This window comes from Manis javanica, chromosome 10 (assembly GCF_040802235.1).
Source record: "Manis javanica isolate MJ-LG chromosome 10, MJ_LKY, whole genome shotgun sequence".
NCBI classification, from domain to species: domain Eukaryota; kingdom Metazoa; phylum Chordata; class Mammalia; order Pholidota; family Manidae; genus Manis; species Manis javanica.
In genome coordinates, this window is record NC_133165.1 from 29,752,317 (window position 1) to 29,974,356 (window position 222,040).

General features: G+C 43.0%; 6 protein-coding genes and 3 long non-coding RNA genes across 63 annotated transcripts; 4 read left to right on the forward strand and 5 right to left on the reverse strand.

Moving 5' to 3' along the window:
- The first annotated feature begins 14,617 nt into the window (after window positions 1-14,617).
- On the forward strand, window positions 14,618-15,559 carry LOC108398057 (putative olfactory receptor 1F12P). Its single transcript, XM_017661823.3, has one exon. The coding sequence runs from the start codon at window positions 14,618-14,620 to the stop codon at window positions 15,557-15,559; it is 942 nt and encodes a 313-aa protein (XP_017517312.2).
- Window positions 15,560-30,437: 14,878 nt separating this feature from the next.
- On the reverse strand, window positions 30,438-43,381 carry ZSCAN25 (zinc finger and SCAN domain containing 25). Of its 19 annotated transcripts, none has more exons than XM_037017872.2 (7): window positions 42,471-43,380; window positions 41,832-41,950; window positions 40,079-40,492; window positions 38,704-38,905; window positions 38,036-38,127; window positions 36,614-36,740; window positions 30,438-32,952 (listed from the first exon to the last, which is right to left on the reverse strand). In XM_037017872.2, exons 3-7 carry the CDS (start codon window positions 40,460-40,462, stop codon window positions 32,120-32,122), a joined length of 1,638 nt encoding a protein of 545 aa, XP_036873767.2. In that variant the 5' UTR covers window positions 40,463-40,492; window positions 41,832-41,950; window positions 42,471-43,380; the 3' UTR covers window positions 30,438-32,119. The 19 variants fall into 19 exon arrangements, with proteins under 19 accessions (XP_036873767.2, XP_036873768.2, XP_036873763.2 ...); XM_037017873.2 differs by having other exon boundaries at window positions 40,079-40,579; window positions 42,844-43,379; XM_037017868.2 differs by having other exon boundaries at window positions 40,079-40,582; window positions 42,844-43,379.
- An 11,299-nt stretch (window positions 43,382-54,680) lies between these two features.
- On the reverse strand, window positions 54,681-103,565 carry TMEM225B (transmembrane protein 225B). 6 transcript variants are annotated; one of them, XM_073215055.1, is made up of 9 exons: window positions 102,887-103,565; window positions 102,520-102,656; window positions 78,159-78,354; window positions 76,865-76,931; window positions 68,173-68,405; window positions 66,775-66,921; window positions 65,851-65,988; window positions 56,318-56,388; window positions 54,681-55,052 (listed from the first exon to the last, which is right to left on the reverse strand). In XM_073215055.1, exons 5-9 carry the CDS (start codon window positions 68,378-68,380, stop codon window positions 54,948-54,950), a joined length of 669 nt encoding a protein of 222 aa, XP_073071156.1. In that variant the 5' UTR covers window positions 68,381-68,405; window positions 76,865-76,931; window positions 78,159-78,354; window positions 102,520-102,656; window positions 102,887-103,565; the 3' UTR covers window positions 54,681-54,947. The 6 variants fall into 6 exon arrangements, with proteins under 6 accessions (XP_073071156.1, XP_073071153.1, XP_073071154.1 ...); XM_073215052.1 differs by having other exon boundaries at window positions 68,173-68,408; window positions 102,887-103,562; XM_073215053.1 differs by having other exon boundaries at window positions 68,173-68,383; window positions 102,887-103,558.
- A 2,889-nt stretch (window positions 103,566-106,454) lies between these two features.
- ZNF655 (zinc finger protein 655) lies at window positions 106,455-122,731 on the reverse strand. 20 transcript variants are annotated; one of them, XM_017678745.3, is made up of 6 exons: window positions 119,626-122,729; window positions 118,507-118,649; window positions 117,254-117,339; window positions 116,729-116,855; window positions 110,564-110,668; window positions 106,455-110,069 (listed from the first exon to the last, which is right to left on the reverse strand). In XM_017678745.3, the coding sequence occupies exons 2-6, from the start codon at window positions 118,640-118,642 to the stop codon at window positions 108,676-108,678; spliced, it is 1,848 nt and encodes a 615-aa protein (XP_017534234.2). In that variant the 5' UTR covers window positions 118,643-118,649; window positions 119,626-122,729; the 3' UTR covers window positions 106,455-108,675. The 20 variants fall into 20 exon arrangements, with proteins under 20 accessions (XP_017534234.2, XP_017534231.2, XP_017534237.2 ...); XM_017678742.3 differs by having other exon boundaries at window positions 118,507-118,669; XM_017678748.3 differs by lacking the exon at window positions 119,626-122,729 and adding an exon at window positions 119,482-119,617.
- A 92-nt stretch (window positions 122,732-122,823) lies between these two features.
- Window positions 122,824-131,646, forward strand: LOC108408600 (uncharacterized). 3 transcript variants are annotated; one of them, XR_012122129.1, is made up of 5 exons: window positions 122,824-122,955; window positions 125,368-125,737; window positions 126,760-127,155; window positions 127,745-127,982; window positions 129,985-131,600. It is a non-coding gene; the product is annotated as an uncharacterized lncRNA (long non-coding RNA). The 3 variants fall into 3 exon arrangements; XR_012122127.1 differs by having other exon boundaries at window positions 125,368-127,155; window positions 129,985-131,646; XR_012122128.1 differs by lacking the exon at window positions 126,760-127,155 and having other exon boundaries at window positions 129,985-131,592.
- Window positions 131,647-138,789: 7,143 nt separating this feature from the next.
- Window positions 138,790-157,039, reverse strand: ZKSCAN5 (zinc finger with KRAB and SCAN domains 5). 11 transcript variants are annotated; one of them, XM_037017751.2, is made up of 7 exons: window positions 156,945-157,039; window positions 155,262-155,779; window positions 151,685-151,823; window positions 147,735-147,817; window positions 147,327-147,462; window positions 143,256-143,864; window positions 138,790-141,101 (listed from the first exon to the last, which is right to left on the reverse strand). In XM_037017751.2, the coding sequence occupies exons 2-7, from the start codon at window positions 155,673-155,675 to the stop codon at window positions 139,975-139,977; spliced, it is 2,508 nt and encodes an 835-aa protein (XP_036873646.1). In that variant the 5' UTR covers window positions 155,676-155,779; window positions 156,945-157,039; the 3' UTR covers window positions 138,790-139,974. The 11 variants fall into 11 exon arrangements, with proteins under 11 accessions (XP_036873646.1, XP_073071137.1, XP_036873645.1 ...); XM_073215036.1 differs by having other exon boundaries at window positions 155,262-155,782; window positions 156,945-157,026; XM_037017750.2 differs by having other exon boundaries at window positions 155,262-155,782; window positions 156,888-157,012.
- A 13,224-nt stretch (window positions 157,040-170,263) lies between these two features.
- On the reverse strand, window positions 170,264-197,529 carry LOC140844032 (uncharacterized). Its single transcript, XR_012122130.1, has 3 exons — window positions 197,472-197,529; window positions 185,360-185,515; window positions 170,264-171,457 (listed from the first exon to the last, which is right to left on the reverse strand). It is a non-coding gene; the product is annotated as an uncharacterized lncRNA (long non-coding RNA).
- LOC140844031 (endogenous retrovirus group FC1 Env polyprotein-like) lies at window positions 172,564-182,125 on the forward strand. The gene is made up of 2 exons (XM_073215056.1): window positions 172,564-172,908; window positions 179,739-182,125. The coding sequence occupies exon 2, from the start codon at window positions 179,913-179,915 to the stop codon at window positions 181,593-181,595; it is 1,683 nt and encodes a 560-aa protein (XP_073071157.1). The 5' UTR covers window positions 172,564-172,908; window positions 179,739-179,912; the 3' UTR covers window positions 181,596-182,125.
- A 2,596-nt stretch (window positions 197,530-200,125) lies between the features above and the next one.
- On the forward strand, window positions 200,126-209,065 carry LOC140844033 (uncharacterized). The gene is made up of 2 exons (XR_012122131.1): window positions 200,126-203,852; window positions 206,967-209,065. It is a non-coding gene; the product is annotated as an uncharacterized lncRNA (long non-coding RNA).
- The last annotated feature ends 12,975 nt before the right edge of the window (window positions 209,066-222,040 follow it).

Consider the following 222,040-nt stretch of genomic DNA (forward strand, 5'->3'; position numbering starts at 1 on the left):
CAAAATATATAAAGAGCTTACATATCTCAACAAACGAAAAGCAAATAATCCAATTAAAAAATGGGCAGAGGAGCTGAATAGACAGTTCTCTAAAGAAGAAATTCAGATGGCCAACAGACACATGAAAAGATGCTCCACATTGCTAATTATCAGAGAAATGCAAATTAAAACCACAATGAGATATCACCTCACACCAGTTAAGATGGCCACCATCCAAAAGACAAACAACAACAAATTTTGGTGAGGTTGTGGAGAAAGGGGAACCCTCCCTACACTGCTGGTAGGAATGTAAATTAGTTCAACCATTGTGGAAAGCAGTATGGAGGTTCCTCAAAAAACTCAAAATAGAAATACCATTTGACCCAGGAATTCCACTCCTAGGAATTTATCCTAAGAATGGAAGAGCCCAGTTTGAAAAAGACATATGCACCCCTATGTTTATCACAGCACTATTTACAATAGCCAAGAAATGGAAGCAACCTAAATGTCCATCAGTAGATGAATGGATAAAGAAGATGTGGTACATATACACAATGGAATATTATTGAGCCATAAGAAGAAAACAAATCCTACCATTTGCAACAACATGGATGGAGCTGGAGGGTATTATGCTCAGTGAAATAAGCAAAGCAGAGAAAGAGAAATACCAAATGATTTCACTCATCTGAGGAGCATAAGAGCAAAGGAAAAACTGAAGGAACAAAACAGCAGCAGAATCACAGAACCCAAGAATGGACTAACAGGTACCAAAGGGAAAGGGACTGGGGAGGATGGGTGGGTAGGGAGTGATAAGAGGGGGGAGAAGAAAGGAGGTATTATGATTAGGATGCATAATGGGGGGGAGAAAGGGGAGGGCTGTACAACACAGAGAAGACAAGTAGTGATTATACAACATTTTGCTATGCTGATGGACAGTGACTGTAAGGGGTTTGTAGGGGAGACCAGGTATAGGAGAGAGCCTAGTAAACATAATGTTCTTCATGTAATTGTCGATGAATGACAACAAAAAATAAAAAAAGAAATACTCCCTGATAGGATAAAACTAACTGCAAATCACTGATTAATGCATGCTTTAAATATCCTTAATTTTGATCATTTAAAGGGTGTCAGATGATCAGCTATGGAAGTACATTTTTCTGATAATATTCCTTTCTCTTAAAAAAAAAAGCAGTTCCTGTGTGATGATCTCCAATAAGTTCTTCACAATGGTATAAAGGGCATATCAAAGTGTGGGCAAAGGGTTTGTTTGTGTTTATACAGAGGATCAAAGCCTAATTTGGCTACCCAGAAAACGAATTAAGATACGATATGAAGAAGAACTTCCAACATCAACATTCTCTGGAAGAGTCATTCCAGAAGATGATCATCAAAAAACTTCAACAAAGATCCTGGTGCTGTTGCAGTTGTAGCTGCATTCATCCCACCAGTTCCTGGACTTGTCATTGGAATGAAGAAGGAGATATCTAAGCTGGCCTGTGCATACAGTAAAACAACAAATTTGACTGGATCTATACTGTCAGAACTTAACCAAGAATTAGGAGAAGTGCAAGTTGCAGTGCTCCAAAATCTTACTACTATAGACTATCTACTGTTAAAAGAACATATGGGATGTGAACAATTCTCAGGAATGTGTTGTTTTAATTTGTCTGATTTTTCTCAAAATATTCAAATTCAATTAGACAATATCCATCACATCATTGATAAGTTTTCACAAATGCCTAGGGTGCCTAACTGGTTTTCTTGGTTTCACTGGATATGGCTGGTAATTGTAGGTCTGCTTTGGTTATGTAGCTGTATTCCTATTATGTTAATGTGTGCATGCAATTTAATTAGTAATTTAAAACCTATACACGCTTATGTTACACTACAAGAAGATATGTCAAAGAAATAATCAATCTTCCCATGTTTTCTTCTGTCTGCTACTTCTATAGCTTCTCTTCTTCCCTCATAATTACAATCCCTAAGTAGAATTCGTGCCTCATATTGAAATTACCGAGTATCATAATTCTTCCAAGTGGTAAAGATACCTCAAGACAAATGCTGGGCATAGAAGCCACAGGGCATAAACCTGCAAAGAAGTAAAAAGCTAACCTTTTCAAATAATATTGCTTCTCTCTCACTTATCAACTTTACATTTCCCTGTATGGCCCCAGAAGATGGCTGGTTAGCCAGAGATGGGTAAGATTCCTCAAGGGAGGAACAACCTAAGACAGGCAGAGTCACAGGGGGGGCCATCAGGTGAGAAATTGGGGATCAACAGAGGTGAGGCTTAGAACCTCACCCCCCCCCTGTTTTGAGAGAAATCTTCTGCATCCTTGGACGTTTTGCTGCCCTTGTCCAGCTTGGATTAATACTTAGTCTATAGGCACACCCCTGATCATCTACATTTGCCCTCTTACAGCACTAAACTATGTTTTCTACCTTTATCTTGCATCTACCTACCACTTCAGCATTTTATTAAAAATAATAATAATAATAGTAATAATAATAATAAGGGAGAAATGTGGGATTCACATATAAATCAAGTATAAAAATCAAACGAATAATCATAATTGACCTGATTGTTTATAGTTCATGATGCATGATCAAAACCAAAAGTTTCTGTGATGACTGCCCTTGCACTGTTCACCATGTAAGAACTTATTCACTATGTAAGAACTTGTTCACCATGTAAAAACTTGTTTGTTATGCTTCAGAAGATTGGAGACTGTTGAGAATTAGGCTTGGGGTTGATTAATGATTGTGCAATGAGTCCCCTATACAGAATTTTATTGTTGTTAACAACCATATGATCAATAAATATGAGAGATGCCCTCTCAAAAAAAAAAAGAACAAAGAAAAACTGAAGGAACAAAACAGCAGCAGAATCACAGAACCCACAAGTGGACAGTTACCAAAGGGAAATGAACTGGGAAGGATGGGTGGGAAGGGAGGGATAAGGGTGGGGAAAAAGAAAGAGGGCATTACAATTAGCATGTATAATGTGGTGGGGTACGGGGCAGGCTCTGCAACACAGGGAAGACAAGTAGTGAATGTACAGAATCTTACTATGCTGATGGACCATGACTGTGAAGGGGTATGTGGGGGGGACTTGGGGAAGGGGAAAGCCTAGTAAACACAATGTTCTTCATGTAATTGTAGATTAATGACACCAAAAAAAAAAAGTAACCACACCAAAAAAAAAAAAAACAGACACAGAGTCACTGAATGTAATGGTATGAAAGCACCAATCAAAAGACATAGAGTTGGAAGGATTAAAGATGGTGGCATGAGAGGAGAGACAGAGGCTTCCTCCTAAAACTGGATACAATTCGAAATTTTAATTGGCCCAACTAATCCTGAGAGAACAACAGGAAAGAGGATGGTGTCAGACTGCACACACCTGGAGAAAAGAGCAGACCTCAGCCAACGGGGTAACGTACCAGAGTTGTGGCTCCACAGGAACGGAGCCCCTCCCCCACCCCAGCTCACTGGTGGGAGGAAGAGAAAAGGAGCAGGGAGGGAGTGGAAGGCTTGGGACTGCTGAATACCTGGCTCCAGAGATCTGCCCTGGGAGCACAAACCTACATTTCATGGTGCTTTCATGAGACTCGCATGACTACCGGGTTGGAAAGTTAATACAGACAGAGTTCCTGGGGAGACTGGGATTCCGGCTGCTTGTGGAAAACAGGGATCCATATCCAGCTGCTCTGGGACAAAAATTTATACCTGTGTGACCAGCCCACTGGCTCAGGCAGTGGAGACAGGCACAGCAGCCAGGAGGTGGATAACAGCTCTTTCCTCCCCCCAGGTACCAGTACCCCTCCCTGCAACCCCCAACATTGCTTCAGGGGCTGAGCAGCTCCAGAATAGAGCTGGTGGACACTAGAGGGCACCATATACAAACATGAAATGCCAAAGGAACCTTGCCCAGAGTAAAATTATTAATACAACTCCCAAGAAAGATTTAAATGATATGGACCTCTTGACTCTTCCTGAAAGGGAGTTCAAAATAAAAATCATCAACATTCTAATGGAGGTACGGAAAGACATCCAAGAACTCAGAAATGAATTCCAGTCAGAGATCCAATCATTTAGGAGCACAATGGAGGGTATTAAAAGCAGGTTGGATATGGTGGAGGAGACAATAAATGAAATAGAAACTAGAGAAGAGGAATACAAAGAAGCTGAGGCACAGAGAGAAAAAAGGATCTCTAAAAATGAAAGAATATTGAGAGAACCATGTGACCAACCCAAGTGGAACAATATTCGCATTATAGAGATACCAGAAGAAGAAGAGATAGAGAAAGGGATAGAAAGTGTCTTTGAGGAAGTAGTTGCTGAAAACTTCCCCAATCTGGGGAAGGAGATAGTCTCTCAGGCCATGGAGATCCACAGATCTCCCAACACAAGGGACCCAAGGAAGACAACACCAAGAAACATAGTAATTAAAATGGGAAAGATCAAGGATAAGGACAGACTGTTAAAAGCAGCCAGAGGCAGAAATAAGATCACATACAAAGGAAAGCCCATCAGGCTAACATCAGACTTCTCAGCAGAAACCTCACAGGCCAGAAGGGAGTGGCATGAAGTATTTAATGCCATGAAGCAGAAGGGCCTGGAACCAAGATTACTTTATCCAGCAAGATTATCATTTAAATTTGAAGGAGGGATTAAACAATTTCCAGATAAGCAAAAGCTGAGAGAGTTTAACCTCCCACAAACCATCTCTGCAGACTATTTTAGAGGGACTGCTATAGATGGAAGTGTTCCTAGGGTTGGATAGCTGTCATCAGATGTAGTAAAACCATGGTAGGAAGGGCAGAGCAGCTGATTATGAGCAAATACAAAATTAAATTGACTATCCCCAGTCAATCAAGGGATAGACAAAAAGTACAGAATTTGATACCTAATATATAAAGAATGATGGGGGAAGAAAAAGTAGGAGAATTAGAAAAGAACCTTTAGATTGTGTTTGTAACAGTATACTAAGTGAGTTAAGTTAGACTCTTAGATAGTAAGGAAAGTAACCTGGAACCTTTGGTAACCACGAATCTAAAGCCTGAAATGGCAATAAGTACATATCTATCGATAATCACCCTAAATGTAAATGGACTGAATGCACCAATCAAAAGACATAGAGTCACTGAATGGATAAAAAAACAAGACCCATCTATATGCTGCTTAAAAGAAACTCACCTCAAACCCAAAGACATCCACAGACTAAAAGTCAAGGGATGGAAAAAGATATTTCATGCAAACAACAGGGAGAAAAAAGCAGGTGTTGCAATACTAGTATCAGACAAAATAGACTTCAAAACAAAGAAAGTAACAAGAGATAAAGAAGGACATTACATAATAATAAAGGGCTCAGTCAAACAAAAGGATATAACCATTATAAATATATATGCACCCAATACAGGAGCATCAGCATATGTGAAACAAATACTAACAGAACTAAAGGAGGAAATAGAATGCAATGCATTCATTTTAGGAGACTTCAACACACCATTCACTCCAAAGGACAGATCCACCAGACAGAAAATAAGTAAGGACACAGAGGCACTGAACAACACACTAGAACAGATGGACCTTATAGACATCTATAGAACTCTACATCCAAAAGCAACAGGAAACACATTCTTCTCAAGTACACATGGAACATTCTCCAGAATAGACCACATACTAGGCCACACAAAGAGCCTCACTAAATTCAAAAATATTGAAATTCTATGAACCAACTTCTCAGACCACAAAGGTATAAAACTAGAAATAAATAGTACAAAGAAAGCAAAAAGGTTCACAAACACATGGAGGCTTAACAACATGTTCCTAAATAATCAATGGATCAATGACCAAATAAAAACAGAGATCAAGCAAGCAATATATAGAGACAAATGACAACAATAACTCAACACCACAAAATCTATGGGACACAGCAAAGGCTGTGCTAAGAGGAAAGTATACTGCAATATAGGCTTACCTCAGGAAAGAAGAACAATCCCATATGAACAGTCTAAACTCACAATTAATGAAACTACAAAAAGAAGAACAAATGAGGTCCAAAGTAAGTATAAGGAGGGACATAAAAAAGATTAGAGCAAAAATAAATTAAATCAAGAAGAATAAAACAATAGAAAGAATCAATGAAAGTAGGAGCTGGTTCTTCAAGAAAATAAACAAATTAGATAAACCCCTAGCCAGACTTATCAAGAAAAAAAGAGTCTACACACATAAACAGAATCAAAAATGAGAAAGGAAAAATCACTATGGGCACCACAGAAATACAAAGAATTATTAGAGAATACTATGAAAATTTATATGCTAACAAACTGGATAACCTAGAAGAAATGGACAACTTTCTAGAAAAATGCAACCTTCCAAGGCTGACCCAATAAGAAACAGAAAATCTGAACAGACCAATTACCAGCAACAAAGTTGAACTGGTAATCAAAAAACTACCTAAGAATAAAACCCCTGGACCAGATAGCTTCACCGCTGAATTTAATCATTTAGTGAAGACCTAATACCCATCCTCCTTAAAGTTTTCCAAAAAGTAGAAGAGGAGGGAATACTTCCAAACTCATTCTATGAGGCCAGCATCACTCTAATACCAAAAACAGGTGAGGACACCACAAAGAAAGAAAATTACAGATGGATATCTCTGATGAAATAATGCAAAAATACTCAAAAAAATATTAGCAAGTAGAATTTAAAAATACATCAAAAAGAGCTTGGAAGATATGCTTGATTGGACAACACACAAAGAATATGAATCCTATTTGGCAGATGGTTTCCCCCAAGTAGTGGATGAAGAAGAGGAATTCTCATCTACCACAAAGACTCCAAACACTCGTGGTGATAAACAAGATAAAGTCAAATAGAAAGCATTTGTGAAACCGTATTTTAAAGATGATGAAAGAGAGGCTAGCTACAAAATATTCCTCATATTGAGGTAGTTCGGAAAAAAGAAGAGAGAAGAAAATTGCTTGGACACAGATGTAAGAAATGTGAAATATATTATGCAGATATTCCAGCAGAGGAAAGAGAAAAGAAGTTGGCTTCCTGCTCAAGACACCAATTCCTCTACATTCCATCTAACACACCAGAGAATTTTGGGCAAGTTGCTTTTCCTTCTACTCAGACTTGTATGGAAAGAGGTTACATTAAGAAAGATCTTGATGCTTGTCCTCATCAAAAAGACCACAGCCTTACAATGCAATGTTTTCTCCAAAGGGCAAGGAGCAGAAGACATAGATGCTGAAGCAAAAACAGGACAATTTTTTTCTTTTTAGTTATTTATAGATAAAGTTAGTATTAAACATTGATTTTTTTATCTTGTATAAACTGATTTATAAATCATTTTTCTATTGAGAAAAAAATACATAGAAATGTCATCCATCATGATCAAGTAGGATTTATTCCAGGGATGGAAGGATGGTACAATATTCAAACATCCATCAACATCATACACAACATCAACAAAAATGACATGATCATCTCCATAGATGCTGAAAAAGCATTCGACAAAATTCAACATACATTCATGATACTCAACAAAATGGGTATAGAGGGCAAGTACCTCAACATAATAAAGGCCATATATGACAAACCCACAGCCAAAATCATACTTAACAGAGAAAACCTGAAAGCTTTTCCTTTAAGATTGGGAACAAGACAAGATGCCCACTCTCTCCATTTTTATTCAACATAGTTCTGGAGGTCCTAGCCATGGCAATCAGACAAGACAAAGAAATAAAAGGCATCCAGATTGGTAATAAAGAAGTGAAACTGTCACTGGTTGCAGATGACATGATATTGTACTAAAAAAAACCAAAGAATTCACTCTAAAACTACTAGATCTAATACCTGAATTCAGCAAAGTTGCAGCATACAAAATTAATACACAGAAATCTGTTGCATTCCTATATACTAATGACCAACTAGCAGAAAAAGAAATCAGGAAAACAATTCCATTCACAATTGCATCACAAAGAATAAAATACCTAGGAATAAACCTAACTAAGGAAGTGAAAGACCTATACCCTGAAAACTATAAGACACTCATGAGAGAAATTAAAGAAGATACCAATAAATGGACATACATCCCATGCTCACGGATAGGAAGATTTAATATTGTCAGAATGACCATCCTGCCTAAAGCAATCTACAGATTCAATGCAATCCTTATCAAAATACCAACAGCATTCTTCAATGAACTAGAGCAAATAGTTCTAAAATTCATATGGAACCGCAAAATACCCTAAATAGCCAAAGCAATCCTGAGAAGGGGGGGCGGTTATGCTCCCTGACTTCAAGTTCTACTACAAAGCCAAAGTAATGAGGACAATTTGGTACTGGCACAAGAACAGACCCATAGATCAGTGGAACAGAATAGAAATTCCAGATATAAACCCAAGCATGTATGGTCAATTAATACACAATAAAGGAGCCATGGATATACAATGGGCAAACAGCCTCTTCAACAACTGGTGTTAGCAAAACTTCCCAGCTACATGTAAGAGAATGAAACTGGATTATTGTCTAACTCCATACACAAAAGTAAACACAAAATGGACTGAAGACCTGAATGTAAGTCATGAAACCATAAAACTCGTAGAAGAAAACATAGGCAAAAGTCTCTTGAATATAAACATAAACAACTTTATCCTTAACACATCTCCTTGGGCAAGGGAAACAAAATAAAAAATGAACAAATGGGACTGCATCAAGCTAAAAAGCTTCTGTACAGCAAAGGACATCAGTAGAACAAATAGGCATCCTACAGTATGGGAGAATATATTCATAAACAACATATCTGATAAAGGGTTAACATTCAAAATATATAAAGAGCTCTTACACTTCAATACCCAAAAAGCAAATAACCCTATTAAAAAATGAGTAGAGGATATGAACAGACACTTCTCCAAAGAAGAAATTCAGGTGGCCAACAGGCACATGAAAATATGCTCCACATCACTAATCATCAGGGAAATGCAAATTAAAACCACAATGAGATATCACCTCACACCAGTTAGGATGGCTAACATCGAAAAGACTAGGGTCAACAAATGCTGGCGAGGGTGCAGAGAAAGGGAAACCCTCCTACACTGCTGGTGGGAATGTAAACTAGTTCACCCATTGTGGAAATCAATATGGAGGTATCTCAAAAAACTAAAAATAGAAATACCATTTGACCCCTGAATTCCACTCCTAGAAATTTACCCTAAGAATGTAGGATCCCAGTTTCAAAAAGACATATGCACCCCTATTTTACTGTAGCACTATTTACAATAGCCAAGACATGGAAGTAACCTAAGCATCCATCAGTAGATGAATGGATAAAGAGGAGGTGGCGCATACACACAATGGAATACTATTCAACCATAAGAAAGAAAAGAAATCCTAAAATCCTACCATTTGCAACTACATGGATGGAGCTAGAGGGTATTATGCTCAGTGAAATAAGCCAGGCAGGTACCAAATGATTTCCCTCATTTGTGGAGAGTAACAAGGCACAACTGAAGGAACAGAACAGCAGCAGACTCTCAGACTCCAAGAAGTGGCTAGTGGTTACCAAAGGGGAGGGGTGGGGGCAGGCAGGTGGGGAGGGAAGGAGAAGGGGATTGAGGGGTATTATGATTAGTACACATCGTGTGAGGGGTCACAGGGAAGACAGTGTAACACAGAGAAGACAAGTAGTGACTCTATGGCATCTTACTATACTGTGGACAGTCTTGACTTCAATGGGGTATGGGGGGGGACTTAATAATATGAGTGAATGTAGTAACCACAATGTTTTTCATGTGACCTTCATAAGAGTGTATATCAATGATACCTTAAGGAAAAAAGAGGGCTAGGTGAAAGAAAAAAGAATTGAAAGCAAAATCTTGAAAAGATATTGATACACCCATGTTCACAGCATTATTCACAATAGACAAAAGGTGGAATCAACGCCAGTGTCCATCAACAGGTGAATAAATAAAATGTGCCATATCCATACAATGGAATATTACTCAGCCCTAAAAAGTAAGGAAATACTGACACATGCTACAACACTGATGGACCCTGAGGATATATTAAGCAAAATAAGCCAGTCACTAAAGGAAAAACACTATGATTCTTCTTATTTGAAGTACGTAGAGTAGGCAAATTCATAGAGACAAAGTAGAATGGTAGCTGCCAGGAGCTGGGCAGCCAGGGATGGGGGGATGTCTAATGGGTACAAGGTTTCAATTTGGAAAGATGAAGAGTTCTGGGTATTAGTTGCACACAATATGAATGTAGTTAACAGTACTAACTGCACACTTTGAAATAGTTAAGATAGTAAATTTGATGTTTTGTGCATTTTATCACAGTTCTTTAAAAATTACAATCAACATGAACATCGGAGTTCTGACCTGATTTTGCATAAACAAAATGAATTCCCTGGATAAAGTAAGATTTCCCCAGTAAACAAAAGTAACAAACTATTAAATGCAATAACTGTCTTGCAGAAAAACCCTAAGGAGAAGATGTCCTGGAGCCCAAGAGCATTGGACCCAACTAGACTCAAGGCAATTACTAAACATTTATTTTTAACAATGCCCACTGGATATTGCTCCCCAGAGGCCAAGAGTAGCCCTGAAAATAATCCAGGTGTGAGGCCCACACCCCTCCCCCTGGCCTAAGAACCGGGGAAAGGGTCCCTGCTCTCTCAGCCTCCTGGCTCCCTGGCTCACCCTGCCTTTCCACCCACAGACTTCCTCCTCACCTTGCTTTCCTTGGCGCCCTGGGTTGTGTCTCTGGCTCCAGGTTGCTGGTGAACCACCTGCCCTTCCTTAGAGAGGAGGAAGAACTCATCAGGCAGCAGGTTACTTGGGTGGGCTGGCATAAATCAGATCAACTGGACAGGTCAGTGCCAATGTGGGGGCAGGAGGAGATGCTCTTCTCTCAACATTCCAAAATGTGTAAGCCTAAAGTTACCTCCTCCCTAACTTCTCAGAGACCAGCAGAACTAGAGGCCTGTAGGAGACCTTGGAAATCATGCAGGGATCCAACCCCATCACTTTACACACAAGAGAGTAGAGCAGAAACTTCCTAAAATCACACAGGATTAGATTCCTGGACAACCTTGTAGGCCCTGCTCTCATTCCTGACTATGGAGGCCTATCCAGTAATTCCAAACACTTCTAATGCTTACCCTTGGCAGAGACATCCAAAAATGTTTGCTGGTACTAAGACTCAGAAGCAGAGCAGGTGACTGCCTACAATGGCCTGATTTTCACATCATGTTGAGTATAAGCAACTTAGTCGGGAAAAAACTAAGCAGAAATTAAACTTCTAACTGTTCCCACTGAGCTCCAAATTAAACATTTTATTTTTGGATGTACTAACATTCTAGAAGATGCCATCTGTATGTATATGCTATCTTATGCTCTGCTTTTAAAGGTTATGTCATAGACAAATATCCCAAAATTGATATTCTTTCATTTTTAATATATATATAGTATTCCACTGCATTAATACATCACAGTTGTAAAGCTATTCTGTTATTTTTACTCCGCTATTCTGTTATTTATTCTGAACATTTGGTTGTTTCAATTTTTTTTAATTTAGGAATAATGTTTCTACAAATATCTTTGAACAAGTGATCTTCTTTTTCCAACTGATTTGTTTCCTGCTGTACAGTCCCAAATGTACAATTCCTACATGTATATGCATTTATTTAATCTCTGTAAATCTGTGAGTTAGATAGTAGTACCCACCTTTAGAGTGTGGGGTAGAATTAAAAAGCTAAATTTTCAACACTAACAGTGCCAGCTATAGACTATTTATTAATTTATTATTAATAATATCTATAATGCTTGGAAACATGATCATCTGAATATATTTAAACTTTTCAATTAGAATCTGTTTATATTTTAGATACTCTTTTACTTTATCCATTATAATTTTCTCTAAGTATTTCATTTTCCGAGTTGAATTAAAATCCAAATACTCATTTTCATTAGTATGAATGAAATCACCATTTTCATTCTTTTTTTTTTGGCAGTGGTTACCTATTGTTAATATACCAATAAGCAATTTACTGATTTTTGTGTGCTATTATCCCTGCAGCTTTGCACACCTAACTTTATTTTTAGTAATGACTTTATTTCTCTTAAAAACTTAGTTATAAGATAGATATTTGCAAAAAGTTATGTTTTTTATTCCTTTTTTCTTTTCAGATAGCCATCTAGTGAAATATTAAATAAGGAATGATAACAAAGAACATCCATATCTTTGTTCTTCTTTTTAGAGAGAAAGCTTGTATCTTCCATAAACGTGATGTTAACTGTTGTTTCTAAATCCACAATTTATCATATTAAGAAAAAAACATTCCTGATGTTTTCAGAGTTTCAAACTATTAGGTGATGATAAATTTATCTGGATCCAATTACATCATTTTGATATTCTGTTTTTGATAACTACACTAATGGATTTCCTCAAATTTAATAGCTAATTCTTTGAATATATTGTTTAATTAGTTTATAGATATTTTATTTGGAGCATTTGCACCTATGTCTATAAACAAAATTTGTCTAAAATATTTCTTTCATTGTCTTTATTTAGTTTGAGTTTAAGGTCATATTTGCCTCTAAAAATGAATTTAGGAATAATAAAATAATATCCAAGTTAACTGGGAGCTTACTATATGCAATGCACTATTCTATGCATATTATGGGTATTTTCTCATTTAATCCTCACAACAACCTCTTTAAGCAGATATTATTCTATCTACTTTACAGATTATTAACATAATTTTCTATGTTTTTAATTTTTTTATTATTGAATTAATTATTTGTTCTTAGAAAGTCAGATTTTCTTCATTGGAATCAGATGCCATTTTAGTAACTATTTAATAATTTTATATTTCTTTCTCTATTAGTATTATATTCATGTTCTCTAATTCTTTTGCATGTTTTGGGGATATTTTATGTACTTGTCAGTAGCCATCTATTTTATTTGATATGATGTATTAACCTATTACACTCCTGCATTTCCTTTTTTTTTTTCATTTTAAGCCTGTGAGCAAATTTATTAGCCATCTGCATATGGATATATTGAGAATACTATTTCAAAATTGTTTTTTTGTATTAAAGTATCACTGATATACATTCTTATGAAAGTTTCACAAGAAAAACAATGTGGTTATTACATTCACCCTTATTATTGAGTCCCCCCACCCCACACCCCATTGCAGTCACTGTCCATCAGTATAGTAAGATGCCACAGAGTCCCTTACACTCCTGCGTTTCTATCTTACAGTTAGCCTTTACCCATAGATTTCTGCTTTTGGATGGCCAAATACTTGAATCCTTTAAAAACAATCATACCAGTAAAACATTAATTCAAAAATTTATCTTCCATACTAAGGAACAGCTCTCAATAAAGCACTCAACTGGGACCTGCTGCCTAGCCGAAATCTCCATCCCTCTAAGATCCTCCCTAATTGTACTGGTAAGGTCCTTTGCTCCAAGCAGGCTCCACCTTAGCAAAATGGTGATGCACAAAGCAGCTTCCCGAGACAGGTTGCCCCATCACTCCCATGACCCAACTGCACAGCTTTTCCAGACTGAAGTCCCTGTCAGCTGTTCACCTATCCCCAGTCAACACACTTACTCCAGTTCTTTTTCCCCTCTATGATTCACATTCTCATAGGACCCAAATCCCAATTAACTATGTCTTATGAGGCAGTGAAAAATAATTTACATTATATCTAGTGAGACTTAAGCTGATCTCACATTCAACTGTTATGACCTCCAATTTATGGGGTCCCTATGTTGCCCTCCTGCCAATTCCATTACTTTGGGCAATATCACACCTATAGGGTATATTTTCTGCAGGGACAACTCTTACCCTCCAGGGGTGTGTACCTTCCTGGGCTAGCCCAGATAGAAGGGTCAGCTGAGCTGTCCCAGTCAGCACCTCTTCTGTACAGGCTTGCCCTGACCAGCTCCATACCACAGTCATGTCGCCAGGACCAAGGTGAGCCAGGGTCAGTGATGTGTGGCAGCCAGAGGACCCTGAGGCCTGGGCTCTGTGTGGGTGAGGGAACAAGGGGAAGGTGTGTGAACAAGTAATACCTTCTGGTTCTACATGTGAGCCACGGTGGTTCCAGAGTTGTGTAGAAAAAGGGCCTTCAGGTGGCAATCTTATTGTGAGTAAGAGGAAACTATAGGTCTTTACGTCACAGTGAGACATCAATTGCTCACATAAAGAGTAAGAGTATGATGGTAATTTGGGGAGCTAAAACACCTGAAATACACCCCCACTCTCCCAGCTATTGTTACTACCACTGAGTATCTGGCCACAAGTCACAAGGATTCTTCTTGGAGGGCTGGGAAATGGAGCTTTGTGGGTTCAGGACTAGCAGCATTTTGATGATAAAATAATTAAAACCCTGATCTTCAGGTCTGTTGGGGCCCTAGGACCCCGTGGTTGAGGCTTTTCCTTTGGCAGATGGAGAGCTTTCTTTGGGGTTTGTACCAAATTAAAATAGAGATGTGACCTGATGAGAGTTGAGGGACTGCAGGAGGGAAGGTGGGATGTATGGGCACCCCGACCTTCTCTCCAGCCTGTGCCGGTCTGGCTCTCCCAGCAGGACCAGTCGACCATGGACAGAGGAAACCACACTGCCTCTGAGTTCATCCTCCTGGGGCTGTCCAGCTGGCCCGAAAGGCAGGAACTGGTCTTTGGGCTCTTCCTTGTAATGTACCTGGTCGGGGCAGCAGGGAACTTGCTCATCATCCTGGCTGTTGGCTCAGATTCCCACCTCCACATGCCCCTGTACTTCTTTCTCAGCAACCTGTCCCTGGTAGATTTCTGCTTCCTCTCTGCCACAGTCCCCAAGATGCTTGTGAACATCCAGGCGCAGACTCAGTCCATTTCCTATGGGGGCTGCCTGGTCCAGATCTACTTCTGCATTTTGCTTGCCAACATGGACAACTTCCTCCTGACAGCAATGGCTTATGACCGCTACGTGGCCATCTGCCACCCCCTGCACTACTCCACCAAGATGGGTCTGCAAATCTGTGTCCTGATGCTGGGCAGCTCCTGGCTCATTGCCAACATCCACTCCCTTCTACACACCCTCCTCATGGCTCAGCTGGAGTTCTGCGCCAGCAACATCATCCCTTACTTCTTCTGTGACCTTGTTCCCCTGCTCCAGCTCTCCTGCTCCAACACCCAACTCAACCAGCTCATGATTCTGCTGGTGGGGGGCTTGATTGTCCTCATTCCTTTCTTTGGCATTTTCGTCTCCTACATCTATATTGTGTCTGCTGTGCTCAAGGTCCCATCTGCCCAGGGAAAACAGAAGGCCTTTTCCACCTGTGGCTCTCATCTCACCATAGTCATCCTCTTCTATGGGACCATCACAGGGGTCTACTTGAGTCCCTCATCCTCCCACTCAGCTGACAAGGCCTCGCTGGCCTCAGTGATGTATATGGTGGTCACCCCCATGCTGAACCCCTTCATCTACTGCCTGAGGAACAGGGACATGAAGGGAGCTCTAAGGAAACTGTTCAGTGTGAAGGCTTTATCCTGTGAGCTGTGACAGCAAGGGATGAACCCCAGGGACAGGCTTCACCTACAGAGAGCAGGAGAAACACAGACCTCAGTGTCTTGGGTTGTGACCATGGCCAGGGAACCCTCTCATTGCTCATAAGTAATTTCAAGGTTGAAACTTGGGCCCCTGTACAGACCTCTGAGAGCACTAAACTCTCCCCCAAAGACAAAACCACACAATCAGGTACAAATTAGCTTCACCTGCACACCTTCTGGAGCAGGTTCACATGAAAAAGGTGAACTCACAGGAATCTTTGACCTGTACTGATAAGCCTGTGCCAAAGGCATGCCCTCTGGGAATTTCTCAAATCTGTAACCTGCATCATCCCAATATCCAGACTCCTCCACTGCACCCCTACTGCCTCAGCCACCACCCTCACATTCCAGGTTGAACCTAGGAGACAGGCTTGGAGTATCCTCCCAAAGCTGTCCCAATCTTGGCCTTGGATCCCACCAGATGGGGTCCTATAGCATTAGGTACTTGATTCAGGAATGCCTGGCGATTATCTCAGCTGAAAGCCTAGGCAGGCCCCACACTGTCCCACTCACATGTTCTTTTTTCTCTTAGCAAAGAGAGAAGGTCTGCTGTCTGTGTGGTAAGGAGAAGAGAGACTAGACTTAGAGCTGGTTCTCTGGGTATGAGAGCATAAAGAGAATGGGCCACCATAATCCTAATGAATGTGCTTCTCTACAAGTTGATTTGGAGAAGGAGATGAAGAGAAGGTATCATAAAAATGAGCTGCAGCTGGAAAAGCTGAACCAGCTTCCTACACAATCAGGTAATATCCCAGGCCACAGGTGGGGCGGTATAGCTCAAAAGCAGTCGTGACAATTACCAGCCATTTGACTCCAGTCTGAAATTCACCATTATGCCAACATACTGTGCTTTTTAGGCCCTACTCATGCTGTTCCAGTGGGCCCAGCCTGCCCAATTTTATCAAAATTCTAGTTGTCCTTCAAGACTCAGATAAAACACCCTGCCCTTCAGGAAGCCACCTCAAGACTTCCCAGTCAAAAGAAACTATTCTGTGTCCTCTGGAACACCATTTAATTCAAACTCTATTACAATCCTTTCACACTCTGCTTTGCATGATTCATGTTCACACTAACTCCACTCCAAACAGGATTGAGTCCTTTTTAAGTTTTATAAAAGATACTGTTCATCTTAATAAATTCATCCTCAGAAAACACTGCGCAGGCCCTGGTTTAAAATAGTGGTTCAACAGAAGTGTGCTGTCAACAGCGGTCATGACAACAACAGTAAGGGCAGTAAACGCTGGGGAAAGAACACTTATGGCCTTTCTCCCCAAGACTTTTTCTTAACCAGTAAGTTTGTACCTCCCCATCCCCTCCGAGGAAAAAGGGTTACCCACCCTGTTGGTCAGAGCCCAAGGAGTTCACTGGTCCATACTTTTGAAGGGCAGTGGGCTCCAAGGGGTCAGCATCCAGGAACAAAGCTCCCTTCCCTCTGGCCTGGCCCCTGGTGGGTCCTCTTCTAATCTATGTGTCTGGTTGGAGCCCCCGCTTGGGTCCAGGCACCCCTTTCTCTCCACACCATGCCTGAACACAGGTCCTCGATTCAGATTTGGGGCTAAGAGAAGGAGACAGGGGAGACCTCGGCTCTTTTCCAGCTTACCCTTTACCAGTGAGCCCGTGGTGGAGGTGACAGGGCATGACTTAGAGACCAGGGAAGCAGTACTTGGCCCAAAGTTTGCTTTTGTTCCTTGAGCATACTCTTTCCTTGGGAGCCCTCAGGAGCTGGAATGATTGGCAGGGTAGGGTTTAGGCACTCCTGGGTCTCTGACCGTAAAAACACAATGAAAGCACCACCACCTCACCTCAAACGTGTAAAAATGTGCAAAGAAACATTGATGTCAACACAGAGAAGAGGTCTTCCTTTGACATGTATTTGCTAGAATGGTGAATAATACAATGGGTTGGTCCCAAGGTTAAAAAAAAAAATTGAACAAGGCAAAAAAGAAGAGGGGCAGCAATGAGTAAATATGAAAAAGAACTTCAACTGACCTTGCTCAGCGGTGGGCTATGAGAAGGCTTTCTGGCTCTGTGGCCTCTCCTCCAGGAAAGGGCATAGGGCAAGGTAACACTCTGATGGCAAACACCTCTTCAGACTGGCTCCAGTCCTGGCCCAGAGGCTTGCTGCTGGGAGGTATTCCTTTCTTCTTCATGAGCCAATTACAAAAAGTTCAGAAGCTCAGTCACCGTAACAGACTTGGCAGCTCAAACCCAATCCTGTGAACATAACCAGATTGTTCATTTCTATTTTTAAAATAGTGTTTAAGGGGGGCAGAGCCAAGATGGCGGCGTGAGTAGAGCAGCGGAAGTCTCCTCCCAAAACCACATATATTTTTGAAAATACAATAAAGATAACTCTTCCTAAAATAGTGTTTAAGGAAAAAAGAGTTCCATTTCCCCATTTTAAAAGTATATTAAGGACCTACTAGTGGTAGGAAAGTGGAACTACCTTCAAGAATGAGAATAAAACATGGCATTTTCAAAGTCATATAACACTTTCGTTCCATTATATTCTCTGTTCACTTTGGATGCCTTCTCCACACCAGAAGGTCACAGGTACATCCATTTAACAAACACGATTTTAGCTCGAGTGACAGTTATATACCAGGTACCGTTCTAGATACAGGGGATATAGCAGCAAATAAAATTAAGTTTCCACTTTCATGCAGCTGATATTCCAGGGCACAAGGCAGGAGAACAAAAAAAAAAGAATAAATAAGCACGCACTATGTCCAAGAGCTGTAAGTACTATAAAGAAGCCTCAATCTGGGTCAGGGACAAGAGACTAATATGGTAGGGTCATGCTTCAGTTAGCTGCTGATGCGTAACAAGCCACCCAAACTTAGTGGTGTTAAAGACAAAATTCAACTGAGTAACTCTGAAGATCTAACTGGCTTTATTAATTGATTCAAGAACTGGGCAGTATCCCATCTAGCAAGTACATGCATACCCCACTGAAGCAGAAAAGCAAAGGTTTCTAAAGGTAGAAAAGGATTAGGTAAAAGAAAATTATTAGCAAAGGCCCCATTGTTTTAGGCAAGGTTGCCCTCCTCAGAGAGAAAGGATGGGGGCCTACCAGTGAATTTCCTACTGCTGATCAGGAAATTCCATGTAGACTGGTTAAAGCTTACATTCCTGGAGTTGCTGAGATAGTAGTTAAGTTAGGAATTAAGTCTTGATTTGACAACATAAGGCCATTAACATGCGTGACCCCATCTGTGGGCCTATAGTTTTCTTTTTACCAGGATCTTAAAATAACAGCAATCATTTACTCTATTTCTCATGTTTCTAGTGATGACTGGGCTGAGCCAGGCAGTTCTCCCTCAGGGTCTGTCATGTGGCTGTAAACAAACAGGTAAGGACTGGAGTCATCTTGAAGGATTGCTCATTCATGTGTCTGACAACTGACACTGGCTGTCAGTGTGGACCACTGTTAGGGCTGTTGCTGGAATATCCATGCGTGGCCTGTCAGTGCGACTTGGGCTTCCTTGCAACAAGGAGGCTCTGTTCTGAGGGAAACATCCCAAGTACTGCCTTTTATGACCTCGTCTGAGGAGTACAGTATCACTGCCTTTACATGCTACTTGTTAGAAATGAGTCAGTAAGGCTAGACAATATTCAAGAGGAGAGGAATTGGACTCTATTTCTTGATGGGAAAAGTGTCAAAGAATTTGCAGACATGTTTTAAAAACATCACAGCTAGTTAGGGAAGTGTTTTGAAAACATCACAGGTAGTTTCTCAAAACAGAAACTCACATGAAGAGAGAGCCAAAGCTGTGTAAAGGCCTTGAGGAAGCAGATTCTAGACAAAGAGGACTAGCATGCAGTCCCTGAGAAGGAACACTCTGGCATGTCAGTCAACATGCTCCAGAAAGAACTCTCAGCCAAGTAAGGTCTTCACCTTTTACTCCAAAAAGGGAAGCCTTTGAAAAGTTCTGAACAGAGAAGTGAAGTTATCTCATTTACATGTCTTAAAGATCATCTGGTTATTACATGGTAAAGAGACTATGGAGGGGAAGGAACAGAAGTAGGGAGATTAATTAGAAGGCCACTGAAATCGTCCAACAGAGAAATGCCGTAGGTAGTGAGAAGCTGCCAGACTCTGTGTGTGTTCTGAAAGTGGATTTCCTGATGGTTTGGATGTAAGGTATGGGACAGAAGGCTCTAGGCTTTTTGGCCTGGACAAATAGGGGAATGGAGGGCCATTCACTAAGATGAAGAAGAAATAGGTTTTGACTGTCTTGTGTATTTGAAACCATGATAAGACTATATATTACTAATGCTTTAATAAAAAATAAAAAGAATGAAAGTTTAAAAAAAACAAAGAAATAGGTTTGGATGGTGGGGAAAGAACAAAGGGTTTGGTTTTTTTGTATGTGGTAAGTTTGAGATGCCAATTCAATCTTTAATTTATAGTTGGAGATGAGTTAGAATTCAAGGGGGAAATTCAGACCTACTGGAATCAGCATCCCCCACTATGCCACTGAAATTGCTCTCACCAGTGTCACCAATGAATCTCTAAGTTGATAAAGCCAATGCACATCTCTCACTCTTGTTTTTAATTGTGGTAAAATACCTATAACATAAAATCTACCATCTTAATCATGCAATGTGTACAGTTTAGTGGCAAGAAGTACATGCACATTGTTGGCTACCATTACCACCGTCCCTCCATAGAATTCTTCATTTTGCATAACTGACACTCTGCACCTGTTAAACCACTCCCTGTTCCTTCTGCTCCCAGCCCCAAGAGATCACCATCCTACTCTCTGCCTCTATGAATTTGACTATCCTAGGTCTCTCATACAAGTGCAGTCACACAGGGCTAGTCCTTTTATTTCACTTAGTACAATGTCTCCAAGGTTCATCCACGTTGGAGCATGTGTCAGAATCTCTTCCCTTTTTAAGGCTGAATAATACTCCCTTACAGGATAAGAGCAAGTTTTCTGTATCCATTCATCTGTTGATGGACACCTGGGTCAGTTCCACCCTTTGACTATTATGAATAATGCTGCAATGAACATGGATATACAAATAATGTACAGCATTAGTTCGTACAAAAACCAACTCAAGCACTTTTGAGTCCCTGCTTTTAATTCTTTTACCCAGAAGTGGAATTACTGGGTCATAGGGTAATTCTATTTTCAATTTTTAAAGGAACCATCATACTTTTTTCCAAAGCAGCTACACCATTTTACATTCTCAGCAACAGTGCCCAGTGTTCCAATTTCTCCACATCCAAACTAAGAGATAAAAAACTGACTGGAATCTCTATTCAAGGACTTCAGTGGAAAGCCCCATGTCTTCGTTATCTATCTCTAGTTTGGGGTTATACTAAATGCTTTCTCTTTTGCTGCTACACTCAGTAAAGAAGGAAAGGAAGATGAAATGCAAGAATATAATACCTACTGAGTTAGGATCTAATGTTACAGTGTCAGTGTTTTCTGTATGGATTGAGTTATTCTGACATGATGTGGTCTCTTTAAGTTGCAGTAGACAAATGGTTGTCCCCTTAATGGCCCCTAGAGCTCAGTTCCATGCAAAGTAAAGTAGGTGGGACAAAGGAACATATTATGTAGGAGGGTGACTGAGAAATATTAAGACTGAGAAAGGACACAGTGGAGTGAGAAAAATAAGAATTATTCTTGCCTTCTCTGCAAAATCAAGGACCCATGCTTTTGTGATAGCCTCTCCCTACACAAGGTGACAGCTGAATCCACAGATGGCCCTGCTTTCACTCTTCCTCTGCCACGTGTCCTCACGCTTATCTTCCTTTTCCTTCAATCAGTACAATACTTTCATCAAGCACAAAAGAATTACATCTTAAGATAGTTTACTAATAAACCAAGGTAAAATAAGAAAACAACATTCAAAAGAAAGCAAAAGTGAAATTTTCTCTTGTTTTTTCTTGAATAGAGATTCAGAACCATCTAGAATCCAGCCTGTTCTGTTGATCCAGCTTCTGGATTGGGCCTGATTCTCCATCAGTCACAGATGCTATGCTCTTTCTCAACCTCTTGTATATTATTTCAGAGGTGTCCCCGTCAAGGCCCTCAACAGCCTCTGAGTCCCTCTCTATAGTTATGCAGAACAAAGAGCTATCCGTTTCCCTAATAGGATATCGTTAGAGATAAATTTTACTCAGATTTCAGAACTTGCAGGTATCATTGTTAGAGTTTCTATGGATCCTCTGCAGCACTCGACTCCCCCAGCTCCGTCTCACCTGCTTTGTTGTGATCTTCACACCCAGCCCAACATCCCTGTCTTGGACATGCACGACCTCATCTGATTCAGAATTCAGCCATTTCACATAGAGCTGCACTCTTGGGATATCCAAAGACAAGTGCTCCATCTGCCTCCCCCATTAAGGGGACATGGGGGAGGAGCAGAGCAATGGCAACCAAGAACATTAGGGAAGGGGTGCCAGGCAGAGGAGAACGTAGGTAACTGCTGCAAAAGGCATGGATTCATTAAAGACATCTTTATTAAGGTGGCACTGTGCTGAGTAATGAGTGGATTTCCGACCCCAGAAAAATAAAAATCCAAAATTCTTTCCTAGTGAGAGATCAGGATATAACTATCCTGTACTACTGAAGAGACTCTACCAGCTGAAAATAGTAAAACTTGCCGATCATTTGCAGAGCCATCTCCTATCCGCTTTGGGTGGGTGGGAGGAAACTTCAGGATCTGTTCAAATGTTTGAATAAGTGCTCTGGACTAGTGTTCCACTTGATGGAGTAATCATTCTTGGAATGTATTTATGTTACTATCACCTGGGGAGATGGGTAAAGTGAGGATTCCTAGGTCCCAGTGGAAAACTGCTCCACCCCCAAATATATTTTAAAGAAGTTTGCCAGGTGACCTTGACATAAGTGGTCTTGAGATAATACTTTCAGAATCTGTGTTGAAAAGTGCTGTTAAACATGTCAATATGCTTCAGTTTATCTGTTAATCAGAGTATCTGTTGTCAGAGTAAAAGTCAATTCAGCACCAAACTAGAAGTGGTTAGCAGAGCTCCACCTGGTGGAGGTAAAGACATCTGTAGAGAAAACACAGGGAAAGGAAGCAAGGAAATTGATTGGCTTTACCTTAAAATTGCCTTATATGGGAAAGCCTAGTGGGTTGGTTGTGATTGGCATTCCTAAGGTTTTGATTTCTTAACCTTGAGGCAGTTGCAGCCTTTAGGTTTTGCCTTATGTAGCTGCCAAGACTTTAGAACCACCTCAGTCTAACAGCCTCCTAGTTTAATTAATTTAACAATGTGAAGGGCAGAATCTCAACCTGGAATATCCTAAGAGTAGTTTTGACCTTGAGCATTAAGTATTTTAGGGACTTGCCAACTCTACCCCTAGCAAAGCTAAAGCTGTGCATACCCAGTAGCAAGCTGATAGAGCTGCTCTACAGAGCGCTGAATGCCACCGAGAGGCAGCAATATCTTCTGCGGTATCAGGGAACGTTCTGAGCAATGCAGCTGCATCACATCTAAACCCACTACATTCAATCTTTTGAATTAGATGCCATTATTCTGTGAGGAAATTATCTTCCAGAGGGTCAAACCCCACACCATCTAGTCATCTGCCCTACTGCTCTTGAGTTTATAGCAGTATCAAGCACCTCAGTGTGGACGTATGATTTACCAGAGAGGTATTTGGGGCACATCATTGTGGGGAAGGGTAAAGAAGCAGGAATAGCAAGGACAGGACGCTGGAATGTTCGGGTCTCCAGGTTAAACAGCTCCTGTTGCCCTAACTACACATGGAGGTACTGGGCGTGGGCTGGAGCTGAGGTCCTGTGGGCCTTCTTGGGGTCTAGTGTCAGGGAAGCTTTCCAGATGTACACCCACAGTCAGTAGGTGGTGTCTATCACACACACACTAGAGGTAGTACACTCATGCTTTCTGGGGACCTAATTCCAGCTGATCTGAATTTAAAGCAAACAAACAACTGGGCTTTCAACACTGATTAGCCTTTTGAAGATCAGTCCTGAACATCTAACCATCCTTCACATCCACCAATTCTAAAATTAGACTCAATTTTGCCTGTAGAGTTCCTCTTATTTGGATCTTAACTCAAAGAAGCTTTTTTAAAAAGTATCTTTTTTTTGTACAAACGTTAATTGGGAATTAAGGAATTGCCTGCTTTTCTAAGGTATGGTAACAGTATTATGGATTTTTAAGAATCCTTACCTTTCAGAGGTACACACTAAAATATTTACGAACAAGAAGATTTGGGATTTGCTTCAAAATGCTTCAGTTGGGGAGGAAAACAGGAGGTGGTGGTAGCTATGAAACAAGACTGGCTATGAATTTGTAATGAGTAAAGCCAAATGGTGAGTATGGGAGGATTAATTTACATGTGTTTGAAATTTTCTATTATAAAGTATTCCTAAGTAGAAAAATACAGAAAACAAAACATTTGATGTATGAGTAGGTAACAAAGATAAGGCTACAATTCAATTCCATGGGAAAAAATTCTCTTTTGAGGCTTTTTTGTGTCATCATTGTGGGGAAGTTGGGGTTCCTATCACCAGGATCCTCACTGAACTTAAACCACCTGATGATGTAACCAGACTGTTGCTAGGCTACTGCTTGCACACCCATAGGCAATAAGCCATTATTGCACTATATAGAGAGCTTGGCCCAGTGCTCTGGGTGGCGGTAGAGACCCTATTGCTCCACTATCGCTGGGAGAACAAGACGGGTAATAAACCCTTTCACCCCAAGAATGTTTTACTGTCATTTTATTTGGTCACATTGAATCCATAGTGAACTTGCCCAGGGCTGAAACCCATTGGCAAGACAATTGGCATAGTCAGCAGGATTCGTTGTTGACCAAGGAAAAAGACAGGCTGCCCTTATGGGAGGGGTGCTTCAGCGGGCTGCCCCTGTGAATGGGGAAACAGTGGATTGTCCCGAGGCACTGTAGAAAAGGTAGAGGATGTAGCAGAGGAGGCACTTGGGGGAGGGGAGAGAAAGGTGCCATCAGTCCCGGAAGTGGAGGAACTGGGGAGGGATGAAGGGGTAATGCCAGAGGCACTGACCCCTCCTCTATTGAAAGTACACCCAGTGGTTGTAAAGAAAATAAAGACCCCGCAGCTGAGAGTTCCCCAAGAAGAGGCACAGCTCCCTCCCCAGGTCATGGAGCACTCTATGGTCCACCCCTATACTCAGGCTGAGCTGGTGGATTTGGGCTCCCGGTTTAGGCAGAAGCCCTCGGAGTCAATATCAGCTTGGCTCCTGTGTCTGTGGAACTTAGGGGTGGATGGAATTGTTCTGTTGGGATGAGAGATGGGAAAGCTGGCTTCCCTGATGGTTCAGCTTGCCTTGAGGTATCGGTTACAAAGTCACTCCCTCCTCGATTGGCTTATGGCTGCACTTCGTGCTGTGTGGCCCAATCAGGGTGATCTACCATCCTCCTGCTAGATGGTAGACGTATGCTGAACTCCAACAGGTGTTATGAGACCTAGGCATAAGAAATGCCGTCTATAGTCCAGAGAATCATGCCCCCGATGAAGAGCCTTTCATTACTGGGATGAGAAATACTGTGTTTCAAATGGCTCCCACATGCCTCTTTGGGTCTCTAGTGGCCATTCTTTCCCCTCACTTAGGGCAGCCCATAAGCGAGGTTATACATACAGTAGCAGACTTAGGAGAGGCTGAAGCTATGAGAGCACAGAAATAAGGTCTGCTACTCACAGGAAGAATTTAAAGGGCCCCATGAAGGTTATGAGGACCCAGATGTGGTTGATTTAATACAGGTAGAAGCAGACAGAAGGAAATTATATGGGAAGTCAAATGGGATCTTACTAGAGCTATGGCAACAACTGAAACCAGAGTAGCAGTTCCAGCCATTAAAATCAAAGAGATAGACATCAGAGACAGAGCCACAAATCTGGCCTGTGTGTTTGCAAGACTTCCTGCTGGAGAGTGAGTCAACCTCACTCGAGACCACAGGAAGATGCTTGGGGAACACAATTCAACTGAGGGGAAAGTCAAGGTACCTGCCCTGAAGGACATGGGGGGACTGAAGGCCACATGTTGAAATAGCTATACATTGGTCCCGTGAACATACAATGTGTCCTGGCTCTGGTGGACACAGGGGCTGGATGTTCACTGATTCATGTAACCCTGAGCAGTTCCCCAGGAACCCCACTATCATAGATGGATAGTGGGGTAAGGCTTTCAGAATGAAATAAGCCCAAATCCCTTTGGGAATAGGGCATCTACCCCCAAAAGAGTATACTGTGTATATATCTCCTATCCCTGAGTATATTTTGGGGATTGATATCCTGCAGGGCCTATGGCTGAAGACCACTGCAGGTGAGTTCAGACTGAGAGTATGTGTGGTGAAGGCAGTTCTGAGGAGACACGCTAAGCACTGACCAGTAGCTTTGCCTACGAATTGGCCGGTGACTAATACCAAACAATACAAACTGCCTGGAGGGCATAAAGAGATTGGAGAAACTCTCCAGGCACTGGAAAATGTGGGTATTATAAAGCTCACCCATGGTCCTTTCAATTCCCCAGTGTGGCCAATAAAAAAGCCAAATTGCTCCTGGCATATGACTGGATTACAGAGAACTGAATAAAGTCATACCCCCTATGCATGCTGCTGTCCCCTCTATTGCAGGCCTGATGGATACCCGCAGCCACAAACTAGGAACATACCATTATGTGGTAGATCTTGCTAATGCCTTCTTTTCCACTGACATTGAGCAGGAAAGTCATGAAAAGTTTGCCTTCACGTGGAAAGGACAGCAATGGACTTTCACCGTCCTTCCACAGGGATACCTCCACAGCCCCACCATCTGTCATGGACTTGTAACCCAGGACTTGGCTACATGGGAGAAACCACCAACAGTGAAGCTGTACCATTATATTAATGATGCTCATGTTTGATTCTCTTTCAGACATAGAACATGCAGCACCTAGACTGCTGCAACATCTACAGGAGAAAGAATGGTCTGCGAACAGTACCAAGGTTCAGGGACCTGGTTTGTCTGTCAGATTCTTGGGGGTTGTCCGAAGCAAAACTGAAGGAACAAAATAGCAGCAGACTCAGAGACTCCAAGAAGGAACTAGTGGTTACCAAAGGGGAGGGGTGTAGGAGGGAGGGTGGGAAGGGAGGGAGAAGGGGACTGGGGTGTACTATGTTTAGTACACATGGTGTGTGGGATCACGGGGAGAACAGTGTAGCACAAAGAAGGCACAGAATGGATCTGTGGCATCTTACTACACTGACGGACGGTGACTGTATTGGGGTATGGGTGGGGAGTTGATAATATGGGTAAATGTAGTAACCACATTGTTTTTTCATGTAAAACCTTCATAAGAGTGTATATCAATAATACCTTAATAAAAAAGAAAAGAAAAATTCTTGGGGGTTGTCTGGTTGGGAGAGACTAAATTTATACCAGAAGCAGTTACAGATAAAGTCCAGGCCTTTCCTACCCCTACAACTGTTGCATTATTACAGCAGTTTTTTGGGGTCTTCTAGACTACTGGAGAGTGTTTATCCCACACTTGGCACAAATTCTGAAGCCCTTATACTGGTTGGTATGAAAAGGTGTCAGGTGGGACTGGGATGAGACATGTGCATTTGCCTTTACTACAGCAAACGGGCAGTCTAGGCCATGCAGGCTTTGTGATAGACCCATCAAGGCCCTATGAGCTGGATGTTCATGTGACCAAAGTCGGTTATGGCTGGGGTCTCTGGCAACAGCTTGAACATACTCACCAACCTATTGGATTCTGGTCACAACTCTGGAAAGGGGCAGAGGTACAATACACTTTGATAGAAAAACAACTGGCTGCTGTGTTATCAAGCCTTGCTGGCTACAGAACCCATCACTGGAATGGCCCCAATAAAGGTAATAACCACCTATCCCACCTTGGGGTGGGTACGAGACTGAACCCAAAAGCCAAGGAGTGGTGTGGCACAAACACCCACACTGGCCAAGTGGGGTGCTTACCTACAGCAGCATAGTGCCCTCTCTAGTAGCCCCTTGAGTGAAGAACTTATTGGGGCCAGTGACATATACTAGTGAAAAGCAGGAAGAACTTGCTTTTGAACCATTAGTAGCAGAGAGTCCCTATTGGGAGGGAAGAGCCCCTATACCCAGCGATGCATGGTACACAAACGGCTCCAGCTATGAACAGCCCCCAAAATGGAGGGCCATAGCTTTCCATCCTAAGACTGAGACAATACAGATGGAAGATGGTGAGGGAAAGAGCAGCCAGTGGGCAGAGTTGCAGGCCGTGTGGCTTGTGAGCAGCCAGGAGCCCTCCCCTATAGTTGTCTGCACTGACAGCTGGGCTGTCTATTGGGGCTTGACCCTGTGGGTACCAACCTGGTACCATGCCAAATAGCTGGTTGGTCACTGACCCCTTTGGAGGCATGAATTGTGGCAAGACTTACGGGCCTCTGGTCAAACTAAAATAATTACAGTATACCATGTGACAGGTCATTTGCCACTGGCATTCCCAGGAAATGAAATAGATAAATTGGCCCAGATACATTGGTTAGAAGGAAAGCCTGCCTCTGATGTAGCCCAATGGTTACATCAGTGTTTGCTGCATGTGGGGCAAAAGACAATGTGGGCTGTAGCCCATCGGTGGGGCTTGCCTTTGACCTTTGAAGAAGTTAGAAGAGGCCGGCAGGAGTGTGTCATATGCTCTAAAAGGGACTTACACCAAGTTCCACAGCAACATGAGAGAATAGCTAAGGGGCCTATACCCCTAGTCAGGTGGCAGATAGACTATATTGGGCCTTTTACCTGTGTCAGAAGGATATCGGTATACTATGACTTGTGTGGACACAGCTACTGGACTTCTGGTAGCTTTTCCTACCCATTGTGCAGACCAGCAGATGACCAAAAGAGGCCTGGAGCATCTCTTTGCTGCCTATGGCTGACCACAGGTAATTGAGAGTCATTGGGGCACCCATTTTACTGGACATATGCTGCAAGAATGGGTGCGATAGCTGGGAGTCAAATGAAAGTTTCATGTGCCATACAATCCTACCACAGCAGGCATGACAGAGAGGCACAATGGCTTGTTAAAATCCAGACTAAAGTCAGATACCAATACTCTGCGGGGATAGTCAGTCCGCTTATGGACCATGCTATGGCGTTTGAACCCGAGACCCCGAAAGGGAGCTCTGAGCCCTGCAGACATGTTAACACACATGGCTGCCTCCCCTATACACCTGCCAAGTACAAACCAAGGAAGAATCACTGAAGCCAAGGTTCAGCCACCAGAGTAGTATCTTGCTGTCATCACCAACTGCACTGAACCCCAGAGACTCCATTGAGTGGACATGGCCTTGGACATTTCAACACATGGACCAATGATGGCTGGCTCTCCTGGCACCTTGGGGACCAGGTCTGGAAGCTGGCCTCCTGTGTATTCCTGGAATAACAGCAGAGTGGCCGCCAAAGGTCACAGTAGTATATCCTGAATGGCCAGAAGGTAGGAGCATCTTACCAGGGAGTTTTGTTTTATCTTTATGGCCAGTACATGCATCTCCAGTAGCACTATATATAGACCCCTTCAGTAACCCCCACAGGGAGAGGAATAAAAATATGGTATACTAAACCTGGACGGGAACCCCATCCTGCTGCAGTCCTATCATAGGACCACTCCTTTGCATGCATCCTACCTCATGGACAAGATTTGCCTGCGTTGGTGTCATTAAAACATGTGTTTTATTACCCCTAAGGTCTTTGTGGATTGGACGCTCCTCTGGCTTGAGGATTATTGAAATTTTTGTTACCTCAATCAAAATCTTTTGTATCTTAACTTTTGTTATTATCTCTAACTTGTTGTTAGCCTCTGTTGCTGTTGTGAAATCTGGTTACAGTGCTCCAGCTTTCTCGCACAGGGACCATTGCAGAAGATCAAGAGCATGTAGATTATAAGGTGAGAATCCTGGAAGGGTGGAGTGTGAGGAAGTTGGGGTTCCTATGGTCAGGATCCTCACTGAACTTAAACCACTTAATAATGTAACTGGCCTGTTGCTAGGCTACTGCTTCCACACCCGTAGGCAATAAGCTCTTATTGCACTATATAGAGAGCTCGGCCCAGTGCTCTGGGCAGAGGCAGAGATGCTAGTACTTGACCTATCACTGGGAGAACAAGCCAGGTAAATAAACCCTTTCACCCCAAGAACATTGTACTGTCATTTTCTTTGGTCATATAGAATCCATAGTGAACTTGCCCAGGGCTGAAATCCATTGGCAAGACATCATCTATAAACTTTGATTTCAAAGCAGATAGTAGAACCCAAGGGGAAAGATTGCAAGGCCCAGTTTCTACCCAGGCTTCTCTCAAGAGATTCCAACTGGCTGAAAACCCACAGGCCTATTTGACAGCCCTGTTTGGCTAAGTATATGATCAAAGCAATAAGCAGAAAGACCACTGATGAGCAACTAGCCCTTAACATTCCCCCATCTAGCTTCGGGATACAGACCTCCTGGGGAAAGCCAGACCCAAGCCAGGTCAGCCCCCATGTCCTACAGATCAGAAGCCAGATGCAGGAAAAGCCTTCCACTGGGTTTGGCTGCCAGGGGGCGCTGGTAAACCTTGCCTGGCTTGTGTGGGATAAGGGGAAAGAGCTGATCTGCAACTGGACCTTGACACTGCCGAGAAGTGGCAGCATCCTACTGTGTTTCATAGCGGATGGCCCAGACACATGTAAGCCCTGGTAATTACAGCCTCGCGCAGGCAGCTGAGAGACAAGCAGGTCATTTGCTAAATCAAACACCATGGCTACCATCAAGAAACAGGTGATAAAATAATGCATTTCCAAGTGGACTGAGTAACACAACTCTCCGTGTTAAAGGCATTATCATTTATCATATTTACAATGGAAAATGGGGGGAAAATCTCAGAAAAAGAATAGATTAAGAAGCACCATAGGACAAATCACATCTTGTGATTATAGTACAGTGTCAACAAGACAGGCTAACACACTCAGCAGCCAGCACGCAAAGGCGCACCATCACAACTCTGCGGCATGGTCCATGCTCATTACACAGTTACAGAATTTTAAACAGAAAGGGAGTCCATTAATGATGGGAAAATAATACAAGAAAGCTTAAACACAGTTGCAAACACGGCATCTTCTCATTTGTAAATATGTATTTTTAAATGCTTACAAACATGTTTATTTTTCCTGAATTGGCATTCATGCATAACAGACTGCTACCACCTTGTCATCTCCACTTGGTGTCTAGGACCCCAAGCACCTCTCAGATGACAAGGATCTAGATGTGCTGAGGACAGAGACTACTTAGCAACAAGAGACAGGTGGCAAATGCATTTCAGGGCAAGCAGCTGCCAGGACCAAGGACACATGCTCAGACCCCAGGTCCAGAGGGCTCAGGGAGCATCTACAGGTTCCACTGTGGGTGGTTCTGAAGAGCAAATACATTGACTAAAATATAAGTTCCCCAAGGTCAGGGATGTTCCTCTATTTTACTCACTGATGTATCGCAAGCACCTAAGGAGACCCTGACACTCTGCTGGGTGTCAATAAATACGTATGGAGTGAATCAAATGAGAATACAGAGGAAAGCATTTTATATACTGTAAAGTGCCATCAAATATTGGTTATTAAAACTAGTCCATCTTTCAGACTCATTTAACTAGGTCTTTATACAGAACTAAAGGTTTTTTAAAATACTCTGTTTATTCAGTGATCGATAGCAAAATATTTATTTCCTAATAGATGTGCGGACAGTTGTTAACAGTACAAAGAATAATGGAATGGGGAAACTTTACAGGTGAGGGTACAATGTTATGCAAAGGGCCACAATAAGGTAAAATAAACATGGCCGCCTGAAGCCCCACATGGGGAGGGGGAAGACTCAGCACCCAGGCTGGTGGCAGAACCAGCTCAGGAAGGCTATCCTCTGGCATAGTACTGACCTGAGGCAGAACATGGAACATGGCTCTTAAGAGCTCCTGCAGATTTGTACTGCTGAATCACAAGCTCCACGAGGATGGGGTCTCAAGTGCCTCATTCTCCACTGTATTCCCAGCACCAGGCATGTCATTGTTGTGCAATAAATATTTGTTAAATGGAAAAGAGAGTCAGCGGGCAGGAGTCTGAGCTAATGATCTTCCAGGTGGATACAACCCTCAGAAAAATGAGTTTAAGCTGCCAACACAGGATAGAATTTTGCCCATACTCCCCAGCTTGCTCAGGAGGTGGATGTGAACATCTCATTGAAGGAGAAAAACCTCAACCTGAACCGAAACTCTGGATATCGTTTCCTCAAAAGATGGCAAGGGAAAGCATAAGCACCATCTGGGTAGGAGACGAGGGAGCTGTACTCTCTGGAATCTCAAATCAGGCCCTGCCCTTTTCCTGTTTGAGAATGAATGGAAAGAAAATGGGTCCCATGCCTTTCTGTTCCCCTCAGTGAGTACAGGTGGATCCCCCTCCACTGGCATCACCCTCCCACCTTCTCCAGCACATTCAATGAGCAACATGGGCATCTCACCAGGGTGCCCTTACTGCACAGTGGGCACCTGGCGGTGTTGAGTTTTCTGGTGCCGATTGAGGATGGACCTTTGGTTGAAGCTCCTCCCACAGGCAGGGCAGTGGTAGGGCTTCTCCCCAGTGTGGATCCTCTGGTGTCTGACCAGCCGCTCCCCTTTGCTGAACCGTTTTCCACACACCTGGCACCCATACGGCTTCTCGCCAGTGTGGGCGCGCCGGTGCACTGCCAGGTTGGCATTTCTGCTGAAGCTCTTGCCGCACTCGCAGGTATAGGGCTTCTCCCCAGTGTGAGTTCTCCGATGCACCTGCAGATGCTGTCTCCGGCTGAAGCTTTTCCAGCAGTCTCCACACTTATAGGGCTTCTCCCCTGTGTGGCTCCTCTGGTGGACCTCGAGGTGGTGCCTCTGACTGAAGGTTTTCCAGCACTCGCTACACACATAGGGCCTCTTTCCCAGGTGGGTTCTCTGGTGCTTCATGAGGTACTCTCTCAGAGTGAACCCCTTCCCACACTCAACACAGCCATAGGATTTCTCTTCTTCATGGGTTCGCTGGTGTCTGACAAGATTGGAGCTCCGACTGAAGCCTTTTCCACACTCAGGGCACTGAAAAGGCTTCCAGAAGGAGCTGTGGGTCTTGAGGTCACCGGACAGGGGAATGACGCCACTCAGGGGAGGAGGTGGCCCTGGCATGCTTCCCCCAGAGCTGCCGGGCTCCTGCTCACAGGTTCTTTCAAGCTCAGGGCTCTGGAGAGCAGCTTCCTCAAACCTCTCTGAGGGCACCCGAGCAAGCGCCCCCTTGAGGTCTGCCTGCTGGGCTTTAGCATCCTTTTCCTTGCTCCCAGTGCCTACAGGACAAAGGAGATACAGACTGATTCTGCTGCAGCCAGGAAAATAAACTTGTATGTTACAACTGGGCTTCTAAGGGTGTCCCATCAACAATTCCTTATTTTTTCCATTGACCACCAATCTCAAAATATTTTTCTTTCATTGACCCTAAAACCAAACTTTACTTCTTTCCACCTCCGCTATGAACTGAATGTCTGTGTCCCCTACAAGTTCAGAGGTTGAAGTCCTCAGCCCCCAGGTGATGCTACCAGGAAATGAGGCCTTTGAGGAATAAGTGAGGTCATCAGGGCAGAGCCCCCATGATGGTATCAGGGTCGTTTATGAGAAGAGGAAGAGAGAGCTCTCTGCACATAGAGGTCATGTGGGCGTGACCCTCATGATGGGATTAATATCCTTATGAAAAGAAGAAGATCCCCCTCTCTGCCATCTGAAGACAGGGCAAGAAAGTGGCAGCCTACATGCCAGGAAGAGGGCGCTCATCAGACACCCTGCCCGCGGGCACCTTGACCTTGGACTTCCCAGCCTCCGGCACTGTTGCTGTTTAAGCAGCTCAGTCTACAGTATTGTTGTAGCAGCCTGTCTAAGACAACCTTCACACCTTTTACAAAGCAATGGGCAAGCTGCAATGCCCTCTCACTTAACCTTCCATAACTCAGACTTTTATTTCCTTCAAAATCTAACTCAATGATTTCCTAGAAGAAACATGTCCTCATGACTCTCCTACCCTGGGTCTCTTCAGCACATATGCACTCACTTAGCACTTTGGTTATGCCATGCTTATCTGTATGGGACCTTGTAGTGCTACTTGACATGAATCAAGATGGCTATACACCTACTCCAGCAATGGCCAGCTAAGTGCAGCTCTCCGTTCTCCACACTGGCCCTGCTCACGCTGCTCCCTCTGCCTACCCACCTAGGTCTCCTGGGAGCCTGGCAAAGGGACTGACTTGGAAGATACTTAGGGAGTGTGGGATTAGTGAATGAACCAAGCTGTCACCCATGCCAGACTGCCTCTGTGTGAGCAGATGTATTAGGACTGCAAGGCCCGTGAATGCCACAGAAGTGCCTCAGCCCTTTTACAAGTCCTTTCTCTGTTCCCGAACAGAACAATTGTTTATAGAACAGGAGGAAGGGGAGAAGAGGTACTAGGAGCAAAGAAGCCAAGAGAGAAATGACGAATGCTTAAATGGAGAGTTCTTTCAGGCGAGGCCATTGAACAATACAAAAAAAATGGGTACTACATGCCTCCTGATTTGATTAGATATGAAGGACACAACTAGCACCTCTGACATATTCTTTTGCTTGGTACACTTTTCACAAAGGTTAAAGTGTTTAAAAGTGAATGCAGAGCTTGAAGATTGTTCATAAGGCACACAACCATATTAACAGCATCCAATCCAAGAAACATTACCAGCGTTCAGAAATCCCTTTCCCCGTCCTCCAGTGACTATGTTCTGCCCCCAGGGTACCACGCTATTCAGACTTACTTTTGCCTGGTCTTGAACTCTATGTATTTGATTCACATACTGTTTCTAGCTTCTTCTGCTCAACATTATGCTTGAATGACTCTTCCACATCATGGTATGTAGCTGTAGTTACATTATATTCTTTTTCACTGGTGTATAGCATTACACTGTAAGAATGTATCATAACCTATTTATTTAACTTGACTGATGTTCATTTGTCTAGTTTCCAATTTTGAGGTGTTATAGACAGTAAAATTAAAACTAAATGCAACGCATGAACCTTAACTGGACCCTGGGGGAATGTGAATATATGCTAGATATTACATATTGGAATTTCAGTTTATTTCGCAGGCCCAATCCTACACAGCTGTCAATAAAAGAGCTGCAACTACTTGGGAATGAATCTCAGAAAGACCTGAAGGTCAAGACAGCTACTGGATGGTACACTTGGCAAACGGGCCATTGCCTCACCCAGCCTCAGCATAAACGCTCAAGGAAGCGCTTGGGTTGTACTGAAACGACAAGTGAGTAAGAAGACAAGCAAACAGCCAGAGTCTCTAGAACAGTCAGAAGTGACCAGGAGGGTGTAAAAAACCCTTGGGAAAGGCAGGGGGACAGCATCCTTCCCCCAAGCAGTGGTGTCACTGGCAGAAGAGGTACATCTCCAAGGAGGATTAAGGCGAGGAACGATGGTACCTACACCTGGGGCATGTTGCACAAACTCCGCCACTGCATGGTTCTCTCTCACGGTTTCCACATCCTTTACCATCACAGAAATCTTACACCTTTTTGTAATGTGTTCTGGCATTTTTCAGCCACTTGCATCACCCTCATGGTGTGACAACCTTGACCAGAGCCAGGTGTCCCTCACCCGTCCTCTAGTGCCCCCTATACTACTCCATAACGACCATGAACCCAGGCACTCGGGCTCTTCACTGGAATGGTGAACACTGTAGAGGCAAGAGCCTTTAAGTCTTCATAGCAACTAGTAGAGTGCTGGCCACACAGTAAGTGCCAAATAAATATTGTGGGGTGAATAAATAAATGAATGTTGACTGATGAATAAAAGAATCACTTAATAATATTCATACACCTAACAAAAATATCTAACACTTCCATGTTACCAAATGTTTAGACTTTTTAGCTTGTGTAATCCTCACAATGCCACAAGGCTATGCTCTATGAATATCCCCAGCTTACAACTGAGGCAACTGAGACCTGAAATGGTCAAGTGATATGCTCAAGGGCACAGTCAGTAAGTGGTGGAGCCAGGACGGTTCTCTCAGGTCCTGAAGAAAGTACAAGGACACTCTCGCTCATACCTCAACACGTCTCAAGATGAAAAAAGGCCAGGTGGGTCCAGAACAGACATGTAGTCAGTAGGTAACTTACAAAGAAGTTACGAAAGGAAAAAGGGGATGATTAGCAGGAACAAAGGACAGGGCCACGCTCAGCCACCTTCCTCTCCTCACTGCTCTCCCCATCCAACCCCACAGAGACTCATCACACCGCTCTTCCCTCTGGCAGGCCCTGAGGCCCTGCAGCACCAACTATGGGCTTTGCCAATGGGGCCCTCACCCTCTACTTCCCTCCTTCCAGTGCTGACTCCAGGTAACACCCAGCCACCACTTGAGACGGGCCTGGCCAGGGTCTGCCTGCTCTGTGACACAGGCCCATGCTGACCTCTTCTGTTGCTAAAATCCTACTGTGTGTCCTCATGGCCTCCTTTACAAACACACAGTGTGGTCCAAAGCTTTCCCGGTCATTAGTCCTGCCCCAAGACAAAGCTACTGCCTAGGGCCTGTATGCAGGGGTGCTCAATAAATACCCGCTGAACAAATGAGATCAGAGGGCCCATCTCTGCTGCTTTTCTCTCAATCTCAAGCCCTCAGCACCCTTCAACTAAAGACACAGATAGTGCCAGGGATTCCCCATAACAGACCAGTGCCATCACCAAAATAACCACCTCATTCCTTCCTGCCCCCTTGTCCACTCCTCCTGACACAGGAAAGCACCTGGCCATTTTCTTACACCCTTGATCCATACTCTTCCCTTAGACTTGTTCAGTTATCAGCCATAGAATCCCTTCTTTTGTCAGGAGCACCAGGTTCTCAAATCTGGGGCAAAGGCAAGAACCCTGACCTACAGCTTTCAAAACTCCTATTTTTTACCTGTGGGATGGAAAAAGGCTTACCTGGAGGTGAGACTCCACAGTCCTGGGGTTCCACATATTCCCCAAAGCAGTCTATCTGGGCTGGAGTCATGTGCCTCCACTCCTCTTCAGGAAAGGCCAAAGCCATATCTTTAAATGGCCCCAACCCCTGAAACAACAGGAGATTGCGATGGATAAGAAATCATCCAAAGTAGAAGCTATCTAAAGCAGGACAGACCACAGCGGACAGCGCTCCAGGGGAAAAGAGAGCAGGAGGATGGAAGAAGCCAGGTCCCTCAATGGCCTTGGGAGCAGAAGTAACACCTCTCAGCAGCTTTCTGGCAGAGAAGTCATGAACTTGTTTTAGCCACTGCATTTGTGACTCTGCCTACAGCTGCTCAGCCTAATGACCACAGCACCCAGTTGCCACTTTTCAGCCCCCTCCACTCAATCCTCAAGCTTGATCACACCTGGGAGCTATTTATCCTCTCATCTAGAACTGATTCCCCAGCCCTGGCCCTGAGGTACACGAACATTCGGGCAATCCCTGTCTTGAGAACAATGTCATGTTAAAATAAATGTGTTGTCATCCACAACACCATGAAGAACTATCAAGGCAAGAGAGGGTCTGACCAAGTTAAAACATACTGCTGTCATTCTTCATGTCCTCCAAGCCATGAATAGGAAATAGGAAAATAGCAATAGGAAATCACACAGGCCTTCCACCTTGCCAAAGCCACTCTAGCTGGATCAGACCGGACTCAACCGTTTTCCTGCCAAATATCATCTTTCTTACTGTGAGGCACTCTTCACTCAAAGACTTGTTGTCCCCTTCAGAAGAGCCACACTGGAAATCCCCCACCTCCCTGTGACACGTGGCATCCCAGGGATGGGGCAAGAGTGCCCACCTGTGCCCTAGTCACCCCATGCGTGGAAGGCTGAAAGTGCAAACAAAGCCAAAACTCCTGGTGTGGCCAGAGTAGGGACCAGGGACACCACTCCACTCAGCACCCCTGGGGGCCAGCTACATTCCTGCCAACATGGGGGCAGGGGAGAATGCAGAGGAAGAGAGCAGCAGAAGCATCCACAGAGGCTTTCCACAACGGTTACCAGTCCCCTGACTGACCACAGCCTGGACCAGACCTACAAGGTTTCCATCAGTAATGTCTTCCCCTTCACAATGAAAACAGTAATACTGAGTCCATGAAAGAAAAGTCATAGAGCAATACAAACAAATGAATTAAACCTTATGCCTGGGCCTTAAGCCTTAAGGCTCAACTCAAATTAACAACTGAGCATAGTAACGTGGAAAAAATGAAGCTGTTGTATCTATCAGGACAAGAAAGGTAGAGTAATTCACCCCTGCAGGCGGCACTCTGCTGTGCAAAGAAACCTCGGGGTAATCCTCATTCAAAGCAACATCATGGTGCCCGGAAGGACAGGAAGAGCAGGGGCACAGCTCACCTGGGATCCAGCTGTGAGGAATCCAGCTGTGATCTCTTGGTCTCTGGCATGTACCGTGAGGAAGCCAGGCCCAGCCTGAAGAACTGGTAGTGCTGAGCAGGAGAACAAAGCACGAGAAGGGTGAGAACTGTCTTGCAGTTAATTTGCTCATGTGTCCACTACCTGACAAAGAACCCCAGCAACCATAAGGAGACTCCACAGAGGCAGGAACTTGGGGGTACCCACGCTGCTCTCAGCTGAGAAGATGGCGCCTATCTCTGAGGTCTATTCATGCTCCCTGGTCACACCCTAGGAACCAGCCCCTTTGAGATTCAGTTACACAATAAAGTCACATATTACTTTAAGGGATATGGCTTGTTTGCCCACTGAAGAAACAACCCCACATGTCAGCTGCATTTCTCCTGGTGGTTTCTAGAAGGAATGCAAGGAAAAGGAAAAGAAATGATAAGAGAACATGGTCCAACATATCCCCTGCAGAGTTCGAGAGCCAGTATAGAGAACAATTCCACTTTGTCTGTTTCCTACTTTCAAGGAAGCAGCCAGAAAAACTCGGAATTACACCTCACGGCTAACTTAGTTTATCAAGTGCTGGGTTTGTAAAGGGAAAGAGAAGGGTGGGCACAAAGCACCACCTTCTGTGCCTTTACTTCTTTACAGCTGCATCTTACCCTGCTCCTGGAAGGCCTGCATCCCAGCACCAGGGTCCTGAGTGAGCTGCTCCTCGGTGCCTTGATCTAGGCTTTGAGCTCCTTCTCCATGAGGCATCCCCCATTCAGGCTTGACCTCTACTGGTCCCAGGTGGACACTTGACCCCCAAGGGCCTCGGCAAAGTGCCGTCTCCTCCTGCTCTCTCTGCACGTGGCACGGAACCTAAGAACAGTCCCCAACACCTATCAGAATGAGGCCAGGGGAAGGCTGTTATGAAGAGAGTTGAATTAAAACCTAAAAAGAGAGCCAAGAAAAGAACCATTCCAGCTGCAGGCGAGGGGGAAGGAAAGCCAGCTCAGCTCTTCCTCAGGACATCAGTGAGAAGGCAAAAAGGATGCTGGCCTCCTTTTACCAGGCTTGGAGCAACTCTGATGCATCCATGCCACTTTACAAGGGTCCCTGCCTTGGAACTGATCGAATTCCACTCTGAATAACATCACAGTGAGCCCAAATATGGTTCTCTTGGAAAATTTAGCCTGAAATGCTCTTCACTAGAAAAAAAAATTCTCCACGTACAAATGCCATTAAGTGAAAAAACAAAGCCTAGACACTGCAGCAGATCAGCTGGTGAGGAAAAGTTGCTCTAAAAATTCCAAGGAAAATCAGGACTCCCATGAGACCCTCATAAAAGAGGCCCTTCCTGGTCTGCTTTTAAACTCCTGAGTTGTGAATAAAAGAAAAACAAAACAACTCTCTTAGGACTGCACAGGAAGTAGGGGTAACTGCCATGGGAAAAGGGAGGAAGAGTGTTAGTGTAAGTGAAACAGTAACACTCAGTCCTACTCTCCTTTCCCAGCCAACAATCAGGTCACTGTACCAGACTGACTGACACATGGCCAAAGTCCCAAGGAAGCCCCTGAGGTAAAAACTACTTGGTGTCACTAGAACAGCACCACAGAATCACCATGTGGGCCATGTGAGCTGACGTCCCAGACATGGCAACAGCACGGTTACAGACAGCTCTTCTCAGTAAGAACACTGACCTCTGCATCCCCACATGTCTCTCTGCCCAGAAAGGACAGGCCCTATGGGGACCTGGAGATTGGTCACAACTATCCTCTTTGGGACCGAGGCTCACAAGGGAAATACAGCCAGCCCTCTGCCCTAACAACCAAAAAAGAAGCTAATAGCCTTTCCACAGGCCCCACATCTTCTCTGCGGATGGTTTCCTTGCTGAAAATTTCACTATCCTCCAAAAAGGACTTCAGGGAGTCTGAGAGCAGAGGCGGAAAACTGTACACCTCATCCACTCCCACTGCTTCTTCAAACCTCCCAATTCTTTATATGCCCCCTTCCCACACCAAATCAAGAACCAGACACCCCCTTCTCACCCACCGCCTTGGCCTCCAATGCTTTCTCGGTGAAGTCCTCAACCATGGCTACCAGGGCCTTGCCACTGTCTGGGCCATGCTCCCGAATCCAGGTGTAGAATTCCCGAGGCAGGATGGTCAGGAACTGCTCCAGCACCAGCAGCTCCAGGATCTGCTCCTTGGTGTGCAGCTCGGGCCTCAGCCACTGGCGACAGAGCTCCTGGAGCTCCCTGAGGGCTTCCTGGGGGCCAGCTGCCTCCTGGTAGCGGAACTGCCGAAACCTCAGCCGAAAAGTCTCAGGACTAGGGTCCTCCCTTCCCCAGCCCCACGGCAGCTCTTTCTCCAGTTTCACCACAGGAACACCCTGCTGCTGAGGATCTTCTGCCATCCCTGGATGCTCTTTGAGCATCTTCACACTCCCTCCCAGAAGACTGAGGGTCTGTGGGGAAGACCAGACAATAGCGGCAGCATAAATAAGGCACAGGAAGGTCAGTCCATCCCAGTTCTTCTCTGCATCATGAATCTTCTGCTGGAAAACATGGCAATTACATTCGTGGAGGCATTTTCATTAAGAGATATCCTGAAAATCAAGTCAATTCAATTAAGTACAGGCATATCTCATTTTATTGTACTCTGCTTTATTGAGCTTTTTACAAATTGAAGGTTTGTGGCAATCCTGCATCAAGAAAGTCTATCAGCAAAATTTTCCCACTAGGATTTGCTCACTTACTGTCACATTTTGATAATTCGTTTGCAATATTTTCAACTTTTCATTATCACTGTATTTATTATGGGGAATCTGTGACCACTGATTATAACTCACTGGAAGCCCAGATGATCATTAACATTTTTTAGCAATAAAGTATTTTTTAATTAAGGTATGCACATGGGTTTTTTCACACATAACACTAGTGTACACTTAACAGATTACAGTATAGCATAAGCATAACTTTTACATGCACTAAGAATCCAAAAAATTCATTTGACTAGCTTTATTGATACTGTTTTATTGTTTATTACAATAGTCTGGAACCAAATCAGCATTACATCTGAGGTATGCCTGTATTTGCTAATAACCACCTACAAGTTCAGAGAGCAAATACACAGTGTATAGGGTTTAGGTCATACCCACAAATACTTCAGGATCTCATTAGGGAGATAACACTATAATGAGAGAACAATGTATGATGAGTTATAATTAGGCAGTCACTGGGACCCAGAATTCCAACACTAAAAGAGATATACATCCAATACAAACATATGTCAGGCCTACAGAAACTAGAAATACAACAATAGTGCAACAGACAGAAAAAGACAAATGTAAGCAAATAAATAAAAAGTATAAATGGGGATAAGTTCTATAAAGAAGATACGTAGTGTGCTCTGTTAATGGGGGACGAACAACTTGAAGAGGTGAGACTTCGGCTGAGACCCAAAGGATGAGAATGAGCCAATCATTCAAAGAGCGTTCCAGGCAAAGGCCTTGAGGCTAAAAATTATTCCGCATGTCCAAGAACAGGCCCCAGTACAGAATGGCCTCAGCAGAGTGAATGAGGGGCAGAGCCGCTAGGAAGAGATGGCAGAGACAGCCTTAGGACCACCTTATCCAGGGCCTGGGCCACAGTAAAAATTATGGGCTTTACTCTTATTTCTGATTTTAGTGGGGAGCTACATGTTTCACAAAGTTTTTGTACATAAAAGCTTACTTGTTTTCCATTTTGCTGTGGTGTGTCAACAGAGAACAGATTAGAGGGGACAAGAAGGGAGGCAGCACTTACAGTGGTCCAAGCAGGAGATGATCAGAGTAATGGCAAAGAAACAGACGAAGTCAAGACATATTTTGGAAGTAAAACCACTAGATGTGCTGGTGGCTTAAATTTGACAGCATGTGCTCAGCCTAAAGAAAACAAAGCAACAAAAATACCATTTTTATAACTGATCAAAACATTGCTAACTTGTGTTGGCTTTACCATTTAGAAAGTATGTGAACTCATACCCTCATTTAATTCTTAACAACGAACTGTGTGGTGAGTACTACTCCCTTCCAAGCCCCACTTTTCAAATGAAGAAACTAAACATAAAAGAGGTAGAGAGACGGCCAGGGTCAGCTTCCCAAAAGACATGGTATAATATGAAAACATGGGGAGTCAAAAAGAGAAAGATTAATGTATATTCAAGTACTCATGAGAAGTAAGAGACGTGCACTAGACGGGAGGATGAACACTATTTAATTCCAAAGCTCGGGGGTTGCCTAGGCTGGGGAGACAGACCTGGAAGCCCAAAGTGGGAAGGGGCTTGCTTGGCGTTTCGAGGAGGGTAAGATCACTCTCAAGGGAATAGAAAATGACATTGTCGGCACGAGGCACGTCATAAACTTCTGCTTAATATTCTATTGGGTATTATGTGCATGTACTTACCCTTCTTAAACCTATTTTACATCACCATTCGATTCATTTTCTCTGCTCCATCAATTGACATTAATCTTTCATGACTTTCTAGCTACTGTCTTTATTCACTCCACTCTTGAATTTACCGCACCACAGCGCAAATGTTTACCAACTCTCTCCATCTACCAGATTTCCTGAAGGCAAGAAAGGTCTACGTTCATCTTTTATCCCTGGCACTTCACAATCAGAAGGCGTCCCATAGCTATTCCGGAAGTGAGTGTCCCACGTCCTTGTTTTAAATAACTTTTCTTTTTCAGAGAGTTAGCGTTGGTTCAAGGTCTCGGGTTCATTAACACCCCGCGTTAGGGCAACCCTGGCCGGGCGGGAGCAGCCTAGCCCCTACCTGAGCCTCCCGAGGTGCGGCCCCCCCCGCTCACGACGCGCGAGGCCTCGGTGCCGCGGGAAGCGGCTCCGGGAGACGCGCCGCCCGCAGAGTCAGCCCCGCCGCTGCCGAGGCCCGCCGCTGCAGTACCGCCCCGGCCCCCGCCCGGCCGCCTCGCCTCGCCTCGCCGCCCCCGCGGCCCAAAAGCGGTTCTCAGTCGGGGCACCGCAACCGCACCGGGATGGCCCGAGCCTCCGCCGACCGGAAGTGGGCCGCGGACGCTGTCAAACAGGTGCGTAAGTAAAGGGCCCCTTCCGTTTCCTCTCTAGGACGCTGGGAAGTCGGTGCGTCTCGGTGGTCGCTCTTTCCCTGACAGTCAGCAGCTTGCACGGGATTCCCGGGGGCGCTTCCTCCGCAAACTGCCTTCCTCTATCCTGGTGGCCAGGTTTCTTTGCACCTCTGTGCCTTTGCACCTGCTGCTCCTCTGTGGGAAAGAGCCTCCAGACATATTACCAGACACGACTCCTCCCTTGAAAGGAAAGGAGCGACACAGCAGCAATTCACCGGAGAATTTAGCTTTATTAGGGAAAGGTGCTGGGTTATATAGGAAGGGGCATGAATTGATTGAGGTGTCACTTCTACGGGGCTGTTGGCTGTTGGCTAGGTGCTGGGATTGGGAGGGGGGCGAGAGGTGATTGGGCTTCAGGTGGCGCCAGCGGAAACTGAGGACCCCCCCCCAAGAGAAGCCGGAAGTTTATCATCTTACTGGTGGGGGCCCTTCATTCCCCCCTTTCTCCTCTATGGGGTTGTGGACGTTGCTTTCTCTCTGGCTGCTTCCTGCTGAACGGGGACGGAGAAGGGAGTGAGGGCTTGAGGACCCGGAGGAAAGGGTTGATAGGACTCCCCACAGTCAGGATGAGTAGATGTGGACTTCTTCAGGTTGGAAATCAATGAAGGTTCCCTGTAACCATAGCTTGAGGACCTGTTGATTACAATGGTGCCAAGAGGATATGGGTGTCAGGGGCCAGGCGTCTGCGGCCATTGTTTCCAGAAACAGTTTCCAGTGGAGAGAGGGGTCCATCTCAGCGTGTGGTGAGGAGGTCACGTGAGGGTGAGTGATCTTCTGTGGCCAGAAGCTGGTAGTTCCTGAGTAAAAGCTGGTTGAAAGCTTGATTAGAGATTTTTTGATTTGATGAACTTTATTATACAGGGTAAGAAGAGACAGGCTAGAAGAATGATTATTATGGGGCCTGCAATGGGCCAGAGCCAGGTGAGGAGGGGGGTTGTTAGTATTGAAGAGAATGGGTTGGAATTGGAAGCAGAGTGGAGGCTGGAGGCAAGGTCAGTGAGTTTGGTAATGTCAGTTTCTACAATGCCGGATTCGTTGATGTAATAGCAGCACTCTTCCCAGAGGAAGACGCAGGTGCCGCCCTTCTCGGCTGTAAGCAGATCTAGGGCCCGCCGGTTTTGAAGGGTGACCTTAGCTAGCGAAGTGACCTGTCTTTGGAGAGAGGCTAGAGAATCGGCAGTGGATGTCAGGGCTCCCTCAAGTTTGGCATTGAGATCTCTAACTGCCCATAGAGAGTGACCCAAGGCTTCTCCCGAAAACCCTGCCCCAATGGCTGAGGTGATCAAAGAGCTACTGACCATGATGGGAAGGAAAGCAGCTCGTTTTGTGCGCGAGGGCAAGGGAGGTTGGAGCTCAAGAAATTCTGCCATGCTGTAAAGTGTAAACTGTGGGATTAGGGTGATGAGAATGCAGGGTGTATCGGAGTTGAGAGGCAGTGAGTTGAAAAGACTGCCATTACACCAAAAGAAGTGTCCCAGTTGTGTAAAAGTCTTAGAGCCAGAGGTAGGGGTGTAGATAGAGAGGCAGTGAAGTGCGCTGGAGGGGGGTGGCGTTGGGCCTACACAGTGGTGGATGGTGAGATTATCTGCATATTCTGGTACCTATAGGGGTATGTCGGCCGGGGGCAGAGGGGTTGCCCTTCTGCATGGAAGGAGTAGTTGGAAATATTAAGGGGCACGGCAGCCAGCAGTGGGCGCTGTAGTGATGCACACAAGAAACAATTGGCTGTGTTAAAGGTGTGGTTGAGAAAGATGGTGGTGTCCTGAATGAGCTGTAATGAAGAGTAGGAGAAATGGGAAGAGGGGCGGGGATAAGAAGATGAAGAGGCGCCATCAAGAGTTTGGATAATGACTTTTTCAGAATGTCTGCTATCTGATGCAACTTGAGAGACCTGGGAATGAGAGGGAACATACTTTCGAGAGATATGAAGGGTACCGTGGGGGGTCGAGGACCCCCCCATAGTAAACTGAGGCTGTGACTCCGGCAGCCCATCGAGAGTCTCAGGGATCTGGGATTGATAAGGAGAATGAGCCATTGGGATATTTCATGAAATGGTTGGAGGAGTAATACTGTGGGTACTGGAAGTTACCCATGTAGTGAATGGCGCAAGGACCAGTAGGGACATCTGTAGGTGTCTGGCTATCGCCTGCAATAGGCTTGTTTTTGGTCATAGAGGAAGCAGAGGTAGGGAGAATAAGGGTAGCTGCTAGTGAACACTTCAGTGGAGGTATAAAGGCTCAGAGCAGCTTTTCAGAGGGCAGTCTGGTGTGGCAATGAGGGCAGTAACTTTTGTTTGATGCTGTGTGTAAGTCTGTCTGACTTTGAATCACCATACAAAGGAGGCTGGGGTGGTGGGGAAGACAATAGGAATGAGAGAAAAAAAGCGAGAGCGCAGTAAAGGAGGAAAAAGCCATGATTCGGTTATGGATGGCAAAGGGGGTGAACGGGATTTTGGAGGAAAGAGGACAGTAAGGTCAGGAGTCTGGAGGGAGGGAGAGTCTGTAAACTTTTGTAGGTTAAGAGATCTTTTAGGTAATGTGGGGACAGAATGGTAAGGGGCGCCCTGAATGTCAGTTTATGAGCTGCCTTCTGCAAGAGCTGTCTAGCGGCTAATGCTCATAGGCAGGGGGCCCATCCCCGAACTGTGGGGTCTAATTGCTTGGAGAGATAAGCTACTGGGGCAAAGGATGGGCCATAATATTGGCTTAGGACTCTTAGAGCTTGACTGGACCTCTCATGAATGTATAATGAGAAGGGCTTCGACAAATCAGGGAGATGGAGAGCTGGGGCTTCTACAAGGGCTTGACGGAGCTTAATGAAGGAGTGTCGGGGTGAGGAGGATAATGGTTCTTCAGGGGGGCCCTTGCTGAGGTTGTGTAGGGGTCTTGCCAACAGGGAGAAGTTAGGGATCCACGCTCTAAAATACTCAGCCAGGCCTAGAAAGGAAAGGATTTCTGTCTTGGTTTTGGGAACGGGCTGGTCAGAGAGGAGCCGTTTTCTGTCTAAGGTAATGGACTTTCTTTGTTGAGATAGAAGGAATCTGAGGTAAGTGACAGGACGGGAAGAGATTTGAGCTTTGACGGGGGATACCTGGTAACCTCTGGAAGCTAGAAGGTTAAGTAGGGAGGCAGTGTCAAGTTGAGACCGTTCCCATGAGGGACTGCAGAGTAGAAGATTGTCCATGTATTGTAATAAGGTGGACTTGGAGTGATCATGATGAAACTGTTTGAGGTCCTGAGCTAGGACCTGTCTAAAAATATGGGGACTATCTCAGAAGCTTTGTGGCAAAACTGTCCAAGTGAGTTGTTCAGAATGTCTGGTGCATGGGTCCGTCCAGGTTAAGGCGAAAAAATCTTGGGAGGAGGGGTCTAGAGGGATAGAAAAAAATGCGTCCAAGAGATCTAGGACTGAGAAGTGGGATGCCGAGGCAGGGATCTGCGATAAAAGGCTGTATGGATTTGGAACTAAGGGATGGATAGGGACAATGGCTATGTTGATGAGGCGAAGGTCTTGGACATGGCGGAAAGATCCATTGGTTTTTTTAACAGCTAATATGGGGGTATTAAATGGGGAGTGAGTGGGTCTGAGGTAATTTTTGTTTAAGAGATCTTGAATGATGGGTTGGAGGCCTATCAGGGCTGAAATGGTTAGGGGGTATTGGGCCTGACAGATATACTGAGAGGGGTCACGTAATTTGATAGAGGCAGGGGGACATAGGGCCACGGAGGGGTTTGTAATGTCCCAAACTTTGGGATTTACAGGGTGTATGAGGGCGGAACCGGAGCTTTCATTGGGTAGAGGGGGGTTGTCGGCTATGAGGGCCATCAGAAAGGGAGTACTGGGGGCTGTGGGAGTGGATATAGTTATGGAAACATGGAGAAGGGAAAGGATGTCTCGTCCTAGTAAAGGGATGGGACACTGGGGCATAACTAGGAAGGAGTGGGAGAAAGGTATGGGATTGTCTAGGATTGTGCATAAAAGGGGGGGGGTGTTTTAATGGGAAAATCTGTTTACGTCCTACCCCGACTATAGGAGTAATGGCTGGCGTGGAAGGGCCCCAGTATTCTCACAAGACTGAGAAGGTGGCTCCTGTATTTAGGAGGAAGGAGATGGGGCGACCGTCTACTGTTAAAGTAACTCTGGGCTCCTGTTTGGTGATGGACTTATGATCGGGCGAGAAGCTCCCGGGCCCTATCAATCTTCTTCTGCCAGCCCCACTACGGCGGGCTTAGGATGGGGGTTGTTCGTCAGCCTCCCCTTCGGGTGGTTGGGCAATCAGACCCCCAGTGGCCTTTTTTGTGGCATCTGGGGCATGGGGTGGTAGGAGATCTGGGGGAGGGGCACGCCCTTGACCAATGTCCCTCTTTTCCACACTTGAAACAAGCTCTTGGTGGGGGCTTGTTTGTAGAGGGGCGCCCAGGTTGTGGTTTTATCAGCTGGGCCAACATTTGGAAATTGGCCTGATCAGCCTTTTGTTTAGGGCGTTCTTTCTCCTCCTCCCGATTATGGAAGACTTCAAAGGCCACTGTTAGGATCTCAGTCTGTGGGGTAGCAGGGCCCTGTTCTAACTTTTTGAGTTTAGCTTTAATGTCGGGGTAGCTTTGAGCTAGGAAGTATGTCATAAGGACATGTCTTCCTTCAGGTGTTTCTGGGTCCAGGCTGGTATACTGTAATAGGGCTTGAGTAAGTCTAAGAACTCGGAGGGGGTTTCGTCTCTCTTTTGAATTATGTCTTGGAACTTTTGAAAATTGACTACTTTACGAGCTGCCTTTTTCAGACCTGCTATTAAGCAGGATGCAAAAATATCTCGAGTGGAGACCCACGGCGGTGTTATAATCCCAGTGTGGGTCTTGTTCGGGGACAGCAGTGGGGCCAGGGGAATAGGTGGGGTCAGTCCTGTGGGTTTCGGTAGCATGCGTTTGGGTGAAGTCCCAAACTCGTCTACGCTCTTCAGGTAGGAGAGTATTGGCCAGGAGCATGAAAATGTCATGATGCGTGAGGCTGTAAGACTGGAGGGTCCATTGAAACTCCCTGATGTATGTCGTGGGATCAGTGGAAAAGGAACCTAGGCGTTTCTCTAGTTGGGCTAAATCTCCTAAGGAGAAAGGGACGTGAACGCGCACGATGCCTTCGGATCCTGCTACTTCCTGGAGGGGGGCGATAATTTTGGGAGGCCCTCGGGCCCGGGTCTGAGGGGGACTGAAGGGTTCTGGCTCAGTCTGTGCGGGGGAAACAGGTGATGGGGGCAAAGCCACGATAATTTTGGGAGGCCCTCAGGACCGAGTCTGAGGGGGCAAAGACAGAGGAAGCTCCTGGAACTTAGTTAGAGGGGGGCTGAAAGGCTCAGGCTCGATCTGCGGAAGGGGGGGAGGTGAGGGGGACAGAGGAGGAGGGGGTGAGGTGGGGGAGGAGATGGTGGTGGAGGGAGGGGAAGAGGGGGAAGGGAGAGGACGGGAGGCTTCTGCGGGGAAAGAGGCAGCAGCGGCGGAGGGTGGAGGGGTTGTAGGAGGGGGAGGGGCCGAAGGGGGAAGTCTGTATGGTGGAGGCTCGTAGGCCAGGTCAAAGGTAATCAAAGAGGGACTGGGAGTGTGTGGAGGGGAGGGAGACGACTTGCAGGCTAGGAGAACTTGGGAGGGGGCGGGGGGGGAGGAGGCGGCGGAAAGCTTCGATATAGGGAATCTCCTTGCATTTTTTCAGGCGCTGGCAGTAGTTAAAGAGATTGCAAGTGATGTTAAGATCAAGAGTTCCCCCTGCGGGCCATTGGTTGTTATTGTCTAGGGGGTATGTCGGCCAGTCTTGGGAGCAATATTTACGGAGAAGTTGTGGTTTTATATCAGGCGTCAGGGAAAGGGTAGCCAGATGCTTAAGCAGGCATTCAAGAGGTGAACTTTCAGGGAGGGATGAGGAGGCTCCCATGGCTAAAGGACAGAGAAGGAGACAAACAGGGGAAGAGGAACGGAGATCCTCGGACTGGAAGCAGACCGCAAGGAGACAAAGGGCGTCCCCGATGATCCTTGGTGGTCTGCGGAAGGCAATGGGAAGCTGCGGAAAGGTTTAAAGGCAGGAAGGAACAGTTTTAGAAAGATGCTGCTGAGATGCTGCGAGACCGAGCAAGAGGGGACGGAAGTGGAGAAATGAGACGACTGATTGTCGGGATAAAAGAAGACTAAATAATGCAATCCAGGAGAAGAAAGGATGAGGGACACACTGGGGCAGTGGGTGAGACTGGAAATCGGAGGGTTTAGACATGAAACCTATTTGAGAAGTAAAATTGGCAAGGTTGGAGGATTGATTAGATTTGGAGGACAAGCGAGAAGATGAAGTCATTTAGTAAATGACAAAGGCCACATCTCAAATCAATGAGAACAGCCTTTTTAAAAGAAGACAATTTGTTGGTCATCTGCAAGGAGATCATTTTGGGTCCATACCTTATAACACTTGCTAAAGCCAAGTCCAATTGGGCTCACGGATCTCAGATTATTTTATATTACAAATTACATCCTCAGTCCATCTAGGAAATATGTCAGATAGCCTTCCTTCACGAACAGGTACTCACATCCAAGAGGCAGGAGCCTGAACCTTATCATCCAGGGGCAAGAGAAACTAGATGGGCTCAATCTGTCAGGGAAAACCGAACTAGACCTAACGATACCAAAAAGCATTCTTCAGCTTGCCTTGGAGGAGAAGACAGGGAAGAACACATTCTGGAAGAGGCAGGAGATGGGAGCAGGTCACAGGTTTCCAGGTCAGCTCTAGAGACAAGAAAGGGGCTCCTCTAAACTGGGAAGAAAAGAATCAAAGAAGAGTGATGGTCTAGGTCAGGACTCAGCAAACTTTTCCTATGAAGGGCCACATAGAAGCTATCCTAGGCTTTGCAGGACACAGTTTTCGCCTATTCCTCTTTGTTTTTATAATCCTTTACACATGGGAAAACCACCTTCAGCTCACAGTCAGGGGTGAATTTGGCACAAGGGCTGTGGTTTGCTGACCCCCTGAGTTGGTTATTTTTCAATTCTTCCAGAGAGGTGTTTAAGGACTTCATTCTTTTTTTTTTTTTTTATTGAAGGGTAGTTGACACACAGTATTACATTAGTTTCAGGTGTACAACACAGTGATTTAACATTTATATACATCATAATTCTAGGTACCAGCTATCACCATACCAAGTTGTTACAATATTTTGACTATATTCCTTATGCTATATATTACATTCTGGTTACATATTTATTTTACAATTGGAATTGTGTCCTTTTTTTTTTTTTGTGAGGGCATCTCATATTTATTGATCAAATGGTTGTTAACCACAATAAAATTCTGTATAGGGGGGTCAATGCTCAATGCACAATCATTAATCCACCTAAGGACTTCATTCTTGGTCTCTTAAGGAAGTTATCTACTGAGAGTGCATGGGACAATGACAGGCTGAGAGCTTAAATAATGCAGTAAAAATTGGAATCTCTGTTGTGAAGAATGATGCAAGAGAAGATCGCAGTGTAAATGGAAAGACTGCCAGGCAGCGCTGGACACCCAGGTGAGACTGAGAATAAAGCAGAACGACAGCAACAAGTGACCGAATCCACACAACTGCTTGTGTGATCTGGGGGCAGATGTGCAGGAAACAAAGAGCTGCCTTAACCCATTACTGAGACTTATGATGATAATGACAATGTCACAGGGAGGGAATGAGATATAATTAATGTTAAAGCAATTTTCACACCTGCCATTTCCCTTTGTCCTGCCAAAGACAGGTCATTTTCAATAAGGGAAACAGGTGAAGTGTTCAGTCCAACGCCAGGTGTACAACCCAGGCTCTCTGATGTTCAGGACAGGTTTGTAATTTTTTATTTTTAAGTAAACTCACTTGCCTCCTTCCTCTCCAAGGTAATGGCAGCTTCTTACCCCTTCCTCACTCATTTCTGTGTTTACCACATAGCCTTGTCTCTTGTCTTTTGTCAGATAATTTTCTTCCCCTTTCCCTTCTGTCCCTCTGTCCCTTCCTCCCTGCTTTTTCCTTTCTTCTCAGGCTCTCACAATGCTCTCAGTGCATTCTGTACCATATTTTTTTGCTAGGAAAAAATGCCTTCATTTGGTCCTTCATGAAATCTGTCTTCTTTTTGGCAATGCTGTTTCCCTAGCAATCCTTTGATTCTGTTCTGATCTCTCACGGCCAGCAGCATGAGGTCAGTGTTTGGTTTCTTTTGTAGTTTTCAGACTACTGTTCTTAATTTTTCTTAAAAAATCTCCTTTAAAAAAGTGGGAAAGCAGGGCCAGTGATGTAGAAAAGCTCTTCCAAATATAAAACCGTAGTAATTACATTTGGGCATGTCCTAATACAGGATACAGATAGATTATAAAATATGTAAGAGCCCAAACATAGAGCCAGCTTTACATAGGAATATAATATTTGATAAACTTGGCCTTTTGAGTCAGTAGGAAAAATAGATCCTTCAATAAATGGTGTTGAGGAAAACTTGTTAGCCATCGGAAAAAAGGCGAGGTGAAGCCTGGATTTCTTTTTTTTTTCTTTGTGACCAGAATGTATTTCATACAGAACTAAGATTTAAACTTAACAATAAAGCTATAATGTATATGGAAAGGCATATGGCAGATTTAAAAAATAATCTTGGTGTATGGAAGGTACAAAACACATGAATTTGAATTTGAATACATGAAACATAATTTTTGCACACAGGAAGTTCCCTTAAGATGAAAGACAAATAGGAAAATATTTGTGAAATATTTGAAAAAGGGCTAATTTTCTTATTAGCCAAATAGGCATACCTCATTTTAGTGCACATTACTTAATTGTGCTTTGCAAATACTGTGTTTTTTGCAAATTGAAGTTTTGTGTCAATGCTGTATCACGCAAGTGTACTGACACCATTTTTCCAACAGCACTTGCTCACTTTGTGTCTCTGTGTCACATTTTGATAATTCTCCCAATGTTTGAAATTTTTTCATTGTACTTTTGTGTTGATCATTGATCATTGATTACAACTTACTGAAAGCTCGGATGAAAACATAAAAGCTCAGGTGAGCAGTGTTTAGCAATAAAGTGTTTTTTAACTAAGTCATGTATATTTTTTATACATAATGCTATTGGATGCTTAATAGACTACAGTATAGTGCAAACATAACTTTATTTGCACCAGGAAACCAAAACATTTATTTGGCTTGCTTTATTGCAGTGTCTAGAGTTGAACCTGCAATATCTCTGAGGTGTGCCTGTATCAACGAGAGAGAGAGAAATAACCCAACAGAAACAGAGGAAAGGGTAAAAAACATCCAGTTCACAGAAAAAGAAATACAAGTCACTAATGATGGTAGGAATAACAATTGACTTTGCTCATAATTAAGAAATGCAAATAAAAACTGGGACACGATTTATTTCACTTATTAGATTGGTAAAGATTAAACGACTTGGTAACATCCAGTGTTGGCATTCATTGGAGTGGAAATTGGTGCAGACTCTTTGCGGGATAATTTGGCAATAGATTTTATGCATATAACATTTAGACCCAACAACTCCATGTACAGGAGTTCATCTGATTTATTTGCAAAAAAGTGCTCAAGGAATTATATGTAACAATGTACATTCCAGATTTCTGGTAAATCTTAATGCTGGAAACACCCTAAATGTCCACCAGTAAGGTTCACAAGTCATGAGAGTACTGTGCAGTTGTTATAAAGAAGGGGGTAGAACGATATATGTAGGTATGGAAAGAGCTATTGTTTAGTGAATAAAAGGAAAGTGCAGAACAGAATATAACATGATTCTGTCGATGGAAAACAGAAAGGATATGCATTTTATGCTCAGTTTGCCTATAATATTTCTGGAAAAATTCCTGAAACCTGATTTAGGTCCCCATCCTAACTTCTGACTCAGCTTCATTTTCCTTTTGGTTTCCATTCTTCCTCTGCTCAGCTTGAACCCATGGTTGCTCAATACAGCCTCGCACCAGAGCCCTCATTCCCTCCCCTTGGCATTCTCTCATAATCGTCATGACAAGTCTCAGTAATGGGTTAAGGCAGCTTTGTTTCCTGCACATCTGCCCCCAGATCACACAAGCAGTTGTGTGGATTCGGTCACTTGTTGCTGTCGTTCTGCTTTATTCTCAGTCTCACCTGGGCGTCCAGCGCTGCCTGGCAGTCTTTCCATTTACACTGCGATCTTCTCTTGCATCATTCTTCACAACAGAGATTCCAATTTTTACTGCATTATTTAAGCTCTCAGCCTGTCATTGTCCCATGCACTCTCAGTAGATAACTTCCTTAAGAGACCAAGAATGAAGTCCTTTAACACCTCTCTCGAAGAACTGAAAAATAACCAACTCAGGGGGTCAGCAAGCCACAGCCCTTGTGCCAAATTCACCCCTGACTGTGAGCTGAAGGTGGTTTTCCCATGTGTAAAGGATTATAAAAACAAAGAGGAATAGGCAAAAACTGTGTCCTGCAAAGCCTAGGATAGCTTCTATGTGGCCCTTCATAGGAAAAGTTTGCTGAGTCCTGACCTAGACCATCACTCTTCTTTGATTCTTTTCTTCCCAGTTTAGAGGAGCCCCTTTCTTGTCTCCAGAGCTGACCTGGAAACCTGTGACCTGCTCCCATCTCCTGCCTCTTCCAGAATGTGTTCTTCCCTGTGTCTTCTCCTCCAAGGCAAGCTGAAGAACGCTTTTTGGTATTGTTAGGTAAAGTTCGGTTTTCCGAGACAGATTGAGCCCATCGAGTAGTTTCTCTTGCCCCTGGATGATAAGGTTCAGGCTCCTGCCTCTTGGATGTGAGTGCCTGTTGGTGAAGGAAAGCTATCTGACATATTTCCTAGATGGACTGAGGGTGTAATTTGTAACATAAAATAATCTGAGATCTGTGAGCCCAACCGGACTTGGCCTTAGCAAGTGTTATAAGGTATGGACCCAAAATGATCTCCTTGCAGATGACCAACAAGTTGTCTTCTTTTAAAAAGGCCGTTCTCATTGATTTGAGATGTGGCCTTTGTCATTTACTAAATGACTTCATCTTCTGTTTTCTCTCTCGCCTATGCCCAGAGGCACAGACTCATTGGGCTCTGAGTCTCAGACCTGGAGTTCCTTCTTGGGGAAGCGTTCACCTTTACTTACTCCCAACCCTTCCCTCCAACACGTACTTAAGCAGATTCCTGGACTGAGTCACACTTTTGTCTGGGGACATCAGTTTTTCTTTTAATGTCACTAACTTAAACAACACCTTCTTTTGTGGTTATAGTCTTGTCTGGTTCAGTTATTGTTTCACAAATGCTCATTTCACTTGGTCATTTTGTAATATTCCTCCTCCCTCCCTTCTTTCCCTCCAGGCTGGTTTTAGTTTTGGAGGTTGGTTTTTTTTTTTTAGGTTGGTTGGTTAGGTTTTTTGTTTTTTGGATTTTGTTTTGTTATTGTTCATTTGTTTGTTTGTTTTTGAGGTATAGATTAACACACAGTAGTCCTTTTATTGAAAACACCTGCAAAAACAAAAATCACTCAGGAAGCTGTCAGAAGAATTTTTAAAACTTTTAACAAATTTCAAATATAAGCAAGATAGAGTCACTGTGAGTATGGGGAAGTGGAGGGTTGATCTGAGTCTCAAGAAACTCATCCAAAGTAGCAGAGACTGGCCACAAAGGGGGAGCCACACACACCTACTCAGGTACACTCCCACAGATGGATGGAGGGCAGAGGACAGTCTATCCTGGACTAAATAATTGTTTCTTCCTTGAGCAGGGTCTCCTTTTGTATTGAGATCAGGTCTCCTCCCAAACTCTTCAGATTCTCCTGGTGCTGGATCCCTTGGGTCTCCTCGGTATTCTGGGAAATAGGCAACAACTGGCAGTCAAGGTAGGCTGTTTCTTGAAAGAGGCAGATGGCACCTAGGTAACAGCAGAAGTTTGGGTCAGGTTATAAAGAGTTGTCAAACTCCTTGCCCAGAGGTCAGGAACCCCTCTGGTGTGTACCTGCCTTCCCAGTTCTCCCCTCCAACTTAGAGTATTACAGAGACAGAAGGGAAAACAGAATTCACCAAAAGACAAGGCATACAAATAGATAGGTAAACACAAAACCATAGCAAGTGCTGGAAGGCATCTTAGCAATGGTCTAACCATTAATAAGTCAGAAACAAGGTTCGAGGTTGGAATATCAAACACAAAACCCAGGCCTCGTGATACCCAGCTCAATAGTCTCAGTCGCATAAAAGAAAGAGAGAAGAGAACTTATGTTCATTAGAACAAATGCAGATATGTCGAATGACTACTAAATGCTGTGCTAAGGTTAACACTAAGATGATGGGAAGGCGGAGCCAAGATGGTGGCGTGAGTAGGACACTGGGAATCTCCTCCCAAAAACATATATTTTTGAAAATACAACAACTACAACTATCCCTAAAAGAGAGACCAGAAGACACAAGACAATAGCCAGACTACATCCACACCTGCGAGAACCCAGTGCCTGGTGAAAGGGGTAGGATACAAGCCGCAGCCCAGCGGGACCCAAGGCACCTCACCCCAGCTCCCCGAAGGAGGAGAGGAGTCAGAGCGGGGAGGGAGAGGGAGCCCAGGACTGCTGAACACCCAGCCCCAGCCTTCCGCACCAGAGCGCAGACACACAGTGTGTGCGTGGGGTGCTGGGAACTAGGGAAGCAGGATAGTAAGACCTGTGAGCGGGTCCCAAAGCCGGCGCCCCTGGGACATAGAAAAGCAAGTGCTTTTTGAAAGTCTTAAAGGGACAGGGACACCAGAGCTGGACGGAAGCTTCCCGGGTCACAGTCCAGCAGCTGGAAATTCCAGGGAATTCCGGGCACACTAACCCCCTGGACAACAGCTCTGAGACCCCTCACAGAGGTAAACAACCAAACAGCCCCCCATCCATTACCCCTCCGGGGCCCTGCCACAGCAGAGCAGAAGCCTGAGGCTGGCCACGCCCACAGCAAGGGAGCTTCCTCCATACCTGCCCAGCAAGATAGACCCAATATACATGCAATTGCCCAACACAAGCCACTAGGGGACGCAGTTGTCCCAGGAAAGAAAGGCCAGGAGCAAGTGGAAAGTCTTGACTCTCCCAGCTGACAGATGAGTCAATAGCACACCACGGCACCTTTCAACATGAAAAGGCAAAAAAATTTGATCCAGACAAGACTAACCCAGACAGCTTCGACATCTTCTACATCTTTCCCTGAGAAGGAACCTGAGGAGATAGATTTAACCAATGTTCCTGAAAAAGAATTCAAAACAACAGTCATAACCATGCTGACGGACTTGCAGAGAAATATGCAAGAACTAAGGAGGGAGAATACTGAAATAAAACAATCTCTGAAGGGACTTCAAAACACAATGGGCGAGATGCAAGAGACCATTAATGGACTAGAAAACAGAGAACAGGAACACAGAGAAGCTGATGCAGAGTGAGATAAAAGGATCTCCAGGAATTAAAGAATTTTAAGAGAACTGTGTGACCAATCAAAATGGAGCAATATCTGCATTATAGGGGTGCCAGAGGAAGAAGAGAGAGAAAAAGGGATAGAAAGTGTCTTTGAAGAAATAATTGCTGAAAAGTTCCCCAAACGAGGGGAGGAAATAGCCTCTCAGACCACAGAGGTACAGAGAACTCCCATGACAAGGGATCCAAGGAGGGCAACACCAAGACACATAATCATTAAAATAGCAAAGATCAAAGACAACGACAGAGTATTAAAGGCAGCCAGAGAGAAAAAAAAAGGTAACCTACAAAGGAAAACCCATCAGGCTCTCATCAGACTTCTCAACAGAAACCCTACAGGCCAGAAGAGAATAGCATGATATACTTAATGCAATGAAACAGAAGGGCCTCGAACCAAGGATACTGTATCCAGCACGATTATCATTTAAATATGAAGGAGGGATTAAACAATTCCCAGACAAGCAAAAGTTGAGGGAATTTGCCTCCCACAAACCACCTCTACAGGGTATCTTAGAGGGACTGCTCTAGATGGGAGCACTCCTAAAAAGAGCACCGAACAAAACACCCAACATAAGAAGAATGGAGGAGGAGGAAAAAGAAGGGAAAGAAAGAATCATCAGAGTGCGTTTACAACAGCTCAATAAGCGAGTGAGGTCGGACAGTAAGGTAGTAAACAAGCTAACCTTGAACCTTTGGTAACCACAAACTTAAAGCCTGCAATGGCAATAAGTACATATCTTTTAATAATCACCCTAAATGTAAATGGACTGAATGCACCAATCAAAAGACACAGAGTAATAGAATGGATAAAAAAGCAAGATCCATCCATATGCTGCTTACAAGAGACTCACCTCAAACCCAAAGGCATGCACAGATTAAAAGTCAAGGGATGGAAAAAGATATTTCATGCAAACAACAGAGAGAAAAAAGCAGGTGTTGCAATACTAGTATCAGACAAAATAGACTTCAAAATAAAGAAAGTAACAAGAGATAAAGAAGGACATTACATAATGATAAAGGGCTCAGTCCAACAAGAGGATATAACCATTATAAACATATATGCACCCAATACAGGAGCACCAACATATGTGAAACAAATACTAACAGAATTAAAGGAGAAAACAGAATGCAATGCATTCATTTTGGGAGACTTCAACACACCACTCACTCCAAAGGACAGATCCACCACACAGAAAATAAGTAAGGACACAGAGGCACTGAACAACACACCAGAACAGATGGACCTAACAGACATCTACAGAACTCCACATCCAAAAGCAACAGGATACACATTCTTCTCAAGTGCACAAGGAACATTCTCCAGAATAGACCACATACTAGGCCACAAAAAGAGCCTCAGTATTTTCCAAAAGATTGAAATCCTACCAACCAACTTTTCAGACCACAAAGGTATAAAACTAGAAATAAATTGTACAAAGAAAGCAAAAAGGCTCACAAACACATGGAGGCTTAACAACATGCTCCTAAGTAATCAATGGATCAATGAACAAATTAAAATGGAGATCCAGCAATATATGGAAACAAACGACAACAAAAACACAAAGCCCCAACTACTGTGGGATACAGCAAAAGCAGTCTTAAGAGGAAAGTATATAGCAATCCAGGCATATTTAAAGAAGGAAGAACAAGCCCAAATGAATGGTCTAATGTCACAATTATCAAAATTGGAAAAAGAAGAACAAATGAGGCCTAAGGTCAGCAGAAGGAGGGACATAATAAAGATCAGAGAAGAAATAAATAAAATTGAGAAGAATAAAACAATAGCAAAAATCAATGAAACCAAGAGCTGGTTCTTTGAGAAAATAATCAAAATAGATAAGCCTCTAGCCAGACTTATTAAGAGGAAAAGAGAGTCAACACACATCAACAGAATCAGAAATGAGAAAGGAAAAATCACGACGGACCCCACAGAAATACAAAGAATTATTAGAGTACTATGAAAACCTATATGCTAACAAGCTGGGAAACCTAGGAGAAATAGACAACTTCCTAGGAAAATACAACCTTCCAAGACTGACCCAGAAAGAAACAGAAAATCTAAACAGAGCAATTACCAGCAACGCAATTGAAGCGGTAATCAAAAAACTACCAAAGAACAAAACCCCCGGGCCAGATGGATTTACCTCAGAACTTTATCAGACATACAGAGAAGACATAATACCCATTCTCCTTAAAGTTTTCCAAAAAATAGAAGAGGAGGGAATACTCCCAAACTCATTCTATGAAGCCAACATCACCCTAATACCAAAACCAGGCAAAGACCCCACCAAAAAAGAAAACTACAGACCAATATCCCTGATGAATGTAGATGCAAAAATACTCAACAAAATATTAGCAAACCGAATTCATATATACATCAAAAGGATCATACACCATGACCAAGTGGGATTCATCCCAGGGAATGCAAGGATGATACAACATTCAAAAAATCCATCAACATCACCCACCACATCAACAGAAAGAAGGACAAAAACCACATGATCATCTCCATAGATGCTGAAAAAGCATTTGACAAAATTCAACATCCATTCATGATAAACACTCTCAACAAAATGGGCATAGAGGGCAAGTACCTCAACATAATAAAGGCCACCATATATGATTAACCCACAGCTAACATCATACTGAACAGCGAGAAGCTGAAAGCTTTTCCTCTGTGATCGGGAACAAGACAGGGATGCCCACTCTCCCCACTGTTATTCAACATAGTACTGGAGGTCCTAGCCACGGCAATTAGACAAAACAAAGAAATACAAGGAATCCAGATTGGTAAAGAAGAAGTTAAACTGTCACTATTTGCAGATGGCATGATATTGTACATAAAAAACCCTAAAGACTCCACTGCAAAACTACTAGAACTAATATCGGAATTCAGCAAAGTTGCAGGATACAAAACTAACACACAGAAATCTGTAGCTTTCCTATACACTAACAATGAACTAATAGAAAGAGAAATCAGGAAAACAATTCCATTCACAATAACATCAAAAAGAATAAAATACTTAGGAATAAACCTAACCAAGGAAGTGAAAGACCTATACCCTGAAAACTACAAGACACTCTTAAGAGAAATTAAAGAGGTCACTAACAAATGGAAACTCATCCCATGCTCCTGACTAGGAAGAATTAATATCGTCAAAATGGCATCCTGCCCAAAGCAATATATAGATTTGATGCAATTCCTATCAAACTACCAACAACTTTCTTCAATGAACTGGAACAAATAGTTCAAAAATTCATATGGAAACACCAAAGACCCCGAATAGCTACAGCAATCCGGAGAAGGAAGAATAAAGTAGGGGGGATCTCACTCCCCAACTTCAAGCTCTACTACAAAGCCACAGTAATCAAGACAATTTGGTACTGGCACAAGAACAGAGCCACAGACCAATGGAACAGAATAGACACTCCAAACATTAACCCAAACATATATGGTCAACTAATATACGATAAAGGGGCCATGGACATACAATGGGGAAATGACAGTCTCTTCAACAGATGGTGCTGGCAAAACTGGACAGCTACATGTAAGAGAATGAAACTGGATCACTGCCTAACCCCATACACAAAAGTAAATTCAAAATGGATCAAAGACTTGAATGTAAGTCATGCAACCATAAAACTCTTAGAAGAAAACATAGGCAAAAATCTCTTAGACATAAACATGAGTGACCTCTTCTTGAACATATCTCCCTGGGCAAGGGAAACAAAAGCAAAAATGAACAAATGGGACTATATCAAGCTGAAAAGCTTCTGTACAGCAAAGGACACCATCAATAGAACAAAAAGGTATCCTACAGTATGGGAGAACATATTCATAAATGACAGATCCGATAAAGGGTTGACATCCAAAATATATAAAGAGCTCACACACACCTCAACAAACAAAAAGCAAATAATCCAATTAAAAAATGGGCAGAGGAGCTGAATAGACAGTTCTCTAAGGAAGAAATCCAGATGGCCAACAGACACATGAAAAGATGCTCCACATCGCTTGTCATCAGAGAAATGCAAATTAAAACCACAATGAGATATCATCTCACACCAGTAAGGATGGCTACCATCCAAAAGACAAACAACAACAAATGTTGGCAAGGCTGTGGAGAAAGGGGAACCCTCCTACACTGCTGGTGGGAATGTAAATTAGTTCAACCATTGTGGAAAGCAGTATGGAGGTTACTCAGAATGCTCAAAATAGAAATACCATTTGACCCAGGAATTCCACTTGTAGGAATTTACCCCAAGAATGCAGCACTCCAGTTTGAAAAAGACAGATGCACCCTATGTTTATCACTGCACTATTTACAATAGCCAAGATATGGAAGCAACCTAAATGTCCATCAGTAGATGAATGGATAAAGAAGATGTGGTACATATACACAATGGAATACTACTCAACCATAAGGAAAAAACAGATCCTACCATTCACAACAACATGGATGGAGCTAGAGGGTATTATGCTCAGTGAAATAAGCCAGGCAGAGAAAGACAAGTACTAAATTATTTCACTCATATGTGGAGTATAAGAACAAAAGAAAACTGAAGGAACAAAACAGCAGCAGACGCACAGAACCCAAAAATGGACTAACAATTACTAAAGGGAAAGGGAAGGGAGGGATAAGGGCGGGAAAAAAAGAAAGGGGGCCTTACGATTAACATGTATAGAGGGGGGTGGCACGGGGAGGGCTGTGCAACACAGAGAAGACAAGTAGTGATTTTACAGCAACTTACTATGTTGATGGACAATGACTGTGAACGGGGATATGGGCGGGACTTGATGAAGGGGGGAGCCTAGTAAACATAATGTCCTTCATGTGATTATAGATTAATGATACCAAAATAAAATAAAATAAAATAAAATAAAAAGAAAGACTAAGATGATGGACCCATATTTTCAAAATTATAGCAGACTAGATACTCTCCCAGTAACACCAAGAGAAATTCTAAATATTTCTCCAAACACTTATTTGTAAATGCATCATCAAGCTGACATCAGAGTAAGACATACTTGGAAGCCAAAGCCATGGTGAAAACAGGTATCCAGGGTGTTAAGCAAGCACATAATCAGCCTTCACCTCAGAGACTCCACCCTGGTGACCCAGCCTTTCCATTCTGCTGGCCATTTGAGACACACAAAAGATGGAAAGCCCAGGGGGATCTAAAGAAAGTCTGCCTTATGAAGCTGGAACTTCAAAGTTATCTTTATTGACTGACATTTCATAAATACAGGCTAACTGTTACATGGGTCTGCATCTACATTCACAGTAACTATGTATTTTGTTTGTCATCCCAGGCTAGTTGTGCACCCAAGCACCAGACAAGCAAATTCAAACATTTTTTCAAGGGAACACTTTAATTACAGGCCTCAAAGAATTTCCACCAAAAAAATTCCAAGAAAAATGTATTCACAGTCAAATAACACAAAACATACCAAGAAACAAGACACCATAAGCAAGAGCCTGCAGAAACAGCAGCCAGCAGACTCAGATCTGCAAATAATTCAGCCATTAAACTTATAAGACACAGAATATAAAATGTTTGACATGTATAAAAAATATACTTAGAATATACATTAAAATATAAATAAGGAAAAAGCATTAAAAAGTGACAAGATTTAAGGGAAAATACAACTTCTGGTTATGAAATTAGACTAACTAAAATAAAAATGTTATGGGTAGGTTAAATAGCAGATCAGAACACAGCAAGAATGTGAATGGATGAAACTGAAGACACATCTATATAAGTTGTCAGAATGCAGCCTAGAAAGATAAAGAGACAGAAAATATGAAAGAGAAGTTAAGAAACATGCAGGATAGAGTAACAAAGCCTAACAGATGTCTTCCTGGAGTTCCACAAAGGGAAAAAAGAAGAGGAGGCAAAATGGGGAGATGATAAAAATGTTCTGGAAGTTTTGCATGACACCACTCCTCAGATTCATTTCACACAACACAACGTAATACAAATATCCATATCCTACAAAACACCAAAGAAAGTATGAAAGAAAAGAAAGACTGCCTCAAAGAGAATGACATTTTTACAGAGAACCAACTTCTCAACAACAATGGAAGTGGAGAAATAACAATAATATCTTGTCTGCTGAGAGAATACTATCAAAAATATATGTTCAGCAAAACTAACTTTAATAAACAAAAATGAAAGAACGATAATTTCATACAAAGTATGAGGGAATATGTCTCTAACTGACTCTAGTTAAAAAGTATTTTATATAAAGGGTGTATTTCAGGCAGAAGGATAATGATCTTAGACAGAAGGTCTGAGAAAGTTTGATGAGCAACTAAATTGTTAAATATGTGGTAAATTTAAACAAACAATATTAAATGCATAGAATAATAATAGTAAGTCCATATGTATAGAATGAAAGAACAGAGGAAACTAAAACACTGGACAAGATAGCACAGAAATTGGAAGGGGGGTTCCAAATTAGAGAATAAATATATTGATTAACTTTCAACATTGTTAGTAAGCATGTTAAAATGTCAAGAGTAACTCCTAAATGAACAAAAATAGACTGTATAACTTCCAGACTAAACAAGGGGTAAACACACTAAGAATTATACACATAAAATTCAATCCAAACCAGTGCAGGAGAGGAGGGAGAGGGGAGAGCAGAAAGCACAAGTTAAGGTGGTGGGAAAATACAGCTACATCTGTAGTGACAATAAATGTAAATCAACTAAATGCTCCTCACAAAAAACTAAGATTACAGCACTACAGGAAAAAATCCAATTGTAAGTTATGTATAAAAGACACACAAAACATGAAGACAGAAAAATATTTAAAGTAAAAGACTGGGGACTCTCTTGTCCCCTCCTGGCATGAGCCAGGAGCTCTGTCCTTTCTCTCTATCTCTAAATAAAAGCCTCTGCCTTGCTCTCCTAAAAAAAATAAAGTAAAAGATTAAATAGATTCAATAGGCAAATATTAATCTAAAGAATGTAGCAGTATAGTAATATCAGATACAACAGACTTTATAACAAAAAGCATTTCTAGCAATAAAAAAGTTCACTGCATAGTGATAAAAAATTCAGTTCAGAAGTAAAATATAACAATTCTAAATCAAGATTTAAACAAAATAATGAGCAAGCTTCATCTAATGTTTATAGATAAAAGGTTGCATTCAACATGAAACGAGAAAATGGACCTCAAACTAGGCTATAAAGCAAGTCCCAGTCTGAAAATATTAGGATTATATAGAACATTATCTCTCATCAAAATGGAATTAAGTAAAAATCACTAACACAAAGATACAATAAAAATTCTATGCTTGGAAATTTAAAACTATACTTTATGTGGTGTAATTGTGAGTTTGTTTATGACACTATTCCTTTAACTTCCTATATTGTTATCTTTTTGTAAATTATTTTGTTCTAAATGAATTACAGGTTTATTGTAAAAAAGTCTAACAATACAAATTTGTATGAAGAAAAAATAAATAAAACTACACTTTAAAATAGTTCATGGATCAAAGAAAAAAACTATATGGGGAACTAGAAAATATTTGAAATAGAACAATAACAAAAAATGTTACACATCAAAATTGGAGATGCAAATAAAGCAGTTGTTGGAGCGTAATTAAAACTTTAAATGCCTCCTTTCTTAGAAAAGAAGAACTAACCAATGAGCTTAGATCCTGATTTAAGAAGTTGGAAAAGGAATAGTAGAATAAATGCCAAAAAGTAGTAGGGTGGGAAGTTCAAAATAAGAAGCAAAAATTAATTAAATAAAAAAACAAACAAAATATGAAGGTTCAAGAGAGCCAAAGCCTGGTTCTTCAAAAAGACTACAAAAGTGATAAACCTCTGACAAAACTGGTAATGGGAAAACAGAAAATTAGGTATGAAAAAAGAAGTACATAACTACAGACACAGCACAAATTAATGTCAAAAAAGAAAACATTTTGAGTAACTTTATATCAACAAATTTTAAAATTTAGATAAAATGTGCAAATTTGTAGCAATATATAAACCACCAAAACTGACTCAAGAAGAAATAAAATACCTGAATAGTCCTCTAATCATTAAAGAAACTGAATGATGAGCTTAAAATTCTCCCATGGAACTTCATACTATGCCCATTTTACAGGCAACTTAGTTAAGATGGCAAAAATAAACGAAACTTAGGTCCTCATGTTAACAAGGAGGAATCTCAAGGTTATAATGTTGATATATAACATAGCAAGTCCCAAAAGAATACATACAATATGATTATATAAAGTTTTAAAGCATACAAAACTAAATAACATACTGCTTAAGGATATATGTGTCTGGTAAGTACGATTAGCATAAATTTCAGAATTGGTTCCTGAGAGAAGACGATGAGATCAGGGACAGCCACATGGCTGATGGGGAAGACCTCAGAGATACTTCACGTTCCACCACTTGTCATTAATTCAGGCAAGCCAATTTTTTCACATCTTAACATCTCTGAAATAAGGCTGTGCCTTACGAGCTATAGCACCATAAAATAATAATTTGCATCAATTTTTCTTTCTCAGTGGTATGTAAAATAAGGGTATGACTTACAAATAATGGATTTGACAACATGTGGGTATTTCTTAACACTACATGGTGGAAATATGGGTGTATGGTCTATTTTTAATTACTTGTATCTTGCAGATATATTAGAAATATTCTTTTTTATGTATTTAATTTGTAATTAAATCAAGTTAAAAAAGATTGTGATCATGTGTCAGGTTAATATAGGGGAAAGAGAATTAGTAGTAGGGACAAAATTAGGCAGGATTAAGAATTCAGATGGTGATGGTATGTAAATATAAAGGGCGTAGGGTGAGGAATGAGATCCTAGATTTCTAAATAAAGATGGAAACAGAAGTAGAAAGCCTTAGGAACCAGGATAGTGTAAAGGAAAGTAAGAAAATGAGGAAGTTTTATTCTAAAGTCAAGGAGGATAGGGACACAGTTGAGGCTCTAGAACCTTCTACATCCATGGAAATTTCTGAGTCTGCAACATCCAATATGGTAGCCGCTAGATACATCATAATGTGGTTATTGGACATTTGGAATGTGGCTGCTGTGACTAAGGAACTGAATTTCTAACTCTATTTCATTTTAATTAAAGTTAAATAGCCATAAGTAGCTAGTAACTACAGTTTTGAACAGCGCAGCTCTACAGTGCACACAGCTCCTGAATCCAGACAGAGTGCAGGGAGAGGGGCACCAGCCACAGGATACTCACCAGCCACTATGAAGAGAAGGATGCCAAAGATCAGGACATAGTAAGGCCACTGCACGGAGAACTGGTGGGGACTCAGCTTGGTCCTCAGACTCTGCATCTCCAAGGCATGCAGCAACAAGGCCAGGAAAGCACAGGCCCCTGCAGGGTCACATTATGTTGCTCTTGCTCTCCTCTGGGGGTTCCAGCCTTTACTCCCACCTTCCTCAGACTCGTCATACAGGGCCACGTGGCCTAAATACAGCCTCTGTGGCTCCCACGTGGAGGCCCCTTTCTCTACCCACACCCTTTGCCCTCTTAGACCCAGTAACCTTCACCCACACACCTGTCTCCTCCAACCTCCCAACTCATCTGAAAGCCCATGTGCCTTGTCTCCCAAAGGCCCCACAATCAGAAATCCCTTTCCTGGGTCCCCCTGTGCCCATGCCCTTAACTGACACCAGAGGCAGCCCTGTGTTGTGTGATACTGTGGATGAAACAACCTGATTTCCCACTGTGAGCGTTCCACCTCCTCCTCCATCTGGTGGGAGCCTCCCCGGGTAGGGCCTTGGTCAGCCTTTTAGAGTCAAAAGGTTTCAAAGGGCAAAGACGGTCTCCTCCATTGATTCATCCAAGAAACATTTATAGCATATATCTCAGTGAGATTATAATTCTGTACCAGATGCTATGACAGTTGCTGGGATAGAGATCATGGTAAAAAGACCCCCCAGATAAATGACCCCAGGCCAGTGGGGTAAGGACTATGCTAGCTGGAAATGCTGCTGTTGAGAAGCCCCAAAGGAGAGGGGTCAAAAGTCCCGAGGTGGGGTCTACTTCACAGAGAAGGCAACAGAAGGGACCCTACAGATTCTCTCCCCCTGATCTCAGAGACAGTGAACCCCTCCTGCCCTCTGAGCCCTCCCCAAGGCTTGCCTGCCTGTTCCACACCTGTGAGGAAGCTGATGGAGGCTGTCACAAAATTCTGCTTCCGGATCCTTGGGAAGAGCTGGGATGCAAAGGACACCAGGATGAAGGTGGTGAAGAAAGACAAGACCACCGCAGACAGCAGGAAGACACGGCCAAGGATGATGTACACTGCAGAGGGACAGCAGGCTGGGCTGGGCACCCTGACCCATGAGGCCAGAGGCCCACCGAGTCCCCTTGGGTTTCCCCCAACACAAGGCCTGGGACCACACGACCAGTTTGCCACCAAGAATGGTCTGGTCCCACTATTTCATTACCCCTGACATGGAAGTATAAGAAAAAAATTAGGTGGACAAATGGTGGTTGTAATAATCAACATAAAGTGAAATTCTTGGGATAAAATTTGTTGCGCATGGAAAACGAAGACTGGCGTCTGAATGGGTCACACTGAATCAAGTTAGTGGTGGAAAATCAGAGTTCTGTGAGGTGAAGAGTCCTGAATCCTGCCAGGAATCCTTATTTAATTATCCTGGTTAATAGAAAGAATGAAACAGACCGAAGATAGCAGAGCCATATGATGGGTGATTTATTCTCCTGCTGCTGGCATGACTCAGACCTGTGGTAAAGGGAGCCTGTGCCCTCCTGCGCACGCAGAGGTGGACAGCTAGTGGGGGGACAAAGATACAAAGGTGCTGTTGAAAACCCAGATATTCTAGAATCTACTCAGGTTAAACCAGTGGTTCTCAGCCAGGGACAGTTTTGTCCCCTTCCGGGGATATTTGGCAATGTCAGAAGGTAATTTTGGTTGTTAAAATCATCTGGGGGGTGAAGGGGGAGCAGGTCTTGCTACTGGCATGGAATGGACAGGGGAGCCCCAAAATAAGAATTAGCCACCCCCAAATGTCAGTCAAAGAGTTCACAGTCTGGCCTATCCTCTGCTCCTGTTACCAGGAGATGGTCCCTACAGGTCCCAGGGTCACCTCTTTTCCATGACAGACATTCTCCTGACCTTCCTAGGTACCTTGTAAAATATGATCTCAAGCACCTTCACAGTTCACTCAACTCATATTTGTGTACATTGAAAATGTGGACACCAGGCCTGAGCGTGTTGTCTGTAGAGCTGCCACCAGTTAAACTACGGGGACAAGTGGTGGAGGGGAGCAGTAGCAAGTAGCCACTCATACCCTAGAAATAAACTTTGTTGCTGATACATTTGCTCCCGATTTGGGTAGTCAACCTGGCATTATTAACCCCTTCCCAGTCACCTATTTTCCTCCCATCCTGACAGTGGAGAGTCAGAGAAAATGCCCTTATGAAGTCATTCAATTCTGTCCTCTCAGCTCCCAACCAGTCCTCTGTCACAGCCAGCCCCCACGCTGGTCCCATCTCCCCCTCCCAATCCCCACCACCACCCCTCCTTACCAGATAAGGGTCGAGGCTTCCAGCATTTGATATGGAAGCAGTTTTCAAACAGGCCACTGAAAAACACTTCCTGGGACTCCTCATTCACCAGCCGCACCCAGAAGGGAAAGATGGAGACCAGCAGTATGAGCAGGTAGCCCAGGGAGGTCATGGCCGGGGCTATGGCCCACGTGAATCCCTTCATGTCCTTGTTCTCTAAAGTCAGCATCACCTGTGCGGGGCAGAAGTGAGCGCTCCTCAGGCGGCACATGGTGAAGGAAATGTCAGCACAGACATGAGGCTCAGAAATGGGTTCTTTCAGTTGCTAAACATTAAAGTCTTGCACCCTCCCTCTTTGGACCTCAAAAACGCATGAAACATTTCTGCTGCTAACTCACAGCATGAACCTGGGCATGTGGGGTCCCTTCTCTGAGCCCTAGCTTCTGCCTCTGTAAGATGAGGAGGCTGGACTGGACCCCTTCCAGCTCTAAGGTTCTAACCACTCAGTTCTGTTAACACCCACCCATAGAAGACCCTCTCTAACACCCTCCCTCACAGTCAGCTATTTGCCTTTTGAGATTTCAGACAAAGGATGGGGGAGACAGTAAGACCAGGGTCTGAAGTGCCCTTCCTCAGTGACAACCTTCTTGTCCCAGGACCTGGGGTTTAGATGGTAGGGGTCCACCTGGCCAGGGGGAGTCCGCTACTGATAATGAGCAGATCATGTGCACACAGTTTTACAAGTAGACTTAGAGCCACAGATGCCCTCTCGGGCTGGAGGCCATGGCCCTCAGGTCATCTCCCTCATTAGCCCTAACATCCAAGATGCTTCTCTTGAACACACACCTGTGATGTGGAACCTAAGTACTGGCTGAACTCGGCCTTAGGAGCCCCAAACTGCTGTCCCGGCTTTATCACTGCTAGCTGTGTAACCTTGGAACTTGCTAAAACTCTCAGGAATTTGGGTCCCCTATTTGGAACAGAAATGTAACTCCTGCCCAGTGAGTTCAGGGGCAGGGCCAAGTGAAGTAACACACACCAGTATCACAGGAAGATGGCAGCGTGAGTAGTTCAGAGAAAATCTCCTCCCCAAAACATATATATTTATGAAAATACAATAAATACAACTATTCCTAAAAGAGACACCAGTGGATGCAGTACAACAGCCAAGATACATCTACATATGCGAGAACTCAGCATCACATGAAGGGGTAAGATATAAGCCATGGCCAGGCGGGACCGGAACGCTCCCTCACCCCAAAACCCGGTGGGAAGAAAGGAGTCAGAATGGGGAGGGAGTGAAAGCCCAGGACTGCTAAACAACCAGCTCTAGAAATCTGCACCCAGAACGCAGACACAAGGTGCATGGGGTGCTGGATATCAGAGAAACAGAAAAGCAAAACCTGTGGGCAGGTCTCCACAACCAGCACCCTTGAGACAAAAGAAAAGCGAGTGCTTTCTGCAAGTCTTAAAGAGACAGGGACCCCATAGCTGGAATAAATTGTCGTGGCACACATAGCCAGCGCTGGGAATCTCGGGTAAACTTAGGCGCCCTAAACCCCGGGGAGGCAGTGCAGCTCTGAAGCCCCTTACAGCACTAAGAAGCCTGCCAGTCGTTTCTCCAACTGGCGCGGACCCCGACACACCGGCCCAGTAGTGGGAGAGTGGCAGTGCATGCTGGAGGCGGAGGCGCCGGAAGGGACTGAGAGCAGATCCGTGCGCCAAAAGCATCAGAGGAGACCAGGAGACACTTGTGTGAGTGCACAGCAGCGTGACCAAACAGCCCGGGCATGGCTCGCACGCACCGGTGGCAGGGGAGCCAGAGGAGAACAGTAGAGGCCCGTGGGCACCTGCAGCAGAGCCAGAGGGAGCAGGTGCACTCCCAGTAGCCGACCGGAATCCAGGCCCAAGGCACAGCCACCTGGGCCAGACCCAAAGGCCGCTGCTGGCACAGAGCTGCCGAGCAGGGTCACCGCTAGCAAGGAGGAGCACACCTGGCATGCCTGCCACTCCCCGCAGGGCTCCATGCTGCTCTGACAAACACCGCACCCACAGCAGCTTAGGGGACTAACCCGGTGGCTGCTCCACGAGTGCGGGTAACTGTCACAGGCAGAGGAGAAGGGCAAGGCATCCAGCAAGCAGGAAAGGACTTTCTTCTCCAAGCTGACACACCCGTAACCTGCCTACAGCCACAGCTATCACCATGAAAAGGCAAAAAACATTTGCTCCAGTCCAAGATACTTCAAACAACACCTGAGAAAGGATCTGCAGAGGCAGACCTAACCAGTCTCCCTGAAAAAGAATTCAAAATAAAAATCACAAACGTGCTGACAGAGCTGCAGAGAAATATGCAAGAGCTACGGGATGAAGTGCAGACAGAGATTACAGACATCTGGAGGGAGATGACAGACGTCCGGAAGGAGATTACAGAAGTGAAACAAACTCTGGAAGGATTTATAAGCAGACTGGATAAGATGCAAGAGGCCATTGATGGAACAGAAACCAGAGAACAGGAATGCATAGAAGCTGATGCAGAGAGAGATAAAAGGATTTCCAGGAATTAAACACTATTAAGAGAACTGTGTGACCAATTCAAAAGGAACAATATCCACATTATAGGGGTGCCAGAGGAAGAAGAAAGAGGAAAAGGGATAGAAAGTCTCTTTGAAGAAATAATTGCTGAAAAGTTCCCCAAACTGGGGGAGGAAATAGTTGCTCAGACTACGGAGGCACACAGAACTCCCAAGAGACAGGACCCAAAGAGGACAACACCAAGACACATAACAATTAAAATGGCAAAGATCAAAGACAACGACAGAGTATTAAAGGCAGCCAGAGAGAAAAAAAAGGTCACCTACAAAGGAAAACCCATCAGGCTATCATCAGACTTCTCAACAGAAACCCTACAGGCCAGAAGAGAATAGAATGAAACAGAAGGGCCTCGAACCAAGGATACTGTATCCAGCACGATTATCATTTAAATATGAAGGAGGGATTAAACAATTCCCAGACAAGCAAAAGTTGAGGGAATTTGCCTCCCACAAACCACCTCTACAGGGTATCTTACAGGGACTGCTCTAGATGGGAGCACTCCTAAAAAGAGCACCGAACAAAACACCCAACATAAGAAGAATGGAGGAGGAGGAAAAAGAAGGGAAAGAAAGAATCATCAGAGTGCGTTTACAACAGCTCAATAAGCGAGTGAGGTCGGACAGTAAGGTAGTAAACAAGCTAACCTTGAACCTTTGGTAACCACAAACTTAAAGCCTGCAATGGCAATAAGTACATATCTTTTAATAATCACCCTAAATGTAAATGGACTGAATGCACCAATCAAAAGACACAGAGTAATAGAATGGATAAAAAAGCAAGATCCATCCATATGCTGCTTACAAGAGACTCACCTCAAACCCAAAGGCATGCACAGATTAAAAGTCAAGGGATGGAAAAAGATATTTCATGCAAACAACAGAGAGAAAAAAGCAGGTGTTGCAATACTAGTATCAGACAAAATAGACTTCAAAATAAAGAAAGTAACAAGAGATAAAGAAGGACATTACATAATGATAAAGGGCTCAGTCCAACAAGAGGATATAACCATTATAAACATATATGCACCCAATACAGGAGCACCAACATATGTGAAACAAATACTAACAGAATTAAAGGAGAAAACAGAATGCAATGCATTCATTTTGGGAGACTTCAACACACCACTCACTCCAAAGGACAGATCCACCACACAGAAAATAAGTAAGGACACAGAGGCACTGAACAACACACCAGAACAGATGGACCTAACAGACATCTACAGAACTCCACATCCAAAAGCAACAGGATACACATTCTTCTCAAGTGCACAAGGAACATTCTCCAGAATAGACCACATACTAGGCCACAAAAAGAGCCTCAGTATTTTCCAAAAGATTGAAATCCTACCAACCAACTTTTCAGACCACAAAGGTATAAAACTAGAAATAAATTGTACAAAGAAAGCAAAAAGGCTCACAAACACATGGAGGCTTAACAACATGCTCCTAAGTAATCAATGGATCAATGAACAAATTAAAATGGAGATCCAGCAATATATGGAAACAAACGACAACAAAAACACAAAGCCCCAACTACTGTGGGATACAGCAAAAGCAGTCTTAAGAGGAAAGTATATAGCAATCCAGGCATATTTAAAGAAGGAAGAACAAGCCCAAATGAATGGTCTAATGTCACAATTATCAAAATTGGAAAAAGAAGAACAAATGAGGCCTAAGGTCAGCAGAAGGAGGGACATAATAAAGATCAGAGAAGAAATAAATAAAATTGAGAAGAATAAAACAATAGCAAAAATCAATGAAACCAAGAGCTGGTTCTTTGAGAAAATAATCAAAATAGATAAGCCTCTAGCCAGACTTATTAAGAGGAAAAGAGAGTCAACACACATCAACAGAATCAGAAATGAGAAAGGAAAAATCACGACGGACCCCACAGAAATACAAAGAATTATTAGAGAGTACTATGAAAACCTATATGCTAACAAGCTGGGAAACCTAGGAGAAATAGACAACTTCCTAGGAAAATACAACCTTCCAAGACTGACCCAGAAAGAAACAGAAAATCTAAACAGAGCAATTACCAGCAACGCAATTGAAGCGGTAATCAAAAAACTACCAAAGAACAAAACCCCCGGGCCAGATGGATTTACCTCAGAACTTTATCAGACATACAGAGAAGACATAATACCCATTCTCCTTAAAGTTTTCCAAAAAATAGAAGAGGAGGGAATACTTCCAAACTCATTCTATGAAGCCAACATCACCCTAATACCAAAACCAGGCAAAGACCCCACCAAAAAAGAAAACTACAGACCAATATCCCTGATGAATGTAGATGCAAAAATACTCAACAAAATATTAGCAAACCGAATTCATATATACATCAAAAGGATCATACACCATGACCAAGTGGGATTCATCCCAGGGATGCAAGGATGATACAACATTCAAAAAATCCATCAACATCACCCACCACATCAACAGAAAGAAGGACAAAAACCACATGATCATCTCCATAGATGCTGAAAAAACATTTGACAAAATTCAACATCCATTCATGATAAACACTCTCAACAAAATGGGCATAGAGGGCAAGTACCTCAACATAATAAAGGCCACCATATATGATTAACCCACAGCTAACATCATACTGAACAGCGAGAAGCTGAAAGCTTTTCCTCTGTGATCGGGAACAAGACAGGGATGCCCACTCTCCCCACTGTTATTCAACATAGTACTGGAGGTCCTAGCCACGGCAATTAGACAAAACAAAGAAATACAAGGAATCCAGATTGGTAAAGAAGAAGTTAAACTGTCACTATTTGCAGATGACATGATATTGTACATAAAAAACCCTAAAGACTCCACTGCAAAACTACTAGAACTAATATCGGAATTCAGCAAAGTTGCAGGATACAAAACTAACACACAGAAATCTGTAGCTTTCCTATACACTAACAATGAACTAATAGAAAGAGAAATCAGGAAAACAATTCCATTCACAATAACATCAAAAAGAATAAAATACTTAGGAATAAACCTAACCAAGGAAGTGAAAGACCTATACCCTGAAAACTACAAGACACTCTTAAGAGAAATTAAAGAGGTCACTAACAAATGGAAACTCATCCCATGCTCCTGACTAGGAAGAATTAATATCGTCAAAATGGCATCCTGCCCAAAGCAATATATAGATTCGATGCAATTCCTATCAAACTACCAACAACTTTCTTCAATGAGCTGGAACAAATAGTTCAAAAATTCATATGGTACCATCAAAGACCCCGAATAGCCAAAGCAATCCTGAGAAGGAAGAATAAAGTAGGGGGGACCTCGGTCCCCAACTTCAAGCTCCACTACAAAGCCATAGTAATCAAGACAATTTGGTACTGGCACAAGAACAGAACCACAGACCAGTGGAACAGAATAGAGACTCCAGACATTAACCCAAACATATATGGCCAATTAATATACGATAAAGGAGCCATGGACATACAATGGGGAAATGACAGTCTCTTCCACAGATGGTGCTGGCAAAACTGGACAGCTACATGTAAGAGAAGGAAACTGGATCTCTGTCTAACCCCACACACAAAAGAAACTCCAAATGGATCAAAGACCTGAATGTAAGTCATGAAACCATAAAACTCTTAGAAAAAAATATAGGCAAAAATCTCATGGACATAAACATGAGTGACTTCTTCATGAACATACCTCCTTGGGCAATGGAAACAAAGGCAAAAAGGAACAAGTGGGACTATATCAAGCTGAAAAGCTTCTGTACAGCAAAGGACACCATTAAGAGAACAAAAAGGTATTCTACAGTATGGGAGAACATATTCATAAATGACAGATCCGATAAAGGGTTGATATCCAAAATATATAAAGAGCTCACACACCTCAACAAACAAAAAGCAAATAATCCAATTAAAAAATCGGCAGAGGAGCTGAATAGACAGTTCTCTTAAGAAGAAATTCAGATGGCCAACAGGCACATGAAAAGATGCTCCACATCGCTAATTATCAGAGAAATGCAAATTAAAACCACAATGAGATATCACCTCACACCAGTAAGGATCACCATCATCAAAAAGACAAACAACAAATGTTGGCGAGGTTGTGGAGAAAGGGGAACCCTCCTACACTGCTGGTGGGAATGTAAATTAGTTCAACCATTGTGGAAGGCAGTATGGAGGTTCCTCAGAATGCTCAAAATAGAAATACCATTTGACCCAGGAATTCCACTTGTAGGAATTTACCCTAAGAATGCAGCACTCCAGTCTGAAAAAGACAGATGCACCCCTATGTTTATCGCTGCACTATTTACAACAGCCAAGGTATGGAAGCAACCTAAATGTCCATCAGTAGGTGAACGGATAAAGAAAATGTGGTACATATACACAATGGAATATTACTCAGCCATAAGAAAAAAACAGATCCTACCATTCACAACAACATGGATGGAGCTAGAGGGTATTACACTCAGTGAAATAAGCCAGGCGGAGAAAGATAAGTACCAAATGATTTCATTCATATGTGGAGTATAAGAACAAAGGAAAACTGAAGGAACAAAACAGCAGCAGAATCACAGAACCCACGAATGGACTAATAGTTACCAAAGGGAAAGGGACTGGGGAGGATGGGAAGGAAGGGAGGGATAAGGGTGAGGAAAAAGAAAGACGGCATTACGATTAGCATGTATAGTGTGTGGGGGGTACAGGGAGGGCTGTGCAACACAGAGAAGACAAGTAGTGATTTTAGAGCATCTTACTATGCAGATGGACAGTGACTGTGAAGGGGTATGTAGGGGGGACTTGGTGAAGGGGGGAGCCTAGTAAACATAATGTTCTTCATGTAATTGTAGATTAACGATACCAAAATAAAAAAAATTTAAAAAGAAGAAATAACACACACCAAACCCAAGGTCAAGCGCAGCAGTGGGGCTTGGGTGCTTGGTTAACGTTGGGGTGAGGGGTATCTTCTCCTAAAATTACAATGTGCCTGTGGGAAAAGGGGCTACTAGCCATTCACAACCTATTGGAAAATTTATTCAGTTGGTCTGCTCTCCTTTCTGCCTTTGCTGCCCTAAGGAATGAGTTTTCCTGAGGTGGTGAGTGAGAAGCAGGGGAGCCTGGGTGCTGCCGGGCTGGGAGGCATCCAGATGACTCTAGGACCCCCCTGGCCACCTGGTTGTGCAGGAGGACTTCAGGTGATGGAGAGGTGAGGAGGGAGGCAAGAGGCACCCCAAGACAACAGCCCTTCTTCTGAGTCATGACCAAAGCCAGGCCTGGAGATGTCCCCCTACACAGGCTGTGCCCGGTGAGTACAAGGGACTTGCCCACAGAGTGAGGGTGCTTCTCCTCTCCACACTGTGCAAACCCAGGGCTCAGGCCCAGGCTTGGGGTCCTCCCAGTGTCCCCTGCAGACCACCCCATCCCCACTGCAGAGGGGGCAAGAAGTGCCTTGGAGATACTGAGACCTGACCTCTATAGCAGAACCAGCATAAGAGCAGAGGGCAGGAGTCAGGGTGCCCTCCTGCCCCGAATATGCTGTGTATAAATGGGTAAACCGCTGTCCCCCCATGAAAGCTGTCAGAGTGGTTTGGAAAAATTCTAATGTGCTTTCTCCTCCTTTCCACCATTCATTAGTTTCTCTTCTTCCCACCTGAAAAATTTTATCCTTCCTCCCCTCCAAAGCTGTTCATTAGCTCTTTCCTCCACCCTCCAAGCCATACTGATGAGCCGCTTGAACTTCAGGGCCTGTTTCCTTTGCTTTAAGATAATTCAAGTGGGTTGGAAAGAGTGAGCTGAGCAATTCTAGCTCTAAAACTCTCCAGGTAGGAGCCATGGCTGCACCTTGACCCTCTGGTGTCCTCTGGATGGGGTGGAGGACACTGGACATTGTCATTTGATGGCCTCCACCACTTTCTGTCCCCCCACAACCCCAGCTCATCTCAAGTTGGCTTGTGTCTCCTGTCTCGGCCACTCTCTCTCCATCACCCACACGCCAGCCTAGAACTCACTCCAGCTTCTCCCTCTCCCATGCTCCATCTCCCCAGCCTTTCTCATCCTCTCAAAGACCCCCCAGGCCCCCACCCTGCCACCAGCCATTACTCATTCCCTCCACAAAAATTAATTTTCACTTACTGGATGCCCCATGCTCACCTTAGGCCAATGGGGGTGATTCAGAGGTTTAAAATAAACAAACCAGGAAGCCTCAGGCTTGTGGTACCTACCAGGAAGACAGACACAAACACATCACATTACAGGACACAGTGCTTTCCCCCATAGCCCAGGGCCTATGGCAGGCCAGGCACAGTCCCGTGTGCCATCTCTGATCTGTGCCCCCAACCTGACTGTGTTCGAGTGAGAAGGGCCTTGCCAGCCTTTCTCTAGGGATAGGCCGGGTGCTGCATGGGGCAGCCCTTAACAATGGGGCTGGAAACTGTGCCCCAGGCATGTGCAGTTGGGGGAGGCACTGATACAGGCCAGACTCAAAGGATCACAGACATCTTACTATAAAAGGGGATTTGCAGATCCTTTTGTACTGAACAAGAAAGAGCAGGCGAGAAGGACCCACAGGTCCAGGATACAACAGTCAGTCGGTGCCAGGCAGGGACCAGAATCCCCATTGCTGCCCCGCCCCCTAGCTCAACAGCCATCTCTGGCCAGCAACTCAGTTTGGTGCTTCCCAAATCTGGTATTAGTGGAACCAGTGAAATTTTCCTAATAGGCCTGCTCATGTGCATGTGTGAGGGCAGAGAGAAGAGGGGGACAGGGGAGGCTTGCTAAATTTTTATTTTGCCAAGAGCATTCAAAACAAAACAAAACAACTGTCCTCTATGTTCCCTGACTGCTTTAATAATTATTTTAAGAGGACCTATGACACTGGGAAGTGGAAGGGCTGTACACCCCGTGGTGCCTGGTCCCCATCTGTGAGGGGCAGGCTTGGGTGGGGCTTCCTCAGTGGGGGCTCCCCTGGGAGGGACTCCCTGAGCTCCCTGCAGCCTCCTCGGGACCTGCGCAGCCCAGGACAGCTGGGAAAGATACTGGGAAGCTGACAGCATAAAGTATATCTGGGTCAGAATGGGGAAGTGGGCGGGAAGGAACCCGCAGGGCAGCAAACTCGAAGAAAATTGACCCAGGCTTGGTCAGGGGTTCCTCCTCCTGACAACCCTGCTCGGCCGTCCGTGGTGGCCCCAAAGCCACAGTGACATTTCCCGGACCAGAGATGGGCCCAGACCTGGCCGTGGGTCCCAACAGCTGTGAGGGAGGTTTGGCCTGGGGTGGGGACTGGGCCTCTCCTCGCCCTCCCGTCCGGATCCCAGGAGCCTCGTCCGCTCCCCTGAGGGGTCCCCTCCCTGCTCCGGGGACACCGCATGCCACGGCCTGCTGAGCTTTCACCGCCCCGGCTGGAGCGAGGGGACGCCTGTCGGGCAGGGGTTCCGTGGCCACTCACCCGACGCTCCGCGGGGACTGGCCTCCGGCAGATAGCAGTCCAGCCTTGCTCGCCGGACTCGCTCACCCCGCGCGGAGCGAGACGGGGGTGGAGCAATCTGGAGTAGGCGGATCTGAACTCGAATTCCAACTCTGCCATTACCAGCAGGATGACCGTGGGCAAGTTAGAGTTCCTTCCGGGGAGTCAGGTTTCTCATCTGTGAAACGGGAATAACAGTAAATTACTCCACCTGTGGGATGTGACGGGAGTCCCAGAAGTGCCTGGAAGAGAACATCACCACGGACCCCACACACATGGTGCAACACAAACAGCCACCTCCACCCAGTGCCTGGAAGAAGCCCGACTCCCCAGGACCCTGCCAGTTCACTCCCCTTCCCCACCCATAGGCCGGGGAAGACTCTCAGAGAGCACTCTGTGGGGTCAGGTCCAGGTTTCCGGTGGGGCACTAGTTCTAACAGCAAGAGAGGCCCCACTAGCAGCTGAATAAGTCACCCCCCGATTTGAGTCTACGTTCACTAAGGAAATGCATAACTCAGAGGATTTTTAAAAGCCAGGACTATGGCTGGCACCTCCTGACACCTCACTAGCCAGTTCCTATTCAAAGGCAACAGGAAGAGAGGAGAGGGAAGGACCACTAATTTATTCAATCACCTATCCCCTGAGAAGCACATGACAGTTGCCTGTGCTATTCAGGATCCTATCTGTTATAAGGTTCAGAACCCAATTTATAAACCCTCAGGCCAAGAGAGGGCCTCTATAGGCTTAGCTGGGGTGGGGCAGAGGTCTGACAGAGAGACATGGATGCCAGGCCAGCAAGACTCCTGGGTAACTCTCTACCCTGATCTCAGAAAGATAGCTTTGATCTCCTCCACCCTGTAGGGTTTCATTCTCCAGGTGGCAGGGGAAATAGTCAGCTTCCAGAATCACACCCTCACTGTTAGGCACATAAAAAGAATGTTTTCCTCACCCTATTACCACCACTACTTGCCTCAAAATCTCCCAGGGAAGCGTTCTGATTGCTCAGTTTGGGTCACATGCTCATTCCACCCTGGCCAAAGAAGAATCAGCTGTGGGTCATCCAAGAAACCAGCAATTTGAACCTCTTATCTGGAGCAGGGTAAGGGAGCCTTTCTTAAAGGAAGGAGGAGGATGTTCCCACAAGAAGGGAGAAATTATGGCACGCCATGACAGCATTTTCATATACACGCATACAATGCTTTTAAATCTCATTACACAGCAAATCCAAAAGACAGGTATTATTTTCCCCATATTGCAGATGAAAGAGTCTCAGCTTAAAAACGTGCCCAAACGACCATGGATAGTTGCTGAAAACAGGCTGCAAAGGAATAGATTACTTGCATGGTGCCAGGGTTCATCATCCTGGCAAATTACTTACTAATTGCAAAAGGAAAGCATGTCTATACACAGGAGAGACCTGACAGGCACTCCCTTAACCAAGTGCACAAACAGCAAATAGCGTGGAATAATCTGGCATCATATGCCCCCTGGGGCGATACAGTGTGCAGCTATTACCCATGAGGTAGTCTTGCCAGAAGTGTTTAATCAAGCCTCTAAACCTCGTTCCAATTTAGAGGAAATACACAGCCTTGAGAATGAAGATAAATACCACTACAGAAAAACAGGAAAATCAATTTTGTGGAAAATTCTACAGCACAACTGTTCTTCACTTCTCCAAAAGTCAGTCATTAAAAAAAAGTGGAGGAACTGTTGTCGATTAAAAGAAACTAGAGACATAAAGCCAAGTGCAATGTGACCCTTGTTTTTCTGATTTGGAAAAAAATAGGTATAAAAACATTCTTGTGGCAACTGGGGAAAATCTGAACATTAACTGCATTTTGGAGGATATTACGGAATTAAGTTCTTCTTCTGGGTATTGTTAATAGCACTGCTATTAGGTAGGAGAAAAACCTCACTCTTCGGGCATGTATACCATCATACTTAAAAGTGAACATTATATCTGACCGTACTTTCAAATGAATCAAAAAAACCATATAGACAGAGAGCAAATATGGAAAAATAAGAATTGTTCATCTAAGCAGAGGATACAGAGGTGTTCACATTATGCTATTCTTTCGACTTTTCTTTTCATCAAAATATTTCAGATAAAAATTTGGAAAAAATAAAGAGAACTTGTCTAAGAACACACTCTCACAGCAGGTACCCAAACTCAGGTTTATCACTCAGCCACTCAATTATCTGTGTGCTTTCTCTAATAACAGATATGATAAGGGCATTCAGTCTTTGCCCTCATGGAGCTTGCAATCTAGCTCAGGAGACAGGCAACTGAATAAATCATTTCCTAAATGTGATCAGTGCACAAAGTATAGCACGTTATGGGAATTGCAGAGCAAGAACAATTCAGGTTTTGGGTGGTTTTGGGCGATCAGCTAAAAGGAAGACCTGTCAAGGGAGTGCCATTTAGATGGAATTCCTGGAAGGAGCCTACACGATGCAAAGGTTCTCACCTGCTCTATGGCAGGCAATACTGCATGTAGTGTGTGCACACGTGCAGCAAAGTCTCATCTTTGTCATGTGTGATGCACAAGGATATTTCTACTCCTTTCTAGTTCTACGTTTTTTTTCTTTTACCCTTACTGCTAGTTGCAACATGCTACAGTAAATCCATTTTATGACCCACAAGAAGCTTCTGACCTACATTTGAAAGACACTTGTGTTCAAGGACCCAACAATTTTTCAAAATGATAGGGAGAAGTGGCCACTAAAGGTCTGGAGAAGTCAGTAGCAGGGATTGGAAGGGTCTTGTAGGATTTCATCCCGAGGGCCTTTGGTGAGAGGCCTTTGGTGGGATTAAAGCAGTCGCATTTGGGTGTCAGTGCCAAAATATGTCTCCCTCCTCCCATCTCCCCTTTGCCCAAAGACTCCTACCTGTTCAACAGAGCACAGGACATGCCTTTCACCCTGGAGACCCAAGGCTGTGTACAGGGTATGGCTAGGGCCTGCCAGGTCAGTCCCTCTTAGCCCTGGAGATTCTAGAATGCATATGCAAATTTAGGTTATAGCCTCCTCCAGAAGCATTTTCCTATTTTCCCAGGGCTGGGGAAGAGGGAACTGCCTGCCAGGAAAGGGGGAGTGCCCAGGAGCTGGAGGTCTCACTTCCCCAAAGCGCTATGCTTCCTTGGTCCAGAGCTCCCCAAGGAAAACCCAAGCTACCCAAACCATAATTTTGCTTCAAAACAGAACTGGGAAGTGAGCAGGCCCCTGCTCCCCTCAAGTCCCAGCTCACTGCCCTCAGGGAATCCACCCAACAGCTAACTCCACCCCCAACTCGACCCCTCCCTCTGCTCCTCCCACCTGGCCTGGGACCCTCTCAGTCCTTTCAGGGGGCACACCCGGCCCAGCCCTTAATAACTAAGCCACCAGATCCTATGTGGTCTCCCTATATCTCTCTCAGCACCTGTGAAGCCTCCATATCCCCTATTGTATAGATTTGCAGCCATGGTTACATATTAGAATTACTGGGGACTTACCAAATCCTATACCCAGGCCATACAGCACACCAAAAACACAGACTCTCTGAGATAGGACCACAGCATCCGTACTTTGGAAGTTGCCCAAGTGATTCCAGTACACAACCTAAGCTGAGAATTCCTGCTCTTTTGTGTCTTATTGCAGCTAGGAAACATGAGGGGACAAGAGAGAGGGTGACTGTGGTTTTGGGTGATCAGCTATTTTCTGGGATGTGGGACTCAGTGCTAAGACTGAGAAAGTTCTGGATGAATGGTCACCCTCATGTTCCCCCAAGCTCTAACAGCTCCGTGAACTAGTCTGGCCACTAGCAATATTCTTGCCCGAAGAAGCAGAGGCTGGTGTTTTTGATACCAGCTTTTGATACTCCTAGACAACTCTTCCCTTTCCTGGCCTGCAGACACTGGTGCCCTTGGAGCCTGGCCTGCGACCCTGCACACTGACCTCATCCTGGGGTGCCCTTCCCTGCTATTCTCTGCCAATCAGAGTCCTGCCAAGCCTTCAAATCCAATTGGTCAGGCTGTGCCTCACCCCAAACCCTTTCACCACAGAAAGGGCCCTTGCTTTCTGTGGGGTCTGTGTAGCTGAAGAAAGTGAGCATACCAGCTCAGAGCTCAGACCTGAACTCACAGAGTATGAGTTCAGACTCAGGACATCCAGGCGGCAGGTGACACTGTTAGTGCCCATAAGCCCCTGTTGGAGTGGAGGAGTGCAGAGAGATGAGACAAACAAGATGACTTTGGTTTCCAGTAAACAGATTCACTCCTCAGCCATCCACTGAACACCCACCGTGTGCACAGCACCAAACCAGGCTTGAAGAAGGCTACAGGAAAGAGGCCACTGTCAAGTTTGAGTCTACAACATAAGTATAATTTCCACTGATATTTTAGAAAATCACTTATCCAGACTAACTGGAGGAAAAACAATCTGACTTCTGTAATAAAAAATAAGCCTTTACAACAAAGTAGATTTCTCTCAGATAACTAGAGTAAATCTAACATTGTACTACCTAGCAGAGGTACTTCTGGAATTTACTGATTAAAATATTCATGGTAAATTAAATGGGTGCTCAAAGTTTTGTTTTTCTTTTAATCAATCAATTATGTATCACACTATTAACTGTTTGGCAAACATTTTCCTCCACAATTACATGGTCATGAAGCTCTGCCTCAGGTTATGATGGAATTTTATATATTATTAGAAAGGAATTTGAACAGTAGCTTTTTCTGACTAGAAATCTTGAAAGTTATTATTGAGGTTCTTTTTAAAAAAAGAAAAACAGCCAGAAGTTAACCATTTCTCTCTACCTAAACTTGAAATACATATGTATCTGGCAAAAAGAGAGTAGGCATGTGCATGACTAGGATTCAGTCAAAGGGGTAAAAGTACCAGGACATACACCATGGCCCAGTGAAGGCAAAGGAGGATCCACGGGAAGGTGGACTAGTTGCAGGCCCAACTGCTGCATCACCCCAGGGAGGGCAGTCAGATCAGCAACACTGCATGTGAGCTAAATCCCCGCTTGTCTTCTGCCCTCCAAGTCTCCCAAGCCTCTCCCTTGTAGCCCACATGAAGAGAAAAATACAAGAAGGGGAATTCTGGCAAGTGCAGTTCAGCTGACCCAAAGTGACACTTAATGAAGCCCACAATATGTCATACTGAGAAATTATTTGGCTTGGAAATTTTGCTGATTTGTAAGTGCATTTCTGTCTTTAAAACAAAAAGAGATTCATACTGGACACCAAGGAGTGAAATACTGGCACAAGAAGACCTAAGAGCCAATCCACCCATAGTTGCAGCAAACAGGACAGAGGAGATAGAAGGAAAGCTATTGGGTTCAAAAGTCATCACCCCATTGCCTTCCTAATCTGGGGGTAGTCTGAACCGAGAATTTCCTGAATGACCCAGTTCATGTCATCTTCAGAGGATGGCTATGGAGGTTTGAAAAGCAAACCACAGAATCTCCCTGATGTAGAACCTGAAAATCAAATAGAAGTTGTGCTGACTAAAGGTTCCACCTGGGTAGTGCTGCACTGTGCCCTTCATCCTCCTCCCTGACACACAGCAAGGCTCTCCCCATAGTTTTCATTCCTCCAAAGTGAATCTGCTAATCCTGAATAAGGCAGGAACTCTGTCTAAAGGTTTCCATGCATTGAACATATCCAGATTTACTGACTATGTGGACTTTCAGGTTGAACTAGGACTGAGGGTTGTCTATACTCACTACACCAACAGGGTTTCTCCTGTGTGAATTCTCAGAAGTTTAATAAGATCTGAACTCTGACCAAAGGCTTTAATTTACCACCTTCGTTTCATTCATAGCTTCTCTCTTATATGGTTTCCGAGATGACTGATAAGGTATGAACCATACTTGAAGGTTTTCTCACATTCTTTACATTCAGGTTTTACTCCACTATGAGTTTTCTGATGCTGAATAAGGTGGGACTGCGGACTAAAGGCCTTCCCATACTCACTACATTCCTAAGGTCTCTCTCCAGTATGAACTCTATGGTGTTTAATAAGAAGTGAACTCTTGCTAAAAGATTTCCCACACTCATTATCTTCATAAGGGGTGTCCTCTGTATGGACTTTCTGATGTTCTATGAGGTGTGAGTTACGACTGCAAGTTTTCTCGCAGTCATTGCATTCATATGGTCTCTCTTGGGTGTGAACTTGCTGATGTTCTATTAGATTTGAGGTCTGGCTGAAGGCCTTCCCACATTCAGGACAGTTACAGGGCTCCTCCCTACTGTGGATTCTCTGATGTTGAGTAAGTTGAGTTGTGGCCAAAAACTTTCCCACATTTGTTACATACATAAGGCATCTCTCCTGTGTGGATTATCTGATGCTAGATAAGATGTGAACCGCACCGAAAGGCTTTCCCACACTCACTACACTCATAGGGTTTCTCTTCAGTGTGTATTCTTTGATGCTGAATAAGGTTTGAACTATGGCCAAAGGCCTTTCCACATTTATGACACTCTTATGGTTTCTCTTTCATGTGGATTTTTTCATGCTGAATAAGGTATGAGTTTTGCTTGAATAATTTTCCATAAATATTACATATTTGGGATTTCTTTTCAGTAAGAATTTGTGGCTATTGGATAAAGTCTGTGATATTACCAAAGTATCGTCTGTGTTCATAGGGTCCTTCATGTTTGTTTTGTCCACATTCATCTCCTTCATGTAGTCGTATCCCTATGTCAAGAGTTTTCTGCTTTAAAATTAATTGATCCTCAGTCCAGGTGTCACCATCTGACAGAAAATATAAAAAAGGTAAATGTAACAAGAAAAACTGGTGGAAAACAGGATGATCAAAGCACTCCAGAAGTATCTGGTTCAAAAAAGTACTAACAATGGCCTTGCAATATAGGGAAAAGATGGATACAAATTGAGCGGATTTGGAGAAACTGTTGGGAAAACTTAGGATTTATGTATCTAGTAGCTAACCAGACAACTAAACTGGGATTAGCAGAAAAGGAAAGCAGAGTTTGAGGCAAGTGGGATTATCTCAGCACATAGGAAGCAATGTTTGGGGCTGTAAGGTGGGGGAGGGCAGGGACAAAGGAGAGACAGAAAAGAGGAGAACCTCACCCAAGATTCTGTCTACATGGTGCCCTTGCTAGATGGATTCGAGGGAAGACTTCCTTCGCCTCATCAGACACCAATACTTTGTCACTCTTGCCGAGTCTCTCTCTACCTACAGACACTTGCATGCTCACTAGTGAACATAGACCCACTCAAACCCTATGTGCACCTTTTAGAAATTGTGGAAATTGGGAGGATTTGATCAAGGAAGGGGGTGGGAAAAACAGGAAAATTATTTAAAATATGAGCATGGGGTGAGGAGAAGTATTTTCAAATCTATTTCAACTATAAGAGAATATACAAAAACAAGTTCTGCACCCTAGTTGCATCTAAAGGAGACATGATGGAAAAACATTTCCTGTTTACTTTAACACATTTCTCCTCTTAAGTTGTACTTAAGAAATACGGTTGATTGAAGCCAGAAAGAGGTGGTTTTGCAGTGATATTAGAAAATGTAGGCCCTCTGCTGAGAGAGATCTTTCTGGAAGAAGAGGCTGCTGAGGATGAGCCAATGCAGCGTTTCCACTACTGATGAAGGTTTAAAACGTACAAACCCCTGATTTTAGTAGGTAATGGTCATATTCTGTAAGGATTTAATAATTATCTGTGAAGTCTTATCACAGAACCCTATTTGCACTTGTTCTCCAGATATGCCTTCATCTACTGTATATTTAATTTGGGTATTGTGGTGTTTTTACAAGTTTTTTTTTTCCTTGTGATGAGGACTTTTAAGGTCTGTACTCTCTTGGCAACTTTCAAACAATATAGCATTGTTAACTATAGTCACCTCACTGTTGTACATTACAACTCCAGGACTTAATTATCTTATAACTGAAAAGTTTGTACCTTTTGACCACTGCAATCCAATTTCCCCATCACCTGCCCACTACTTATGGCAACAACCAATCTGTTCTCTGTATCTCTGAGTTCAGTTCTTTTAGGATTCCACACATAAGTGAGATCATATGGTATTTATCTTTCTCTGTCTGACTTATTTCACTTAGCATAATGCCTTTCAAATAGCACAAGATCCATCCAGGTTGTCACTAACAGCAGAATTTCCTTCATTTTTGTAGCTGAATACTATTCCAATGTGTGTTTGTATATGTTTGTGTATCACATTTTATTTATCTATTCATTCATCAATAGACACTTAGATTGTTTTCATGTCTTGCCTACTATAAATAGTGCTGCAATGAACATGGGGGTGCAGATGTCTTTTTGAGATAGTGCTTTTATTTCCTTTGGATAAACACCCACAAGAATAATTGCTGGATCATATGGTAGATCTTTTTTTAATTTTTTGAGGACCCTCCATGTTGTTTTCCACAGTGGCTACACCAATTCACATCCTCACCAAAAGTTTCTAGGGTTTCCCTTTTCTCCACATGCTCACCAACATTGTTATTTCTTGTTTTTTGATGATAGCCATTTTAACAGATGTGAGTGGATTAGTGGCTTAATGCTTCTACATGCCCTTGCACATGTGTTTTACCTGCTTACCTTATATATTATACTGATTCTGAGCTCCTAGAGAGCAGAGAATAGGTCTAAAAAGTTAGCCTTTTAAAAAAGAGTGATAAAGAGCTCACGCACCTCAAGAAACAAAAAGCAAATAATCCAATTAAAAAATGGGCAGAAGAGCTAAAAGACAGTTCTCCAAAGAAACTCAGATGGCCAACAGACACATGAAAAGATGCTCCACATCACTAGTCATCAGAGAAATGCAAATTAAAGCCACAATGATATATCACCTCACACCAGTAAGGATGGCTACCATCCAAAAGACAAACAACAACAAATGTTGGCGAGGCTGTGGAGAAAGGGGAACCCTCCTACACTGCTGGTGGGAATGTAAATTAGTTCAACCATTGTGGAAAGCAGTATGGAAGTTCCTCAGAATGCTCAAAATAGAAATACCGTTTGACCCAGGAATTCCACTTCCAGGAACTTACCCTAAGAATGCAGCATCCCAGTTTGAAAAAGACAGATGCACCCCTATGTTTATCGCAGCACTATTTACAATAGCCAAGAAATGGAAGCAACCTAAGTGTCCATCAGTAGATGAATGGATAAAGAAGATGTGGTACATATACACAATGGAATATTACTCAGCCATAAGAAAAAAACAGATCCTACCATTCACAACAACATGGATGGAGCTAGAGAGTATTATGCTCAGTGAAATAAGCCAGGCGGAGAAAGACAAGTACCAAATTATTTAACTCATATGTGGAGTATAAGAACAAAGAAAAAACTGAAGGAACAAAACAGCAGCAGAATCACAGAACCCAACAATGCACTAACAGTTACCAAAGGGTAAGGGACTGGGAAGGATGGGTAGGAAGGGAGGGGTAAGGGGAGGGGAAAAGAAAGGGGGTATTACAATTAGCATGTATAATGTGGGGGGAGGCATGGGGAGGGCTGTGCAACACAGAGAAGACAAGTCATGATTCTACAGCATCTTACTACACTGATGGACAGTGACTGTAATGGGGGTTGTGGGGGGGACTTGGTGAAGGGGGGAACCTAGTAAACATAATGTTCCTCATGTAATTGCAGATTAATGATACCAAAATTAAAAAAATTAAAAAATTGAAAAAAAGAGTGATAAAGACATCAATCAGGTCTAAACATTAGTGAGGCAGGCCAAATCTTTTTAGCAAGGTACCACAATGAACTGGTCCTATGAACTCAAGTCACTCACCATTGCCTAGAACAGTACAATCAAATAGACCTTTCTATGGTTATAGAAATGTTCCACATCTGCACTGTCCAGTACAGTAACCACTAGTCACATGGCAGTTTTTGAGCACTTGAAATATGGCTAATGCAACTAAGAAGCTGAACTTTTCATTGTATTTTAATTTTCATTAATTTCAATTTAGTTAGCCTCTTGTGGCTAGTGGCTACCCTACTGGACAGCACAAAGTCTAGAGCTTTCTAAATCTGCCAAATCTGTCCCACAAGGCATGGGGCCACCTACTTACAAGACTTCAAAACTGGGATGATTAAATAAGATAAAAGAGCAGACAGAGAAGATAACAAAGAGAATCCATCAGCTCATCAACAAATTTAGAGCAATAACCTGGGCATACCTCCTTATGGACTTGGATGTGGAATACTTCATAAAGCAGGAGACTTGCCTTCTGCATTGGCTTAGGCAGATATTAAAATGAGGATTTCTTCCTACCTCCCTGACATGGCCCCTACCTGTCTTTCCAGCCTCATTCTGATCTCCTCCCCTTACACAAAGCCCCTTCTACTGTCTGTTTCTATTCATTCTGTCCCACAGCATTTGAAGGCTTAGAAATTCTAGATATGCCTTTTATTTGCCCCACTGACAGAGATTTGACAGCCTGCTCAACACGGTCAAGAATATAAATCCTTCTGTTATCAGGTCCTGTTCAAACCATGTTCTCCATGAAGCTGAAGAGGGTCCTTCTCCTGTAACTCTTGAATCCTTTTCATTTTTATGAGTCACATGACACTTTCCTTATTCACATTCATTCAGTACATTTTACTGAGCACCAACAACATGCCAAGTACAGTTCCAGGCTCTGAATACATCAGTGAGTGAAACAAACATTCCACCCTCTAAGACCTTTCATTTTAGTCAGGGAGATGGACAATACACTATGTAAATGACCTGCTATTAGGAGGTGATAGGAGTGCTATAGAAGGAAAAAAATCAAGGAACAAGGACCAGAGAGACAGGACAGGGAGTGGATAAAAGGGTTATAATTTTAAATATCAAAGAAGAACTAGGACTTTTTTGCAAAGTCTGAAGCAAAACTTGAAGGAAATAGGAGTATCTGGGAAAGAGCATTACACATAGAAGTAATAGCAAGTGGAAAGGCCCTGGATATTTAAGAGGCAACTGTGACTGAAACAGAATGAGCAAGGGGAAGAATAGTAAGAAATAAGGTCAGAAACAAAAAAGGGGATGAGAGAACACAGGACCCTACAGGCTACTGTAAGAAGTTTCCTTTTAATGAGATGGAAAGCCATTGGGGGTTTTCACCAGAGAAAGACAAAATCTGGCATTTTAACAGGATCAAGCTGGCTGCCACTTACAAGGAGGCATTGGTAGAGGAGGAAGCCAGCCAGAAAACAACGGTACTAATCCACATGAGAGATGATGGCGACTTGGACCAAAATGGTGGCAGAGGAAGTGGTAAGAAGTTCTTGGACTTTGGGAAAAATGTTGATGGCTGTGTCAGCAGGATTACTGACTGACAGGTATGGATATAAGAGAAACAAAGACTTCTCTCTGGGTTGAGTAGTTGGAAGGATTGTGTTCTCACTGACTGAGATGGAGGATATTTGTAACCAGAAAAACAGCATCTCCAATAATCTAGACATTTCCACATAGCTCTTGTACCAGCCTCCTGAAGTCAACATGTCCCAAACCTGCTCCCCCTTTTGGTGTATAAGTATTTGCTGTAACATTCTTCCAACTGTCCTGCAGCTTTAACACTTTTCAAAATAAAAAGAGGTACGGAAGGAGGCGGAGCCAAGATGGCGGCGTGAGCAGAGCAGTGGAAATCTCCTCCCAAAAACACATAGAGCTATGAAAATATAACAAAGAAAAATCTTCCTAAAATAGGGCCCACAGGACACAGGACAACATCCAGACCACATCCACACCTGCAAGAACCCAGCGCCTTGTGAAGGGGGTAAGATACAAGCCCCAGCACGGCGGGACCCAAGCGCCCCTCCCCCCGGCTCCCGGCAGGTGGAAAGAAACCAGAGCTGGTTTTTTGTTTTTTTTTTGGCGAGTGCTTTTTGGAAACCTTAAAGGGACAGGGACCCCGTTGCTAGGGAGGCAGGGTGGCGGGACCGGTGAGCGGGTGCCTGGGACCGGCACTTGAGGACGGAGGAAATCGCGCATTTTTCCCCTTTTTTTTTCTCTTTTTGGCAAGTGCTTTTTGGAAGCCTTAAAGGGACAGGGACCCCGGTGCTAGGGAGGCAGGGTGGCGGGACTGGTGAGCGGGTGCCTGGGACCGGCGCCTGAGGACAAAGAATATCCTGCGTTTTTCCCTGCGGGACCGGTGGGCGGGTGCCTGAGACCGGCACTTGAGGACGGAGGAAATCGTGCTTTTTTCACATTTATTTTTCTCTTTCTGGCGAGTGCTTTTTGGAAGCCTTAAAGGGACAGAGACCCCGGTGCTAGGGAGGCACGGCGATGGGACTGGTGAGAGGGTGCCTGGGACTGGCGCCTGAGGACAAAGAATATCCCGCGTTTTTCCCTGCGGGACCGGTGGGCGGGTGCCTGAGACTGCCACCTGAGGACGGAGGAAATCACGCGTTTTTCCCCTTTTTTTCCTCCCTTTTTGGCGAGTGCTTGTTGGAAGCCTTAAAGGGACAGGGACCCTGGTGCTAGGGAGGCAGGGCGGCGGGACTGGTGAGCGGGTGCCTGGGAGCGGCGCCTGAGGACACAGAATATCGCGTGTTTCTCCCTGCGGGACCAGTGGGCGGGTGCTTTTTGGAAGGCTTGAAGGGACAGGGACCCTGGTGCTAGGGAGGCAGGGCAGCAGGACCAGTGAGCGGGTGCCTGGGACCGGCGCCAGAGGACAAAAAAAAAAAATCAAGTGTTTTTTCCTTTTTTTTTTTTTTCTGTTCCCTCTCTAATTGTTGCTGTTGTTGTTTTGGTTTGGTGAGTGCTTTTTGGAAGTCTTAAAGGGGCAGGACAGGTCACTTAGACCAGAGGCAGGGAATCTGGGGATCTCTGGGAACTCTAACCCTCTGGGCAGCAGGGAGCACAGAGGCCCCTTACGGAGATAAATAGCCTCCCAGCCGCTCCCCCTCCAACGGGGTTCCACCACTTTGGAGGAGCAGCCACAGCCAGGCCACGCCCACAGCAACAGCGGAGATAAACCCCATAGCAACCGGGCAGGAAGCAGAAGCCCTGTCTGCACACAGCTGCCCAACACAAGCCACTAGAGGTCGCAATTCTCCCAGGTATGGAAGGCCACAAACCAACAAGAAGGGAAGCTCTTCCAGTGGTAACTTGTAACAGCTCTGCACACTATCTCTATCACCATGAAAAGACAAAACTACAGGCAGACAAAGATCACAGAGACAACACCTGAGAAGGAGACAGACCTAACCAGTCCTCCTGAAAAAGAATTCAAAATAAAAATCATGAACATACTGACAGAGATGCAGAGAAAAATGCAAGAGCAATGGGATGAGATGCAGAGAAAAATGCAAGAGCAGTGGGATGAAGTCCGGAGGGAGATCACAGATGTCAGGAAGGAGATCACAGAAGTGAAACAATCCCTGGAAGGATTTATAAGCAGAATGGATAAGATGCAAGAGGCCATTGAAGGAATAGAAGCCAGAGAACAGGAACGTATAGAAGCTGACATAGAGAGAGATAAAAGGATCTCCAGGAATGAAACAACACTAAGAGAACTATGTGACCAATACAAAAGGAATAATATTCGTATTATAGGGATACCAGAAGAAGAAGAAAGAGGAAAAGGGATAGAAAGTCTCTTTGAAGAAATAATTGCTGAAAACTTCCCCAAACTGGGGGAGGAAATAATCGAACAGACCATGGAATTACACAGAACCCCCAACAGAAAGGATCCAAGGAGAACAACACCAAGACACATAGTAATTAAAATGGCAAGGATCAAGGACAAGGAAAGAGTTTTAAAGGCAGCTAGAGAGAAAAAGGTCACCTATAAAGGAAAACCCATCAGGCTAACATCAGACTTCTCGACAGAAACCCTACAGGCCAGAAGAGAATGGCATGATATACTTAATGCAATGAAACAGAAGGGCCTTGAACCAAGGATACTGTATGCAGCACGACTATCAATTAAATATGATGGCGGGATTAAACAATTCCCAGACAAGCAAAAGCTGAGGGAATTTGCTTCCCACAAACCACCTCTACAGGGCATCCTACAGGGACTGCTCTAAATGGGAGCACCCCTAAAAAGAACACAGAACAAAACACACAACATATGAAGAATGGAGGAGGAGGAATAAGAAGGGAGAGAAGAAAAGAATCTCCAGACAGTGTATATAACAGCTCAATAAGTGAGCTAAGTTAGGCAGTAAGATACTAAAGAAGCTAACCTTGAACCTTTGGTGACCAGGAATCTAAAGCCTGCAATGGCAATAAGTACATATCTCTCAATAGTCACCCTAAATGTAAATGGACTTAATGCACCAATCAAAAGACACAGAGTAATAGAATGGATAAAAAAGCAAGACCCATCTATATGCTGCTTACAAGAAACTCACCTTAAACCCAAAGATAAGCATAGACGAAAAGTCAAGGGATGGAAAAACATATTTCAGGCAAACAACAGTGAGAAGAAAGCAGGGGTTGCAGTACTAATATCAGACAAAATAGACTTCAAAACAAAGAAAGTAACAAGAGATAAAGAAGGACACTACATAATGATAAAGGGCTCAGTCCAACAAGAGGATATAACCATTCTAAATATATATGCACCCAATACAGGAGCACCAGCATATGTGAAGTAAATACTAACAGAACTAAAGAGGGAAATAGACTGCAATGCATTCATTTTAGGAGGCTTCAACACACCACTCACCCCGAAAGATAGATCCACCGGGCAGAAAATAAGTAAGGACACAGAGGCACTGAACAACACCCTAGAACAGATGGACCTAATAGACATCTATAGAACTCTACATCCAAAAGCAACAGGATATACATTCTTCTCAAGTGCACATGGAACATTCTCCAGAATAGACCACATACTAGCTTACAAAAAGAGCCTCAGTAAACTCCAAAATATTAAAATTCTACCAACCAATTTTTCAGACCACAAAGGTATAAAAGTAGAAATAAATTCTACAAAGAAAACAAAAAGGCTCACAAACACATGGAGGCTTAACAACATGCTACTAAATAATCAATGGATCAATGAACAAATCAAAATAGAGATCAAGGAATATATACAAACAAAGGACAACAACAACACTAAGCCCCAACTTCTGTGGGACGCAGCGAAAGCAGTCTTAAGAGGAAAGTATATAGCAATCCAGGCACACTTGAAGAAGGAAGAACAATCCCAAATGAATAGTCTAACATCACAATTATCGAAACTGGAAAAAGAAGAACAAATGAGGCCTAAAGTCAGCAGAAGGAGGGACATAATAAAGATCAGAGAAGAAATAAAAAAAATTGAGGAGAATAAAACAATAGCAAAAATCAACGAAACCAAGAGCTGGTTCTTTGAGAATATAAACAAAATAGATAAGCCTCTAGCCAAACTTATTAAGAGAAAAAGAGAATCAACACAAATCAACATAATCAGAAATGAGAATGGAAAAATCACGACAGACTACACAGAAATACAAAGAATTATTAAAGACTACTATGAAAACATATATGCCAACAAGCTGGAAAACCTAGAAGAAATGGACAACTTCCTAGAAAAATACAACCTCCCAAGACTGACCAAGGAAGAAACACAAAAGTTAAACAAACCAATTACGAACAAAGAAATTGAAACGGTAATCAAAAAACTACCCAAGAACAAAACCCCAGGGCCGGTCGGATTTACCTCAGAATTTTATCAGACATACAGAGAAGACATAATACCCATTCTCCTTAAAGTTTTCCAAAAAATAGAAGAGGAGGGAATACTCCCAAACTCATTCTATGAAGCCAACATCACCCTAATACCAAAACCAGGCAAAGACCCCACCAAAAAAGAAAACTACAGACCAATATCCCTGATGAATGTAGATGCAAAAATACTCAACAAAATATTAGCAAACCGAATTCATATATACATCAAAAGGATCATACACCATGACCAAGTGGGATTCATCCCAGGGATGCAAGGATGATACAACATTCAAAAAATCCATCAACATCATCCACCACATCAACAGAAAGAAGGACAAAAACCACATGATCATCTCCATAGATGCTGAAAAAACATTTGACAAAATTCAACATCCATTCATGATAAACACTCTCAGCAAAATGGGAATAGAGGGCAAGTACCTCAACATAATAAATGCCATATATGATAAACCCACAGCCAGCATTATACTGAACAGCGAGAAGCTGAAAGCATTTCCTCTGAGATCGGGAACCAGACAGGGATGCCCACTCTCCCCACTGTTATTTAACATAGTACTGGAGGTCCTAGCCACGGCAATCAGACAAAACAAAGAAATACAAGGAATCCAAATTGGTAAAGAAGAAGTTAAACTGTCACTATTTGCAGATGATATGATACTGTACATAAAAACCCTAAAGACTCCACTCCAAAACTACTAGAACTGATATCGGAATACAGCAAAGTTGCAGGATACAAAATTAACACACAGAAATCTGTAGCTTTCCTATACACTAACAATGAATCAATAGAAAGAGAAATAAGGAAAACAATTCCATTCACCATTGCATCAAAAAGAATAAAATACCTAGGAGTAAAGCTAACCAAAGAAGTGAAAGACTTATACTCTGAAAACTACAAGTCACTCTTAAGAGAAATTAAAGGGGACACTAATAAATGGAAACTCATCCCATGCTCATGGCTAGGAAGAATTAATATAGTCAAAATGGCCATCCTGCCCAAAGCAATATACAGATTTGATGCAATCCCTCTCAAATTACCAGCAACATTCTTCAATGAATTGGAACAAATAATTCAAAAATTCATATGGAAACACCAAAGACCCCGAATAGCCAAAGCAATCCTGAAAAAGAAGAATAAAGTAGGGGGGATCTCACTCCCCAACTTCAAGCTCTACTACAAAGCCATAGTAATCAAGACAATTTGGTACGGGCACAAGAACAGAGCCACAGACCAGTGGAACAGATTAGAGACTCCAGACATTAACCCAAACATATATGGTCAATTAATATTTGATAAAGGAGCCATGGACATACAATGGCAAAATGACAGTCTCTTCAACAGATGGTGCTGGCAAAACTGGACAGCTACATGTAGGAGAATGAAACTGGACCATTGTCTAACCCCATATACAAAGGTAAACTCAAAATGGATCAAAGACCTAAATGTAAGTCATGAAACCATTAAACTCTTGGAAAAAAACATAGGCAAAAACCTCTTAGACATAAACATGAGTGACCTCTTCTTGAACATATCTCCCCGGTCAAGGAAAACAACAGCAAAAATGAGCAAGTGCGACTACATTAAGCTGAAAAGCTTCTGTACAGCGAAAGACACCATCAATAGAACAAAAAGGAACCCTACAGTATGGGAGAATATATTTGAAAATGACACATCCGATAAAGGCTTGACGTCCAGAATATATAAAGAGCTCACACGCCTCAACAAACAAAAAACAAATAACCCAATTAAAAAATGGGCAGAGGAACTGAACAGACAGTTCTCTAAAAAAGAAATACAGATGGCCAAGAGACACATGAAAAGATGCTCCACATCGCTAATTATCAGAGAAATGCAAATTAAAACTACAATGAGGTATCACCTCACACCAGTAAGGATAGCTGCCATCCAAAAGACAAACAACAACAAATGTTGGCGAGGCTGTGGAGAAAGGGGAACCCTCCTACACTGCTGGTGGGAATGTAAATTAGTTCAACCATTGTGGAAAGCAGTATGGAGGTTCATCAAAATGCTCAAAACAGACCTACCATTTGACCCAGGAATTCCACTCCTAGGAATTTACCCTAAGAATGCAGCAATCAAGTTTGAGAAAGACAGATGCACCCCTATGTTTATCGCAGCACTATTTACAATAGCCAAGAATTGGAAGCAACCTAAATGTCCATCGGTAGATGAATGGATAAAGAAGATGTGGTACATATACACAATGGAATACTACTCAGCCATAAGAACTGGAAAAATCCAACCATTTGCAGCAACATGGATGGAGCTGGAGAGTATTATGCTCAGTGAAATAAGCCAAGCGGAGAAAGAGAAATACCAAATGATTTCACTCATCTGAGGAGTATAGGAACAAAGGAAAAACTGAAGGAACAAAACAGGAGTGGAATTACAGAACCCAAAAATGGACTAACAGGTACCAAAGGGAAAGGAACTGGGGAGGATGGGTGGGCAGGGAGGGATAACGGGGGGAGAAGAAGAAGGGGGATATTAAGATTAGCATGCATGGGGGGGAGGGAGAAAGGGGAGGGTGGGCTGCACAACACAGAGAGGACAAGTAGTGACTCTACAACATTTTGCTAAGCTGATGGACAGTAATCGTAATGTGGTTGTTAGGGGGGACCTGATATAGGGGAGAGCATAGTAAACATAGTATTCTTCATGTAGGTATAGATTAAAAATTAAAAAGAAAAAAAAAAAAGAAAGAAAGAAAAGGGGGATTACTCCTTGATAGGATAAAACTATTGGTAAATCAAAGATCAACACATGCTTTAAATATCCTTAATGTTGATCACTTAAAGGGTGTCAGATGATCAGCTATGGAGATACTCTTTTCTGATAATATTCCTTTCTCTTAATAAAAAAAAAAAAGCAGTTCCTGTGTGCTGACCTCCAATGAGTTCTGCACAGTGGTATAGAGGGCATGTCAAAGTGTGGGCAAAGGGTCTGTTTGTTTCTATGCAGAAGATCAAGGCCTAGCTTGGATACCCAGAAAATGAACTAAGATACAATATGAGGAGGAGCTTCCGGCATCAGCACTCTCTGGAGGACTTGTGCCAGGGGATGATCATCAAAAAGCCTCCACAGGGATCTGGCTGATGCTGCGGTTGTGGCTGCATCCAGCCCACCATCTCCTGGACTTGCCATAGGAATGAGGAGGGAGATGTCTAGGCTGGCATGTGCATACAGTGAGACAACGAATTTGACCGGATCTGTACTGTTGGAACTCAACCAGGAGTTGGGAGGGGTGCAAGGTGTAGCACTCCAAAATCTTATGACTATAGAGTATCTACAGTTAAAAGAACATATGGATGTGAACAGATCCCAGAAATGGGCTGCTTTAATTTGTCTGATTTCTCTCAGACGGTTCAAGTACAGTTGGACAATATCCATCATATCATAGACAAATTTTCACAAATGCCTAGGGTGCCTAAATGGTTTTCTTGGCTTCACTGGAGATGGATGGTAATTATAGATTTGCTTTGTTTATGTCACCATATTCCTATTATGTTAATATGTGTGTGCAAATTAGTTAGTAGTTTAAAACCTATACATACTTAAGGTACTCTACAAGAAGATATGTCAAAGAAATAATCAATCCTCCCATGTTTCCTTCCATATGCTACATCTGTAGCTTTTCTTCTTTCTTCCTAATTACAACCCTTAAATAGAATTCGTGCCTCATATCGAATTTACCGAGTATCATAATTCCTCCAGGTGGTAAAGATACCTCGAGATCAGTGCTGGGCATAGAACCCACAGGGCATAAATCTGCAAAGAAGTAAAAAGCTAACCTTTTCAAACAATATGGCTTCTCTCTCACTTACCAACTTTACATTTCCCTGTATGGCCCCGGAAGAGGACTGGTTAGCCAGAGACGGGTAAGATTCCTCAAGGGAGGAACAACCTAAGACAGGCACAGTCGCAGGGGGGCCATCAGGTGAGAATTTGGGGATCAACAGAGGTGAGGCTCAGAACCTCACCCCCCCTGCTTTGAGAGAAATCTTCTGCATCCGTGGATGTTTTGCTGCCCTTGTCTAGCCTGGATTAATACTTAGTCCATAGGCACACACCTGATCATCTGATCATCTACATTTGCCCTCTTACAGCACTAAACTATGTTTTCTACCTTTATCTTGCATCTACCTACCACTTCAGCATTGTATTAAAAATAAAAATAATAATAATAAGAAAGGGAGAAATGTGGGATCAACATATAAATCAAGTACAAAAATCAAACGAATATTCATATTTGACCTGATTGTTTATAGGTCATAATGCGTGATCAAAACCGAAAGTTTCTGTGATGAATGTCCTTGTACTGTTCACCATGTAAGAATTTATTCACTATGTAAGAATTCGTTCACCATGTAAGAACTTGTTCGTTATGCTTCAGAAGATTGGAGACTGACGAGAATTAGACTTGAGATGGATTAATGATTGTACATTGAGCATTGACCCCCCTATACTGAATTTTATTGTTGTTAACAACCATTTGATCAATAAATATGAGAGATGCCCTCTCAAAAAAAAAAAAAAAAAGAGGTACGGCAACAACCATCAGTGGCTCCCTTCTCAGTATCCACATCCATTCCGTTAAAAAGTACTATATCTTCTACTTATAAAAACACTTTTTGATTTTGTTCCTGCCTTCCTGTTACCACTGTTAATGTCCTAAAGTCGATGCTGGTCACCTCTCACCTCCTGTACCGCACTAACCAATCAGAATCTCTTCCTGGACATATAACACTTAACTGTTAGCTTCCTGTTAGGAAAGCTAACATGCCTCACTATCTGCCAAACAAAATTTAAACTCTTTGGCATAATATTCCACAATCTCACTCCACTCTACCTTTATAGCCTCATCCTCTATCACATCCTCCCTATGCTCCAGTTAATCTGAACTATTTCCTGAATGTTTATATCCCCATGCATTCCCTTCTCCACTCAGCCTTCACCCTGCACCTGGAACAGCCTCCCTTCTGACTTCACCTATCAAAATCCTACTCACCCTTCAAGACCTAGCTCAAAGGCAAACTCCTTGCTGAAACCTAGCAGGGCTCCAACCCCAGCTAGAAGTAATCTCTTTCCTTTGAATCTCTAAGGAATACAGTTCCAGACTCCCTCATGGCATTTAACTGCTATCTTTTTCTCCAAGCCTAGTACTATGTAAATAATTTAAATTATTTAAATTAGGCATTTAAAATCCTCCTGATTATTTTCCATTAATCCATTAAAAGGAAGACCGACTCCATCAAGAGAAGAATCTATAAATCACAGTGGGTCCCAAATAGATCATTTATCAAAAATCATCAGGACTCAGACTCAGATAGAATTCACAGAGATAGATCTCCTCGTGGGTCTAACCCATTTACAGAAGAATATCAAAAACTTGGATTCAAACTCTGGTATATGGCAGGATTCCCTGGGATGCCTTGGCAGTAGCCAGTTTAGGAGGGAGCTAGAGAGGCCCCAGAAGAGAGCAATTGCCCTCGGAAATAACAGGCAAATCAAACGCCTCCCTGTGGATGAAAGTTAAAAGAAAGCTTCTTGACTGATTTGTGTCTAGTTTAAAGAAAGGCAGAAATCTATGTAGTTCTTTAAGGGGTTTAACTACAAAGCTGTGTGATCCCAAGTACATTTACCTGTAACAGCAGAAGAAATGAGCAATACTTCCTGTACTGGGTCAAATAGCATCCTCCCAAAATTCATGTTTACCTGGAACCTCAGAATGTGACCTGATTTGGAAATAGGGTCTTTGCAGAGGGAATAGGTTAACATGAGGCCATAGTGGATTAGAGTGGGCCCTAAACCCAGTAACTGGTGTCATGGCAAGAGAAATGAGAGGAAGATTCAGACCCAGAAAACCACAGGGAGAAAGGCCAGAGACAATGAAGGCAGAGATTAGAGTGATACAGCTACAAGCTAAGGCGCACCAAGGGTTGCTAGGAGCCATCAGAAGCTAGGAATGTTTAGGAAGGGTTTCTCCCTAGAATCCTCAGAGGGCATTTAGCTCTCTTGGTCTTCTAGTTTCCAGAACTGTGAGAGAATACAATTCTGTTGTTTTAACCTATGCAGTTGTTGTAATTTGTTACAGAAGCTTTAGGTACTTAATACACTCCTGTTTGATTCAACCAATCAACAAACGTGTAATACCTTCTACAGGCAAGATAATAGTAGAGGGATTATAATGGTGCTTCAAATCCTAATTAGAATGACAACCCCTACCTAGATGAACTGGGGATGGCATTCTCAAAGAATGACATGCAGCTAGGTGTTAAACCATGATCGGGATCAACAAGGGAAAGAGTATTCCAGGCAAAAATAATAGCCAATGCTAAGACTCAGAAATATAAAAGGGGATACTAAGTTTAAGGAATGGTGAAAAAAGTCAGTGTGACTGAAATGTACGTTGCAGGTGGGCAGGAAGCAGGAGGCATGGCAGAGTCAGATAATGAAGAGACATAAGCCACACTCTGGATTTGGGGCTTTATTCTATAGGCAGAGAAAAATCTGATCAAACTTCCAGGGACCTTTGTTCTGGCAGCAGTATAGAGGACAGCCTGAAGGGAGGGGGTGGAAATGACCACAGCACAGGGATGTATCAACAATCCAAGAAAAACAAAATGGGACTAAAATTAGAAAGTGATAGGCAGCAGAGTCATGCCTTTCTGAAAAAACACCGACAGGATTTGATGGCTGACTGAATCTGGAGAGAAGGAGAATAGCACAGATGACTCTACATTTTGTACGTTGGCAAAACCAGTTACTAAAATTAACCTAAGTGGTCACTGGAAGGTAGAGAGGTGGAGGATGCAGAAAAGGATGAGCTCCTAAGTGTACCTATGAGCATCTAATATTCAGGAGTCAGCTGGAAGCCAGAGCAGCAGACAGTGGTACCTGAAGTCATGGAAGGGGAAGGAACCACTTACAAGACTGAAAAGAGGGCTGAGAACAGTCTTGGGGAAAATCACTGTTTTAAGAAACAGGTGGAGAAACAGGAGTGGGCAAGGCCCTGAAACGGCAGAAGCAGGCCAGAAGAAAATGGTACTTACAACACCAAAGAGCAAGAGTTGCAAGTTCAAGTGATCATATCAACAACAAATACTAAGGGGTCAAGAAATTAGGGCTGGAAAACTGTGTCCAGTTAGTTCAGCCACTGGTAACTTGGATATAAACAGTTTTAGTGCAGCAGAAGCAAGTGCTCTGAGGTGACAAGTAAATGACAATTATAAAAATAACAGCAACTGGTGAAGATTATAAGAGGGATGATAGTGAAGGGGACAAAGGCGACTGTACCCAACATCCCCCTGATGTGCCATCAGCACCAAGTCCTTCGGGTTTTCATGTGTCTCTTGTGTCTCCTTTCTCACAGCTCCATAGAAGCTTCAAGGAGGAAGCTGTTCTGCCCTGAGTCCTCCAGCAGTGGATGCTGAGATGTGTGGGATTTGGATAGACACAGAACATATGGACAGCAATGCATGTGAAAAAGAGAACACAAAGGCTCATGGGCAGGCAGTGCAGTGTCCTCCTACAGACACGCCAGTCTTGTGGGGTTTTCCCTGGGAACACTGAGTTAAGACTTTAAAGATGGGTTGGGAGCATGCTGCACAGGACGCAGAAGACGAGGCCATGGAGCATGGACTAAGTGCAGTGGGTGCTGTGAGCTAACAGGAATCAATGAGTATTTTAGGAGGCCAATATGGATACTCAGATCCTCAGAAAGACTAGAAGCAGGGAGCCTGTAGTAAGGGTCTGCCCTTTCTCATCTGAAATCTGATTCCTTTCTTACTCTTAAATTCTTTCAAGGCCAAACTCATGACTTTCTAAGGCTTCCTGGGCCAATGCGCAGTTTAGAGGGATCTCCTGTGAATCAGTTGTCCCACAGCCTCTCCTAGTTAACTATTCCACCTCAACTCTAAGCTTATGGGTCGGTAGGGGGTAGGTTTTCTTTCAGCTTTGTCTCAGCACTTCATAATAAATAACTCAATAAATACTTGTCAAGTTAAAAACTAGACTGAAAACAAACAGAATAAATGTGTAAAAGAAAATCCTCTCAAAATCCACAATATGGATTATCTAAGCCTTTGTGCCCCAATTAAATAATCCAAGTTCGTTTTTTTTTAATGCCAGATGTGTACCAGGTACTAGTGGGATGAAAGATTGAAGTAAAAATGTTGATATCATAGTTTAACCTCATTTTCCATCAGCAGGTGGCTCGCTTGCCTCCCGTACTCCTCAGGCAAGGCACCCTCTTGGAGTTCGGACCTGGGTGGTATGCATCTTTCCTAATAATGAGGATGAGGACAGCCCGGGTAGAGCCCACTTTTTTCCTGGTACTTAAGAGTACGGGACATCCTTGGCTGGTTTCATGCATGTGCTTATTCACACAACAGTTACTGAGCTCCAAAGGCCAGTTAGCCGGTGATGGAATGACAGCCCCTCCAAGGTAGCGCTATGATAGTGCCGCTGCAATTGGCTCCACACAATGAGGGAGGAAAAGTTGGTTACAGGCTTTATTTACATATCATAGAGCTTTAGGTTAAAAAAAAAAAATAAGTGCTTTTGCACCAGGATAATTCTAAGTGTCCATCTGATCTGAGGCCGCGGTTGGAAGGACAAAGTTTAGACAAAGAAAGCCAGCTAGGTCAGCTCCTCACCCTTGCTCTTTCCAGGCTTCCGCTCGGGGGATGCACACAGGAACTCCGAGGGCATCTGCCCAGGCAGCCTCTCCATGGGCCGAGGCCAAGATCTTCTCTAAAAGTCGCTCAGAACACGACACAGGGCCGGGCGGTCACTTCAGGAAAAGGGTTTGAGAGGGGGACAGATGTAGGGAAATGGTAGGCGAAGCTCGCCCAAGAGAGGCTCTCGGCCCAGGAAAAGGAAGAGAAGCGTCTTTCCGGGGCTGGCGGCCCGGCCAACACCCACTGGGTCCTGCGGCCCCGCCCCAACGCCACCGGTCCCAGGTCCCCGGCCCGCGTCCGCCGCCGCCCCTCGCTGGGCCCCTCCCACAGCCCCGAAACTCACTCGCCAGCTGGCTGTGCACAATCGGCGGCGGCTGCGGCGGCCCCGGCACTCCCGCGAGCTCGGGCTTCTGGGCGCTCACTTCCGGGTCCCATCTAGGCAGCTCGGAGGTCCGCTCTCGGTCGTGGGTGCTCCTGGGGAGCTGGGCTCAGGCGGCATGTGGTGGCAGCTCCTTCGGCGTCTTTCCTTCCGCGGGGAGGGGTTAAGGCCGAGGGAACAGAGCTATTTGTCCTGTATCGCCTCCGTGGACCCGGGGTCTAAACTGGTTGCTTCTTTCTTGTGCCAACTACCCCTTACGCATTCCATTTGTCTCCTCCGCTCTCTTTCTGCCCTTTTACTGCCCATCTCCACTCACCTTTTCCTGACCGCAAGCCGGGCTGACCCTACTGGGCCATACAAATTCTCTGCGCCCTCAGTCCAGCTTGACCTCCTCTCCATCTGTGACTTCAACCCAGCCGGTCTTGCCCCTCCCAGTTTTGCCCGGGGTACCATAAATAAGGACGACTTGGTACCGAAGGCTAAGAGGAGGAAAAGCCTTAGAAATAGGGCCAGGATTCAAGCACTCTACTGCTCCTGGAACCTGGTTTGTCAAAAGCATATTTGATAATGTCGAAGCGGGAATAATGGGAAAGGAAATGAGTTGTTCGTGATAAGGGAAGTTTCCTGCTAAACTCTGAAATAACAGCTCCTGTTATGGAGCATTTAAACTGACATTACTCAATAACCTTTACAACAATCCCGTGGGGTTGGTACTTTTTAGTATCCTACATGCCAGAACCTGCAGAGCAGCATTTGAACGCTGGCCCATTCACACCGGAGCCTGGTGTCTAACTACACCCAGGACAGACAAGAAGACTTGGTGGAGATTTGTAATATGAGCAACTGACGGAAAGAAAAAAGACAAGACTGTTGTGATTATAACCAACTTTTAAATTTATAAACATGAAATACAGCTAGAACAGGTTAACCATTTTCTAAAAGTAAGAAAGTGAATGAGATGCACCAGCAAAATTTAAAATACACCATCTGTTTGAAATCCTCCTGACAGTCTTAGACTAAACATTGACTCCTTCATGCACTTATACTCTGAGAGGGGGTAAGATGTGATGGCATATGATTTGTTAGAAGAGACATGTCAACAGTTTTGCTGACCCCAGCAAGGAGTGCCTGTTGGTAGGCAGCTCTTACCAGAGCCCAGGACACTTCATCATTTCTCTAGTCATATTTAAGTTCTCCAAACCCAAGGTATCCCTCCCTGGACAACTAGTCCAACACTGCTAAGTGCTTGCTTATTTAATTCCCTTTTTAAGATTTTATGCTCAACATATTATTTTTACTAGTTTAAATATTAGTATAAATATTTTTAGCACTATATAGCCAATAGCTTTTACATTATATTTATATATAATTTTCATTCTATTTAACTACATTATATGGACAAGGAAGCAGCTGGGAAGGCCAAGTAAAATTTCCTGAGTCAGACAGCTAGTAAACAGCCAAGTTCCAACATAAGTATGTCTAATTCCAAAGACATTGCTTTGACAACTAATCTGTTTCACTCTTCTTTACTCAACGGAGGGTTTAATCCATTTGATTAGGTTGTGTCCATTTGCTAGCGCTATGATAGTGCCTGGCAATTGTACTAATGAATGACTGTATGGATGAGGTTGTTTTTTCAGATGACCCCATTGTGCTTTGCTGAGATGACATTCCAGGGGCTTCCTTTGAACTGTTTTTAAACTTACTGTTACCCATACTACTTCCTAGGGTGAGGCATTTCTTCAGAGCTCATAATTCCCTTGAAAACACTGTGCTCTCAATGCTCTTTTGCCTGAAATACTCTCCCTACTCCTCTTCCAATGTTACCATCTCCCTAGCCTGCCTCTGTCCATTCTTTTGCTCAAGCCAAAACCTAGTTACTAAACTTGGCTTTCCTATTACCAGCTTTGCTCCACTGCTATAAATAATTAGAGGTGACAGTAAGTCTTGGTAAGGATGCAAGCTCTAGCTGGCAGAAAAACTTGAGTGCCATTTTGGGCATTGACAAATGGAAATGTCAACCTACTGATGGCAGTGGAGGTGTCTTAGCAGGAGATGGGTAGGAATGTGGGAGCTTTGACCTGCAACCTGTCAGTCAAAATTGTCTAAGCCTGTTCGAAGGATAGGGGTAGGTGGTATCTATCTAGCTCCCAAGATATTAGGACATTTTCTCCAGAGAGCTCTGGGAGCAGTTATGATCAGCAGCAAACTGGTAATAGTGAATCACTCAGGATGTAACAGGGAATGAAGAGCCATCAAAATCTTCTCTGGGTTCAGGGATGTACCTAATGCCAACATGATGATGACAGAAAGCTTTGGAGCCAAACAGACCTGACTTTGAGCTCTTCATTTTGTGTGACCCTAACAGGTTCTTCAACCATTTTACACCTCAGTTCCTCTATAAAACAGAGGTACTGCCCTTGCAGAGTCATGAGGATTAAGTTTGAATATGTACATATGTACATATAGGCAGTGGACAGATAAAAGATAAATTAGGTGTCCCTCAACTATTAGATTTTTCTCTTCCCTGCACAATCTTTAAGACTAATAACACACACTCACATTGGTCTCAATATCAGCAAGCCTAAAGGGTGAAGGTAGTTGCCCTTGAGGATTATTGTGGTTTCTCACTTTTAATGTTTTATTTAAAAAACACATTCTACCTGTAAAATGGTGCAGCTACTTTGGAAAGCAGTCTGACAGTTTCTCAAAAGGTTTGATGTAGTTACCAGGTGACCAATTCTACTCTTAAGTAACAAGACATGAAAGAGAAATGAAAACGTGTCCACACAAAAACTAGTACACAAATGTTCATAATAGCAAAAAGTGAAAACAAACCAAATGTTAACCACCCGATGAGTGGATAAATCAGTGTGGCGCATCATACAATGAAATAGCAATAAAAAAGAGTGAAGTACTGATTCATGCTATATAACATTGATGAACTTAAAACTTTATGCTAAGTGAAAAATGCCACATGCCAATGGCCACATAGCATATGATTCCATTTTTTAATGAAATGTCCAGAATAGTCAAATCTAGAGACAAATTAATGCTTTTCTAGGGGTAGGGGCAAGGGAGGAACTGCTGATGGATATGGGGTTTCTTTTTGGATGATGAAAGTCTTCTAATATTGATTGTACTTTTGGTTACACAACTATAAGCATTCTAAAAACCATTGAATAGTGTATTTTGAATGAGTGGGTCATGTGATACATGAATTATATTTCAATAAAGCTGTTATAAACAGTCAAAAAAAACCACATTCTACTTAGTTTTGCTGAAACCTCAAACTACTTAACTCTTATTTTATGTGCTGACAGCATCCCAACAAATGACCCTTTAAATCCTAACTATTCAGACTTTGTTCCAGATGCTTGTAGAAGAGCAAGCTTTTTAATCAGTAAGGAAAGTGATTCACTGTTGTTGTGAAGCAGGTTTTTGGAAGGAACTGGGTCACCACCAGGAAGCTGATTCCAAGATTCCCAAGTGCTTCTGGCTGAGGCCTTCAGATTTTATTTGAAACAGAATCTCAGAGTATCAAACACACCTTTATTCAAGTGGAAGTACAAAAGCACATTCTTAAACCAAATGTATACATGTGAATTTTACATACTCTGCTATTTAGGTACTACTTAATCCTCTTGTGTCGTAATCACTGGAGGTGACTATTGTTGTCTGTATGTAAGGTATACACATTCATAGACAGGGGAAAAAAACATGCAGTTTCATTTGCTTTTTTATTTAGATCTCTCTTTCCCTGATGAGATCCTATGCTTGCTGATGGCTAAGAGGTAAAATATAGTGGTAAAACTATCCTAGAGGTTAGCCATAAGAGGCTTATAAAGTGAGCAGTAAATATTTATATACTTGCTGAGGATCCCTAATGAATATTGTTTAACATCTGAACTATGAAGGCCTCAATTGCTGGAATGAAAACTAGAATTTCAACACTTGTCTTATTCACAAAATGTTATGAAGCTTAAGATGGAAAAATATAATGAAAGTCTTTGACACCATCTAAAGAATTGTGAACTCTTGCTAAGTGTTATGATGGTAACCCTAAACCCTGGAGCCAAAATCTGTGATCACTTTATCAATCAAAAAACCATGTTCTTCTATATGCCTCTACACTCTAGTAAAAATACAAACTATGTGATGAGTAAACAATTATACACAAAGCTCCCACATTTCAAATACTGTCCTGGATCAATGAGGGGAAACTGGGGGTGGAAATCCAAACAGATAATGAAGCGATCATATGGTTAAAATTTTACCAGGAACAGACCTGCCACTCTTGAAATACTCTATATAGAGATACTACATAAGAACAGCAATATATTTGTTGAAAAGTTGCATTGCCTTACAAACTTTGATTGTTAAGTGTATGTTCTCTGTGTTTTGCCCTATCAAAGGCAGACCTGAGCATTTTGCAGATAACTCTAAATTCTCACATGCAAATAGGTACTGAATGAAATGTAGCTGGGCCAGCAGAATTCTGGCTGGCTCTCTGATGTCCTCATCACCTCTTTTAGAAAGGGCTGTGGATGCAGACAAGGCAGCTAAGAACTTTGGCGTTACTTGAAAATGCTTGCTGCCTGCCACACACTCGGGAGACAGGATCATTCATATTCACGGATGGACAGGATGTGGAAATCCAGTTCTTTTAAAGGAAGATGCATCACTTAGGGAAGACACCAGAACAGCAACACCAAGGAGGGACAGCACACCTGCTGGTGAAAAGCTTAAACCTAAGAAACCATAGTTCGAATGTGCCTCGTAAATGGAGAACTCAACAGGAACCCATGTGCTGTGGCTGGAAAGGAATAGTAAGGTCCTCAGGAAAAAGCAGGCCTCAGAGTCTGTTTTGGAGAGAACTTAGGCCACGAACAGCAAAAACGCTAATGAGCTATTTTTAGAAGTTGGTATGTTTTAACACTGGTGTATAAGTGTACCTTAGGGAAGCTGTGAACAACAAAAATCAATTCCAGGAAATATAAAAATGTTTATAGGCCACACTGAAATAGAAATAGCTGAAATGAGTTTCTTACCTACTTAAGATACCTTTTACATTAATAAAAGAGTGCCATGAGAAAACAGCACTGTGCTCTCCAAGCCACTCCTCAGACTAGTTTCTTCTGTAATAACAATGTCATATGCAAATAATCAATTTTCCCTCCAGTATTTTGACGCTGAGTAAGTCTGAAATATGGCAGTAAACCATTCCATTTGCATTGTCACATTCTGGCCTGGTGTGGTCACTCTGATGATGTTCAAAGACTTGAACTCCACTGAAAGATCGGTCACATTCACTACACGCATATGACTTCTCTTGACCATGGGTTCTCTGATGCTGAATGAAGATTGGAATATAAAAGACTCTTCCCCCATGCATACACATTTATTACATTCATAGGCTTTCTGCATGAAATGAATTTGATGCTGAACAAGGTAGTTTGTTTGAAGGCTTTGCACATTCATTAGTGATATAATTTTATTCCAGTATGAATTCTCCAAGAGTGACTAAAGTATGAAAATAGCCTAAACATTTACCACATTCAGTAGTCTCAGGTTTTCTCAATGGCATGGGTTCAAAGGCGTCAATTAAAGAGTTTAACACTAAAAGCTTCCCTACATTCATCACATTCAGAGGGTTTTTCTCTGTGTAGATTCTCTGATGCCGAATAAAGGATAAGCTATAACTGAAGGCTTTACTATTTGGTACGTGAATGATTTCTCCCTGGTGTGAACTCTCAGATGTTGAATGAGGCCTGAACTTGACTGAATGTCTTCGCACGTTCATCGCATTCATAAGGTTTCTCTTTGGTATAAATTCTCGGATGCTGAACAATGTGTGATCTCTGACTGAGATTCTTTTCCCAAGCATCACAATCAAAGGCTTTTTCTCTAGTGAGGACTTCTTGTTGCAGGACGAGGTCTGAGCTGTACCTGAAACTTTCCTCATAATCATTACACTCATAGGATTTCTCTTTCCTGTGAATTTTGTGGTGTTGAATAAGGCATGAGGTTTGACTGAAAGCTTTTCCACATTCATTACATTCATGTGGTTTCTCTACTGTGTGAATTCTTTGATGCTGAATAAGATGGGAATTCAATCTGAAGTCTTTTCCACATTCATTACATGTATAGGGCTTTTCTCTGAGATGAACTCCTTGATGTTTAAGGAAGGTCAGCCCACATTCACTGTATTCATAGGCTTTCTCTTCACAGTGGACCTTCTGATGCTTGCCTGGGTATGAGGTAGGACAGACGTCACTGCCACGTCCAGTACAGTTACAGGGCATCTCTCTGTGAATTCTCTGATGCTGAGTAAGGTGTACACTACGACTGAAAACTCTTTCACAATTGCTACATTTATAAGACTTGGCTCTAGCATGAATCCTCTTACGCTGAATTATGTCTGAGCTCTGACTACAGGATTTATCAGATGCTTCACAGGATTTATCAGATGTTTCACATTTATAGGGTTTTTCTCTAGTGTGTATTCTTTTATGTCGACTAAGACTTGAGCTCTGACTGAAAGATTTTTCACATTCTTTACATTTGTAGGGTTTGTTTCTAGTATGAATTCTCTGATGTCTAGAGAGAGCTGAGCTATGATAGAAGATTTTCTCACATGCATCACATTTATAGGATTTCTCAGTGGTGGGAATGCTCTCACATTTACTAAGGTGGGAGAGATCCATTAAGCTTTCCTTATATTCAGTATTCTGAAAATCCTGCATTAGGTTTTGTTCATGTCTACCACCAGCTGAATTTTGGTTTAGGCTCATGTCACACTTATCAGTGTCATCGATATTCTGTATTCTAAGAACTCGCTGATCTGTATCAAGGGTAGAGTCCAGACTGAAGCTTTTTTCAGGTTCATTGCATTCACTGTTATTCTCACTGGTGAAGGTTTTCTTGCTGATTGTTATTTGCCTAAACTCTCTCTCCAAGAAGAGAAATTTCCTTAGGATTTCCTGAAGCCTATCTAATCTGTCCTCAGGTTTATATACTTCTCTAGTCTCAGGAGCTTGGACAATATCCTTTTTGAGTCTTCCTACTCTCACTCTGTATGAATGTACTTCTTCCGAAATTTTCTGCTTAGGAATCAACAGCTTGTTCTCTTCTCTGGTCTCTCCATCTGATTCAATATATAAATAGAAAATGCAAATATAATGTGTACCCTGTGCTTAGAAAAAGAAAACTCAGAGAGAAAACTAAATAATCTAGTATTTACCAGGATGAGAGAAGTTTATTTACTCTGAAACTCAGGCACAAAATCTCAACAGCAGGTATAAGGGCATGAACAAAAGCAGTAAAGCAGGACCCAAATGGTACAGAGTGTGGCAGAAACAGAGGGTATATCAGCAGAATAAGATGACAGCCAATTAAGGTTTTTCAAAGGAGATAATAGGGAAATAGTTCAGAAAATTATAGCAACTTGAACAGGGACCTAGTACCACTTGTGGATGACAAGGGACAAAATAAATGCAAAAAAATGAAGGGAAAAGGAAAGAACTCTCCATTCTGGGATATAGACAGCTCTTTATTCTGACAGCTACAGCAGCTACAACTCAGCTGACAACTGGACTTTACTTCCCTACTAATTCCATTTGATTGATCTACCTTACTCACCTGAGCAGTCATCTCTTAAGACTTCTCTATTCTGAGTTTCCAGATCAGAGACTTGTAGATGTTGCTCCAGCTGGGAGATCCCATCAGGCTTGGAAATTGGAAACCCTGCTCACAGAGAAGGAAATGGGATGTGGCGATTTATCCTGGATACTACACCATCCACTTATTCTTTTAGCTAATGCTTAATGGAGAGAGGAAGTAAATTTTTAGGAGACATTAGGAACTCCTGGAGAGTGAAGAGGGCAAAGATCTTCTATGAGGAGGTCATATTTGTCCTCCAGAAAGAGGTGTGTTAAAGGGCAACTTGATGACTTTTGGAAGAAGTATTCATTTAAACATTACCTGGACAAAGGGATTTGTGCATGGGTCTGTACCTGTCCCTGTCTTCATAGGAATTATTATTGTCAATCTTCATCTGTTCAATCTTTGTATTAGACCTGATCTACAAAAATCAGACCTTGTCGAAATTGAGGTTATCAAAATAAAACTGCTGGACAGGAGAAAGGTGAATACTCAAGCACCTGTCTACAGTGAGCTAAACTACAGCAACCTAACCAGTTGAGACTGAATAAATATTCCAAGGACCAACCTCAAGAAACAATTCATTTCAAGGACCAACATGAAGAAACAAAGAGTAATATGACACATCCTTACCCATTAGGTGCTTATAATTTTTATTTATTCAACAGACATTTATGGGGTACCTCCTGTATGCAAAGTATAAGGGGATAAAGAGCCCAAGCAGATAAAGTCCATCTCCTCAAGGACTTTACACGCTTAACTGCAGAGACAGATATAACAACAAATTATGTGATATAGTGAGGAAAGTGCATTGAAAATGCATCTTTACATAAAACAGCTTTCACTGGCTTGCATAATGGACTGCTAGGGTCTAATCTCTTTCAAAGGAAAAGTAAGAGGCACTCGGCTTCTAAGGGAGCAGAGCTATTACAGAATCAAAAGGGCAGTGTTTATACATATTCATCCAGAAAGCTTCTAGTAGCACACATACAAGGTCTAGCTCAAGCACCTTGCCTACAAAAGTCCTTTTCTCCACTTACCAAATACTTACAAGATTTACTTTGTTCCCTGTATTATGACATGTCAATATAAACAGAGTCTGTAAATTTTTTAAAACTGATAGCAGTATTACCATCCCTACTTGACTTATAAACTCTTTGATAGCAGAGACTATGTATTTTACATCTTTCACTTTTTATTTTCTTACTTAAGCGCTACATGGAGTGCCAATTTTGTGCCCAAGTGTCAACATATAATAGCCAGTGTTTCAAAGAGGACACTGGGCCTGAAAAGTATTTTGATAAACCAACAGTGCCGTCTTGGGATTCCACGTAAGAGCCCATGAGCAGGGAGATCAGAACAGATATAAGAAAGGCATTTACTGTGTTTCTGAATTCCTGCTGGGCATCAAGATTTGATTCTCCTTTTGGACACTTACTTAGTTAAGGTCCTCCATAGCAAATGGAATAGTTTTGCAAGTTAAAAACAAAGTTAGTGTGGCATGGAGCAGCAACTATACTGCTCAGAGTTCTGGTAACACAATTTGCAACTTTTAACAGAGTTATTTATTAAAGTGTTTCTATTTGATAACTTAAACAAATTTTGGTTATTTACTCTGAATCTATACTTAAATCACATATGTACAACAAAAAAGATCATTTTCATGTGGGATGACGAGTTTGATTTTAGACTTATGTTGAAGGTTATGTAGAACAGTGTAAGAGAACATGACTAGAGCAGGCAGGTAGAGATATAAGGCTACAGTTTAGAAAAGAGAACAGGGTTTAAGATTTTGACTTAAAGTCATCTGTATCATCAAAATAGTAAGTAAGCTAAGGTTTATTAAGCATTTGGTAGGTGCAAAGTACCATGCAAGGTGCTTTATGGACTCTCAGTCACCCAATACTCACCACAATTTTATGAGGTAGGAGCTCTTAATATAGCCATTTTACAAATACCCATTTAAGATTCAGAGAGGTTAAGTAACTTCCCTAAGATCATAATAACTGGTGAAGCTGCGGCTCAAATCCAAACAGTCTTATTTTAGAAGCTGGCTTTTAAATACTCAACTAGTAAAAAGTAATGATGAGGAATGAAATCCATCCCTTCCTCCACAATCTATACAGAAAGAGAACAGAAGAACAACACACAATGGAGCTCCAACAGACAATGGAGCAAAAGGTGAGAATAATAAAAAGAACTGAAATAGTGATTAGAACAATACCTGGATAGCTAGGATCCAAAAGGTTTGGAGTATGTACGTTTTAATTAAAAGGGATCTATGAGATTATTTAGTGTTAAACTAATGAAATCTCTTTATAATAAAAATCCAAACCCCTAAGCAACAATCTGAGCAATATTCAATTTATGGAAAGTCCACTATAAAGAAATAATTTCAATGCTCTTTTGAAATATTTGTATTTAAAAAATTGGTCTATAGCTCATATCACTTGCTGTCTTTCAAAAAAAATATTTAACTACCATGAACCAAGTACTTTTATACATATATAAATATATATAAAATCTACTTATTTATATATTTTAAATTAGATTTATAAATATATATATAATTTTACACATATATGTATATGTGTGTGTGTACATATAATCTAATTTAATCCTAATTTAATCCTTGGCACAACCCAGAAAGGTAAACATAATTTTTCACATTTTATAGATGAAGAAAATGAAAGTCAATTTAAATAATTTGCTCAATGCATCACAGCTGGTTATGTGGAATCCAAGTCTGGTTCCAGTTTATTCTCTTTCCATCTATCATGCTAAGGGTCACAGAAAGCATTAAGGCAGGTTTTCTTGCAATTGGCCTAAATACCTTTACCCTAAATTTAAGTCAAAACTCCATGCTTTCAAAATATGCATTTGCTTTAAATTTTTCCTATCTAAAATTAATTTTTTTTAACTTTGTGACTTTTAAAGTGTAAACCTTGACAGTTTTCTAATTAGATTTTTAATTTAACCTGGTCTTTAAAAATAACATTAAAATTTTACCTCATTATTTGGTTTGTTGCCTGTACCAGTTTTGCTAACATTTTAGCCATCTGGAAGCTTCATGCCTTTCTTCCTGGTTCTCAATAAATATACAAATAAAATCTCTCCTTAGTAATACTGTTCTTGTGTATATATCTCTAATAATGGAATGAACCCCTATACAATATTACTTCTTAATGCATGTCCTTTTTGCTCCCAAACTGTACCTTATGCCTATCTGTCCAATTTGTCATGGCCATTTTTAATTGTCATCAAAGTACAGAGCCATAAGAATATAAAAACACCATTATGTGGCTGGACTAATTGTTCTAAGGCACAAAATACTGAAAGAGCATGGGCTTCAGAATCAGACCTGAGTCCCAAGCCTAGTTCTGACCCTGAGCAGATCACTTTTCTGAGCTTCGATTTCCTCAAATATAAAGTAGAATAACTACCTGCTCACAGAGTTACGTTAAGGATTAAATGAAATATATATAGAGCCTACTAACACACTGGATTCTCAAAAACTAGTACATAGCTGGGTAGTAAAAGACATTCTATACAAAATCATTGTTGTCCTAATCACATCAACTTCAAATAGCAAAGGGCATGGGGCAAAGATCCCTGATTTATCACCCCACTTATCAATTAGAATTTTGATAAGTATGTTTCTAATGCTATCATCTAACAGGGTACCTGCCAAACTGTGCCATAGGAAATGCAGTCTAGGCCTCTTTCCCAGTCTTAATCTCCAGCACCAAGTCACAGATAACTTCCCCCTGGGTATGACCATCAAGCCAGTAATTCACTCACTGTCAAAAGAATATGCTTCTTTTTAGATCTGATAATGAAATTTATGGCTTTTCACTTACTTTTTTTCTCTTTCATTAATCTATTCATACTTATTTATTACTATATAGGAAAACACTTAACTGAAGGACCAAAGTTCTGACGTCCAACAAATACCTCAGAGCTACTGCCATGGGAACAAGATGTGAACTGGGAAGTGGGGCCCCTAAGTCAGGGACTGAATTATAAAATCCTAATTTTACAACATTAAGCTAAGTTAATTAAGTATATCAACTTCAATTCCAGGTGGAGTCTGCTGAACCCACAAATATGAAAATGACTTCCCAAGGACAGTAAAAAATAATTACAAGGAGATGCTGCTGACTTGGTCACAGAAGTGAGTAGGAGGATTTCTTGTATGCATTCATATGTGGGACTGTGCATGTGTGTCCTGTGTATGTGCAGAGATGACAGAGGAAATGGGATAAAATTCAGTCTAATAGCATGCTGTGCTATTAGGCTGATTAAACTGGTAAGAAGTTTCTTTACTACAAAAAGTAGACAGGTTAACTGTTGGAAATTATGTAATTAATAGATAATTAACAGTAGTTTACAATTACATATCACTTAGAGTTTACAAAGTTGTTAAATATACATCCAATTTGATAACCTGAAAATAAGGAAATTTAACTCTTTTGCCCTCCCATTTCCCCTCCATCAAGGGAAAAGCTAAAGAACACTTGATCAGAAGAGGTCGTATCAATGCATCAATCTGTATAGCTCCACAAAGAATAAAGGGGATGAAGGCAGGACCTTTGAGGGGAACACACGGACTTAAAGAAGATGAGAGTGTTAAGTATGAAGAAAGCCCAGGGGTTGCAGGAGAGTTGGGCAACAGAACAGGCAGGTTATGTTCACAACAGAAAAGGAGGGGTGCACAGTGTATTCCACATTCCAAAACAACACGAAAAGATCATAACTGAAGAGCTGGAGTTGAACTTTGTGGTTTCTCCGAACACAAGTAGATGACCACCAACTGTGGCTTCTGAACGAACCCAGAACCCAGGGTTCAAAATGCATCTGGTGGCAACAGAGGGGTTCCTTGGCCTTTTAGAAATTTAACAAAGGTCACTTGAGGAGCTGCAATTTTACACAGTGGTGACATCCTGGGGAGCATCTGTTCCGTCAATCAAATGTAATTAGTATCTTACAATCTTGGAAAAGGAGTTTCCGAGCGGGGACGAGCAATATCGATGGGAAGCCGATACTTGGGCCATCTCTTGGAGATTCCTGCTGAAAGGACTGCAAGTGTTTCTCCAGAGAAAGCACTTGCCTGGGTATGACTCAGGGCCGGGCAGGAATTCACACTATGAATCCGGGTGGTGGGAAGGCGGAGAAGTATGCCTACAAAGATCAAAGAGCCAGGAATGGAAAATACACTAAAAACCTTCCCAGTGGGCAGCTGCCTCCCCATAGGTAAGACCTTTAAATCCTAAATGTAATCAAAGAGCCAAAGCAACATCTTGGATGCCTCCAGCATAGGCAAAGCAAAAGGAGAGAGAGAGAAAAGAAAAAGTGTGATTAAATACGCACATACATAAAAACAAAATAACAGAAGCAGAGACAGGCCAAAACAGAAAGAGGAAAAGGAGCAATGCTCACATCAAGGGGGCTGCCAACAACCCCACTGAAGTTCTGTATGGCACTACAGGCTGCCTAATCTCAGCTGCCTCGGGTACCACCCAAAGACAAAGGAGAGTGTTTCAGTCTGAGACTTCTCCTGTTGAGGGTGAGGTTACTTAGGATTTACCATCTGGGTGACTCACTCAAATGTACTCACAATGAGTCATGCCTTTAAACAAAGCCTCTCCAATTCTGCCTGCTTAGAGATGAATTTAAGGAAGGTAAAGGATTATTCAACAAGAAATATTTTAGCCTATCTTTAATGCCTAAAAAAGGCATTTTTTCTTCCAGTGAAAATCGGGAAGTCTCAGACACAGGGGCACTGATATACCAGGAAGGAAAGGGTCTGATTGCAGGTTGGGAGGTCCTAGTCTTTCTCATAAAAAGGGAAAAGGGAAGGTGAGAACTTAGGCAAAGCACAAGCAAGTTTCCTTTTCTAACAGGGAACAGATGTCCCACAAAAGCAGGAAACATCAGCTGAGGATAAGAGGTAGAATATCTCATCTCAAAACCCCCAGAGGAAACCCACCAGAGGAGATGATCTTAAAGATGGAGGATTCAGAGATTCTAAGACCTGGAATCTGAACCACACTCTACTTTTTCAGACCACACACCTACTCAGAAACAAGGAAGGTGTTCAATATCCTATTGGGTAAACTGAATAAGAAGAAAGATAGTCCTTACCCAGTGAGACCACGTTCCCATAATTCTCTAACATGACTTCTCTGTAGAGATCCCTCTGAACAGGGTCCAGGCATCCCCATTCCTCTCGAGTAAGGTGCACAGCCACATCCTCGAATGTCACAAACTCCTGAAATAACACAGCCTGGCTGCCCCGGGGAATGAAGCCACTATTGCATCAGGGACAGAGAATGAAGGAGATGACAGAGAGGGTCACCGGTGTGTATTTATGTTGGGGAGGAGGGAGAACCGATTCAAATCTAGGGATTACGTTTCACAACCCTTTCACATCTAATAAATGCCCATCACAACACCAGGGATGAAGAAAGAACAGTGTTTGCTGGTGGTGCTGGGAAGATGGGGAGGTGGTTTATGTGAGGTCCAGATCTCTGAAGAGAATCAGTTCCCAAACTGGGATCTACTATTGAAAAAAAATTCCAGGTGAGGTTTACAGATGGGATGAGGGAAGGGTCACACTCAATTAGCAGCAACAATCCCTGAGGAAAAGCAGAGGGTTCCTCAGCTCACCTGGTACCTGGCTGTCAGGAGCGCAGCCGCCTGGTCTCCTGGGCTTCCCTCATGGGGAAGAGCAGGCACCTGGGGAACAGGTGGTGCTGAGGGAGGAGAAAGGAGCCAAGAGTGAGAGCAGCCCTTCCCCAGGGCTCCCTTACATAAGAGGGAGTCAGCAGGACCCTTCTTTGCATCGACCTTCTAGTAAAGCCAGTGGATGTTTATCAGATATTGAGTGTGTCTACTCTGATCCTTCTCAGCACTTGCATGCCTTTCCTGCATATGTGTAGACCCCTGACAGAGACATGAAATCTCTTATTTCATTTTATTCTCATGGCATGACATTCCTCTAACATAACAGGAAGCATTCCACCTATTTTGCAGACGGGCAAAGCAAAGCATAAAGACTTGCAGTGACTTGTCCAGGGCCATGGTTATTTAGTACACTTCTGACTTTCCCAGACACTGTTCCTCAAACTTCATTAAACCTTTCTCGTGTGAATGGGCACTGTCTCTGCAACCAGTGTGTAAGGCCCCCAAGAATAAGGAAGACTCATCTTTTTCCTCGCCATCCTTTCCATGCTCCCACCACACCCCACAGCACTCACACACTGGGGCACTCAATCCGTGTTGCTGACACAAGTTATTTCAGGCACAGCAGTTGGCCACAAGTCATCTAAGACAAAGTTCTTACAAAACAAAGGGTCCAAGATCAACCTGTCTCTACAATACATAAAAATGTTTTAATGTAGTTAGTATCATATGTATATATTCATATAGGTGTTGTGCTCAAGCATTAAATGGTTGCTTTCTTGACCAAAATTAGATTAGTCACAAACACTGCAGCTGCAACAGAAAGGTAGGTGGCGAAGCATGCAAGGTCATCAAGGAAGGAAAAAAACTAAGTGAGGGGAATGGGGGCAGAGACAGGCCCTAAATCTAAGAGGAAGTGAAAGTGAAGCAAGGACTGTGAATGAGACAAAGCAGCACGTTTTAGAAATTATTCTGGATGCAGTAACTGGGATAGAGTGAAGGTTGTATGAATGAAAAACAGGCAGAGCATAGTGAGTGACTATCATTCCACCCACTAAAGAAAAACTGACTTTCCTCAATAGAGGGGCTCAGATCAGGACTGAACTGAGTCCTATCTGTCCCTTCCTGCCAAACCTCCCTCTAGGAATCTTCTTTTTGGGGTTCCTGGCTTCTCTTATACCAAACCCAAGAGTCCCTCTACATCCCCTTCTCCTCGATGTAAGTGCTCTCTGCCTTACCCCCAGTGAATCCCTGTTCCATGTCGGCATCCTGCACGAACTGAGGCTCTGGGGACAGACTCTCAGACTGGGTCTCCAGTGACTGAAACTGGACCCTTGGTGATCCTTCTGCTTCCTGGGTCGGTATTTCCTCCATTCCTGTTCTGAAGGACAATGACCATCACTGTGAGGTGAGATTAGGAAAAATCACTGTAATAAATGAAAGCTGCCCATCATTTTATATCCTCAGGAATTAACAAAGTATCTTACACACTATAGATACCCAATAAAAACAGTTGATAGTGATTACCTACCTAAATGAAACACGAAGAAAAATAGGTATTATTCAGTTTCAAATATTTAACAACCTAATCATATGGTCCAAGAACGCAGGCTTATTTAAATTCACCAAATCAGAATATGTGGTATTTAAAAAAAAAAATCAAAGCACAATTTAATTGTGTAAAGATTTCTGTGGAAAGTCTGAATAGTTGAAATTTACAACTTCGTTCAAGGCTCAACTCAGTACCCAGAAAAATATGCTGGCTACGATTATTCTTTTTTTTTTTTTTTAAAGCAGGCCGCTTAGGAATTACTTGCTAAACATTGTCAGCCCACTCTGAATTACTGAATAGGCTTGACTAAGAACAAAATGCCACTTTTGCGGTCGGGCCCTCCGCTATCGCAGACTAGGTGGGCAGGCCTTTTCCCAGAATCCTGACAGTAAGCCAGGGAAGAGCTGCGCCTCAAACAGGTCTGACTGGTGTCCTTCAAACCCAAGGGCGAGACCGGGCTCCGTCCCCCTTCCACAGCCCTCAGAAAGGGCCCCGGCGCCCGGTCTTCAGAAGGCCTCGCCCGGCGCTGCCCTCCTCCCACTTCCCTGAGGTGAACGCGCGTCCCTAAAGGGCGAGGCGGGCCACAGAAGGCCAGCTCACAGCAGCCCGGTCACCGGGTTCTGACGGCGGGGCCCTCAGTCCGCGGGGCATCGGGGCGAACCCTGACTGAAGAGAAACAGGCCCTGGTACTGCGGGCCCCCGTCCCGCCGTCCCCCGGAGCTCGGGGACGCCTCCTCCTCTTCCCCGAGAAGCTACACAAGGGACCGCAGCCACCACGACCCCAGGACGGCTTCCGGGGACTCACCCGAGGCAAGGGGCGGGCCAAGCGGCCGTCCCGTCGCGGACACCCTAGCTCGCGGGCCGCCCCAGCCTTTCGAGCGCCGCTCTAGACCTCTTGGAGGCCAGCGCATCTCGGTGGCACTTCCGGAGGCGGAGTCCGATGAGAGCCCTGAGGGAGCCGCCGAGGTTTGCTGGAGTAAGTTCCTTATGTCCTTCTGGCTTCGCCGCGCTCCCTGCTACCCCCGCTGGCCTTTCCGTAGCTCCTGCCAATCCTCGAGACTCCCCGCGGGGTGGTGGCAGCCCACATGGGCGGCGAGGAGGAATGGCAGACCTAGTGGTCCGACTTCCATGAGCCCTCAAGTCAAGAACAGCACAGGGGTACAAAACATACTGATTAGAGTGAGGATTGAAGAAGCTACGGTGATATGAGGACCACAAAATCTTAAGAGAAGGAGGGGCCATTGAGTAAGCTGGAGGGGAAGAGAAAACTGCGTTCCTGGTGGGAAAACTGGACTGTGCAGAAACAGAGATAAAGCACGGAGCTCGTGGACCGGCGGGCTGAGCGCTGGAACAGAACCCCTTAGGGCATATGACCTCCTGGCTGCAACATTTACAGTTAAATACAAGAAAAGTCAAAAGAGTGACATTGATATGCTTTTTCAAACTACATCAGCCTCTTGATGGTTCCTTCCCTTTCCACCTTGAGTATCACTGATCTAATGCAACTTCCTACTATGACACAATCTAGTCAACAGTATCCCTATCAAGGTGGAGCCAGCATCACAGATAGGAAAAATACAGCTTAGTCAATTGCTTGGACAGGTCCAGTTAGAAACTTTGTCTTGCCTTGAACAAAAATATACCCCCAGGTGATGTCTATTGCTCCTGTTGAGATCCCAGGGACAATATATGGCATATTACTTCCTCCTTTTCAGTAACAGTTCTAGTATTGTAGGATAGCTAGAAGTTTAGGGTTCTTTCCTAAGTTGCTATTTCCCCACAAGTTGTACCTATTTGTAGAATGCTGCATTTTTGCAGCAGAGGTGAGCAAACTAAGGCAATGGTGCATTTGTGTCTAAGTTTTAGCTGACCCAGGCAGTTTGCTTCAGTCAGAGGAGCACAGGAGACACCCATTTAAGAATCCACTTCCCACCAATAAATATCAATCACTGACCAAAAGTAGTAAGAAAGAGTAGTTACTATTGTGCTGCTGAGCAAAATTTTCTACAGCTCTTCAGATGATACAGGTGGAAATTAATACTCACAAAATTTGTGATTATTAACACAAATTATATTGCTGTAAATAAAATGTATAAGCAAATATTCCCAAGGGACTGAGCACTTCATTAATCTTTCTCATATGCCCACCATTGTACCAGGCATGGATGGATAACAAAAGAAGTAAAATACCGTACCAGAATGATACATGCCCTGAACCTGGGCTTGTGTTCCCTGACTGCTCTACCTCCAACAGCACCATCATCTGAGAGTTTATGGAATGAATACCTTGTCCACTGGACATACCTTAAACCAAGGAACCCATTGCATGATCAAGGAGGTGTGACAGTGTACTCACAACCACAGAATTCATGGTGCTTACTCATCATCCCAAAGCAGCTAGCCTCATGGAACTGTGGGATGGCATGTTGAAGACCGTTAAATCACTGATACAAGATGCTGCACCTTAACAAAGTTGGGGAGCTGTCCTCCAAGTACAATATATACATTGATGTGCATTGAATCAAGATATGCATTGAACATATATAGTATTGTGTCTCTAATAGAAAAATGACATAGGTACAAGGACCAAGGGGTCAAAACAGAAGTGGTCCCTATTACTATCATACCCAGTAACCCACTTGTGAAATTGGTGTTTTCTATCTCCAAACCTAGAATCTGATGGATTATGGTCCTGATTCTCAAGAAAATTTCTTCTAGGAGGTACTTGAAGTGTTCCACAGAACTAGAAGCTGAAAATAGCACCAGGCCACTTCGGGTTCCTTGTGTCAGTAGATCAGTAGGCAAAGAATGGAAATATATATATATGTTACCATAGTCCCTGCCATATTTTGACACTACATAAGTACAAAAACATACCTGGTCATCTGCATTCAATAACCTACCTTTCCTGGACCCTTTAGGCACTTTAACGTAGGAATGGAGGGTGGGGTAAAAGGAGAGGGCAAGTTTGGACAAAAAAATACAATGCATAACAATGTAATGGAACACTAGAAGGAAATATGAAGACGTGTCTAAAAGAAGTTCTGGGAATATGGTATCTTCTAGAAGGACCAGAGGTCAGCAAGCCAGCCAGTGATAAAGGAGCAAAGACCTACTCAAGTGGATTATTCAAGATTCCTGGGGACGTAGAAAGACAAAACAATGGCAACTGCAGTAAGGTCAGAATTCACAAGGCATGGAACTTTACTTAGGGCTTTGAAGGTTACTCAGAGTATCACCTGATCCTCATTCTAGCCTCTGTAGCAGGTAACTGTTCCTTTTGTGGGCTTTCCATTTTTGTGTTTAAACTTGTCTCATAATTTAGAGCCATGTCACAGTCATTCAAGGTCTCAGTTACAGTTCTATAAAACATTAAGTTTCTTGATCTCATGAAGTAATGCTTTGTGATAACAATTTTTATAATTACTGTAATGACATTTGAAAGCAAAAATGCCTCAAATTCGAACTTACAATTCGTTATTGTCACTCTGAAAACTCCCTGGATATATTAGCCAAGCTTAGAATCACTATCGAGTATTGGAAAGAAAGTCTGCTGCCCAAAGATCGAATATATGAACATACTGCCCATTCAGGTAGCAATATATAATCAGCGTCCCCAGAGAAGCAACTCCCTCGTTTTTGTGAAACCATTCGTTATGGAGTTCACTTTGATCTTCCTCTGTCTAGGTTTGTTTCAGTTCCTCTGCCACAGACATACAATCACTAAATATTATTATTGTTTGGTAACAACTAGAATTATTACGATTACTGCCATCATCAAGAAAAAGTTGGAGAAACGTATAAGTATCTGAGCAGGTAGGAATCGAGGGAAACTTAACCTGCCTTTTCCTGGACAGGAAAGCTGGGCTGAGGAGAGATTTCCCCAAAACCGGACCCAGAGATTGCGGAACAAGGACGCAAAGTCCTCCCGCGCTCCTAGAGAGGACCCCGACGCCCGGGGGAAGGCGGGCGTGACGCACTTCCGGCTTCTGCAACACAAACAGGCATGCGCGCACACACTTATGTTGCAGGGTACTTGAGGGCTGTGGTGTTGGGTCCAGTCGCGCTGCCTTTCACTTCCCGGAGTCACTTCCGTTTTCTAGCCCAGCACCCCCAGACTTCTCCGGGGTTCTCGGTGAGACGTGGGTCCGGCTGGGGAGGACGGGCGGGGACCGATGTGTATGCGCACGGCTGTGTTACGCGACCCGCTTGCCAGCACCGCCCCCGAACAGGGTGGAGGAGGGCACATGTCGCCCCATCCTGCATCCCAGCCTAGGCCTTGGGGCCGTCTCCCTGCGGAGACATCCCTAGACCCAAGCGAGAAGGGAACAACGCTTTGGTTTCCCGAGTAGGACGAGATACCTCCGGGACCGGGAAGAGAGATTCTACGTGCCGCCCCCACCCCACCCCAAGGCCCTTTCGTCCTAGGTTTTTACCCGCCAAGGGGTCACGGACAAAATGACCCTCGTGTAACTTGTATGCCCCTCGGTTGTCCCCATTTTTTAAGCAGGCAAGTTTGTTAAGCCTATACTAGTGTTGGCAGATCATCTGTTCACACCAAAACCCACCACCATTAGTGGTGGTGATTAAACTTTGAAACCTAGGGAATAAAGTGATTTGGATACAGTACGAAAAGATTGCATGCACTTACCCCTTCTCAGTTTCTGAACTTTTTGAATGCTTTTTAAATGTATGGTTTCAGACATTAGGTGAATTTTTCAGTTGGCGGGGGTTGGGGGGGGCGGTGGTAACTGGCTTGGACCAGTGAGTAATGAAGGCAGTTTGTGGTGGTGCAATGGAAAGTGTGTCTGGCCATTACGAGACCAGTTGCCAGTGCTCTCTCTGCCACTGATTATCTGGATGATCTTGAACAAAACACCACAAAGTCTCCATTTTGTCCTAAGAAAAACTAAATTATCTCAAAGGGCCCTCGAATCTGGAACTTCATCAATAGAATGAATCTGAGAAAATTGCAACTAGGCCAAACCTAATACCCTGTCTCCATTTCCTGCAATGCCACTAGTGTGTAGAAAGATACTTTCATTATTGAGAGAGACCATTAAGAGGCACTGGACCAGAGGTAACAACTCATACAGACCAGTCCTAAAGAGATCATGTACAATCAACAAATTGTGGAGAATACATAAACAGCAAATTGAAGAATGTTTATTTGCTGGAGAATAGGATGGTTACACATTGTAATGGAAGATATATATAAGTAGCTTACCCATGGACACATAATTTCTGTATTTTAAACTTGTGCTGCTATAATATTCCTCTAGTCCTAATTCAGGTGTTTCATCAATAACCTGACAGTTGCAATATAGCGAAATCTCTTAATTTATAAATGACAAGCCCTTCCAAATATTGAAATACCAGGCCTGTGATGCAGTTGTTGAACTTTTTACAAATAGGCAGAAAATGTTGACATCAAATTCATTTGAACAAATATTTTTTAAATCTGGGTTGCAAGGTTTCTGTTAAGTGACAGGGCAACGAGGAGTGCAAAAGACTATTCATAAGTCATATTGTTGAGATAAAGGATGAAAGCATTAAAAATTAGATTTCAGGGTAAAATCTATCAATATATTATATACCAAACTAGTGATGTAGACAGTCTAAAGTCAACAGAGGACTAGGTGCTGAGATCATTCAAGAAATGCAAAATAAAACTCAGTCTCTACTGCTATTTGCCCAGAATATGAGCAGGAGAACACTCCAGGAGAGCCATCCCAAGTCATGGAGAAGTGACTGTGTTACTGACCTCAGCTCTGTGTCTCTTGAGTTTCACTTCCTTGTAGTCCCTTCATTTTGATTCATATTGCCAATGTGAAAAGGAAGGAGGCCTCTAAAAATGTGTTACTCCCCCTTCCCCATCTTTAAAATTTTGACCTAGAACCAAAAACTGAGATTTCCTTGATCTTCTTAAAAGAGCTAAGATAGAATGAAATTTTCAAAAGATGTATCACTTAAAATAAAGGGAAATGAGCAACGAAAATGCAATCATTGGAAGATGAAGTAAGAACAGCAACACAAATGATGACAGAGACCATAAATGCTGGAAGATGGAGACAAGGGTGGTTAGAAAAGTTTAGATGGGTTTCAATATTTTTAAAATATAGTTTAATATTTTTTCTCTGTGCCTCAGTGGATCATCTTGCACACCCTACTTTGGTGGTCCCTTTTTAAGAGTGACCACATCACTTTTTTGAGGGTCCAGATGGCAGAATAGCAGCAGTTAGGAATCCGGTCTTCAGACTTGGGTTTGAGTATTGAATCCCCTACACTATGTTGTTACCCATGGTATTTAATCCTTTTCAGCTTTTAAAATCGGAATAAGAATCATGAACTTCATAAGGTTCCCATGGGCATTACCTGAGCTGTGTATGTAGTGTACCAAATGTGCCTGGCACAAAGCTAACATGAATGGCAGTATTTACTGTCTCACCATCGGTTTTAGTGAATTGTCTTCATGAATACTTGTATTAGTAGCATAGTAATTCAGTGTTACCTTTTCATATTGCTATTAAATTTTTCTCCCCTGCAGGATAGCAAAAGCGGATTTCATTGAATATCTAGGGCAGAACAGTCCTGCAGACAGGCGGTTTGGATCAAGCAAGCCAGTTCTCTGAACCTGAACAATGACTGCTGAATCAAGGGATACTACAGATTTCTCTCCCCAGGCTACCCAAGAGATGGAAGGCATAGTGATAGTGAAAGTGGAGGAGGACGATGAGGATGACCATTTTCAAAGGCAACAAAACAACATAGAAGTATCACTACAATTTCTTAGTCGTTCCACAACTATGAATGAGAGAGCCTTACTATCATCCTATTTAGTTGCATATCGAGTGGCAAAAGAGAAGATGGCTCACACAGCTGCAGAAAAAATTATTCTCCCAGCATGTATGGATATGGTACGTATGATTTTTGATGATAAATCTGCTGACAAATTAAGAACTATACCTCTTAGTGATAATACAATATCTCGTCGAATCTGTACTATTGCAAAACATTTAGAAGAAATGCTTATTACACGGCTACAGTCTGGCATAGATTTTGCAATCCAGCTTGACGAGAGCACAGATATTGCAAGTTGTCCAGCACTTTTGGTTTATGTCAGATATGTGTGGCAAGATGATTTTATAGAGGATCTGTTGTGTTGTTTTAATTTAAGTTCACAAAGAACTGGATTCGATTTATTTACTGAATTAGAAAAGTGCATTGTTAGCCAATATAAATTAAACTGGAGAAACTGGAAAGGAATTTCCAGTGATGGAGCAGCAACTATGACTGGAAAACATAGCATAGTTATTGAGAAATTGTTAGAAGCAACCCATAACAATGCTCCTTGGAATCACTGTTTTATTCATCGGGAAGCTTTGGTAGCCAGTGAAATTCCACCAAGTCTAATGGATGTACTGAAAAACGCAGTGAAAATTGTGAATTTTATTAAAGGAAGCTCATTGAACAGCTGACTTCTTGAAATACTTTATTCAGAGATTGGAGTTAACCATACCCACTTACTGTTTCATACAGAAGTTTGTTGGTTGTCTCAAGGAAATGTACTGAGTAGAGTATATGAACTCAGGAATGAGGTTTACGTTTTTCTCACTGAAAAGCAATCTCAATGGGCAAATATTTTTGAAGATGACATTTGGGTGACAAAATTGGCATATTTAAGTGATATTTTTGGCATTCTTAATGAATTAAATTTGAAACTACAGGGGGAAAACTATGATATATTTCAGTATCTTGAACATATCCTAGGATTCCAAAAGACATTACTGTTGTGGCAAGCAAGACTTAAAACTAATCGCTACTATATGTTCCCAACATTGTTACAACACATTGAAGAGAACATTATTAATGAGGACTGCTTAAAGGAAATAAAATTAGAGATACTGTTTCATCTCACTTCTTTGTCTCAAACCTTTAGTCATTACTTCCCAGAAGAGAAATTTGAAGTATTAAAGGAAAATCTTTGGGTGAAAAATCCATTTGCTTTTCAAACCCCAGAATCAATCATTAAGTTAAACTTGGTGCCTGAAGAGGAGAATGAGTTACTGCAGCTCAGTTCATCATTCACACTGAGGAGTTATTTTAAGACACTAAGTTTATCTGCATTTTGGATTAAGATTAAGGATGGATTTCCATTGCTAAGTACGAAGAGTATATTGCTGTTACTACCATTCACAACTACCTGTTTGTGTGAACTCGGATTTTCGATCTTGACACGATTAAAATCAAAGAAAAGGAATCGGCTCAACAGTGCACCTGACATGCGTGTGGCCTTATCTTCATGCATTCCCAATTGGAATAAACTTATGAACAGGCAAGCACACCCATCACATTAAATACAATCTTTATAAATTTCTTCGTACTTTTTAGGCTTTTTACTGTATACTGTATTTAAATATTAATAAAATCATACTTGCAATTTAATAGGTTTCATTTTCTAATATAGGAAGCATTGTTTCATGAAACTTGTTTGAGCTACATGAATGTGTACATGTATATAGGATAGTGATGTAAAAGATATTTCTATGAATTATGGTCAATTTTGAAAAATAGTGCTTTTCACGCCCTTAGTTGTATACTCAGATCTGTTCTGTCCACTGCCACTGTTTGTCCAGAACCCCGTACTGGTTCTCACCTTCTGTGTCTCTGTGTGCTCTGCCTTTTTTGTTCTAACTCCAGAAAGCGAGTCTTGATGCTAATCAGGGGTTAACATCATCATCATCGCCAGGCTTCTATACACATGGATGTGTGTCGTAATTGTAGCTAATGAGATATGCAGGACAGTCTGCTGGAATGTTGTTGTGAAGGTTCCCCCTACTCTCAATAAAATGGCATAAGAGAGGAGGTAACACTGACGGTAACATAATTTCTGACTCTCCCTAAACTGTTCCTTAAAAACACAGAGCAATGAGGATCGCAAAATGGAAACCCACGGATGTCATCTACAACAGAACAAGGTGACAGCACCACTGACAGAAAACTAACATGGTCTCAATCCATTGTGTAAAGGAAGCAGAAGCAACAAGCATCTAACAGGTTTGAAAAACACAAAATAACCAGCAGGAACTCATACAAAGTTTCAGTGAACTATATTAAGAACAGCAGCTGAAACCAGAAGGAGTTTGCCCACTTCCACTGAGGGTAAGTGTTAGGGGCTGGTGGTAAAGTCTGGGGGCAGCACAGGCTCTGACATAGAATCCAAACTGACCAAGATGGGGACAGAAGAGACCAAGCCTTACGTTTGTCCTTGAGGACTATTTGGTTTGGTTTCCTTTACCCAGAATTGGGATCTGTTTGGCTCCTGATTGGGGATGATTTGCTTTTGGCCAAGTTCCATCTTGGAAGTTTGCATAAACACTATCTTTACAGACCATGGCGATTTTCATGGGGTCTCTTCTATCTAAAGTCCTGACTCTTTTGGGTCAATACCTGCTTCCTTCATGTTTTTTCACTGTAACTAGTATGTATATCCCACCAGTACAATTTCCCCAGGGACAATTTGGAATTGTAATGGCCACTTTGAGGAAACTTGATATTAACAAGATAGTTCATTTGAGAAGTGCCTTTAAAAAAGGAAGAAACCCTAGAGTTTTTCTGTCTTGTCTTGCTTAATGTATGAAACGTGTCCACTGCTGCTCCCTACTCTATTTTAGGGCTTAATAAGCACCGCCTTCTGAATTGTAGGGCTGTTTAAACCTCATTCTGCCTTATTTTTTTCTCTTTCCCTTTCATTTTCCCTGTGTTGGGAAACCTTTAAAGATTAATTGACAAGGGAAAATGAGATTGTCACTTTCTGTGTAGTCTTAAAAATACTAGATAGTTAAAAGTTAAGTATAAGTAAGGAAAAGGTATTGATATAGGTCTTGCTTTACGAAAAATTTGATGTATTAGTGATTACTACTGAGGGCATTTTTATATGAAATTACTATGCATTTTTTATGAATAATACCTACTGCATATTGCGCACTTTCTTCGTGTCTGTTTTAACTTTGTTTATCCTATTTTTCCTGTACAGAAATTTTACATTTTTTATGTAGTGAAATCTGTCAGTCTTTTCCTTTAAGACTTCTGGGTTTTCTGTCATAATAAGACTTCTCTATACTAAATATATTAGAGGAGGCTAAACTGCCAAAATAAATAGGCCCAACATGTAAGGGCCCAAATAAAATAGAAGTTATTTTGTTCTCTTAATCATCCAGGACTGTTGCTCCAGACTGGGAGGAGGTGGGTTCAAATGGAGTCATTCAGGGACCCAGACACACTGGCTCTATCACCTTCAATATTATGGTTTCCAAGGTCACTCTGGCTATGGAAAAGTTTGCCTGAAAGGTTTTACAGGCTAGAGCTGTAAAACCTTTTTTTTTTTTAATTCAGTGATTTTTAATGTATTCAGAGTATTGTACAAGCATCAGCAATAATTGCAGAACAATTCCAAAACCCCAGAAAGAAACCCTTTACTTCCCAATTTCCCCTTCCCCCATCCTATGGTAACCACTAATCTACTTTCTGTCTCTATGTATTTACCTGTTCTAGACATTTCATATAAAAGGAATCATACAATATGTGACCTTCTGTGTCTGCTTCTTTCACTTACAATGTTTTCAAGGTTTATCCATGTTGTAGGATGTATCAATACTTAATTCCTTTTTATGACTGAATAATATTTCACACTATGGATATAACATATTTGTGGTGTATCCATTCAACAGTTGATGGGGTTGTTTTCACTCTTTGGCTGTTATAAATAATGCTTTCATGAATATACTGTACATATTTTTCTATAAATGTTTTCAATTCTCTTGGGTATATACCTAGATAGAAATGGAATTTCTGGGTCATATGGTATACTATCTCTAACTTTCTGAGTAACTGCCAAATTGTTTTCCAAAGAGGCTGTCCCATTTTACATTCCCACCAGAAATGTACGGGGGTTCTAAATTCTCCACATCCTTATCAACACCTATTTTTTCTGTTCCTTATGTTGTTTTTTTGAACTATCTTAACTGTCTTTGTGGGCATGAAATAGTAGCTTCCTTGTCCTTTAATTTTTGTGTGTCCCTTGTAAATAATATAGAGCTGAAGTTTGTTTTTGTTCCCTTCTCTGACAACCTTTTTTTTTTTTTTTTGACACTGTTTTCTTAAGGAATGGAAACTTTTCCAGTGGCCTCCTGTGATGGCAGATTGAAAAACCCACCCAAGGTACTGGCATAAGAACAGAGCCATAGACCAGTGGAACAGAATAGAGACTCCAAACATTAACCCAAACATATATGGTCAATTAATATATGATAAAGGAGCCATGGACATACAATGGGGAAATGACAGTCTCTTCAACAGATAGTGCTGGCAAAACTGGACAGCTACATGTAAGAGAATGAAACTGGATCACTGTCTAACCCCATACACAAAAGTAAACTCCAAATGGATCAAAGACCTGAATGTAAGTCATGAAACCATAAAACTCTTAGAAAAAAACATAGGCAAAAATCTCTTAGACATAAACATGAGTGACTTCTTCATGAACATATCTCCCCGGGCAAGGGAAACAAAGGCAAAAATGAACAAGTGGGACTATATCAAGCTGAAAAGCTTCTGTACAGCAAAGGACACCATTAATAGAACAAAAAGGTATCCTACAGTATGGGAGAATATATTCATAAATGACAGATCCAATAAAGGGTTGACATCCAAAATATATAAAGAGCTCACACGCCTCAACAAACAAAAAGCAAATAATCCAATTAGAAAATGGGCAGAAGAGCTGAACAGACACTTCTCCAAAGAGGAAATTCATATGGCCAACAGACATATGAAAAGATGCTCTACATCACTAATCATCAAAGAAATGCAAATAAAAACCACAATGAGAGATCACCTCACACCAGTTAGGACGGCCACCATCCAAAAGACAACAAATGTTGGTGAGTATGTGGAGAAAGGGAAACCCTCCTACACTGCTGGTGGGAATGTAAATTAGTTCAACCATTGTGGAAAGCAGTATGGAGGTTGCTCAAAAAACTCAAAATAGAAATACCGTTTGAGCCAGGAATTCCACTCTAGGAATTTACCCTAAGAATGCAGGAGCCCAGTTTCAAAAAGACAGATGCACCCCTATGTTTATCACAGCTCTATTTACAATAGCCAAGAAATGGAAGCAACCTAAGTGTCCATCAGTAGATGAATGGATAAAGAAGATGTGGTACATATACAGAATGGAATATTATTCAGCCATAAGAAGAAAACAAATCCTACAATTTGCAACAACATGGATGGAGCTAGAGGGTATTATGCTCAGTGACATAAGTCAGACTCAGAAAGACAAATACCAAATGATTTCCCTCACTTGTGGAGTATAACAAGGAAGGAAAACTGAAGGAACAAAACAGCAGCAGACTCAGACTCCAAGAAGCGACTAGCAGTTACCAAAGGGGAGGGGTGTGAAAGGGAGGGTGGGAGGGAGAGAGAAGGGGATTGTGAGGTGTCATGATTGGTGCACATGGTGTGTGGGGGGTCACAGGGAAGACTGTAGCTCAGAGAAGACAAATAGGGACTCTGTGGCATCTTACCACACTGATGGATGGTGACTGCAATGGGATATGGGATGGACTCGTTAATAAGGGTGAATGTAATAATCACGTTGTTTTTCTTGTGAAACCTTCAGAAGAGTGTATATCAATGATACCTTAATAAAAAAAATTTTTTTAATGGGCAAAAAAACCCCTTGAATTCTGTTATTCCATTTCTTCCCCGCCTGTGAATCTCTCCCTTTCTCTTGGTTAATTCCTATGGGCACATGAACCTTGGTTGACCCCCCTCTCCTCTCACAAAGCCCCCTCTTTGCCCCTTACACACCCTTTCACCTGCCACACTTCACCTCTTCCCAGTGCTTCCAAACACCTCAACACAAGTGATATGAACTGTCTTTACTGTCATTCTTCTGCCTGCTCCAATCTCGATTTTCCTTGCACCACTTCTTTGCCCCTAGCTTCCAGGGCACCAAACACAGTGACGATTTTTTTTTCCACCCTCAGATTTACTGGACTTTCCAATTGCCTTTCAGATGACAATTCTGTCCTCCTCAAAATGCTTTCTTGTCTTAGATGTCTTCTACTAGGTTTTTCTTTCCTTACTGGCTCCTCTTCTTCTACCCAGCCTCCAAACATTGGAGAGCTACAAAACTCAGTCTGGAGTCCTCCTCTAGCTTTTAACTTCCCACAGGTGAGCCCAGTCATTCATATCACTATTAATTGCTTACCATCTGCCCAGTTCACACCATCTGTCCAGAGCTGTCCTCTGAGCTTAAGATTCTGTGAACTGTCTACTAAATATCTCCACCTGGATGTCTCTCGTTTCAAAACGACGTGGCTACAACAAAACTCGCTGTCTTCCTACACCCTGCACACACCACCTCACTTTCATCTTTGCACCTGCCCCACTCACTGTAGCCCAATAAGTGGTACCACCAGCCACCAGGAGCTGAAGCCAAAAACCCAGTAACCAATGTTGGCATCTACTCCTCTCACTGCTCCACCTCTATCCTGTCTATTGTTAACTTCTGGCAATTCTATTTTTTGAAAACAGCATTCTTGAGGTATCATTTACATACCGTAAAATCCAGCCATTGCAAGTGAGAAAAGAATGATTCCACTTTAAATAATAAACTGACTTAGTCTGCATCTCTCTATCCCACTCCCACTAGAATCCCAGCCTCCACATCTGTGCCTTAAGCCACAAGGGGTGTACCCTACGTGATCCTCTTTCTGCTCTCAATGCTCACATTCTTCAGTCAGCAGTGACTTTTAAAAATATAAACAGGACTATGTCTCTCCCCTGCATGTAGAGTAAACTCTAATTCATTACAAACCCCTGGATGGTCATCCCTCCCCTCTAGTCCACCGTGCAGCCACACTTGATCCCCTTTCAGCTGCTTCTGCCCAGGATGGACCACTTCAATCCATTCACCCAACTGGCTCTGCAGGAAAAAACGAGACCACCCAAATAAGAGCATACAAAGGCTATTCAGAGCTTGCAAGGTAGTGAGCCCCCAGCACTTGCATTTTGGCAGGACTCAAAGGCAGGAAAAGCAGTGAGGAAGCTTCACAGTGCACAAAGGGGACAGATTCAGGTAGGCCCCGATCAGAGGCTGTTGGCCTGGGGAAGCTACAGACCAGCTAAGTAGAAGCAGGACATCCTGTGTGACTGCTTAAGGTACATACTTGGCATTCTCTGGTTGGTCCTAAGTTTGAAGCTAGGGCAAAGATTAGGGAAACTGTCTGTTATTAATCAAGTCTTGCTTATTTGGGGACTGCTGTTACAGGAGGTACTGTATGGCTTCCTGAATTGGTTGCGAGAATGGTCTGACTTCCTGCAAGTCTGACTCGTAAACAGCAGGACTGGCTTCCTGAGCTGATTCCTGTAGACGATAGGTTGGTTTCCCAGGCTGGATGCCCTAGATTGTGAATCAAGTTCCGTTTTTTATTTATGGTCTGGCCATTGTCTGGTTTTGTATGCAGTCTCCATACCTTCTTTCTGGTCTCAGCTTTAAATCTGACTCCTTAGAGGTCTCCTTGTCCACCAACTTAAAGTAGATCCCCTTTGTAATTTATTTCCATTATACCCTGTCCGCCTTTGTGATATTTCCCCAAGTCTTAAATTATTTGTTATCAATGCTTTTGGCCAGTGTCACACATAGTAGGTCTTCAAGAGATGTTTGTTTAATACAAGGATGAATGAATGAATGTAGATCAGAGTCTCTTTTTCCTACTCCTGTTTGACTCTGAAGGGTCACAGAATATAGTGGTAGAGCTGGAAGGGCCCTTGGAGGCTATTTAATTCAACCACGTCCCTTTTCACATGAGAAAAAGAAAAGGCCCAAGAGAAAGCAGTGGCCTGCTCAGAACGACAGTTAATGGGAGAGCCAGAGCAGAAACTAAATACCCTGGTTCATGGTTCAAAGAACATTCCCCCTTATCACAAAGCCAAATGATGTAGGTGTTGGAGCAGGCCAAGTTTCTTCACCCTTCTTTTTTAGAGGTTCCTAATTTTCCTGTTTGAAGTCACCACTATAGTGTTAAGATAGACTGTTAAGTTCCAGCCCTGATGATAGATCGGTAATCTTGGATGAGTTGTTGTGTTTTTCTGGGTCTATTTATAATACTCGCACCATTTTTCTTACAGGGAAACTGCAAACCCAAAGTGAGATAGTGGATGTGAAAGCGTTTTATAATCACTAAAACTGTTAACACGCCTAAAAAATAACAAAGCAGAACTTCCCTACTGAGATACAAGTGCACAGAAAAGTGTTGGAAGTAAACTGATATTCTCAACACATGATAAGCTGACACTATCTTTGCTGCTCAGGGTTTGGGAAATAGAAGAAACAGACAAATACTCCTCCAATTAGAAAGGATTGTCTCTTTCCTAAGAAAAAGGTTGATGTTGAAGTTCAGAGACAATGAGAGAAAAGGTGGTTCCATGACCCTAGAGTCTGGAATGATGCATTAACAATCCACTCACCACAGTGGCTTCTGCCCTGACTTGCTCAGGCTGTTTCCAGAATAGGAGAATCAGAAAGCTGTGAAAACATCATATAGAGGCCTTCCTTTCTCTCACTGTGGTATACAGCACTATCAGCTTAGGATGCAGGAGATCCCAGCTCCAGGCTCTATTCAGAGGTAACTAATTATAGCCAAATTCTATCTCTATGCCTCCATCTCCTCATCTGCTAAATGGGACTACACTGCTTGCTTTCCCTGCAGAGCTTCTGGAGATCACATGACGATGTTCTAGAAACTCAAAGCACTCAATAAATGGAGTGTGCAGCTCATAGAAATGTGTAAGGAAAGATACTCTTACATGCTGCAGAGACAGAACTCAGGCTGCAGAGCTGGGCAGATCAGGGTTTCCATCTCAACTCCACCTCTCACTACCAATCTGACCGTAGGCAATTTATTAACTTTCTGAGCCTCAGATTGCCCAACTACACTCCTAAGGAATTATCATAATATATGATAAGGACTGTGTTACAGACTGACTTGTGTGTTATGGACAGAATAGTGTTCCCCCAAATTTGCTCAATGAAGCCCTAGCCCCCAGTGTGACTTTATTTAGACACAGGCCTGTAAGGGGTACTTAAGGATAAATGAGGTCATAAGGATTGGCCCTCGTCAACAGGACTGGTGTCTTTACAGGAAGAGGAAAGACACCAGAGGCACCCACGCACACAGAAGCCACGGAAGGACACAGGGAGGAGGTGGTTATCTACAAGCCAAGCAGAAAGGCCTCTGTAGAAACCAACCAACCCTTCATTTCCAGCCTCCAAAATGGTGAGAAAATACATTTCTATTGTTGAAGCCACCCCATTTGTGGCATTTTGTTAGGGCAGCCAGAACAGTCTAATACACCAAGTAAAGTGCTTAGACCAGAAATAAACAGATTATCAGATGCACAACAAATACATTTTTCTCTTTGAAACAAGATTATAACCCCAGTGGCATGTTATTTATCTAGGCCTAGAGACGGTTGTGCCAATCGTCCTACGCACTCATGATCAGTGATACATACTTGTAATACTTCCAGCCGCAGATAAAACAAAGCAGTAGTTGTATTACATCAAACTCATGAGTTACTATGCTCATTCTTCTGCCTGTCAGAGATACCAAGGGACAGTTGTGAGGCAGTAGCACTGCTGCTGACATGAATTCCAACCATCCTAGCTCCTCCATTTTGGTGCTCATCCTCGAATGTCCCTAATTTTTCATCAGCTATAGTTCCTGTATCTCTGTAGGTACTTCTTTATAGATTATTACCCTTAATTTCTTCTCCTATCATCATCCTGATTTTAAGGAGTATCTCTTAGACCTCCTATCTGTGATTTGACAGTTTCAAATCTATGGTCACTCTCACTTGTGGAGTTTCTCTTTTCTGGAATTGCTCTGGGTTCTGTTCTTCCTCCTTAGGTCCAAAGCACCAGAGCTGCACTTACTGGTGAAGTCATCATAGGATGCTGGACAAGGGGAGAATGCTAATGTCTTGTGTTTTGTGTCCAGTGCCTTTCCTAAGAGACCCCATCATTTAGGTTAAGTCAAAGCACAAAACTGGTCTGGGCAGGGGGAGAGGAAACTGTAGGAGACAGGCTTCAGCCCACTCGCCCGAGGGCTACATGCCCAGGCCGACTACACAGTTCACAGCCCCTGCAACACCAGCAGCCGGGGACTCAGAGCAGTGGAGTCAGGCAGGGCAGGACAAGCAGAACATGGGCCCTCCCGGACAAGTGGACCAAGTCTTCCAAAGTGTTGAGTCCTGCCCCGAGAGCACCACCTGCTCCAGGTTTTCTAGGAACCCAGGTCTCGCGGTCTCGGGGGCTTCTTGAGCCTTCCTCTGTAAGTCTAGGGGAAGAACTGGGACTGATGTAATTCTAGCCTCCTGGGTGAAAAGTGCAGGTCACAGTTTTGAGAACTAGCACTGGTGTGTTTTTCATTGTTCCTTCTGCAGGGAAAGGACCCCAAGCTCATGCCCGGGGCCTGGTGGCACTCAGATGGCTGCTATAAGAAACAAAAACTCTTGAAAGAATCGCAGGCTTCATCCTGCCCCAGCTGCCCTTTCACTGATGTGATGGGAATGCAGATACCAGGGTTCTCCTTTTTGCCTTTAGTCCTTTCCAAGATTTTAATGTCAAAATGGATAAGGACGTAGCAACTTCAGCAAACAAATCTTCCTCTAACTTGTCCAAACTTGAGGAAACAGAATATATGACTTCACGCTTTGTTTCTCTTTGCTTTTGGAGGTTTGAAGGGAAGGCTCTGATGGTTGTGGTGACTGAATAGCAGCAAAAAGCTTTTCGGCCAAATGTTCAAATCATAAAACTGTGTTAATTTTTTTTCTGCAACTAGGAGCAGTAAGAGAAATATGTAAAACTGAAGATCAACACAGTTTTCAGCTCAGAAAGACGTTCCTGGCAATCAGAGCTGTTTTTAAATGGAAGAAGCTGCCTTGGGAGCAATGAGCTCCCCATCATTAGAAGGGTTTCATGCAGAAACTGGATAAGCTTGTTGCCAGGAAATGTTTTCTTCAAATAGCTATTAAACATCTGTTATGTGTACATGCCTAAGAATTAATGGGAATGCCTCCACTGAGTGGAATGCTGGGTTTGATGATCCCATGGGAGCCATGACATTTTAAGATTCTGTAATTGTACTATTTTATCATAACTTGGATCAAACTGTTTTCCACACAGATGACAAAAACAGAGTTTCACCACTTTGTAATGTTTGATGGTTAATAATACAGATCTTCCTCAACTTACAATGGAGTTATGTCCTGATACACCAATCATAAGTTGAAAATATCATTTAAATAAAAAATGCATTTAATACAACTAATCTACTGAACATTACAGCTGATGCTAGCCTACCTTAAACATGCTCTTAACACTCACATTAGCCTACAGTTGGACAAAATCATCAAACACAAAGCCTATCTTATAATAAAGTGTTGAACAGCTCATGTAATTTTATTGAATACTGCACTGAAAATGAAAAGCAGAATGGTTGTATGGGAAAGAATGATTGTCAGTGTATTGCTTGCTTACCCTCGTGATCCCGTGGCTCACTGCCACTGCCCAGCATCATGAGGAAGAATCTCACCAAGTATCACTCACCCAGGAAAAAACGGAAATTCAAAATTCAAAGTAGTTTCTACCAAATGCATATTGCTTTCACAAAATCATAAAGTCAAAAAAATCAATTAAGTTTAATGACGGTACATTGGGTATCATGTGCATAAGACATGGTATAGTTTATTGCTTAAGAACTTAGCTTTGGGAAAGCAGAGTGGTCTGGGTTCAAATGCTAGTTCTGCCATATATTGGCTCTGTGACTTTGGGCAAGTGAATTAATTGTTCTGAACCACAGTTTTTCCCAACTATAAAATGATGGTGCTAAATGAAACCACCTCATAATGTTGTGAAGATTAAGTATGATGACCTACATAAAGCACTTACCGTAATGTTTAGAACATAGTCAGTGCTCAATAAACATTAACACCAGGCTTTACTGAAATTGTCACTCTCAGTTAAGGCCTACACTTAACCTTTAACTCTGTGATTGTTTGCAGGAAACAAGTCTGCTTAAATGCTACCAAAGAGGCCCTCAGACACTCACACTTTGAAATAAGTTGTTATCTGTCCTGAGTGTGTCATTTCTCTCTTCAAACAATCATTTGCTTTCAATAAGAACCACCCAATTCCATAATCTTGGTATTTATTTCATACCCCCCCCTTCAAACTCACACAAATCAGTACATCCCTCTGCACCTGTATCCCATCCCAGTTTACCACAGTGAGTGTCTCACAACTGGACAGCCACCACATACATAACTGGGACTACCAACACTCTGCCCATCAGGACAGGGTCCTTACTGCTGCATGGTGAGCAACCAACTCCACAATCTATTCTTACAGTCAGCATCCCAGGGCCACTCATGAAACCAAATGTCTTCGATCAGGCTCCCTAAAGCAGAGCCTGAGACAAGGATTCAGGACCATGTGACTTGTTGAGGGTGTGCTCTTCAGGAAAAATGACAGGAAGGAATGAAACAGGATAGAGAAAGGCAAGGGCTGAGCATGGATGTAGTCTCAGAAAAGTCTAGCCTTGGCCTGATCCACAAAGGGATGATTCTGGAGCAGAATTTGCACCAGTTTCTCTCCCCCATTGAGGCATCAGCCTTTTGTACCCCCGTATTAGTCAATGGCTGCAGGGGTGGACTGGGCAGATAACTCCTGGCTGAGGCAGCTCACATCACCAGAGGACAATTCCCCAGAGTTTCTAGGGAGGGGGCAGAGCTGTACTTCTCAGCCAGAACTCAGAGCAGCTGAGGGATGAATGTGCCAGCTTGGTAAAGGGGATCTAGGCAGGGCACCACTATAAAAGACATACATACAGTCAACAAGTACTTAATGGGCATTTATTTGTAAGTTGGGCAGTCAGCAGAAGCAGGACTTTAGCAGTGCCGGAAGCACACTCTCCCTCTCCAGCAAACAGCTCAATTTAACCCTCTACTCAGTCTTGTCATCTTTCCTCCACAAACTCCTACCCAGACCTTCCCACAAGGCAGGGCTACCCAGACCATATACCTTTCTGCTCCTGTTTACAGTTCACTTTCAAATCCAACTGCAACTCAAACTGATACTATTCTACATGCAACTATCCGGTGGAGGAGGTCTGTCTCCACGGCAACCGGGAGCTGGGACAAATACTGCTTGAATCCAGATTCTTAATTCAACCTGACCCAGTTCCTTCCATGGGCATGGCTGCCCTAATTTTTGTGCTAAGAGAACAGGCACCAGCCCAGTTTGGTCTGACTTCTCTTTTCTATTCCCCGAAGGTCCCTTTCTTTCTCCTTCAGATGTGACTGACCAACAGTTTCTCCTGAACTTACAGATTTAACTCCTGTTTCTCTCAGCTACCCATGATGCTAGTAGAAGCAAAACAATAGGCAGAATCCATTTCACAGAGAAGCTGTAGACTGAATAAGGCTGCAGGAACACATACCATCCAGCCTCTGAACCCCAATTTTGCCCAAATATACATTCCTTAAGTCAATTTCTTTTCAAAGTGTTTAATACTCAAGATAGCACAATGACTGGAGCATTCTAGTGGCTGGGATAATCATTTCTAGAAAAGGTTCATTGCTGAGGTACCAAAACAGGTATCATGCTGAAGTTTTTTCTTTCACTGTGTTCTTCCCTGAATAGATAAGCTGTCAAACAAGACAGAAACTACAAATAAAGTTTATTTCTACTGTATTCACAAGGCTTTCCCAGCATCAATGTTGAGATTCAAATGAAGAGTACCACCTGAAGACTTTTCCTTCATCCCCCATATCCTAGGTTCACTCTCATCTGGCTTCCCAATTGTGAAGGTGCCAACAACAGTGGGAAAAAGCAAATGAGTATTTATTGTGGATTCTCCAGTGTTCCTAAGTTCTAACTGATAAGAGTTTGGTGCATCTGTAGAGTTGATGGTTAAGTTGGAGAAAATGCTTACCATTGTTATCATATTCATTGTAGGAGTAGGGTTTCTCTCCAGGGAGGCTTCTCTAAAACTGAGTAGGAGCTGTTCCTCAATGGAAACATCTATACACTCAAGGTGTTTATGGGATCTGTCCTCTCATGACTCCTCAGATGTTTAAAGAGGCTACAACTCCAAGTGAAACTCATGCCACATTCTTTACACTGATAGGGTTTCTCACCAGTGTGGATTCTCTGATGTTGACTAAGATGTGACTTCAGAGTGAAGCCTCTGCCACATTCATTACACTGATGGGACTTCACGTTGGAATAGGCTTTCTGATGCTGTTTAATGTGGGAACACTGGCCAACATTTTCTCTACAGGTATCACACTTATGCGTCTTCTCTGCTGTATGAGTTCTATAATGCTGAGTAAGGTCAGAACTGAAACTAAAGGCTTTGCCACATATATCACACTTATAAGGCTGCTCTTGTAGCTCAATCTTCTTATCTTCAATCACTGTTAAGTTCCAACTATATGCTTCCTCACAAATTCCATTTTTGTCATTTTTCTGACCCACGTGGAGCACCTGGTGCTCAATGAGGCTGACATACTGAAAAAAGATTTCTCCACACTCATGGCACTGATGTGATTTCTCTCTAGAGTGGAGTCTCAGATGCCCAGCAAGGTGTGACCGCCTCCCAAAGCCTTTCCCACACTCATTACACTTGAAGGGCCTTTCTCCACTGTGCACACTCTGATGTTGAACCAGATGGGACCTCACTCTAAACGCTTTCCCACATAAATGACAGGTATAGGGTTTCTCGCCAGTGTGGACTCGCTGATGCTGAGTTAAGTGAACACGTTGATTATAGCTTTTCCCACATTCCTCACACCTAAACGGCTTCTCCCCAGTGTGTATTCGCTGATGTTGAATGAGATGTGCACTCTGAATAAAGCTTTTCCCACACTCATTACATTTATGTGGTCTCTCTCCTGTGGAGGATTTTTTGTGGACACAGGTGACTTCGTTAAAACTGATCCTCTTGGAAGAGGGTTGTCCGAGTATCTCTTTCATGGGAACTCCCTGCTTCCTGTCCAACATGCCTTGGTGTTGAGGACCTTCTCCAAAATCCTGAACTTGAGAAACATTTCTTTGGATTCTTCCTGATAGTTCCATGTCTGCTTCTGAAAACTCTGGAATTTTCTTCTTAACATTCAATTTTGTATTCTTACTTCTTTTGTCACTGCCTGAAAAAGTAAAGAGGAAACACAGATGTCATCAATTCTTTAACAGAATTAAAATAAACTGTCAGGAAAAAGAAGATAATCAGATGAAATGATGACATACAGTGCTAAAGTAACAAAGGCGGACACTTGCATGCACTCGATGCCAACAAGACAGAAGAGGCACCAGACAGACAAAAGACTTCCTTAGAAGAGGTGCAGAGGGCTGAGGGTGGGCAGTCATAGTGCTAGTACAACACTTGATTTCAAAGGGAGGAGAGGAACTCAGATATGTAGAGGAGGTGGGAAATGTCGGTGGGACCACTACCACAACATGAGTTAAGCAGTCAGGAGGAGATAGGAGGAGACAAAAGTACACAGAGCTAGATGGTGAGAACAGACAGAAAGTGGAGGATGGGAAGTAAAGGATTATGAAGAGGATATGGAGTCAGAAGACTACCTGATTATTAAGAGCTGGGGAAAAAAGAGAAGTGAGGCAGTGAAAGATATTGTCAAGAGGGTAGGCGACTGATCAATCTCTGCTCTCTTTGTCCTTAGCAGACATTCAAGCTTGTTTCCCTTCCACAGCACCCAATACTTCTCCTTTGGGGATAGCCTCCACCTTTAATATCTACCATTCCCACAGACCATCAGCCCATGCGGGCAGAACTGTATATGTTCTTTTTATGGCCAGATCCCAAGAACCCAGCACCAGAGGCACTCAATAAATACGGCTGGAGGGCAGACAATGTATCCTTTGGTCAACAAAAATGGGGGTTGGTGAGTGAGTGTTAACCAGGGAAACAGTCATAAAAACAACTGCAGGGAAGACAGAAAAGACACTATTTTAAAGCAACTGCTTTCCAGAGTTGGATTTCTGATAGATGGATTTCTCTTGTGAAGCCACCACAAAGCAGAAATGGAGGAGACTGGCTGAGGAATACAGCTCAGTTGAACCCAGAATTTCAAAGATGCCGTGTACTTCATAAATGTCTATTCTGTGATGGAAGAGGGGACAGTGGGCAGTGATAGTTGCTGCGAGTGACAAGTGGTTGGTCTTGGGCACATCAAAGGCATAATTAAAAATAAACATTTTGGCCAGTTCTAATCAGAAGAATATCAATAAGAGCCTTTAAGTTCACAGCAGTTTACGGTGATCACATTGTTGTATAAGCTTAATATCACTTGAACAGATAAGAAAAAATAAATGGGAAAACTGCTCAATCTTACAACCAAATTAATGAAAATGGATACAGCAAAGAATTCTCTTCTCCTTACTTGATTTGTTAAAAATTTTGTAACAACCCTGGAAGAAATTTAGTAAAGCTGATGCTCTCATAGATGGTATGACTGTTTTAAAAAGCAATGTGGCAATACATAGCAAAAGCCATAAAAATGTCTTTGGCCTGTCATCCATTGATCCCATTTCTGGGGCATCTATTATAAGGAAGTGATCCTAAATATAAAAAAGAGGCATAGGCACAATTATGAGGACCAAAGAGAAAAATTATAAGTTCAACTGAGGAACAGCTGAGTAAATTCTGATGTCTCCACACAGTGATGGGCTCTAAAAAATAACAAATAGCAGGGCAAGAAACACCAGAAATGGGTAGGTCTAATACTGAACTGTACCCTATGAGCACACCTATATAAAAATAGGTTTATGGCAAAAAAGATGGAAAGACACTGAACAATAATAGCTCTATTAGTTAGAATGGTAAGATTATGGGTTATTTTTTTTCTTCCACTTTCTTTCTTCCAAACTTCTTATACTATTACTGTTTTATCACTTTAAAATAAAATCAGTGAAACTGCTGAATTGGGAAGAGGGAAAGAAGCATTTAAGAGCGCCAAAATCCTCACTACAACAGAAAAGCAACAGATAATGTCAAAAATTGGTGAGTCAAGCAACAGCAGTATTATTTTAAAATATAGAATTACCCAAAGAAACAGGTAAGAGGGCTGAAAGCAGGCACCTCTGGGGAAAGGTAAGTTGTGGGGATGGTGGAGAGGGCATTGGGTTTTGCCTGCTCATTTGACAACTAAAGTACAAATAATAAAACAGACTGTAATCTTTGCCCCTTCCTACTGCTCCCAGCCCATCTAGCTGTCTGTGGTTCTAAGCCTGTGAAACATTTTTGTGTCCAATTATTCTCCAATTACAAACCCGACACGTACATCTTTGGGATTTCTCTCGGAAGTGGCGCTTCAGGTGCTCAATCAGATGGGAGTGCCGCCCAAAGCTCTTCCCACACTCGGTACACCCGTAGGGCCTCTCCCCGCTGTGCACGCTGTGGTGCTGGACCAGGTGGGAGCTCACACGGAAGGCCTTCCCACACACCTGACACTTATAGGGCTTCTCGCCGGTGTGCACTCGCTGGTGCTGAGTTAGGTGCACGCGCTGGTTATAGCTTTTCCCACACTCGCCACACTTAAATGGTTTTTCTCCAGTGTGGATTCGTCGGTGCTGAATGAAGTTTGAGGCTTGAAGGAAAATTTTACCACAATCATTACATTTGTGACCTCTCTCACCATTTGTGTTCTGCTTCCGATTCACATCTCTGATGGCACCTGGGTCTCTTTTCAGGGCAGGGCTCTGCCTTGACTTCCCCACAGTGGGGTTTACCTGCCACCTTTCTGCCATGCTGTGGAGGTCACCACCTTTTCCAAACTCTTGACTCTGGGGAACATTTCTTTCAGCACTTCCTGATGTCATCCAGTGGGGTTCAGCTTCATCGGAAATCTGCTTTACTATGAGGTCCATATTGTCATCCCTGGGCTCATAATCTGAAATAATAGGAAGAAAATGAGCTAGTCCCTGCATTAGAAGAGAGACAGTAACAGGGATATAGAGTAATTAAACCAGCATGTGCTAGCAATGCACAACTTTGTAAAGTCATTTGCAAAAATACAGGGATGGGATAAAGAATTTTTAAGCAGGAAGTTGGGAGAGATTAGGGAAGGAAAAGCTGGCAAGAATGGTTCAAAGGGATGAAACTGGGAGAGCAGTCGCTCTCCTTAATGAAGGTGATATCCTTTTGGTATGGTACTTACAAACAGTAACTGTGAATACCTGTGCAATATTAAATATTCTTAATAAAATTTGATATTGGGTTATGCAGCTAACCCAGTCTTCACCTTCCTCTTACTGTTTATTCATAGCTTGGAGAAGACAGATGATCTTTCTAGCTTTTTCAGTCCGCAAAGAATCTCAGTTAGGTATGAATTGGTCAAATGAGAAAAGAGCATTCTTTCTATACCCAGAGAAAAACCTACTACTGTCAAGAGTTAGTTTAACACTCAATAATCACTGATGAATATAGATGTGTAGGAGACTGAAAGTGGTTCCCTCTGTAACTGGAACAGCAACACATATTTTACTCCAAACCTGACATTTAATATGGTTTGCAGAGAAGTCTTCAGTAGTTAACAAAAAACAGGCAATGCATTACCCAGCAGCTGGGCATAGCATTGAGCAAGGAGCACAGTTCTGTCAAACATACAAAGAAACCAGGAGGATCAAGAGTGAGCTTGTCATGTTCATGGAGAATGGACAGGAAAAGAGGGAAAAAGCAAATCTGTAAGCCAGCTGGCATAACACCTTGCACAAGTGCCTTCTCTGGAAAAGAACGGTTGTTAAGAGCCCCAAAGAGGTTATCTGGGCTGATCTGATTATTTTCAAATTCACCCCCGGAAAAAGAAAGCCATGAGCTTGTTCAACTTATTAATTGGGAGGGAATTCTAACAAGAACAAAACATGCGAGCATAAGGAGATGTGAATGAAAGAGAAAAACCTCACTGGAGCCTGTCTGGTATTCTGTTTCTAAGGTTAGCCCCTTTCCCCATTCATTTTTGTCTGTGGCTACATCAAAATGCCTCCACCATGATCTCCAATGTATATCACTGTATTTAAAAGCAGATCAGTGTGTATGATGTGCTATCGCTTTTGCACAGACTTGTAAATACAGAGATACAGTCAAGAAACTGGTAGCAGTCATTTCTCCTGAGAGGGAGACCAGGACACCAAGGAATACAGGAGGTGACTCGCTTTTCACTTTATACCCATTTACATTATTTGAATACTTTTTACTATATGTATGAATGACCCTTCTAAAACCAAAATTCTCCACTGCATTCAAATTTCTACACCACACCTACTCACTCTGAACAGGTGACTTTGTCTCCTATTTCAGGGAATGTCAAAACTATTATCCAGTCAAGAAGTCCTTGAATATCCTACAGCCACAACAGCACACCTGCTGCAGCCTTCGGCCTTCATCCCCTCCCGTCTCACAATGGCAGAGCTGTCTCTCTTCCTAGCCCAGGTCAATCCTTCCTCCTGGACCCTGGAGCTCACTACACCATCCTATTTTCCAGGGACCTCCCTACATCAACTATCTGTTCTTTCTTGTTCCAACATTTAAAATGCCCTATCTACTAGTTCCAGCAGCATATAAGTATGCTTAAAACTTCTTGACCTCATCTTGCTGCACTGATGCACAGTGACTGCATTGGGGTATGGGTGGGGACTTAATAATATGGGTAAATGTAGTAACCACATTGTTTTTTCATGTGAAACCTTCATAAGTGTGTATCAATAATACCTTAATAAATTAAAAAAAAAAAAACTTCTTCCACTAAAAGAGAGAACACAGAAGACTCATCACACCTAAACCATGTGCTCTTTCAGTGCTCAGCCCTCCATCTCTTCCCCTTCCCAGACAATATTCTTGAATGTTTACCTACAAAAGCTTCCTCCTTTTCCTCCCCTTTGCAATGTTCAAAGAAACTGTCTCTATTTCCCCAACATTCCAGCTACTCCACTGAAATGGTGGTCTCCAATGTTCATTTATGAATTTTTTTAAATCTATAGATACTTTAAAAATCTTGACCTTTTCTGATGCTGTTAGGAACCCACAGACATGAAAATAACCTAATGTGGTCTTCTCAGAGAAGTTAAGGAGGTAGAAACCACTGAAATAGAAAAGTACACTGAAGTTGTAAAGATGTTATAATGAAGAGCTGGGTAATGAGAAAAAAAAATCAAAGTATGAATTTAAAACTGCTTGAAGAATGGCATAGAAAAGAACTGGGTCAAGTTCTGAAACTCTGAAACCCATTAAATGCTTATAAAGTCATTGAAAAAGATAAAACATTTCTAAAGACTCAAATAAGACAAGTGAGAAATTAATTTGAAATTAAGTTAAAAGGATGAGAATGAAAAAATTAGCATTAAACAAGATAATGTTTATACTATAAAAATAATTCCTTGGCTGAAAGACCACCACTAAGATCCCAGTGGATAAACAAGCAGAGAGGGCATGTACAAATAAATCAAAGAAAAGGAAATATAAATCTGTATCAATAGTAACAAAAGAAATGGAAAAGTTTAAAGAGTAGGAGTCAATTTTACTTTTTAAATAAAAGCCTGTGTGTGAACTAAAACCCTTAGATAAGTAAACTGGTATAATGCTTTTCAAAAGGAATTTGGCATTATATATGTATATCCTATAAACTCTATTAGTATGCTTGATATACAGTGGTTCTTCTAGAAGAATCCATTCAAAAGAAACTAAAAAGGTAAGCTTCAAAATGTTTCCAATATGCTAAGATTTTTATAATTGCTCCAAGCAACACAACCAAATATTAGTTTCCACAATCATTTCCTTAGTTACAAATATGTTCAAAATCTCACTTGGGGCACAAAATTCAAGAAAGGATATGGTATGTAAAATGTAGATGCCAAGGGGAACATCATAAAATAGGTAACAATGATCTGAGAATAGTAATGAACAACTGGCCACGCATCAGAAGAGGAGGAAAAAATGCACGCTATGGAGATGTTGTAGTAACAACTATAAAAAGCAGTTATTCAGCTATGTCTGAGAAGGTTTTACAAATGAGAATTATTCAGTTAACAGGTATTTAATTTGTCAAGGAAGAAGGTACACTAACTACTACAAACTTGCTAGAATCCAAACCCTTTGATTTTAAGCTCTTTTATTTTAAAGAGATAACATTTGCTGGATGGTAAATACTACCCCCGAAAAATTATCAGTCTTCAATTATACCCTTATTATGAAGGAAATAATCAGAACAAGCTGAAAAGGGGTTGGGGGGGAGAAGAGAAGAAAAAACGGTAAGTCACAGCAATTAAAACACATGCTTTTTACAGAATGTGCTAGAAATATTCTTTATAAAATAAAGAAATTAAGATGTGCTAATCCATGCAGATGAAATAATTCTTACCCATGGAGGTAATACTCCCATAATTCTCCTTTCTGTCATCCCTATAGAGGGACTTCTGGGGCTGGTCCAAATGTTCCCATTCCTCCAGGATGAAGGATACAGCCACATCAGCCACATCTTCAATTTTCATCAACTTCTGAAATGAGATCTCCACTAAATTCCCACTCCTTGTGTTCAAATTTGGAGGGGAAGAACTGAAAGCATTAGGGAAACATATAGTGGGAGGGACTCTGCCTCAAAATGGACAAGGGAGTACTGGGTAGAACCCAAGACAGGTAAATACAACCCACAATGGGCCCAGATTTCACTTAAAGAGACGGACCTCCTGATAAAGACTCAAGGTTAAGGTGGTTACTTGTCCCAGAACAGACAGGGGTCCTCACTGTGGGCACAGGGATGCCAGCTCACCTGGGACCCAGCTGAGAGAAGGGAGGCTGTCAGCTCCTGGCTATCCTTCAATGGAAGAGAAGGAACTTGGAGAGTAGGGAGGGCTGAGGGGGAGAAAAAGAGGCATCAGTGCCCAGTTTCCACTGCCATCATATTCTGCTTTTGCTCAACAGTTCAAAATGGTGTCCTGCTGCATCAAGGCCAAATTCTAATGCTTGGCTCCCAAGACCCTCTACCTTCTGGCCTCCCCCACACCTACCCTAGACTCACCCTTCCCCCCAAACTAGACTCCTTACTTTGGTCAAGCTAATCCCTGCTGCCAACCTCAGACTGTGCCATTCCCCTGTACAGGATGCACCCTGCTCTGCCACGATCAAATCTAGTCATCTCAGAGAACCACACCTCTCCCAACTTCCATGAGGCTGAATCAGCACTTCCCAAAGCCCGGGCTTTGGTCTTGGTAGAGGGCAGATCAGGCTCAGCAGTCCTGGGATGGCCCCCATATTTTGCATTTCTAAGAAGCTCTGAGGTGATGCTGTTCCCTGGACCACACTTTGATTAGCAAGGCCTTAGTCCACATTCTCTCCCTTCAGGGAGTCACTATGGTTGGTTTATAGTCAGCCAACGAGTATGTATTAAGTGCACTCTGAGTGTTGTAAGAATAGGCAGATAAAACAGTGCTAGCTTTCCAGAAATTCACTATCTAATGGCTGGGGCAGCCATGCAAGCCTTACTTCCTTCCAGCTCAGGATAAAGAGTACTATACTTGAGGTTTACCCAAGTTCCCATGGGAACACAGAGGCAGGGGCACCTACAGAGTGGAGAGTGGGGGCAGGAGCATCGGGAAAGCCTTTCCTAGGAGGTAGCTCTGGGATGTAGGAGTGGGGTGGGGCAGGGATGAGGGTGCTTCAAAGCAGAGTGAGTTATATGTGCAATACCCAGAGGGCCTGATTTCTAGATGCTGGTGACCATCTAACCCTCTGCTGCAACCTTTGCTGTTCTTTGTCCAAGATTCATGGTGCATCTGGATCCCACTGTCTATGTGTGCCCAGACCTGGTACTAACCTTCAATCCAAAGGATTAGACCTGGCTATAGTTTCCCCAGTCCTGGAGATGTTACGTGCATATGCAGCTTGTTTGCATCCAAGGACTAGGAAGTACTGAGCAACAACACAAAAAGGAGATAATGGTTGGAGATGAAAGCCAAAAACAGAAGACAGATTTGAAACCAGGAGTATAACTAAGAGTCAAGGGCTTGAAGAGAGGGGCTTGAAGAAAGGGGTGAATGTAGTCTATACCCAAACACTAATTACAGTATAGACTATACTCCGATTATGATTAGAGTAATTCTAATAATTACATCCCAAATAATTCACTTATTTTTGAGGTGCCCATGAAACCCATTGTTTCTTTAGGCTTTAAGTAAATGACTTTGCCCCTCTGAAGCTCAAATTAGTCCCTGAGACAGAAAACCATCCCTCAGTGCTACCAAAGGCTGGAGAAAAGCAGTGTGTAAAACAAAAACAAAACCAAGATAAAACAAAAACAAAAACCCAGTCATTCTGTTGGAATGAAGAAACTGGCTGGGGTCTAGCTAACAGGACAGAGAAGAGAAGCAGCACCAGGAACACATGAACAGAAGAGCGTGCTCATGGGAGACTCTGCAAGTCAGTGGGAAGAAGACGGTGATTTAAGGACAGGATTCTGCACTTGGAGAGCGTGGTGGTAAAGCAAAGTCAAGAGGGCCCGGAATGGGGTAAAAGTGTAGATTTAGAGTGGGCTGCTTGGGTCAAAATCTCAGCTCTTTCACCAAACAGCTTCATGACCTTGAACAAATCACTTCCCCTTTCTAGGCCTCAGAAGATGAGGATAACTAGAATACCTCTTTCATTGGGTTAGTGTGAACATTAACCCTCAGTATTCCAACTAAGTCTATTAGACACAATTTTAGGCTTTACTTATTTGGAGTTTTTTTAAACAGTTTAAACTATTTTTAAAGACTGGAATTACACGAGCTTTATTTCTTTTATTACATATTTTTATTCATTCTTCTACAGTTCTTCTGCAGAACAAAAAGAAAATTTATTTTAGTATTGTTAAGAAATAGACCAAAACTCATTCTATCTTGTAATTTCTACATGGATCCATTGAACCCTTGTACAAATCTAGGATACATTTTGGGATCTGAGTGATCTTATTTTTCCTAGATCATGAACATTGTTTCCACTTTACCACCCTCAGAATTATTTCATTTTTACTAATCACTAGTCATTCATTACTCCCAACAATAACAAAAAAGACTGAAATAATAAGAAAATGGGAAAATGAAGTAAATATTTAGGACCATACAACCATGAAATAAACCATTATTCTTTACTATTCTCAAGGTATTGAAATTGAATGCATTGCCCAGGGTTCTGCTTCATCTTCAAGAGGAAATAAGACTGTCAACATCTACTTTTAGCTTTCACTGAACACAGTTGAGAATTTGGAATTTTTCATTTTCCACCCATATTGACAGGAATGAAAATCTGCAGTGGAAGATGTTTTGCTGTTCTTAGGTGAACAAGGAAACACAGAGAGCAGTGAGCTCTAAGGAAAATGAAGAAACTGAAAGGGTAAAGGAGATCTTAGGATGAGTCCACACAGGGGGCTGTTCCAGATGAACCTTCTCAAACAAATCAGTGATAACCACTCTATTTCTCATTTCGAAAAGGAAATACAACATTCTCATCCAGTGAGTCATTCCACAGGGAGGACTTTATCACACAGTATTTCCAACTTGATTCTGGGCCATCCCATTTGGCTAAAAGAATGGCACTCATTATGCTAAAGGGACAATACTGTGTAATAGTTTTCTTTCATTTTTTATGATGTTTGTATTATCAAAATGTACTTGATACTAAGAGGTTTAATTCTTATTAAATTTTCTTTCAAAATTGTTTTTCATTAACCTTTGGTGTTTCTGTAAATTACTCATAAAATGACTTAAAAATACTTGAGAGAACAAAAAGGATCCACTGGCCCCAGCTGGTGAACAGTGAAGACTACTTTTCCCAGTACCCTGAGGGCTCACACAGGTGAAGCACTCTGAACAGTTCCTGACCCGTTATAAATACTTTTATGATCACAGCGAAAGGAAAGCTAGGGCAGAGCCTCGGCATGTCAAGTGGGAGACCTGAGCACTAAGGGGACTCCAGGAGAAAGCCTGGGGCCAAGCAGGAAATACGGGTTCGAAATTCTTTATCCGGATTCTGAAATGCAAAAGGCCTATTTTCACTAAGTTATCTTATCACCAAACACATTAATCTGACAGCAAAACCTGACCAGAACTGAGAAGAAGCTATTTAAAGTTTTTATTTCATCCACTTACTGTAAATATGTATACATTTCATTGCTGCAATATTAAGATGTGTAATTTTGGGATACCACCTCAAATCCTGTTGGTATTGTAATATACAGTATATAAGTCACATTTCCTTAATAAATCTGAAAACTTGTAAATTCTAAAATCTGACAGCAAAACCTTCTGATTAGGGATTGCAGACTTATGGACACATGTCATCATAAATAAGATACTCAGACGTTCATTTTTCTTCCTTGATATATCTAACACAGGTTAACAAGGAGAGAACAAATGCTCTAGTCATGAAGGACTGGAGAGCTTTTTTTACATAAGCATTAAGACAGTAAAACCTATGAGGAAGAGTTGGAGAACTACTACAGAACAATTACGATGCTTGAGTAAAAGACTCCTGTAGATATTCTGACAGCACCTACACTTTGTCATCATCTGCAGTAGTTCCAGCCACCCTACAGCTGACCTCTCCGGGGACTCATTTCTGGGTCCCCAACCCTTCCCAAGCTCCAGATCCTGCTGACTTCACAGAGGTTGCCCAGCTGAGGCCTCGCTCTCACAGATGCCACTTTCCCACAAGCCACATCTGTTCCACTGAGTCACAGATCCTCACCATTTTCCTCGAGAAGATGAGGCTTCTGTGGCTCTTGTTCAGGCTGGGGATCCACAGGCAGGAGCTGGTGACCGAAGGACTCTTGCACAGTTCCAGGTGGCACCATCTTCTGAGGAAGCACTTCAGGACACACCACGATCTAACAACCACAACCACACCAATCAGCACATTACAGAGAGGGCAATGAAAGAATCCAGTAAATTCACATTGTTCTTTCATTCATTCCTTGCCAAATATTTAATGTGTCTACAGTGATCCAGGTCCTGATTATACAGTAGCTTAATAAACACTGCATACATCTAGCTGGACTATGCCCATTAAACATATCAACACATAAGTAAGTACATAATTACAAACTGCATTACACGTTAGGAGAATAAAAGTGGTGTCATGAAACAGAACAAGAGACGTGCTTTAGACTGGGTGGCCGAGGAGGGCCTTTCTGAGGAACTGTTGCTTAAGTAAACACCTAAGGGATGAAAGAAGCCAGCCAGGAGAAAAGTGAGAAGTATCTCGGGTACAGAGAACAACATAAGCAAAGACCCTCAGGCAGAAAGCAGGTGTTTGGTAGTCAAGGAACTATAAGCAAGCCAGTGTGGGTCGCGTTTAGTAAATGGGGACAGAGGTCAGAAGGAAGGTTGGAAAGGTCCAGAGTCAGGAAGCCACACTTGGTTCTCTAGCATACCAGGTTCAGGTAGGAGACCCAACACCAAGACCAGAGCTAGCTCATGTCTGGCATGCTACAGTCCTCCACCTTTCTATTCTTGGCTGTTGCTCAAACCTTAGGATACACAGAATTATTCTGCCACAGCCAGTCTCTAGAATCTGCCTTTTCTGGAAGGAAGCAGCTCAGTGGCCTCCTAGCAGGTAGTAAGATCCTGCATAGATCCTGCATAGAGGAAGAGATGCCAGTCCCCCGCCCCCTCATGTTTCAAAGCACTTTAAATTTTAACCTTCCTAGTACTGGTAAATGTGGTATAGGAATTACTTCAAGAGGCAGCTGCAAAACAGTCACGGAAAACATCACTCTGTGTGGAAGTTTGTGTGTCCTTGTGGATCTACTCAGACCAAGCATTAGATGATGCCGAGTATGTCAAAGGGCACCTGGACACCAAAGAAACAAAGCTGCCCTTGAGGTCCTGAGACTAGGGCAGAGAAACCAAGAAGAGGGCAAAGGATAAAACCTGGGAAAAGGCTCACTGGAGACAGGAACTCCCTTGGAGATAAAGTAAGGAATAAGGTCAGGGATACAGAAGGCAGAGAGAAAGGCGAACAGACTGAGCTGTGGAGCCCTTGGAAAAATCCCCTCGATGGGGTTTCAAATCCCTGACTACCACTATGAAGTGATTTTTCTGTGTCCCTTCCAAAGATGAGCTGCATGTTACAAAAAGAAAGGTAAATATGTATTATCTGCTATAAACCTCTTTTTTACAAATGCTTTGTTTTAAAGTCTGCTTTTGAATGTTTATTACTATAAAATATTAAAAGTCTGCCCATTAATGTCCCACATTAGGTTTAAAAAAGGAATGACTATATGTCACCATGAAACTTTGTTTTCTGTCCTGACAGAAACAATACGGGTCCAAACATTCCCCTCTGCAGGACGATCATTCTGTCCAGCTGCAGGGTCTGGCCACCAGTCAGTAGAAATTCCCTCTGCTGCCCACTTGCCTCATGGAGGCAGCTAAACCAGATGAAGAGCCCAAGGAAGTTCTGGAATGTTGAAGAACCCCTGACCCGCAGGTGAAGAATTATGAGACTGGTGTCACACACTGAAGTCCAAGGGCTCTAAAGAACAAAGGAAATTCTCTGACTAGCTTCAAATTCTTGTAGACCTAAGGTTCTTTGTTTTTTGTTTCTTTGTTATAATAAAAAATTAAAGTTTAAGAAGACTGTGAGCCTAGCAACAAGAAGAGTGAGTAAAAAAGGACAAGACATAACCTAAAGTTATTGATTTTCCATAATGTATGATTTAATGCAATACCAACAAAAATACAGCAGAATTTTTGGAGTTGTGGAAACTAAACAAGTAATTACAGAGTTCATAAGGAAAAAAGAAAATATTGAAAAGGAATTTGGAATTTGGAAGGTGGAAGGGTAGCCCTATCAAAAGTGAAAATGCTTTACAGAGCTCAAATAATTAAATACTGTACTCATAAACAGTAAGATCAACAAAATAGAATAAAAGGATTGAATATGTGCAGAAATTTGGTATATAATAAAGGCAGCATTTTAGTTGGAGATAGAAAAAAGGGATTACTATACAAGTTGCTGGGGCAACTGGGTAGACTTACGGAAAAAAATTAAGTTGTGACCATACCAAACACTCTACACCAAGTGGATCAATCATTTAAAAGTGTAATTTAAAATTTTTATTTTAAAAAAAGAATAAACTATGAGAAAAGTTTCTTATAATACTATAGTGGAGAAGGCCCTTCTAAGTATGGCACAAAACCCAGAAAACATGAATTAGAAGATTTAAACTGATTACATTAAAACAAGAAAACTCTGCAAAGCAAAAAAACAAAGACAGACAACAAAGTGAAAAAATAACAGATACAGTGCTTATCTTTTCTAACAGGTAAAGAATGTAACCAGATAATTCACAAAGGGTATATACATAGCCCTTTAAAATATGTACTGTAGTCAAACTCACTCATGAGAGAAATGCATATTGCAACTACACAGAAATGGAGTAGCGTAATGCATCTTTCCAACTAGCATAATACCAAATACTGAATAATACCAAGTCATGCTATGGACAAAAAAGCTCTCTCATACATTGCTGCTGGGAATATAAATTGGTATAACATCTATGGATGGCCATCTGTGAACAGCTGTCAAAATTACAAATGCATATGGCCTCTGAGCCAACAATCTGACTTCTAAGCATTCATTCTACAATTAATGCTGTATGTGAAGGATATTCACTGCAGTAATGTTTGTTATAGTAAAATGCAGAAACAATCTAAAGAAACAAGGTAAATGGGCTTCAATAGCAGTGAAATTATGGAATGTCCAAACCATGGAACACAAAGCAGTTTTAAAGAGTGAGGTGACTCTACTTGCAGACACAGAACAAACCTAGATATAAGAAAAAAACAAGAGAAGACGTGCCCAGTGATTTAAAACCATCTGTTTTCTTAAAGCATGTCATATGCACATATTCATATACATACAGAATGCAGTGTATCTCTGTGAGAAAATACAAATACTATGTACTGGCGGTTGTCTCTGGTGAGGAGCACTAGGCAGCCTGAGAATAAGGGGTGAAAAAGGGAACTTACTTTTCATTACAACCTTATATGCCTTTGGAATTTTGTATCCTGTCATTCAAAAAATGAATATAGTAATATAAAAAACAAATAAAATCGCAGACTGTCTTCTCCAAGTTAACACACTGGATACTGCTTCCCTTTGCTGGAGTGGCAGGAAATCTCCACAGTGTACCTAATCCCAGGAGAACAAAAGAATAGGAATGAAGCACCAAAGTGCTAAGGATATCTCACCCTGCTCAGCAGCTCCTTAACTCTCTTCCTCTCCTTCCTCACTGCTCTATGTTTCCTCATCCACTCACCTGTTGTCTGCGTTCTTCTAGCTCTCTCTGTATATTTTCTACCACAGCCACAGCCTCTTCTCCGCTTTCCGGGTGATGTTCCCTCACCCAGGTCTGGAACTCTTCCGGCAAGATGCTCAGGAACTGCTCCAGCACCAGCAGCTCCAGGATCTGCTCCTTGGTGTGCAGTTCAGGCCTCAGCCACTCACAGCAGAGCACCCGGAGCTGGCTGAGTGCCTCCCGAGGGCCTGCTGCCTCACGGTACTGGAAGTCCCTGAAGCGCTGGTAAAAAGTCTCAAACACTGGTGGATTGTACTCCTGCATCCAGGTGCAGTCTTCTTCTTCCACCTTCACTATTAAAAGGTCTTCTTGCTCTTCTGAAGTGTCAGCCGGAGGGTCTAAGTCTATAACTTCCCCAGATTCTGTCATTATCATTCCAACTCGGACGGCTGTTCTCCAAGTTAGCCGAGTAACATTTGATCAAATTTGGTTTCTGTTCTTTATAATATCTTCTGAAGGGCACTTTCATTAGTGGCAACCTACTGATATAATGGGCATCGTTATTAGCAAAGAGATGACAAAGAGGTCACCTATACTAAACATGACCACTCAACAGACATATTTACTTAAAAATATGGATTACAAGACAATTGTCCCCCCACCCACAAAACGATTACCAGTAGATAATATTTCCAACATTTAAAAAATAAAGGAGAGCAATAAAAATCTCCTATCAGGCCTAACCAAACACAATTTTAGTGAACACTAAATTTCATATAAATAATAGGACAAGACTTACTAACTAGTCCAGGCGCAGCCGCTCCTTCTCTCTACGTTAAGTCAAACTAAGTCAGAACACGGGGCAAAAACATAACGAACCTGGTCCTGTCTTTCAAACCACAAGGGCTTGACAGACCGACAGGAGATTTCATGGGACCCGAAGAGAAGCAGGGTTGTTAAGTACAGATAAGGACCTGGATTCCTCGGAACAGCCCGGGACCCCGTAGACACGGACCGGGCCGGTCAAGGTTAGAGACAGGACCCCCATTTGGACACAAAGCCCATTCCCTTTCTGCAGGCCCCAGTCCCGGGGAGCGCTCCTAGAACACTAATCTTCCGCAGCCAAGGTTCAAAAGATGGGTTTCTTCTTACTGACATAGAAAAAACCGAAGCCGACACTTGGCAACATTTGCTCGCCGGAAATAAGCATGTCCAACAGGGTTGAGCCATAAATCCCGCCCCCGAGAGCACTTCCGAGTTCTCTCTAGGAATCCCGGAGGTCCTCGCCTCGCAGCGGGACGTGGTGTCTGCCCAAGGCCCCGCCCCTGAGGGCTGTGAGCCAATCGGCGGGGAGATGGGGCGCCGGCCCAGGATACCACCTGCTGCAAGCCGGCCTTTTCCACCCACCGAGCGGTTGGTCCTGCGTCACTATCGCGTGTGGGGAAAAACAGAGCCGGCCTTTTCCCCACCCGACTCCAAAGCCATTTAAACAGCCGGGCTTCTCCCCTTTCCTTGGAATGGGGAGGGGACGGGACCTTAGGTGTCCCGAGTGGTTGCTAAGACAACAGTTATTAATGTCTGATTGGCCATGGAACTTGAGCTCCCTCACCCCCAACTTCTGCGCCCCAAGTCGAAGTAGGTCGGTACCTTTCTGCGAGCCCACAACCCTCCTGTCTCTAATTTTGGACCTTTCAGTTTCTTCACCTGAATCCTCGCCACTCCCCACTCCGTCTCCAGACACACCCACTTCTAAACCACAACGGTCGCTCTTGGGGCGAAATCTCGTACGTCAAACCCGCGAGTCGCGTGAGCTAGTGGCTCTCGGGACTACACCTCCCAGGAAGCGCCACGCGGGCCACGCCCCCAACCAATAGGGCCGTGGCTCTCACAGGCCTATCAGGATGCGGGAGGGTAGGGAGGCGGATCCTTGGGCGCCCCGCTGGAAGGCCGGGAGTGGAGGAGTGGATTGCCCCCTGGTAAGGAAGAATGGGGCTGAAGACTTGCGTACCTGGGAAGACCAGGGAATCGTTAGTGCAGGGCAACTCCAGCCAAGGGGATGCCATCCTTAATAATTTATTTTTTATATCCGTTTGCAAAGCTGCTGGACAGGCAGGACAAGAGTTACGGTCGCCTCTCTTACATGTCTCGAAAATGAGGCTCACCGACTCCACATTGGATATGAAAGCACATATCCTTGGATATACTCCAGGACAGTTATTTTTTAATTTACAAGAAGAAATTTCATTCAAATCAGGGATGGGGTTTTGAGAATATCTTGCTGGCGCTGGGGTCTACCATATGGGAATGGAGAAATTCGGAAAATTCCTTAATATCTGCAGGCAGAACTTCAGCTGGAGAGGTTTAAGTTGACACCGCGATATGTTCGGTTCATGGTCGTATTTGTATAGTTTTACTTTTACATTGCATAGTTAAACTTTTAAACATTGAGTCTTTGCTTCATTCAAAATTATCTAGGTGTATGTAGTGTAGTATAGATCCAGCTTTATCTTTTTCCAAATCATTATCCAGTTGTCCTAACATTTATGAAAAAGTCTTGTCTTTATACTCCCACCCCATTGGTTTGTGACACGGTCTTTATCATATAATAAATTCTCAAATGTTTTTTGGTCTATTTCTAGATTTTCTATTATTTTGCATTGGTGTATTTGTCCATGCATGTAATAATACTATGCTGTTTTAATTTATTGGGTATTAATAATTGGTTTTAATATCTCTTAGGGTGAGTGCCCCCAATTGTGTTTGTTTTTCAAATACTCTTCTTTATTTTTTTCAAATTAACTATTAGATTCAATTTTTCTAGTTCTAGAAGAAATCTGAACAGGCATCATTTTTTAATATTAACTTAGGGAGAACTGACATTCTCATAAAGCAGATTTTCCTATCCAAGAAAATGGTATGTTTTTCCATTTGTAGGAAAAAGCGTAATTTTCTGAGTGTTGATAGGGGGTTTGGGGGGTGTGGAGCCATCAGGAGCATCTAAAAATTTCTTTATACAGGTTTTGTACATATTTTGTTACGTTTGTTTTTAAATGTTTTATCTTTTGTTGGTAATATTGTGAATTGAGTTGCTCTAGTTTTTTTAAGTATATCTGCTAGTTTTTGTTGCCTAACAAACAACCCCCAAACTTTGTCACCAAAAAAAGCAGCCTTTTATTTTGCTTATGACCCTGTGGACTGGCAACTTGGTCTGGGCTTAACTGGGTGGCTTTTTTTCTGGACCCCTTCTTTTGTCTGTGGTCAGCTGCTGGTAAGCCAAGCAGTTCTCCTTCTGGGGATTAGCTAGTTGCCAGCTGGAGTGACAGGAGGAAACTGGTGCACAGGTCGCCCATCATCCAGCAGCTAGCTCAGACTCATTTACTTGGTGGCAGCAGGTTCCAAGAGCAAGAGACCAGATATTTCAAGACTTCTTGATACCCAGGGTCAAAACTCACAGTGTCACTTAGGCCACATTCTTGCATTTGGTCAAAGCAAGCCACAAGGCCAGCTCAAACTGAAAGGGTGAGAAAATAGACTCCACATCTTGAAGGGAAGAACTGCAGAGTATATTCCTACACTTGCTGTTTTATCTTTGTGGCTGTTTTTGCAATATACGTTAATAAAATATATTATCTTAAGGGGAGAGAAAAAGTGTGATGATCCAATTAGTACTGGGAATGGACCTTTCACGTAACTATGAACCTGCATGGCCCAGTAAAAGATCCTGAAGGTGCTACCTTAGGCACTTTGAAATTTCTCCTTATATTAAAGCAGACCTTCAGAGAGTTGAATATTTAAAACTACATTTCTTTCTTCCTTCACAGAATCATCTTTTTTGAATTGTGCTTTGACACCTGGGCATCAGCTGACATTGAAGGGGCATTAAAATCTATTAATTTAATTTACTGAAGTCATCTTAAGATATTATCCACTATGTCACATGTGCTGTTTTCCTAGGCATTCATTGGAAATTTCTCTTTCCCTTTGGTACCAAGAATAGCTAGATTTCTCCTAAGCCAATATTAATAGTTTGCTTTTACCAAAGATACACTGCAAGTCATGTAACTGATCTTGTTTTCTTGCATTGGCTGCTCAGGTTTTTCAGAGCCAAATTGTGGGCTCTCTTTTGCTGGTACACAGGAGCTTATGGTAGGCAATTTGTAATACCATCTTATCCCTACCTCCATCTTATTTATCCCTGTCCTATTTTCTTTTAACACTTAATTTCTTTAAAGTGAAGTAGTATATAATGATCAGAGCCCAGGGTCACACACCCAAAGAACAGGAGTTGGTAGAGCTGGCATAGTAATCAGATGGTGAGCAGACAGAACCTACAGTCCCTCTTGCTGGGAGGAGGTGAAAAATGCTTGTACTGCTCTCTCACAGTACTTCATATTCTCATCTAGATTCCACAGGTAGTTATAAAGTGGATAGATCTCTGGATAGGATTGCCTATTACTATAAAGAATTCTCTTACTTAGGAATATGCATATTGTCCTTAATTCCCTTGCCCATCTGTGACCACATGACCCTAGTTGAAGCCTTGTCCTGTAATCCTGGAAAAAGAACTTTTGACTTTCTGCCAGATTACAGTAATATTCCCACACAAATGAATAAATAGACTTGGATGAAGGTTTGCCCTCCAGGGACTTTCAGACCATTTGGAGAGATCACATGTAAACATGTATTTGGTTATGTCAATTAAATTATTATATATATTGCTCCAAATTTCTAGGGCGACAAACCTGAGTCTTGAGAATAGCAGAAGTGGAGTTGCCATAAAAATTCCTGAAAAATCTGTTTCTGCCTGTTTCATACCTTGTTAATGTCTAATCAGAATGGATCACAGCAGACTAGTGCAACAACCATTTAGCTGCTAGACCCTAAAGCAGGAGTTGACTTACCTGTACTTTTGCACAACTTTTGGATAAGTCGTTAGTTTATAATTTAAACTTTAGTCCATAGAGATGTCCTATGGAATTCTGACCCTGCCTGGGATTTTGCATTCATAGATCAGGATATTAATTGTACTCATTTAAATAAGTGAATTTACCTACAACGTAAAATGGGATAATTCTTCCCTGGTTAAATAATGCAAATGATTTAATGTAAATGTTAAGTTAATATATAGTGTTCTTCATTTCAGTTGCATTATTTTCTGAACATTGTTGAAATATAATGGATGTAAAACATGTAAAAATGGTTTATTTTTACTATATATTCTGTTTCTTGAAGCAAAAATACACAAGAAAAAAATCTACCATTCAAAAGCTATATTATATGTTTCTGACTTCTGAATGCAAAGGTTCAGCTATTTCCATATTGAATAAGTATTTGGTATTTTATATTTTCAGATATATTATAACTAAGAGTTACCGTCACATATAATAGTCCTAGGGCTAAAATCAAATATCATAAAATATTTTTAAACGAAGTTTAAAGTATGGCCAAAATTACAATTTCTCATTTGCTCCTTTTGCAAACTGAATTAAAGCTTAGTTTCAAATGTTTGAACGCAGGATGCCTGCCATGGAGCCTCATTCCTTCCAGATTTTCCTATGGGATACAACTTTGCTTTACAGGGTCATCTCACAAAATATTCATGTCCCAACAGCAGGAAACTGCAATACAGATAAAGATCGTGGATATGGCTTATGTATGCCACAGTCTATATGTACACAGTATTTAAGTTTTGTACAGTCAGAAAGGTTATTGATTACTGCAGTTATGCCCAGAATTTGTGATCCCCAAAGACTGCTAGGGAGCTGAGTCTGATGCAAAAGCAAAGAGCCTTTATTCGACCTAGCTCGAGCTCAGTCTCCTATCTTCACCTACACAGCGGCAAGATGCTGCAGAGAGCGAGTTTCAAAAGCACAAAGGTTTTGTAGGGGTCTAGGGGCGGTTGGTGGGGTGATGGGTGCTTTGGCTGATTGGCTGGGGAGTTGGCAGGCTTTTTGCTGACTGGTAAGGGGAGAATCCGGTCCCGATTGGCTGGGGGAGGATCCTGGTCCTGATTGACTGGGGGAGAATCCGGTCCCGGTTTGCTCTTCAATTCCCCCCTGTTCATGTTGCTTATGGGACCAATCATGGGACTAGCTGCGTTTCTATTTGGCTTCCTTCTGTTCCTAGGGGCTTGTATTGGGCACAGTGGGCCATTAGCTGGACGGCCCCCATGCCGTCCCTGACAAACTGGACTAGCCTGTTGATGATACACGGCCCAAGGGTTAGTAGCAGGAGTCGGAGAACGAGGGGTCCAGCGAGAGCCGAGATGAGGGTAGTTAACCAGGGAGACCAGTTGAACAGGGACTCATACCAGGACTGAGATTGCTCTCTTTCTAGCTTTCATTCCTGAAGCCCTTTCCTTCTGAGGGCCATAGATTCATTATTCATGCAGCGAGGAGGACTGTGTGCAGCCCTAGTTGAAGAATGTTGCTTCTATGTTGACCCTCAACATTCTTCAACTAGGGCTGCACACAGTCCTCCTCGCTGCATGAATAATAAGTCTAATCCCCTTCTGTTTTGGAGTACTACTTCTGATAGAGAAGTAAGGGATTCCTGTAAATGAGAAATTGAGTTTTCAATTCTTTCTCTGTCTAGGTCAATGGCTGCTCTGAGGATTCCGTAGTTTTTGTCCTGGATGACGAGTGAGGACATTCTGATCCCTGCCCCTGCTAATCCGAGTCCCAAGAGCGCAGCTAGAGTTAAGGTTGTAATAGGCTCTCTTTTACTTTGGGGGTTTGCCGAGCCTAACTGAAGTATTTCCTGTCCCGAAAGGTATGCTAGCCTGGGGATTAACTGCACAAGTAGGCAGAAGCCTTCTTTCAGGGAGTTAAGGACTTGGGAGTGCACGCAGGGGGCGAGGCCGCTGGAACAGGCCCACCATGCATTTTTGGGGGGATGTAGGTACACTGCTTCTCTGGGGGATGTTGGGGTCTAAGTACAGAGATATGACTGCTTGGGAGACATGTGGCCTATGCAAGTGCCCTGTCCAATTACTGCCTGGAGGGTTAGCTTTGCAGCAGTTTGCTGCCACCTGCAGGAGCTGGGATTGGAGGCTGTTGTATAATTGCCTTTAATGGCAATACCTTCGTAATATGGTGGCTGGACATCTAGACTCAGCCAACAGGACTTGGTCAGGTCGGGGCTGGAAGTGTTTAGAACATGGTATGCCCCAACAATTATGCTCCACAAGGGGTCTGTATCAGATGGTAAGTCACGACCTGGGGCAGGAGACACGGGTGATGCTCCGGTGTGAGTAGGGGATGCAGGGGGCCGTGAAGTTGGGGCCTGGGTTTTTCTGGGTGGGGCCGCCCAGGCAGGGGTAGGCCAGAGAGCTAGAACCTGGTTGGGTCCTACCCCTGTGGAGGTTTGTAGGACAGGGGTGTTGCTTGCATTCGGATGGTAAAAAGCCCACTTGGATCTAGGTCCTGAACTCTGAGCCTACTTTTATCATAGATACAGATTCCCCAGGTTTTGCCAGTTTCCCACAATGCTGCCTTTTTCCCTTGCTCTGTGAAAGAGATGCTTACGGGGCTTAAAGAGAGCCTCCAGGAGTTGTGAGGTGGTGTAGGTCGGCCTTTTAACAGTGATTATATCACCAGACATTGGAGGGGGGCACCAGATGTGTCCGGTTGAGACACAGGACCAGGAGACACAGAAATAGTCTGCTGCCAACCCGCAGGGGTCTTTTGGCTTTCAGGAGTGCCCAGGGCAGACGTAAAAGTGGTGCTCTTTTTTGAGACAGAGTCCCAAAGGGCATCCAGAAGGGAAGAGGCTCAAACCTGAATTCTGAGAACCAGGTGTCCCTGGTGTGGGTTTGGGATGTCTGATTAAGGATTGTCCCTGAGCTGGTGTCTATAATTTGCCACGTGATATTCAGGGGAGTGTGGGGACTCTCGGCAGCGTGAACAGTAACAAGTAGAGCTAGCAGAGTTACTAACATCAGGTGGGATGAGTGCGCCATAGTCTGAGCTTGAGCGGGTTGCGTTGGTCTTGATTGATGGTCCATTGGATGATGAAGTTCTTCTAGGATTGTGAAAGGGTCTGCCTGTCAAACGTGGGTGTGATGGACCCAGGTTGCGATGCTGTCTACTTTGAGAGCAGTGGGGGTTGTCAGCACCACGATGTAGGGTCCTTTCCAGCGCCGCTCAAGGGTCTCTCAGCAGTGCCTCTTGATGTAGACCCAGTCTCCTGGCCTGTACCAATGAGATGCCGGGGTTGCTCCAGCCTCATAGATGGCACAGAGGCGTGGCCAAACATCCTCATGCACTTTCTGGAGCTCTCTCAAGGAAAGAAAAAGTTCTTGTTCTTTAAATTCAGCAAAAGTTCAGCTGGAAGGTTAAGAATAATAGGGGGTGGCCTGCCAAACACGATCTCATAGGAAGTGAAACCTAGGGTGTAAGGAGTGGTCCTAACCCAGTAAAGGATGTACAGTAGGAGGGCCACCCAGTCCCTGCCAGTCTCCATGGTTAATTTGGTAAGGGTCTCTTTTAAGGTTCTATTCAATCTTTCTACCTGTCCTGAGCTCTGGGGACTATAAGCACAATGTAATTTCCAATTCACCCCAACCGCTTTGGCTGCTGCCTACATTACCTATGAGACAAAAGTTGGTGCATTGTCCAATCCTTTCATAGCAGGAAAACCATACCTGGGTAAGATGTCTTCTAGTAGCTTCTTAGCCACCATCTGGGCCATTTCATGTTTAGTTCGGTATGCTTCTACCTGGCCAGAGAAGGTGTCTGTACATACTAAAAGATATTTATAACCATACTTTCCTGGTTTAACTTCAGTGAAGTCGACTTCCCATTGGGCTCCTGGTTTGGTGACTCTGAGCCTGGTTCTTTTTCAGTTGATGTGGCTCTCGCGTTGGTGAGTTGGCAGATCTTACCGGCAGATACAACTTGGTCTATTTTGGTGTCCTGTTGGTGAATTTTAATTCCGGCGTGTTGGATCAAGTCTTTTAGTTTTCGGGCTCCCAGATGAGTAGATCAGTGCATGTGTTCTAATACGGAGACTCCAAGTCAGTCTGGCAGCATGCGCTCCTTGTTAAGTGTATACCACCATCCCGTTATCTCTTGGACCATGGGGATTTATTCAATCCACTGCCTCCCTTCTTGAGAGTATTTGGGCTGGTCTAGTAAAACTGGGTTTCCTGGGTCTGTTAGTCATAGGGCCATGGTGGGGACTGAAGTAAGATCTACAGCCTTGGCTGCCTGGTCACCTTTGCTGTTACCTCTAGCTACTGGGTCATCAGTCTTCTGGTGCCCTTGGCAGTAGTTGATGGCCAATTTGGCAGGAAGCCATAAGGCTGTAAGCAGGTCAAGTATCTCTTGCATTTTTTTTTTGAGAGGGCATCTCTCATATTTATTGATCAAATGGTTGTTAACAACAATAAAATTCTGTATAGGGGACTCAATGCACAATCATTAATCAACCCCAAGCCTAATTCTCAACAGTCTCCAATCTTCTGAAGCATAATGAACAAGATCTTACATGGTGAACAAGTTCTTACATAGTGAGTAAGTTCTTACATGGTGAACAGTGCAAGGGCAGTCATATCACAGAAACTTTCGGTTTTGATCATGCATCATGAACTATAAACGATCAAGTCATGATTATTCGTTTGATTTTTTTTTTTTTTTTTTTTTTTGAGAGGGCATCTCTCATATTTATTGATCAAATGGTTGTTAACAACAATAAAATTCAGTATAGGGGGGTCAATGCTCAATGTACAATCATTAATCCATCTCAAGCCTAATTCTCGTCAGTCTCCAATCTTCTGAAGCATAACGAACAAGTTCTTACATGGTGAACGAATTCTTACAGAGTGAATAAATTCTTACATGGTGAACAGTACAAGGGCATTCATCACAGAAACTTTCGGTTTTGATCATGCAATATGACCTATAAACCATCAGGTCAAATATGAATATTCATTTGATTTTTGTACTTGATTTATATGTTGATCCCACATTTCTCCTATTATTATTATTATTTTTATTTTTAATAAAATGCTGAAGTGGTAGGTAGATGCAAGATAAAGGTAGAAAACATAGTTTAGTGCTGTAAGAAGGCAAATATAGATGATCAGATGATCAGGTGTGTGCCTATGGACTAAGTATTAATCCAGGCTAGACAAGGGCAGCAAGACATCCACGGATGCAGAAGATTTCTCTCAAAGCAGGGGGGGTGAGGTTCTGAGCCTCACCTCTGTTGATCCCCAAATTCTCACCTGATGGCCCCCCTGCGACTGTGCCTGTCTTAGGTTGTTCCTCCCTTGAGGAATCTTACCCGTCTCTGGCTAACCAGTCATCTTCCGGGGCCATACAGGGAAATGTAAAGTTGGTAAGTGAGAGAGAAGCCATATTGTTTGCAAAGGTTAGCTTTTTACTTCTTTGCAGATTTATGCCCTGTGGCTTCTATGCCCAGCACTTGTCTCGAGGTATCTTTACCACCTGGAGGAATTATGATACTCGGTAAATTCGATATGAGGCACGAATTCTATTTAAGGTTTGTAATTAGGAAGGAAGAAGAAAAGCTATAGATGTAGCATATGAAGGAAACTTGGGAGGATTGATTATTTCTTTGACATATCTTCTTGTATAGTACCTTAAGTATGTATAGGTTTTAAACTACTAACTAATTTGCACACACATATTAACATAATAGGAATACGGTGACATAAACAAAGCAAATCTATAATTACCAGCCATCTCCAGTGAAGCCAAGAAAACCATTTAGGCACCCTAGGCATTTGTGAAAATTTATCTATGATATGATGGATATTGTCCAACTGTACTTGAACCATCAGACAAATTAAAGCAGCCCATTTCTGGGATCTGTTCACATCCTATATGTTCTTTTAACCATAGATAGTCTCGTTTGATTTTTATACTTGATTTATATGTGAATCCCACATTTCTCCCTTATTTATTATTTATTTATTTATTTTTAATGAAATGTTGAAGTGGTAGGTAGATGCAAGATAAAGGTAGAAAACATAATTTAGTGCTGTAAGAGGGCAAATGTAGATGATCAGGTCTGTGCCTATAGACTAAGTATTAATCCAAGGTAGACAAGGGCAACAAAACATCCACGGATGCAGAAGATTTCTCTCAAAACAGGGGGGGTGAGGTTCTAAGCCTCACCTCTGTTAATCCCCAATTTCTCACCTGATGGCCCCCCTGCAACTGTGCCTGTCTTAGGTTGTTTCTCCCTTGAGGAATCTTACCCGTCTCTGGCTAACCAGCCATCTTCCGGGGCCATACAGGGAAATGTAAAGTTGGTACATGAGAGAAAAGCAATATTCTTTGAAAAGGTTAGCTTTTTACTTCTTTGCAGATTTATGCCCTGTGGCTTCTATGCCCAGCATTTGTCTTGAGGTATCTTTACCATTTGGAAGAATTATGACACTCATTAATTTTTGATATGAGGCACGAATTCTACTAAAGGGCTGTAATTAGGAAGGAAGGAGAAATATCTTATTTTTTATAGTCCCTCCTGCTGTCAGCAACCCCCTCTCTTGATAGATTGCTCCATGAACATGAGCTGTAGCAAATGCATATCGTCTATCTGTGTAGATGTTGAGCCGTTTTCCAGCTCCTAGCATCAGCACCTTGGTGAGGGCGATGAGCTCTGCTCGCTGGGCTGATGTTCCAGAGGGTAGAGCCCCCATCCATATGGTGTCCGCTTCGGTGACCACTGCTGCACCTGCATACCTGCATCCATCCTGCACAAAACTGCTGCCATCAGTGAACCAAGTAGCCTCAGCTTCAGGGAGGGGTCGGTCGGTCAGGTCTGTCTGGAATCCGTGTACCTGTTCTAAGATCCCTGTGCAGTCATGTAGCGGGGCATCTAGGTCGGGGTCAGGCAGTAGGGTCTCAGGATTGAGGGCTGCATTGGGGTGGAACTGCACCCATGGATGGTTAAGTAGGAGGCTCTGATAATGAGTCATAAGTGTGTTGCTCAACCGTCTACCAGGAGGCTGTCTCAGAACCCCTTCAATGGTGTGTGGGGTCATGATCCAGATCTCTTGCCCTAGGGTCAGTTTATCTGTCTCTTTGACTAGAGTGCAGTTGCTGCAATAATTCTCAGGCATGGTGGCTAGCTGGCAGCCATTGGGTCTAGCTTTTTGGACAAATAAGCAACTGAGCAGCTCCAAGGGCCTAAGGCTTGAGTCAGATCTCCTTTTGCTATTCCCTTGTGTTCATCTACAAAGAGGTGGACGGGCTTCATAATGTCTGGCAGGCCTAGCACTGGAGCACCTAGGAGGGCTTTTTTTAAACTGATAAAAAGCAGTCTCTTCCTTTTCAGTCCATTTAAATGCTTTTCCCTCTTTGGTAGCTTCATATAGGGACTCGGCAATCTCAGCAAAGCCCAGGATCCAGAGGCGGCAGTAGCTGGCCGATCCTAGGAATTTTCTTACTTCTCTTCGGGAGGTGGGAGTAGGGATCTTCAGGACAGTTTCTTTTCTGGCCTACTAATAACCACCGCTGTCCACCCTCCAGGATGTATCCCAGGTAACTTACCCTCTCCCTGCATATCTGAGCTTTCTTCACAGATGCTCGGTACCCTAAGGCCCCCAAGGTTGTCAGCAGGTCCTGGGTCCACCACTTAGTCTTCGGCTGTATCGGCAGCAATCAGGATGTCATCTATGTACTGTAGGAGGGTGAGGCTAGGGTGATCCCTTCTGTACTCACCTAGGTCTTCGTGTAGTGCCTCATCAAAGATGGTGGGTGAATTTTTGTACCCCTGAGGCAGCTGTGTCCAGGTGAGTTGCCCACTACAGCCCTCTTCTGGATCATGCCACTCGAAGGCAAACAAGGATTGGCTTTGGGGTGCCAATGGCAGACTGAAGAAGGCGTCCTTTAAATCTAGTACAGTATACCAGACCCTGGAGAGCACTATGGAGCTTAAGAGAGTATATGGGTTGGGAACAGTTGGGTGTATGTCCATGACTCTCTTGTTTACTTCCCGAAGGTCTTGTACCAGTTGGTAGTCATTCGTGTGAGGCTTTTTGACTGGCAGTAGGGGGTGTTCCAGGCAGACTGGGAGGGAACTAGTATCCCTAGGCTTTGTAGCCTCCGGATGTGTGACTGGTTTCCCTTCCGGGCCTCCTGAGACATGGGGTACTGCCTGATCCTCACCAGACTTTCTGCTGGCTTGAGCTCTACTAGGACTGGGGTCCTGTGAGTGGGTAGTCCTACCCCTCCTGTCTCTGCCCAGACTATGGGGAATTCTTGTAGCCATCTGTCCATGTTATCCTCTCGGGAGGGCCTTCTGGTGGAGGTGGTATTCATCTTCTAATTTCATAGAAGGTCAGGTCTAATTTCATTCATCAGGTCAGGACCTGGATGGGGTGGCCCTTGCCATCAGTGACCTGAGGCCCCCCCCTTGTCTGAAAGTTATCTGGGCTCCAATCTTAGTAAGTCCCACCCTAACAGCAGGTAGGGGCACTCTGGTATCACCATAAAGGAATTAGATACCCAGCCCATCCCCAAATCCACTATTCTTCGGGTAGTCCATGAGTACTGGCTTATACCACTTGCCCCCTGTACCCAAGACTTTTTGATTGCTAGCTTTCCCTGTGGGGTGCAGAGTTGCACTCCAGTGTCAACAAGGAAATTGACAGGGGTCCCCTCCACTCTAAGAGTTACCCTGGGCTCGGGGAGGGGTTCCAAACCCTAACTCCCCTAATTGCTCAGTTCATCCAGCTCTAAGACTTTTACTTGATCAGTCTTGCTCCCCTTCCTGCCAACCTTTTCTGGGCATTCTTGGACCCAATGTCCTATTTCTTTGCAGTATGCACACTGATCTTTCTGCAACCTCTGCCTACCCCACCCCCAGGTGGTTCCTTTGCCTTCTTTTCGGTCATCCACCAGCTGCTGGAGACGGTGGCCTCATTCTTTGGGGGAGTCAGCAGTGGTAGCTAGTAGTATTCTGGGCAGGTCTTAAGTTTGCTTGCTGCTGGCAGCTGCCATGGCACGAGCCTGCTTATCTTTGGGAGCTTTTGGTTGTTGTATACCTTTTTGGCTACTACCAGCAAGTCCTGCAGACTTTTCTCTCCTAGCCTATTTCCTGTAATTTTCTTCTAATGTCTGCAGCCGATTGGTTTATAGATGCCATGACAACAGCTGCCTTGTTCGCTGGAGCTTCTCGATCTATGGGGGTGTAGGTACGACTGCCTCCATGATCCATTCTAAAAAGGCAGCCGGAGATTCATCTTTTCCCTGTTGTACATTTCCTACCTTGGCCAAATTGGTTGGCTTCCTAGCAGCCATTCGAAGACCCCCTATTACAGTCTGGCGGTTGACCCAGAGTCTCTGCTTACCTTCTGCTGTGTTAAAATCCCACTCAGACCGAGTTAAGGGGAAGGAGGTGTCTATCTGAGCCTGGTTGGTGGTGGGGTTCCCATGTGCACCCGGAACTAATTTTCAGGCCTCATTAAGGATTCTCTCCCTCTCTTCAGTCATGAACAGGACCTGAAAAAGCTGCTGACAGTCATCCCAGTGGGCTGGTAGGTAAAGAGGACAGAGTCCAATAAATCAATAAGCCCTGCGGGTTTCTCAGAAAACTTAGGATTTTGAGCTTTCCAATTGTAAAGGTCACTAGTGGCGAAGGGTCAGTAGTGGTGGGGCTGATTTCTCTGCTTGTCGAGGGGGCCAGTGGTTCGTAGGGGCAGAATGGTGGACTCGGCAGCGGAGGCAGACTGCTCTCTCTGGGCCCTTCGTCTGGTAAAGGGCGGGCTTCCCACTGGAGCACCTCCGCCTCCTGCTCCTGGAGCAGCTTCTGCCTCCCCCAGAGAGGGGGGGATGTCCCTCTGGCAACCTAGAGGGCTGATATGGGGGAGGAAAATTAGTTGTTCATCAGTCCCCCCTTGAAGGACAGGGTAGAGGGGTGCTGAAGGCTGGGTACGACTCTTCTTATTCTCCTTTTTCTCCGTCCCCTGCAAAGCAAGAATGGGTTTCAGCTCCAGAGGGTGTGGGGCCAGGAAGGGCTTAAGCCAAGAGGGTGGGTCTTCTACAAGGCCCTGCCAAGTGACAATGTAAGGGAGTTGATCAAGGTGACTCGCCTTCAACCGAGAGATGATCTCTCTGACTCGGTGGATGGTAGGGAGGTTGAAGGTTCCCTCTGGCGGCCATCCGACATTGTATGCTGGCCATTCACTAGAACAAAAAGTCTGTGACGGCTCCTTCTGGACTTTTACACTAAGGTTGTTAGCCCTTCCCCTTACATCTGTAAAGTGATGAATCATAATACTTAGAGGAGTAGTCTGAGTGGGTCCCATAATGTCTGTCCAGTAAGTCCACAAAATAAAACAGAAAAACACAGAAACAGACAAACTGAGGGCCCCTGAAAAGTCTTCCAATTCTGTGGAAGCAAAACTGAAAGCTAGATGACAGCCTCACGCCGACTGGCAGGAGTGACCCACCTCATCTCAGACTTTTTAGGGGAATCCACATCCCTCCACAAGGGAGGATCAGAACGTCTTCCAAATCCTCCGGCCCGCGGTCTTCCAGTGCATGCACTTAGACTGCAAGGAGCACTACCAGAATTCCAGAAATGAGCTCACGCAAACAGAGACAGGAAGCAGACACACAAAAGAGACAGGGAAAGAACAAATACAATACCTACTGTGGCCAGTCGAGCTCTCTGGGTTGGGGTCCTTCTGAGTCTTGGGGATCCCGGATGAGCCCCCCAAATGTTATGCCCAGAATTCGTGATCCCCAAAGACTGCTAGGGAGCCGAGTCCGATGCAAAAGCAAAGAGCCTTTATTGGAGCTAGCTGGAGCTCAGTCTCCTATTGGCACTGACGCAGCGGCGAGATGCCGGAGAGAGCGAGTTTCAAAAGCACAAAGGTTTTATAGGGGTCTAGGGGCTGTTGGTGAGGTGATGGGCATGGCTTTGGCTGATTTGTTGGGGAGTTGGCGGGCTTTTTGATGACTGGTGAGGGGAGAATCCGGGTCTCGATTGGCTGGGGGAGGATCCAGGTCCGGATTGGCTGGGGGAGGTTCCGGTCCCCGTTTGCTCTTTCAACTGCTTCTCAATTCGATCACCTGGGATCTTTTGTAAATGCAGATTCTCATTCAGTAGCTCTGGAGCAAGTCTTGAAATTCTGAGTTTCTATCAGGCTCTCAGGAAATGCCTGCACTGTCTGTGGCCCACGCTGATAAGCAAGGCCTCCAGTAGCCCCATCACCTGTGGGTGTGTGTATACCTTGGCTTGGTGCCACAGCAGAAGGTGAAGATTTAAAAAAGAAAGAAAAAGAAAAGACCTTGGGTAAGATGAAAATTAACTTATCAAGCTGCACAATTCCTGATATAAAACTGCATTGTGGAATTTTCTTTTCATGCTTCAGAAGGTGAAATTTCATTAAAAATGAACATTAACATTTTTAATGACACACATCATGGGTGAAAATCCTTACAGGGAATTCCATTCACAAGGACACAATGACAGGACCTGCTTAACAAAGATTCTCACTCAGTATTTCTGGAGCAAGTCTTGAAATTCTGTGTTTCTATCAAGCTCCCAGGAAATGCCCCCACTGCCTGTGGTCCTGCATTCCACAACTCAGCCTATAGGAACAGCGCTTGTTTATTTGGCTTACAATGTAGCCATCTACAACAGCTGTGTTCTTTTGTCTTTGTCCTTGTAGGAATAACAAGAGAAAACTAATCTGTGCACTGTTTGAAGTCAAGGAAGGGAGCAAGCTGCACTCTATTTCTTCTGCCCTAACCTCAAAAAATACTCTTCTTGACTTTTCCTCAATTATATTGCTCTTGAACAACTCAAACTCTTCCAATTTATAAATAGCAATTAAAAGGAAACAATACTGAAATCCTGGCACCAGGGGTTAACAGACATACAGACTGTGCCCATCACCTCCCTCCTTTCCTTTTTTGGTAAAAAAATACTTTTCCTTATCAATTGTGGGGAGTTTGGCCTTTTGGTTTTACTCTTCCTTTAAAGATCTGCCCTTCCTATCTACTGTTTTACCTCTGTAAGTCTAGAGAGAGGAAATCTCAGGGCAAAATACCTCTAAAAACTGAAATCAGTCAAAGGGAAAAATAAAGTTGAAAACCTGTTTCTTGCTTACAAACTGCAGTCCAGGGCCGTCTTTCTCCTCTGCTCGGGAAGCAAAACCAGCCCTCTCGCTCCCCTCTCAGGTACAGATAAGCCCTCTGTTGCCCAAGTAATTACCCACTGCTATAGAGATGACTTTTCTCCACCCCTGAGGAATGATGCAAATGCACGAAAGCCATACTTCTTTCCACCTCTGAACGCCTATTTGAAGGGTCCCCACCAGTAAGATGGCGAACTTCCGGCTTCTTTTCGGGGTCCTCGGTTCCCGCCGGCGCCACCTGAAGCCCAATCACCTCTCGCCCCCCTCCCAATCCCAGCACCTAGCCAACAGCCACCAGCCCCGTAGAAGTAACACCACAATCACCCTATGCCCCATCCTATATATCCCAGCACCTTTCCCTAATAAAGCGGAACTCTCCGGTAAATTGCTGTTGTGTGTCGCTCCTTTCCTTTCATTGGTGCCGAAACCCGGGAGACGGGACACCCCAACTGGGCCCCGTCTTCCCCCAACACCAGCAGCAGCTTGCCCTCGTCCTCTTTTTCCGGCGCTGGCTCATCACACTCACCACTCCTCTCTGGCCTTTAGGTAAGTCCCCCCCCCACCTCCGGGGTGGGCCACTCTTCCCTGAGCTATCGCAGTGCCATTGACCGTGATCGTCCGGCAAGGCCCTGACGCTCGGGGACGAGGAGGGAACGCTCCCCGCCTCAGGCCTTCACGGCTGCGGCGGACCCTCAGGCCCCTCCTCCAAAAGCCATAAACCCCCACCTCAGCTGAGACTTTTTAAGCAAAACTTCCCCGGGGTGGGCCACTCTTCCCTGAGCTATCGCAGTGCCATTGACCGTGATCGTCCGGCAAGGCCCTGACGCTCGGGGACGAGGAGGGAACGCTCCCCGCCTCAGGCCTTCACGGCTGCGGCGGACCCTCAGGCCCCTCCTCCAAAAGCCATAAACCCCCACCTCAGCTGAGACTTTTTAAGCAAAACTTCCCCGGGGTGGGCCACTCTTCCCTGAGCTATCGCAGTGCCATTGACCGTGATCGTCCGGCAAGGCCCTGACGCTCGGGGACGAGGAGGGAACGCTCCCCGCCTCAGGCCTTCACGGCTGCGGCGGACCCTCAGGCCCCTCCTCCAAAAGCCATAAACCCCCACCTCAGCTGAGACTTTTTAAGCAAAACTTCCCCGGGGTGGGCCACTCTTCCCTGAGCTATCGCAGTGCCATTGACCGTGATCGTCCGGCAAGGCCCTGACGCTCGGGGACGAGGAGGGAACGCTCCCCGCCTCAGGCCTTCACGGCTGCGGCGGACCCTCAGGCCCCTCCCCCGACAGCCATAAATCCCTGCCTCAGGCCCTCACGGCTGCAGCGGACCCTCAGGCCCCTCCTCCAAAAGCCATAAACCCCCACCTCAGGCCTTCACAGCTGCAGCAGACTCTCAGCCCCCCCCCCAACAGCCATAAATGAGGTGACTCCTTTGCAGATGAGAACGCTCCTTTTCCCGCTCCCTCCTCCTTCTGTTCCGTCCGCCGAAACCTGTTCGGCCCGCCGAAAACGCCTAGCGCTAGGTACCTCGTGACTCCGGCACTCTGCCTTCTTAGGGAAGTTTGGGTGACGACCCACACTTCCCAAGAAATTCCGACTCGTATACGAGTTTCCGCAGACCACCAAGGATCATCGGGGACGCCCTTTGTCTCCTTGTGGTCTGCCTCCAGTCCGAGGATCCCCGTTCGTCTTCCCCTGTTTGTCTCCTTCTCTGTCCTTTAGCCATTTTGTCTCCTTGTGGTCTGCCTCCAGTCCGAGGATCCCCGTTCGTCTTCCCCTGTTTGTCTCCTTCTCTGTCCTTTAGCCATTTTGTCTCCTTGTGGTCTGCCTCCAGTCTGAGGATCTCCGTTCGTCTTCCCCTGTTTGTCTCCTTCTCTGTCCTTTAGCCATGGGAGCCTCCTCATCCCTCCCTGAAAGTTCACCTCTTGAATGCCTGCTTAAGCATCTGGCTACCCTCTCCCTGACGCCTGATATAAAACCAAAACTTCTCCGTAAATATTGCTCCCAAGATTGGCCGACATACCCCCTAGACAATAACAACCAATGGCCCGCAGGGGGAACTCTTGATCCTAACATCACTCGCAATCTCTTTAACTACTGCCAGCGCCTGAAAAAATGGAAGGAGATTCCCTATATCGAAGCTTTTCGCCTCCTAGCTCAAAATCCCAGCCTCTGCACCACCTGCTCCCCGCCCCAAGTTCTCCTAGCCTGCAAGCCGTCTCCCTCCCCTCCACACACTCCCAGTCCCTCTTCAATTACCTTTGACCCGGCCGACGAGCCTCCGCCATACAGACTTCCCCCTTCAGCCCCTCCCCCTCCTACAACCCCTCCACCCTCCGCCGCCACTGCCGCCTCTTTCCCCATGGCAGAAGCCTCCCGTCCTCTCCCTTCCCCTTCTTCTCCTACAACAGCACCCCCCCCTTCCTCTACCGCCACCACCGCTCCCGCTTCCCCCGCAGCAGAAGCTTCCCATCCTCTCCCTTCCCCTTCTCCTTCTACAACAGCCTCTCCCCCTTCCTCTACCGCCGCCACCGCTGCCGCTTTCCCCGCGGCAGAAGCTTCCCATCCTCTCCCTTCCCCTTCTCCTTCTACAACAGCCTCTCCCCCTTCCTCTACCGCCGCCACCGCTGCCGCTTTCCCCGCGGCAGAAGCTTCCCATCCTCTCCCTTCCCCTTCTTCTCCTACAACAGCCCCTCCCCCTTCCTCTATCGCCGCCGCCGCCTCCACCCCCGCAGAAGCCTCCCATCCTCTCCCTTCCCCCTCCTCCACCATCTCCTCCTGCACCTCACCACCTCCTCCTCTGTCCCCCTCACCTTCCCCCCTCCCGCAAATCAAGCCTGAGCCTTTCAGCCCCCCTCTAACTAAGTTCCAAGAGCCTCGTCCATTTTTGCCCCCTCAGATTCGGTCCCGAGAGCCTCCCAAAATTATCGCGGCTTTGCCCCCATTACCTGTTTCCCCTGCACAGACTGAGCCAGAACCCTTCAGTCCCCCTCAGACTCGGTCCCGAGGGCCTCCCAAAATTATCGCCCCGCTCCGGGAAGTAGCAGGATCCGAAGGCATCTTGCGTGTTCACGTCCCCTTCTCCTTAGGAGATTTAGCCCAACTAGAGAAACGCCTAGGTTCCTTTTCCACTGATCCCACGACCTACATCAGGGAGTTTCAATGGACCCTCCAGTCTTACAGCCTCACGCATCATGACATCTTCATGCTCCTGGCCAATACTCTCCTCCCTGAGGAGCGTAGACGAGCTTGGGACTTCGCCCAAATGCATGCTACCGAAACCCACAGGACTGACCCCACCTGTCCCCCTGGTCCCACTGCTGTCCCCGAACAAGACCCACACTGGGATTATAACACCGCTGTGGGTCTCCACTCTCGAGATATTTTTGCCTCCTGCTTAATAGCAGGTCTAAAAAAGGCAGCTCGTAAAGTAGTCAATTTTCAAAAGCTCCAAGACATAATTCAAAAGAGAGATGAAACCCCCTCCGAGTTCTTAGATAGACTCACTCAAGCCCTATTACAGTATACCAGCCTGGACCCAGAAACACCTGAAGGAAGACAGGTCCTTATGACATACTTCCTAGCTCAAAGCTACCCCGACATTAAAGCTAAACTCAAAAAGTTAGAACAGGGCCCCGCTACCCCACAGACTGAGATCCTAACAGTGGCCTTTAAAGTCTTCCATAACCGGGAGGAGGAGAAAGAACGCCGTAAACAAAAAGCTGATCAGGCCAATTTCCAGATGTTGGCCCAGCTGATAAAACCACAACCTGGGCGCCCCTCTACAGACAAGCCCCCCCAAGGAGCTTGTTTCAAGTGCGGAAAAGAGGGACATTGGTCAAGGGCGTGCCCCTCCCCCAGATCTCCTACCACCCCATGCCCCAGATGCCACAAAAAGGGCCACTGGGGGTCTGATTGCCCAACCACCCGAAGGGGAGGCTGGACGAACAACCCCCATCCTAAGCCCACCGTAGTGGGGCTGGCAGAAGAAGATTGACGGGGCCCGGGGGCTTCTCGCCCGACCATTTCCATCACCAAACAGGAGCCCAGGGTTACTTTAACAGTAGACGGTCGCCCCATCTCCTTCCTCCTAGATACAGGAGCCACCTTCTCAGTCTTGCGAGAATACCGGGGCCCTACCACGCCAGCCATTACTCCTATAGTCGGGGTAGGAGGTAAACAGATTTTCCCATTAAAACCCCCCCCCCTTTTATGCACAATCCTAGACAGTCCCATACCTTTCTCCCACTCCTTCCTAGTTATGCCCCAGTGTCCCATCCCCTTACTAGGACGGGACATCCTTTCCCTCCTCCACGTTTCCATAACTATATCCAATCCCACAGCCCCCAGTACTCCCTTTCTGATGGCCCTCATAGCCGACAGCCCCCCTCTACCCAATGAAAGCTCCAGTTCTGCCCTTATACACCCTGTAAATCCCAAAGTTTGGGACATTACAAGCCCCTCCATGGCCCTATGTCCCCCCGCCTCTATCAAATTACGTGACCCCTCTCAGTATATCTGCCAGGCCCAATACCCCCTAACCACTTCAGCCCTCATAGGCCTCCAACCCATCATTCAAGATCTCTTAAACAAAAACTACCTCAGACCCACTCACTCCCCATTTAATACCCCCATATTAGCTGTTAAAAAAAACAACGGATCTTTCCGCCTTGTCCAAGACCTTCGCCTCATCAACATAGCCGTTGTCCCTATCCATCCCTTAGTTCCAAATCCATACACCCTTTTATCGCAGATCCCTGCTTCTGCATCCCACTTCTCAGTCCTAGATCTCAAGGACGCATTTTTTTCTATTCCCCTAGACCCCTCCTCCCAAGATTTTTTTGCCTTCACCTGGACGGACCCATACACCAGACATTCTGTTCAGCTTACTTGGACAGTTTTACCACAAGGCTTCCGAGATAGTCCCCATATTTTTGGACAAGTCCTAGCTCAAGACCTCAAACAGTTTCACCATGATCACCCCGAGTCCACTTTATTACAATATGTAGATGATCTTCTGCTCTGCAGTCCCTCGTGGGAACAGTCTCAACTTGACACTGCGTCTCTACTTAACCTTCTAGCTTCCAGAGGTTACCGAGTATCCCCTGCCAAAGCTCAAATCTCTTCCCCTTCTGTCACTTACCTTGGATTCCTTCTGTCTCAGCAAAGAAAGTCCATTACCTTAGACAGAAAACGACTCCTCTCTGACCTGCCCGTTCCCAAAACCAAGACAGAAATCCTTTCCTTTCTAGGCTTGGCTGGGTATTTTAGAGCGTGGATCCCTAACTTCTCCCTGTTGGCAAGACCCCTATACGACCTCAGCAAGGGCCCCCCTGAAGAACCATTATCATCCTCACCCCGACACTCCTTCATTAAGCTCCGTCAAGCCCTTGTAAAAGCTCCAGCTCTCCATCTCCCTGATTTGTCAAAACCCTTCTCATTATACATTCATGAGAGGTCCAGTCAAGCTCTAGGAGTCCTAGGCCAATATTATGGCCCATCCTTTGCCCCAGTAGCTTATCTCTCCAAGCAATTAGACCCCACAGTTCGGGGATGGGCCCCCTGCCTACGGGCATTAGCCGCTGGACAGCTCTTGCAGAAAGAAGCTCATAAACTAACATTCGGAGCGCCACTTACCATTCTGTCCCCACATCACCTAAAAGATCTCTTAACCTACAAAAGTTTACAGACTCTCCCCCCCTCCAGACTCCTCACCTTACTGTCCTCTTTCCTCCAAAATCCAAACATTTCTTTCCTCCCCTGCCCGCCCCTAAATCCGGCCACTCTTCTTCCTCTACCCTGCTCTCCTCATACTCCCTCGCATGATTGCCTAGAAGCCCTTCACAACTTCCTTCCATGCCACTCCACGATCTCCGAAGGAGCCCTCTCACACTCCGACCTCATCTGGTTTACTGATGGGTCCTCCTTTAAACATGAGGGCATCCACTACTCAGGATATGCAGTAGTCTCCCTCGAAGATGTCATTGAAGCACGAGCCCTACCCCCTGGTACAACCAATCAGCAGGCTGAACTCATTGCAGCCACCAGAGCTTGCACTCTGGCCCGGGACACGTCTCTCACATTGTACACTGACTCCAAGTACGTATTCCACATTCTCTTGTCCCACGCGGCAGTATGGAAAGAACGAGGCCTCCTCACCACAAAAGGGAATTCCATAACTAATTCAGCCTTAATTACTAAACTTTTAGAGGCTTCACAACTCCCACACCGACTAGGCATAGTCCACTGCAAATCACATCAAAAAGATGACTCCCCCATTGCAAGAGGTAACAACAAGGCCGACAGAGTAGCCCGGTCAGTTGCCCTATCAGAAAACGCACCAGGCAACAATCCGTCTGCCCTTGCAGTTTTAGCCTTATCACAAGATGCCCTCTGCTCTCAGGACAAAGAGTCTCTCTTCCGCCTCTTACATGACCTGTTCCACCCCAGCCCCCAATCCTTAATCCATTTTTTACAATCTTTTTTTCCTCTCTCTCCTGAAGACAAAACCCTACTTAACCAAATAACCTGCAAGTGCACCATCTGCCAACGCACTAACCCTAATACCCCCCTCAAAGCCCGACCCTTCCCGGCTCATCAAGCAAGGGGTAATGTCCCCGCTGCAGATTGGCAAATAGACTTCACTAACATGCCCCCTGTACGACGTACCAGATACCTACTCGTGCTAGTAGATACATTTTCAGGATGGGTTGAAGCTTTCCCCACCACTAACAAACGAGCATCCGTAGTTGCCTCTATCCTCCTCACCCAGATCTTTCCTAGGTTCGGGATGCCCACTTCCCTCCAATCAGATAACGGCCCTGAGTTCACTGCCCAAATTATCCAGAACCTCTCCAAGTCGCTCTCGCTCCCCTGGCATTTACATTGTCCTTATCGACCACAAGCTTCAGGAAAAGTAGAAAGAGCCAATAGGACTCTAAAAGACATCCTGACCAAACTATCTCTAGAACTACACCTTGACTGGGTTCGCTTACTTCCCTTAGCTCTACTCCGCATTCGAGCCCTCCCAAAAAAACCTTCCTTCTTGTCACCCTTTGAGATCATGTACGGCCGCCCGATTCTACCCTTGGGGCTCCCTTCCCACAAAGAACCAATTCCTCCCAATATAGCCCTTCCACTACTCTCTCTCCTCCGCACTGAATTGTGGAAATATCAAGATTGGCTCCTTCCTGATCCATCCGCCTCCCAAAATCCTCCTGTCTTACAGCCCGGCCAACTAGTGTTTTATAAGCCACCACAGGATCAGCCCTCTCTCACCCCGAAATGGGAAGGTCCACACCCAGTTATTCTCTGCACCCCCTCGGCTGCCAAGCTCTCACTGCCTGATAACTCTGTCACCCCTTGGATTCATATCTCCAGGTTGAAACCAAATACCCAAGACTCACCTTCTCTGGACACCCAAGACCCATCAGTCACAATCCAGAGTCCTTCGGACACAGCCCAAGACGCTGTCTACTCTACCACGCCTCATCCCTCTGATCCCTTGAAGCTCCGCATCTCCCGTGCACCCCCTTTGCCATCCATACCTGAATCATGACTTTTTCCTCCTTTACTGCTCTCTCGCTTTTTTCCCTCATTCCTATTGTCTTCCCTGCCGCCCCATCCTCCTTTGTATGGCGATTCAAAGTCAAGCAGACTTACACACAGCATCAAACAAAAGTTACTGCCCTCATTGCCACATCAGACTGCCCTCTGAAAGGCTGCTCTGAGCCTTTGTACCTCCACTTTCCTCCCTCCACTGAAGTATTCATTTACAGCTACCTTTATTCTCCCTACCTCTGCTTCCTCTATGACCAAAGACAAGCCTATTGCAGGCGATGGCCAGACACCTACGGGGGATGCCCCTACTGGTCTTGCACCATTCACTACATGGGTGACTTCCAGTACCCACAGTATTACTCCTCCAACCGTTTCATGAAATATCCCAACGGCTCATTCTCCTTATCAATCTCAGATCCCTGGGACTCTCGATGGGCTGCTGGAGTAACAGCCTCAGTTTACTACAAGGGGTCCTCAACCCCCCACGGTACCCTTCATATCTCTCGAGAGTATGTTCCCTCTCGCTCCCAGATCTCTCAAGTTGCATCAGATATCAGACATTCTGAAAAGGTCATTATCCAAACTCTTGACGGCGCCTCTTCATCTTATTCCTCCTACTCTTGGTTACAGCTCATTCAAGACACCACCATCTTTCTCAACCACACCCTCAACACCGCCAATTGTTTCTTGTGCGCATCACTACAGCGCCCACTGCTGGCCGCCGTGCCCCTTAATATTTCCAACTACTCCTTCCATGCAGAAGGACAACCCCTCCGTCCCCTGGCAGACATACCCCTATGGGAGCCAGAATACCCAGATAATCTCACCATCCACCACTGTGTAGGCCCAACTCCACCCCCCTCCAGTGCACTTCACTGCCTCTCTATCTACACCCCTACCTCCGGCTCCAAGACTTTTACACAACCGGGACACTTCTTTTGGTGTAATGGCAGCCTTTTCAACTCACTGCCTCTCAATTCCGATACACCCTGCATTCTCGTCACCCTAATCCCACAGCTTACACTTTACAGCATGGCAGAATTCCTTGAGCTCCAACCTCCCTTGCACTCGCGCACAAAAAGGGCTGCTTTCCTTCCCATCATGGTCGGTATCTCTTTAATCACCTCAGCCATTGGGGTGGGGTTTTCAGGAGGAGCCTTGGGTCACTCTCTATGGGCAGTTAGAGATCTCGACGCCAAACTTGAGGGAGCCCTGGCATCCACTGCCGATTCCCTAGCCTCTCTCCAAAGACAAGTCACTTCGCTAGCTAAAGTCACCCTTCAAAACCGGCGGGCCCTAGATCTGCTTACAGCCGAGAAGGGTGGCACCTGCGTCTTCCTCCAGGAAGAGTGCTGCTATTACATCAACGAATCCGGCATTGTAGAAACTGACATCACCAAACTCACTGACCTTGCCTCCAGCCTCCACTCTGCTTCCAATTCCAACCCATTCTCGTCAATACTAACAAACCCCCTCCTCACCTGGCTCTGGCCCATTGCAGGCCCCATAATAGTCATTCTTCTTGTCTGTCTCTTCTTACCCTGTATAATAAAGTTCATCAAATCCCAAGTCGGGAAAATCTCTAATCAAGCTTTCAACCAGCTTTTACTCAGGAACTACCAGCTTCTGGCCACGGAAGACCCCTCACCCTCACGTGACCTCCTCACCACATGCTGAGATGGACCCCTCTCTCCGCTGGAAACTGTTCCTGGAAACAATGGCCGCAGACGCCTGGCTCCTGACACCCATATCCTCTTGGCACCATTGGAATCAACAGGTCCTCAACCTATGGTTACAGGGAACCTTCATTGATTTCCAACCTGAAGAAGTCCACATCTACTCATCCTTACTGTGGGGAGTCCTGTCAACCCTTTCCTCCCAATCCTCAAACCCTCACTCCCTTCTCCGCCCCTGTTCAGCAGGAAGCAGTCAGAAAGAAAGCAACGCCCACAAACCCATAGAGGAGAAAGGGGGGAATGAAGGGTCCCCACCAGTAAGATGGCGAACTTCCGGCTTCTTTTCGGGGTCCTCGGTTCCCGCCGGCGCCACCTGAAGCCCAATCACCTCTCGCCCCCCTCCCAATCCCAGCACCTAGCCAACAGCCACCAGCCCCGTAGAAGTAACACCACAATCACCCTATGCCCCATCCTATATATCCCAGCACCTTTCCCTAATAAAGCGGAACTCTCCGGTAAATTGCTGTTGTGTGTCGCTCCTTTCCTTTCACTATTGATATACAGATCTACTAAAGCCAGGTGAGATATTCTGAAAATATTACAACTGTACCCACAACCTCCAAGTTCTTTAGAAAGTGATTTGTTATTATACTCCAGAAAACAGCAAAGAAGCACAGCAAAGAAGTGGGAGGGAAGCAGAGGTCCATGCTTATATTTAAAAATTAGGGAGAGGCTGTAAATGATAGGTTGAGCTTAGAATAGGGTAAAATCCTTAGCAACTTTGATTGCTGAGTGTGGGGCCATCTGAAGGGAGCTGGGCATAGGAAAACAATGTTGGACAGGATGAGACAATCTGTTAGGGGGGAAGTCGGTTAGGAGACACAGGGAAGTCATAGTATAGGTGATTAGAATGAAAAAGCAAAGCAACAAAGACACCACTGGCAAAGCACAGAGACAAAATGTTATAAGTGAGACATTTATTTAAAGCAAAAAAGGTGCACACTCAGAGAGGGGAGAGTGTGCGCTATCTCAGAAGAGAAGGCACCCTCAACGTTTTAGGGTCTGGGGTTTTATAGATGGTTGAGTATTTTCAAAGGGCTAATGGTGTGGACTTGTTAAGTGGTCCCTGAATGTTTATCCTTCATGAGTCATTACATCTTTCATTTGATTAGTTTTCCAGGTAATTCTGCAAAATTAACATAAGAAATTTGCTGCTGATTTCTTCCCAGAATAGCAGCTTTTTGGTCTGGGGGCATATCAATTAAACTATTTGCCCTGCCCTCCAGAATGGGTTGAGTTACTATTTGTTTGTTAGATGGTAAGTTAAGAATTTTACTTCTTAACTGTGAAAAACACACTCACTGGTCCAAATTCAGTAAGTGGACACAGAGACAAAGAGAACAGCAGAGCAAGGCTTTAATGACGGTCTTGCAAGATGAGTGTCTGGTGGGCAGGCACACCTGGGGAGTTTGGCACCAGTAATTTATCTCCTCGTGCATGGGTCCCTCCCCTGGTTCATCATTGGCTGAGTACTACAGGGTTCACATTCTTTCCCGGACGTCGCCTAAGTCAGTTATATCTTTCCATCTGTCTTAATCTTATTGGTAGGTTTAAAAAACTCAAACAGGTATTGCCAGGCCCTTATCAATTCCCCCATCCCCACTCAGCCCCAGCAGCTTCCACCACGTGGCCCTTTGTTAATACCTTACTGTTAAAATGTATGAACATCCTAGTGGGAATAAATCACATTCAGATTTTATACTCTTTCTTAACAGTTCCCCCCTTTTTATTTAAGAATTTCTGATTTTATTCCCAGTAATGTATTTTAATTTACACTTGGTCCTTTCTCAAATTTCCCTAATAGCTTTTTACTCTCTTCCTCATAGTTCAATTTTTCTTCTAATAACATAAGATTATTTTGGGTATAGGTCATAGGTATTTGCTTGTTTATGGCTGCCTCTATAAGCTTTTGAGCCAAGCCTCTCACACAAGGACGATACAGCATCCACAGCAGTTAAAACTCCTGCAACTATAACAGGGATGTTAAGACAGAGGCAACCACACCTTTCTATTTTCTAAACCATCTTTCCAACCAGTCTGTAAAAGGGTCACCATGCCAGAGTTTTCAGATAATTCATTAGCTAAAGTGGTAGGTTTTTAGTAACCTGTAGGGCTTTAGTAACAGTACCACCAGGAACAGTATTATTTGGGATAAAAGTACAGTATTTTCCTCCTACCATAACACAGATGACTCCTTTTTCTGCTAACATATGCTATTCTGTTTTCCCAGGCCATCTTGCTGGTAGCATCTAGTTAGCTAGCTACTTCTAGAAGAGCATCCCTGGTATAGTTAATAATAACCTTTTGTTGATTATAGTAAATACAACTGACCAAATTTACCTTTTTGTTGATGGTGGACCACCAAATTAGTGCTGATTTAAACCCTACAGCTATTTGATTTTTAGCTTTAAATTAATTGGGACTCCCCTAGGGACTCCTATTGAGTCAATGGATCCTTGTGATGATCTGCGATTTTCTAGTTAAGCTTTTTTCATTGGGTGTGGAGAGAAATGCCAGGGTAAATGGAATGGCCAATTGGACTAAAGCACAAGTCCCAGTCAAGTTGGGTGGCAATGAGTAGCGTAGGTTCCCCTTTCCACAGTACCACCAAACATCCACTCGGGGGATTGCTTAATTTCGAGAAGTTACCCTCTTTAGAGACATTTAGGGCATGGGTACAAGTTAGTAAGTTTCACACAGGAGTTGTGAAACCTTCCCCTTGCCTAGAGAGGCATGAGGAATGATTCATCTTCCTTATGGAAAAAGAGGGGATTGCCCTCGGGTCTGACTTCTTTAGTGCATGAAAGAGTAAAGACAAGCCCTTGCAAGTCTCATTTCCCCAAGCATCCTTGTCCTGGTACAGGGCCAACATGCAGTTCATTTCAGTGGGATCTGTGTCCCAGCCAGAGGGAATGGGACCACCTGCGCCTGTGGCCATCCAGCAACACATGCGTAACAATCGCTTTAATTCAAAGCGAGTACTGAAAATTTAACTCACTCTGCCCAGGCATTGGTGTCTTCATAACCTATCTCTATTTCAAGAGTCTGTTTTAGGTCTTTTATCTCTGTTACAGTAACTAGTCTAGGGTCATTTTGGGGAAGCTCTGGCTCAATATTTCCCTCAGGATTGGGGGTGGCCACTTTGGTGAAGTCTTGCCTTTAATTAAATTAAGATCAAACCTTCCCACAGGATCTACTCCAATGACATCTGCGCCAAGTCCGTCTTGAGGTTTATGTATAGTTAAAAAAATGGGTTTACACTGTCTTTCCTGGCAATTGTCAGGAGGAATTCCTTTAGCTAAGTGGAGCTCTCTTTTCAAAGATTTTTCTACTTCATGAGGGGCTGTCCACCCTTGAAACTGGGTAGTCCTACTTGCCTTTTTTATTCTATTAAGATTTGTCCATTCAGGACAGAGATACTTATTATCTAGAACCCAACAAGCATCAAACCTAATGGTTTGGGGGCTTGATGTTTTGGTAATATTGATTAGAGTTTGACAGGATAACCAGGAGTTCCTTCCCATTCTAAGGGCTCCCTGTGACTTGACTGTGAAATACAGAATTAGAAGGATAAAAGTTAACAATTTTAGGTTCTTTTTAGTGTCAGTCTTAAGGGTTGGTTAGCCACCTGGGACACCTGCCAATTCTCGGTTTTGTCCCCAGATCCCCCAGTCAGTTTCTTTACTCTGGTATAGTGAGCCCAACCCTTTTCAGCCTCCGCGATCAGGAGCACTTGGTAGCGGCCTTCCCAGCTGGGCCGGAGTCCATCTTCTTTCCAGGACTTTACTAACACCAGGTCTAGGCTGGAAGCAGTGAGTGAAGAACTCAAGTGGGGGAGTCTGGGTGAGGAGTCCTTTCAGCCTGAGAGAAGATAAGTTAGAAGACATGGCCAGCACATATTCCCTTAAAAATTGATCTTTTGTTTCCATAGTGGGTAAAGTCTGTCGCCCTTCCCAGATATGGTAGCTCATATAATAATCATTATTCCCTGTAGTATTTTTGAAGTAAAATGACTCCCATTATGTGAATCAACATTTTCTATTAACCCAAACCTAGGAATAACTTGCTCTAAAAGTACCTTTATCACTGATCCTGCTGTTGCAGTTGTTAGTGGGTGGGCCTCCACCCATCCAGTGAGATAGTCAGCAATTACTACTAAATATTTAACCTTTCCCACTTTCAGCATCTCAGTAAATTCAATCTGAATACTTTGGAATGGTCTTATTCCTGGGAGTCTCTCTCCAGATACTGGCTTTCTCATACACTTCTTAGTAATTCTTTGGCACATTATGCAGCTCCTACAAACTGTTAAGCAATGGTGTAAATGCTAATAAACCCATAAACCTTTAGCAAAGCATCACACATAGCCTGAGGACCCCAATGGCTCCCTCTATGTAACATGTCCATCAGCTCTCTCATAATAGGCTGGCCAATCATTTCTCTCCTATCTGGTAAAGTCCACCTCCCTTTCTCATCTCGAGATGCCCCCACCTCCTGTAGCTTCTTAATCTCCTTCTTGGAAAACTTTGGGATCAATGAGATTTTACGGATATTTGGAGTGAGGTTCAAAAATCTAATTTCATCTTCAGATGCAGCCTCTTTAGCAGCTACATCAGCAATTTTATTACCATTGCTTCATAAGAACTTCCTTTCTGGTGACCATTCACATGCATTATAGAAATCTCAGCTGGAAGTACAAGAATTTCCAGAACCTCCTTAATTAATTGCCCATGAATCAATTCCTTTCCTTTACTGTTTATGAGGCCTCTTTCTGTCCAAATTTTTCCAAAGGTATGGACTACTCCAAGTCTGATATTCTATGAGGTCTATGTAACTATGGCTCAATTCTGACTGGTCTTCGGCTTCCCCTGCACATAACCAGCTGGTCAGATTGAGACAGTGTCTGTGGTTAAGATCAGGTTATCTTTTTCAAGTAAACTTGCTTTATGTTTTAAAATTTGAGAATCTATTAGCCAGTGCCCAGCCCACTGATTAAGTATGACCTGAACCTGGTGAGGACTACTGAATGTGAGAGTTCCTCCAAGTTAATTTACTGCTCTCTTCCACCAGTAAGGTCATGGCTGCGATGGCCTGAACACATTCAGTCCATCCTCAAGAGACAGGGTCCAATAGTTTAGACATAAAGACCACTGGATGTTTCTTTCCTCCTCAGACTTGGGTCAAAACCCTACAGAGAACCTTGTTCAACAGTAACAAACCAGTTAAACAGCTTCTCTAAAGATGGGAGTGCCAGGACTGGGGTGGTGACTAAGGATTGCTTTCACTTCCTCTAGAATTTGAAGTTCCCCTGGGGTCCATTGGAGAGGGTCTGGCTGTCCATCTAACAATTTGAAATACAAGCTTCTAGCCTCTCTTCTAACAAACATTTTTTGAGCTTCTCTCAGTAATTCCTCTATAGGTTTCTCATTCCATCCATTTAAATTCTGTAATTTCTTCGCAATAACTGGTCAACATCTGGTTACAAAAATTTTGACTTTTAAAAGACCCTGTCCTACCTGAGCTTCTGGGTCAAGTCCTGAATACTTTCTAATCTGGTCCCTGAGTCTCTATGAAAATGCAGTTGGGGTCACTACCTTTTCCCATTGGACTTCAAACACCTTAGAAACATTTTGAGATCTTGGGACCAATTTCCTAATTCCCTTTATGATTAGCCCTTGAAGATCCTGCATTTAGGTTATTTTTGTAAATTTTAATTTGGTATCATTAATCTACAATTTACGTGAAGGACATTATGTTTACTACGCTCCCCCCTTCACCAAGTCGCCCCCACATCCCCGTTCACAGTCACTGTCCATCAACATAGTAAGATGCTGTAAAATCACTACGTGTCTTCTCTGTGTTGCACAGCCCTCCTCGTGCCCCCCCCCCACACTATACATGCTAATCGTAATGCCCCCTTTCTTTTCTTCCCACCCTTATCCCTCCCTTCCCACCTGTCTTCCCCAGTCCCTTTCTCTTTGGTAACTATTAGTCCATTCTTGGGTTTGTGCTTTTGCTGCTTTGTTCCTTCAGTTTTCTTTTGTTCTTATACTCCACATATGAGTGAAATCATTTGGTACTTGTCTTTCTCCACCTGGCTTATTTCACTGAGCATAATACCCTCTAGCTCCATCCATGTTGTCGCAAATGGTAGGATTTGTTTTATTCTTATGGCTGAGTAATATTCCATTGTGTATGTTTACCACATCTTCTTTATCCATACATCTACTGATGGACATTTAGGTTGCTTCCCTATCTTGGCTATTATAAATAGTGCAGCGATAAACATAGGGGTGCATCTCTCTTTTTCAAACTGGAGTGCTGCATTCTTGGGGTAAATTACTAGAAGTGGAATTCCTGGGTCAAAAGGTATTTCTATTTTGAGCATTTTGAGGAACCTCCATACTGCTTTCCACAATGGTTGAACTAATTTACATTCCCACCAGCAGTGTAGGAGGGTTCCCCTTTCTCCACAACCTCACCAACATTTGTTGTTGTTTGTCATTTGGATGGAAGCCATCCTTACTGGTGTGAGATGATATCTCATTGTGGTTTTAATTTGCATTTCTCTGATGACAAGCGATGTGGAGCATCTTTTCATCTGTCTGTTGGCCACCTTAATTTCTTCTTTAGAGAACTGTCTATTCAGCTCCTCTGCCCATTTTTTAATTGGATTATTTGCTTTTTGTTTATTGAGGTGTGTAAGCTCTTTATATATTTTGGATGTCAACCCTTTATCGGATCTGTCACTTACGAATATATTCTTCCATACTGTAGGATACCTTTTTGTTCTATTGATGGTGTCCTTTGCTGTACAGAAGCTTTTCAGCTTGATATAGTCCCATTTGTTCATTTTTGCATTTGTTTCCCTTGCCTGGGGAGATATGTTCAAGAAGAGGTCACTCATGTTTATGTCTAAGAGATTTTTGCCTATGTTTTTTTCTAAGAGTCTTATGGTTTCATGACTTACATTCAAGTCTTTGAGCCATTTCAAATCTACTTTTGTGTATGGGGTTAGACAGTGAGCCAGTTTCATTCTCATACATGTAGCTGTCCAGTTTTGCCAGCACCATCTGTTGAAGAGACTGTCATTTCCTCATTGTATGTCCATGGCCCCTTTATCGAATATTAGTTGACCATACTTGTTTGGGTTAATGTTTGGTGTCTCTAGTCTGTTTCATTGGTCTGTGGTTCTGTTGTTGTGCCAGTACCAAATTGTCTTGATTACTGTGGCTTTGTAGTAGAGCTTGAAGTTGGGGAGTGAGATCCTCCCCCACTTTATTCTTCCTTCTCAGGATTGCTTTAGCTATTCAGGGTCTTTGGTGTTTCCATATGAATTTCTGAACTATTTGTTCCAGTTCATTGAAGAATCCTGTTGGTAGTTTGATAGGGATTGCATCGAATCTGTATATTGCTTTGGGTAGGATGGCCATTTTGATGATATTAATTCTTCCTAGCCAGGAGCATGGGATGAGTTTCCATTTGTTAGAGACCTCTTTAATTTCTCTTTTAAGAGTGTTCTTATAGTTTTCAGGGTATAGGTCTTTCACTTCCTTGGTTAGGTTTATTCCTAGGTATTTTATTCTTTCTGATGCTATTGTGAATGGAATTCTCTTCCTGATTTATCTTTCTATTAATTTATTGTTAGTGTATAGGAAAGCCACAGATTTCTGTGTGTTAATTTTGTATCCTGCAACTTTGCAGAATTCCGATATTAGTTCTAGTAGTTTTGGAGTGGAGTCTTTAGGGTTTTTTATGTACAATATCATGTCATCTGCAAATAGTGACAGTTTAACTTATTCTTTACAAATCTGGATTCCTTGTATTTCTTTGTTTTGTCTAATTGCCATGGCTAGGACCTCCAGTACTATGTTGAATAACAGTGGGGAGAGTGGGCATCCCTGTCTTGTTCCCGAACACAGAGGAAAAGCTTTCCGCTTCTTGCTGTTCAGTATGATCTTGGCTGTGGGTTTATCATATATGGCCTTTATTATGTTGAGGTACTTGCCCTCTATACCCATTTTGTTGAGAGTTTTTATCATGAATGGATGTTGAATTTTGTTGAATGCTTTTTCAGCATCTATGGAGATGATCATGTGGTTTTTGTCTTTCTTTTTGTTGATGTGGTGGATGATGTTGATGGATTTTCGAATGTTGTACCATCCTTGCATCCCTGGGATGAATCCCACTTGGTCATGGTATATGATCCTTTTGATGTATATTTGAATTCAGTTTGCTAATATTTTGTTGAGTATATTTTTTTGAAATGTGCTTATTTTAACACATTTTTTTTCTCTGAGAAGGCATCTCTCATATTTATTGATGAAATGGTTGTTAACAACAATAAAATTCTGTATGGGGGGTCAATGCTCAATGCACAATCATTAATCCATCTCAAGCCTAATACTCATCAGTCTCCAATCTTCTGGAGCATAATGAACAAGTTCTTACATGATGAACGAATTCTTACAGAGTGAATAAATTCTTACATGGTGAACAGTACAAGGGCATTCATCACAGAAACTTTCGGTTTTGATCACGCATTATGAACTATAAACAATCAGGTCAAATATGAATATTCGTTTGATTTTTATACTTCATTTATATGTGGATCCCACATTTCTCCCTTTATTATTATTATTATTTTTATTTTTAATAAAATGCTGAAGTGGTAGGTAGATGCAAGATAAAGGTAGAAAACATAGTTTAGTGTTGTAAAAGAGCAATTGTAGATGATCAGGTGTGTGCCTGTAGACTATGTGTTAATCCAAGCTAGACAAGGGCCTTAAAACATCCATGGATGCAGAAGATTTCTCTTAAAACAGGGGTGGTGATGTTCTAAGCCTCACCACTGTTGATCCGCAATTTCTCACCTGATGGCCCTCCTGCGACTGTACCTGTCTTAGGTTGTTCCTCCCTTGAGGAATTTTACCCGTCTCTGGCTAACCTGTCATCTTCCGGGGCCATACAGGGAGATGTAAAGTTGATAAGTGAGAGAGAAGCCATATTGTTTCAAAAGGTTAGCTTTTTACTTCTTTGCAGATTTATGCCCTGTGGCTTCTATGCCCAGCACTTGTCTCGAGGTATCTTTACCACCTGCAGGAATTATGATACTCAGTAAATTCGAAATGAGGCACAAATTCTATTTAAGGGTTGTAATTAGGAAGGAAGAAGAAAAGCTATAGAGGTAGCATATGGAAGAAAACATGGGAGAATTGATTATTTCTTTGACATATCTTCTTGTAGAGTACCTTAAGCATATATAGGTTTTAAACTACTAACTTGCACACACATATTAACATAATAGGAATACGGTGACAAACTAAGCAAATCTATAATTACCAGCCATCTCCAGTGAAGCCAAGAAAACCATTTAGGCACCCTAGGCATTTGTGAGAATTTGTCTATGATATGATGGATATTGTCCAACTGTACTTGAACAGTCTGAGAGAAATCAGACAAATTAAAGCAACCCATTTCCGGGATCTGTTCACATCCCATATGTTCTATTAACTGTAGATAGTCTATAGTCGTAAGATTTTGGAGTGCTACAACTTGCACCCCTCCCAACTCCTGGTTGAGTTCCAACAGTACAGATCCACTCAAATTCGTTGTCTCACTGTATGCACAAGCCAGCCTAGACATCTCCCTCCTCATTCCAGTGGCAAGTCCAGGAAACGGTGGGATGGATGCAGCCACAACCGCAGCATCGCCCGGATCCCTGTGGAGGCTTTTTGATGATCATCCCCTGGCACGAGTCCTCCAGAGAGTGCTGATGCCGGAAGCTCCTCCTCATATCGTATCTTAGTTCATTTTCTGGGTAGCCAAGCTAGGCCTTGATCTTCTGCATAGAAACAAACAGACCCTTTGCCCACACTTTGACATGCCCTCTATACCACTGTGTAGAACTCATTGGAGGTCAGCACACAGGAACTGCTTTTTTTTTTTTATTAAGAGAAAGGAATATTATCAGAAAAGAGTACCTCCATAGCTGATCATCTGACACCCTTTAAGTGATCAATATTAAGGATGTTTAAAGCATGTGTTGATCTTTGATTTACCAATAGTTTTATCCTATCAAGGAGTAATCCCCCTTTTCTTTCTTTCTTTTATTTTTAATCTTTAATCTACACTTACATGAAAAATACTATGTTTACTATGCTCTCCCCTATATCAGGTCCCCCCTAAAAACCACATTACAGTTACTGTCCATCAGCTTAGCAAAATGTTGTAGAATCACTACTTGTCCTCTCTGGGTTGTACAGCCCACCCTCCCCTTTCTCCTTCCCCCCCTGCATGCTAATCTTAATACCCCCCTTCCTTTTCCCCCCTTATCCCTCCCTGCCCACCCATCCTCCCCAGTTCCTTTCCCTTTGGTACCTGTTAGTCCATTTTTTGGTTCTGTAATTCCGCTGCTGTTTTGTTCCTTCAGTTTTTCCTTTGTTCTTATACTCCTCAGATGAGTGAAATCATTTGGTATTTCTCTTTCTCCGCTTGGCTTATATCACTGAGCGTAATACTCTCCAGCTCCATCCATGTTGCTGCAAATGGTTGGATTTTTCCACTTCTTATGGCTGAGTAGTATTCCATTGTGTATATGTACCACATCTTCTTTATCCATTCATCTACCGATGGACATTTAGGTTGCTTCCAATTCTTGGCTATTGTAAATAGTGCTGCGATAAACATAGGGGTGCATCTGTCTTTCTCAAACTTGATTGCTGCGTTCTTAGGGTAAATTCCTAGGAGTGGAATTCCTGGGTCAAATGGTAGGTCTGTTTTGAGCATTTTGATGAACCTCCATACTGCTTTCCACAATGGTTGAACTAATTTACATTCCCACCAGCAGTGTAGGAGGGTTCCCCTTTCTCCACAGCCTCGCCAACATTTGTTGTTGTTTGTCTTTTGGATGGCAGCTATCCTTACTGGTGTGAGGTGATACCTCATTGTAGGTTTAATTTGCATTTCTCTGATAATTAGCGATGTGGAGCATCTTTTCATGTGTCTCTTGGCCATCTGTATTTCTTTTTTGGAGAACTGTGTGTTCAGTTCCTCTGCCCATTTTTTAATTGGGTTATTTGTTTTTTGTTTGTTGAGGCGTGTGAGCTCCTTATATATTCTGGACGTCAAGCCTTTATCGGATCTGTCATTTTCAAATATATTCTCCCATACTGTAGGGTTCCTTTTTGTTCTATTGATGGTGTCTTTCGCTGTACAGAAGCTTTTCAGCTTAATGTAGTCCCACTTGCTCATTTTTGCTGTTGTTTTCCTTGCCTGGGGAGATATGTTCAAGAAGAGGTCACTCATGTTTATGTCTAAGAGGTTTTTTCCTATGTTTTTTTCCAAGAGTTTAATGGTTTCATGACTTATATTCAGGTCTTTGATCCATTTTGAGTTTACCTTTGTATATGGGGTGAGACAATGGTCCAGTTTCATTCTCCTACATGTAGCTGTCCAGTTTTGCCAGCACCATCTGTTGAAGAGACTGTCATTTCCCCATTGTGTGTCCATGGCCCGTTTATCGAATATTAGTTGACCACATATCTTTGGGTTAATGTTTGGAGTGTCTATTCTGTTCCATTGGTCTGTGGCTCTGTTCTTGTGCCAGTACCAAATTGTCTTGATTACTGTGGCTTTGTAGTAGAGCCTGAAGTTGGGGAGTGAGATCCCCCCTACTTTATTCTTCTTTTTCAGGATTGCTTTTGCTATTTGGGGTCTTTGGTGTTTCCATATGAATTTTTGAATTATTTGTTCCAATTCATTGAAGAATGTTACTGGTAATTCGATAGGGATTGCATCAAATCTGTATATTGCTTTGGGCAGGATGGCCATTTTGACAATATTAATTCTTCCTAGCCATGAGCATGGAATGAGTTTCCATTTATTAATGTCCCCTTTAATTTCTCTTAAGAGTGACTTGTAGTTTTCAGAGTATAAGTCTTTCACTTCTTTGGTTAGGTTTATTCCTAGGTATTTTATTCTTTTTGATGCAATGGTGAATGGAATTGTTTTCCTGATTTCTCTTTCTATTGGTTCATCGTTAGTGTATAGGAAAGCTATAGATTTCTGTGTGTTAACTTTGTATCCTGCAACTTTGCTGTACTCCCATATCAGTTCTAATAGTTTTGGAATGGAGTCTTTAGGGTTTTTTATGTACAGTATCATATCATCTGCAAATAGTGACAGTTTAACTTCTTCTTTACCAATCTGGATTCCTTGTATTTCTTTGTTTTGTCTGATTGCCATGGCTAGGAACTCCAGTACTATGTTAAATAACAGTGGGGAGAGTGGGCATCCCTGTCTGGTTCCCGATCTCAGAGGATATGCTTTTGGTTTCTCGCTGTTCAGTATAATGCTGGCTGTGGTTTTATCATATATGGCCTTTATTATGTTGAGGTACTTGCCTTCTATTCCCATTTTGCTGAGAGTTTTTATCATGAATGGATGTTGAATTTTGTCAAATGCTTTTTCAGCATCTATGGAGATGATCATGTGGTTTTTGTCTTTCTTTTTGTTGATGTGGTGGATGATGTTGATGGATTTTCGAATGTTGTACCATCCTTGCATCCCTGGGATGAATCCCACTTGGTCATGGTGTATGATCCTTTTGATATACTGTTGAATTCTGTTTGCTAATATTTGATTGAGTATTTTTGCATCTACGTTTATCAGGGATATTGGTCTGTAATTTTCTTTTTTGGTGGGGTCTTTGCCTGGTTTTGGTATTAGGGTGATGTTGGCTCATAGAATGAGTTTGGGTGTATTCTCTCTTCTTCTATTTTTTGGAAAACTTTAAGGAGAATGGATATTATGTCTTCTCTGTGTGTCTGATAAAATTCCGAGGTAAATCTGTCCGGCCCCAGGTTTTGTTCTTGGGTAGTTTTTTGATTACCGTTTCAATTTCTTTGCTCGTAATTGGTTTGTTTAACTTTTGTGTTTCTTCCTTGGTCAGTCTTGGGAGGTTGTATTTTTCTAGGTAGTTGTCCATTTCTTCTAGGTTTTCCAGCTTGTTGGCATATAGGTTTTCATAGTAGTCTTTAATAATTCCTTGTATTTCTGTGGGGTCTGTCATGATTTTTCCATTCTCATTTCTGATTATGTTGATTTGTGTTGATTCTCTTTTTCTCTTAATAAGTTTGGCTAGAGGCTTATCTATTTTGTTTATATTCTCAAAGAACCAGCTCTTGGTTTCGTTGATTTTTGCTATTGTTTTATTCTTCTCAATTTTTTTTATTTCTTCTCTGATCTTTATTATGTCCCTCCTTCTTCTGACTTTAGGCCTCATTTGTTCTTCTTTTTCCAGTTTCGATAATTGTGATGTTAGACTATTCATTTGGGATTGTTCTTCCTTCTTCAAGTGTGCCTGGATTGCTATATACTTTCCTCTTAAGACTGCTTTCCCTGCGTCCCACAGAAGTTGGGGCTTTGTGTTGTTGTTGTCATTTGTTTCTATATATTCCTTGATCTCTATTTTGATTTGTTCATTGATCCATTGATTATTTAGTAGCATGTTGTTAAGCCTCCATGTGTTTGTGAGCCTTTTTGTTTTCTTTGTAGAATTTATTTCTACTTTTATACCTTTGTGGTCTGAAAAATTGGTTCGTAGAATTTCAATATTTTGGATTTTACTGAGGCTCTTTTTGTGAGCTAGTATGTGGTCTATTCTGGAGAATGTTCCATGTGCACTTGAGAAGAATGTATATCCTGTTGCTTTTGGATGTAGAGTTCTATAGATGTCTATTAGGTCCATCTATTCTAGTGTGTAGTTCAGTGCCTGTGTGTCCTTACTTATTTTCTACCCGGTGGATCTATCCTTTGGGGTGAGTGGTGTGTTGAAGTCTCCTAAAATGAATGCATTGCAGTCTATTTCCCTCTTTAGTTCTGTTAGTATTTGCTTCACATATGCTGGTGCTCCTGTATTGGGTGCATATATATTTAGAATGGTTATATCCTCTTGTTGGACTGAGCCCTTTATCATTATGTAGTGTCCTTCTTTATCTCTTGTTACTTTCTTTGTTTTGAAGTCTATTTTGTCTGATATCAGTACTGCAACCCCTGCTTTCTTCTCACTGTTGTTTGCCTGATATATGTTTTTCCATCCCTTGAGTTTTAGCCTGTGCTTGTATTTGGGTTTAAGGTGAGTTTCTTGTAAGCAGCATATAGATGGGTCTTGCTTTTTTATCCATTCTATTACTCTGTGTCTTTTGATTGGTGCATTAAGTCCATTTACATTTAGGGTGACTATTGAGAGATATGTACTTATTGCCATTGCAGGCTTTAGATTCGTGGTTACCAAAGGTTCAAGGTTAGCTTCTTTAGTATCTTACTGCCTAACTTAGCTCGCTTATTGAGCTGTTATATACACTGTCTAGAGATTCTTTTCTTCTCTCCCTTCTTATTCCTCCTCCTCCATTCTTCATATGTTGTGTGTTTTGTTCTGTGCTCTTTGTAGGGGTGCTCCCATCTAGAGCAGTCCCTGTAGGATGCCCTATAGAGGTAGTTTGTGGGAAGCAAATTCCTTCAGCTTTTGCTTGTCCGGGAATTGTTTAATCCCGCCATCATATTTAAATGATAGTCGTGCTGGATACAGTATCCTTGGTTCAAGGCCCTTCTGTTTCACTGCATTAAATATGTCATGCCATGCTTTTCTGGCCTGTATTGTTTTTGTTGAAAAGTCTGATGTTAGCCTGATGCTTTTTCCTTTATAGGTGACCTTTTTCTCTCTAGCTGTCTTTTAAACTCTTTCCTTGTCCTTGATCCTTGCCATTTAAATTATTATGTGTCTTGGTGTTGTCCTCCTTGGATCCTTTCTGTTGGGTGTTCTGTGTAATTCCGTGGTCTGTTCGATTTTTTCCTCCCCCAGTTTGGGGAAGTTTTCGGCAATTATTTCTTCAAAGAGACTTTCTATCCCTTTTCCTCTTTCTTCTTCTTCTGGTACCCCTATAATATTAATATTATTCCTTTTGGATTGGTCACATAGTTCTCTTAGTGTTGTTTCATTCCTGGAGATCCTTTTATCTCTCTCTATGTCAGCTTCTATACTTTCCTGTTCTCTGGTTTCTATTCCTTCAATGTCCTCTTGCATCTTATCCATTCTGCTTATAAATCCTTCCAGGGATTGTTTCACTTCTGTGATCTCCTTCCTGACATCTGTGATCTCCCTCCGGACTTCATCCCATTGCTCTTGCATTTTTCTCTGCATCTCTGTCAGCATGTTCATGATTTTTATTTTGAATTCTTTTTCAGGAGGACTGGTTAGGTCTGTCTCCTTCTCAGGTGTTGTCTCTGTTATCTTTGTCTGCCTGTAGTTTTGTCTTTTCATGGTGATAGAGATAGTTTCCAGAGCTGGTACGAGTGAGCACTGGAAGAGCTTCCCTTCTTGTTGGTTTGTGGCCTTCCTCTCCTTGGAGAATAGCGACCTCTAGTGGCTTATGCTTGTCTGCTGTGCACAGACAGGGCTTCTGCTACCTGCCCGATTGCTATGGAGTTTATCTCCACTGTTGCAGTGGGCGTGGCCTGGCTGGGGCTGCTCCTCCAAAATGGTGGAGCCACATTGGAGGGGTAGCGGCTGGGAGGCTATTTATCTCTGTAAGGGGCCTCTGTGCTCCCTGTTGCCCAGGGGGTTAGAGTGCCCAGAGATCCCCAGATTCCCTGCCTCTGGTCTAAGTGTCCTGTCCTGCCCCTTTAAGACTTCCAAAAAGCACTCTCCAAACCAAAACAACAACAGCAACAAGGAAAGAGGAAAAAGAAAAAAAAAAAAAGGAAAAAATGCACGATTTTCTTTGTCCTCAGGCACCGGTCCCAGGCACCCGCTCACCGTTCCTGCTGCCCTGCCTCCCTGGCACCGGGGTCCCTGTCCCTTCAAGGGTTCCAAGAAGCACCTGCCAAAAAAAAGGGAAAAACGCTCGACCCTCTCCGTCCCTAGGCGCCGGTCCCAGGCACCCGCTCACCAGCCCTGCCGCCCTGCCTCCCTGGCACTGGGGTCCCTGTCCCCCTAAGGCCTCCAAAAAGCACTTGCCAAAAAGAAAAAGAAAGGGAGAAATGCGCGATTTTCTTTGTCCTCAGGCGCCGGTCCCAGGCACCCGCCCACTGGTCTTGCTGCCCTGCATCCCTGTTATTGGGGTCCCCATCCCTCCAAGTCTTCCAAAAAGCACTCGCCAAAAAAAAAAGGGAAAAACGCGCAGTTTTCTTTGTCCTCAGGAACCGGCCCCAGGCCCCCGCCCACCAGTCCCGCCTCCCTGCCTCCCTAGTATTGGGAGAAATGCGCGTTTTTCTTTGTCCCCAGGCGCCAGTCTCAGGCACCCGTTCACCAGTCTTGCTGCCCTGTTTTGCTGGTATTGGGGTCCCTGTCCCTTTAAGGCTTCCAAAAAGCACTCGCCAAAAAGAAAAAAAAAAAAGGGAAAAACACGTGATATTCTTTGTCCTCAGGCGCCGGTCCCAGGCACCCGCTCACCAGTCCTGCTGCCCTCCCTCCCTAGCACTGGGGTCCCTGTCCCTTTAAGGCTTCCAAAAAGCACTTGCCAAAAAACCGATCCGGTTTCTTTCCACCCGCCCGGAGCCGGGGGGAGGGGCACTCGGGTCCCGCCGGGCCAGGGCTTGTATCTTACCCTCTTCGCAAGGTGCTGGGTTCTTGCAGGTGTGGATGTGGTCTGGATATTGTCCTATGTCCTCTGGTCTCTATTTTAGGAAGAGTTTTCTTTGTTATATTTTCATAGATCTATGTGTTTTGGGGAGGAGATTTCCACTGCTCTACTCACGCCACCATCCTGGCTCTTCAGGAAGGTATTTTTACCTGACTTCCCAATTGTGGGAGAAAAGTTCTGCCAGAAACGGCTCCTCTCTGAGCTCTGCTCCCTATCTGCAAATGGCTGAGCTGTACTGCCAGTGACTTCACATCTTTCTTGTGCTTATGAGCCTGTTTTTTCCCAGAGAGGAAGGTATAAGAATATAGTAATTTATCCTTCATTTACCCCATGGTCCCAAGCACATAAACTGGTGAGAATTATGCTGGGGCTTGCCTGGGACTTGCCCCACCTTATCTCCCCCAAGGCAACAGGCCTAGTGGATCCACCACAATAAAAGGCACAACTCTGCACCATGCTGCTGCTCTCTCTGTCCCCCTTCTCTCTCTCTCTCTCTCTCTCTCTCTCTCTCTCTCTCTCTCTCTCTCTCTCTCTCTCTCTCCCCCCCTCCCTCCCTCCCTCTGGAGCAGCCACTTTCTATTTCAGATAATAAAATCTCTTGTATGGGCCTGTGTCTCCTGAGTCATCCTGGGTAAGGAGGGTTGTGGTGAGATACCCTTTCAGAAGGGACTCCACCCTTTTAGGCAGAAAAATAGATATGAGTGGGATGGTAAAAGTATAAGTCCAGGAAAATGCCCACTAAAAAAGACCCAGAGTCAATCAGTTAAAGCTCAAAAAGCTAGGAGCAACTTGGCCTGGAATGTTTGAATATTCCCAGAGAAAGAAGGGTATCTCTGCAGAACCCATGGCTTTATTTTGTTAATCATACAGGCCCAGCTCATTTTTCTAATTTTACCTATATGCTGTTTTTTTTCTCCTTTGACCCTAATCAACTAATTTGCAATCTGGTCAATTAATAATGTCAAGCAAGCTCAGTGTAGACAACATAGTAACAGGCAGGAAGGATTCCATCTTAAAAATAAGATTGCATTTTAATAACCAGAAGTGAAGAATTAAGATTCTTAACTTACTCTTTAGCAAACAGACAATAACTCAGCCCACCTTGGGGACAGGGCAGTCAGCCTGGTTTGATCTGCTCCCAGACCAAGAAGGCCAGGATCTCAGGGAGAAATCAGAGCAGGAAATTCCTTGTGTTAAGTTAATTCTAAGTATTCAAAGACCACCTAACAGGTCTGCACCTGCCAGCCCTTGGTCACTGTTAGGCTGGAGAAAGGAAAAACAAGGACATGCAAACAGAACAGAGAGATGCCATAGGGGGAGAACAAACCAGACCCCAAAGTCCATGCCGTATATGGAAAGGGGACAGCTATCCCTGAATTCCATCCTGATGTGCCAACTAAGACCTGGATGTCAGCCTCCTCCCTCTTGGAAAGAAAAAAGTTTCTAGTTGACTATTATGTCACCTTTAGCCAATCATACCTCTCAACACCCCCCTAAGATAGTTCGCCCACTCCTCCCCCTCCTAATCCTTTATAAGCACCCCACCTCCCTAACCGGGTGTGACTTCTCTGGCCTCTGACAAGAAGGCCACAGAACCTCACCCAGGGATATTTAAATAAATTACCTGGCCCTTTGTTGCCTCTCTTTGTCTGCTTCTTCCAGCTAGAATTTATCTTACATATGGTGCCGAAACCTGGGAGGAGTGTGAGCGCGAGGCCCTGACCGGCCACCAGCGGCCCCGCCCCACCCTCCTTCCCCAACCCGGGACTTCAGCCTGCTCTCCATTGCATAGATTATTTTCTGGTGAGTCCCTCAGTTTCCCCGGTCTAACTTCATTTCACCTGGTCCGTCCGAAATTGTAGCTATGTCCAGGTCTGGGCATTCAGCCCATCTGTTGCGAGTATCTGGGATACTCGCCCCTGGCCCTGCGGTGGGGGAGATGGCCCTCACCTAGGCTCCCAGGCTGTCTCCCCTGACTTGGTGCACTTGGGATGCTGGGTGCTCCTCTCAGTGGGATATTTTTTGGGAAGTGATCGCAGACATGAGGAACCAGCCCATGAAAGCAGAGGCTCAGACCCCACTGTGGTGTCTCATTTCTAATCTGGCTACTCTGTTTGTCCCAGGAAGTCCGCAAACGGAAGTTAGTCTTCCTTTGCTCTGAGGCCGGGCCTCAGTATCCCTTGGACAACCAATCTCGCTGGCCCCCTGAGGGAACTTTTGATTTTAGCCTCCTCACTGACTTAACTAATTATTGCCACCGGAGCAGAAAGTAGAATGAAATCCCACATGTGCAGGCTTTTTGGACTTTGCACTCCTGTCAAAACCTTTATGTTAAGTGTTCTATAACTCATGTTCTTCTGGCCTGATCTCCAGTTAAAGATTGTCAGCCTCTTACTCTGTGCAGTCCTTCTTTTCAGAGCTGCCAGAAAACCTCAGTCGCCCACCTCCCTCAGCTCACAATCCCCTCCTCCTCTCTCCACCACCATCTCTAAGTCCTTTGTCTTCCCACGTGTCGCCTCCATCTTAAAGTCCTGCATTCTCAACCATGCGGTTGCCCTGCTCTCCTCTTCTGGTGGCTGCACCACCCCCTCCCCCTCTCCTTCCACCTTCACTGCCCTCTTCCCCCACCAGAACATGCCCCTCCCACCCTCTAGTTCCAGAAGCCACAGACAAGAAGCTGAGAAGAGAGAGAGCAATTAGATATCAGTAACTTAAGTCTTTGTATCGGTTTGTCTATCTGTGTATATGTTTTTATACGAAAAGTGTTGCTGACTGTAGTCGTTGTATCTCAGTTTGTAAGTTTGTGTGTCTAAGTGTATAAATGAAAAATATTTTATTTAAAAACAAGTGCTTGTGAAGGTTGAGCATTCTAGAACTTCCAGAGAATCTAGTAAAAAATGTTAAGCGTGAAAGCTAATTTGAGTTTAGCTGAGGCGGGCATGTCCTTGTTATCAGCTGCCTAAGTTTACCTTAAGTCTTTTAAGTCAATGTTACCTACTAAATCTTTTAAGAATAAAATGCTTAAAAGCTTAGCTTTGTCTAACATTCAGTAAAAGTTTTGTAAGTAATCTAGCATAGTTGCTAAAAATAAGTAAACAAGCCTAGCAAATAAATTTTAATAATAATACTGTATTAATGTATAACAGTATATATATATGCAAACAGCCTGAGAATTTTTGTAGTAACCAAAATTCTTAAAGTTTGCTAAGTTATATAGACATATTTTGTGCCTAATAAGAAATTGTGCTATAAAGCACATTTCCAAAAATGATAATATACATTCATAAATGTATCAATCTGAAAAATGCTAGTGTAACAGTTTACAGCAGCCTATTTTTCAGTGTTCAGTGAAAGTTAAATAGTTTTAAGTTCTAATCAAAACGACTTAAAGTAGTAAGGAAAACATTTCTGCATGCTAAAAATATGTCTTTTGATAAAAGAAAGTTGGAAAAAAGTTTGTAGGAGAATTTAATATGGTCATGCTATATAAAATTAAAGCAAATAAGTCTCAGTATCAAGTATACAGCAAAATTAGAATTTTGTTTTCAGTTAAAAAGACAAAGTTTTCTTAACTGTTAGCTCTTAATATTGAAAGATTGCAGAAAGTTCTTCTAATTGTTTTATCAAAGCAGTTTCTTATGCTTAAAGTCTCAGTGAGTTGTCAGTCTTTAAGAAAATGAGATCTTAATATTAAAAAGACTAAAAGCTAAACTTTGATAACAACTGTGTAACCTTCTTTATTTGCCTTTGAAGTACTTTGTTGTCACTCTAGTCAATTAGATAAGTGTTGCTTCATAGCAACCTATAATCCTATTTAAGCAAGTGCCTTAAAACTTTCTTCTGACAACTTCCCAAAATCAAATTCAAAAAAGTGCTTTTGCCTCTAGTTAACTCTGATATTTTCCAGAGGGCCCCTGGAACATGTCAGAGGAATTTTTTTCTCATTGGAGAAAGTATTTGGCTAATTTAGCTTATTTATCTGATATATAATTACCTGCTTAATTGCCTAGAGAGCACTGTCAAAAAGAATAATGCTAAACTTTGTTACTGAATGTTTTGTGTTACAGAAATATCAGAATTTCCTTATGTCAGCTGTCTTACAGTAAGCTCTCATCAGATCTTTAACCATTGTCATTTGTCTTTTATTATTTACAGTCACTGTTTTATTACTCTTAAGCTAGTAAAAAACTAGATTTCAGCAGAACAGGTATCGGTTACATAAGATTAACTAAGCTAGAGAAGATGATTTTGTGGCTTTTTGTTTCAAATGTTGTTGATGAAGTGTTTTAAGCTTTTTCTCTTAAGCTGAAACAGTTTAGTAAATGATTTTCTCTATAAGCAGAATTGAAACTTTATCTTTCTCTCTACCTGATCCCACCAGAATTTAAAAACTCTCAGTAACTATTTTTATATTTCATGGCAGTATGTTTATTTGCATAAGTTCAATAAGAACCTGCTTTCCTTGTAAGAGGACCAATTAAAAACACTGGTTATACTACCAAGGCCTTGACTGGAATGGCATACCTGAGAGACACGTGCATAAACTCAGATATGAACAGACAGCTTTAAGGAACTAAGGTTGACTTTATAAAGCCAACAAAGCCCCTTAAAAAAACTGGCCTGGTACCTTGCTTACAGAGTTCCCAGCATCCTTACCAGGTGAGTAAGGAAGGTCACTTCCTGGCAGGTGCAGGAACCTCAAGAAGAGAAATGAACAGGTACTGCAGGGACAACATGATTGCAAGTCTGGCTTGGCTTTCTGGCCTCAAGAGGCCCTTAAAAGTCCAATCTGAAATTCCCTACAAAAAGTTCCAGCAAAGCACATTTAAAAGAGCCTGTGTAATAAATTGCTCTTCTTGCTGCACTTATGCAAATAATCAAGCCAACTGTTAATTATTTTCTTAATCTAACTACTTCTGATAAAAATAAGGATGATTTTAGAGAAAACTATTGTTTCAATAGTGCAGTCTTATCTATACTAAATCCTAATACTAGTGTAAGATCTGAAGAATCAAAAGTTAGCATAAGTACAGCCATCTTAAAGGCTTAAATACCACCCCCTAACCTAGAAGGAGGAAAATTATTAGAATCTTGAAAAACAAGTTAGTCAGCCAGTGTTAAATGTAGTGACCTTTAATTAGCTGACCTCAAATCAGTTAATCATACACACCAAGCTTATCTTACTAGAACCACCCTAAACATTCCGAAGGTAATCTTATCTAACCAGACCCCAGGATGTGGCCCCAGGCAAAGATTTATGTGTCTATGAAAAAACACTGTATTGTGATTGTGGAAAATGTTGCCCCCTTTGAAAATGCTATAAAACCTTCTGGCTTTGTGTGCTCAGGGTCCTTGTTGAGACCCGCTGCGTCGGGCTAACTTGGACCCCAGCTAGCTGGTTCCTGAATAAATTCCTCTTGCTTATTGCATCAAGAGACGCCTTTCGTGAGTGATTTGGGGCGGCGTCCTCCTCTGGGAAAATCCAACATTTGGGGGCTCGTCCGGGATCATGCGCTCACCCCGCTTCACTCCCGAAGTCGCTCTTGGAGGAAGAGGTAAGATTAGTGGCGCCTTGGTTTGTCTGTTCTGTTTTCTGTTTTTCAGTGAGACCGGTCAGAATTCTGAAAGGGGGTACCCACTGTCTGGCAGCTGTCCCGATCCCGTAAAGGGGTCGAGACTGCAGTCGGTAGACGTACTAGGAGCACCGCAGGCTGCAACCCTGGGGGACGCCTCGGGGGGGGTTGGGAGGCCAGGGACGCCTGGTAGCCTCCCGTCTGTTTTTCCGGCAAGGTGAATCTGATGAGATAGGGTTGATTTTCAGGCGCCAGGAATATCAACCCTCTGATTCCTTTCGGTTTCTGTTTGAAAATCTGAGAAAAAACAAAAAGCGGCCGCTGTGTGTCTAATCTGTGTGTGTCTGTTTTTTGTGTCTTTCACGTGCCTAATAATTGTTATACTGACAATGGGACAGATTCAGACAACCCCCTAAGTGTGTAAATGAATATATCTTTCTACCTCCGGATGGTATTAATGAAATTGACTTAAAGACAAGCGCTTGTGAAAATTGAGTATTCTAAAACTTCCAGAAAACCTGATAAAAAAGTGTTAAGCATTAATGCTAATTTGAGTTTGCCTAAGGAGGGCATGTCTTGGTAGTTGTCGGCTGCCTGAGTTTACCTAGAGTCATTTGAGTCATGTTATCTGCTAAATCTTTTAAGAATAGAATGCTTAGAAGCTTGGCTTTGTCTAGTGTTCAGTGGGGGGGCTTGTGAGTAGGCTAGCGTAGTTGTTGCAGGTAGGTGAGCTGGATAAGTGTGGCAAGTGAACACCTTTTTAATTGTGTGTTGCAGTGTGTATGCCTACCTGCAGCCTGAGAATCTTTGTAGTAACTTAAAGCCTTAGAGTTTTGTTAAGTTGAGAAGATGTGCTCTGTGTTTGCTGGGAGATTGTGCTGTGGAGCTCATGGTTGCAGAAATTGTAGAATGTGTTCATAAGTTTGTCAGTCTAGGGAATGTTGGTTTGACAGTTTGCAGTGTCCTGCTTCTCAGTGTTCATTGGAGGTTGAAGTTTCTAATAGTTTTGAGTTCTGGTTAGAACTGCTTAAGGTGATGGAGAGGGCATTTCTCTATGCTGCAAGATGTATGTTTTGATGAGAGAAAGTGTAAAGAATGGAAATTCGTTTTGTTGAAAGTAAAAGAGAGTGATTGTTAAAGAGAGAGAACACTGAATGTAAAAAGAAAGTTGTAGAAGGCTTGTGGAAGAGTTAGTATAGTCATGCTATGTGAAATTGAAGCGAGTAAGTCTTGGTATCGAGTGCACAGCAAAATTAGAATCTCGTTTCCAGTTAAACAGTTTTTTTAACTGTTAGTCTGCTCTTAGTGTTGAAAGATCAAAGCAGTTTCTCATGCTTAAAGTCTCAGTGAGTTGCCATAAAATCGTAATATTAAAAAGACTAAAAGCTAAAGTTTGTTAACAACTGTATAACCTTTATTTGCCTTTGAAATATTTTGTTATTGAAAATGATTGCATGGCCTGAGAAATTGAATTATTTATTCCATATATTTTTATAAGTGGAAAAATCTCTAACCAACAAATGATTAAAGTTGTTAGTGATTATTTGTTTTCTTAATTTATCCTAAGCAGAATGGTAACAAAGCTTTTTTCAGCTGATTAAATGCACTTAGTTAACAAGCCAAAATTTATTCTTAAAAATTAAACTGTAGAATCTGGACAAGATTATGTTTCTCCCAGAAAAATAGGTTTCACTGTAAAGGTTTAGATGGACGAACGTGTGACTACTTTTGAGAAAAGTTGTAATAGATTTTTTTGAGAACCACCAGGTCTTCTTGTTTAATTTATATGCTGTGGATATGTTTGTATGTTTTAAAAAACATGGAGGACTCCATATTTTTTTAATGCAAATAATCTTATAAGCTGCTAATGCAAATTCTATTAAAAAGCTCTATCTACTATTAAAGAGTAAAACATTCTTGAAGCTTTCAGGGAAGACCTGTAGACTTAAGCACTTTCTCTGCTTTTTTGTATCTGGTCTTAGACACTTATGCTGAGTTATGTTCTTATTATTTTCACTGTTTGTAAGCTATTGATTGTAAGCCAAAGGTCATCATTTCTCAGTCCCTAAATGAGGAAGTAAAATGCCTGATCTCTTTCATCTCAAAGCATATTTCTGGTCATATCTGAATATCTGTGTGAAAGAAAGAGACATTTAAATTTGAAATTCTGCTTAAACTTTTAAGTTGAATTTGACTATAGCCATATTCATTCTTTGTATGTATCTCTAACAGGTCTTTTGTATGCCTGGTGATATTATACTCTGCCTTGAGTTTAGACAGTTCTTTCAGCTAAATGTGAATTCTTATTGTAGCTTTTTTTTCCCTTCCTGAAGATGAAAGCAGAGGAATCTACCATCTGCTACCATTCTCTCAAGAATGCTTAGTAACCTAGAATTATTTTGACTTTCTATATATTGTCTTTTAAACTGACAGCAGCAGTCTCCCCTGCTGCCCCACCTTTTTAAAGTATCTCATTTACTGTGCTGGGTATATAGATAATAAATGTGTAATGATAGACAGTTCTAATAGAATTAAATGCAAAAAAGTGCTTTTACCTCTAGTTAACTCTGACATGTTCCAGAGGGCCCCTGGAACATGTCAGAAGATTTTTTCTCATTGGAGAAAGTATTTGACTGGTTTGGCTTGTTTATCTGATATATATATATATATATATATATATATATATTTACCAGAAAAGCACTATCAAAGAGAATGATGCTAAATTTTGTTAGTGAATGTTTTGTATTACAGAAATATCAGAATTTCCTTATGTCAACTGTCTTACAGTAAGCTCTTATCAGATCTTTAACCATTGTCATTTGTAAGTCTTTTGTCATTTATAGTCAGTTTTATTATTCCTAAACTAGTAAAGAACTAGATTTGAGCAGAACAGGTATTAGTTACATAAGTTTACATAAACTAAAGAAAATGATTTTGTGTCTTTTTGTTTCAAATGTTGCTGATAAAGTGTTTTAACCTTGTTCTCTTAAACTGACAACAGTTTAGTAAATGACTCAGAATTGAAACATCCTTCTCTCTACCTGATCCCTCCAGAGTTTAAAAACTTTCAGTGACTGTTTTTGTATTCCATGGCAGTATGTTTATTTGCACGAGTTCAATAAGAATCTGCTTTCCTTGTGAGAAGACTACTTAAGAACACTGGTTATACTACCAGGGCTTTGACTGGAATGTCATACCTGAGAGACATGTATATGGACTCAGATGTGAACAACTTTAAGGAACTAAGATTGACTTTATAAAGCCAACAAAGCCCCTTGGAAGAACTGGCCTGGTACCTTGCTTACAGAGTTCCCAGCAGCCTTACCAGGTGAGTAAAGAAGGTCACTTCCTGGCAGGTGCAGAGACCTCGAGAAGAGAAGAATTCATCCAAATCTACAGGTACTGCAGGCAAAGCCTGATGGCAAGTCTGGCTTGGCTGTCTGGCCTCAAGAAGCCTTTAAAAGTTCAATCTGAAATTCCTTACAAAAAGTTCCAGCAAAGCATATTTAAAAGAGCCTGTGTAATCAATTGCTCTTCTTGCTGCACCTGTGCAAATAATCAAGCCAGCTGTTAATTATTTTCTTAACCTAGTTACTTCTAGTAAAAATGAGAGTGATTTTAGAGAGAAGTATTGTTTCAATAATGCAGCCTCCTTCCAGAATAAAAAATCCAACTCCAGATGTTGCTACATAACCTAATAACACAATTTGTTTTATCTTGCTTAGAAGCCACAAAACTGCAAATAGTAATAGAAATGAAACCCAGAATGGAAGCGCCAGCCTTCTGAGGCCCTCTCAACTGACCAGTGATGGAGACCTAGCTGCACCCTTTACTGCGCCCCCTTCTCAGCACGAAGCAGCCAGAGCGGTCATCGCCCCTTTTCCCTAGCAGCAGCTAGAGTCTCTATCTGTTGAAGAAAGAATGAGACCATACCCATAGCCTTGCCTGGTAAAAACAGGTATTTAATCCCTCCTCCTGAGGGATAGTGGGCTTGTAACACTGGAGTGACCCCATGTGTCTACTTCTGCCTTCAACTCCTCCCGTGATTTCTGTATCATGGTCCAGCTGGTGCCCAGGTTGATGTATCATGATGATCTCTCATTCGTAGCTGAATTTGAACCTAGGCATAGATATAAGAGAGAGCCGGTCTCGCTGACCTTAGCTGTGTTGTTAGAGATAGGAGTCGCAGCCAGAGTGAGAACGGGGGCAGCCGCTATTGTCCAAGGGAACCAACATTATGAAGGACTAAGGACAGCTATTGATGAAGACTTAAAGACCATAGAGCAATCCATTACAAAACTTGAAGAATCTCTGACTTCCCTCTCTGAAGTAGTCTTGCAGAATAGACGAGGGCTGGATCTGCTGTTCCTAAAAGAAGGAGGACTGTGTGCAGCTTTAAAAGAAGAATGCTGCTTTTATGCAGACCATTCCAGAATAGTAAGAGATTCAATGTCAAAGCTTAGAGAAGGGCTAGACCAGAGAAAGAAAGAGCGGGAAGCCGGCCAAGGGCTATTTGAATCTTGGTTCACTAGATCCCGTAGTTTACAACCCTGATATCCACTCTGTCTGGGCCCTTACTCATCCTTGTGTTGCTCCTCACTTTAGGACCCTGCATACTAAATCGGCTGATAACTTTTGTTAGAGAAAGAGTGAGTGCCGTTCATGTACTGATGTTGAAGCAACAATATCATTCACTCACCCAACAAGGAAACACAAACATTCCATGATTGGAATGTCCCTAAAGAGAAGTGGGGAAATGTAGGATCTGAAGAATCAAAAGTTAGCATAAGTACAGCCATCTTAAAGGCTTAAATACCACCCCCTAACCTAGAAGGAGGAAAATTATTAGAATCTTGAAAAACAAGTTAGTCAGCCAGTGTTAAATGTAGTGACCTTTAATTAGCTGACCTCAAATCAGTTAATCATACACACCAAGCTTATCTTACTAGAACCACCCTAAACATTCCGAAGGTAATCTTATCTAACCAGACCCCAGGATGTGGCCCCAGGCAAAGATTTATGTGTCTATGAAAAAACACTGTATTGTGATTGTGGAAAATGTTGCCCCCTTTGAAAATGCTATAAAACCTTCTGGCTTTGTGTGCTCAGGGTCCTTGTTGAGACCCGCTGCGTCGGGCTAACTTGGACCCCAGCTAGCTGGTTCCTGAATAAATTCCTCTTGCTTATTGCATCAAGAGACGCCTTTCGTGAGTGATTTGGAGCGGTGTCCTCCTCTGGGAAAATCCAACACTAGTCATTGAAATGTAAACTTGATCCAGAATTCCAGTCCCCCATAACAGCCTGGCTAATGCCCCTACTGGGTCCCTTAATAACAGTTTGTGGTTTACTCTTAGTTGCCCCTTGTATCCTCAGGTTCCTCCAACAGCGGCTAACCCAGATGACCCTGGTCGCCACCAACCAGATGTTACTTCACCGTTAAGCACCTCTTCCCACTGAACCCCCTCCTTCGGCCTAATACCAGGCTCAAACCCCCACGACACCCCTTGTCAGCCAGAAGTAGCCATATTGAGTCATCGCCCATTATGACCAAAAGGCTGGAATGTTAGGCTGGAGAAAGGAAAAACAAGGACATGCAAACAGAACAGAGAGATGCCATAGGGGGAGAACAGACCAGACCCCAAAGTCCATGCTGTATATGGAAAGGGGACAGCTCTCCCTGAATTCCATCCTGATGTGCCAACTAAGACCTGGATGTCAGCCTCCTCCCTCTTGGAAAGAAAAAAGTTTCTAGATGACTATTATGTCACCTTTAGCCAATCATACCTCTCAACACCCCCCTAAGATAGTTCGCCCACTCCTCCCCCTCCTAATCCCTTATAAGTGCCCCACCTCCCTAACCGGGTGTGACTTCTCTGGCCTCTGACAAGAAGACCACAGAACCTCACCCAGGGGTATTTAAATAAATTACCTGGCCCTTTGTTGCCTCTCTTTGCCTGCTTCTTCTGGCTAGAATTTATCTTACAGTCACATTCCTGAAGAATCCTTAAAGGGAGGAACCCCCAACCTTTCAGGGAGCTCCTCTCCCTGAGGTCACCCGCATTTTCTAAGTGTGTAACCTTTTCACCTTAAACTCTCTTTTCAATCTTTCCGGGTGCTGCTCTCTCTCTGAGTAACTTTAAATAAAACTTTTACTCTGCTTCACTACTGTGTCTCTGCTGATGAAGATACACAGCGCTCCCCCAACAACCCCACTCCATCTTCAAGGAACATGCAGGTCATTCTGACTACAGAGGCTTGCAGCTTACCAAAGGTTCCAGCTCCAGCAAAGCCCTGGGCAGGTGTTGAGGACGCCCCAACGGAGAGGCTGCTGCCCGATGCACCCACCCCAGGGGCAGGGGTGTTCTGACCAAAGGTGGGTGTGAATGTGCCTGGAATGGAGAGACCGCAAAGAAGTGTGACAACTAGGCCCAGAAGCAGAAGGTGCCAGAGCAGGTGGTAATGAACTCGGGGGAGGTCTGCTTACAAGCGCATCGCCACAGGATCCCTTAGCCCGCACCACTGTCCAGCTCACCCTCGGTAAGGAAGCACATGGGGTGACTGGGTCCTAAGCCCTGTGCGCCAGGTGAGCCTGCCCCTCCCCCACCAGCTGCAGCAGAGCACAAGCCCCTGAGCTGCCTTTTGGCTCCTGAGGAGTAGAACCTCTGCACTCCCTTGGCCACCAAAGCACAGCGGAGTGGGACAGAGTGGACCGCCCTTCTCTCAGGACTAATGTTATGTCTCCTCCCCATTTACCTGCCCCCTCTCCTCTGATTCACCACAGCCCCACCTCAGAGTCAGCCCCCACCCTCCTGGGGGCTCACTCCAACTCAGTCTTCTGCACACGCTTGCCCTCCTGGGGCCTCCTGTCCAGTGCTGGGCTGCCCTCCACAGTGGCACTCCAGGAAGATGCTCTCACACATATCTGTATCTGTCTAGGCCTGAGGTGAGGTGGGTGCCCCCCGAGGTGCTGACCTTGCATGTAGTCTTCTCCGCTACCCGACCTCTGGGGGGGTCACACCTTATCACAACCAGGAACTGCTCTTGCCCCCCAATCTCAGCTGCAAGCACAGTGCTGTCCCTGCTCCCACGCCTACTGCGCCCACCCCAATCCTCTGCCTCATCGGGGCCTGTAGTCAGTCCCCTGCCCCTCCTGCTCCTTGTGCCATTTAACCAGGCTGGGTTTACTCCCTGTCCATGTATTTTAGGTCCACACCTCAAGAATGAATGTTGTTGGGGAGACACACAAAACAGTGCTGACCAGCCTTGCTTCAAATTCCTGACCACAATTTCCCAGACTTCAGAACTACCCAGCATGGCTCTCACACATTGTTTTCTCCCCCTCTTCAAAATAACTACTGAGAGAGGCCCTCCTTGGGACACATCTCCCCCTAACCCGCTCCAAAGGGCTCTTATATTCAGTGAAGAAAATGGAAGCTATCAGGGTCAAAACTCCTTATTATGCATCTTCCACATGGCAAATAAAATTACTTCCTTCTGCGTTTTCACTGGATGCTCAAACTCTGCGGTGATGCAGACACCAGGCTGGGCTTGAGGGGCGGGCTCGCACCCCGGCCACCCCCACGCCACCCGCCCCTAGGTTACGGCTCCCCAGCAGGGAGATCGCAATTTTGCAGAAAGAATCAATCAGAAGCATCTTCCAGATACAAAACCCAGTTGGAGGACCCACTGACCCCAATCGAATGACAGGCCTGTCCTGAGAGGCAGCGGTGAAAGGCTATGATCTTCTGTGGAGACGGTACCCTCAACACCCAAGCCTGCCTTCACATGAAGAGTGTGAGCACAGAAAGGACAGAGTTGCCTTTCATTATTTTGTCAACTACTGGTGTTTTCACAGTACTTTAATGCCTGATTTCAAACTACAACAATAGCAATATTTATTTTGAAAGGTAATCCGAGGTTTCCATACAGCAGATATTAGCAACTTCCAACACAATCTCTAGGAATAATTCACAGTTCTAAACCGTGCTTTAGGAAAACATTTCCTGTACAGTTAAGTATTTTAAAAAGCACAAGTTATCTTAACATTCCAACAATTATTATACATACAGCAAAGTAGAAAAGTACAGAAGCTCAGTCATTATCAGAACCCAATTCCATGTCTTTTATGGCAGCAGGTCCATCTTCCTCTCACATCATTGCAACCCTTTAAGTAAGCCATTGAACAGTTTAAGAACATTAGCCCCATTGCTAACAATACACTCAGCAAGGAACAGTGTAAATTAAGTAAACTATCAATACTTCCTTTAATACACAATAAAACACCCAAGGAAAGAAACAAAAATAAAGTCTAAATTACTACAAGTGACAAACATTTAGATACCCAACCTGACCTGTTTTTGTTCAATTGCCTGCTGAATTTTTCCTCATGCCTCATGAAAAGCACAATTCAACTTGTAAGGGTAATGTTACAGGCAACTTGTTAGAATAAGCAGTAATTCAAATTAAGATAAACTAATGAAAATTTCCAGAATAAGGAAAAACAAAACCTTCATGTAAAACCCATTTAAAGCCATCTATACAATAAATACCTCATGATTTTCAATGAATAACCTTTTTAATAAAATATGTACATCAAGCTACTGGTTAAAGTGAAGATAATTTACAATTATAAGTCCTACATTTTCTCTGACTGAATTTCAGCCCTATGAGGACAGTGTAATTTTGTTGTGATACAAAAGTACTTTATAATAATTTCAACATAACTACTGCTCAAGACTGAGGTTACACTATGTGAAAACATGCTTAATTTCAAAGCAATATAATTAGATTATAAGCCAAAAAGGATACATATAAAAAATATAAAATGACCTGTTAAAAAGTTAGGATTATTTTTACCCTGCCTGCTTGTTAGGCCATCATACATAGCATTGTATAATGTTAAGTCTGAAGCTCTGAGTGTGAATTAAGTCCCCTGAAATTTAAATGACTGTACTTATTTTAAATAATAGTAATAGGTGGCACTTCTTGAATGTCTACTATGGACAATGTAAACTCTTGAACATTTTATATGTCCTACCTCACAACTATCTTATGCAATAGGTCGAAATCATTATTTCCATAAGTGTATAATCTTACCTTCAGATTTTTTGTTACATATGTTAATTAAATACTTTTAATGCTCAGAAAAAAAAAGAGAGTCCAAGAGACATGTGAACCAAGTGCAATGAGTTGATTTTTGGTCCCTGATTAAAAGTAACTATAATAAGACAGGGTAATAAGGGCAAATTGGAGTGATAATAACTAACATTAAGCCATTATTATTCAGAGGAATAGAGGTATTGTGGTTATTAATGTTCAAAAAGTTTAAAAAATACACTGAAGTACCTACAGGTGAAACAAAGTTTGTACTTTAAAACACAAGAGCAAAACCAATTTGGGGTGCAGGTGTTGATGGAATAGGACCGACAAAACACTGTTAACTGCTGGATCTACATGGAGGTTCATTATGATATTTTTCTTTCCTTTTGTGTATGTATGACATTTGATGTAAAATTGTAAGAAGGGACAATGCTCATGTATCTCATAGGTCTTTTGTGATCACTGCTTGAGGAAATGTATATAAAGTGCTCAGCAAAGGGCCCAGTGCAGAATGAAGACTTCGTACTATCATCCTCTGCATTGCCATAACTGCCTGGATGGGCCCTTCATCTCCTATATTTGTCATTTATCATTAACATGTCATTTATATTACTCTAAGAGCCTTCTGTATGGATGAAAACTTATGTCGAATTCTTTCTCCTCTCAAAAACCTCCTCCACACATGCGATACTTTTTTTCAAGCTCCTATATATTGGGTGCCCACTTACTGACAAGCACTGTACTGGGTGCTTTCCAAACATTACCTTCGATCTTTACAACAGTCCTTTAGAGATGAGAAAAAGAGAGTAAGTCATTTGCCTGCCCAAGAGTCTATAGCTACTAAGTGTCAAAGCCAAGATTTGAACCCAAGTCATTCTGGTAGCAAAACTTGATCTGTTCTCCAGTCTACAGTACATCCTTCCTAAAAAGAATTATAACCACTCATTTAAAAAACTTTCATTAAATTCCCAGTGTCTACAGGACAGATTTATGACCCAACAGAATCCAGACTCAGACTCAATCTACCTTTTTGATCAAATTAGTACCATTTTTTAAAATTATTTTGAATTACCTTTGTCTATTTATCTATAATAATGGCTCTGTCTTGTATCACCTTTCCACTTAGGCATTCTGGGCTTTCTAGTTTGTTCCACTGGTCCATAGCGATTATTCAAGGCTTGGTTACTGCTGTTAGCTTAGAGGTGATCTCAGCATCTGACAGAAGGCGGCTAGTAAACACTGCATAATCAACTAATAAATGCAAAGAACCCACTTCTTCCACACCACCAGGAGCATGTACCTGAGTGATCCCTCCAGTAGAACTGTAGGAACTATTAATGGCATTGTGGCTGGACATGGGGATGCCACATGTGCAAGTGATTGTCGAGGAGCTCACAGCAGAGGTGCCAGATGTCTTATGCAAGTAGACATCTGAGCTCTGGGAATTGAGGCCTCTCTTCAGAGGCGCAGGCCTAAAAAGGAAATAAAAGGGAAAAACACAGATGTACTACTAAAAGGCAACAACATTGTTTAAGGCTTTATCCACGGTCACAAAATCATTCTAATGTAATGAAAATGGATAATGTTCTTAATTTTACTGTTAGTTCAGCTAAATGTATCTCACAAATTCAGAAAGGGAAAGCTAAGTATTTTAAAAATTAAACCTATGATTCTACTCTTATATATACTCTAGGAAATGCACACAAATCTGTAGTGACAGACTGGAGGTCAGTGGATGCCTGGCAACAGGCGCAGGGTGAGAGGGAGGTTTTAAGGCTTCACCAAGGGGCATGGGGAAACTTCTGGCAGTGATGGTGATGTTCATTATCTTGACTGTGGTGATGGTTTCATGGGTATGAAATTTAGACAAAATAGTTATTGTGGCAGGTTACTCAAAATGTTCCTCTCTGATTTCAAAGAGGAAAACGTATAGAACAATAATTCTGATAAGGATACATGTCAAAATTTATCAAATTGTACACTTTAAAGAGGCACAGTTTATTTATGTAAATTACACCTCAATAAAGCTGTTAAAAAATTTTAGGAGGAATCAATCACTTTTTCTAAGATTCAAACTGAAACAGAAATTCCCTCAACATCTTTCCTGTGAAACAGTCATCCAAGCTTTGTGACAGCACAGACAGCTCACTATCTCCTGGCGGGTGAATGTCAACCACAGACCAGTTTATTCCTCCACTGGATGAAAACGTACTTCCTCTTTCTCCTACTTCACCTATGGGTCCCATCTGGAGCCAAACCAAGCCAACTGTTCTCCTTTTGTGTGATAGTCCTTCAGTTTTTTGCAGACCATTATCCTTCCCTCCCTCATTTCCTTATGCCCGTGGGTTTTTCTCCTCTGGGCTAGTGCTTCTGTACCTTTAGAACCCCCTCACCCACCACCACCACCCTGTGACATCTTGAGCTGCTTCACTCGCAGTGAGTTTCGGTCTGTGTCTGCCTCTTCTTGCAGGGCAGCACAGCCCACCCACAGCCCTCCGTGGACAGCAGGACCAGGGCATTCAGGACCACCACTGACCTGCCTCCTCCTACTCTTTGTTCTTCTGTCAGCACAGAGTAGGAGCATGTTCAGCTTTTTTGGCAGCCATAATATAGTGCTGACTAAAATAAAAATGAAAGTCACCCCAAGTCTTTTCACACACATTTCCAGCCTCTTTCCCTTATAGCCAATTCTTCCTCAAATATAATCAAGCTCAAATGCAGAAATTAACATTTTTCTTAAATTTTGTACTATTGCATTTTATCCATTGCACAAACCTTGTTATCTGTTTGTTACATACTTGGTCATTCAATGTATCTACAAACCCTCTTAGCCTTAGCATACTTTATGCATATTAAAAAAATAGCAAAAGGAATTAGACAAGAGTTATTGTGGCAAGTTACTCAAAATGTTCCTCTCTGATTTCAAAGAGGAAAATTTACAGGACAATAATCTGATAATGATCTTTTTTCAAATAGGAAATCTCACCCAGATGGATTCTCACTTACTTAGGCACAAAAGCAGCAGGGACTCGGTTGGCCACCATGGGCTCAAATGCTGAATGTCCACTCCCACTGCTGTCATGGTGCCCATGACAAATCACAAACCCTCAATTAGATGATATGACTTTTTCTTTAAAGCATACTCTCATGTTCCTGGGATGTTATACTCTTTCTATGGAACACAGGCTCATGCTAGACAAGAAAAGGTTGCCTCAAATCTCAAATATTCAGGAAGGTAAATTTATTCTATGACTGTCCTAATCTAATAAGAAAAGTATAAAAATGCTTCAAGAGCTTTGTGTGTTTTTTTTGGTATAATTAATCTACAATTACATGAGGAACATTATGTTTACTAGCCCCCCTCCTTCACCAACTCCCCGCCCACAACCCCCATTACAGTCACTGTCCATCAGCATAGTAAGATGCTGTAGAATCACTATTTCTCTGTGTTGCACAGCCGTCCCCGAGCCTCACACCACACTATACATGCTAATCATAATGCCCCCTTTCTTTTTCACCCCCCTTATCCCTCCCTTCCCATCCATCCTCCCCAGTCCCTTTCCCTTTGGTAACTGTTAGTTCATCCTTGGGTTCTGTGCTTCTGCTGTAGCTTTGTTCCTTCAGTTTTTTCTTTGTTCTTATACTCCACAGATGAGTGAAATCATTTGGTACCTGTCTTTCCCTGCCTGGGTTACTTCAGTGAGCATAATACCCACTAGCTCCATCCAGGCTGTTGCAAATGGTAGGATTTGTTTTCTTCTTATGGCTGAATAATATTCCATTGTGTATATGTACCACATCTTCTTTATCCATTTATCTACTGAGGGACACTTACATTGCTTCCATTTCTTGGCTATTGTAAATAGTGCAGCGATAAACATAGGGGTGCATCTGTCTTTTTCAAACTGGGATGCTGCATTCTTGGGGTAAATTCCTAGAAGTGGAATTCCTTGGTCAAATGGTATTTCTATTTTGAGCTTTTTGAGGAACCTCCATACTGCTCTCCACGATGGTTGAACTAATTTACATTCCAACCAGCAGTGTAGGATGCTCCCCCTTTCTCCACAGCCTCACCAATATTTGTTGTTGTTTGTCTTTTGGATGGTGGCAATCCTTCCTGGTGTGAGGTGATATCTCATTGTGGTTTTAATTTGCATTTCTCTGATGACTAGCGATGTGGAGCATCTTTTCATGTGTCTGTTGGCCATCTGAATTTCTTCTTTGGAGAACTGTCTGTTCAGTTCCTCTGACCATTTTTTAATTGAATCATTTGCTTTTTGTTCATTGAGGTGCATGAGCACTTTATATATTTTGGATGTCAACCCTTTATTGGATCTGTCATTGATGAATATATTCTCCCATACTGTAGGATGCCTTTTTTTTCTATTGATAGTGTCCTCTGCTGTACAGAAACTTTTCAGCTTGATATAGTCCACTTGTTCATTTTCACTTTTGTTTCCCTTGCCTGGGGAGATATGTTCATGAAGAAGTCGCTCATGTTTATGTCCAAGAGATTTTTTCCTATGTTTTTTCTAAGAGTTTTATGGTTTCATGACTTACATTCAGGTCTTTGATCTATTTTGAATTTGCTTTTGTGTATGGGGTTAGAACAGTGATCCAGTTTCATTCTCTTACATGTAGCTGTCCAGTTTTGCCAACACCAACTGTTGAAGAGGCTGTTATTTCCCCATTGTATGTCCATGGCTCCTTTATCATATATTAATTGACCATATATGTTTGGGTTAATGTCTGGAGTCTCTATTCTGTTTCACTGGTCTGTGGCTCTGTTCTTGTGCCAGTACCAAATTGTCTTGATTACTGTGGCTTTGTAGTAGAGCTTGAAGTTGGGGAGCCAGATCCCACCCCCCACTTTATTCTTCCTTCTCAGGATTGTTTTGGCTATTTGGGGTCTTTGGTGGTTCCATATGAATTTTTGAGCTATTTGTTCCAGTTCATTGAAGAATGCTGTTGCTAATTTGATAGGGATTGCATTGAATCTGTATATTGCTTTGGACAGGATGCCATTTTGATGATATTAATTCTTCCTAGCCAGGAGCATGGGATGAGTTTCCATTTGTTAGTGACCTCTTTAATTTCTCTTAAGAGTGTCTTGTAGTTTTCAGGGTATAGGTCTTTCACTTCCTTGGTTAGGTTTATTCCTAGGTATTTTATTCTTTTTGATGTAATTGTGAATGGAATTGTTTTCTTGATTTCACTTTCTATTAGCTCATTGTTAGTGAATAGGAAAGCCACAGATTTGTGTGTATTAATTTTGTATTGTGCAACTTTGCTGAATTCCAATATTAGTTCTAGTAGTTTTGGAGTGGAGTCTTTAGGGTTTTTTATGTACAATATCATGTCATCTGCAAATAGTGACAGTTTGACTTCTTCTTTACCAATCTGGATTCCTTGTATTTCTTTATTTTGTCTAATCCCCATGGCTAGGACCTCCAGTACTATGTTGAATAACAGTGGGGAGAGTAGGCATCCCTGTCTTGTTCCCGATCTCAGAGGAAAAGCTTTCAGCTTCTCGCTGTTCAGTATGATGTTGGCTGTGGCCTTATCATATATGGACTTTATTCTGTTGAGGTACTTTCCCTCTATACCCATTTTGTTGGCAGTTTTTATCATGAATGGCTGCTGAATTTTGTCAAATGCTTTTTCAGCATCTATAGAGATGATCATGTGGTTTTTGTCCTTCTTTTTGTTTATGTGGTGGATGATGTTGATGGATTTTGAATGTTGTACCATCCTTGCATCCCTGACATGAATCCCACATGGTCATGGGGTATGGTCTTCTTGATGTATTTTTAAATTCGGTTTGCTAATATTTTGTTGAGTATTTTTGCATCTATGTTCATCAGGGATATTGGTCTGTAATTTTCTTTTTTGGTGGGGTCTTTGCCTGGTTTTGTTATTAGGGTAATGTTGGCTTCATACTATGAGTTTGAGAGTATTCCCTCCTCTTCTATTTTTTGGAAATCTTTAAGGAGAATGGGTACTATGTCTTCTCTGTATGTCTGTTAAAATTCCAAGGTAAATCCATCTGGCCCATGGTTGTGCTCTTAGGTAGTTTTTTTTATTATGTCTTCAATTTTGTTGCTACTAATGGGGCTATTTAGATTTTGTGTTTCTTCCTTGGGCATTCTTGGAAGGTTGTATTTTTCTAGGAAGTTGTCCTTTTCTTGTAGGTTTTTCGGCTTGTTAGTATATAGGTTTTCAAAGTATTATCTAATAATTCTTTGTATTTCTGTGGGGTCATCATGATTTTTCCTTTCTTGTTTCTGATTCTGTTGATCTTTGTTGATTCTCTTTTTCTCTTAATACATTTGGCTAGAGGCTTATCTGTTTTGTTTATTTTCTCAAAGAACCAGCTATTGGTTTCATTGATTTTTTCTATTGCTTTATTCTTCTTAATTTTGTTTATTTATTTTCTGATCTTTATTATGTCCCTCCTTCTCCTGACTTCAGGCCTCATTTGTTCTTCTTTTTCCAATTTTGATAATTGTGATGTTAGACTATTCATTCAGGATTGTTCTTCCTTCTTTAAATATGCCTGGATTGCTATATACTTTCCTCTTAAAACTGCTTTTACTGAGTCCCACAGAAGTTGGGGCTTTGTGTTGTTGTTGTCATTTGTTTCCATATATTACTTGATCTCCATTTTGATTTGGTCATTGTTTCATTGATTTTTTAGGAGCATGTTGTTAAGCCTCCATGTGTTTGTGAGCCTTTTTGCTTTCTTTGTACAATTTATTTATAGTTTTATAGCTCTGTGGTCTGAGAAGTTGGTTGGTAGGATTTCAGTCTTTTTGAATTTACTGAGGCTCTTTTTGTGGCCTAGTATGTGGTCTATTCTGGAGAATGTTCCATGTGCACTTGAGAAGAGTGTGTATCCTGTTGCTTTTGTGTGTAGAGTTCTGTAGATGTCTATTAGGTCCATCTATTGTAGTGCGTTGTTCAGTGCCTCTGTCTCCTTACTTATTTTCTGTCTGGTGGATCTGTCTTTTGGAGTGAACGGTGTGTTGAAGTCTCCTAAAATGAATGCATTGCATTCTATTTCCTCCTTTAATTCTGTTAGTATTTGTTTCACATATGTTGGTGCTCTTGTATTGGGTGCATATATATTTATAATGTTTATATCCTCTTGTTGGATTGACACTTTTATCATTATATAATGTCTTTCTTTATCTCTTGTTACTTTTTTTGTTTTGAATTCTATTTTGTCTGATATTAGTACTGCAACACCTTCTTTTTTCTCCCTATTGTTTGCATAAACATCTTTTTCCATCCCTTGACTTTTAGTCTGTGCATGTCTTTGGGTTTGAGGTTTCTTGTAAGCAGCATATAGATGGCTCTTGCTTTTTTATCCATTGTTTCACTCTGTATCTTTTGACTGGTGCATTCAGTTCATTTGCACTTAGGGTGATTATTCAATCATATGTACTTATTGCCATTGCAGGCTTTTGATTCATGGTTACCAAAGGTTCAAGGTTAGCTTTTTAATATCTTACTGTCTACCTTAACTTACTTATTGAGCTATTATAAACACAGTCTGGTGATTCTTTATTTCTTTCCTATCTTATTGTTCCTCTTCCATTCTTTATATGTTTACGTGTTTTGTGCTCTTTTGTGTTTCCTTTGACTGCCTTTGTGGGTAGTTGATTTTGTTTTTTGCCTTTAGTTAGTATTTGGTTGGTCTGCTTTCTTTGCTGTGATTTTATTTTCTCTGGTGACTTCTATTTAGCCTTAGGAGTGCTTCCATCTAGAGCTGTCCCTCTAAAATACCCTGTAGAGGTGGTGTGTGGGAGGCAAATTCCCTTAACTTTTGCTTGTCTGGGAATTGTTTAATCCCTCCTTCATATTTAAATGATAATCATGCTGGATACAGTATTCTTGGTTCAAAGCCCTTCTGTTTTATTGCATTAAATATATCATGTCATAATCTTCTGGCCTGCAAGGTTTCTGTTGAGAAGTCTGGTGATAGTTTGATGGGTTTTCCTTTGTAGGTGACCTTTTTTCTCTCTCTGGCTGCCATTAATACTCCATCCTTGTCCTTGATCTTTGCCATTTTAATTAATATGTGTCTTGGTGTTGTCCTCCTTGGGTCCCTTCTTTTGGGAGATCTGTGTGTTTCCGTGGTCTGATTGATTATTTCCTCTCCCAGTTTGGGGAAGTTTTCAGCAATTATTTCTTCAAAGACACTTTCTAACCCTTTTTCTCTCTTTTTTTCTTCTGGTACCCCAACAATGTGGATATTGTTCCATTTGGATTGGTCACACAGTTCTCTTAATATTCTTTCATTCATGGAGATCCTCTGCATCAGCTTCTCTGTGTTCCTGTTCTCTGATTTCTATTCCATTAACAGCCTCTTGCACCTTGTCCATTCTGCTTCTAAGTCCTTCCAGAAATTGTTTTATTTCTGTGTTCTCCCTCGTGACTTTATCCATTAGCTCTTGCATTTTTCTCTGCCACTCCATCAGTATGGTTATGACCTTTATTTTGAATTCTTTTCCAAGAAGATTTATTAAAGCTATCTCCCCAGGTTCCATCTCTGGGGATGTCTGTTTGATTCTGGTCTGAATGAAATTCTTCTGTCTTTTCATGGTGATAGAGGTAGTCGTGGGCCATTGTCATATGTGTCCAGTGGGAGAACAAAGTCCCTTCCCACTTGCTCATTGCCTTCCTCTCCTGTGAGATCAGGAACCACTAGCCGCTTGTGCTGGGCAGCTACATGCAGACAGGGTCTCTGATTCTTACCCAGGCCACTGTGGAGGAAGCCCTGCGTGTCTCCTGTGGGCATGGCCACTCATGCTGCTGCTCTGCTATGGTGGGTCCATGCCAGAGTTGGAACAGGTGGGAGGCTGTTTATCACCATTAGGGGCCTCAGAGCTGCACTGCCACCCAGGAGGTTAAGATGCCCAGAGTTCCCTGGCATTCACAGCTTCTGGGCTGTGTGTGCCGGATTGCTTCCTCCAGCTGTGAGGCTCCTGCCCCTGTACGACTTTCAAAAAGCACTCGCTTTTCTTTTTTCTCAGGGTCACCAGCTGTGGGAACCAGCTCGCAGGTTT

Bases quoted from the DNA above. Each gene is read 5' to 3' on its own strand.
- LOC108398057 (XM_017661823.3), top strand. From the start codon at position 14,618: ATGGACAGAGGAAACCACACTGCCTCTGAGTTCATCCTCCTGGGGCTG.
- ZSCAN25 (XM_037017875.2), bottom strand. From the start codon at position 40,462: ATGCTCAAAGAGCATCCAGGGATGGCAGAAGATCCTCAGCAGCAGGGT. The intron at 38,906-40,078 runs GTGGGTGAGAAG...GACTGTTCTTAG, and splicing joins AAGCATTGGAGGCCAAGGCG to GTTCCGTGCCACGTGCAGAG. The intron at 36,741-38,035 runs GTGAGCTGTGCC...CTGTTGTTTCAG, and splicing joins TCCTCACAGCTGGATCCCAG to GGGTTGGGGCCATTTAAAGA.
- TMEM225B (XM_073215051.1), bottom strand. From the start codon at position 68,422: ATGTGCCGCCTGAGGAGCGCTCACTTCTGCCCCGCACAGGTGATGCTG. The intron at 66,922-68,172 runs GTAAGGAGGGGT...GTCCCTCTGCAG, and splicing joins GAAGCCTCGACCCTTATCTG to TGTACATCATCCTTGGCCGT. The intron at 55,053-56,317 runs GTTAGTCTTGTC...GCTGTTACCTAG, and splicing joins AAGATGTCGAAGCTGTCTGG to GTGCCATCTGCCTCTTTCAA.
- ZNF655 (XM_073215039.1), bottom strand. From the start codon at position 119,731: ATGCGCTGGCCTCCAAGAGGTCTAGAGCGGCGCTCGAAAGGCTGGGGC. The intron at 116,856-118,506 runs GTAAGGCAGAGA...GTGTTATTTCAG, and splicing joins GGAACAGGGATTCACTGGGG to GAGTTTGTGACATTCGAGGA. The intron at 110,070-110,563 runs GTGAGTAAGGTA...ATATTGAATCAG, and splicing joins CTTAAGAGATGACTGCTCAG to ATGGAGAGACCAGAGAAGAG.
- ZKSCAN5 (XM_037017751.2), bottom strand. From the start codon at position 155,675: ATGATAATGACAGAATCTGGGGAAGTTATAGACTTAGACCCTCCGGCT. The intron at 143,865-147,326 runs GTAAGAATTATT...CTATTATTTCAG, and splicing joins TGGGAGTATTACCTCCATGG to ATTATGAGCCCAGGGATGAC. The intron at 141,102-143,255 runs GTACGTGTCGGG...TTACTTTTTCAG, and splicing joins CCGAGAGAAATCCCAAAGAT to GCAGTGACAAAAGAAGTAAG.
- LOC140844031 (XM_073215056.1), top strand. From the start codon at position 179,913: ATGACTTTTTCCTCCTTTACTGCTCTCTCGCTTTTTTCCCTCATTCCT.